The 288,358-nt window shown below is 42.7% G+C and overlaps 6 protein-coding genes across 10 annotated transcripts in view; 4 read left to right on the top strand and 2 right to left on the bottom strand.

Annotated features, from left to right (window-relative positions):
* LOC115146402 (snake venom 5'-nucleotidase-like) overlaps nt 1–5,803 on the bottom strand; it is a 10,919-nt gene extending 5,116 nt beyond the window's left edge. Inside the window, exons 1-8 of the mRNA XM_029688447.2 lie at nt 5,426–5,803; nt 4,995–5,217; nt 4,672–4,860; nt 3,332–3,529; nt 2,639–2,793; nt 2,372–2,480; nt 1,972–2,121; nt 1,501–1,701 (exon numbers count right to left, since the gene is read on the bottom strand). Of these exons, the coding sequence (XP_029544307.2) occupies nt 1,501–1,701; nt 1,972–2,121; nt 2,372–2,480; nt 2,639–2,793; nt 3,332–3,529; nt 4,672–4,860; nt 4,995–5,217; nt 5,426–5,767 (1,567 nt within the window). The 5' untranslated portion in view covers nt 5,768–5,803. The remainder of the gene's footprint in view (nt 1–1,500; nt 1,702–1,971; nt 2,122–2,371; nt 2,481–2,638; nt 2,794–3,331; nt 3,530–4,671; nt 4,861–4,994; nt 5,218–5,425) is intronic.
* A 29,657-nt stretch (nt 5,804–35,460) lies between these two features.
* LOC115146672 (5-hydroxytryptamine receptor 1D-like) lies at nt 35,461–39,789 on the top strand. Its single transcript, XM_029688738.2, has one exon. It carries the CDS (start codon nt 35,645–35,647, stop codon nt 36,797–36,799), a length of 1,155 nt encoding a protein of 384 aa, XP_029544598.1. The 5' UTR covers nt 35,461–35,644; the 3' UTR covers nt 36,800–39,789.
* A 27,153-nt stretch (nt 39,790–66,942) lies between these two features.
* LOC115146400 (interphotoreceptor matrix proteoglycan 1-like) lies at nt 66,943–105,137 on the top strand. The gene is made up of 18 exons (XM_065003364.1): nt 66,943–67,432; nt 70,343–70,564; nt 83,297–83,463; nt 83,588–83,622; nt 84,407–84,489; nt 84,574–84,623; nt 84,741–84,899; nt 86,027–86,100; nt 86,360–86,562; nt 86,639–88,339; nt 88,465–89,009; nt 89,363–89,449; nt 99,571–99,790; nt 100,300–100,510; nt 100,803–100,988; nt 101,102–101,291; nt 102,411–102,494; nt 103,388–105,137. The coding sequence occupies exons 1-18, from the start codon at nt 67,366–67,368 to the stop codon at nt 103,469–103,471; spliced, it is 4,368 nt and encodes a 1,455-aa protein (XP_064859436.1). The 5' UTR covers nt 66,943–67,365; the 3' UTR covers nt 103,472–105,137.
* LOC115146398 (unconventional myosin-VI-like) lies at nt 105,083–225,513 on the bottom strand. 5 transcript variants are annotated; one of them, XM_029688445.2, is made up of 33 exons: nt 225,295–225,511; nt 204,659–204,806; nt 189,793–189,862; nt 188,745–188,818; nt 188,290–188,419; nt 188,022–188,127; nt 182,558–182,613; nt 182,371–182,468; nt 182,030–182,194; nt 179,981–180,061; nt 174,534–174,714; nt 171,048–171,192; nt 163,934–164,091; nt 163,581–163,672; nt 162,260–162,332; nt 152,593–152,720; nt 151,516–151,611; nt 151,059–151,229; nt 146,196–146,234; nt 145,998–146,091; nt 145,711–145,841; nt 145,521–145,598; nt 145,295–145,424; nt 144,005–144,095; nt 143,531–143,681; nt 137,916–138,124; nt 137,672–137,750; nt 127,300–127,460; nt 126,986–127,030; nt 116,537–116,637; nt 113,911–114,042; nt 107,952–108,170; nt 105,083–107,676 (listed from the first exon to the last, which is right to left on the bottom strand). In XM_029688445.2, exons 2-33 carry the CDS (start codon nt 204,773–204,775, stop codon nt 107,477–107,479), a joined length of 3,801 nt encoding a protein of 1,266 aa, XP_029544305.2. In that variant the 5' UTR covers nt 204,776–204,806; nt 225,295–225,511; the 3' UTR covers nt 105,083–107,476. The 5 variants fall into 5 exon arrangements, with proteins under 5 accessions (XP_029544305.2, XP_029544302.2, XP_029544301.2 ...); XM_029688442.2 differs by lacking the exon at nt 126,986–127,030 and adding an exon at nt 179,134–179,157 and having other exon boundaries at nt 204,659–204,801; XM_029688441.2 differs by lacking the exon at nt 126,986–127,030 and adding an exon at nt 179,134–179,157 and having other exon boundaries at nt 225,295–225,510.
* A 12,624-nt stretch (nt 225,514–238,137) lies between these two features.
* LOC115146671 (collectin-11-like) lies at nt 238,138–242,960 on the top strand. Its single transcript, XM_029688737.2, is given in 7 exon segments — nt 238,138–238,256; nt 238,742–238,896; nt 240,180–240,251; nt 240,994–241,065; nt 241,163–241,216; nt 241,312–241,407; nt 241,632–242,960. Coding segments are annotated over 7 exon segments (960 nt in total). The 3' UTR covers nt 242,024–242,960.
* An 8,660-nt stretch (nt 242,961–251,620) lies between these two features.
* On the top strand, nt 251,621–280,191 carry LOC115146670 (doublecortin domain-containing protein 2-like). The gene is made up of 13 exons (XM_029688736.2): nt 251,621–252,171; nt 252,332–252,380; nt 252,707–252,783; nt 253,096–253,227; nt 253,529–253,681; nt 253,803–253,860; nt 258,271–258,430; nt 260,031–260,131; nt 260,282–260,398; nt 261,345–261,446; nt 267,819–267,897; nt 277,893–277,947; nt 279,727–280,191. The coding sequence occupies exons 1-12, from the start codon at nt 251,882–251,884 to the stop codon at nt 277,907–277,909; spliced, it is 1,335 nt and encodes a 444-aa protein (XP_029544596.1). The 5' UTR covers nt 251,621–251,881; the 3' UTR covers nt 277,910–277,947; nt 279,727–280,191.
* The last annotated feature ends 8,167 nt before the right edge of the window (nt 280,192–288,358 follow it).

The raw sequence follows: 288,358 nt of genomic DNA, 5'->3' as shown, positions 1-288,358 counted from the left end.
TATATATATATCACTATTGTAAAGTGGCTGTTCCACTGGATGTCTTAAGGTGAACGCACCAATTTGTAAGTCGCTCTGGATAAGAGCGTCTGCTAAATGACTTAAATGTAAATGTAATGTAAAATGTAAATGGCGTTGTTAGGGTCCCACAAGAAGATATAGTCCGGACAAAAATCTGGTTGTTAGTTCTTTTGGGCATGTTGCTACATAATTAAATTGAGGAGTTTAGCACAACAGCCACAGGCTTCATCATTGACGATGTCCTCAGTGAATATAAGAACGTATCCTAACCAATCCACATCGATGGGGCTTGGCAAGTATATTATAGCTCCACATTGATCTGGTACTGGTAATACCTGTATATAGCTCCACATTGATCTGGTACTGGTAATACCTGTATATAGCTCCACATTGATCTGGCACTGGTAATACCTGTATATAGCTCCACATTGATCTGGTACTGGTAATACCTGTATATAGCTCCACATTGATATGGTGCTGGTAAATACCTGTATATAGCTCCACATTGATCTGGTACTGGTAAATACCTGTATATAGCTCCACATAGATCTGGCACTGGTAATACCTGTATATAGCTCCATATTGATCTGATACTGGTAATACCTGTATTTTGCTCCACATTGATCTGGTACTGGTAATACCTGTATATAGCTCCACATTGATCTGGTACTGGTAATACCTGTAATTTAGCTCCGTATTGATCTGATACTGGTAATACCTGTATTTTGCTCCACATTGATCTGGTACTGGTAATACCTGTATATAGCTCCACATTGATCTGGTACTGGTAATACCTGTATATAGCTCCACATTGATCTGGTACTGGTAATACCTGTATATAGCTCCACATTGATCTGGTACTGGTAATACCTGTATATAGCTCCACATTGATCTGGTACTGGTAATACCTGTATATAGCTCCACATTGATCTGGTACTGGTAATACCTGTATATAGCTCCACATTGATCTGGTACTGGTAATACCTGTATATAGCTCCACATTGATCTGGTACTGGTAATACCTGTATATAGCTCCACATTGATCTGGTACTGGTAATACCTGTATATAGCTCCACATTGATCTGGTACTGGTAATACCTGTATATAGCTCCATATTGATCTGGTACTGGTACTGCTGTACCAAAATAAATGCCAGTCTGGAAGCAAAGGGAAATAATGTGCGAGTTGAGATAAATACAAGAGATGTTTCGACAGCAACATGAACATGATATTCTTATGAGGCGCAGTGATCATTTTCAAATGGAACTGTTAGCGGCCATAGTGGGCCTGTGTCCACCAATACAGCATGGTTTGGAACGCTGCTTGTCCAGTCAGCATCTAGGATCCAAACAAACAGTTTTATAATTCCCTATCCTCCATGACAGATGGCCATTTCAATGTGAAAGTTCTGTATCTTTGCACCTTCCTGAACAGGCCCCTGTTCTGTTCAAACCATCGCACCCTGCCCAATGGACTCACCAGTGTCATGTTTCAGTTTCTCCTCCTTAATCATGGTAAAACCATCTCCTCCGTCTGCGATGTAGGATGGTAGGACCAGCTTGTACAGCCTATCTGGGTCCAGAGATTCGTATCTGGGCACACGGCACTGAGAGCAGCGGAGGCTCAAGGACGTCACACGGTCCCCCACCGACCGTGACAGGTCGTATTCCACATGGATTCCTGGGAAGTTGAAGCAGCCAGAAAGGGATTCAGTATCAATCTTTACATTTGGTGGCAGCAGTGGGATCCAAAAATACAACTTGTTGGTCAATACACTGTATACAAAAAGTACAGGAAGGAATTAAGTCAAATCTATAAAGATCACAGTGAGTGTATTACAGAAGTGCTGTTTCATTCAAAGGAATGTCAAATAGAACTATAATGTACAGTATATCCTCCAATTATATTTTTAAACCACAGTGCTCAAAATAATCACTTATTGACTGGTACCTGAAACTTGAAGAAATTCTCCTCTGCTGCTCCCGTATCTTCGGACAGAGTTTTCAAATGCCTTTTTCAAGGTTGACCCCTTCAACTGCACCAGATCAAAAGTGCCCCCAAATGGTAAGACTGATATAACTTCCTCCATGGTGATGGTGCCTTGAGAAAGCAATGTAGAATAAATGTATGGTGTCCATAATATGGACAGCCTTACTCTGTAGAAGTTTATTAGGACAGCCTCACACTGTAGAAGTGAGGACCTTCATTTCTGAAGTCATGAATGGCATCACTGTAAAGTGGCTAATTTTTCCATTTTAAAATGACTGTTTAGTTAGTAATATAAGGATTCTTAAATTAGTTGGCAGAACTTTTAAAACACTTTATGAACCCATTATGAGTTATGACACACCATTTTTGTGACTTTCATCTATTCCTGTCCTTATGCCTCCACTGTTCAGGATGCATAAACTGACGTGATTCCACTGGATCTCATCTGCATACTTGATATTGTGATGAATCTAGAAGAGTCCGTGGAAACACAATGGTCACACACTTCAGTATAGGGGAAAGCCCTCAATCTGGGGCAAGTCCACCTGTAGTGGACAGAACACTGACATACTTCCACCTGGGCTGAGAATGATATTCCGCATGGTGAAAGCGTCTGCCACGTACTCACCATTGCGTCACAGATGAGGTTCCCCAGGTTGCACTCTCGGAACCGGCACTCATTGAAGGTTCCATTGAGATACACCAGGGTTTTCCCCACGTACTGAGACGAGTACTGGGCCAAGTTCTTCTTCCACTCGTCAACATCAGCAAGGATACCTGGATCTGAGAGACAGTTGTTTAGTGTAAAAACATGGCTTTGAATGAATGTTCAACAAAAGAAAGAGGAAAGCAATGACTGCAGTTAGGCCTCGATTCAATCAGATCGAGCGTTAACCTGCGTTTTCCGACATCCGCATAGTGGATGTTTTGGTATGAGCTGATAGGAAGGGAGTGTCAAAAAATACTCCCTATTATCTCTACTGTGTTAAAAGTTCAAAACCTCAATAGAAGGTGTAGGCTCAAGCGATGATATAAATATGTCAAATCGATGTGTAGACAATAGTACCTCACGCATTCGAGTGTTCGAACTTGTAATGCGGCTGCATAGGATTTCTCTGATATAAAGTCGCATGTGGTTTTGTTGCATCCAATAGCAGTGTCCGCGATAAGTAAACACAATGATCTTCTTCTGGTTTGACAGCTATCACGCAGTTCCACCTCAGACACCGCCAAAACAACCACTGTGTTGGCTAGTGCATATTGATGTCTATTGTTATCAGTCAGATCCAGATAGTCAGTCACAACTCTTCCAGTAGTTTACCCTGGGCTATGCTGCTGTCCAGCAGGATGGGGTTCCCATTCGCCTTCAGCACGTTCCCAGCTTTATCAAAGACCAACTTGAGGTATCCCAGGTACTTCCCAAAGGCAAAAGCCTGTACCACAGGGACATCTCTCCCGTCCTCAGACCTCACCGTGAAGGGGTAGGGACCCATCGGCACCTCTGAAGATGGGACACTCCCTACAATGACAAACAGGCCTGTTATCTATCTTCCTCCCACTTGACTATTTCACATTTGAACTTTATCATTATGTCTTAACATTGACAGGCTACATTGACACTTAACAGTGTGTGCTTCATTCAAATTATGCCAATATCTCAATTTGGTTTGTAACATAAACTGCCATTCAAAAGTTTGGGGTCACTTAGAAATGTCCTTGTTTTTGAAAGAAAAGCAATTTTTTTGTCCATTAAAATAATATCAAATTGATCAGAAATACAGTGTAGACATTGTTAATGTTGTAAATGACTATTGTAGTCGGAAACTACATATTTTTACTGGAATATCTACATAGGCCCATTATCAGCAACCATCACTCGTGTGTTCCAACAACACATTGTGTTAGCTAATCCAAGTTTATTATTTTAAACAACAGTCTCAACATCAACAGTGAAGAGGCGACTCCAGGATGCTGGCCTTCTAGGCAGAGTTCCTCTGTCCAGTGTCTGTGTTATTTTGCCCTATCTTTTATTTTTATTGGCCAGTCTGAGATATGGATTTTTGTTTGCAACTCTGTCTGGAAGGCCAGCATCCCGGAGTCACTTCTTCACTGTTGACGTTGAGACTGGTGTTTTGTGGGTACTGTTGAGGACTTGTGAGGCGTCTGTTTCTCAAAATAGACACTCTAATGTACTTGTCCTCTTGCTCAGTTGTGCAGTTGGGTCCTCCCATTCCTCTTTCTATTCTGGTTACAGCCGGTTGGAACACAGAAATGGTGGTTGCTGATCGTGGGCCTCGGTATGCCTATGTAGATATTCCATAGAAAGTCAGCCGTTTCCAGCTACAATAGCCATTTACAACATTAACAATAAATACACTATATTTCTGATTAATTTGATGTTATTTTAATGGACAACAAATGTGCTTTTCTTTCAAAAACAAGGACTAAGTGACCCCAAACTTTTGAACGGTAGTGTATTTCTTTGCTGAACAAGAAACTCCCAAAATGTGACTGATATGGTAAAACCCAAGAGGATACTTGTGAAAGGCTGACATAGTGGACATTGACCCTGTTTACACATCCACATAGTTCAACTTTCTTTTATGATCTAGAGCTGTAATCACAGCGCTATGACAATGTAACAACTGAATAATTGGGCACCTGTGTAGAGGAAAGTGTTGGTGTGTCCGCCGATGACCAGGTCCACGCCTTTCACTCGCTTGGCGATGTCTATATCCACGTCAAATCCAGAGTGACCAAGGGCGATGATCTTATTGTAACCAAGAGTGATCAGTTTATCCACCTGGACCTGCAAGGCTTTAATCTCATCCTCAAAGATCAGGTGTGGACCTGGAGTGTACACAATAGAAAAGTTTAAGGTGAGTCACACAACTGTGAGTGACTTGACCTGAAATTCCTCGAATAAGCTAGTGATTAAGCGAGCAACCCATCAAATGATCCATCAACCAAACCCTCTATTTTACCTGGTAAGGATAAGACTGGAGTTTCCACTGAGGTGTAACCTACCACAGCCACTATTTCAGAGCCCATCGTGAATGTTGTGTAGGGTTGATAGTAGCCATTGATAGTTGGGGCGAGTGTTGCATCTGCCTTGATGTTGGCACTGAGAACAGTGAAGTTCACCTTCTGCAGAAAAGGGCGGAGCAGGCCCTCCACTCCATTGTCAAACTCATGGTTTCCAAATGCCTGAAAGCCAGGGAAAGATAACTGTTACCTGTCTCACTACATGATTATGTGAATTATTATATCAGATCATGCTCTTTGTCTGTGTGTGTGTGTGTGTGTGTGTGTATGTACTTGTGCGTGTGTGTGAGAGATACTGAGAAAGATAAAGTGTGATAAAATGTACTATACCTAATTCACAATTTCATCAAGGTTGATGCAAATGGCTTACCATCGCATCATATCCAAGCTTGTTCATGAAATACGCAGCTTCCTCCCCTTTGTAGTAGTTGAACCAGACAGTACCCTGAAACTGATCGCCAGCATCCAGCAATAACACATTCCGTTCTTTGCTCCGGATGTCTGCTATTTTTGTGAACCTCCTGGCCACTCCGCCAAAACAAGGACTACCTGGGCTACATTTACCCGACTCTCTACTATTCTCCTCAATCCGAGCGTGAGCATCGTTGGTGTGTAGCAAAGTAAGCTCGAAAGTTGACACACTTTCAAAATGCATGAAGAAAAAGAGCAAAGCCAAATGCATGCACGGAGGCAGAGTCCTCCACACATCCATTTCACTCACGTCAAAGCACGTACTGTGCAATAGGCTCTGTGCCTAGACTCCAGTTCCAAATTAAACTAATTTAGTAGGCGTGTACATGGGTAGTTAAGTGTTAACACATGTTTAAATACTTGGCTCCTCGGATGTTGTTGCCGTGGTCATCTGTCCCTATAATTTTCTCCACAAAGAACAATAGAAGGTTTAGTTGAGGAGCTAAGACCACATGAATACCCATTCATGTTTTCCACACAGTGCCTCACTTTAATACCATGTGGCTATGCTGGATTTATATGGCTAAATATATGCAAACATTTATTCAGTTTCATTGGCAAAATCTTCAATGCATTCTGTTTTCAGTGTCAAGTAAAATGTACATTACACCAGTCCCAACGTCAACAGTGAAGAGTTGACACCGGGATGCTGGCCTTCTAGGCAGAGTTCCTCTGTCCAGTGTCTGTGTTATTTTGCCAATCTTAATCTTTTATTTTTATTGGCCAGTCTGAGATATGGCTTTTCCTTTGCAACGTTGTCTAGAAGGCCAGCATCCCGGAGTCGCCTCTTCACTGTTGACGTTGAGACTGGTGTTTTGCGGGTACTATTTAATGAAGCTGCCAGTTGAGGACTTGTGAAGAGTCTGTTTCTCAAACTAGACACTCTAATGTACGTGTCCTCTTGCTCAGTTGTGCACCGGGGCCTTCCACTACTCTTTCTATTCTGGTTACAGCCAGTTTGCGCTGTTCTGTGAAGGGAGTAGTACACAGCGCTGTACGAGATCTTCAGTATCTTGGCAATTTCTCGCATGGAATAGCCTTCATTTCTCAGAACAAGAATAGACTGATGAGTTTCAGAAGAAAGGTCTTTGTTTCTGGTCATTTTGAGCCTATAATCGAACCCACAAATGCTGATGCTCCAGATACTCAACTATTCTAAAGAAGGCCAGTTTTATTGCTTCTTTAATCAGAACAACAGTTTTCAGCTGTGCTAACATAATTGCATAAGGGTTTCCTAATGATCAATTAGCCTTTTAAAATGATAAACTTGGATTAGCTAACACAACATGTCATTGGAACACAGGAGTGATGGTTTCTGATAATGGGCCTCTGTACGCCTATGTAGATATTCCATAAAGAAATCAGCCGTTTCCAGCTACAATAGTCATTTACAACATTAACATTGACTACACTGTACTTCTGATACATTTTATGTTATTTTAATGGACAAAAAATGTGTTTTTCTTTCAAAAACAAGGACATTTCTAAATGACCCCAAACTTTTGAATGGCAGTGTATGCTATGATCCAGCATATCGGTGTCACAGGCTAGACATTAGCATTATGAGAAATGCTGCCCAGTAGCAAGGTCCAAAATATATGGACTCTTGGAGGTGTCATGGAACTCTTGGGGGTGTCCTGGAACTCTTGGAGGTGTTCTGGAACTCTTGGGGGTGTCCTGGAACTCTTGGGGGTGTCCTGGAACTCTAGGAGGTGTTCTGAAAATAGGGTTGCTGTCAATTGTTGTAGGAAAGTACTGCAAAGGTGATGTGTTACTCTATTTGTGAGGCTGTAAAAGTGATAGACCACATGAACTTCGGACCAGAAAGATACCTCTATCCTACCCTTGCTTGATTGAACCTGCTAGGCTCGATTTACTTCCCCAACTAAAAACACAATGTAACAGTACCCTCTAGTGAATATTGAAGGTAAATTGAAGCCCACAGAAGCCTTTCATGAAGTACAGCTTCCTTTAATCTCTTTAGGGAGGCTCTCGTTATAGACTCTATTTTGGAGGATTTCTGGCTATCATGTTGCATGCAGCTAAATATTTTTTTGCCTTTGATTTATATCCCTTTTGTTGATCTGTCACAACAACGCTGTGATACTTCAATGGGAAACCTGCACATTTACCATGAATTAGTTAAATGAACATTTGATTAAAGAGTAAAAAACATCAACATTAAGCTATTGCAAGTTTATCAAGGGGTAGCAAGATCAATGCATAAAACAAAAGGTAGAAAAAAAGCTTTCAAGAAGAGCAAAAGATAATATAATTAATTGGACCAAAATAAATGACAAATTAATAGGAATATCTCACTGGTAGGTTTCAAACAAATGTGATGGGCGCAACATGAACGTTTGAAGAGTTTTTAAAGTGGCATCTCCAGAGTTCACATCCTGAGAGATAAGGGACATACTTTTTACATTTAGTCTCTGGGGTTAGGTGGGGATCCCAAAGGAATGATGGCACACTGCCAGTTTATTCATCAAGTCCTTCATAGCAGTCTTCAAATGGTCCCATCAGTAACATTTTCAAGGCTTTCCTTGTGATCACTACTGATAGATACTTAAACACTTAAACTTGACCAACCGAACTGATGCCATTGCTTATAAAGTTGGAATGCCTTTAAACAGTCACATCCTTATCATCAGAGTCAGAAATATACTGTATATGACATCTGTCATCACTTTATAGATGCCGTGGCTTATTAGAAGTGAAGCGGAAATGTGATGTGAAGACTGCATGGCAGGTGGTGACACGTAACACTTCAAACACTCAAAGGTTCCACTGCAATACAACAGAGGAGCTGACAGAGATAAACAGATAACTTCTCTATGATGAGATCACTGGGATTTCAATAAAATTACTTCCTTTACTTTTTTGTTTGTAGTGCTTAACAAAACTTATTATTCCTTTACAAAGGTGTGCACAGTCCCAACTTGGGAAAACTACACCGAAGCCATAACTGTCAAACTGTAATGAAGAACTTGGTGGTGTGTAAATTCTTAGGCTTTACTTTATGTGTTCGCTCCCAGGTGCTGGTTAGCCACCTCACCGCTCTACAACATAGCACCATCATCCTCACGCAACTGCCTGAAACAATTCACAATAAGATACCCACATAAACTATACAGAAGTTACCTAGCTATATAATTACAGGGAATATAACAAGGCACTGGAGAACATTGTACTATACAATTCCTAGCCTACATGTCCGAAATAAAACCAAGACTGTTCTCAGGGCAGGCCTGGTTGTAGCTAGATATGTTTGAGTCGTGTCCACGGAAGTTGGCTCCCCTGCCTGTTCGGGCGGTGCTCGGTGGTCGTCGTCACCGGCCTACTAGCCACCACTGATCCCTTTTCCTTTTTCTGTTTGTTTTGTCTTATTAGTTGCACCTGTGTCTAATTGTGTTTTCCTGATGTGCTTTCTTATTTAAGGCTAGTAAACCCGCCCTTGTTTTGTGCGGGATTGATTTTGTTGTTGTTGTTGTTGTTGTTGTTGTCGTTGGGTGTGTTCTTGCTCCGGACCGTGTACCCTGTGTTTTGGGTTGGTCAGTATTTTTCGCACCCTGTGTTTTTGGCATTGTATTTTGGTGCCATATTAAAGTGCACTTTTCCCTTTGGAACTCTCTGCTCTCTGCGCCTGATTCTTACCTCACACACCCAGTCCCTCGTGACAACAATTTTAGCATTTTAGCTAACCCTAACCCTTTCCGTAACCTTAATCTAATTCTCCTAACCTGCCACGTTAAACCTGCTGCGTAAGTTCTCCTAACCTGCTGTGTAAGTTCTCCTAACCTGCCAAGAAAAGTCACTTCTGCTAGTCAAAACCAGCAGACCTGCCCTGAGAGCAGTCTGGGTATCCACCACAAGAGATTGGTGGCACTTTAATTGGGTAGGACAGGCTTGTGGTAATGACTGGTGAGGAAACATGCATTTCTGATGGACGCATAATGTCTTTGGCTAAATCAAGAATGCTACTTAATATGGAAAACAGGATGGCTGGAATTATAGAATGAGGAATTAGAATATGGGCGGAGCTACAGATCTCTAATGATGAGACACAATTTATTAATATGACTGACTACAAATTCTTCACAGCCTTTCATACACAAACGGAACTCCTTGCTGATTTGATAAGAAAATCTGATTAAATGGGAAGGATTGGCACCATCTACAAAACAAATGGTGTGAAAATAGGTTCCATAATTTTTTGTTGTTGCTATTGGTAAGTTGGTATATTGGTAGGCCAACTTTTAATGTCCCTTTAAAATACACTTAAAGATGCACTATGCAAACATTGTTCTGCCATTTCCTGGTTGCAAAAATTCTAATAGTTTGCCTAATTTCAGTTTATGTGTCAAAACAAGAAAGTATAGTATAGAGAATGATTGTAGCATCTAGACCGCTGTGAAATATCGTTTCCATAACCAAAAATATTGTATTTTCAACTGTTTGAAGCTGGTGAACAAAACTGAAAGCAAAAGACACAAAGACTCAACCTAAAAACAGGAAGCATAGAAATAGCGCACATAGAACAGATCTACCGCTTCCTAGACTTGCTTTCCATGGGATTTTCTATGTGAATTTTGTCGGGTCGCCCAAAAAGTTATATATTGCAACTTTAAAGGTTCACTCTATATGGGTTAGAGTAGTATATGTTAACATTCCACTGACTATAATGTATTTGATATTACCCTCAACATAACCTCTCCTGAGTGGACAGAATCTGTGATCTCTACATGATCACAGTGAGTATCTTAGTTTGATTAGAAAGGAAATCATGACCTCTCGGCAGGGGGCGGCAGGGTAGCCTAGTGGTTAGAGCGTTGGACTAGTAACCGGAAGGTTGCAAGTTCAAACCCCCGAGCTGACAAGGTACAAATCTGTCGTTCTGCCCCTGAACAGGCAGTTAACCCACTGTTCCTAGGCCGTCATTGAAAATAAGAATTTGTTCTTAACTGACTTGCCTGGTTAAATAAAGGTAAAATAAAAAAATAAAAAATAAAAAAGTCAGATCAAATATGGGAAAGTGTGCTTCAAAAAGACAGATAATGGCATCACATTAAAAACTCCTTTCGTGGTGAGTTGGCATTTATCTTAGTTAAGGGCAAAAGGGAGCTAGAAAAGACAGGGAGAGAGGAATAGAGAAATGAGAGACTGAGAAATGGAAAGAGAGAAAGACTAGCATACAAAGGCATAGAAACAGACAGAGAAAGCGAAACATCACCTCCAACATCACCTCCACCATCACCATCTCCACCGCCATCACCACCACCACCACCTCCAAAATCAAATTTCAAATCAAATGTATTTATATAGCCCTTCTTAGATGATACCAGCTGATATCTCAAAGTGCTGTACAGAAACCCAGCCTAAAACACCAGACAGCAGGCAATGCAGGTGTAGAAGCACGGTGGCTAGGAAAAACTCCATAGAAAGGCCAGAACCTAGAGAGGAACCAGGCTATGAGAGGTGGCCAGTCTTCTTCTGGCTGTGCCGGGTGGAGATTATAACAGAACATGGCCAAGATGTTCAAATGTTCATAAATGACCAGCATGGTCAAATAATAATAATCACAGTAGTTGTCGAGGGTGCAACAGGTCAGCACCTCAGGAGTAAATTTCAGTTGGCGTTTCATAGCCGATCATTGAGAGTATCTCTACCGCTCCTGCTGTCTCTAGAGAGTTCACAGCAGGTCTAGGACAGGTAGCACGTCCGGTGAACAGGTCAGGGTTCCATAGTCGCAGGCAGAACAGTTGAAACTGGAGCAGCAGCACGGCCAGGTGGACTGGGGACAGCAAGGAGTCATCAGGCCAGTTAGTCCTGAGGCACGGTCCTAGGGCTCAGGTCCTCCGAGAGAGAGAAAGAGAGAATTAGAGAGAGCATACTTAAATTCACACAGGACACCGGATAAGACAGAAGAAATACTCCAGATATAACAAACTGACCCTAGCCCCCCAACACAAACTACTGCAGCATAAATACTGGAGGCTGAGACAGGAGTGGTCAGGAGACACTGTGGCCCCATCCGATGATACCCCAGGACAGGGCCAAACTGGCAGGATATAACCCCACCCACTTTACCAAAGCACAGCCCCCACACCACTAGAGGGATATCTTCAACCACCAGCTTACCATCCTGAGACAAGGCCAAGTATAGCCCACAAAGATCTCCGCCACGGCACAACCCAAGGGGGGGCACCAACCCAGACAGGAAGACCACATCAGTGATTCAACCCACTCAGGTGACGCACCCCTCCTAGGGATGGCATGTGCCAGTGACTCAGCCCCTGTAATAGGGTTAGAGGCAGAGAATCCCCGTGGAGAGAGGGGAACCGGCCAGGCAGAGACAGCAAGGGCGGTTCGTTGCTCCAGTGCCTTTCTGTTCACCTTCACACTCCTGGGCCAGGCTACACTCAATCATAGGACCTACTGAAGAGATGAGTCTTCAATAAAGACATTAAGGTGGAGACCGAGTCTGCATCTCTCACGTGGGTAGGCAGACCATTCCATAAAGATGTAGCTCAATAGGAGAAAGCCCTGCCTCCAGCTGTTTGCTTAGAAATTCTAGGGACAATTAGGAGGCCTGCGTCTTGTGACCGTAGTGTACGTGTAGGTATGTACGGCAGGACCAAATTGGAAAGATTGGTAGGAGCAAGCCCATCTAATGCTTTGTAGGTTAGCTGTAAAACCTTGAAATCAGCCCTTGCCTTAACAGGAAGCCAGTGTAGGGAAGCTAGCACTGGAGTAATATGATAAAAAAATGTGGTTCTAGTCAGGATTCTAGCTGCCGTATTTAGCACAAAATGAAGTTTCTTTAGTGCTTTATCCAGGTAGCCAGAAAGTAGAGCATTGCAGTCGTCTAACTTAGAAATAACAAAAGCATGGATTAATTTTTCTGCATCATTTTTGCAATGTTACGTAGATGGAAAAAAGCTGTCCTTGAAACAGTCTTGATATGTTCGTCAAAAGAGAGATCAGGGTCCAGAGGTACGAGGAGGTCCTTCACAGTTTTATTTGAGACGACTGTACAACAATCAAGATTACGTGTCAGATTCAACAGAAGATCTCTTTGTTTCTTGGGACCTAGAACAAGCATCTCTGTTATGTCCGAGTTTAAAAGTAGAACGTTTGCAGCCATCCACTTCCTTATGTCTGAAACACATGCTTCTAGGGAAGGCAATTTTGGGGCTTCACCATGTTTCATTGAAATGTACAGCTGTGTGTCATCCGCATAGCAGTGAAAGTTAACATTATGTTTTCGAATGACATCCCCAAGAGGTAAAATATATAGTGAAAACAATAGTGGTCCTAAAACGGAACCTTGAGGAACACCGAAATTTACAGTTGATTTGTCAGAGGACAAACCATTCACAGAGACAAACTGATATCTTTCCGACAGATAAGATCTAAACCAGGCCATAACTTGTCCGTGTAGACCAATTTGGGTTTCCAATCTCTCCAAAAGAATGTGGTGATCGATGGTACCAAAAGCAGCACTAAGGTCTAGGAGCACGAGGACAGATGCAGAGCCTCGGTCTGATGCCATTAAAAGGTAATTTACCACCTTCACAAGTGCAGTCTCAGTGCTATGATGGGGTCTAAAACCAGACTGAAGCATTTCGTATACATTGTTTGTCTTCAGGAAGGCAGTGAGTTGCTGCGCAACAGCCTTTTCTAACATTTTTGAGAGGAATGGAAGATTCGATATAGGCCGATAGTTTTTAAAATATTTTCTGGGTCAAGGTTTGGCTTTTTCAAGAGAGGCTTTATTACTGCCACTTTTAGTGAGTTTTGTACACATCCGGTGGATAGAGAGCCGATGATTCTTGGTTGGGGTCTGAACAGACTATTTGTTGCGATTGCAAACGTAATAAAATTGTGGTCCTCCACCGCCAACTCCACCACCACCATCTCCAGCTCCACCACCATCACCTCCACCACTACCTCCACCTCCGTTACCTCCACCACCTCCACCATCACCTCCACCACCACCATCTCCACCATCACCTCCACCACCACTATCTCCTCCACCACTACCATCACCGTCTCCACCACCACCACCATCACCACCACCCACCACCACCACCACCATCACCTCCACTTCCCCCACCATCACCACACACACCAGCACCCGTCACACCACCACCACCATCACACACACGCACACACGCACACACAAATGAGTCCTCCTGGGTGATTCTGCTTGATATTCCATCCATTGATGTCTTTGTGTGTTATCTCAGCATTAGAAAATCCCCAAAGAGAGTACAATATTGTTTTTTAGATTGATCTACTTTTGTGTAATCTCGAAAAGTGAGGTTGAACCACTGGTGCAGAACTTTCAAAATGGCCACCCATGCCCATGATCATAATGTTGTAAAGATGAAAGGAGCGTGAGAATTGAAATTAATGTTGGTGAACCAGAAGGATCCTTAGAGAACGACAATACCTACAGCATCCACAATGGTAAACGCTCTATGGTACACATGTCAAACTCATTCCAGGTAGGGCCAGAATGTCTGTGGGTTTTCGCTCCTCCCTTGTACTTGATTAATGAATTAAGATCATTGATTAGTTTGGAACTCCGCTCACCTGGTTGTCTAGGTCTTCATTTAAAGGAATAACCGAAAACCAGTAGTCACTAGCCCCTCCATGGAATACGTTTGATACCCCTGCTCTAGGGCATCATCACATTATCCAAACAGAGTAAACCCCCATGTCTTGATACATCATCATGCGCTTTTTCCTCAACAAAGTGTGGAACATTTCCACTTCCTACACTTAATGAGTACTGATGGAGTGAGGGAGGCACATTGATATTTTGTGGCGAGGAAGTTACCCGCCATTCATTCACCTCCTAAATGGACTCTTCAACGATCCATTATCATGACCTCCCTGCATAAATACAAGCCAATCATCAATCATCATCTCATTTTCTGTGACACCTTCCATTCCAGGATATAAAACATTGCTCACGAAAGTGCACTTAGTAAATGGTCCCCCGATGCATTCTGGGTAAGGCATTATGAGTCATCTACCCTGGAGAGCTTCTGTAATAGGAGTCCTCTTTCCTTTTCCTCTGTATGCTGTGCAAATGAACTTCAGACACTGGCGTGTAGAACTCTTGAAATCTTAGAAGTTACTTTGCTCCTCAGGGCCACCGTACTAGCCTACCATGTAGATCTGCATAAGACGACACAGCAGACAAACTGGGCAGCTTCAACTCCCCAATCATTTCATTAGTTTTGGGAAACTTCAAAAGGGACCAGTTGAAAATAGTCCCCTTCTCCCTCCTGTCACATTTTTAACAGGAGGCTTTGGAGAAGGATCTGACTGGAATAACCAGCACCATATGTCATCCTACAACTGAGACTTCAATCATAGTCACATGGATCTGAAGCTCAGTGTGTGGCCTACATTTGGTCCTCTCTGCAATGTTTTTGGACACTGCATGCCTTCAAGTTCAGTATTTGACGAGCAGATGATTGTTCGAACTTGAAATTACATGCAGTCTTTCCTGTTTAGCCCATTCAGGGTATCATGGTCAACACTGCATAGGTGAATCAGAAAATAAATAAAAAGAGTCCCATAATGAGTTCTAGTCAGCTATAGAGCCCACTTTCTCACTGACTTCCTGAACTGTGTGCATCCTGCTTATTGTGTTAGCCATTTAGCCTGACGCCAGGCATTACTGACCCATATCAGGTTTGTCAATCTTCCGTGTTTCACATCATGACCTGGGGTTGGAATAAACCATTCCCCACAACGAGTATTCCAAGGGATGTCTCATATCCACACATCCAGGGGTCTGAATTTGTGTATTTCCTTATTCGGTGTGAACCATTAATTGCGTGACCCAGTAACAAAACAAAAAAAGTAATCCCAAATATAAAAACCCTGCCTGGAGATGTGAGTGACAAAATGAAAGTAATATATTTTCAATGATATTATGCAAATATATACAGCAATCCAGACAATGCCCATAAAGATGAAATACCCCCAATAAAAATAATAATAATCATTAGTCCACTTACACTGTTTTTATGGGGACTGATATCACGAGTTTGATGTTGGATACCTTATTGCCTGCTTAAAATAAAAAGACTGTATGGCCTGCCTGAGATTGGATGCTATGGCTCTGCCTCTGCTGTGCTCTGATGTATTTAGTGAGCCCAGATAGCTGAAATCATGGTGATTCTACTCTGTTCAGTGCAGCAGCTGAAGTGGGTCACTCTCCCTAAGGCCTACTTTCCAACTAAGGTAAACACACACAAAAGGCTTTTTGATTTGATTTTACTTCACCTTTATTTAACCAGGCAGGCCAGTTGAGAACAACTGCGACCTGGCCAAGATAAAGCAAAGCAGTGCGACAAAAACAACAACACAGAGTTACACATGGGATAAACAAACGTACAGTCAATAACACAATAGAAAAATCTGTATGCAGTGTGTGCAAATGAAGTAAGGAGGCAAAGCAATAAATAGGCCATAGTGGCAAAGTAATTACAATTTATCAATTAACACTGGAGTGATAGATGTGCAGATGAGAATATTGAACTAGAAATACTGGTGTGCAAAAGAGAAGAAAGACCATAACAAATATGGGGATGAGGTAGGTAGTTGGATGGGCTATTTACAGTTGGGCTATGTACAGCTGCAGCGATCTGTAAGCTGCTCCAACAGCTGATGCTTAAAGTTAGTGAGGGAGATATATGTCCCCAACTTCAGTGATTTTTGCAATTCGTTCCAGACATTGGCAGCAGAGAACTGGAAGGAAAGGCGGCCAAAAAAGGAGTTGGCTTTGGGGATCACCAGTAAAATATATCCGCTGGAGCGCATGCTGCTATGTTGACCAGTGAGCTGAGATAAGGCGGAGCTTTACCTAGCAAAAACATATAGATGACCTGGAGCCAGTGGGCTTGGTGACGAATATCTAGCGAGGACAAGCCAACGAGAGCATACAGGTCGCAGTGGTGGGAATTGTATGGGGCTTTGGTGACAAAGCGGATGGCACTGTGAAAGACTGCATCCAATTTGCTGAGTAGAGTGTTGGAGGCTATTTTGTAAATGACATTGCAGAAGTCAAGGATCGGTTGGATAGTCAGTTTTACGAGTATATGTTTGGCAGCATGAGTGAAGGAGGCTTTGTTGTGAAATAGGAAGCCGATTCTAGATTTAATTTTGGATTGGAGATGCTTAATATGAGTCTGGAAGGAGAGTTTACAGTCTCGCCAGACACCTAGTTATTTATAGTTGTCCACATATTCTAAGTCAGAACCGCCCAGAGTAATGATGCTAGGCGGGTGGGGGCAGTGATCGATTGAAGAGCATGCATTTAGTTTTACTAGAATTTAAGAACAGTTGGAGGCCACGAAGGAGTGTTGTAATGGCATTGAAGCTCGTTTGGAGGTTTGTTAACACAGTGTCCAAAGGGCCAGATGTATACAGAATGGTGCCGTCTGCGTAGAGCATCAAAGAATCACCCACAAAAGAGAGACATCATTGATATATACAGAGGAAAGAGTCGGCCCGAGAATTGAACCCTGTGGCACCCCCATAGAGACTGCCAGAGGTCTGGACAACAGGCCCTCCGATTTGACACACTGAAGTCTATCTGAGAAGTAGTTAGTGAACCATGTGAGGCAGTCATTAGAGAAACCAAGGCTGTTGAGACTGCCGATAAGAATATGGTGATTGACAGAGTTGAAAGCCGAAAGCCGAAAGCCGAGAGTCGAAAGCCTTGGCAGGGTCGATGAAGCTGCACAGTACTGTCTCATATCTATGGCGGTTATGATATCGTTTAGGACCTTGAGCGTGGCTGAGGTGCACCAGTGACCAGCTCAAAAACCGGATTGCATAGCGGAGAAGGTACGGTGGGAATCGAAATGGTCGGTGATCTATTTGTTAACTTGGCTTACGAAGACTTTAGAAAGGCAGGGCAGGATGGATATAGGTCTGTAACAGTTTGGGTCTAGAGTGTCTCCCCCTTTGAAGAGGGGGATGACTGCGGCCACTTTCCAATCTTTAGGAATCTCAGACAATGCGAAAGAGAGGTTGAACAGACTCGTAATATGGGTTGCAAAAATGGCAGCGGATCATTTTTGGAAGAGAGGGTCCAGATTGTCTATCCCAGCTTATTTGTAGGCATCCAGATTTTGCAGGTCTTTCAGAGCATCAGCTCTCTGGATTTGGGTGAAGGATAAGCGGGGGGCCTTGGGCCAGTAACATCTTGTTAATCTACTCATTGTGTCCGATTTAAAAAATGCTTTACAGCTAAAGCACAACATATTATTATGTTAGATCACCGCCAAGTCGAAAAAAAAACTCAACCAGAGTCACAAAAAGCAGAATTATAGATAAAATTAATCAATAACCTTTGATGATCTTCATGTTACACAATACATGTATGTTTTATTCGATAATGTGCATATTTATATAAAAAAATCTCAGTTTACATTGGCGCCTTACGTGCAGTAATGTTTTGATTCCCAAACATCCGGTGATTTTGCAGAAATATTAATAATAAACATTGATAAAATATACTAGTGTTATTCACAGAATTAAAGATAGACTCCTCCTTAATGCAACCGCTGTGTCAGATTTTTAAAAAACTTATCGGAAAAAGCATAATCTGAGAACGGCGCTCAGAACCCAAAACAGCCAGAGGAATAGCCACCATTTTGGAATCAACAAAGTTAGAAACAACACCATAAATATTCACTTACATTTGATGATCTTCATCAGAAGGCACTCCCAGTAATCCCAGTTCGACAATAAATGACTGATTTGTTCCATAAAGTTCCATCATTTATGTCCAAATAGCCACTTGTTGTTAGCGTGTTCAGCCCAGTAATCCATCTTCATGAGGCACAAGCATTTCATCCAGACAAAAACTCGTTACAGTCCTTTAGAAACATGTCAAACAATGTATGGAATCAATCGTTAGGATGTTTTTAACATAAAACATCAATAATGTTCCAACCGGAGAATTCCTTTGTCTTCAGAAAGGCACTGGAACGACAGGTAACTCTGTCGGGAGCGCGCGTCATAAGACCAAGGCTCTCTGCCAGACCACTGACTCAAAGAGGTCTCATGAGCCCCTCCTTCATAGCAGAATCCCCATTCAAGTTTCAAAAGACGGTTGACATCTAGTGGAAGCTCTAGGAAGTGCAATATCTCAATGTGTACTCGGTAGGCCAAGCTTTGAAAAACTACAAACCTCTGACGTCCCACTTCCTGGTGGATTTTTCTCAGGTTTTTGCCTGCCATATGAGTTCTGTTATACTCACAGACATCATTCAAACAGTTTTAGGAAACTTCAGAGTGTTTTCTATCCAATACTAATAATAATATGCATATATTAGCATCTGGGACAGAGTAGGAGGCAGTTCACTCTGGGCACGCTAATCATCCAAAAGTGACAATGCTGCCCCCTATACCCAAAAAGGTTAAGCTAATGTAAAAGTCAACATAGATACAAGAACTAAAGCGTTAGTAAACCAACTACAATCACAAAGCACAGTATACAGTTTAGCAGTTACACCGGCGGGCCCCGATGGCAATAAATTAATAAAGCCAAAAGCTTACCTACACTACACTTACCTACACTTGGAAGAGTTCCAATGTTGGATAGCTATATACAGCTAGCTAATGTAGCATCCCTCTCTGTTTGAGCCTGGTGTTTAGTAGACTAAACTAGCTACCTGCATTTGATAGCTAAGTGAAAGTGAAATAAAAATAAAACAAACTTTCGCTATCTCTCTCTCTCTCTCTTGCTTCGCCTTCATTTTTAACCTCTCTGCGAGTAAGGCTAGTTTCCTGAATTTCCGCCTGTCTGACGTGTCCAATGTAAACTGCCTGTTACCCAGGCCCAGAAGCTAGGATTTGCATAGAATTGGATAGAAAACACTCTGAAGTTTCTAAAACTGTTAAAATCATGTCTGTGCGCATAACCAAACTGATATAGCAGGCAAAATCCCGATGAAAATTGATCCGGAGTGATTTTTTTTGGAGCTCCGAATGACTTCCAATGCAATGCTATTGAACGATCTAATTTCCGCCTCCCAGATTGCAGTTCCTATGGCTTCCAGTAGTCTTTATACAAGGTTTTAGGCTTTTTTAGACTTTTTTATTATTATTTTTTTTTGGAAGGAAAAATACTTGTAGTCTTTCCAAGTTGAGTGCCAGGGCAAAAGCAGTCTTTTTATGGGCGTGAATGTGGGCGTGCTCTTTGTTCTTTTCCTTTGCTATTGAACATAGTAATCGTCTGAAATATGATCATTTCTTTAGATATTAGACAACCTGTGGATTAATAAAAAACATTGTGTCACTCGTTTGGAAGAACTTTGCTGGTAACTTTTTTGAATCCTTTGTATGCATGTTGAAGGACTGGATTATTGAATTCAATGGTGCCAATTAAACGACCATTCATTGTGTAGCTGGGACCCTTGGGATTGCAAACAGAGGAAGATCTTCAAAAGTAAGTGATTTATTTTATCACTATTTGTTATTTCGTGACGCCTGTGCTGGTTTGGAAAATATGCTAATGTGAGGCGCTGTCCTCAGACAATCGAATGCTATGCTTTCGCCGTAAAGCGTTTTTGAAATCTGACAACGCAGTTCGATTACCAAGACTCTAAGCTAAAGAATCATGTATGACACTTGTATTTTCATGAATGTTTAATATTAGGATTTTGTATTTTGAATTTGGCGCGCTCCGATTTCACCGGATGTTGTTCAATTTGATCCCGCTAGTGGGATCCCCACACTAAGAGGTTTTAAATAAATGCATTTGTTCAAAACTGTTCAACTTGTCTTTCTCTCTCTTTGAGTCAACTACTCACCATATTTTATGCACTGCAGTGCTAGCTAGCTGTAGCTTATACTTTCAGTATTAGATTAATTCTCTGATCCTTTGATTGAGTGGACAACATGTCAGTTCATGCTGCAAGAGCTCTGATAGGTTGGAGGACGTCTGGAAGTTGTCATAGTTACTGTTTAAGTCTACGGAAGGGGGTGAGAACCATGAGCCTCCTAGGTTGGAAACTAGCTGTGCTCCGGCTACACCATGGCGCTATATATTTATATATTTAGTACAGTTTTATCTAAAAGATATAACTTTTTTTATGCTTCACTATTTGTATTATTATGAAATTCACTGAGGAGTATGGTCCTCCCCTCCTCCCCTGAAGAGCCTCCACTGCTCTGAATATATTCAGCAACACATTCCTGTATTTTCTATTTATGTTATATCCTTGTATTCCTACTGCTGTATAATCAAAGGTGCTGTCTAAGTGAATCTCAGAAATGGCTGATATCTGTACGGGATCGGTGTCCCTATACCGGGACGGTTGAGCCAACATGCGCTAATGTGATTAGCAGGACATTGTAAGTAACAGCAAACTTTCCAGGACATAGACATGTCTTATATGGGCAGAAGGTTTACATTCTTGTTAATCTAACTGCACTCTCCAATTTACAGTAGCTATTACAGTGAGAAAATACCATGCTATTGTTTAATGAGAGCGCACAACAGAAAAATATGTTTATCACGGCACCTGGTTTGATACATTCACCTCTGAAGGTAAATAATGTCCATACATTCAGTAAGCTTTCTCTGATTGGTCGTCCTGAGGGTCCCAGAGATAAAATGTAGCATAGTTTTGTTTGATAAAATCAATTTTTATATTCAAATGTAGGAACTGGGTTCTACAGTTTGAACCCCTGCTGTCTCTGGCTACACACCCACTAGATGTGTGAAAGTTAGTGTATAAGCTAATTATCCATCATGTATGACAATCCTGGCAGTGTGTAAACTTCAATGTTGTATTACAATATAATTTTTGTATGTTCTCTATAGTTATGTACTTGAAAATGTGTCAATTGACCAATTCGGCACATTTGGGCAGACTTGACACAAAATATTGTCCAGTATTGCAATGCTTCACTGGATCAATCTGAAACTTTGCACACACACACTGCTGCTGTCTAGTGGCCAAAATCTAAAATAAGCATGAATTGCAATATTATATTCTGGCCTTTCTCTTGTATTTCAAAGACAATTAAAAAAAATAGAAAACGCATGTTTTTTTGTTTGTATTACCTTTTACCAGATCTAATGTGTTCTATTCTCCTACGTTAATTTCAAATTTCCACAAACTTCAAAGTGTTTCCTTTCAAGTGGAATCAAGCATATGCATACCCTTGCTTCAGGTCCTGAGCCACAGGCAGTTAGATTTGGGTATGTAGTTTTAGGCAAACATGGGGGAAAAAGTGTTCGATCCTTAAGAGGTTTTTAATTAATGTTTGTTTGAAATTTTTGTCCGGGCAAAAAATAAACCTCAATTTATAGAGTACAACTGCAACTCTTCTTTGACACCTCTAACATTAGTCTAGAAATGTATCTAATTAGAATCTTTACTGATTAAGTGCACTTCCTGTCTCCTGAGGGTCCCAGCATGGCTCTGCTGGCGCTGGTGCTCTGGGATGTGAGGATCTTGGGGTGGTCTGGTCAGCCCTATCTGATGAGGGGAATGTGCTGGTGTGGGAGGAGTTGTACTGGGTCTGGTTACTGACCTCTTGTGCTGAGTCTGTGTGAGTTCCTGAGGTTCACTGTGATAAGAAGTGGTACTGCCAATGAGGGGATATGAGGGTGTGGTAGTGAGGGTTGTGGTAGACTCCAGTTTTCTGTGTTCTAGCAATTCTATGACTGCTGACAACTCCCTTTGTAGCTCCTCCCTGATGTCATCTACCTCTCTCCTCATGATTCTCTCGACCGCTACCAGTTTCTCTCTCAACTCCTCCTTATCCTGCCTCAGAACTGTCACCTCACTGCCAAGCTCATTCACCTCTACCTCCAGTAGGGAGATACTTCCAAAGGCCTGGGACAGCTGGGCCAGGTTGACACTCTCCATGTCTGCTAGGGTGGCTTGGTTATGTATGATGACTTTTGGAATGAACTGATTAGCCATCAGGTCTGTCCTCTGTGTCTGCTAGCTCTTTCAGTGATGTAAACTCATGTACTGTATATAGAGGATAAGTGCAGCTTCTGGGCCTTGAATCATTACGGTGCCGTTGTTGTAGGTGTTAATGGTGAAGAGTCCATTATCAGGCTCCTGTACATCAAATACCAAGATCTGTCGACCATTAGTGATTCCTCTCTTTCTGACATGGCCAAAGTGCCAAGCAGCAGTATGCTCGGCCCCTGGACAAGGCAGAAAAAAGTAGCTTTTGTTTGTGATGCTGTTAAATATGTTCTGTTATTTTCATATCAAATCACATTTTATTGGTCACATACAAATATTCAGCAGATGTTATTGTGGGTGTAGGAACACAAGCATTTCTCTAACTTCAACAGTGCAGTAATGTCTAACAATACACGATTATGCTGTGACACACCGCCCCAGACCATGACGGACCCTCCACCTACAAATCAATCCCGCTCCAGAGTACAGGCCTCGGTGTAACGGTCATTCTTTCGTCGATAAGCGCAAATCCGACCATCACCCCTGGAAACCGACCATCACCCCTAAGACAAAACCGCCTCTCGTCTGTGAAGAGCACTTTTTGCCAGTCCTGTCTGGTCCAGCGATGGTGGGTTTGTGCCCATAGGTGATGTTGTTGCCGGTGATGTCTGGTGAGGACCTGCCTTACAACAGGTCAAGCCCTCAGTCCAGCCTCTCTCAGCCTATTGCGGACAGTTTGAGCACTAATGAAGGGATTGTGCGTTCCTGGTGTAACTCGGGCAGTTGTTGTTGCCATCCTGTACCTCTCCTGCAGGTGTAACGTTCAGATGTACCGATCCTGTGCAGGTGTTGTTACACGTGGTCTGCCACTGCGAGGGCGATCAGCTGTTCGTCCTGTCTCCCTGTAGCGCTGTATTAGGCGTCTCACAGTATGGACATTGCAATTTATTGCCCTGGCCACATCTGCAGTCCTCATGCCTAAGGCATGTCACGCAGATGAGCAGGGGACCCTGGGCATCTTTCTTTTGGCATTTTCAGTCAATAGAAAGTTTTCATAACTGTGACCTTAATTGCCTACCGTCTGTAAGCTGTTAGTGTCTTAACGACCGTTCCACAGGTGCATGTTCATTAATTGTTTATGGTTCATTGAACAAGCATGGGAAACAGTGTTTAAACCCTTTACAATAAATATCTATGAAGTTATTTGGATTTTTACAAATTATCTTTGAAAGACAGGGTCCTGAAAAAGGACGTTTCTATTTTCAGTACCAGTCAAAAGTTTGGACACACCTACTCATTCAAGGGTTTTTCTTAATTTTTTACTATTTTCTACATTGTAGAATAATAGTGAAGACATTAAAACTAAGAAATAACACATATGGAATCATGTAGTAACCAAAAAAGTGTTAAACAAATCAAAATAGATTTTAGATTTTAGATTCTTCAAATAGCCACCATTTGCCTTGATGACAGGTTTGTACACTCTTGGCATTCTCTCAACCAGCTTCACCTGGAATGCTTTTCCAACAGTCTTGAAGGTGTTCCCACATATGCTGAGCACTTGTTGGCTGCTTTTCCTTCACTCTGCGGTCCAACTCATCCCAAACCATCTCAATTGGGTTGGGGTCGGGTGATTGTGGAGGCCAGGTCATCTGATGCAGCACTCCATCACTCTCCTTATTGGTCAAATAGTCCTTACACAGCCTGGAGGTGTCATGTGCCTTTTACTGAGGAGTGACTTCCATCTGGCCACTCAACCAGAAATGCCTGATTGGTGGAGTGCTGCAGAGATGGTTGTCCTTCTCGAAGGTTCTTCTCTCAGAGGAACTCCAGAGCTCTGTCAAAGTGACCATCGGGTTCTTGGTCACTTCCCTGACCAAGACCCTTCTCCCCCGATTGCTCAGTTTGGCCAGGCGGCCAGCTCTAGGAAGAGTCTTGGTGGTTCCAAACTTCATCCATTTAAGAATGATGGAGGTCATTGTTTTCTTGGGGACCTTCAATGCCACAGAAATGTTTTGGTACCTTTCCCCAGATCTGTGCCTTGACACAATCCTGTCTCGGAGCTCTACGGACAAGTCCTTTGACCTCATGGCTTGGTTTTTGCTCTGACATGCACTATCAACTGTGGGACCTTATATAGAAAGGTGTGTGCCTTTCCAAATCATGTCCAATCAATTGAATTTACCACAGGTGGACTCCAATCAAGTTGTAGATACATCAAAAGGATGATCAATGGAAACAGGATGCACCTGAGCTCAATTTAGACTCTCATAGCGAAGGCTCTCAATACTTATTTAAATAAGGTATTTCCCTATTATTAAGAATTTTATGGGGTATTGTGTGTAGATTGCTGAGGATAAAAAATAGACATTGAACTGACATATGTGCCCAGTTGGTAAGCCCTCAAGATGCATGTGAAAATCCTTTGATCCTTTGTAAATGAAAGTGTACTTTTCATTAGTTAGACTTCTGCCTATGCTCAAAGTACAAATATGCCTTTAGATATTGTGGCACAATCTGGGCTGGGAGTGAGAGAGAGACAACCTGAGCTGGGGGTGAGAGAGAGAGACAACCTGAGCTGGGGGTGAGAGAGAGACAACCTGAGCTGGGGGTGAGAGAGAGAGACAACCTGAGCAGGGGGTGAGAGAGAGACAACCTGAGCTGGGGGTGAGAGAGAGAGACAACCTGAGCTGGGGGTGAGAGAGAGACAACCTGAGCTGGGGGTGAGAGAGAGACAACCTGAGCTGGGGGTGAGAGAGAGACAACCTGAGCTGGGGGTGAGGGAGAGACAACCTGAGCTGGGGGTGAGAGAGAGACAACCTGGGCTGGGGGTGAGAGAGACAATCTGGGCCTGGGGTGAGAGAGAGACAACCTGAGCTGGGGGTGAGGGAGAGACAACCTGGGCTGGGGGTGAGAGAGAGACAACCTGAGCTGGAGGTGAGAGAGAGACAACCTGAGCTGGGGGTGAGAGAGGGACTGCGAGTAGCTGCACTTGTTGTCTAATTGAAATTGTTGTTTTGATTGCTCACCATTGCTCACTTTCCTTACTTTCAGAGTAATTTGATATGTGAATGCTTTTCTGAGTGTTTTGGTCAGTTTCTCCATAATTCAAAATGTTAAGTGTAATAACAACGATCACTCTGGTAATAATAAACATGCCCCAGGGATCGCTGTGCCCTTTTAGAACTGATAAAATAGATTCATATTACAGTTTAGTTTTTAAAAAGGTCTGGAATCAAACAATCCAGCATTAACCTTCTATTGACATTTTTATATTAAATTTCTTCCAATATGATATGGAAAGTTGGGCCTGCAACAAATATTTATAGTGCCTGTAATATATTTTTGATAGGGGGCATATCCAATCGACTGAGGCATAACTAATTGACTTTTTTAGTGAAGTAAATATTGGGCAGACCGCACCACCCTCTGGAGAGCCCTGTGGTTGCGGATGGTGCAGTTGCCATACCAGGCGGGAAGCCCGACAGGACGCTCTCAGTTGTGCATCTGTAAAAGTCTGTGAGGGACTTAGGGGCCAAGACTAATTTCTTCAGCCTCCTGAAGTTGAAGGGGTGCTGTTGTGCCTTCTTCACCACACTGTGGTGGGTGGACATTGAAGATTGTCAGTGATTTGTACGTTGTACACCTTGTCCACTGCAGCTCCGTCGACTTGGATAGCTCCCTCTGCTGTCTCCTGAAGTCCACTAACAGCTCCTTTGTTTTGTTGACATTGAGGGAGAGGCTATTTTCCTGGCACCACTCCGCCAGGGCCCTCACCTCGTCCCTGTACTCTGTCTTGTCGTTGTTGGTAATCAGGCCTACAACTGTTGTGTCATCTGCAAACTTGATGATTGAGTTGGAGACGTGCGTGGCCACACAGTCATGGGTGGACAGGGAGTACAGGATGGGGCTGGGCACACACCCTTGTAGGGTCCCTGTGATGAGGATCAGCATAGTGGAGGTGTTGTTGCCTACCTTTACCACCTGGGGGTGGCCTGTCAGGAATTCCAGGACCCAGTCGCACAGGGCTTGGTTCAGACCCAGGGCCCTGAGCTTAATGATGGGTACTATGGTGTTAAAGGCTAAGCTGTAGTCAATTAAGAGCATTCTTACATTATCTTGTCAAGATGGGATAGGGCAGTGTGCAGTGCAATGGCGATTGCGTCATCCGTGGATCTAGTGGGGCGATATGCAAATTGCAGTGGGTCTAAGGTGTCAGGTATTGCAGAGGTGATATCATCCTTCTGCTGCTAGATCAAATGCAGTGGGCCAAGCTCCTGCTACTGTTGCCATTGTTATTTTTTGAATTTGAGCATTGATGTATGCAATTTTTTCAATAATACATTTTTTATAATGAAAATATACTGAAGAAAAGTAAAAAGTATAAACGCAACATGGAAAGTGTTGGCCCCATGTTTCATGAGCTGAAAAGAAATCTCATACATTTTCCATACGTGCAAAAAGCTTCTTTCTCTCAAATGCACAAATTTGTTTACATCCCTGTTAGTGAGCATTTCTCCTTTGCCAAGAGAATCCATCCACAGGACAGGTGTGGCATATCAAGAAGCTGATTAAACAGCATGATCCATACACAGGTGCACCTTGTGCCGGGGACACGCAACACAATGCCACAGATGTCTCATGGTTTGAGGTTACAATCACTATGCAGCACACAAAGAGGCTTATACACTGAGCCTCGCCTGGGTGCACAGTGGAACCCTGCTGGCAACTGGATCCGGGTGCAATTCTGGATATAGACTATGTGGTCAAAGGCTGGCAGGGCGGTCAGATGATAAAGAAAAGTCATTCTCAGATATGTTTCTCTTGGTTTACACTTGAAACTAAATCAACATCGTTCAAAGACACTAGAAGAATTTGTTGATTTCTCTGTCATTGTATTGTCATATTTGGTCGGCTTCAGTTGCAACTATGTTTTTACCCATGAATAAGACATTTATATTTCCTCAGATATAATGGTACCATTAAAGTAATGTTTGTAGTTAACACCGCATTTATCCCTCACTTTTTTTTCTTCTCTCGATGTAAATCATGTCAAAAAAGCACGTATTTTTCCCCCAATTATCAAAACGCACCATGAATCGGAGCACTATTGAAGAAATTATCCATATTCTCCATTGTATTTGCTATGATTAGAGGTCAGACACAGAGCCACATTCTTCCATTCTCTATGATTAGAGGTCAGACACAGAGCCACACTTTTACATTGGATAAAAGAGAGGCAATAGAACAAGAGCGATGAATGCAACATTTCCCTCAGGGTACGTCACATATTGTCTTGGAAATTAGCTTCGGTAATGAGTTTTTTAAAACAAAATCAATGATTACATTTTAAAAGCCAGTCTTTCACTCATGAATACATCACTAGGTGATGTAAAATATCACCGTATTCCTACCTCAGATGAAAAAATGTCACACAAGGAACCTATCTTTCTTTGATGTTTTCAAGCAAACCAAATCACCTTCATTGGTGCCATTTACAAACAGAATTTGTCATTGAAACGTACTGTGCAATGACCTACATTGGAACAACATGGTAGTTACTCAGAAGTACAAATTACATCTACTGCATTCTCCCCTTTTAGAAAAACACATTTCTCTCCTGAAAGCAAATCCTCCCACCAGTCTCCTTAGATTGAAACATGTCTGTCACAGGTGTGGGGACGAATGGTTAAAATCTCATCTTTCAGATGATTATGGAGAATATTGATCGCATCAACCTTTTCAGTCACAGAGTAGGAAGAGATACCCGAGGAACAGTTGTGCCCGTAGTCTACCCAGAGGGCAAAGCAATGACAGACTCATCTCACTTTGACCATGAGGACGAGACAAGTTCCCTCTCTCAACATCCAATTGACGTTTGTCTGTAGGGGCGCTCTGTCATGTCCAAGGTACAGACGCTGGCTGGACCCCTGGGTTTAGCATTTGATGTGATGAAGGATTGAAAGCATGATAAGAAATGGTAGGAGTTTCATGGGGTGGAAACATTGCAAGCATATGTTATGTATCACATCGATCTACATTATGGATCTATTTTATGGATGGATTCCATGAATTAGTCACAATCTGGTCACAGATTAACATATTTTATGTGCTATAACATTTACAATTTGATCCTGGTAGCAACCAATTTGTTCAAACCACAGTGTAAAGTACTACAGTAACTTCATAAAGAGAATAATACAACACTCGGTACCTCACACACGAGTTCCCTGAAGCCATAACCTCTTCTAAAAACGCTACTGACATAACCTCAATCAGGGAAACTCTAACAAGCATAATCAATCAAGAGAGTTTAAATATGTTTTCCAGGATAGCCATGTCTCCCAGGGGGGCTACAATACCGGTAAGTCTATGGTTTCCCACTCAAAGAGGCACCTCTTTTGATAATGTCACTTTGAAAGGGTGTCAGTGCTTCTTCTACAGTGTGCTACCATATAAATATTAGGGTGCTTAATTCATTCATCTGCATTTAGCTCCCATTTACAGTCAGTTGACCTTGACATTGCCTGGAAGCAGCATTTAATTGTCACTACCAGATTATATTGATGAAAAGGACAGAGGTCCTCACCGGGGCAGCAGGGTAGCCTAGTGGTTAGAGCGTTGGGCTAGAAACCGGAAGGTTGCAAGTTCAAATCCCTGAGCTGACATGGTACAAAGCTGTCGTTCTGCCCCTGAACAGGCAGTTAACCCACTGTTCCTAGGCTGTCATTGAAAATACGAATGTGTTCTTTAACTGACTTGCCTAGTTAAATAAAGGTAAAAAAATAAATTAAAAAAATGTATAGAGTGATCATTTTAGACAAAATTGTGAAAGATTGGATATCGGAGTCTATTACCTCATCGCTGAGTCGGCAATAATCCAAATACCCCTGTTTATTACATTGTATTGAGAGTTAAGACTCACCGCAGACAGTCAAACAAGTGTGAAGAATATAACGTTAAGTTCTCCGCACTGAGTCAGCGTATACACGCTTATGAATCGATAACCCATTGAAGTGCCTCATTGAAATGTGACAACTAAGCCGGACAAACTATGATTTATTTGATACCACTTTGTCTTCCAGGAACAAAACCCCAAAAGGTTCCCATTGGATAGTTTGCCACGATAAAATCTGGTTTTGTTAGATGTCAAACCAGAGTTTGAACAGGCGATTCGACTAAAGGAAATCGAAATGAGCTCTGAACCATTGAACAAAAAGTTAAGAAACAGAAATATTATTTCCCACTTGACAGACAGCTGAGAACAGAGAAATTGGTCTTGTTAAATAAGCACTGCTTGAAAGAGCAGATCAATCCATCCTTTTGTCATTTGAGGCTACCCAGTATCCTTCAAAGTTGGCCTTCAATCGATAAATGTCAATTAACAAAGTTTGACTTTAAGCGTTTGATTGAGCCTGCCTGGAGTGCCAGGTGGTTGTTGTAACAGGTTTGGGACTACACTTCTGGGACTATTCCATTGCTTCCATTGCGTCAAACGAGCTCAATCAGGTGTAGGAAAAGAATTTGAAGTAAAACTCATACTATTTGAACCCAAGTCTGCTACACAATATTGCTACTTGCTGCCTATTGAGCCTACATCTACAGTGATGAAGGACAGACAGTCTGTCCTTCATCTCTCCAGTTGCATGACTGATTTATATCATTCATATTCATGGGTCCTAAATGTGCTGGATGGAATTGATCTTCAGATCCTCATCTGTAGCACTGACAGGCAGTGGCGTGTGAAAAATATCAATAATGTATCTTAATAAATACCATATGTCAATAATATCCATCCTAAACCATAATTTAAAAGCTGATAGCTGTCATTTATGGAGATATTTACTTAGAAGAAAAGTCCATTAGTTATGCCTCAGTCAATTGGATATGCCCCCTATCAAAAATATATTACAGGCACTATAAATATTTGTTGCAGGCCCAAAGTTCCATGTCATATTGGAAGAAATATAATATCAAAATGTCAAAAGAAGGTTAATGCTGGATAGTTTGCTTCCAAGACCTTTCTTTTTGCCTGACATGGTGTTTTATGTCTCCACAAATGATTAAGAAAATAGAACTAAACTGTAATATGAATCAATTTTATCAGTTCTAAAAGGGCACAGCGATCCCTGGGGCATGTTTATTATTACCAACCTGATCGCTGTTATTACTCTTAACATTTTGAATTATGGAGAAACTGACCAAAACACTCAGAAAAGCATTCATATATCAAAGTAAGGAAAGTGAGCAATGGTGAGCAATCAAAACAACAATTTCAATCTGACAACAAGTGCAGCTACTCGCAGTCTCTCTCTCACCCCCAGCTCAGGTTGTCTCTCTCTCACCTCCAGCTCAGGATGTCTCTCTCTCATCCCCAGCTCAGGTTGTCCCTCTCTCACCCCAGGCCCAGATTGTCTCTCTCTCACCCCAGGCCCAGGTTGTCTCTCTCTCACCCCCAGCCCAGGTTGTCTCTCTCTCACCCCTAGCTCAGGATGTCTCTCTCTCATCCCCAGCTCAGGTTGTCCCTCTCTCACCCCAGGCCCAGATTGTCTCTCTCTCACCCCAGGCCCAGGTTGTCTCTCTCTCACCCCCAGCCCAGGTTGTCTCTCTCTCACCCCTAGCTCAGGATGTCTCTCTCTCACCCCCAGCTCAGGATGTCTCTCTCTCACCCCCTGCTCAGGATGTCTCTCTCTCACCCCCTGCTCAGGATGTCTCTCTCTCACCCCCAGCTCAGGATGTCTCTCTCTCACCCCAGCTCAGGATGTCTCTCTCTCACCCCCTGCCCAGATTGTCTCTCTCTCACCCCCTGCTCAGGATGTCTCTCTCTCACCCCCTGCTCAGGATGTCTCTCTCTCACCCCCTGCTCAGGATGTCTCTCTATCACCCCCAGCTCAGGTTGTCTCTCTCTCACCCCCTGCCCAGATTGTCTCTCTCTCACCCCCTGCCCAGATTGTCTCTCTCTCACCTCCAGCTCAGGATGTCTCTCTCTCACCCCCAGCTCAGGTTGTCTCTCTCTCTCACCCCCAGCTCAGATTGTCTCTCTCTCACCCCCAGCTCAGGTTGTCTCTCTCTCACCCCAGGCCCAGATTGTCTCTCTCTCACCCCAGGCCCAGATTGTCTCTCTCTCACCTCCAGCTCAGGATGTCTCTCTCTCACCCCAGGCCCAGGTTGTCCCTCTCTCACCCCCAGCTCAGGTTGTCCCTCTCTCACCCCCAGCTCAGGTTGTCCCTCTCTCACCCCCAGCTCAGGTTGTCCCTCTCTCACCCCCAGCTCAGGTTGTCCCTCTCTCACCCCCAGCTCAGGTTGTCTCTCTCACCCCAGCTCAGGATTTCTCTCTCTCACCCCCTGCTCAGGATTTCTCTCTCTCACCCCCAGCTCAGGATGTCTCTCTCTCACCCCCTGCTCAGGTTGTCCTCTCTCACCCCTGCCCAGATTGTCTCTCTCTCACCCCCAGCTCAGATTGTCTCTCTCTCACCCCCTGCCCAGGTTGTCCCTCTCTCACCCCCAGCTCAGGTTGTCCCTCTCTCACCCCAGCTCAGGTTGTCTCTCTCTCACCCCAGGCCCAGATTGTCTCTCTCTCACCCCAGGCCCAGATTGTCTCTCTCTCACCTCCAGCTCAGGATGTCTCTCTCTCACCTCCAGCTCAGGATGTCTCTCTCTCACCCCAGGCCCAGGTTGTCCCTCTCTCACCTCCAGCTCAGGTTGTCCCTCTCTCACCCCAGGCCCAGGATGTCTCTCTCTCACCCCCAGCTCAGGTTGTCCCTCTCTCACCCCCTGCCCAGGTTGTCTCTCTCTCACCTCCAGCTCAGGTTGTCTCTCTCTCACCTCCAGCTCAGGTTGTCTCTCTCTCACCTCCAGCTCAGGTTGTCTCTCTCTCACCCCCGCCCAGTCAATGTAAATAGTCCATGTGGCCATTCGATTAAATGTTCAGCACTCTTATGGCTTGGGGGTAGAAGCTGTTAAGGAGCCTTTTGGTCCTAGACTTGGTGCTTTGGTACCGCTTGCTGTGCAGTAGTAGAGAGAACAGTCTATGACTTGGGTGACTGGAGTCTTTGACCATTTTTTGGCCTACCTCTGACAGAGCCTATTATATAGGTCCTGGATGGCAGGAAGCTTGGCCCTAGTGATGTACTGGACCGTACGCACTACCCCCTGTAGCGCCTTACGGTCAGATGCTGAGCAGTTGCCATACTAGGGGGTGATGCAACCAGTCAGGATGCTCTCGATGGTGCAGCTGTAGAACTTTTTATATGCCCTTCACTGATGAATCCCGGTTTCAACTTTCCTGGGCAGATGGCAGACAGCATGTATGGCGTTGTGTGGGTGAACAGCTCTCTGATGTCAATGTTGTGAACAGAGTGCTCCATGGTGGCGGTGGGGTTATGGTATGGACAGGCATAAGCTATAGACAACATTTGCATGAGGCAAATGGCTGGTTTTCTGATCCACGTCCCTACCTTTTTTTTTTATACAGTATCTGTGGCTGCATACATATCTGTATTCCCAGTCATGTGAAATCCATAGATTATGGACTAATAAATGTATTTAAATTGACTGATTTCCTTAAATGAGCTGTAACTCAGTAAATTCTTTGAAATTGTTGATGTTTGTGTTTATATTTTTGTTCAGTGTAGTATCATCAATGCTGGTCAGTGATGGTCTCTACCTGTCCTTAAGTAGGTACAGCACATATGCAAATGACCAGCATGTGTATCATTTGCCAAACAATATTTTTTATCTAGTTTCTGTCCTGACAGACACTGGAAAGACCATGAAAATAATTCTGTTTTGCGATATATATATATATATATTTATTTTATTTTTTATTTTATTCCCTCTCCATTTTGCCTGACTCAAGCTGCAAAAGCTCCAATAGGATCCAACCAAGACAAGCTTAAAGTAAAATCTGCACACTCTGGTGCACAGGATACGATGGATGAGATAAACTTCACTTTCACACTTGCCTGCACTGGGAATACTGTCACACCTGAACACTCCCTGCCAAGTAAATGACTACACTTTTACACACTGTAAAAAGTAGCTGTCTAACTCATTAAAGAAATTGAGTAGTGGTTACTCAAACATCTCCAACTGTCAGTAGAACTCAAATCATAAAAGTGGTCAATAATATTTCTTATCACTTCATGTTTTTGAGTACTGTTAACAAATATCAGTTTATTGAGTCAGTATAGCTATGTATTTGTGTTCTGCTCATCTAAAGTTATTGAGTTTTTACAAGTTATGATTACGTGATATTTTAAAAGTCAATCTAACATTTATTAAATAAGTTGTATTTACATGATTCTATTGTATAATGTCTTTACTTAAAATAATAAAGTAGTAGTCAGACACATTGACATTTGAGTAAAAAACACTTCCTTTATCTGTGTTGTGCTGATATAGAAGTACTCAGTTTTTGCAAGTTATAAATACTCAATAGTGCCATGTGACACTATTTTTAGAGGATTGTGGGTAATTCAACATCTGTACACTTTATGATACTTTTACACAATGTTCTATGCGCGTTTGAAGAAAGCAAAGTATATTTCTAAAATAGTACGAAGCAGTTTGTTGTGCTATGAGGTGTAATTGATTATGATGAATGTATATTAAAAACGTCGGGGAAATTTGACATTCAATAATCAGACAAGCCATTGCCACCATCAACAAGGTCATGTGCACCACACTTAATGACAGAGGCTAATGCAGCATCCTGTAGTACTCACAGATCTACCTCCAGTTACTGCTAGAGGAATGAGAACTGGGTTCAACAATGCCTGCTAAGGTGGGTTAAAATTACAAAAACGTCAAATACATAAAACAAACATTAAGACACCACCACTGAAAATTTAAAATCGAAACTACTTACACTTCAAGAAATGTGTAATGAAGTTTAATAATTTAAGGACCATAAATGTTACATTCACTGCAACAAATGTGTAGTGTTCAAGTAACTTCAATCGTTATAGTTCAGAATACATAATGCAATTTAGTGTTGTCAAAAGTTAATAAAACACAAAACACAAGTATTTACAACTTAAAAATATAACCATACGGGTGGTGGTCACTTTATTACTGTAAGTATCGACAGTTGGGTTACTCAAATGTGTTAGGCAAAGTGTTGACATTAAAATTGAGTAAGCGGAACTAATGACCTTTTACAGTGCACATTAGTGGAGGAATCTTCTCCTCTTTCATTGGAGAACATGAATCATTTTTATATATAAAAAATGGCTCTGCAGTCTCCCAATCCATAATATATTACCACAACCATGGAAGATAGCTCAAGCACCAATGTAGCCTAATGTACATGTTGGAAATTAAATGAATGATTGATGTATTGTCTAAATGCAATATACAGTAGGTCTACAATAACTCTGACAATGTATTTTACTTAGACCATGAGTTGCCAACGATTTGACAGACATAGGAAGTGATGGGTCTACTATATGTTGAACTGTTTTGATCTCTAATAGCCTATATTTATGTTTTGTTCAGGTCCAATGTATGTCTTGTAACATGGATATTGATGACATAAAAGGAATCCATGACTCATATTGACAGGCAGAAAACAGAGCACTATGACCCAGTGGAGATGTGCTCTCCTCTCCAGTAGAACCATTGTGATCAAAGCTGCATGTTTACTGTCACGCCTGTCAGAGGCAGGCAGCAGCATCAGCTGTATAAAACCAAGGGTGGAGGTCTCATCACCATTCAACTAGAGAAGGACTGATGCAGCCTGCAAGACAATTCCAGGCGGGAAGGATTACAATGCAAATGGGAAGCTAGCAGTTGCAACAATTGACAGATGTCTGCAAGTCATTGTTCTTTCATTCGTATCAATATATTTTGATATCAACTTTCTATATACCATTTGTTTTGTTTAGATAGCTAAACTGTTAATTGAGAACAGATGTTGCTATACATTTCCAGATAACATGCTGGATATTTACTTCAAAATCAACTATTTTACATCCAACATTATAATTGGGTCGTTTCTGCAATGAATGAAAATGAAGAAGAAACGGACAGAAATACTTTCCTCTCCCAAAATATTTTACTAGATTGATTGAAATGAATTAAGAAAAATTTGGAGACTTGGCGATATAGGAACTGACCACACTGTTTTAAGTGATAAATCAGTGATGGAGAAAAACACCACAGGTCACCTCGAGCCAACTCCTGCATTATATGGACTAATAATGAATTTCACCAACGATACCTATGTGACAAAATCTTCAGAGCTGAAGGAAAATGAAAAGAGTCTAGCTTATCAAACCAGTTTGGCAGTGATTCTCTTCGTTTTCACACTCGCCACTACTTTATCCAACGCATTTGTCATTGCAACGATTTATCAGTCGAAAAAACTGCACACTCCAGCAAACTTTCTTATAGCGTCTCTAGCTGTCACCGATCTCTTGGTGTCCATTTTGGTGATGCCAATATGCGTATTGTACACGGTGAGTCACACCTGGACATTGGGACAAGTTATATGTGACATTTGGTTATCCTCAGATATAACATGTTGCACTGCTTCTATCCTTCACTTATGCGTAATCGCTTTGGATCGATACTGGGCAATAACAGACGCCGTTGAGTATTCCAAAAAGCGCACGCCAGCGCGCGCGGCGGGGATGATCGCGACTGCCTGGGTCATCGCAATCTGCATCTCTCTACCTCCGCTTTTCTGGCGCCAGGTGAAGGCAGAGGAGTTGACTGAATGTAATGTCAACACGGACCACATTTTCTACACTATTTACTCCACGTTTGGAGCATTCTACATCCCCACTTTGCTGCTTATCGTGCTTTATGGAAGAATATATGTGGAAGCCCGTAAGATCATTTTGAAACAGTCACCCAAAAAGGTAGGGAAGAGACTCACTTCAGCGCGCCTGGTCACGAACTCTCCTGGATCTGTGGCATCGACATCACCTTTGCAGTGTGGAAGACATGATACCCACTCCGGTGACACGGGTTCCTCGGCAAGTGAGAACCAAGTGAAAGTAACCGTGTCTGACGCACTTTTGGAGAAAAAAAGAATCTCAGCTGCTAGGGAAAGGAAAGCGACCAAAACATTGGGAATCATTTTAGGCGCATATATTATATGCTGGTTACCCTTTTTCATTTACACCCTGGTGGTGGCCACCTGTGAAACTTGTTTTTACCCCGAGTTGTTTGACTTTTTCAATTGGCTTGGTTATCTCAACTCGTTAATCAATCCAATTATATATACCATGTCCAATGACGACTTTAAAAAAGCTTTCCATAAACTCTTGTGCTTCAGATGTTGCAGATCCTGAAAATATGTCTTCTGTGCCCTATTTTGTTTGCATTATTGTTCTATAGAATACAAGAAAAATATTGAACACCTTTATCATACCCGTATCTCTGCACATTGTAAATATGGTACTGGAACTGACCCTATATATAGCTCACTTACTTCTCGGGCTCTTCTTATTTCTTATTTCCATTTCTGGGGTGTTTTTGTTCTACCTTATGTTATTTTAGGTAGTACATTGATATTGATACATGCATTGTTGGGTTTAAAGCTTGCGATAAGCGTTTGTATAATGATGACCTTTTGGGGACCTACATTTTTACGAACTCGCCAACGTTGCGCAATCCTCAAATGAAGGTTTAATATGTAATACAGCTATACTTGATCCGATTATAATAAATTGTGAACACAACTGAACAAAATCACAGTTGGATAATTCAGATTTGTTGTTCGTGTTTTGCAAAGGCTCCAATTTGGGGAATATGTTGGCGCGCGGCGCATTGCGCGTTATTCCCAGGGTGACTGACCCTAATGCATTTCATATCCGCTGCACCATTAGTAGGCCGTAGAGCTCTCCAAACCAGACTGGGCTAAAAGTATTATTTCTGTACATTGGCTAGCTATGAGATTGTGTTTTTTTGTTTTTGTTTTGCATACACATGTGTGTACATAGGCCGAATTATCATTTTGTTTTCTTTGTAAAACTGTCACATGGAAATAAGGGATGTTACTGTATTTATTCTATCAGGATAAGTGATGGAAAGGATTATGATACGATCGAACTGTATCGGTTGACTATTGGTTCACTATTAGCACGTTAAAGATCAGTGGTTCCCAAACACATACCCCCTCTAGCACTAGCGTCAGCTCACTCTCAAATGTAGTTTTTCTTGCCATAATTGCCCGCCAAAGACACACAACGCGATACATTTATTAGACATAAGAATGAGTGTGAGTTTTTGTTACAGCCGGCTCGTGGGAAGTGACGAAGTGCTCTTATAGGACCAGGCACAAATAATAATATAATAATAATCAATCATTTAGGTCTTTATTTAACCATCTTACATATAAAACCTAATTTATTAATCGAAATTGTGAATAACTCACCACAGGTTAATGAGAATGGTGTGCTTGAAATTATGCACATAACTCTGCAATGTTGGGTTGTATTGGAGAGAGTCTCATTCTTAAATAATTTTCCACACACAGTCTGTGCCTGTATTTAGTTTTCATGCTAGTGAGGGCTGAGAATCCACTCTCACATAGATACGTGTTTGCAAAGGGCATCGGTATTTTAACAGAGCAATTTGCCAAGGCAGGATCATCTGAGAGCAGCCCAATCCAGACATCTGGCAGTGGATTCTGATTCAATTACATTTTCACAGAACAACTTGTTGCAATTTCGACAAGGCTCTCTTGTTCAGATATCGGTAAGTGGACTGGAGGCAGGGCATGAAAGGGATAATGAATCCAGTTGTTTGTGTCATCCGTTTCTGGAAAGTACCTGCGTAATTGCGCACCCAACTCACTCAGGTGCTTCGCTATATCACATTTGACATTGTCCGTAAACTTGAGTTAATTTGCACACAAAACATTATACAATGCTGGAAAGAACAGTGTGTTGTCCTTACTAATGCAGACAGAGAAGAGCTCCAACTTCTTAATCATAGCCTCAATTTTGTCCCGCACATTGAATATAGTTTCGGGGAGTCCCTGTAATCCTAGATTCAGATCATTCAGGCGAGAAAAAACATCACGCAGATAGGCCAGTCGTGTGAGAAACTCGCTATCATCAAGTGAAAATTATGGTCAGTAAAGAAAACTTGAAGCTCTCTCTCAATTAAAAAAAAACTTTGTCAATATTTTGTCCCTTGATAACCAGTGTTGTAAAAGCTTTACATGGCACCTGCCCATGTCATTGCATAGTGCAGAACATACACGAGAGTTCAGGGGCCTTGCTTGGACAAAGTGAACCTTTTTCACTGTAGTGTCCTAAATGTATTTCAAGCTGTCAGGCAGCAAGAGCCTCTCGGTGGATGCTGCAGTGTACCCAAGTGGTGTCGGGAGCAACTGTTTGCACGGTGTTACCACTCTACTATGTCTCCCTGTCATGGCTTTTGCGCCATCAGTACAGATACCAACATGAACAGCAGCTACGTTTGGCTACATACGGACCGTTAGTGGAATTCCCGCGAGAGAGTAACGGTTAATGTGATTGGATGTTAGTTGTTTGACTAGGCTACCTGTATTAGACAATGTGTTGTTATTTCGCTAAACACAAGATGGTTTAATTTTATTTTAGGCAGTGAAACGAGGCTACTCAGGCGAGAAAAATAACTCACCCAAATGTATATCCCCTTTGGAAAATATAAATGGACTGTTTGAAAATGCGATTTATTTTTAATTTTAAAAAATGTGAATCACATTTTTATTTGGCGTAACCCCGACGGCATTGCGCATACCCCTGGGGGTACAGTTTGGGAATACCTGTTATAGATCAACTGATGCTCAACCTTGGCTCATGAACAAGTCTTGAGTTACAAGGCGACCAATGTTCTTTAGAACTTTTAAATGAGCCTGTCAAAGCTGAATCCCTGGGATAGTCACAAAGTTAATTGCTTGACTGGGTGAGGAAATCTTTTATTAGGGTTTCAAGGAAGAAAGCCAGGATTCATATAACCTGAATGTCAAACACAGACCCAGACTGGTTTTATTGTGGGTGATATTTACCCAATAGATATGACAGCTGATGAACACATTCAATTTTACTGAACAAACATGTAGTGTTTAACAGTGCATGTCTGTATGTGTTGGTGTATTTGAACTGTATGTTGATACATTTAAGTGCACACATGTCTCTGTTTGTTCTGGCTAGCATCAGCTACAAAATCATTTACTGTCTTGAATTACATAAGAGAACCATATCAAGATACAGACAATTAATCAAACCTCTTGGCATTGATTTGTGAAACATTGTGTTCTACAATAAGGCCTAAGGCTTGCCATACATATTTGGAAATCATTTTTTGCATTATGAAATGCTGTAAAATAAAAGCTTCTTGCAATGAAATACTGTTCCATGAGAGAAACATTTATTAGAGAAAGGAATCTACAAATTTGAAGTATCATATGGTGTTATTACAGTGTAGAGTCCACCATCTGAGTGCACCATTTGAAGTGGTGATCACAGTCATGCAAACACACAAACGCCGCTATCACCCGCCGTGCCTTGCCATCCCTTGACCTCTGACCTCTTACACTTGATTTTCTACACTGCAGAGCAGCATCATTATCAGTGGATGTGCTCCACTTGTGTCTCCTCTGTCATGCACCAATAGCCAAACACACAGCAGAGCAGCGCAGCGCAGCAGAGCGGAGCTCCAGAGCGGAGCGGCAGAGCGTAGCAGCACAGCAGAGCACCAGAGCAGAACACCAGAGCAGAGCACCAGAGCAGAGCACCAGAGCAGAGCAGCACAGCAGCGCACTCGTGGATTTTCACCAGGCTCATCACGCATGACCGATGAACGTGTCCTGGGAGGATAAGCACTGAATGCAAATATTTCCCCCTATGGTTCAAGGCAAATGTTTTCCCATAGGGCTTACGTTGTCAATGAGAAGTTCATATGGATCTACATTATGTGGGTGAAGTTGTAATGATTTCAGGTTGAATAAATGGGCATGTGGTTGCCTGCCAATACAATAAGGTGGGTTGGGCTAAATGTGGGCTAACATTATAATGATGTGCCATGCAAAATGTAGTGTGCCCTTCAGAAATTGGAAATCAGAATACATTTTTCTGCTGGGCTGGCAATGACATCAACAGGAGTGGGTCACAGCTGTTCAAATAGATACGTCTCTGGGCAGTACAACCAGGAGCATGTTTGTATTGCCAAGGATGTGACATGAATAGGATGACTTTACAAGGCCTGAGGCCAAGGTTTTTCAAGACAGAGGGACAAACACATGGACTCTCTTCGGCTGTCGTCTCCATTCGCGTTTCAACTCAATCTCCCGAATCACTGCAGAAAGCTCTGACTTAACAAGAGCAGAAACAAATGTGATTAGGTAATAAATGGGATTGGTTAAGATTGGTTAGGGTTGGGGAGGAATGCAAAACCAGCGCCTTTGTGTATGGAAAATCATGCCCATTTTACACCCTAGGAATATATTCGGAACGAATATTAATTCAACCAAATGATATCTTAAGGGGAACATGTTTGTCACAAAGCTCAGAAACTGAGTAGGGATGATAGTTGACCTAGATAGCGTAGGGTAAAGCTCTGATGCACTAGTCTTGTTGTTAAGTAAGATGGAAGGTTTAAAGACATGTTATACTTAGTTTTTTTAAGTAACATAGTACATCACATTGTTATTGACAGCCAATGCTAATACCTTACAGCTATATGTTATGACGTATGTTCTATAGCTCAGTGTTCTGGTTCAGTGCTTCGATAGAAAACTAGTCATATGCATAGAGGTTACGGTGGAATGATCAATAAGGACGAGGGGTGAAATGAAGCCATAAAATATTCTTATCTTGTATGCAGCTTTATTAACAGTTAATTGTTACACCCTCTTTGTCCTCTGAGGCCTATGCATTCATCACCCCACAATGGCCTTGCAAAGCTACTGTTGCCTTGCAAAGCTATTGTTGTCAAAAATTAACTTCTGGCTCTAATAACCATTGACTTTGACTAAAACTAGTAAATAATTTACCCATGACATTAAAGGGGCAATCTGCTGTTCAAACAATAACCAAGCGAACGCCCCCGGCACTGATATGGTAAATAGCTGAGGGATGGGGGCAGGAGAAATTGTAACCACTCTCAAAATTATAGACAGAGCTATGGGTGCAAGGACTGACCATCCATGAAATAACAAATACATTTTCAACCATGTTGTAAGGCTATAAAGTGTTTGTTTTACAATCACTTTGTTTACAAACAATATAATAAAGCAAGCTGATATTTTGTTATGATTGGGCATTTATAAGTTATATTCTTCAAGAACCAGTGGGTATATATCATGAATTTACAAGTCCCAAAATAGATGTGGCGATCACAGATTTCCCCTTTAAAGCAGGGAATACTGGTTTTATAATGTGGACAAATGATACACGTAATCTCCAAATGGCAATGACAGAGAACGACAAAAGAAACGACATCACATGAAAGTCACAGAAACAAAACAATGTTCTAGACATAATGCTCTGTGGAATGATTCATAGGACATCAAAATAGCTATTTGTGACTTGTTTGGGACCACCATTAAGTCACATAAATCTCAAGAGTAGTCAATAGCGATCATCTTACAAGAGAAAAGCACATCTACTACACAGCGTCAATAGCTGCTGAGACTCCAATCATGGGCTTATTTCTTTCCATTTTCTATCCAGGAGAAACCAGATACCACACTAAAAACCCAAATTTGGTTTCTCTCGCAACCAAATAGTGACAAATGGACTGCTGGTGTGATTTCAGGCTTTCTTTCTCATTCATTAGTGTTGTCTACATGCCTCATGGTAGAGCCACACCTCATAACCCTACTCGGAGGCGCTTTGTTGGGCTTGGAAAACACAATAAATAAAACATTATGGTCCAAGATGTAAACGATATGGCTGAGAACGTTCCGGTGCATTTCACCATTTGTTTATCTTATAGCTCACCATTTATTTTACATTTTAGATTAACTCTATATATTGTTTAGAGCATAGCACAACCATTTAATCAACAGCAAATAGATGGAAAATGACCCTGGCTCTTGACGGTGATATCAACTGAGAGTACAAACATTAAGAATAACCTGCTTTTTCCATGACATAGACTGACCAGGTGAATCCAGGTGAAAGCTATGATCCCTTATTGGGGTGGCAGGTAGCCTAGTGGTTAGAGCGTTTGACTAGTAACCAAACGGTCGCAAGATTGAATCCCTGAGCTGACAAGGTAAAAATGTTGTTCTGCCCCTGAACAAGGCAGCCAACCCACTATTCCTAGGCTGTCATTTTGTTCTTAACTGACTTGAGAATTTGTTCTTAACTGACTTGCCAAGTTAAAAATATTGATGTCACTTGTTAAATCCACTTCAATCAGTGTAGATGAGGTTCTCCATTCAAAGGCACTTAAATCTTTTGTCTTGCCCATTTACCCTCCATGTCTCAACGCTTAAAAATCCTTCTTTAACCTGTCCCCTCAACCTCATCTACACTGATTGAAGTGGATTTAACAAGTGACATCAATATTTTTAACTTGGCAAGTAGGTGCCTAGGGCACCGGTTTGTCTCAAGAACTGCACCGTTGCTGGGTTTTTCACCTCAACATTTTTCCGTGTGCATCAAGAATGGTCCACCACCCAAAAGACAACCAGCCAACTTGACACAACTGTGGGAAGCATTGGAGTCAATATGGACCAGCATCCCTGTGGAACACTTTCAACACTTTGTAGAGTCCATGCCCCGACAAATTGAGGCTGTTCTGAGGGCAAAATTGGGGTGTGGGTGCAACTCAATATTAGGAAGGAGTTCTTATTGTTTTGTATACACTCTTCAAAAAAATGTGCTATCTAGAACCTAAAATGAATAATCAACCATTATGGGAGACAGTGGGAATGGCCCGTCTGACGACGCTGCGACTGGTCCGTCCGGCGCTGCCGCAACTTCGGCAGCTGCAACTGGGCCGTCCGATGCCGCCACAATGGGTCCATCTGACGACGCAACTTCGGCAGCTGCAACTGGGCCGTCCGATGCCGCCACAATGGGTCCATCTGACGACGCAACTTCGGCAGCTTCAACTGGGCCGTCCGATGCCGCCACAATGGGTCCATCTGACGACGCAACTTCAGCAGCTGCAACTGGCTCATCCGTTGCCGCCACAACCGATCCGTCCGACGCCACTGCAACTGCTCCATCCAACACCGCCGCAACTTCGGCAACGGCAACTGACCCTACACCTGTCCCCTATTCCCAGTAATTAGTCATTGTATAAGTGTGCCCTTGGTTTACCATTGTCCTGTCGATTATTGTTACAATGTCCGTTGGTGCGTGTGAGTACCTGTTCTGTGTGTTTTGGGCTTTCGTTCCCTTGTGGATTGTGCAGATGATTACGGGTCTCGTCCCGTGTGTTAATCATTGTGCGCGTGTGTATTTATTCAAGGTACTCCTCGATCTTTTGTTTGGGTTTCAACCCTGTGTTTTGTGTATGTGTTTGTTTGGTCTTCGTCCCACTGCCCTTACACGGCACACCGTAATTTGGGCCTTAATAAAACCCCTCAGACGCACATTACTGCGTCTGTCTCCTTAATCTCTTCATGCCAACGTGACACCTACATAGGATCACTCTTATCCTTTGACTTAATATCTATGTGCTCAGTTGGCATCTTTTACTACGTATGTGTTAAGAAAGCTTAAATTATCTTTTGAAATTTGAATCACCTTGTTTACAATTATTATTATATTTTACAGTATTATAGCCAGAGAATTAGGAATGGTTGAGCCCCAAAATATCCCAAACCTCTCAATGTTCACATTCAATAAGTGAAGCAGACTTTTCTCCTCAAACATCATATTCTACAGTTTATTTTACAACTGCTGTCCAGGGACAAAAATGGCAACTGGCAAATATCATGTATAGCCTACGCTCTCTGGTGTGAATGTCTCACTCTAATCCTGGGATATGACCCAGTCAGTGGAGCTGTGGCCCCTGTGCTGAAATTTGCACTGCAGCTGTCCCCCATGGTGAGCGCCCTTTCACGTTCAATCTCTTTCAGCCCTGGTTCACACAGCACCGGTCCAGCCTTGTCCCCACATTCTCCCTGCCTTGGGCTTGTTTTTAGCCTAGAATGCAGCCTCTGTCCTGGGAAGCCCTTCACAGCTTCCCCCCTGCCCCAGACTGAACATTTCTTTGACAGAACAGAACATTTCTCTCTGAGGCAGTAATGATCACCTTTCTGCAACAGTGCACATGCAGTATCATACTCCTATGGCATGGTATGTGAGACACACTATGAATGGATATGGTTTTTGCAGTAAAGAGGCTTCACTGCAGTCCCTGGTTCAAATCCAGGCTGCATTGGCTGTGATTGGGAGACCCATAGGGCGGCGCACAATTGGCCCAGCATCATCCGGGGCAGGCCGTCATTGTAAATAAGAATTTGTTCTAAACTGACTTGCCTAGTTAAATAAAGGTGAAATAATTTTTTTTTCAAGTTTGGTGGTTCAGGACAGAGTTCTTTGAATCATGATCTTCAGGACCAAAAGGGATGCTTCTGTTTTAACCTGGAACTAACAAACTTCATTCAACTAATCAAGGGCTAGATGATTAGTTAATCAGGTGTGTTAGTCCTGGACTACAACAAAGTCTCTGTAGGTCCTCAGGATTGAAAGATACTGTTGTAGGAAAGGAAATAATGGCTGTATAAGCAGAAATGATTGTACGATAGATGCCATGTTGAATGAGTAAACATTTACAAAGCCCAATAGGACATTGAACGAGGTGATTAAGGATAATTCTCTGTTAGCTGATGATTGTATGTACCTTGCAACATTTTTATAACATTTGAATATCATCCTGCACTGCATTAGAATGAAAACACCCCAGAGACGACAAACAAATCTTGGACCATGATGACATTTTGGATCAATAAGAGCATTGAGGAATTTAAATGAGCATTTTCTCCACATCGCTGACGATTCACATATTTTCCATTAACCTTTTGATATCAACCCCAAGAAATGTATTAAACCAGGAATGCTCTCATTGTGATATTAGCACAAATGTCACGGAAGCTATTAGAGAATAATTATCGACAGACAAAAAGTAATTGTACCCTTTTAAGATGCAGATAGGGATCTGTTCAATAAACAAGGTTACACTCTGTTTGATATCTTCCAACTGGTATTTGGATAAATTGGTGTTTTGTTGAAACATCAAAACATTTAAGAGGAATTCATTTTTGGTTATAACTTTCCTTGTGCGTAGCGTTCAAGTGCTGCTTGCATTCATTCAAGCTAACATAGCTAACAAAATGTTCATACTTTATGTGAAGATAAGTGCACTAACACATTTCATTGGAGATGAAGGCTACGCTGTGTTGATTAATGAGTTCAAGGCCGTCAGTAACAGCAAGAAATTGAACTTGTCGGTTTTTTAATAAATGTTCAGTCGTAAACTGATTCCTTGCAACTCCAGCTTCAATAATGGACGTGTGCAGTTATGCTTTGTGACACTTAATCAGAAGTCTAGCCTAGTCTTCACCAATCAGCCGGAGTTCCTCCAAAAATGTGTTCACGACTGACTTGACACAAAATGAAGTATCTGTTATTGTCAAGACATTACAGTTGAGATAAATAGCAGAAATTATTGCAGTGGTTGGACACCATTTGAGCATGATGAAAAAGTGTATTTCATCTGATGTGTGCTGAGTGTACGATGGCTTGATAAGCTACAACTCTCTGCTGTCACGCTGCCACTCTCCTGTCCCCATTCCATCAGACAAGCCCTTAATATGCCCCCCCCACACACACACCCACACACACACACACACACACACACACACACACACACACACACACACACACACACACACACACACACACACACATGCAATCCAGGCTGGTCACTAGAAACAAATGTCGCTTTCGGATGCTTGAAAAGGTCCCGAGGACATATGCCATCCTCGGGGTTCACCCACCCAAAAAACGCGAACTACACTCACAATTTTAAGTGGCAATTGGCCAGATTTCTTCCACTAGCTAGGTCAGTTCAGGGTTAAGAAATTATGCCATTTCCGTCGACTGTCCCCCATTCAAGGTCATGCTTCAGAGAGCTAGCTAACAGGTCCCTGAATGTCTCTCAAGCAACCCTGAACACCTCTCCTACCTAGAGTGAACCCCATTCAAGGTCATGCTTCAGGGAGCTAGCTAACAGGTCCCTGAATGTCTCTCAAGCAACCCTGAACACCTCTCCTACCTAGAGTGAACCCCATTGAATACAATACATGTAACTTCAAAAGCACCTTGAGAGAGATGGAAGGCTAAATGAGAATGAAAGCATCACATAAGAGCATGGCTAAGAGTGTTGTCTATACTGATGCAGCCATGTAGCCAACAGCCATACTGTACTGATACACAGTAGAGCAGTTAGCTGTGCTCCTTATGCCTCTCTCAGGCTATGTACTGCTCCCCTGTGGGTTGAAGCTGGTCTGAAGCCGTCGAGCCTCAGTGCCTCGGAGCATCTCTGTCTTCTGGGAGAGAACCAAAACCATGGCCCTGATGGGCTGTCAGCTGTCTGGCATCTGCCTCCCCCTGCCTGCTGGGTAAATTAGTCCTGCCTGTGGGGAACATGATAAATGGCCTCCATTTTGCTGGGTTACCAGTGCCACATTCACCCATCTCAGAAATACGGTACTTCTCTACCTTTTAGAGTACCTCTGCTTACCAGCCAGGGTGGAAAGTTAAAGGAACAGCCATGGGCATGAGTTTGGCCACATTTAGTGTAGAGATGTCCTATTAATCTCTTGGATTTCACTGTCAACAAACCAAGATGTTTGAATATAAAAAGCTTCTTATTTCCTGGGCTAGCCAGCATCAATCACACTCCCATCTCCCAGCACTGAAACAGCCTTTTACCTCAGCTCACCACAGCAGCAAAGAACTGCCACGGGCAAAGAGTTGGGCCACATTTAAGATGAATCGTATTAATCTCTTGGATTTTATTATCAACAAATATGTTTGGATATAAATACCGGTAGGGGTATTTATATAATGAAATGTTGCCCTTTCACAATGCTGAAGGCTTTGCGGTACTGTGTACTTTGCTACTTCTTTACAACCGTATCAAATACAACAATAAATAGCTTGCAACATTTGTTGTTGTTCACATCACTCTGACAATAATTGCAAACCAAGACTCCATTTCCAATAACTGGTGATCACAAATAAATAAAATACCTCAACTTCTCAATGAGGACAACATTTCTTGTAAGAGTTATGAATAATATTTATTCTACAGACAGAGTTGATTTCATCTGTTTAATATCTCCATCACCAGGGGCAGATAGACTAGGAGGCTAGACTATTTCTTTATACACAGTCTGACAGCAAAATTACCATGAGAGCTATTATCATGTTATCTTGGTCAGACCCATTCATCTAACTCTTTAGAGGTACAGTATAATGGGCTCAATCTCTCTCCCACTGGTTTGATTGGCCTTATTATGGAGAATGATTGTCCTTTTGCATTCCCTCTCTTTAAACCACTTCATCTTATTTGGGATATTGATGCAATTTTTCAGCATGAAGGTTAACCTAATTTTGGGGTCATATTATGTAACATGAAAGCACGAAGTGTTTCTAATGTACTTAGTGTTTCTAATGTACTTAGTGTTTATAATGTACTTAGTGGTTATAATGCACTTAGTGTTGATAATGCACTTAGTGTTTATGTTTGCATTCTTTAGCACACCAAACATGAGGAGACATCAGAGATATACTGTTTTGGAAGTCAGGTTGAAGACTGTGTTTTTGCCCCATCTTCGAGAGAATACATTATTTAGATGCACTTTTCTCTCTCTGCAGGGGTTCTGGTGTTCTGATTTCGTAGAGCTGCTCTGTTTAAAACAAAATATGTTTTCTTTGCTTCACACTGATCCAAAAAGCCTTCTTTGAAGACAAGAACTTGTGAAAAGACTGGCATGTCTATAGTAAATTAGTTGAGGGTAGATTGAGAGGATGTGTAAAGGTAAGCTGATTACATCATCACTGAATATCAAACTTGAGCACAGCCATGACTTTTTCACACACTAACTTGTCTATCCTTTACTAGCCATATACTCATAGAGATATTTAATGTGCAAATCTCACTGCCAATTAGATATGATTCAGTCCAATATGTGGAGATTAAAGTATGGTCAAATTGCTAAGCATAATTTCTGTGTAATTGTGATGGTATATACAATTTCTGAGACTCCCCGCATAACTGTTATTGAGGCAAACATAACTTAATTTTTCACATGGGTTTTAACACTCTAAAAATAATTGTCTTCTGCCTCATTCCAATTAAAAAATCAGAATGAGTTTTTGAGTGAACTCTTTATATCATGGACGAGGACGCAGACGAGAGTGTCGGCATTATGACAGCCAATCAACACCAATAATTTGTAGTCTTTTTCAGGAAGTAGGCTAGACCCATTACTGCAAAAGAGACTCTTTTTGTTTACCAAACCAAAGCAACATGTCCGACAAGTAATAGCTGCTAATGTTCACATACAGATGCCGGAATCTTAATTTGATCACATCAAATTTTCCTACGAATCACAAAATCACGAATGAAATACATTTACTGAAAACCTGCAGTTCTCTTTCTCTCCATGCAGGGGCAGTCGAGACATTCGGACCAGTGCCAGCTATCAAAATCATCCTCCCTATTTAGATCGCTCAATCGCTAAAGCACCAGACAAAATATGAATATATTTCCTACTGCTAATGTAGGCATATAGATCCTATTACTGCAACATTCAAATGTACATAAAGGTATCTCAAATGCATCCACACACATCAACAACCTTAATAACACAAGATAGATATAGGTCTCTACTAGACATACAAGTGTCAAGTCTACCAGAAATGCAGCCGTACAGTAGGCTACACCTCGTAAAACTGACTATCCTACCGATCCTTGACTTCGGCGATGTCATTTACAAAATAGCCTCCAACACTCTACTCAGCAAAGTGGATGTAGTCTATCACAGCACCATCCGTTTTGTCACCAAAGCCCCATATACTACCTGTATGCTCTCGTTGGCTGGCCCTCACTACATATTCGTCACCAAACCCACTGGCTCCAGGTCATCTATAAGTCTTTGCTTGGTAAAGCCCCACCTTATCTCAGCTCACTGGTCAGCATAGCAACACCCACCCGTAGTACGCGCTCCAGCAAGTATTTTCACCCCCAAAGCCAACACTTTCCGCCTTTCCTTACAGTTCTCTGCTGCTAATGACTGGAACGAATTGCAAAAATCACTGAAGCCTTATATCTCCCTCTCTAACTTTAAGCATCAGCTGTCAGAGCAGATTTGATTTATTTTCACATTTATTTAACTAGGCAAGTCAGTTAAGAACAAATTCTTATTTTCAATGACAGCCTAGGAACAGTGGGTTAACTGCCTGTTCAGGGGCAGAACGACAGATTTGTACCTTGTCAGCTTGGGGGTTTGAACTTGCAACCTTCCGGTTGCTACCCTTACTGATCACTGTACCTGTACACAGCCAATCTGTAAATAGCACACCCAACTACCTCATCTCCATATTATTACTTACCCTTTTGCTCTTTTGCACCCAGTATCCCTACTTGCACATCATCATCTGCACATCTATCACTCCAGTGTTAATGCTAAATTGTAATTATTTAGCCTCTATGGCCCATTTATTGCCTTACCTCCCTTCTCTTCTACATTTGCACACACTGTACATAGATTTTTCTATTGTGTTATTGACTGTACGTTTGTTAATGTATAACTATGTGTTGCTGTTTTTGTAGTACTTGTTTTGCTTTATCTTGGCCAGGTCGCAGTTGTAAATGAGAACTTGTTCTCAACTGGCCTACCTGGTTAAATAAAGTTGAAATATATATATATATTTTTTTAAATATACAGGATATGGATATATATGGAACTATAGCCTACTGTAGGCTATCAAAACTAACTGCGCGCAAAGGCCTATAAAATCAGATGTGAAGACCAGATGAAATTGAGAAAAGTGAGGTAGCCTATGGAATGGACTGCAATGGAGCATGAAAAAGAGTGACTCAGCCCATGATTTTTTGAGATCTACAGTATATGTTATTGAAAAAGAGGACATCTTAAGGTTTCTAGCGAACCTAAGGTTATGAATCAACTCTCAAAATGTGGTCTGGGGTGGTCTAGTGGTTAGGACCGCCGCCTTCAGCACGCACATGTAGGTCTACCAGGTCACCCTTCTGGCAAAAATAACTCAAATCCCGTGATTGACTTGACTTAGTTACACATTTCAAATATGGACAGTCCAGGTATATTTGACCACCGATCTTGATAAATGACCATACCAGACACTTGTATTTTAAAGACAGATGTATTTAATGGATAACATAATATATGGACAGTCCAGGTATATTTGACCACCGATCTTGATAAATGACCATACCAGACACTTGTATTTTATAGACAGATGTATTTAATGGATAACATAATATATGGACAGTCCAGGTATATTTGACCACCGATCTTGATAAATGACTATACCAGACACTTGTATTTTATAGACAGATGTATTTAATGGATAACATAATATATGGACAGTCCAGGTATATTTGACCACCGATCTTGATAAATGACCATACCAGACACTTGTATTTTAAAGACAGATGTATTTAATGGATAACATAAATAGGAAAACAAATAAAATAATAACATTAGTCTACACCAACATTTGTTTCTATTCATACAAAGTGTCGGGTAAATTGCCACAGTAGATTTGCTGTGGTAAGCCAGGAAATACTTGTATTCAAATAGATAAATCGTCCTTAGTCTGTTCAAAAAGGACTAAGTTGATCTGATGATAATTGCAACCAGAAGGCGGTAATGAGGTAATGAGGTGACCAATAATGGCTGCAATTGAGATCAGCTGTGCGTGTGAATTTAGAACATATTGATGGTTTAACGAGACATCAGCTGGCAATAATCTAGTGCCATCAATGGTTGTAATAGGCCACTTGTTATTTGAATATATTCCAATACATTTTAAATACAGCCTATCCATTGTCACATAATTAAAGGTGTGAAACCCGATTATAGGCTACTGTTTGCGTTTCCCTGGCTGAGCTAATGAGCTCATTTGGGACATCAGTTGATTGACAGATGTAGGCCTCCTCTAGAAGTATAAACTTTCCTCCAGTGTGGATGCTATGCCATGTTTTATAGTTAGGCTGTGGATAATCTGTCAAATTACTACAGTGCATTCAGAAAGTATTCTGACCCCTTGACCTTTTCCACATTTTGTTATATTATAGCCCTATTCTAAAATGGATTAAATTGTTTTTTTCCCCTCATAAATCTAAACACAATACCTCATAATGACAAAGCAAAAACTGTTTTTAAGATTTTTTTTCAAATGTATAAAAAAAACAATAACTGAAATATAAGTATTCAGTGGGGCGACAGGGTAGCCTAGTATTTAGAGCGTTGGACTAGTAACCAGAAGGTTGCAAGTTCAAACCCCCGCGCTGACAAGGTACAAATCTGTCGTTCTGCCCCTGAACAGGCAGTTAACCCACTGTTCCTAGGACGTCATTGAAAATAATAATTTGTTCTTAACTGACTTGCCTAGTTAAAAAATAAAAATAAAAAAAAAAGACCCTTCACTCAGTACATTGTTGAAGCACCTTTTGCAGCAATTACAGCCTTGAGTCTTCTTGGGTGTGACACTACAAGCTTGGCACACCTGTATTTGGGAGTTTCTCCGCAGTGGTCAAAGGCACTGCATCTCAGTGCTAGAGGTGTCACTACAGACCCTGGTTCGATTCCAAGCTATATCACAACCAGCTGTGATTGGGAGTCCCATACGGCGGCACACAATTGGCCCAGCTTTGTCTGGGTTAGGGTTTGGCTGGGGTAGGCCGTCATTGTAAATAATAATTTGTTCTTAACTGCCTTGCCTAGTAAAGGTTAAATTAAAAATTAAAAAATATATGGTGGTGGCAGCATCTTGCTGTGGGGATGTTTTTCAGTGGCAGGTGTAACAGTATAGCTTCCGTCCCTCTCCTCGCTCAAACCAGGGACCCTCTGCACACATCAACCAGTCACTCACGAAGCATCGTTACCCATCGCTCCACAAAAGCCGCGGCCCTTGCAGAGCAAGGGGTACCACTACTTCAAGGTCTCAGAGCGAGTGACGTCACCGATCGAAACGCTATTAGCGTGCACTACCGCTAACTAGCTAGCCATTTCACATCGGTCACACAGGGACTGGGAGACTTGTCAGGGTTGAGGGAAAGATGAACGGAGCAAAGGAGAGATCCTTGATAAAACCTATTCCAGAGCATTCAGGACGTCAGACTGGAGCGAAGGTTTTACCTTCCAACCGGACAACAATCCTAAGCACTCAGCCAAGACAATGCAGGAGTGGCTTGGGGACAAGACTCTGAATGTCCTTGAGTCGCCCAGTCAGAGCTCGGACTTGAACCCGATCGAACATCTCTGGAGAGATCTGAAAATAGTTGTGCAGCGATGCTCCCCGTCCAACCTCACAGAGCTTGAGAGGATCTGCAGAGAATTTTTATTTTTTATTTTTTTATTTAACCAGTTACTCCTACCCCCTACTTTTTCGAACATTCTGTTAAAAATCGCGCAACATTTCAGCGCCCTGCTACTCATGCCAGGAATATAGTATATGCATATGATTAGTATGTGTGGATAGAAAACACTCAGACGTTTATAAAACTGGTTAAATCACGGCTGTGACTATAACAGAACGTGCGTTTCATCGAAAAGCGCAGGAAAATCTGATCACTGAAAATGGGAAAATATATCCATGCGCACTTGAACCTATTGTTGAATGTGAACCACATTAAATGGGGCCGAGGTTGCAATACCTACAGCTTCCACACGATGTCAACAGTATTGTCATTTGCCTAGGATTTGTTTCTTGGTCAAACGGACACATGTCTCAGCCTCCAGTATTTATGCTGCAGTAGTTTATGTGTCGGGGGGCTAGGGTCAGTTTGTTATATCTGGAGTACTTCTCCTGTCCTATTCGCTGTCCTGTGTGAATCTAAGTGTGCATTCTCTAATTTTCTCCTTCTCTCTTTCTTTCTCTCTCTCGGAGGACCTGAGCCCTAGGACCATGCCCCAGGACTACCTGACATGATGACTCCTTGCTGTCCCCAATCCACCTGGCCATGCTGCTGCTCCAGTTTCAACTGACCTGAGCCCTAGGACCATGCCCTAGGACTACCTGACATGATGACTCCTTGCTGTCCCCAGAACACCTGGCCATGCTGCTGCTCCAGTTTCAACTGTTCTGCCTTACTATTATTCGACCATGCTGGTCATTTATGAACATTTGAACATCTTGGCCATGTTCTGTTATAATCTCCACCCGGCACAGCCAGAAGAGGACTGGCCACCCCACATATGCTCTCTCTAATTCTCTCTTTCTTTCTCTCTCTCGGAGGACCTGAGCCCTAGGACCGTGCCCCAGGACTACCTGACATGATGACTCCTTGCTGTCCCCAGTCCACCTGACTGTGCTGCTGCTCCAGTTTCAACTGTTCTGCCTTATTATTATTCGACCATGCTGGTCATTTATGAACATTTGAACATCTTGGCCATGTTCTATTATAATCTCCACCCGGCACAGCCAGAAGAGGACTGGCCACCCCACATAGCCTGATTCCTCTCTAGGTTTCTTCCTAGGTTTTGGCTTTTCTCTGGAGTTTTTCCTAGCCACCGTGCTTCTACACCTGCATTGCTTGCTGTTTGGGGTTTTAGGCTGGGTTTCTGTACAGCACTTTGAGATATCAGCTGATGTACGAAGGGCTATATAAATAAATGTGATTTGATTTGATTTGACGACGCAGCGCATTTCTTCCGGTCTCCGACCGGATATTTTGGTTGAGATTTACCTGGACATTATTTCAAGATGTACAGCTATAGAATATATATCGCCTCGTGATCAATTTGATCGATTATTAACGTTTACTAATACCTAAAGTTGCATTACAAAAGTATTTCGAAGTGTTTTGTGAAAGTTTATCGTCGACTTTTTTAATTTTAAAAAATGACGTCGCGTTATAAAACAATGTTTTTTTCCTTGATTACAGTCTTCATAGATCGATATCTAGGCTATATATGGACCGATTTAAACGAAAAAAAAGACCCAATAGTGATGTTTATGGGACATCTAGGAGTGCCAACAAAGAAGATTGTCAAAGGTAATGAATGTTTTATATTTTATTTGTGCGTTTTGTGTAGCGCCGACTATGCTAATTATTTTGTTTACGTCCCCTGCGGGTCTTTTGTGGTGTTACATGCTATCAGATAATAGCTTCTCATGCTTTCGCCGAAAAGCATTTTAAAAATCTGACTTGTTGGATTGGCTGGATTCACAACGAGTGTAGCTTTAATTCAGTACCCTGCATGTGTATTTTAATGAACGTTTGAGTTTTAACGAGTGCTATTAGCATTTAGCGTAGCGCATTTGCATTTCCAGATGTCTAGATGGGACGCCTGCGTGTCGGGTGGAGGCAAGAGGTTAACCTTTATTTAACTAGGCAAGTCAGTTAAGAAGAAATTCTTATTTACAATGACAGTCTAGGAACTGTGGTTTAACTGCCTTGTTCAGGGGCAGAACAACAGATTTTTATCTTGTCAGCTCAGGGATTCAATCTAGCAACCTTTCAGTTACTGGCCCAATGCTCTAACCACTAGGCTACCTGCCGCACCATGCATCAACGTAGGGATGGTGCCAGGTTTCCTCCAGACGTGACGCTTGGCATTCAGGCAAAATAGTTCAATCTTGGTTTCATTGGACCAGAGAATCTTGTTTCTCATGGTCTGAGATTCCAAGTGGGCTGTTATGTGGCTTCCGTCTGGCCACTCTACCATAAAGCCTTGATTGGTGGAGTGCTGCAGAGATGGTTGTCCTTCTGGAAGTTTCTCCCATCTCCACAGAGGAACTCTGGAGCTCTGTCAGAATGACCATCGGATTCTTGTTCACCTCCCTGACCAAGGCCCTTCTCCCCGATTGCTCATTCTTGTTAGTTCCAAACTTCTTCCATTTAAGAATGTTGGAGAACACTGTGTTCTTGGGGACCTTCAATGCTGCAGAAATGTTTTGGTACCCTTCCCCATATCTGTGCATTCACACAATCCTGTCTCAGAGCTCTACGGACAATTCCTACAACCTCATTGCTTGGTTGTGGGACTGTATATAGAGGGACCATATATAGACAGGTGTGTGCCTTTCCAAATACTGTCCAATCAATTGAATTTACCACAGGTGGACTCCAGTCAAGTTGTAGAAACATCTCAAGGATAATCAATGGAATTTTGAGTCTCAACGCAAAGGGTCTGAAAACTTACATTACCAGTCAAGTTTGGACACACCTACTCATTCAAGGGTTTTTCTTTCTTTTTTCCTATTTTCTACTTGGTAGAATAATAGTGAAGACATCTAAACTATGAAATAACACATATGGAATCATGTAGTAACCAAAAAAGGGTTAAACAAAGAAAAATATATTATATATTTGAGATTCTTCAAAGTAGCCACCCGTTGCCTTGATGACAGCTTTGCACACTCTTGGCATTCTCTCAACCAGCTTCATGAGGTAGTCAACTGGAATGCATTTCAATTAACAGGTGTGCCTTGTTAAAAGTTACTTTGTGGAATTTCTTTCCTTCTTAATGCGTTTGAGCCAACCAGTTGTTCTGTGACAAGATAGGGCTGGTATACAGAAGATAGCCCTATTTGGTACAAGACCAAGTCCATATTATGGCAAGAACAGCTCAAATAAGCAAAAAGAAATGACAGTCCATCATTACTTAGAGACATGAAGGTCAGTCAATCCAGAAAATGTCAAGAACTTTGAAAGTTTCTTCAAGTGCAGTCGCAAAAACCATCAAGCACTATTGTGAAACTGGCTCTCATGAGGATCACCACAGGAAAGGAAGACCCAGAGTTACCTCTGCTGCAGAGGATACGTTCATTAGAGTTACCGGCCACCAAAATTTCAGCCCAAATAAATGACTCACAGAGTTCAAGTAACAGACACATCTCAACATGAACTGTTCAGAGGAGACTGCGTGAATCAGGCCTTCAACTAAGCAAACACCGCTTCCATCTGCCCCCTGGCAGCGATTCAAAATATTTATTGAGATTTTCAAAAACTCCTGCTGCAGGATTATTTTCCTCCAGTAATGAAATGGGTCAGTTTAAGATCTGACAGCTACAGGAAATGTTTGTTTCCTGATTCACCCACAAAGTCCTTCTCTCTCAGTGCCATAGACAGTGGCCGGGCCTTAGTAGCCTACATTTCCACCGAACAACCCTGGACATCAGCATTCAGTGGAGGTGTTGCAGCCAACCCAGATAGGGACGACATGGATGGACATGTTACAGCGTCAACTAGAACTCTGTGAAAGACATTATATTACTCATTTACAGAGCAGCTGCCCTTATCCAAAGCAATTTCCATTGCTTACAATTTTCATACTGAACATTTTCAGGGCATATGGATGATTAGTGTATTAATGAAGGTTAATTGCTTCTCCCCTGGGTAAACCAGAAGTGTTCCCTCTGGGTCCCTGAGTTTTGAGACTTCAGACTACAGTCTTGACAAATCACAACATGGCTCATTGAAACTGCTGCATCTCAAGGTTACCTTATTGACGCAGATACAAGTGGGGCTTGAAATTATTGACACCTTTTTTATGTAATCTGATCAAAGCACCGGTTCCAATCCAAGTGCCAATGCTGTTTAGCGAACTCCAAGCGTTTACATTTGTTGGATGACATGAAAATAGACCTCTTTGGCCACTTACACCAGTGGTGGGTTTGGCGTTGAAATGAGAACGCATAAGCAGAAAAGAACCCCATACCTTCTGCAAAATAAGGTGCCGGATCTTTGATGTTATGGGGCAATTTTGCTTCCACTGGTCCTGGGGCCCTTGTTAAGGTCAACTTTACCCAGTACCAGGACATTTTTCTCCAAAAACCTGGATGCCTCTGCCAGGAGACTGAAACTTGGCCTCAAGTGGATCTTCCCGGCAAGACAATAACCTCTAGCACACATCAACAGTTATCACAAAATCAACATTTTGCCCAATCTGAAACCCAATGAAAACTGAAAACAGTGGTTTGAATTGAAGAGGGCAGTCCATAAGCGCAATTGAATGATATCAAGGATCTGGAAGGATTCTGTATGGAGGAGTGGTCTAAGATCCTTCCCAATGTGTTCTCCAACATTTTAGATTAAGGCTCAGTGCCATTACCCTCGCAAGGTAAGCTATTGAAAGGTATTGAAAACAGTGGAGTCAGTCATTTTGGAAATTTGTTTTCATTTCTTGTTAAACAAAATATTTTTCTCTGAGGAATTGTATTCGTATAAAATAATATAATTTCCCAATTTCTTTGAGCATACACTATAACTCACTATTTGACTTATTTATTTTATACAGTCATTTTTGCTCATCTTTATCAAGGGTGTCAATAATTTTGGACCCCATAATACATTGACGTAAATTAGTACATAGAGTGCCGATTTTAGCCTGTAAATCTTGGTGGGGCAAAAAGAAAAGAAGTGGAATGCATGCTAGCAAAGCCACTACACAACACAACACTAAACAATACAATCATTGCACTATAACGGTGACAGACGGTTCCCACAAACTGTTATGGGCCTACATGAAGCTGGTTCAACAGCAGAGTCACAACAGCAGTCCCGACATCTTTCCACAGATACACCTGGCTATCAGTGGAGCCTTGTCTGGCAGCGAAACAGTTCATTCAGCCTCATTTACTGCCTTTAAAAAAACATAGCTGATTAAGCTGACTTGCTTAAACAAATGTGGTTTCTAGTGACAATTGATATGAACAAACTATGGCATAAGGGGACGACAAGCGGATAAGAGGCAATCTGTAATTTCGATTAAGACAATGAGCGAGCTAGGACGGACATAACGTTAGTCAATATAACTATTTGATAAGCAACAGAATTCAGAACATGGGACATTCTTGCAGTGCTCTCCCTGTACACCAAGTCAGAACCATAGGTAAATAAAGGGGGCATATAAGCAGACAATGAAAGCTCTTACAATATTCAATGGTTACATTTCTCTAAAACAGGTGATAGGCTACAGTAGAACAGTCAGAACAGTAGGCAAAATTAAGAGGGGTAAACATCTTACTACACAACATACACTTAGTATTACTTTCTTAGCTACAGTATACATATCTCACTGGCATATTACGTAATTTATGAAGCAGCATGCAATACATTTTTGGACTCACATTGTTGTGTTCGGCTCACTTGAACAGGAAGGTGGCGAGGTGGTCCACCAAGTTAATAGTTGTTTTGAATGTGGCACAAATCATGCTTCATTGACAGCAGGCTGAAACACCTGCATTTTGGAACTGCCTTACTCAAGAAAACAAAAAAGAGACCATGTTTGTGTAAGGCTTTATTTACTCAAACACATATATTGTTTTTTACATTGTTTGCAAACTGATATGTGACATGTATTAATGTCATACTCATTCAAAGGTTTTTCTTTATTTTTACTATTTTCTACATTGTAGAATAACAGTGAAGACTTCAAAACTATGAAATAACACGTATGGAATCATGTATTAACCAGAAAAGTGTTAAACAAAGCAAAATATATTTAATATTTGAGATTCTTCAAAGTAGCCACCCTTTGCCTTGATGACAGCTTTGCACACTCTTGGCTTTCTCTCAACCAGCTTCACATGGAATGCTTTTCCAACAGTCTTGAAGGAGTTCCCACATATGCTGAGCACTTGTTGGCTGCTTTTTCTTCACTCTGCGGTCCGACTCATCCCAAACCATCCTAATTTGGTTGAGATCGGGGAATTGTGGAGGCCAGGTCATCTGATGCAGCACTCCATCACTCTCCTTCTTGGTAAAATAGCTCTTACACAGCCTGGCGTTGTGTTGGGTCATTGTTCTGTTGAAAAACAAATGACAGTCCCACTAAGTCCAAACCAGATGGGATGGCATATTGCTGCAGAATGCTGTGGTAGCCATGCTGGTTATGTGTGCCTCATTTCACAAAGACACGACGGTTGGAACCAAAAATCTCCAATTTGGACTCCAGACCAAAGGACACATTTCCACCGGTCTAATGTCCATTGCTCGTGTTTCTTCTTCTTATTGGTGTCCTTTAGTGGTGGTTTCTTTACAGCAATTCAACCATGAAGGCCTGATTCACACAGTCTCCTCTGAACAGTTGATGTTGAGATGTGTCTGTTACTTGAACTCTGTGAAGCATTTATTTGGGCTGCAATTTCTGAGGCTGGTAACTCTAAGGAATGGAAGACACAGAGTTACCTCTGCTGCAGAGGATAAGTTAATTAAACTTATCCTCTGCAGCAGAGGTAACTCTGTGTCTTCCATTCCTGTGACAGTCCTCATGAGAGCCAGTTTCATCATAGCACTTAATGGTTTTTGCGACTGCACTTGAAGAAACTTTCAAAGTTCTTGACATAATCTGGATTGACTGACCTTCACGTCTTAAAGTAATGATGGACTGTAGTTTCTATTTGCTCATTTGAGCTGTTCTTGCCAAAATATGGACATGTTCTTGTACCAAATAGGGCTATCTTCTAAAATGTATTCCAGGTGACTACCTCATGAAGCTGGTTGAGAAAAAGAGTGTGCAAAGCTGTCATCAAGGCAAATGGTGGCTATTTGAAGGATATTTTGATTTGTTTAACACTTTTTTGGTTACTACATGATTCCATATGTGTTATTTCATAGTGTTGATGTGGTCACTATTATTCTAGAATGTAGAATATTCTAAAAATAAACTACTCTTGAATTAGTAGGTGTGTCCAAACTTTTGACAGGTACTGTATAAACTCATCAAAAAAAGAAACGTTCCTTTTTCAGGACCCTGTCTTTCAAAGATAATTCATAAAAATCCAAATAACTTCATAGATATTCATTGTAAGGGTTTAAACACTGTTTCCCATGCTTGTTCAGTGAACCATAAACAATTAATGAACATGCACCTGTGGAACGGTCGTTAAGACACTAACAGCTTACAGACTGCAGGCAATTAAGGTCACAGTTATGAAAATTTAGGACACTATAGTGGCCTTTCAATGCAAATAGTCCGGGTAGACATTTCCTTCATTGTTCAGCAATCTTATGGCTTGGGGGGTAGAAACTGTTAAGGAGCCTTATGTGCCTAGACTTGGCGCTCTGGGTGCTGCTTGCCATGCGGTAGCAGAGAAAACAGTCTATGACTTGGGTGGCTAGAGTCTGATTTTTTTGGGGTGCCTAATTAAGATCTTAATGGTGAATTCTCATGTTTTATTAGTGTTGATGTGATCAAAGACTTTATCAACTGAGTCGGAAGCAGTCAGTGGGTCAATTGGGGGGAATCATTGTCTTTTGAACCTGCAGCGTGAAACAATGAAGCTTTACACAAGCAGTCGTTACACTCAGAGAATAATAATCATATACAGTATGGGTCAGTATGGGTAAGGGATCAGAAACTATAACAGGTTTATTTCTGTGAGTTATTTGTTTATCCTCCATATCTGGTGTATAGGCAACTAGGGAACTTAGTTCACCATTAACGTCTACAACTCTAGTTTTACTGTACACACTGACCACTATAAAGACTGTAGCGTACACTGGCACTATGCCCTCTGGTGGCCACTGGGCACACCTTAGCGCTGACCATCATCAATGGCTCCAGTGCAATGAGTAGTGGAGTGATTCACTGTAATGACTGCAGAATGTGGAATAAGGGGCAGTAGCAAGTAGGCCTAGATTATTGTACCCATTAACATAAAAATAATAACCATGATAGACATATTGAAATGGCTTCAAATAAAATCATGCTATGTAAAAGCTCTAAGGAGATATCTACTGTCATCCAATACCCTTGTCTGCCAAGCAAAACACTCCATACATTATAAGTCCTAAAATATATAGAACATCGCCCACAAAAAGTACTTGAAAGGCTTCTTTTCAAAAATCACTTGAAAGGCTTATTTTCAAAAAGTACTTGAAAGGCTTCTTTTCAAAAAGTACTTGAAAGGCTTCTTTTCAAAAAGTACTTGAAAGGCTTATTTTCAAAAAGTACTTGAAAGGCTTCTTTTCAAAAAGTACTTGAAAGGCTTATTTTCAAAAAGTACTTGAAAGGCTTCTTTTCAAAAATGATTTGAAAGGCTTCATTTCAAAAAGTACTCATAGAATCCTATATTGTGTCTATGTACTAATTTACGTCAATGTATTATGTATTAGGTCAATGTATTATGGGGTCTAAAATTATTGACACCGTTGATAAAGATGAGCAAAAATGACTGTATAAAATAAATAATTCAAATACTGAGTTATACTGTATGCTCAAAAATTGGGAAATTATATTATTTTATATGCATACAATTTCTCAGAGAAATATATTTTGTTTAACCAGTAATGGAAACAAATCTCAAAAATAAGGGGTAAAAATGATTGACTCCACTGTTTTCAATACCTTTCAATACCTTACCTTGCGAGGGTAATGGCACAGAGCCTTAATCTAAAATGTTAGACCGCTCCTCCAAAAGGAATCCTTACAGATCCTTGATATCATTCATTTGCCCTCTTCAATTCAAACCACTGTTTTCAGGTTTAAATGGGTTTCAGATCCGGAGAATGGGGTGGAAGAATGTTGATTTTGTGGTACATTTTGATGTGTGCTTGGGGTTGTAGTCTTGCTGGAAGATACACTTGCGGCCAAGTTTCAGTCCCCTGGCAAAGGCATCCAGTTTTTGGCTAAAATGTCCTGGTAATGGGTGAAGTTCATGATGCCGTTTACCTTAACAAGGGCCCCAGGACCAATGGAAGCAAAATAGCACCATTACATCAAAGCACTTTAAAGCCTTCTTTTCAAAGGCTTGTTTTTAAAAAGCACTTGCATGGCTTATTTTTAAATGCTTCTTTTCAGAAAATACTTGAAAGGTGTTCTACCACAAGGATTTCAAGGAATGTCGGTAAGTTCCCAGGACGTCCACAAACCGTTAAATCGGATGGTGCCAATGGTGGCTGAACAGCTGCCTTATTTGATAAATGAGACATTGAGCGAAACTACTACGAGCAGCATCAAATATAACTGGTGAGAACATCCAATGTCTGTCCGAACTAGGTGATGAGCTGGGCTGTGGCATGAGAAGACGCATTACGGCTTTCACTAGTGCTGGTTCAGCAGAGTGGCCAGGCCTCACTGGAGGAGCCTGTTAATTAATTGGAGCTGAGAGGATTGTCTTAAAATGGAAAGTTACGACAGAAGCCGCTGTCCATCTCTCTAATATTAGACCTCAGAGGAGTCTAGCGGCCGCATCTACCTTCACTAACAACCAGCAAAGAGGTAGTGCAGAGCTCATCTTATCCAGAAGGTTCATGGTAGAGAAATAGGCTTAACTTCAACAAACAAGATAAAGTACTAAGTCCAGCCATGTTGGTATGGTACAGTACAGTATCTCTCCCTGGGATCCATTCCCATGTTTAGCTGCTAATGTTTAGCTGATCCTTACAGATCCTTACCTTAGATCATGTATTTTTTTTGCAGTGCAGTAGAGGGTCTTTATTGGGAAAGAAACAGCTTCAGAGCATCAGTATGAGAGAGCGTTCCCTTTCTTTGATTTCACTGTATAGTCACATTCCTATGATCAACTCTGTTTCTCTACACAGAAAATGCGTGTGCACGTGTACACACACGGTTAATATGCAGTGTGGTCAGTCATTCCTTTGTTATAGTGGCAGCAGCCTCACAAAATGGCCTCAAGTCTGGTAAAGTAATCACTTCTGGCAGCTGGTCAGAGTAATGCTTCCTCTCTGCCGTAAATAAAGCAGACCCCTCTAATTGGGCAATGATTTAAGTCATTGTCCCGTTAGGAGGACAAGCAGGACATGGAAGGATTCATTGCTTTACAGTGTAACATCTCAAAGTGCTCAACATTACAGCTCAGTCAACCAGGTGTATTTTTTGTGTCTGTTTTGTCTCTATTGTACAACATAATTATTACTGTTCCTGGTATAGAGCTGAAAGAGGATGAACTCTTCTGTTTTCATGGGCATTATGACATTTCATGTCTTCCTACATATTTCAACATGTCCATTTCTCCGTGTAGGGTTTTAGGTTAGGCACAAACAAACCTTGACCCTAACCCAACAACCTTAACCTTCACCTTAATCCTAATACTAAAGCTAACTTTAAACTGTCTCTTAACTACTGTATGAACCTCATCTCTATCTCAAAACGTAACCAAAGGAGAGGGGAATGGGTGAATCCAGTGGGGTTAATGGGTGAATCCCGTGTATGAATGGGTGAATCCAGTGTGTGAATGGGTGAATCCAGTGGGTGAATGGGTGAATCCTGTGTATGAATGGGGGAATCCAGTGGGTGAATCCAGTGGATGAATGGGTGAATCCAGTGGGGTTAATGGGTGAATCCAGTGTGTGAATCCAGTGAGGTGAATGGGTGAATCCAGTGGGGTTAATGGGTGAATCCAGTGTGTGAATGGGTGAATCCCGTGTATGAATGGGTGAATCCAGTGGGTGAATGGGTGAATCCAGTGTGTGAATCCAGTGTGTGAATGGGTGAATCCAGTGTGTGAATGGGTGAATCCTGTGTATGAATGGGTGAATCCAGTGTGTGAATGGGTGAATCCTGTGAGGTGAATGGGTGAATGCTGTGCTGAATGTAGCTGATCACTCACCCTCTGTGATGGACAGTGAGCCTCCCCTGGAGCTTTCTCATCCCACTGTCACACAAACATGGATGATCACTTTAACTAGGTGATACCTGCTAGAGCCTGCTTACCCCACAGGCAGTAAGGGTGATCGCCAGTACACTCAGCATGCTTTCTACCAAAGCAATTTTTAATCTCTTTACTTTTTACTTAGAGTTAATTTCAGACTAAAGCCAATGTACTATACTAAACTTGACATGCTATGGTATTTTGGATGGTTGCAAGATATGTATTGACTAGGTGAAAAATCTGTCATGTGCACTTAACCCTAACTGCTCCTGTAAGTCGCTCTGGATAAGAGCATCTGCTAATGACAACTTAAAAAAGAAAAATGTAATAAAGCACGTACAATTAATTGTTAATGGTAAATACATTGGGGCAAAAAAGTATTTAGTCAGCCACCAATTGTGCAAGTTCTCCCACTTAAAAAGATGAGAGAGGCCTGTAATTTTCATCATAGGTACACTTCAACTATGACAGACAAAATGAGAAAAAAACATCCAGAAAATCTGAAAGACCAAGCCACGTTTCATCTTCAATGCCCTTGCTGATGGAAGGAGGTTTTCACTCAAAATCTCACGATACATGGCCCCATTCATTCTTTCCTTTACAAGGATCAGTCGTCCTGGTCCCTTTGCAGAAAAACAGCCCCAAAGCATGATGTTTCACAGTAGGTATGGTGTTCTTTGGATGCAACTCAGCATTCTTTCTCCTCCAAACACGACGAGTTTAGTTTTTACCAAAAAGTTCTATTTTGGTTTCATCTGACCATATGACATTCTCCCAATCTTCCACTGGATCATCCAAATGCTCTCTAGCAAACTTCAGACGGGCCTGGACATGTACTGGCTTAAGCAGGGGGACACGTCTGGCACTGCAGGATTTGAGTCCCTGGCGGCGTAGTGTGTTACTGATGGTAGGCTTTGTTACTTTGGTCCCAGCTCTCTGCAGGTCATTCACTAGGTCCCCCCGTGTGGTTCTGGGATTTTTGCTCGCCGTTCTTGTGATCATTTTGACCCCACGGGGTGAGATCTTGCGTGGAGCCCCAGATCGAGGGAGATTATCAGTGGTCTTGTATGTCTACCATTTCCTAATAATTGCTCCCACAGTTGATTTCTTCAAACCAAGCTGCTTACCTATTGCGGATTCAGTCTTCCCAGCCTGGTGCAGGTCTACAATTTTGTTTCTGGTGTCCTTTGACAGCTCTTTGGTCTTGGCCATAGTGGAGTTTGGAGTGTGACTGTTTGAGGTTGTGGACAGGTGTCTTATATACTGATAACAAGTTCAAACAGGTTCCATTAATACAGGTAACGAGTGGAGGACAGACGAGCCTCTTAAAGAAGAAGTTACAGGTCTGTGAGAGCCAGAAATCTTGCTTGTTTGTAGGTGACCAAATACTTATTTTCCACCATAATTTGCAAATAAATACATTTAAAAATCCTACAATGTGATTTTCTGGATTTTTTTCTCATTTTGTCTGTCATAGTTGAAGTGTACCTATGATGAAAATGACAGGCCTCTCTCATCTTTTTAAGTGGGAGAACGTGCACAATTGGTGGCAGACTAAATACTTTTTGCCCCACTGTACATGTGTAAGATCTGTGAAATTGCATTCTGGTAGCAATTTCTCAAAGCATATCCTGACAAAAAAGTAAATGATATTATACGAAGCTTCTATAAAATGTCTTGTAGCTGTAATATTGGTTCATATAATATTGGCTTATTGACAGTTAAAAAGCAACACAAGTAGTCAAAAGCGCCTCACGGTCAAAGTTCAGTGTTCCCCTGGATGGATTTGTCCAGAAGAGGCTTATTTACGGCAGTAACATTTTTATAACAGGCTAGGGCTGGTAATCCTCTTGTCGGCTTGGGGAGCTGAGTGGAAACCACCACAGTACAGTTCAGGGTTCAGGTCCACACCAGCCCATTAACAGAAGGGAGGAGGACGCAACAATAACAGAGCAGCTCTGCCACCTACCCAGAGCAGGGATAAAGCACATTGTGTCAGTCTGGGAGGTGGATGTCCAGTAGACCAGGGGTTCGCAAACTTTTTCACACGGGGCCCCCTTCCATCATTGGGATTTCCTGCAATTCTACACATTTTGTCAAGGGCAAATGTTCTTGCAATTCTATACATTTTGCCATGTCTAACGTGTACTCGTGATATTTGAGTGACTAAAAAAGTACAACAAAATCTATGGGATAAATAACCTAAATAAAAAACAGCTGACATGGGCTAGTTGATTTGGAATTTTAAAAGGTATGCAATGACTAACATGACAAGAGGAACGGATGATGCACTACCCAATTTCGAAATTGCATCTTGTGCATTCTAGTATTACCACTTTCAAGAGTACGTTTAAAGCCAGACTGGGTTCCTTAAAAAAAGATATATCCTACAGCTCAGCAGCCTTGCTTGCAGCCTGTAAATTTGGCACATCGAGGAGGATCTGGTCTGAGCTAGCCTGAACAGAGTGAGCATTGTGTGAACGGCACAGAAAATCTAGCCTGGTCTGGGAGCTGAGAGACTGAGGATCAGGGTGACAGGGACACTGACTGGCCACTATAGGGCCGTAAGTCGATGGGCCCTGCTGACTGACTGACAGATGAGGCTCCATAAGGGCCCTAACAGGATGAGGCTAGGCCACCACCACGTGGCCAGGGAGGGATTACGCTGAGCGAGCAGAAGGTAAACAGATTATTTCCGAAATGGAGCTTGCTTTTTGAATCTCGTCACCATTGTCACACTTATACCGACAGTGGAGTAACTTGGAGTTCCTTTCCAAGCCCCTTCACCTTGGCACCTTTTTCAATCCTTCGTCCAGGTCTGCAGGGATCATTGACTGACTCAACGATCAAACCAGGATTCTAACTCCAGGATTCTAACTCCATCTGCTAAAACCTGGAGCCAAGACAATAGTGAACAACCCCTCTTTTGGCTCTAGAGCCTAGAGACTTTGTCAACAGTGACAATACATTTTTCGTCATGGACTCGAGATAAAGGTTTTCAGAGAATTTCCTTTTGTTTCCAAGTGAAAACTTTTTGGCTCTGAAAGGACCTAAACTATTCCATCATGCATTTGAGAACGGGACTGTTCCTCACCCTATTTCTCTTTACCCTTGCAGCCCCTCGAATCAAAGGTAAGCTCTCACTCCAGGGACCTGTCTGGCTTGTTGTTTTGTTTCCTGTCTCACAGTGTAATTGAAGTTAAAATACAGTTGTGTTCTTTCACAATGATGGAGATATAGTGTGCATGTTTGAATACAGTACATTCTTGATGGGTCAGATCAGAAGGCAGAACCATTGTGATGGTATGGCAATTTTGACAAATTTACTATTTGCAAATTAAAAGTTTATTCATACTGCAGAACTGAATGGAACCAACTTGAAAGCAAAGTGTATTTTGATAAAGTTTTTGACCTTCGTGCTGCATTGCGTAGGAGGACTTCCACAGAGAGCAGTGTGAGCCACTTGACTTCGACCTACACTCAATCAAGGGCAACAGCATTTACAGCTGCTTTAGCCAGCAAATACAGCATCAGCTCATCCTACCTGTCAAACTTGAATCCATGTGTTTTTTTTAGCATTGATTTGAATACAAATTCCTATAAAATGTAATAAACCTGGAGGGAAAACTGTTAGGCCATATTATACAAGTCACTATTGGCTACTTTGAGCTAGTTGATCCCTATGGACACATTAACTAAAATTCTACAAAACTTTTCTATTAGCCGACTTCTGTTGGGTCCAGATTTTGGCTGGATTGTGTCTTTGGTCCGTTCATTATCCCAAAAGAAACAAAGGCATTCTGTTCTCAGTGGCTCTGGACACTAATCTTTTCTGCCTTGTAGCTCTGTTCTGTGAGGCCCTCACTGTGGTGCTCCGCATTAGGGGACATTTCCCCTGCAAGCCCTCATGCTAGCCTATGTGCATTTCAGAATACTCATTCCTCACTGAGCACATTTCACATTGTGTCTTATTTGTTTTTCAAAATGTTCCCTAATTGGACAATAAGTCTGGGTTTTGCGGCTAATGGTCCCCATTCTGAACCTTGCATTTGAACGTTGAAGTTTATTAGTGTCCAGTTGGGGTTGAGTGTTTGGGTGGTTGTGGTGGTGGTGGTGGGTGGGTGGGTGGGGGGCATTGGGCATTGTCCCACCTTGAGACAAACAATGGATCACATTCTTGTCATAAATCTCTCTGTAACGGGTCAAATTGGGACCGGCGGCACCTTTGATCAAAATAAACATGGATCCTTATTACGGTTGGTATGTGTATGATATCACACTTCAATTAACCCAATGTTTCTGTGACAATGGGAACTGGATATCCGGATACTGGACAGTGAGAGACACAAACTATAATGTTGTGACTAAACAAGCTAGTTTTGGGAATTACCATTTCAAACAGCCTTGCCATTGCAGTGGATTAGCAGTGTCTGTCTACCGACCAACTCTTCTCCTGAGCTTATACATGGTAATCTCTCAAACAAGGCACATTTTGGCCACCTCCCTGAGGTCAAAGTATAAGTGTTTATATCGTTTACACTGATTTCTTTGTGGCCTCTACTGCCTAATCCCGAGACATGGCAGGCAGATCAGATGAAGCCCCTAGCCTCTGTTAGGAACTCATTGCGCATGGGATTTAATGTCTTTAAAGGTCAAATGCAACCGTTTTTATCTCAAAATCAAATCATTCTGGGACACAATTAAGTACCAAAAAATTAACAAAAATACTTCTTAGCAAAAAGCAATTTCTCAAGCAAGAATTTAGCTAGGACTGTCTGAGAGTGGTCTGAATGAGGGACCAGATTGGATGAGCCAAATGGGAGGAATATGTAACCTGAAAACAAGCTATTACTGGCAGAGAAGTTTGAAACTATTTGTTATTGGTCTATTAACTTATACCGCCTGGTGATGTCGCCAGGCAGGCCAAAAACCCCATGCCTGCAAAACTAGCTGACGTTTTTGGCGGTCTTTTCAAACAGTTCATAATACACTATTATTCCAACCTAATTGAAAAATATATATAAAACACAGGAAAATCCATTATTTACTGCACTTCCCCTTTAACAAAGCCTCTCTTTGAATGGAGTGACTGTATTCGCTGGCCTAATTTTCTTTCATAACACATTGGCACTACCTGCTGCGACGGACGAGACTGTGAAACGGGGGAAGTGGAGATCTTGTGTTTCCTGAATAGAGTAAAGCCAGCTAGGTCATATATAGCATTTCAGCAATTGGGGATATGTCTAATACGGCAATGATCTGAAGGACTCTGAAATAACATTGGTCAGTCATAATTGTTACAGAGTTAAGGTGGTCTAACCTGTTATTGTCAAACTATGTCATTCACAAAGGACCACTGAGCTATAGCTTTGTGTTGAGTCACTGTACAAGGATATGATGTCATTCAAAACAAATGCTGAGCATTGATGACTTTCAATAAAACACTTGCTCTTGACTCCCTTTGAAGATGCTCTGTATAACGCAACATGAACTAGTTCCATTGTGCTTTCAAAATTAGACTTAGTATCCTCAGATACTTCACCTTGCCACTTTAGTGTCTATTTATATCTAGTGAGAGATAGGGACAGTTGTCCACTTAAAACACTGTTCAGTAGCCATTAGGTACAGTAAAGTATTTTAAGTAGCTACCATTTTACATAATATAGTCAGTTCAGGTTAGACCTGAGATACTGTTTGGGAAAGAAACCAGCATACATCATGTTTATTTTTTTTAACCTATATTTAACCAGACAAACATAGCAAACAACAAAAAAAGTTTTATTGTTACATACACGGCTACGTGCAGTGAAATGTGTTGTTTTACAGGGTAAGCCATAGTAGTGCGGCGCCCCTCGAGAAAATGAGGGTTAAGTGCCTTGCTCAAGGGCACAGACAGATTTTTCACCTTCTCGGCTTAGGTATTCGATCCAGCGACCTTTCAGTTATCGGCACAACACTCTAACCGCTAGGCTACACTATATTTAGGCATATTTGGCCAAAGAGGGATGCTAAAGATAACCATTTCTAATGTGTCTTTTGCAGACCTACAGGTCCAAGACTTGTTTGGAATCCGGGACGTTAAATACAAACACTTCCTAGAGAGTCTAAGACCAGTCAAACACACCACCAATGTCAAAATGATAAAGGACCTGGACAGGCAACGGACGAAGAGGTCGACGTTCTTCACCACGGGGGTTAAAATATGTCCTCAAGAGAAGATGAAGGAGGTCATCTCCAACCATCGGGCCTACTACAAACTTAGAGGTAAGGGCATGGTGCTAGCGGCGCGAAGGTTGTGGGTTCAATTCCTGCTGGGGTCACATGCGCTAAAAATGTATGCACTCCCAGTACTGTCACTTTGGATAAAAGTGTCTGCTAAACAGCATATAAACTCAGCAAAAAGGAAAAGTCCTCTCACTGTCAACTGAATTTATTTTCAGCAAACCTATACATGTGTAACTATTTGTATAAACATAAGAGTCAACAACTGAGACAAACTGAACAAGTTCCACAGACATGTAACTAACTGAAATGGAATAACATGTCCCTGAACAAAGGGGGGGGGGTCAAAATCAAAAGTAACAGTCAGTATATGGTGTGGCCACCAGCTGCATTAACTTCTTGATGACAGGGGGCAGTATTTCACATCCGGATGAAATGCATGCCCAAATTCAACTGCCTGCTACTCATCCCCAGAAGATAAGATATGCATATTATTAGTAGATTTGGATAGAAAACACTCAGATTCTAAAACTGTTTGAATCATGTCTGTGAAAAACCTTTTTTAAATTTTTTTTAAAAAATTTGAGGTCACTCTCTTTTCAATGAATTTTCATTGGGAATCCAGATTTCTAAGGGACCTTCATGCAGTTCCTACCGCTTCCACTGGATGTCACCAGTCTTTAGAAATTGGTTGAGGTTTTTCCTTTGTGTAATGAAGAAGTAGCCCTGTTCAAAACGAGGGTCACTTCAAGTGTACTGTTTGTTAGAGGCACGTGACCAGAAAGGTAGCGTCAGTTTATTTTCTTCCTGTATTGAACACAGATCATCCCGTCTTCAATTTTATTGATTATTTACTTTAAAAAATACCTAAAGTTATATTACAGAAGTAGTTTGAAATGTTTTGGCAAAGTTTACAGGTAACTTTTGAGATATTTTGTAGTCACGTTGCGCAATTTGGAACCAGTGTTTTTCTGGATCAAATGCGGCAAATAAATGGACATTTTGGATATATATCGACGGAATTAATCAAACAAAAGGACCATTTGTGATGTTTATGGAACATAATGGAGTGCCAACAGAAGAAGCTCGTCAAAGGTAAGGCATGATTTATATTTTTATTTCTGAGTTTTGTGTCGCGCCTGCAGGGTAGAAATATGCTTCTCTCTCTTTGTTTACGGAGGTGCTATCCTCAGATAATAGCATCGTTTGCTTTCGCCGAAAAGCCTTTTTGAAATGTGACATGTTGGCTGGATTCACAACACGTGTACCTCTAATTTGGTATCTTACATGTGTGATTTCATGAAAGTTTGATTTTTATAGTAATTTATTTGAATTTGGCGCTCTGCATTTTCTCTGGCTTTTGGACAGTTGGGACTCGTCCCACATATCCCAGAGAGGTTAAGTACTGCAGTGGATCTCCTCCTCATGGACTGCACCAGATTTGCCAGTTCTTGCTGTGAGATGTTACCCCACTCTTCCACCAAGGCACCTGCAAGTTCCCGGACATTTCTGGGGGGAAATGGCCCTAGCCCTCACCCTCCAACAGGTCCCAGACATGCTCAATGGGATTGAGATCCGGGCTCTTCGCTGGTCATGGCAGAACACTGACATTAATTTCTTGCAGGAAATCAACATTGTCATGTTGAAGGTTCATGTGCGGATGACCCTGCAGGAAGGGTACCACATGAGGGAGGAGGATGTCTTCCCTGTAACGCACAGCGTTGAGATTGCCTGCAATGACAACAAGCTCATTCCGATGATGCTGTGACACACCGCCCCAGACCATGACGGACCCTCCAACGCCAAATCGATCCTGCTCCAGAGTACAGGCCTCGGTGTAACGCTCATTCTTTCGACGATAAACGTGATTCCGACCATCACCCTTGGTGAGAAAAAACTGAGACTCATCAGAGAAGAGCACTTTTTGCCAGTCCTGTCTGGTCCAGCGCCGTTGTTGCCTGTGATGTCTGGTGAAAACCAGGACCTACAATCCCTCAGTCCAGCCTTTCTCAGCCTATTGCGGACAGTCTGAGCACTGATGTAGGGATTGTGCGTTCCTGGTGTAACTCAGGCAGTTGCTGTTGCCATCCTGTACCTGTCCCGCAGGTGTGATGTTCGGATGTACCGATCCTGTGCAGGTGTTGTTACATGTGGTCTGCCACTGCGAGGACGATCAGCTGTCCAACCTGTCTCCCTGTTGCGTTGTCTTAGGCTTCTCACAGTATGGACATTGCGATTTATTGCCCTGGCCACATCTGCAGTCCTCATGCCTAAGGCACATTCACACAGATGAGCAGGGAGCCTGGGCATCTTTCTTTTGGTGTTATTCAGAGTCAGTAGAAAGGCCTCTTTAGTGTCCTAAGTTTTCATAATTGTGACCTTAATTGCCTACCGTCTGTAAGCTGTTAGTGTCTTAACGACCATTCCACAGGTGCATGTTCATTAACCTCTCTCGGCTAGATGGACGCTACCGTCCCACCTGACCAACATCCAGTGAATATGCAGGGCGCCAAATTCAAACTACAGAATTGTAAATATTGAACATTCTTGAAAATACACATGCAATATGTCAAAATAAAGCTTAACTTTTTGTTGTCAGATTTCAAAAAGGCTTTACGGCGAAAGCAAACCATGCGATTATCTAAGGACAGCACCCCATCAAACAAACACAGACAATCATATTTCATCCCGCCAGGCACGACACAAAACTCAGAAATAACGATATACCTCATGCCTTACCTTTGAAGAGCTTCTTCTGTTGGCACTCTAATATGTCCGTCCCATCAACATCACAAATGGTCCTTTTGTTCGATGTTATATCTCCAAAATGTCTATTTATTTGGCGAGTTTGATCCAGAAAAACACTAATAAGTTACCTGTAATCTTTGTACAAACATTTCAAACAACTTTCGATAAAATTAAATGTTAAATACATTTTTAAAATAATCAATCAAATTTAAGACGGCATAAACTGCGTTCAATAGCGGATAAAAACAAAGTGGAGCGAGCTTTCAGGTCGTGCTCCCCAACCATAACAGTTCACTAGACTCGACCCTCGTTCTGAACAGGCCTACTTCTTCATTTCTCAAAGGAAAAACATCAACCAATTTCTAAAGACTGTTGACATCCAATGGAAGCGATAGGAACTGCAAGCAAGTGCCTTAGAAATCTAGATCCACAAAAAAAGCCTATTGAAAAGAGAGTGACCGCAAATTTTATTTTGCCTGGATGGTTTGTCCTCGGGGTTTCGCCTGCCAAATAAGTTCTGTTATACTTACAGAGATCCTTCAAACAGTTTTAGAAACTTCAGAGTGTCTTCTATCCAAATAGATTAATGATATGTATATCCTATCTTCTGGGCCTGAGGAGCAGGCAGTTTACTTTGGGAACACTTTTCATCCAGACGTGAAAATACCGCTCCTAGCCTAGAGAGGTTAATTGTTTATGATTCATTGAACAAGCATGGGAAACAGTGTTTAAAACCTTTACAATGAAGATCTGTGAAGTTAATTGGATTTTCACGAATTATCTTTGAAAGATAGGGTCCTGAAAAAGGGACGTTTCTTTTTTTGCTGAGTTTAAGGGTGTGCATCTAATGGGAACAGGAAAATATCACATACAGCGGGGAGAACAAGTATTTGATACACTGCCAATTTTGCATGTTTTCCTACTTATTAAGCATGTAGAGGTTTGTACATTTTATCATAGGTAGTACACTTCAACTGTGAGAGACGGAATCTAAAACCAATATCCCAAAAATCACATTGTATGATTTTTAAGTAAATAATTGCGGGCTTCTAAGTTATGGTTGAGACTTTACAATGTGGGAGAAGTTTGACTTGTGTTACGGACGCCTTTTGGAGGAGGGAACGCAACACCCCGCTACATCTCAACTCCCATGGAGATTTTTTTTATGTGATCATAGGTGCGGGGAAGGACTACCGAGGCAGAGAAAAATACAGTTTACAGGGAATGTATTATTCCTAACACATGGTGATGTGGGGAAAAGGGGCTGGATGGAACCAAAGCAAAGAAAGTAAAAGTTAAGGAATCCCGTCTCTTCCCTTGCCTGCCTTCCCACTTCTAACCTTTATCACCACCTGGCGCGCTAACCGAGACAGGGAATGGCCATCCAGGTCTTACATTGTGTGCATAAACAGATTAAAAACTACAAGTTATGTATGCCTGCAGGCCTCTTGCCTTAAAACTCATTCCCCTTCCAATACTCTGAAGGATTGGCTACAAAATAATATCAAAAACACTTTTGCTGACCGCAACAACAACCAACACAGGACATAAAAAGAAGCTATCCTCTTTGAGGAAGGAACACTGGCTTTTATCAAGCTGGAGGAGTTGGTAATTGAAGAAACAGCTGTATCCTCTGATGAGAGGGAGGGGTCAGAGCTCCCATCAGCGATGGGGCCGACCAGTCAGCTGCTTCAGGAATCCAGGAAGCCCTTTCCTTAAATAGACACACATACAAACCCACAACCACACAAAAACTGGGGAACGTAACACGTCCACCCCAAATTTGCAAACTCCCAGTTTTCAACAACAAAAACCAACACGCATCCCCAGTTACTAAACCCGTGATAGAGCTTCGACAACCACGTTTGCCGAACCCTTCACATAGTGAATCTATAAATTGTAACCCTGTACAATCAGAGCCCAGCGCATAAGGCGGCATTCCTGATTGTACATTTGCCCAAAAAAACACTAAAGGATTATGGTCCGTGAAGACCAGAACAGGCAAGGCACTGGAGCCCACAAATACCTAAAAAAAACTGTAAGGCCAGCAATAAAGCCAGAGTCTCTTGCTCAATGGTGGAGTACTTTGACTGACACGAGTTGAACTTTCGGGAGACGAAACTGACGGGCTGATCCACTCCCTCATCTCCCTGCAAGAAAAGCGCACCCACCCCCACTACACTAGCGTCTACCTCCAACTTAAAAAGGTTTGTCAAAGTTGGGGGCGGCAAGCATTAGGGCACTACAAAGTAGGACTTTGGTGGACTCAAAAGCATAGTTACATTCCGGGGACCACATAATTGGTACTTTGGGACAAAGCAGAGATGTAAGGTACTACCATCAAAAACCTCTTACAGAACGTACGATAGTACCCTACCATCCCCAGCAATCTGCGCAACTGGCGGCGGATCGTGGGAGCAGGAAAAGCAACAATTGCTTCCACTTTGTCAGTTATTGGGCGCACTTGACCTCATCCCACCTGCTTCTCTAAGTAAGTCACAGTAGCCTTCCCAAACTCACACTTTACCAAATTGAGGGTTAAAGAAGCATTCTCCAACCGCTGAAACACCCTTTTCAAGGTGGCGAGATGATCAGACCAAGTAGACAAATTAATCACCACAAGGTAAGCAGTACAATTTTGCACATTCGCAAACACAATGTTATCTAGGTGCTGAAAAGTAGCAGTTGCATTAGACATTCCAAAGGGCATCACAGTATATTGTACTAAGTTATCAGGTGTAACGAAAGCTGAGATGTCAGAAGCTCGAGAGGTCAGAGGCACCTGCCAATAACCTTTAAGCAAATCTAACTTACTTATGTAAGCAGCAGAGCCAATTCTATCAATGTGCAGTCATCTAAGCGAGGTAAAGGAAAAGAATCAGACTTTGTAACGGTATTTACGCCACGAAGGTCCGTACATAAGCGGGACGTGCCGTCAGGTTTAGGAATGATAATACACAGGGAACTCCAGGAGCTGTTACTGGGTTTGCCATGTCGTTCTATAATAAATAAGCTACCTCACTTTTCATTACCTCCCTTTTCTTAGTGTTAACACGGTACGGATGCTGACGTACAGGAGCAGCGTTCTCCACATCCACGTCATGTTCCAAGATGGATGTGCGACTTTGAGAAAAATATATATCAATAGGATAAGATCATTAGTTTGATCGTTATCCAAATGTTCCATTTGCGAGGGTGACTTTTTCAGCATCGAATTACATAAGTGTTCACACCGCTGTAACGTATGGCGTAACTCCAACCCGTTCTCCTTATCTAAGCCAGGCTTCAGCACCACCGCAGCCACACCCACACTGGAGAGGGCGGGCAGAACTGGCTTACCTGAGGAGCTGTCTGGAGAGTCACTCATTTAATACGCTTTCAGCATGTTAACATGGCACACATGGGAAGAAGGCCTACGATCTGGGGTCTTTATCACATAATTGGTGTCACTGAGTTTCTATTCCACAAGATATGGCCCAGAAAAACGTGCCAACAGAGATGAGCCAGGGAATGGCAACAAAACTAAAACTTGATCCCCTGGTGCAAAAGAACAGCCAACAGCCTCTTTATCATAATGTATTTCATGCCTTTTTTTGAGACGACGAGAAAGACTCTTGGGCTAACACACATGCGGCGTGCAGTCTCTCCCGCAACTTACTGACACAATCCAACACATTTTTTGGGCGCTACTGGGTGTAGGAGATAGGATATGCGCCTTCAAAACCTTTAGCGGCTCCCGTGGGGTGTGTTCAAACACAAGGTCAGCAGGGATGAACCCAAAGGATTCTTGTGTTGTTTCCCTGATAGCAAATAGGACAAATGGCACACCCTCATCCCAATCAGTACTGGCATCCATGCAATACTTGCGTAGCGTCGCCTTAAGTGTCTGATGTCAGCGTTCAAGGGCCCCTTGACTCTCCGGATGATACGGACCGGAGACCTGATGGGAAATACACAGCGTCTTTAACACATGAGAAATGTTTTGACACAAAGTTGGTTCCCTGATCAGTTTGGATTACTTTAGGGAGTCCAAACGTAGAGAAGAACTTATAGTTGAAGTCGGAAGTTCACATACACCTTAGCCAAATACATTTAAACTCAGTTTTTCACTTTTCCTGACATTTAATACTAGTAAAAATTCCCTGTCTTAGGTCAGTCAGGATCACCACTTTATTTTAAGACTGTGAAATGTCAGAATAACAGTAGAGAGAATGATATATTTCAGCTTTTATTTTTCTCACCACATTCACTATGGGTCAGAAGTTTACATACACTCAATTAGTATTTGGTAGCATTGCTTTTAAATTGTTTAAAACTTGGGTCAAATGTTACGGGTAGTCTTCCACAAGCTTCCCACAAAGAGTTGGGCTAATTTTGGTCCATTCCTATTGACAGAGCTTGTGTAACTGAGTCAGGTTTGTAGGCCTCCTTGCTCGCACATGCTTTTTCAGTTCTGCCCACAAATTTTCTATAGGATTGAGGTCAGGGCTTGGCCACTGTGAAGGCCACTGCAATACCTTGACTTTGTTGTCCTTAAGCCATTTTGCCACAACTTTGGAAGTATGCTTGGGGTCACTGTCCATTTGGAAGACCCATTTACGACCAAGCTTTAACTTCCTGACTAATGTCTTGAGATGTTGCTTCAATATATACACAACATTTTGCCATCTATTTTGTGAAGTGCACCAGTCCCTCCTGCAGCAAAGCACCACCACAACATGATGCTGCCACCCCCGTGCTTCACGACTGGGATGGTGTTCTTCAGCTTGTAAGCCTCCTCCTTTCTCCTTCAAACATAACGATGGTCATTATGGTCAAACAGTTCTATTTTTGTTTCATCAGACCAGAGGACATTTCTCCAAAAAGTACAATCTTTGTCCCATGTGCAGTTGCAAACCGCAGTCTGGCTTTTTTTATGGCGGTTTTGGAGCAGTAGCTTCTTCCTTGCTGAGCGGCCTTTCAGGTTATGTCAATATAGGACTACTTTGTACCCGTTTCTTCCAGCATCTTCACAAGGTCCTTTGCTGTTGTTCTGGGATTGATTTGCACCAAAGTATGTTCATCTCTAGGAGACAGAACGCATCTCCTTCCTGAAAGGTATGATGGCTGAGTGGGCCCATGGAGTTTATACTTGCATACTGTTTTTTGTACAGATGAACGTGGTACCTTCAGGCGTGGGGAAAATTGCTCCCAATGACGAACCAGACTTGTGGAGGTCTACACTTTTTGTCTGAGGTCTTGGCTGATTTCTTTTGATTTTCCCATGTTGTCAAGCATAGAGGCACTGAGTTTGAAGGTAGGCCTTGAAATACATCCACAGATACACCTCCACTTGACTCAATGTCAAATAGCCTATCAGAAGCTTCTAAAGCCATTACATAATTTTATGGAATTTTCCAAGCTGTTTAAAGGCACAGTCAACTTAGTATATGTAAACTTCTGACCCACTGGAATTGTGATAGTTACTTATAAGTGAAATAATCTCTGTAAACAATTGTGGAAAAATCACTTGTGTCATGCACAAAGTAGATGTCCTAACCGACTTGCCAAAACTATAGTTTGTTAACAAGAAATTTGGGGAGTGGTTGAAAAACTAGTTTTAATGACTCCAACCTAAGTGTATGTAAACTTCCGACTTCAACTGTAACTAGTGCCTTCATCATAGGCTTAGCCGTTTTTGTACGGAGAGGGATAGTCTCTGGGTATCGAGTAGCACTGCACATTATTGTTGTAAAACTGGTTACCTAACCTGGTTTTCGGGATCGGACCTACACAATCGATTATCACTCAATCAAACGGTTCCCCCATCACAGGAATCGGGCAGAGCGACTGAAGAGGAACTGTTTGATTCGCTTTCCCAGTGAGTTGACATACATGACATGTTTTAAAAAATTGGACAACATCAGACTTCAAACCTGGCCAGAAAAAAGGACTCGGTTATAAGTCTTCGTGATCCCTAAATGTCCGGACCATGCCTGGTCATGAGCGAGTGACAGCACCTGCTGTCGGAACAGTGTAGGAACAACCACTTGAAACACTTCACTCCAGTCATTAACTGTGTTATGAGCTGTCCATTTAAGCATCAAAACTCCTGCTTTCATAAAGTAGGAGGTGTCCCTAGTTTTACTTCCTCAATGAAAATTTCCAAAGCAAAACATTTGCGAAGACTGGTGTCTCCCTTTTGACATTCAATCACCTTCTCGGGGGTGACAGACACAAGAATGTCATGTAATTGGGGCGCAATTTTGTTTCCCCCTGCCTTAGTTTTTATGGGGGTAGGAACTGTTGGCCTTGCAGAAGGCATACTCGGTGCAATGTCTTCTACCTCAATATGCTCATTAATGGAACTAGACAAATCCACCACATCTCCCAGCTTGCGAGATTGTGCCCTCGTTAACACACAAGCAGGAAAAACATGGGGAAATGCTTGAACCAATTTATCATCTGCAGTTTTGATTTCTGGGTTGTCTACTACTTCTAACCCAGGAGTCACGTTACCACCAGCGATATCATTCCCTAGTAGCAAAGTGACTCCTTTTACTGGCAGTGTAGACACTCCACCAACACAGAAACGTCCTGATACCAAGTCTGACACTAAGTGGACCCAGTGTAATGGTACAGGTATGGTTTTTGTCTCTATCCCCTGTAATATGACATGCGAGCCACAATATTTCAGGGGACCAGGATAAAGCATCAGTAACAATTACTGACTGCACCGCCCCGGTGTCTCGTAAGATCTGTATGGACTTTTGATCAGCTTGTTCTCCAGTTAAGGAAACGGAGCATAGATAGGATCCAGTTTCCCAAATGCTGAATCAATAAGTTGGTCCAACAGAAGAGCCACAAACTGGACTAAATCCACGCTTTTTAATTTAGGGGATGGTGATAGGGACTGTTCCGGTTTATTTTTCAAAACCAGGCAGTCCGCAATCACATAACCCTTTTGGTGACAGTAAAAACATTCACGGATTTCGTGCGAAGGCTTAGGGTCTTTGGAGGAAAACGACCTGAACGAGGCACTGATGACGTAATCATTCAGCCTTCAAAACGAGGTGCACCAAACACAGTCTTGTGTGTCAGAGCGTACTCATCTGCCAACACTGCTGCTTGGGCCAATGTCGCCACTCTCTGTTCATTTAAATGAACTACAATTCTATCAAGCAGGTTGCTTTTAAAATCCTCCAACAGCATCAACTCCCGAATATCAGCAAAGGTGTTAGGTTTGCTGGCTGAACACCAGCGATTAAACAGAGACTCTTTGTCCCTAGCAAACCCAACAAAAGTATGTTTTTTTTGTGGTTCCTGAAGCGCTGCCTACAAGCTTCAGGCATCAACTCATAGGCCCGCAACACGGTTGTTTTAACTATATCGTACTGTAAATTGTCTTCCAGGGAGAGAGCGGCTACTACTTCCTGAGCTTTCCCAGACAATTTACATTACAACAGGAGCAGCCAAACCTTGAGTGGCCAACGCAGTGCAGCGGTCACATTTGCTTTGGTTCCATCAGAGAAATAGGAATCAACTTCCGACTCCCGAAATGGAGGGACTAAAGCAATATTTTTACTCACTTCAAAGTGGGCTTGATGAAGGGCAGGTTGTGGAGTCACACTGGAGCCAGAGTCTAGCTCCAGTTGTCGGATCCTCACCTTGTCGGCTTCTATTTCCATTTTCCTAATTTCTAAATCAAATTTCAGCTGTCTAACGTGCTCTTTATCCTTTAGCTCCTTTTCCAAACGGGTCAGCCTCACCTTTAGCCTAGCGGTCTTGTCAGAATGACCGAAGCAGAAGATAAAGGGTCAAATCAGGACAATGTAAAGGGGGTACGAGCAACCCTTTCCTCCGCGCCATCCGACTTGGCATCGTTATGTCTTCCCGTCTCCTCTCCTGAAGCCGCCCTCTCCTCATCTTTCAACGAGAAAATTAGTTCTCACGAACCCCTCCCTGACTAGCACTAAAAGCTCAGCCTTTAGGTCTTTCTCAGGGACGAAGACCATAACGGTCAGCTATGGCGCAAAGTCTACTCTAGGCAACCCCACCGATTAACAGAGGATGGCTGAGGCAGCCATTTTGTACACAGCAGCCTACTGAACACACATAAACTGAACAAGTCACCCAAACTCACAACCTTACCACCACACCCAATCACCAATTACAGAGAGCTCAGAGCAGCGGGGTCCTGTGGATTTAATAATCCCGGATGAGCCCCCATTATGTTACATACACCTCTTGGAGGAGTGAAAAAATTGTATGTGATCATAGGTGCGGGGAGGACGACCGAGGCAGAGAAAAATACAGTTTACAGGGAATGTATTATTCCTAACACACGGTAATGTGGGGAAAGGGTCTGGATGGAACCAAAGCAAAGAAAGTAAAAGTTAAGGAATCCCCTCTCCTACCTTGCCTGCCTTCCCACTTCTAACCTAACCTTTAGCACCACCTGGCGCGCTAGCCAAAATAGGGGATGGCCGCCCAGGTCTTACCTAGTGTGCATAAACAGATGCAGGAAAGGAAGACCCAGAGGTACCTCTGCTTCAGAGGATACATGTATTGAGTTAACTGCACCTCAGATTACAGCCCAAATAAGTTCTTCACAGAGTTCAAGTTACAGACACATCTCAATATCAACTTTTCAGAAGAGACTATGAATCAGGCCTTCATGGTCGAATTGCTGCAAAGAAACCACTACTAAAGGACACCAATAACAAGAAGATACTTGCTAGAGCCAAGAAACAAAAGCAATGAACATTAGATCTGTGGAAATCTGTCCTTTGGTCTGATGAGTCCAAATTTGAGATATTTGGTTCCAACCGCTGTGTCTTTGTGAGACACAATGAACTGATGATCTCCCCATGTGTGGTTTCCACCGTGAAGCATGGAGGAGGAGGCGTGATGGTGTGGTGGTGCTTTGCTGGTGATACTGTCAGTGATTTATTTAGAATTTAGAATTCAAGGCACACTTGAACACTTTCAACAAGTGCTCAGCATATGCGGGAACTCTTTAAGACTGTTGGAAAACCATTCCTCATAAAGCTGGTTGAGAGAATACCAAGAGTGTGCAAAGCTGTCATCAAGGCAAAGGGTGGCTGCTTTGAAGAATCTGAAATGTAAAATATATTTGGATATGTTTAACCCTTTTTTAGTTACTACATGATTCCATATGTGTTATTACGTAGTTTTAATGTCTTCACTACTATTCTACTATGTAGAAATGAGTAAAAATAAAGAAAAACCCTTGAATGAGTTGGTGTTTCCAAACTTTTGACTGGTACTGTAGATGTTCACTTAAATCCTCTCATAAGCCCTCGGAAAGTCATGCATTTGCAGATTTCATGCATAGATTCTGTTGAGTGACTGGCTAAATTCAGGGATGGAGTGACATTGAGGTGAGGGTATTCAAACAGTGAATATCTCATGGAAATAATAACTTCACTTTATGAAATGAAAATGCAAGAGAACGTCTCAAAGGATTAAACATATTTGATCATTCAAGTGGTTGTTGCTCCTCATAACATACATTTTTATTTTTTTATTTTACCTTTATTTTACTAGGCAAGTCAGTGAAGAACAAATTCGGCCTAGGAACAGTGGGTTAACTGCCTGTTCAGGGGCAGAACGACAGATTTGTACCTTGTCAGCTCGGGGATTCAAACTTTCGGTTACTAGTCCAACGCTCTAACCACTAGGCTACCCTGCCGCCCCAAAAGCCCTGCCACAACAAAAGCTTTAGGGCTTTTTGTGATTCACGTTTCAAACATTCCAGACCATTAGGGACGAGTACATTTCATTCCCACATTATGAAGTGACATTTAACTGATACATTATTCAAAGCTGTTCAATCATATTAACGGTATGTGACAAAATAGTTTGTCCAAACCTAGGCCATAATGATTCCATTGTTGAGTCTTGCCTTACACGTATATGATAATGAGATGCGAAATATTGACTTGCCATTTAGTCTATATGATAAGAATTGTTCTCATACAGGTCTTTATTCAGCTGTTCTGATATGTTTGACTATACTTTTAGTTTGTCAGGAAGCGATATGGGAGGCCTTCCGTATCTTCTTGGACAGGGTTCCTAACTCCGAGGAGTACAAACACTGGACCTACGCATGCCAGCATGGCTCTCTCTGTCTGGATGAGGTGGCCAGGAACTTCAGTAGTACCCAGGAACACATTGACATGGTGGCCAGAGTGAGTACTAAAACCTTCATGCATTCCCATGCATCATAGTAACAAGAGTAACATTGAGGGATAATAACTGTGATGGAGATATGTTATTCTATATTTAAAATGTGGGTGTCGGTTTGTTTTTTAGAGAGTTGCTGAACAGGAGAAGATCCAGAAAGAAAGGTAGGTAGGTAGAGAAAAGGTTGGAGAAATGTGAGATGTTATTTAGAGATATCACAAAAAGTAGGCCATACAATGTTTAATTCAAACTAATGCTCAACACCCTTCCGGCATGAATTTTCAACTGACTACCTTTTTTTATCAATTGTATTCTAATGTAATATGGTGTTTGAAAACAAAATAGATGTTAAAAACATTTAAAATCAATGTTTCATACCCCATTGTTATTTTAGATTTCACTACAAAGTTCTAAAATGCTAGCAATCTCCAGAGACTAGACAAGCTTCTCTAAACATTTGTTCAGAAAGGTTTAAATTTTAGTAGTAAAAAGTAATCATAACCAAAAAAACTCATTGTTGCGGCAAGGATAATTATTGTTATTTTATTGTGTTATTTTTATTTATATAGTTTTATTTGTAATTTTTTTTTTCAAAATATTTTTTAACTTAAAAACAAAACTCAACATTGTTGGTTTAGGGTTTGTAAGTAAGTATTTCACGGTAAGGTCTATCTATACTTGTTGCATTTGGCGCAAGTGACAAATAAAATTTGATTTGATTTAATTGGTAGAAGGCAAAAACAGGTAAACTCAAATAACCCTCCTCAGCTCTCTAAACTGCCTGGAGCCTGTACATCTGGTGGCCTGAGTTGACATACAACTCTGACCTGACCCACCTTCTCTGTACATCTCAGCCCAAACAACTTGGGTGACAGGATTATCATGGTAGGATTCTAGACCAAGGCCTAGAGAGCAAGAAACCCCCTTTTGACCTTTTGTACATTTCAGTTTGATTGTAAATGTTGTAAAACATCTATTCTTGATTTCCAGTGGTGAAGTACCAACAGCTGGAGGAACTGAGATTGAGAAATGTAAGTACTCCACATTCATCCATACAGTGTGTTAAATGTAATAATAAAACATTCTGGAATTAATGCACAATGCTTTCTTTGTAGGCTCGAAAACTCCATCAGAACTGTTTAGCATTCCGAATGAAGCAGGGGACGTAAGTTAAATCATATTTTCTGAGAGCTACCTTGCCTTGGCTTTATAGTCTTCAATGAAAGCTGATGGTTTCAATGATGGCCGTTGAAAATTACATTGCTGCTTTTGTTTTCCACAGATAACAGAGATTCCAAACATTGTACCAGATGAGGCGGTTATTGAGGAGCAGATAGTGGAGTTCAGTGTCACCATAGCTGACCCTGGCTACAGTGAACTTCTTCAGAGAGACCCTGCAGCTCCCCAGTACCATGACATCACACGCAATCTCCACGATACGGTGAGGCGAACAGGGAGGAAATGTTCTTGAAAAGTCTTAAGTACGAACAAGTACATAAGCCTTTATTGCAGAGATGGGTTTAGTGAACTACACAATGACTAAACTTGACTGAGGCCTGTTGACTCATTTTAGCTCCCAGAGCCAATGCCTAGGCTTTAACTCAATGGGCTAACATAGGTATTGAGTCCCCCAGATGACTCAGGTTTGAAACCTGGTGTGATAAATTACTAAGACATTCACACATGTAAGAATTTGACTCTAAAGGATTATTTTCTTATTTTTTAAATCACATTCTTAAGGTAATACTTTTTTTTATTGAAGAACTGATTGTTGGCCACATAATTAGGTATGCCTTGTGTGGGACAATCCTTAAGAAGCCTCATTGCATATTGATTTTCATAGGCACAGAGGAAAACGTGAGCAATGATTTGAGATAATCACAAGCTCCTTCAGCAAAAACAGTATCGAAAGGATTGCAAATGAATTTTGCAGGCACACAACATTTGTGAATGACTATTTATGCCTTTTCCTAGTCTAGAATCTCTAATATGAACCTTTAATTAACTAGGCGAGTCAGTTGAGAACAAATTCTTATTTACAATGACGGCCTACCCCAGCCAAGCTCTAACCCGGACGACGCTGGGCAAATTGTGCGCCGACCTATGGGACTCCCAATCATGGCCGGTTTTGATACAGCCTGGAACAAAACCAGGGTCTGTAGTGACGCCTCTAGCACTGAGTGTCTTAGACCACTGCACCACTCGGGAGCCCAAAATGAGCTTGTGAGCAAATGGGCTTGTGATTTTTAAGAAGCTTAGGGTAAATCAAGCAGTGTATTGGGCAACATCAAAAGACTGAGTTGGATTTGTAACTCCAGAAAGATAAAGTGTGTAAGTAAAGCTCATGAATGATTCCTAAAGAAAATGCAAGTCTGTTGACGGCACATAGATGATCCTACAGTGAGAGAGCCATAATATAATGAAAGTTATTTTTCTGTATTGGATATATCTTTTCCATTCGTGTGATGTTATTTTGCTTACAATGATTATTGCCCCAGAGAGAACGCTGCATGAATCGAAGAAAGATGTGTTACCTAAACATAACCATAAAATGTATTTTCTCCACAGATGGTTCACGTTTTTGACAAACTTCCTGGGTATAAAGATCTTCGTGTTTTGGGATTTCGGTTGGTTGAATTTAGGTAGGTTGTTCAAGGAACTGTGAAAGTACTAACAAGTCAGCCAAATCTTTCATTCCATTGAACAGGCTCCTCCATTAGACATACACACTCTCTGCGCAGAGTAATGCTGTCTCATTAGCAAAGGAATAATAAAACAGTGTTCCATTAGTCAGAGGTCCCTCAAACTTTGGCATTTGCTATATTTGCTAAAATGCTTAGATAATAAAAGCTGTCAGAAATACATACTATTTCCCTAATATAAGCTCTGCTTTGTTGACAGATCTGATGATGTGTCAGTCCGCTATGCTGTGGTGTTTGAGACGAATGGAGAAGACCATGACACAGAATCTAAAACCACTCTAGAACCAGGCACAGAGACAGTTATTTACACAAACGGGCACAGACTGAAGGATCTGGTTTCCAAGGCCTTGAGCGAAGAGACATCCCTGCCTGTGGACATACAAACACTCAGTTTTGAACCTGGTAAGCTTCATTTAAAGCTCAGGTCAACTGGGATATAATCTTTGAAGAAACGCTAACTTTTATGTTTTCCCTTCAGATCCCACTGTTTCTCTACGCAATGAGTTGGAAGCGACTACCTTGGAGACCTTGCTAGAGGAGGTTGTTGGGCACACTGAAGGTTTCTTACCAACTGTTGCTGTCGGAGAGGAATTTCTTAAAGATTTTACAGACACACCCGAGGAACTCACTGTTGTGCCTTTAGGTGACTCAGTTACTGTTCTCCTCACTGAGGCTACCACTGCCTCCCCTGCCATTGAAGTAACTCCCAATTCTCCCCAAGAGGAACTTAGTGAGAGTCCTCCCTCAGAAGAAGTAGAGTTGCCTCCAGTGGCGGCTACAGATGAGATGCTTGAGGCAGAGGCTACAGATGAGATGCTTGAGGTAGATGCTACAGAGGAGATGCTTGAGATAGAGGAACCTGCAGTGGATGTTACAGAGGAGACGACTGAGGTAGAGGAGCCTGCAGTGGATGTTACAGAGGAGACGACTGAGGTAGAGGCTACAGAGGAGACGATTGAGGTAGAGGAGCCTGCAGTGGATGTTACAGAGGAGACGACTGAGGTAGAGGAGCCTGCAGTGGATGTTACAGAGGAGACGACTGAGGTAGAGGAGCCTGCAGTGGATGTTACAGAGGAGACAACTGAGGTAGAGGAGCATGCAGTGGATGTTACAGAGGAGACGATTGAGGTAGAGGAGCCTGCAGTGGATGTTACAGAGGAGACGACTGAGGTAGAGGAGCCTGCAGTGGATGTTACAGAGGAGACGACTGAGGTAGAGGAGCCTGCAGTGGATGTTACAGAGGAGACGACTGAGGTAGAGGAGCCTGCAGTGGATGTTACAGAGGAGACGACTGAGGTAGAGGAGCCTGCAGTGGATGTTACAGAGGAGACGACTGAGGTAGAGGAGCCTGCAGTGGATGTTACAGAGGAGACGACTGAGGTAGAGGAGCCTGCAGTGGATGTTACAGAGGAGACGATTGAGGTAGAGGAGCCTGCAGTGGATGTTACAGAGGAGACGACTGAGGTAGAGGAGCCTGCAGTGGATGTTACAGAGGAGACGATTGAGGTAGAGGCAACAGAGAGGACGCTTGACGTAGAGGAGACTACAGTGGATGTTACAGAGGAGACGACTGAGGTAGAGGCTACAGAGAGGACGCTTGATGTAGAGGAGCCTGCAGTGGATGTTACAGAGGAGACGATTGAGGTAGAGGCTACAGAGAGGACGCTTGATGTAGAGGAGACTGCAGTGGATGTTACAGAGGAGACGTTTAAAGTAGAGGAGCCTCCAGTGGATGTTACACAGGAGACAATTGAGGTAGAGGAGCCTGCTGTGGATGTTACAGAGGAGACGATTGCAGTAGAGGAGCCGCTGGATATTACAGAGGAGACGATTGAGGTAAAGGCTAAAGAGGGGACTCTTGACGTAGAGGAGCCTGCAGTGGATGTTAAAGAAGAGACATCTGAGGTAGAGGCTACAGAGGGGACACTTGATGTAGAGGAGTCTGCAGTGGATTCTACAGAGAAGACGATTGAGGTAGAGCAGTCTCTAGTGGATGCTACAGAGCAGACGATTGATATAGAGAACACTGTGGATGCGACAGAGGACTACCTTTGGGTTTGGCCACCAGTTACAAGAACGGCTGTTACAGAACAGCCTACCACCAAAATGATTACTCTCTTCCCCCCCGAGGAAGATGCTGAGGAGACCCTCCCAACTGTTGAACCAAAGGAAGATGAAGGTAATGTTCTGCTTATAAACCAAGTGGCAAAATTTATGGAAGCATTTTTTGATTTCAATTTCAATCTTTTTGATTGAAATGGATTTGTATGTCATTTTCTGATATTTTTTATTTTATTTAAAAAGGACCCACAACTACTGAGGCGACTTTAGAGAAGCAACCAGACGGAGACAATCAAATGATCACCACTACAGCATCTCTACACGTAGAACCTACATCCATCGAAACATTCACCACTGTTACACAATCACCAAACATGCCTTTATCTGAGGATGATGTCATCCAAGCAGAACCTGAGGAAGTCCCCTCAGCAAATTTTCCCCCTGGACCTTCAGAAGGATGGGACACTCTCCAAGATGAGGAACCACTTGAGACGGACGTGGATATCTCTAATGACTCGGACATACAGGAGGATGTGGAAAAGGTAGAGGACGGTACAGAAGCCGCCAATACGCTGGACGAGTTTGGCAGTGGATTAGAAGGCCCATTTGAGTCCACCGCACCCCCAGCACTCACACACATGAACACTCCTTTAATGGCCAGTACTGGAAAAGCCAAAGAAATGGTGGTGTTCTTTAGTTTGCGAGTCACTAACATGATGTTTTCAGAGGACCTGTTCAACAAAAGCTCTCCCGAGTACAGGTCATTGGAGAATACCTTTCTTCAGCTGGTAGGTAAACACATATTTGTGCTCGATATTATCTCTCTGCATGCCTTGTTGTCATACCTGTATTTTTAGCTGCAAGCTCTTGTTTCAAACTGTTTGATAAGCTAATTGTGCATTAAGCAATGGTTAGATGTTTGAAGTGAAGTGAACATTTAAGTAGCCCCAAGTGAGTAGGGGCTATTTTTGAAACTAGACAAGTGATGATGTAAGCCTGATTACATTAATTAATGAATGAATGAATGAATTAAACCATACTGGTGCTATACGTTAACAGCCAAGTACATTGGGGTAGAGTTCTCAGAGTTCATCAGAAGACCTGTCCATATAAAAAACTGGCTACATTTTGTTTTACTTAGAACCAGTTCTCTGAGCCCAGAGACTCGCCAAATCCTGGAGCCAGTAAATCTGGGACTGGGAGACAGAGGACGTTAGCTTCAATACCGGTATTTCCATATTGGAACTATTTCTTTCATGTCTCAGAGAGAGCATGGCCTATTTATTTTCTAAATGTTCTGTACATATCTCAAACATGTATTAGAATCTATCTTAGAATTTGCTTTCATTGACTAACATTTGCCTGTGAGTAGCACTTGACAAAAATTAACATCTCTACAACCACTGACTCATTTGTCAACGGTGTTTGGCTAAATGATACATAGAGTACCAGTCAAAAGTTTGGAAACACTAACTCATTCAAGGGTTTTTCTTTATATTTATTATTTTCTACATTGTAGAATAACAGTGAAGACATCAAAACTATAAAATAACACTTATGGAATCATGTAGTAACCAAACAAGCGTTAAACAAATCTATATATAGCGACCCTTTGCCTTGATGACAACTATGCAAAGTCTTGGCATTTTCTCAACCAGCTTCATGAGCTAGTCACCTGGAATGCATTTCAATAAACAGGTGGGTCTTGTTAAATATTAATTTGTGGAATGTCTTTCCTTCTTAATGCGTTTGAGACAATCAGTTGTGTTGTGACAAGGTAGGGGTGGTATACAGAAGATAGCCTTAGTTGGTAAAAGACCAAGTCCATATTACGGCAAGAACAGCTCAAATAAGTTAAGAGAAACGACAGACCATTATAACGACATGAAGGTCAGTCAATGTGGAAAATGTCAAGAACTTTGAAAGTTTCTTCAAGTGCAGTTGAAAAAACCATCAAGCGCTATGATGAAATTAGCTATCAGCTATGATGAAACTAGCTATCATGAGGACAGCCACAGGAAAAGAGGACCCAGAATTACATTAGAGTTAACTGCACCTCATATTGCAGACCAAATAAATGCTTCACAGAGTTCAAGTAACAGACACATCAAACAGCAACTGTTCAGAGGAGACTGCGTGAATCAGGACTTTATGGTCGAGTTGCTGCAAAGAAACCACTACTCAAGGACACCAATAATAAGAAGAGACTTGCTATAGTCAAGAAACCCAAGCAATGGACATTAGACCTGTGGAAATCCAAATGTGAGATTTTTGGTTACAACCGCCGTGTCTTTGTGAGACGCAGAGTAGGTGAACGGATGATCTCCGCATGTGTGGTTCCCACCATAAAGCATGGAGGAGGAGGTATGATGGTGATTTGCTAGTGACACTGTCTGTCATTTATTAAGAATTAAAGGCACACTTAACCAGTATGGCTACCACAGCATTCTGCAGCGATACGCCATCCCATCTGGTTTGCGCTTTCTGGGACTATCATTTGTTTATCAACAGGACAATGACCCAGTACACATGTCTTCACTATTATTCTACAATGTAGAAAATAGTAAAAATAAAGATAAACCCTTGAATGAGTAGGTGTGTCCAAACATTTGACTGGTACTGTACCTGCAGTTTCTGAAATGTACTTTTAGTAATCAATGTAACGATATAATGATTTCTTTCATGTCTGTTCGTCTGAGTCTTTCAACAATTTTTTTGTTCTATGTTGTTGGTTTTGTCTAAGACAGTGACATTTGCCTTAATTCTGTGCATTCGGCTCAAGTTTTGGTTTATCTGGGTCTCATATGGTGATAAGAGCTAATGGCAATGAGGTTTGTTCATAATAAACCACGTCTACGGATGTGTATAGAATTTGTAAGTCTGTCCACCAAGATTTGCCAAAGTTTAATAAGGTGAAGAAAGCTAAGAATGGCTGTTTCAGGTATGAAATGGTGTATAGGTATACAGTGCATTTGTAAAGTTTTCAGACCCCTTGACTTTTTACACATTTTGTTACGTTACAGCCTTATTCTAAAATGCATTTAAAAAATCACTCATCAATCTACACACAATACCACATAATGACAAAGCAAAAACAGTTTTTAGAATTTTTTGCAAATGTATAAAAAAAAATTGGAAATATTACATTTACATAAGTATTCAGACCCTTTACTCAGTACTTTATTGAAGCACCTTTGGCAGCGATAAAGCCTCAAGTCTTCTTGGGTATGACGTTGCAAGCTTGACACACCTGTATTTGGGGAGTTTCTCCCATTATTTTCTGAAGATTCTCTCAGGTTGGATAGGGAGCATCGCTGCAGAGCTATTTTCAAGTCTCTTCAGAGATGTTTGATTGGGTTCAAGTCCGCACTCTGGCTGGGCCATTCAAGGACATTCAGAGATTAGTCCAGAAGCCACTCCTGCGTTGTCTTGGCTGTTTGCTTAAGGTCGTTGTCTTGTTGGAAGGTTAACCTTCTCCCCAGTCGGAGGCCCTGTGCCCTCTAGAAACGGATTTTCATCAAGGATCTCTCTGTACTTTGCTTTGTTCATCTTTCTCTCGATACTGACTAGTCTCCCAGTCCCTGCAGCTGAAAAACATCCCCCAAAACATCCCCACAGCATGATGCTGCCACAACCATGGTTCACCGTTGGGATGGTGCTAGGTTTCCTAGTACCATTCTGGCCAAATAGTTTAATCTTGTTTCTCATTGTCTGAAAGTACTTTAGGTGCATTTTGGTAAACTCCAAGCAGGCTGTCATGTGTTTTTTACTGAGGCGTGGCTTCCGTCTGGCCACTCTACCATAAAGGCCTGATTGGTAGAATGCTGCAGAGATGGTTGTCCTTCTGGAAGTTTCTCCCATCTCCACAGAGAAACTCTAGAGCTCTGTCAGAGTGACCATCAGAGTGACCATCGGGTTCTTAGTCACCTCTGACCAAGGCCCTTCTCCCCCAATTGCTCAGTTTGGCCACCCGTTTCTAGAGCGCACAGGGCCTCCGACTGGGGAGAAGGTTAACCTGCCAAACGGGGGGAGAAGGGCCTTGGTCAGGGAGGTGACCAAGAACCCGATGGTCACTCTGACAGAGCTCTAGAGTTCTAGGAAGAGTCTTGGTGGTTCCAAACTTATTCAATTTAAGAATGATGGAGGCCACTGTGTTCTTGGGGACCTTCAAAGCTGCAGACATTTTTGTTGTTGTTGAATTTTTACCCCCTTCTTCTCCCCAATTTCGTGGTATCCAATTGTTAGTAGCTACTATCTTGTCTCATCGCTACAACTCCCGTACGGGCTCGGGAGAGACAAAGGTTGAAAGTCATGCGTCCTCCAATACACAACCCAACCAAGCCGCACTGCTTCTTAACACAGCGCGCATCCAACCCGGAAGCCAGCCGCACCAATGTGTCGGAGGAAACACTGTGCACCTGGCAACCTTGGCTGGCGCACACTGCACCCGGCCCGCCACAGGAGTCGCTGGTGCGCGATGAGACAAGGACATCCCTACCGGCCAAGCCCTCCCTAACCCAGAAGACGCTATGCCAATTGTGCGTTGCCCCATGGACCTCCCGGTCACGGCCGTCTTACGACAGAGCCTGGGCACGAACCCAGAGTCTCTGGTGGTGCCACTGTGCCACCTGGGAGGCCCACTGCAGACGTTTTTTAGTAAAACTTCCCTAGATCTGTGCCTCTACATAATCCTGTCTCGGAGCTCTACGGACAATTCCTTCGACCTCATGGATTGTTTTTTGTTCTGACATGCAATGTCAACTGTTCGACCTTATATGGACAGGTGTGCGTCTTTCCAAATCATGTCCAATCAATTTAATTTACCACAGATGGATTCCAATCCATTGTAGAAACATCTCAAGGATGATCAATGGAAACAGGACCTGATCACAATTTTGAGTCTCATTGCAAAGGGTCTGAATACTTATGTAAATAAGCTATTTCTGTCCTTTATTTGTAATACATTTGCAAACATTTCTAAAAACCTGTTTTTGCTATTATGGAGTATTGTCTGTAGACTGATGAGGAAAAGAACATTATTTTATACATTTTAGAATAAGGCTGTAACATAACAAAACGTGGAAAAAGTCAAGAGGTCTGAATACTTTCCGATTGCCCTGTATGTCCATATGGGTGGCATTATGTCCATATGGGCGGCATTATGTCCATATGGGCGGCAGTATGTCCATATGGGCGGCAGTATGTCCATACGGGCGGCAGTATGTCCATACGGGCGGCAGTATGTCCATATGGGCGGCAGTATGTCCATATGGGTGGCATTATGTCCATATGGGCGGCAGTATGTCCATATGGGTGGCATTATGTCCATATGGGTGGCATTATGTCCATACGGGTGGCATTATGTCCATACGGGTAGCAGTATGTCCATACGGGTGGCATTATGTCCATACGGGTGGCATTATGTCCATACGGGTGGCATTACGTCCATACGGGTGGCATTATGTCCATACGGGTGGCATTATGTCCATACGGGTGGCATTATGTCCATACGGGTGGCATTATGTCCATACGGGTGGCATTATGTCCATACGGGTAGCAGTATGTCCATATGGGTGGCATTATGTCCATATGGTAGCATTATGTCCATATGGGTGGCATTGTGTCCATATGGTAGCATTATGTCCATATGGGTGGCATTATGTCCATACGGGTAGCAGTATGTCCATATGGGTGGCATTATGTCCATATGGTAGCATTATGTCCATATGGGTGGCATTATGTCCATATGGTAGCATTATGTCCATATGGGTGGCAGTATGTCCATATGGGTGGCATTATGTCCATATGGTAGCATTATGTCCATATGGGCAGCAGTGTGTGCTCTCTTATCACTTACGCAAGAAGACGAGAGATAAGATGTTGTTATCAATATCCAGGTTTAAGTCTTTAAAAACAACAGTGAGACTATTATTTACATCCATTGTTTGTTTTTTTAGGAACATCCAACTATTGTGGACAGCTTAGAAATGTGCTTGGAATCATTTTGATCTTGTGCTCTGTAGCCTTTTGTTCTCAATATGCATCACAATGTTTGTATTAAATTCTGACTAGTGTGCATGCTTGCTTTAGCTTGCTACATATATTTGAAAGAGGCATTGTGGTAAAGGAATGTTTGGTAATTTTGGGTAAGCCACATTAAAATATTATTTTCATATGTTGGCTACTTATGTGTCCGCGTGTGTGAGTAGGACTGTAGAAGTGGATAAACTGAATAAGTTGTTGATATTGCTAAAGCAGGAAAGTCTTTTGTACAGTTGTGGGGTGAGACTCGCTAAACTCCCTCATTGCTAATTGTATGTGGACAGCCCCGGGTTGGTCTGAATCATAGAACCCAATAGACTACTATAGACAATGTTACCTTCAGGGGGTTTATCACTGAGTAAGAGCCTTTAGGTAATGCTGGTTAGCACACGCACCACACACATTTTACAAGAGTATTTTTTAGTGGTCTCAATCAGCCTAGTTCAACATAAGTCAATTGTGTTTTTGTGTGCACGAATATACGGTTGAAGTCAGAAGTTTACATACACCTTAGGCAAATGCATTTAACTCAGTTTTTCACAATTTCTGACATTTAATCCTAGTAAAAATTATTTGTTTTAGGTCACCACTTTACTTTAAGAATGTGACATGTCGGAATAATAGTAGAGAAAATGATTTAGTTCAGCTTCTATTTCTTTCATCACATTCCAAGTGGGTCAGAAGTTTACATACACTCAATTAGTATTTGGTAGCATTGTCTTTAAAATATTTAAATTGGGTCAAACGTTTTGGGTAGCCTTCCACAAGCTTTCCACAATAAGTTGGGTGTATTTTGGCCCATTCCTCCTGACAGAGCTGGTGTAACTGAGTCAGGTTTGTCGACCTCCTTGCTCGCACACACATTTTCAGTTCTGCCCACACATTTTCTATAGGATTAAGGTCAGGGCTTTGTGATGTCCACTGTAATACCTTGACTTTGTTGTCCTTAAGCCATTTTGCCACAACTTTGGAAGTATGCTTGGGGTCATTGTCCATTTGGAAGACCCATTTGCGACCAAGCTTTAACTTCCTGACTGATGTCTTGAAATGTTGCTTCAATATATCCACATCATTTTCCTGCCTCATGATAACATCTATTTTGTGAAGTGCACCAGTCCCTCCTGCAGCAAAGCACCCCCACAACATGATGCTGCCACCCCTGTGCTTCACAGTGTTCTTCGGCTTGCAAGCCTCCCCCTTTTTCCTCCAAACATAATGATGGTCATTATGGCCAAACAGTTCTATTTTTGTTTAATCAAATCAGAGACATTTCTCCAAAAAGTACGATCTTTGTCCCCATGTGCAGTTGCAAACCGTAGTCTGGATTTTTTATGGCGGTTTTGGAGCAGTGTCTTCTTCCTTGCTGAGCTGCCTTTCAGGTTATATCCGTACAGGACTCGTTTTACTGTGGATATAGATACTTTAGTACCTGTTTCCTCCAGCATCTTTACAAGGTCCTTTGCTGTTGTTCTGGGATTGATTTGCACTTTTCACACCAAAGTACGTCCATCTCTTGGAGACAGAAAGTGTCTCCTTCCTGAACGGTATGACGGCTGCATGGTCCCATGGTGGTTTATACTTGTGTACTATTGTTTATACAGATGAACATGGTACCTTCAGGCATTTGGAAATTGCTCCCAAGGACTAACCAGACTTGTTCTGAGGCTGATTTCTTTTGATTTTCCCATGTTGTCAAGCATAGAGGCACTGAGTTTGAAGGTAGGCCTTGAAATGCATCCTCAAGTACACCTCCAATTGACACAAATTATGTCAAATAGCCTATCAGAAGCTTCTAAAGCAAATATTTTTCTGGAATTTTCCAAGCTGTTTAAAGACAGTCAACTTAGTGTATGTAAACTTCTGACCCACTGGAATTGTGATACAGTGAATTATAAGTGAAATAGTCTGTCTGTGAACAATTGTTGGAAAAATGACTTGTGTCATGCACAAAGTAGATGTCCTAACCGACCTGCCAAAACTATAGTTTGTTAACAAGACATTTGTGGAGTGGTTGAAAAACGAGTTTTAATGACTCCAACCTAAGTGTATGTAAACTTCCGACTTCAACTGTACATGTACAGTATGAGATTTCAGGTACGTCTTTACAGGATATAGGCAGGATTACAGCTAATAGCATGGGTGATACAATCAGTTCAAGAGCACAAGAGAGAACAAGCTTTCCTCCCAATACAAATAGGTCGTAAGGAATTGGTACGTCATCACATTGTTTACGTTCAGCATTACCATTGCTATTTGGGACAGCCCTGCCTCCTCAAGTACAAACCATAATCACTTAAGTCCAACGAAGATAAACACTGCTTTCTTTTAGATATCTGCATTCATACCAATTGCAATTGCAGCTAATGTTATGAATCTCGTCCAACTTGCCCTACATCCGACGTCTATATTTGGTTTTAAGGCTTAGCTTGAGTTTGGTAGTGGGAAATGTTCTTGAATTCCACAGAAGTGCCTTAACTTTGTGTTATGTAACGTCCTCGGGCTTTAACATGGGATGGATATCAATACAAATTGGATTGCCTGCTCTTACTAACAGGGATCCAGACACTGCAGAGTAGAACGGAAGCGAGAGTACTGGAGGGCAGAAATCTACTGGTGCAGTCTTGAAATGGAACATGTTATTTATGTAAGATTTACTTGATATTGTGATATAAAATACATAAAAACATAAGTCAGCTCATACTAATTCAAATCAAACCAAATCCAATTGTATTGGTCCTATACACATGATTAGCAGATGTTATTGCGGGTGTAGCGAAATTCACAGCACAAAAGTTTGGAATACTATAGAACAAACTTGTGTCAGAATCACTTTCTACTATGCAGTTAATGCATTGCAATGTTGCGGTGCAGGACAAAATGCAGGACAATTCCTGGATTTATCTATTAGAAAATTGTGAACTTCTGCTGCATTACTTTTAGAATATTTAATTCAATTTAACTAGGCAAGTCAGTTAATTCACTAAAGTTATTTTATAATTTGATAAAAAGGTAGAGTTACACAGCTGCATCCAATAAAGTTAACCAGACGTCTTGTAATTTTAATCAGCTACATATCTAATGAAAACATCCATACTCCTTCTCCAATTTTAAGTGGTTGCCCAAACCAGGGATTCAACATTAACCAGTGTGTCCAATTATTCTGCAAAAGAATGTTTTCTGCCAAAAACGAATGTGGTCAGAAGTTTGAATTGGTAAGTATTCACAATAGTTTTTGTAAGTATAGTTACTACTGTATGTTTTCATAATAGCTTAACTGTCCTTTAAATGGGCTAGCAAGACAAAGGTCAACAAATGTTTGAATTATTTCAATAGAAAGCAACACTTGGTCAGTCAATGTAAATGCCAGTTATGGCAAGTTCTGACTAATTTCATTAGGTAGTTCCAGTTCAGGCCCATTTAAACGAAAAATCAATTTCTGTTAAACGTCGTACCCCATTTGTGATGTATCCCATTGTCATACTACTTATTTTACTCCTGTCTCTACTGGTTTGTGTAGTAACCATTAACATTTGAAATGGAGGTTTAAGTAACTTCATTAAAAAAATACTACCCATTTGTTTGATTAGAAAATGTTAACTGCAAAGCATTTTCAATAATTGAGAATACGGTAGGGTGGTTTCACCAGGACATCCAAAAGAGAACCAGTAGATACACGTGTAACATCTAGACAAGTTTAAGCGAGTTTGTCATGCATCCTGGAGGTTTGTGTACACAATTTAATGAACTCAATACTAAGAAACTGTATTTTGATGACATAATGTACTGTAAAAAGTATTATGTTATTTACTCAAATGAACATTGAAAGGTTATTGCTATACGCACCTAGTTTGTGCAAAGCAGGGCGTTAAGACTACAGCAACAGTGAAGATTGCGAACTTGTTGGATTTGAAATGCTGAGGCACATGGATGTACCTAAGCAATACCCCTGCTAGCAGCACGTTTGCTGGGGGCCTTACTACAGTATGGAGCATGGTGCTCTGCGAGGTGAATGAGGTTGTATGAGGCCCATAGGCTGTGTTTAGACAGGCTGCCCAATTCTGATATTTTTTTCACACTAATTGGTCTTTTGACCAATCACATCATATCTTTTCACATCAGATCTTTTTCAGAGCTGATCTGATTGGTCAAAAGACAAATTAGTGAGATAAAAAAGATCAGAATTGGGCTGCCTGTGTAGACTCAGCCATAGCGACCTGGCCCTGGTGATAAGTGAAGTAACCCAATCAGATACAGCTCCATAATGCCTCTTAACTCTTGGTATACAGGCATTGAACAGCTGCGTTAAAGCACCATCATGTTTCCTTCTCACAGTATTTGGTTTTCCTGTAGTTCTCGCTTGTCTAAATGCAGGTACCTTACTATTGAAGACGAGCGAGCAGTTATAATAGTGATGCTCAGTCTATTATTCTTGCTGGCAGTCAAGGTCATTTTTATAATTGCCAATCAGAAACTTTCAATGGACTCGGTAAAGGGAGAGATGCCATAGATATGGCTAGAATAGAGAATTTGACAAATTTGAAGATTGTTCTGGTGGATTTGAAAACGGTTGTATTGTTGGTTTTTGTATTTGTTTCATGGACAGATTTTTGTTGACAGATTTGTCGTCGTACAGGTCTCAATGGCCTGGCCTTATCGGTTTCTTACATTTGAACCTTTTCTCTTTTAACTTGGAACTAACTAACTTCTTACAGAAGGGATACTAACTAATGCATGGTTTTGTGCTACATTTAGTAATGTTGATCATTTCAAGCCTGTAATTTGCACGGTTTTATTGTGATGAATGTGATTATGTATGCATACATTTTAGCAGTAAAAAAATGTGCACTTCTGTTTAAATGACTCCAAACTCATAGTGAGAAGAGAGAGAAATATGGGATAAAACATTCATTTGAATTCAAATCTCTTCATTTGAATTATTTTACCCATATTAATTCACTAGTCCTTCATGGGGATGGCATTGGTGATGCTTTTAAGATTACTTTCATGTAAAATACTGTATGCCAAATTGGCGTACTCTGTCCCAAATTACCATAACAATGGCCATTACATAGTTTTCTAATTTAAATGGTGTTTGCCATAATGATGTCTTGAGGACTACCATGCCAACCAATACCATTTCCTCCTTAAAGCTAAAAGCGTATCAAATCAGATAGTTTTGAATGTCAACAGAATTACTAGTCAAATTACCATGAGAGTGGAATCCCACATGTGAATGAAAGGGAAGTGCTGAAGCATCAAATGTGTGCTCTATACCCATTCATTTAGTTAATCTCCCCTCTTTTCCAGCTTCTCCCATATCTGCAATCTAATTTGACAGGATTTAAGCAATTGGAAATCCTCAACTTCAGGAATGGTAGTGTTGTGGTGAACAGCAAGATGAAAGTAGAAAAAGATGTGCCACATAACCTGACACAGGCCGTTCACTGTGTGCTAGAAGACTTCTGCAACGCTGCATCCAAACGACTAGACATTGAGATTGACAGTCGCTACCTGGACATAGAACCTGGTAAGCAATCTCTATATTGGCCTCAGAATGTTCTCACTGTCATAGACAGAAACAGCTCCTATCTAAATGATGGGGGCCCGGAGGACTAAATATACTTCTAGAATGCTCAATCTGGAAAGGCCAAAAGAATGCCACAGCAGCATAACTGCGTTGTCCTCTGCAGATGATGTCAAAAATCATTACTCTCTAGTCTCACAAGCACTTCCCTGGCAAAAACCTCATTACCTGCACCTTATTTAAAACAGACACCTTTATTCACATCAATCAACGTGCCCTCCAGTTTCTCCTTGGTCAGTGCTATCCGGGATCCTTGGGACGTTCCTACCCTAACCCCTAATCTTAACTGTTTAATTTCATCTTCAATGTGGGGTATGGACATCCCAAGGATCTCCGATAACATAGGACCATTTGTCCTTTGCATGCGAGGACAATGAAGGAACAAATCGGGGAGAGAGAGAGGTGAACAGCATTTCATTAATGCTAATGAATTATCCTCTTGCTCATTTCAGCTGACCAAGCAGATCCCTGCAAGTTCTTGGCCTGCAATGAGTTCTCCCAATGTGTGGTAAACAGTTGGACCCAGGAGGCTGAGTGTTTGTGTGACCCTGGCTACAGCACTACGAACGGTCTGCCCTGCCAGAGCATTTGTAACTTGGAGGAAGAATACTGCTTCAACGGGGGCCTTTGTGACATCATCCAGGGTCATGGAGCCACCTGCAGGTAGCCACGAGCTAACCGGCCAAACAGAAAGCTACGGTCCTCACTTTCCACCAACTGAAACACTAGCAACATAGCTCTTCTTGATGTTGTCTTGCACGAAAAAAATATATATGAAATTCTTCAAGAGCTCTTCGGATTCAACAATGCTCCAGCACGTGCCCTAGGGCTTTGTTGAATCTGAAAGGCATTTTTGACATATTGAGATATACTTTTTTTTTTTTTTTTTACTGTAGTAGAAGGAACTATAGCCAATGGGGTTGACACTAATCCTGTTTTCTCTCGAACATTTTAGATGTCCTGTAGGGAAATACTGGCACTATCACGGAGTGCGCTGCAATGAGCTGGTGTCACTGCCTGTAGATCCAGCCATTTTCATAGCCTGCCTCGTGGGAAGCCTCACCTTGGTTTGTGCCATCATAGGCATCTTGGTATTCATAAACAAGAAATGTTTCGGGAACCGAAAGACTGTGACTTTAGTGTAAGCAGGCCTTTTTTTATAACCTTTTTAATTGTTTTAGAGTTTTGCTACAATAGCTAGTTGTTGTTTTATAGCTTGGTTATTACGATCTTGTTATCTCCTTTGTGTTATAGGCATACAATTGCTCCCTATGCCTTTGAGAACACATTGAGAGTGAACCCTGTTTTTGAAAATGATGATGGCATCTTGACTCAAGTATCCAGCATAAGTACACCAGCACCCTCGAGTAGTGGTACTGGTTCTTCTCAAACATCAGAGCAAGAAGCTTTTCGCGCTATTGAAAATATACATCTAAGTATTGAGGTAATCTGTATAGCTCAATTGGCCCCATATTCTAAACAAACTAATACCACTAATCCAAACCGTATGCAAACATCACCTACTGTTTACTAATTCCGCTTATGACAAATAATAATTTCGATTCACAAGAAACAACCTTCTATCCTGGCTATAGTAAGAACAGGGCTGACAAAACAAGAAAAATGACAGCATCTTTGTGACTAAAAGTAAAGCTTTAATGAAGTAATGTACTCACATAGGTTCTGTGGTACATCTTAAAAACTTCCAGAACAGATCACATAACAAAGGCTTAAAACACTCAGAGAGGACAATGCATTGCCTGAGGAAGACCAGTCGGCTGAAACATGGTGCGTTCTGAGTATTTCTAATATTATCTGTTCTGTTCTTTTTTGAAAATGCACCACAGGTAAATCACAGGAATTTTCTTCATTAAATCTTTATTTTTGAATCGCCAAAGAGGCTCTCCTTGCTTTTACTTCGAATGATCAGCTCTTCTGCGCTCATTTTTTTCTTTGGTTAGTTCCTTCAACAAATTCTGAAGGATCGCGTTTCTACTCCATAGTACAGTGAGGTATACTTTCATACCCTAAACCCATTCTATAGTATCCTCATTATTCAGTATCCATGAAATTGGATGAACCCTCAATGATAATGTAGAGATTAAATGTCTGACTGTCTTATCAATTCCTAAAATCTATGTGTATGTATTTAAATTCCCCTGCACATAATTGACCAGATTATATATATATATATATATATATTGTATTAAAGTGATTTTCTGTAGAGATTCATTGTGGTGAGTCGTGATCAACATACCTCAAAAGATCCTTGGTTAATTTGAGGTCAGACATTTGAAGACTATTACAGTAGATGACTGTCAACAGGATACTCCATGTCAAACCATGCTGGTGAATGAGTAATAGAACCTTGTAGATGTCCAGTCAAACTCACGATCTTCCCTGGAGCACTAATATTACCCAACCTTCACCCTCAATGATTTCTTCCCTTGAAATTATATTTAGTGCCAAACGCATGCCTGCATACCTCTTTAATACGCTCCTAGTGTGTTCCTTGTGACCCATGAACAGTGTAAAGCTGTGTTTATCTGATACTTTTCCCCAGTTCCCCAGACAGCTCTACACAACCAGACCCGACAAGCTGGTCTCTGAAATGGTAGATTTCCATCACTGTATACCACACAACGAGGTAGGGGTGAAAATTCTGATCTTGGGCTCAGTTTGAATGTATCATATTGTCTAAGGGTAGACGCAGGGTTGGGTAGGTTAAATTCTAAATGTAATCCGTTGCAGTTACTTACTACCTTGTCCAAAATTGTAACCATTAACGTAAAAGTAATCCAAGAAGCAACCATATCAGTTTTCAAAATGATCTAATCTGATTACAATATTTTTTTCTGGTAACACAACTGATTTAATCACATTACATTGCATGTAATCAGTTACTCCCCAACCCTGCGTAGACCTCAGTTGTCCAATATGTTTATATATTGTATTAAATACTTTCTAGGAAAAGCATTTCAAAGCATTAGAAGGTAAGACATCAGTTGATAAGGTTGATTCTGATTTACTACTTAACCAAATCATAGTTTCTAATGCTGTTGAGCATGATTATGATTTAGAAAATGTCAAAGTAAATCACTGGCAGTGACATTGTCCATCTAACATGAGCATAATTACTTATTAATAGGAATAAAAATGATAATTGCAATATCACTGCATGTTAAAATGAAATTATTCAAATGATTGTGTGCAAGATAACCTATAAACATTCATAACATGTATTGTTTGTAATATAGTTAAATAATATGTCATTAATCTGGACGCTATAATCAGCAGCTTGAAAGTCATTAAGGGATCATTTCACAACATTTAGCACTTATGAATCTTTCTTAAAGTGGGTGTTAATAATGACATACCGGTAAGTATGTACTGTTTAACTATTTTAATTGCGTTATATTTATATAATTTACTACTGTTTAGGGTATAGTTCATGTGTCAATATGATTACAAATGTTACGTGCAATTTCTGACATGAAATAACATTTGATATACCCTTTTTTCCACATGTCCACTTTTCAGACATGGCGACCACCGAATGAGTACCGAACCTGTTGCCTGTTAAGGGCATCAGAAAACGAATGCTTTGAGGTAACTGTTCTTTGATGGCTAATTTCTTGGCACCAAGATTCTTGGTTGCTTTGAACTTGAGCGGTATACTCGAAATCTATCTTGTCTCTTGGAAATTCACGTCATGGCAGTGGACTCGTCAATTACTGGAATTACTGCATACATGGAGAAGTGTTCCATGGAATTGGATGTTACTGGAATTACTGCGTACATGGAGAAGTGTACCTAGGATTGGATGTTACTGGAATTACTACATACATGGAGAATTGTTCCATGGAATTGGATGTTACTGGAATTACAGCATACATGGAGAAGTGTTTCATGGAATTGGATGTTACTGGAATTACTGCATACATGGAGAAGTGTACCTAGGATTGGATGCATATTGCAGACGGCGTGTGGATATTACATGCTGGACTAGAAGGTTGTGTTAAGGTATACCCATCTATTTATACACGAGTATTTTCCTAACATTGAGTTGCACCCACCCCTTTTTACCCTCAGAACAGCCTCAATTCGTCAGGGCATGGACTCTTCAAGGTGTCGAAGGCAATCCATAGGGATGCTGGCCCATGTTGACTCCAATGCTTCCCGCAGTTGTCTCAAGTTGGCTGAATGTCCTTTGGGTTGTGGACCATTCTTGATACACAAAGGAAACTAATGAGCATGAAAAACCCAGCAGCGTTGAAGTTCTTGACACAAACTGGCTCACCTGGAACCTACTACCACACCCTGTTCAAAGGCACTTAAATATTTTGTCTTGCCCATTCACCCTCTGAATGGCACACACACATTCACAATTTGTCTCAAGGCTTGAAAATCCTTATTTAACCTGTCTCCTCCCCTTCATCTACACTGATTGAAGTGGATTTAACAATTGCCATCAATTTGGAATCATAGTGTTCACCTGGATTCACCTGGTCAGTCTAGGTCATGGAGAGAGCAGATGTTCGTAATGTTTTGTATATTCAGTGTATATTGAAGGCTAGGAATGTTTTTCAGATACTGTATATCCTTGACAAAGGGTGTTTTTCTTTCCTCACAATGAGGTATTTATTTACAAATTGATACACATGGTGGTATTATGACCTTAGATGAGATATTGCTTTAATGTTATTCTAACCTTTGTTCAGTGTCCCAAAAAAGAAAATGAATGTAAATGTTAACGCTTTTTACTTCATTCATGTTGTTTAAAGCAATACTCCTGTGTGTTATTTTAGCATAGTGTTGTGTAGATGCAAAATGTAGCAATACATCGGTGGGGAGAAAGGCAGTACTACAGTATACTGCTGTACGACACATTTCCACAAATCACGTGTGTTTTGAGTACAAGATCAAAAACACACTTGGTGGCTTACCCCCCCCACCCTTTTACATTTAATATTGAAAAATAAAGTATTTTCCTACAATATCTTAATTTGTGGGGGTCAATTGGTTATTTCATTAAATTGCTCACAATCAAAATGTATTTCAATGAATTTTCCATCAACATTGTCAAAGTATTGTTATTTTATGATGATTATTAGAATATCCATTCAAAGTCTTTGGCTCTTTACTGCTCTTCACTTGGATCAAACAAACAGTCATCAGCCGTTTAGGAAGTACAAATAGAAGTAGTCTTGCTATTAATTACAGTATACACAATGATAAAAGGTAGACTACATTTATTTCCTATATTGCAGTGCAACAATCAGCATACAATAGAAGTTAAATCTGAAATGGAAAAATAGCTACAAAGATTACACTGAGGAACGTGTAATGTCAACATTATTTCACTATACAGAAAATAAACAAGGATATCACTCTCATTATTAAATTGTTAATAAATGATAACTGCTGGTCCACAATGAGATGAAAGTCAAATATCAGCAAATCGAGTCAAGTAATCTAGATATCAAACCTGAAGGACAAAATATCACAATCACACGTACAAACGTTAAACTTTCAACATGGTTATAGATGGGTTAGCAGCTAGCTGACATCATCACGAAAAAGATGTACGCGCGTTTCCATGGGGCAGTCGTCAGCAGTATTTATTGTGATTCTGGACGGCCAGATTGCTAGCAACAATGACAAACTGCCTTGTGTGAAATTGTAAATGGCTCGTTTCATCTCGTTCTTGGTACCATGTCTTGTTTTGAGGTGTTTTGACTGATTTCATGTCAATAATAATATGGCTAGAATTCGCTAGCTAGCTAAACAACAACTCACAATGTATTTGAGAGACAAGTGGTCATTGTGTACATTTATGTTTTCAATAAACATTGGAGATGAAATATAGCTTACATGTTGTCAACAATTTAAGCCAACACCGTCTGTTTCGCCCCATTGGTTGTGCATGCATCAGTTTGGTTGCTAAACCAACCCATCTATTAAAATAGTTTGACAATTGCATTTTATATTAGTGGTGAACAGAAAGCGCTTGGGAGTTCCCTCTATGAAAATACATTTACAAATGCCTACAAATCCTATGATTGAAAAAATGTATAAACTTCTTTTAAAAGGTCCACTGCAGCGGTTTTTGTCTCACTATTAAAATCATTTCTGGGTAACAATTAGTACCTTACTGTAATTGTTTTTTCAATTAAAATGGTCAAAAATTAACAAAAAAAATAGCTTCTTAGCAAAGAGCAATTATTAAGCAAGAATTTAGCTAGGACTATCTGGGAGTGGTCTAAGTAGGGAGGGGAAAACTGACAATTTGCTGTTATTGGCAGAGAGGTTTGGAACTCTCTTTCTTACTGGTCTATTAACTAATTCACCATTGAAGGCCACATGTACATCCCAACAAAACAGGCTAAAATTTCAGACGGTCTTTTCAAACATCTCTTACACATTATCAGAATTTTCACAGTATTATTCCAACCTCATATTGTATCTTCGAAATATGTATAAAACACAGGCAAATCATTTTTTTTGACTACACTGGGCCTCTTAGATGAGAATATATTGTGTCACCATGGCCTACAAATATAGTGCTTGAGGTTTCTTTCACCATGACATATTCATAGATAATAGGTAGACTCTACCACTGTGTGGCCTTCTCTGTCCCACTATTGTTTGTGGAGATATGTTCTGATGAAGGTTGGCTGCCAGGAAAGCTCAGCTATAATTAAATTACATTTGCATCTGACTGGATGTGTGCAGATACTTTTTCCTGTTTCTCCAACTGTGACAAAAAAAAAGATATTCGGAAAGTGTATATTTTCACAGCACCCCAAAGTGGTTTGTGCTCCACTTAATCTATGAGAGTTGTGGGTTAACAATGACATGCATAATTCAGTATTAGCTAAAATTAAGATGTTATTGTAGATACAGTATAAAAAATACAAAGAAAGTGTAGTAACTAAATGTAACATGTCCCAGCATCACTGCAGCAACAAATAATCTGTTCTATTTGGACGATAACACTACTTATGACCTGCTTTATGCTTAAAAGGTAAACCCGAAATCCTAATTATACAACATAACATGTCGACACAATAAGTTATTCCCAGAGCCCATAAAGCCAAATACTTGTAACATTTATTCAATCAAATATAACAGTTCCAACAGTGCTTCGTTTTCATTTAGCAATGAAACAAGGAAGTGCAGCTTTGAAACGTGTCTCAATAATATCAAATAGTTTTAAGGCCTCGAAGTAAAGATTTCATTTAAACGTAGCCATTGCATGAAGACGGGATGTATATTGGTCTTTATTTTCACACAGCAAAACCCACAAAAATGACAAAAATCTACTTTTAAAAAACACAACAAAGAACTAAGTAAAACTTTGAAATGCCCTCGGTGAGATAACTAAGTGTTGACAGAGTTTGGGAAACGCTGGGCTATCTGTGTACGTTTTGGTTTTAGCCACAACATTACACAGTTGATTATTCGAATCAGCTGTGTAGTGCTTGGGCAAAAACCAAAACATGTACCCCTTGGTTTGGGAGATCCTGCATTAGCCTGAAAGGCTGCTATGATAGAGGGTGCTTCTGCTCTTTTCCCTTTACTTATTGCCTTCCTACTGAGCCTATGGACATGGGTGGTCCCTCTGGTTCACTGGAGGAGGTTCTGTAGCATGGCTGTGGCATACGTGGGCCTGGCCTGCTTGCTTTCGATGGCGTTTCGCAGGTATGTGATCCCGTCGCAGCGTTCCCAGATCTCCTCAAACTGCCGAGGCAGGATCTCAGCCCCTCTCTTCCGGGTCAGCCCAGTCTCTTCCAGGCTTAGCTCACACATCTCCATGTCGTCTTTCCCTGAGGATGGAGGGAGGGAGAGAGATAGAGAGACACTGACAGTCAAAACAGGATTTAATAGGGTAGGGAGTATGCATACACAGAGAATATATATGATTGAATAGGGATATTTTCAGGACACACGCACAAAACCATCTACTTGACACACTCATAATTACTGACCAACTAAATGTAATAACTAAAACATGCACTAATACATACTGCGCTTAGAGTTTTAAACACATCAATGTACATATCCAGAAGATATCAAAGCTGATCCAGCTGGAGGGACCCACCTGCCACCAGCAGGATGGGCTGCTTGTCTGGGTGCAGTTCCAACTGCCTGGCGATCCAGGGCCCGTCAAAGTGGGAATACCACCAGCCCTTCTTCTTGTTCTGGGGGTCCTTGTACTGGTCAGCGGGCCGGATGAAGGGAATGCGGAAGTATCGCTGCTGGCGGTTCATGGCCATCTCCTGCTGCTGGGTGGCCACGGCCGGGGCCGGATTCTGTTGGGCTGTAATGTGGCGGGTTTGACGTCATTATACTGCCAGATATGATATTATGTGATTACATTTGGAATTACGGGTGTTTTTGTTTCGTAAGAGGAACAATCCTGTTTTGGTCCCGTGTGACTCAGTTGGTAGAGCATGGCACTTGCAACGCCAGGGTTGTGGGTTTGATTGCCATGGGGGACGGGTATGGAAAAAGAGTATGAAAATGCATGCACTCACTACTGTAAGTCACTCTGGAGAAGAGCGTCTGCTGAATGACTAAAATGTACAATTTTATACAGAGAAGAGTCCATTTATGTTTGAAGCAATTTCCTCTCTGAAGTTAAGACCATGACTGAGTTGAAGGGGTGAATCTTTGGGTGGTGGAAGTAAGCAAAAACATGAAACTCTGAAAATATGAGACATCAAAGATGAGATAAAATACACAAACACATGCCATGGGGGGAAGCCAGGTAAGCTGCTTACAAGGCAGACTTTCAAGAACTTGCTTCCTGAAGCCAAACCAAAGGCAAAGTAAATGGGACCTTTGAGAAAGCTTTCACATCAATAGAGACATATGCAAATACAGGGAAAGCAACTAAATCTGTCTGTTCCTGGGATGAAGGGCAAACAAAGGAGACTGTAGCTTTCATGTGCGTAAAGAATACATTTACTTTAAAAGTGTTTTTTGGGGTACGAGGTGAATGCATCATGCTTAGCTGGTTTCCGAGCCCGAGATGAATGCATCATGCTTGGCTGTTTTCAAATCAAATTACATTTTATTGGTCACATACTCATGGTTAGCAGATGTTATTGCGATTGCAGCGAAATGCTTACGCTTCTAGATCTGACAGTGCAGCAGTATCTAACAGGTAATATCTAAAAATTCCACAACAAAACCTAATACACACAATCTAGTAAAGGAATGGGAGGAGAATATATAGGTATAAAATATATAGATGAGCAGTGACAGAGCAGTTAAGATGTAATAGACAGTAAAGAATAGATAGTGAAGGATACAGTATACACATATGAGATGAGTAATGCAGGATATGTAAACATTCTTAAAGTGACATTATTAAAAGTGACTAGTGGTCCATTTATTAAAGTGGCCAATGATATCAGGTCTGTAGGTAGGCAGCCGCCTCTCTGTGCTAGTGGTGGCTGTTTAACAATCTGATGGCCTTGAGATTGAAAAACATCTATCTCTCTGTCCCAGCTCTGATGCACCTATACTGAACTTGCCATCTGGATGGAAGCGGGGTGGAACAAGCAGTGGCTCGGGTGGTTATTGTCGTTGATTATCTTTTTTGCCTTCCTGTGACATCGGGTGCTGTTGGTGTCTTGGAGGGCATGTAGTTTTCCCCGGTGATGCGTTGTGTAGACCGCACCACCCTCTGGAGAGCCCTGCGGTTGTGGGCGGTGCAGTTGCTGTACCAGGCGGTGATACAGCCCGACAGGATGCTCTCAATTGTGTACCTGTAAAAGTTAGTGAGGATTTTCGGTGACAAGCCACATTTTTTCTGCCTCCTGAGGTTGAAGAGGTGCTGCTGCGCCTTCTTCACCACGCTGTCTGTGTGGGTGGACCATTTCAGTTTGTCCGTGATGTGTATGCCGAGGAACTTAAACCTCTCCACCCTTTCAACTACTGTCCTGTCAATGTAGATAGATAGGGGGCTGCTCCCTCTGCTATTTCCTGAAGTCCACGATCATCTCTTTTGTTTTGTTGACATTGAGTGTGAGGTTATTTTCCTGACACCACACTCCGAGGGCCCTCACATCCTCCCTGTAGGCCGTCTCGTCGTTGTTGGTAATCAAGCCTACCACTGTAGTGTCGTATGCAAACTTGATGATTCAGTTGGAGGCGTGCATGGCCTTGCAGTCGTGGGTGAATAGGGAGTACAGGAGGGGGCTGAGAATGCACCCTTGTGGGGCCCCAGTGTTGAGGATCAGTGGAGTGGAGATGTTGTTTCCTACCTTCACCACCTGGGGGCGGCCCATCAGGAAGTCCAGGACCCAGTTGCACAGGGCGGGGTCAAGACCTGGGGTCGATACCCAGGGTCTCAAGCTTAATGATGAGTTTGGAGGGTGTTGAATGCATCATGCCTGGCTGTTTTCCGGTCCGAGGTGAACACAACATGCTTGGCTGTTTTCCCGGGTCTGAGGTGAACACAACATGCTTGGCTGGTTTCCAGGTCCAAGGTGAATACTTCATGCCTGGCTGGTTTCCGGGTCTGAGGTGAACACAACATGCTTGGCTGGTTTCCGGGTCCGAGGTGAACCCATCATGCCTGGCTGGTTTCCGGGTCCGAGGTGAACCCATCATGCCTGGCTGGTTTCCGGGTTCGAGGTGAACCCATCATGCCTGGCTGGTTTCCGGGTCTGAGGTGAACCCATCATGCCTGGCTGGTTTCCGGCTCCGAGGTGAACCCATCATGCCTGGCTGGTTTCCGGGTCCGAGGTGAACCCATCATGCCTGGCTCGTTTCCGGGTCCGAGGTGAACCCATCATGCCTGGCTGGTTTCCGGGTCTGAGGTGAACCCATCATGCCTGGCTGGTTTCCGGGTCTGAGGTGAATACATCATGCTTGGCTGGTTGGAGCGAGTGGTCATGGTAGTGCACCACTAAACCCGATGAGGCGTCGTGGCAGCTGAGTCTTATTGGACGGGAGCTACAGTAGGTTTTAGAGCCGGGCTTTTTAGAAAACTAAGTGAATGTCTGAAAAGAACATGTGGGTTATTTATAAAATGTGCATTAATCCTCCTGCATCATCATGAGAAGAGATGACGCCATGGAGACACCCCTGTTTTTACCGTCTAGGGCTCACTGGTGCATTGCTGCTTTTTCTTGCTTCTATTCCATGTTAATACGACAGGAACGCAAATGACTATTTCCCATTTTAAAAGTCAAGTAGTGTTGTCATGATACCAGAATTTTGACTTTGATACGATTCAGTTTAAATATCACAATACTCGATACCATCATGATACTCGATACCAAACTGATACCACAGCAAAAAAAAAAGAAGGCATATTAACCAAAGTGACAGAATGGCACTTGATCCAGGCAGATAACTCTGCTCCCCCTACAATTGCTGGGCATCTTTTCGAGTAAATATCATTTCATTTGAAAAAGGTTACATCAAAATGTTTTAGAGACTGTTGATTAATTAATGCATACATGGCTATATAAATCATACACTCAATTTTACTTTGTTTTTTACCAATCTAACTACATAACAGTAATAATTTATTTGAATGGTAAATCTCTATTGATAAATTGGGTAAATCAAGGCCTATTCACAATACAGGTGAATGCATATTCAATAGTAGTCTGTGCATGCATTGAGTTACTGAGCTTGTTTTGGCTGATTTCATGGGGCTTCAGATGACAATCTGTTTCCCTTCCATTTGGGACTTGTGTTGTACTGATCAACATTTGCATAGAAATATCTTCTTTTAGAAAAGTGTGCCCTGTCTCTTTAACCAGTAAGAACGTCATTGAGAGGGCCGGCCCGTCAGAGCCCTATTCACACACACAGTTGGTTCAATAGATAATCTTTGGAAGAAAGAGACTGATGAAGTGAATAAATAAAGTTTTGGTGGCAATCAGCTTTGAAATTCACGTATTTTGCGTTATGGTTTGCATATTATCACAAACAAAGTACTGATGTTCTAGTAAGGGAAGTTATCCTACAAAGCTGGAAGCTAACGGTATCTTCTTGCATTGTAACGTGTTGTAGCTGGTAAGTACATTGTCTTGCCAATAGTTTCAACAGTTCTACATGCCGTGTTGCATTACTCAAGTGTGTTAACTTCTGTGCAGCATGAGGGAGAAGCTAACATGATGCAGACACCCAGCGCAGGCTAAGTGGAGCATGAGGGAGGAGCTAACATGATGCAGACTCCTAGCGCAGGCTAAGTGCAGCATGAGGGAGGAGCTAACATGATGCAGACACCCAGCGCAGGCTAAGTGGAGCATGAGGGAGGAGCTAACATGATGCAGACACCCAGCGCAGGCTAAGTGGAGCATGAGGGAGGAGCTAACATGATGCAGACACCCAGCGCAGGCTAAGTGGAGCATGAGGGAGGAGCAAACATGATGCAGACTCCTAGCGCAGGCTAAGTGGAGCATGAGGGAGGAGCTAACATGATGCAGACTCCTAGCGCAGGCTAAGTGGAGCATGAGGGAGGAGCTAACATGATGCAGACTCCTAGCGCAGGCTAAGTGGAGCATGAGGGAGGAGCTAACATGATGCAGACTCCTAGCGCAGGCTACGTGGAGCATGAGGGAGGAGCTAACATGATGCAGACACCCAGCGCAGGCTAAGTGGAGCATGAGTGAGGAGCTAACATGATGCAGACTCCCAGTGCAGGCTAAGTGGAGCATGGGTGAGGAGCTAACATGATGCAGACTCCCAGTGCAGGCTAAGTGGAGCATGAGTGAGGAGCTAACATGATGCGGCCCAGACAACCAGTGCAGGCTAAGTGGAGCATGAGTGAGGAGCTAACATGATGCAGACTACCAGCGCAGGCTAAGTGGAGCATGAGTGAGGAGCTAACATGATGCGGCCCAGACAACCAGTGTAGGCTAAGTGGAGCATGAGTGAGGAGCTAACATGATGCAGACTACCAGCGCAGGCTAAGTGGAGCATGAGTGAGGAGCTAACATGATGCAGACTCCCAGTGCAGGCTAAGTGGAGCATGGGTGAGGAGCTAACATGATGCGGCCCAGACAACCAGTGCAGGCTAAGTGGAGCATGAGTGAGGAGCTAACATGATGCGGCCCAGACTCCCAGTGCAGGCTAAGTGGAGCATGAGTGAGGAGCTAACATGATGCAGACTCCCAGTGCAGGCTAAGTGGAGCATGAGGGAGGAGCTAACATGATGCAGACTCCCAGTGCAGGCTAAGTGGAGCATGTGTGAGGAGCTAACATGATGCAGACTCCCAGTGCAGGCTAAGTGGAGCATGAGGGAGGAGCTAACATGATGCGGCCCAGACTCCCAGTGCAGGCTAAGTGGAGCATGAAGGAGGAGCTAACATGATGCAGCCCAGACTCCCAGTGCAGGCTAAGTGGAGCATGAGTGAGGAGCTAACATGATGCAGACTCCCAGTGCAGGCTAAGTGGAGCATGAGGGAGGAGCTAACATGATGCGGCCCAGACTCCCAGTGCAGGCTAAGTGGAGCATGAAGGAGGAGCTAACATGATGCAGCCCAGACTCCCAGTGCAGGCTAAGTGGAGCGTGAGTGAGGAGCTAACATGATGCAGACTCCCAGTGCAGGCTAAGTGGAGCATGTGTGAGGAGCTAACATGATGCAGACTCCCAGTGCAGGCTAAGTGGAGCATGAGGGAGGAGCTAACATGATGTGGCCCAGACTCCCAGTGCAGGCTAAGTGGAGCAAGAAGGAGGAGCTAACATGATGCAGCCCAGACTCCCAGTGCAGGCTAAGTGGAGCATGAGGGAGGAGCTAACATGATGCAGACTCCCAGTGCAGGCTAAGTGGAGCATGAGGGAGGAGCTAACATGATGCAGACTCCCAGTGCAGGCTAAGTGGAGCATGAGGGAGGAGCTAACATGATGCGGCCCAAACAGATGAAAGAAACTGATAAAAAAGGATGCTACTGTAGAAAACGCGGAGTCCTTAATGGACACAAATTGTGATAGCGGGGTTAAGCCAGAACGTGTTAATGTCTGAACACAATCCTGGGTTGAGGAGCGCAGTCTACAGTAGTAGCATCCCAGGACAGGGAATCTCACTCACCGTAGTCAGTGACAGATTTGGGGGCCCTCTGCTCAGCAGCTGTGTCACGTTTCTTGTTCTTGGATTTCCAGGCGTGGTAGACCTTGAGACGGCGATGGAACTCCTCCCTGCATGCCGCCAGCAGCTCAATATCTACACAGGGATGACAACAGTAAATTAAACATGCTTAAGGTTATAGGAGTAGGCCCTTCCATTTTATGCCACCATTAATGTAATATCCGTGAAACAAATATGGACTATTTTCTATACCACCTTTACCAATAAAATATACACTGAAAAAAAATATAGACGCAACATGTAAAGTGTTGGTCCCATGTTTCATGAGCCGAAATAAAATATCCCATACATTTTCCATATGCCCAAAAGATTATTTCTCAAAAATGTGCACAAATTTGTTTACATCCCTGTTAGTGAGCATTTCTCCTTTACCAAGCTAATCCATCCACCTGACAGGTTTGGCATATCAAGAAGCTGATTAAACAATATGATCATTATTACACAGGTGCACCTGTGTCTATACAATGCCACAGAGGTCTCAAGTTGGAGAATGTAATTGGCATGCTGACCGCAGGAATATCCACCAGAGCTGTTTCCAAAGAATCAGATGTTAATTTCTCTACCATAAGCCACCTCAAACGTCATTTTAGAGAATTTGGCAATACCTCCAACAGGCCTCAACCTCAGACCATGTATAACCATGCCAGCCCAGGACCGCCATATCCGGCTTCTTCACCTGTGGGATCGTCTGAGACCAGCTACCCGGACAGCTGATGAAACTGTTGGTTGGCACAGTTGCTGACAAAACTGTCAGAAACTGTCTCACGGAAGCTCATCTGCATGCTCGTCACCTCACCAGGGTCTTGACCTGACTGTAGTTTGGCGTCAGTGGGCAAATGCTCACCTTCACTGGCATGCTGGAGAAGTGTGCTCTTCACAGATTAATCTCGGTTTCAACTGTACCGGGCAGATGGCAGACAGTGTGTACGGTGTCGACAATGTATACGGTGTTGCATTTTATCGAGATACCGTAACAAAGATCCTGATGCCCATTGTGATGCTCTTCATCTGCCGCCATCACCTCATGTTTTAGCATGATAATGCACTGCCCCATGTCGCAAGGTCCCAGTTGGCCTGCATACTCAACAGACATGTCACGCATTAAGCCTGTTTGGGATGCTCTGGATCGACCCATATGACAGCATGTTCCAGTTCCTGCCATTATCCAGGAACTTCACATATACATTGAAGAGGAGTGGGACAACATTTCACAGGACAATCAACAGCCTGATAAACTATGTGAAGGAGATGTGTCTCGCTACATGAGGCAAATGGTGGTCACACCAGATACTGACTGGTTTTCTGATCCACGGACCTATTTTTTTTTTTTACGGTATCTGTGACCAACATACGCATATCTGCATTCCCAGTCATGTGAAATGAATAGATTGGGCCTAATGTATTTATTTCAATTTACTAATTTACTTATATGAACTATAAGTCTTTGAAATTGTTGCATGTAGCGATTATATTTTTGTTCAGTATAATTTCTGTGAATCAAATGTGGAGTATTTTCTATACCTCCTTTACCAATAAAATGTTGGTTATATCGATATAGTTTGAACATTCACAACTGGCCCAATGGACAGTGAACAGGTAAGTCTACACTCACACACAGTCGTTGCAATGTTTTTTTATAAAACAGATATATCGATATGGGAAAATGCAAATGATATCGACACAGATTTTCCATATCGGTGCCCATCACTAGGTACACATGTAATAATATTCAAGGTAATCCTCAAGTTTTAATCTGCACCGGTCAGGAAACGACAAACGTTCAAATTGGTGAGAGAAAGCTGCAACAGGATGGGTGTAAATAATTCAAAAGGGCCGTGGAGAACGTAACAAAATCGTTACAACCCTCCAGATTTAATTTCCATCACAATTAATGCATTAGACAATTAGCCAGTTTCCCATCCACTCATATAGGGAACTTCAGGGCTGTGAACTAAATTAATTGGGCTATTAGCAGAACTGTTGGTCCGGAGCGCTCCCTAACTGCCAGCTGGCCTATTCATCTGTTTACATGTGGATTCAGACAGACGGTAGGACTCTCCTCCATGTTTTACTACTGAAGCTGCTACAGAGAGCGAAACACTGTAATCCACCATAATGGTAATCATTTCATCGTCTGCCACCGGACTGCATCCTTATTAACGTAGCAGCTGTGCGTACACTCTCCCGTCGGCCCTGGTTGACAGTTTCGCACGGCTGCAATCTCCTCGAAATTACCCTTTGGCTGTCCCTGAAAACTATAGGAGAAATCACACCAAGGCAGGAAACTCAAGAGCGGGGTGAAAAGAAAAAGAAACATACCACACTTTTGAAGAGGTTACATTACTGAAAACACGGCCAGATGTTCAATTATTAACAAAGGGGCTGAATTAATGATGGCGTGATTGATGGAGGTGCACAGAGCAGGATCAAAAATCTCACCGAGAGCTCAACACCTTGCCTGTTTCTCCCAGGGCTTTTTCAGAGTAGCATAGTGAATGGATGGGGCCCCATGATGTTAGTAGCCCTTCAGGGCTGGTAGTGGTGAGAGGGGTTGGGGGGAAAGTCTTACCGCACGAGGTGTTGATGACGTCCCGCAGCTCGGCGTATTTCCACTTGCTCAGGTCGTACTTCTTCACGCCACCGGCTTTGAGTGCCTGCACCTGTGAACCCCTGCAGTCTCGGCAAGCAAGGGAGAGAAGAGAGGAAGTCAATTTAATTGTAATTGAACATCTGACAGACGTCTCGGAATCCCAGCTCGGATTGGCGCACCATAGTGCTGTGGTCATGTTCAGACACTAAACTACTGGTAACCATCAGAGAAGTTATCAAGTGCTAAGTTGGGGAAAAAAGGGGGAAATCTGTCTGAGGGTAACTTCGGTCTGCAGGTAGTATAACTTTTCATTACATTTCATTACATTTCATTATAGTTCAACGGTTTGATTTGTCTAATCTTAGCAATTTCTTCTTAGCTAGCTACATAGCCGTCTTTGTATCAAAGATAATTGCGTAATTATCGTATTTCGTCGTCCTAACGTATCTGCCCAGCAGCTAGCCAGCTAGCTAACGCCCACCGTCTACATAGCTAGCTACATAGCCGTCTCTGTATCAAAGATAATTGTGTAGATAATTGTGTAGTCTAGAGCGATTTTCTAGGTTACCTAGCCAGCTATTGTCGTTCTTTTAACGCAACGTAACGTAATCAACACTGCTAACTAGCTAGCCAGCTAGTCCCTGAATCAACAACGCAGCCAGCTATTTGTCGTCCTTAACGTAGGAGACACTGCTAGCTAGCCAACAGCTAGCCAACTTCTACCGATTAGAACTCAACAACCCGGTCGCATTCCGCCTCGCTCCACAGGTAGTATCACATTTTCATTTCATTTCATTACAGTACAACGGTTTGATTTGTTTGATCGTAGCTAGCTACATAGCCGTCTCTGTATCAAAGATAATTGTGTAGTCTAGAGCGATTTTCTAGGTTACCTAGCCAGCTATTGTCGTTCTTTTAACGCAACGTAACGTAATCAACACTGCTAGCTAGCCAGCTAGCCCCCGAATCAACAACGCAGCCACTGCCAGCTAGCCTACAAAGTCAACAACGCAGCCACTGCCAGCTAGCCTACTTCAGCAGTACTGTATCATTTTTAATCATTTTAGTCAATAAGATTCTTGCTACGTAAGCTCAACTTTCTGAACATTCGAGACGTGTAGTCCACTTGTCATTCCAATCTCCTTTGCATTAGCGTAGCCTCTTCTGTAGCCTGTCAACTATGTGTCTGTCTATCCCTGTTCTCTCCTCTCTGCACAGACCATACAAACGCTCCCACACCGCGTGGCCGCGGCCACCCTAATCTGGTGGTCCCAGCGCGCACGACCCACGTGGAGTTCCAGGTCTCCGGTAGCCTCTGGAACTGCCGATCTGCGGCCAACAAGGCAGAGTTCATCTCAGCCTATGCCTCCCTCCAGTCCCTCGACTTCTTGGCACTGACGGAAACATGGATCACCACAGATAACACTGCTACTCCTACTGCTCTCTCTTCGTCCGCCCACGTGTTCTCGCACACCCCGAGAGCTTCTGGTCAGCGGGGTGGTGGCACCGGGATCCTCATCTCTCCCAAGTGGTCATTCTCTCTTTCTCCCCTTACCCATCTGTCTATCGCCTCCTTTGAATTCCATGCTGTCACAGTTACCAGCCCTTTCAAGCTTAACATCCTTATCATTTATCGCCCTCCAGGTTCCCTCGGAGAGTTCATCAATGAGCTTGATGCCTTGATAAGCTCCTTTCCTGAGGACGGCTCACCTCTCACAGTTCTGGGCGACTTTAACCTCCCCACGTCTACCTTTGACTCATTCCTCTCTGCCTCCTTCTTTCCACTCCTCTCCTCTTTTGACCTCTCCCTCTCACCTTCCCCCTACTCACAAGGCAGGCAATACGCTCGACCTCATCTTTACTAGATGCTGTTCTTCCACTAACCTCATTGCAACTCCCCTCCAAGTCTCCGACCACTACCTTGTATCCTTTTCCCTCTCGCTCTCATCCAACACTTCCCACACTGCCCCTACTCGGATGGTATCGCGCCGTCCCAACCTTCGCTCTCTCTCCCCCGCTACTCTCTCCTCTTCCATCCTATCATCTCTTCCCTCTACTCAAACCTTCTCCAACCTATCTCCTGATTCTGCCTCCTCAACCCTCCTCTCCTCCCTTTCTGCATCCTTTGACTCTCTATGTCCCCTATCCTCCAGGCCGGCTCGGTCCTCCCCTCCCGCTCCGTGGCTCGACGACTCATTGCGAGCTCACAGAACAGGGCTCCGGGCAGCCGAGCGGAAATGGAGGAAAACTCGCCTCCCTGCGGACCTGGCATCCTTTCACTCCCTCCTCTCTACATTTTTCCTCTTCTGTCGCTGCTGCTAAAGCCACTTTCTACCACTCTAAATTCCAAGCATCTGCCTCTAACCCTAGGAAGCTCTTTGCCACCTTCTCCTCCCTCCTGAATCCCCCCCTCCTCCCTCTCTGCAGATGACTTCGTCAACCATTTTGAAAAGAAGGTCGACGACATCCGATCCTCGTTTGCTAAGTCAAACGACACCGCTGGTTCTGCTCACACTGCCCTACCCTGTGCTCTGACCTCTTTCCCCTCTCTCTCCAGATGAAATCTCGCGTCTTGTGACGGCCGGCCGCCCAACAACCTGCCCGCTTGACCCTATCCCCTCTCTTCTCCAGACCATTTCCGGAGACCTTCTCCCTTACCTCACCTCGCTCATCAACTCATCCCTGACCGCTGGCTACGTCCCTTCCGTCTTCAAGAGAGCGAGAGTTGCACCCCTTCTGAAAAAACCTACACTCGATCCCTCCGATGTCAACAACTACAGACCAGTATCCCTTCTTTCTTTTCTCTCCAAAACCCTTGAACGTGCCGTGCCGTCCTTGGCCAGCTCTCCCGCTATCTCTCTCAGAATGACCTTCTTGATCCAAATCAGTCAGGTTTCAAGACTAGTCATTCAACTGAGACTGCTCTTCTCTGTATCACGGAGGCGCTCCGCACTGCTAAAGCTAACTCTCTCTCCTCTGCTCTCATCCTTCTAGACCTATCGGCTGCCTTCGATACTGTGAACCATCAGATCCTCCTCTCCACCCTCTCCGAGTTGGGCATCTCCGGCGCGGCCCACGCTTGGATTGCGTCCTACCTGACAGGTCGCTCCTACCAGATGGCGTGGCGAGAATCCGTCTCCTCACCACGTGCTCTCACCACTGGTGTCCCCCAGGGCTCTGTTCTAGGCCCTCTCCTATTCTCGCTATACACCAAGTCACTTGGCTCTGTCATAACCTCACATGGTCTCTCCTATCATTGCTATGCAGACGACACACAATTCATCTTCTCCTTTCCCCCTTCTGATGACCAGGTGGCGAATCGCATCTCTGCATGTCTGGCAGACATATCAGTGTGGATGACGGATCACCACCTCAAGCTGAACCTCGGCAAGACGGAGCTGCTCTTCCTCCCGGGGAAGGACTGCCCGTTCCATGATCTCGCCATCACGGTTGACAACTCCACTGTGTCCTCCTCCCAGAGCGCTAAGAACCTTGGCGTGATCCTGGACAACACCCTGTCGTTCTCAACTAACATCAAGGCGGTGGCCCGTTCCTGTAGGTTCATGCTCTACGACCCTGCCTCACACAGGAAGCGGCGCAGGTCCTAATCCAGGCACTTGTCATCTCCCGTCTGGATTACTGCAACTCGCTGTTGGCTGGGCTCCCTGCCTGTGCCATTAAACCCCTACAACTCATCCAGAACGCCGCAGCCCGTCTGGTGTTCAACCTTCCCAAGTTCTCTCACGTCACCCCGCTCCTCCGCTCTCTCCACTGGCTTCCAGTTGAAGCTCGCATCCGCTACAAGACCATGGTGCTTGCCTATGGAGCTGTGAGGGGAACGGCACCTCAGTACCTCCAGGCTCTGATCAGGCCCTACACCCAAACAAGGGCACTGCGTTCATCCACCTCTGGCCTGCTCGCCTCCCTACCACTGAGGAAGTACAGTTCCCGCTCAGCCCAGTCAAAACTGTTCGCTGCTCTGGCCCCCCAATGGTGGAACAAACTCCCTCACGACGCCAGGAAAGCGGAGTCAATCACCACCTTCCGGAGACACCTGAAACCCCACCTCTTTAAGGAATACCTAGGATAGGATAAAGTAATCCTTCTCACCCCCCCCCCTTTAAAAGATTTAGATGCACTATTGTAAAGTGGCTGCTCCACTGGATGTCATAAGGTGAATGCACCAATTTGTAAGTCGCTCTGGATAAGAGCGTCTGCTAAATGACTTAAATGTAATGTAAATGTAAATGTAGCCAGACTGCATGTATATGCCCATTTCACCCTATAACCTACTCCCTAGTCCCCACACACTAGGGCTGTCCCCTACTAAAAAAAAAGAGAAAGTCTGGTCAAAATGTTAAAATGTGTATCTTTCCATATGTGTTTTACTAAAATCAACTATAAATGCACTGAGCTCATTGTTTGACGAAATAAGACAAATAACTCAAGAGGGAGCCAGAAATCAAGATAACCTGACCATCCTCCCGCTCCTACTGGCTTTCGCAGGTTCTACTGTTTCTCTCCTGAAGTTGCTGGTTATACGCTACACGAGGAATCGGCAACCTTTCATGTGGAATTCCAATTTATCTTCCCATTTCTACCGATCCGCATGCCAGTTAGGGTTTTCATATGCACATTTTTGTGGAACATTTTAATTTATAATAACGTCTGCGTATCTCAAAATCATTGTCATGTGGTTTATCAAAATTCTATCAAAATCTAAATGAAAATTATACAAACCTAAAAAGTAACTTCTATTGCCATTTCCAACTACGTAAAAATATCCTATAAAGTCAACAAATAAAAACATTGTAGTCTGCAGGGAAAAAATATCCTGATAAAAATAAATATTCTATAAATCACATTGGCTACATTGCAACAAACTTGAAACATTGTATCCATTAACTTGGCTCCCCCCAGAAGCCGGAGCTAGTAAACTTGCAACATTATAAAATATTCTGGGCCAGTGAGCTCGGGACAAAGACAGCTGTAGGCTATTTGCGCAAGGGAAAAAAGCAATTAGGTAGGCCTATTTTATGAAATTTCCACTGGATCAGAGAGCTGGAAAGATTTATATGCCTACATTTGCAAGCAGGCCAGGTACCCTGTAGGCCTAATTATATGCGTAGTCAGGTGCGTGTCCTTACTCAAAATTGACAGGAGTGCTCAAAACAAAAGACAGTGACTAAATTGACAAAATATGTAAGTGGAATTAAATAAACCAAAATGTTTCTCAAAAGTGTAGCATAGGTTGTGCACTCTACAAACAATGTGTCCACATCGGCAGTGAGAACAGTAAAAGACTGGAATAATAATAAATTGAATGCCTTAACAGAAATAACCGTAAACAAACAAACATTGTAGAACAGAAATTATAGGAATTAATGTTAAATGTACTACTGGTGATATACATAATGGAGAATTGATAAACACTAACTATTCACACAATAAAGAAAAAAAAAAATTAATGTGCACAAATTTGCGTGAGCGCGCGCATTCTGGAGAGATGAAAATTGTACATCTCAGCCACACTCCGCTTCTTTGACTGTGCCATTCCCGTGGCCTCCACAACGGATTAGTGTCGGGCCTCCACAACGGATTAGTGTCGGGCCTCCACAACGGATTAGTGTCGGGCCTCCACAACGGATTAGGGTCGGGCCTCCACCACGGATTAGTGTCGGCCTCCACAACGGATTAGTGTCGGTCGGATTAGTGCGGCCTCCATTAACGGATTAGTGTCGGCCTCCACAACGGATTAGTGTCGGCCTCCACAACGGATTAGTGTCGGCCTCCACAACGGATTAGTGTCGGGCCTCCACAACGGATTAGTGTCGGGCCTCCACAACGGATTAGTGTCGGGCCTCCACAACGGATTAGTGTCGGGCCTCCACAACGGATTAGTGTCGGGCCTCCACAACGGATTAGTGTCGGGCCTCCACAACGGATTAGTGTCGGGCCTCCACAACGGATTAGTGTCGGGCCTCCACAACGGATTAGTGTCGGGCCTCCACAACGGATTAGTGTCGGCCTCCACAACGGATTAGTGTCGGCCTCCACAACGGATTAGTGTCGGCCTCCACAACGGATTAGTGTCGGCCTCCACAACGGATTAGTGTCGGCCTCCACAACGGATTAGTGTCGGCCTCCACAACGGATTAGTCTCGGCCTCCACAACGGATTAGTGTCGGCCTCCACAACGGATTAGTGTCAGCCTCCACAACGGATTAGTCTCTGCCTCCACAACGGATTAGTGTCGGCCTCCACAACGGATTAGTGTCGGCCTCCACAACGGATTAGTTCACAGAGATGGGCGCGAATAAGACAGGTGTCTCGTGTGCCCCAAAAAATGATATATTTGTTTTATACATAGTACCAGTCAAAAGTTTGGAGACACCTACTCATTCAAGGGTTTTTCTACATTTTTTTTACTATTGTCTACATTGTGGAGTAATAGTGAAGACATCAAAACTATGAATAAACACAATTGGGATCAAAAAGTAACCAAACAGGTGTTAAATCAAAATATATTTTATATTTGAGATTCTTCAAATAGGCACTCTTTGTCTTGACAGCTTTGCACACTCTTGCCATTCTCTCAACCAGCTTCACCAGGAATGTTTTTCCAAAAGTCTAGAAAGAGTTCCCACATATGCTAAGCACCTGTTGGCTGCTTTTCCTTCACTCCGCGGTCCGGCCCATCCCAAACCACCTCAATTTGGTTGAGTTCGGGGATTGTGGAGGCCAGGTCATCTGATGCAGCACTCCATCACTCTAATTTATTGGTAAAATAACCCTTACACAGCCTGGAGGTGTGTTGGGTCATTATCCTGTTGAAAAAACAATATTAGTCCCAATAAGCCCAAACCAGATGGGATGGCATATCACTGCAGAATGCTGTGGTAGCCATGCTGGATAAGTGTGCCTTGAATTCTAAATAAATCACTGACGGTGTCACCATCAAAGCACCCCCACACCATAACACCTCCTCCATGCTTTACGTGGGAAATACACATGTGGAGATCATCCGTTCACCCACACCGCCTCTCACTAAGACACAGCGGTTGGAACCAAAAACCTCCAATTTGGACTCCAGACCAAAGGACAAATTTCCACCAGTCTAATGTCCATTGCTTGTGTTTCTTGGCACAAGCAAGTCACTTCTTCTTATTGGTGTTCTTTAGAAGAGGTATCTTTGCAGAAATTCGTCCATGAAGGCCTGATTCACACAGTCTCCTCTGAACAGCTGATGTTGAGATGTGTCTGTTACTTGAACTCTGTAAAGCTTTTATTTGGGCTGCAATTTGAGGCTGGTATCTAATGAACTCATCCTCTGCAGCAGAGGTAACTCTGCGTTTCCATTCCTGTGGCGGTCCTCATGAGAGCCAGCTTCATCATAGTGCTTGATGCTTTTTGCGACTGTACTTGAATAAACTATCAAAGTTCTTTACATTTTCTGGATTGACTGACCTTCATGTCTTAAAGTAATGATGGACCGTCATTTCTCTTTGCCTATTTGAGCTGCTCTTGTCATAATATGGACTTGGTCTTTTACCAAATAGGGCTATGATCTGTATGCCACCCCTACCTTGTCACAACACAACTGATTGGCTCAAACGGATTAAGGAAAGACATTCCAAAAATACATTTTTAAGGCGGCACACCTGTTAATTGAAATGAATTCCAGGTGACTACCTCATGAAGCTGGTTGAGAGAATTCCAAGAATGTGCTGTCATCAAGGCAAAGGGTGGCTATTTGAAGAATCTCAAATATAAAATATATTTTGATTTGTTTAACACTTTTCCATATGTGTTACTTCATAGTTTTGATGTCTTCACTATTAATTGACAATGTAGAAAATGGTAAAATAAAGAAAAACCTTTGAATTAGTCGACCAACAGTCTATCGACCAAACAATTGACCAGTCGACAAATTGGGGTCAGCCCTACCACCCACCCACCCACCCTGAATCAGTATGTTCCTGGGCTTATTTAAACCGTCTGCAGCCTTTCCCTACCCTCCTGCAGCGCTCTGCTGAGACCTCTAATTCAATAACCCGGCAGGCAGGACTTGGCTCCTATATACGGGTGGCCCTCCAGGTCTGTAAGGGTCTGTAAGGGCTTCTATGGGCCAAGGCTTTGGGCTGCTGTAGAGGGATCATTGGGTGTTCTGGTGCTAATCCAATAGCTGACAATAAGCTAACCTCGTGGGAGGAGGGCCAGCCTGGGCAGATAATAGAGCGACAGAAAGATGACAGGGAGAGACAGTGGAGTGTGTGGCGGTGGCAGCTCGTGGGGCTGAGTGCTGGATAATTGACATGTCACCCCCTCAAAGGGCTCCTGGGATTGATGGTGAGATAGACTCTGAGGGGTGTTGGCCAACGTTGGAGGGATTAAGAGCTACTGTAACAAGGGCTTACAAAAGAATGCCTACTGAAGATGAGACGAGCAACTGATGGATGTCATGCCTTTAAGGAAGTTAGTTGAGTTCAAAATGCTATAGCTGTTGTCAAACCACTGCGGACACAAAATCTGATTTTATCCTAAAATAAACACACACAATCTGATTTCAAGATTCAATATATTTAACAAGATAACACCCTTGGCAAAAATGTCTTCATTTCCTATTGCTCACTAGGTTTTTAAACTATTTTATAACGAACAAAACAATGATTTTCGGAAATTATTTGTTTGATTAATTTGGGTGATTCTGGTGATCGTGTGTGTATCTGGCAACAAACCATTCCTATTACCACCAAGCCAGAAGTTGACATTTTCAGGGCCATTTCCTATAAACACAATAATACCAGTGTACAAAAAAGACTGAACATGGTCTCTGAATCATACATATTCATACACAGGTAACTGCCAAAATAAAGGAAACACTTGAGTAAATGAGGGATACAAAGTACATGGGTTGTTATCAATAAAATGTCACAATACGGTGCAGAGCATTCACCTCTTTTAAAGAGCAGAGTCAGATATATATTTTTTATTATTCCATGCAAAATGGTGACGTTTTATTGATAACGACCTATTGCAAGCAGGTGCTTCAACAGACGTGTGATTCCTGAGTTAATTAAGCAATTAACATCCCATCATGCTTAGGGTCATGTATAAAAATGCCCAGTTGCCCATTGTTTTGGCTACCATGGCTAGAAGAAGAGATCTCAGTGACTTTGAAAGAGGGGTCTTAAAGGAGCCTAGGGAGTTTAAAGTGTGTGTGTCTCAGTCACCAGATTTGACACTTATGGAAGATTCTGGACTGGCGCCTAAAACAGCGTTTTCCACCACCATCAACAAAGCACACAATACATCTTGGTGTCGCATCCCTCCAAAGGAGTTCTAGACACTTGTATAACAAGGCACATTGAAGCTGTTCGCCCTATTAAAATACACTATGTTGGTGTTTCACTTATTTTGGCAGTTACCTGTATCCGTAGTATAATAGTATTCCCCATTAGTCACGGAGACCAGGGAGGCTTCCACTAAGAGCTGTCTGTGCAGCCATCTGATACGTGATGTCAGCGCGTGTTGTGACAGTCTCACACTGTTGTGACACTTGTGGCGTGTTGACACCTGTGAGCAGTGGAATATGCTTAACTGTATCCCTCAGTGACCAGGTGTGAAGATGTCACTTGATGGGTGAACAGGTACCTGTAGGCCAGGTGTTCAGGAAACACAAATACAATACTCCTCTGTTCCAACTGTAACTAACCATGACTAAACCTACCATCTCTATGACGGTAGGTGCTACTGATATCATTACAAGAGTGTTAAGACTGAGTACTAACTAACTAGTTATTAAGTCCTGTCACCAACGGTGGTTCTACAGTACATCTCAACTGTGTAGTTGATTAGTTTACAGAGGGGAATGAGCATTGTGTGTTTGTTCAAGTAATTGTGCAAAGCTAGCTATCAAAGATACAATAGGAATGGAAAATAAAATGGTTTTCCAAGTCAATAAGAACAAATACAATGTATGACAAAAGCCATAGAATATACATTGTGAATGCCTGAAGATGTTGATGTCCATCAGCACTGCAAACAGAGGATACTGTATGATTAGACTGGGGCAACAGAATAACCATCAGACCTATTATACATTCCTGTTTAGATTTGGCACGCAGTGGTCATGGTCATATGTTTCGACAGGCTAATTATCAGACGTGCTTATCCCCTGGCCCTGTTGATTCATGCCCTGGGCGGGGAACACAATGGCGGATTGAATCATGACTGGAACGCAGTGTTATTTGGTTCTATCCAATGTGAAGAATTAGATAATTAGCTTATTGTTTATGATGGCTTTGCATGGGCTGGTATAATCCTGGATCTAGGTTGATGAAAGATTAGATGAGGTTGAGATGAAGGATTAATGGGTTGTGTTAGGTTACTGGAAGAAGGAGGATAAGCTATTGGCTAATGTCTTACATGGCTCTCACTGTGTTTGGATAGAGACCTGAGAAAGACCCATTGCTGGGAGAGGGGAGAACAAGAGGAGGAGAAAAGAGGTTACACATGCATGCAGTGGACAGGTGTAGTCTCCTTATGGACCTAAGAAATACAACAGCTATTTTTATTTGACGTGTTGAATCCTTTCAGCTCCTATTAACATTTCTGGGTTAAACAACAACCTTGGTTGGGTCCTGTAAAAACCTAAATCTAAGGCTTGAGTATTGACACGTGACAAAATAATCATAATAACATATAGATGGACAGATAAGTGTGTATATGTGTATGTGTACCTGCGCAGACTGGGGTCCATCTGGGCCTCGTCGTTGATGAGTTCGGCTTCACTCTGGGCGATCCTCATGGCCAGTTCTCTGTCTCTCCTCTCCTGCTCCAACAAGGCCGATCGCTGGACGTCCTCCTCCCGCTCCAGCGCTATCTGGATGTCCATCTCTGCCTGAACACAAACACACGTTCATCATCGTCACTGCATCATAATTCTCAACATCCCCATCGCATCATCATGAGTCGTTCATCTACAGGGCATACAATTCCTATATGAAAACCGCTATTGATGCGAAGCATCACTAGAGCAAAGAATAGACTATCATTATCACAAACCCTCGACTTTCAAAAAGTTGAAATCTAAAAAGTTAGGAAGAGTATTTATTAAATGCCATAGATTCACATTTTCATAGTGATTTACCCGAACACGCCACTTTTAATCTTCAAACACAGCCAATAAACAACTCGGATGTTGTTCTTCTCACACATTTCAGGGGAGAAATCCAGAGACCTCTGTAGCCAAACATTAGAGCAGGGCCAGGGGCTGAGAGGCTGTGCCGGGCCACATCTACCCCATCAGTCTCTGTCCTGGGGAGCGATGGAGCCTCGATTAGCCCTGAGTGACAGGAGGAGAACTTAGGCAATAACATGGCCTGCTGTGTGGTAAGGCCTGATTAGATATATTTTCCTGGTTGTAGCAGCTGCTATGAGTCTCTCCCTGTGATTTCGCATCTAGACGACGCAGAAATGCACCCAGAAGGGCACCGAGCAGACAGAGGGGCACCTAGCAGACAGAAGGGCACCTAGCAGACAGAAGGGCACCCAGCAGACAGAAGGGTACCCAGCAGACAGAAGGGCACCCAGCAGACAGAAGGGCACCCAGCAGACAGAAGGGTACCCAGCAGACAGAGGGGCACCCAGCAGACAGAAGGGCACCCAGCAGACAGAAGGGCACCCAGCAGACAGAAGGGCACCCAGCAGACAGAGGGGTACCTAGCAGACAGAAGGGCACCCAGCAGACAGAAGGGCACCCAGCAGACAGAAGGGTACCCAGCAGACAGAAGGGCACCCAGCAGACAGAAGGGCACCCAGCAGACAGAAGGGCACCCAGCAGACAGAAGGGCACCCAGCAGACAACCGCAAAAACAACTTAAATCAGAGACTAAAGGTCAGTGGGAACTCTTAAGACATTATGAAGAAGTTGGAGGGCTGTTTATCGGAGGGCTGTTTATCGGAGGGCTGTTTATCGGAGGGCTGTTTATCGGAGGGCTGTTTATCGGAGGGCTGTTTATCGGAGGGCTGTTTATCGGAGGGCTGTTTATCAGAGGGCTGTTTATCAGAGGGCTGTTTATCAGAAGGGTTGTTTATCAGAGGGCTGTTTATCAGAGGGCTGTTTATCAGAGGGCTGTTTATCAGAGGGCTGTTTATCAGAGGGCTGTTTAGGTAGGCAGCAAAGAAAGCTGGAGAGGGAGAAACAGACTTTTGCTGTTCTAGAGAAGTTGCAGAGGAAACCTTTGAGGTAGGTTGAGCTGGGAGCTTTTATCAGGCCTGGGCCTTTACCCCTGGTAGATTAGAGACTGTGTAGTGGTGGTGACCTCCAGGAGAGAATCACCAAGGCGATAATAGGAGGGTAGAGGAAGACGCAAAGGGGGGTAAAAAGGGAAAGAATAGGAGGGCAGGGAAAAAGGGGGGGCTGGTGGGTTGAGGGGCTCCAGCGGTCTAAGGCACTGCATCTCAATGCTAGAGGCGTCACTAGACACCCTGGTTCGAATCCAGGCTGTATCCCAACTGGCCGTGATTGGGAGTCCCATAGGGTGGCGCACAATTGGCCAAGCATCGTCCGGGTTTGGCTGTCATTGTAAAAAATAATTCATTAAAAATCCTACAATGTGATTTTCAGGATTTTTTCTCTCTAATTTTCTCTGTCATAGTTGAAGTGTACCTATGATGAAAATTTCAGGCCTCTCTCATCTTTTTAAGTGGGAGAACTTGCACAATTGGTGGCTGACTAAATACTTTTTTTTGCCCCACTGTAGTTGGTATGCCTGCTGGCAAGGTTGGTAGACTTTAGAAAAGCAGTTAATAACACTCACATTCCTTTCAATCTTTTACCCAGATTTTACAGAGATGCATAGAAGCACATTTAGATTATTTTAAAAAAGGAAAATACAGCATAATGATTATGGCTCTGGAAAAGTTGTTTCAGGTTTTTGAAAAACCCATTCTCTAACTTCGGCCCACTGCCCAGCCATCCTCCGGTACTTTGTGTCCACCAAAAATACATTTTTCCCCAGATGTCAAAAGTGGTCTCCTGATGTGGTTTAAGCATTGTTGTTAACTTAGAAAATCAAATTGAGTGGTTTTCCTATTAAAAAAAAGTGTGATTGAGAGGGAAACACAATGTTTTAACACGGGATTGGTGTCCCCCCCCCCACGGGACGGTTGAGCTAACGTAGGCTAATGTGATTAGCATGAGGTTGTAAGCAACAAAAACAATTCCCAGGACATAAGCTTTCTGCCCATATCAGATGTCTAAATTCTTGTTAATCTACCTGCACTGTCCAATTTACAGTAACTATTACAATGAAAGAATACCATGCTATTGTTTGATACAACATTTTGTACAGAAATGCAATGGTTCATTGAATCTGTCTAAAACTTGGTACATACTCTGCTGCCATCTAGTGGCCAAAATCTAAATTGTGCCTGGGCTGGAATAATACATGATGGCATTTCTCTTGTGTTTCAAAGATAGTTCAAAAAAATAAATACATGTTTTTTTCTTTGTATCATCTTTTACCAGATCTAATGTGTTAAATTCTCCTACATCAATTTCACATTCCCACAAACTTCAAAGTGTTTCCTTTCAAATGGTGTCAAGAATATGCATATCCTTGCTTCAGGTCCTGAGCTACAGGCAGTTAGATTTGGGTATGTCATTTTTGGCAAAAATTGGAAAAAAGGGGGGTACGATCCTTAAAAGGTTATTAATAAAATACATAATTTAGAGAACAAACATCGGTGGCAATACATATCTTACAGTAAAACTGTAAAGACTCAATGGTCGGAACTAGAAGCACAAGCATTTCGCTACACTCGCATTAACATCTGCTAACCATGTGTATGTGACAAATACATTTGATTTGATTTGACCAGGACAATTTTTCTAACTAAGAGAACATTAAACCTTTTTAACATTTAACCGTAATATCTAACAAGTAATATAACCTAACAATAGGCCTAGACAAGATCCAAAACATCTAAAAATACACTGAATTCAAACATATTCAGTAATATAAATATTAAAGTAATGTCTTTCTACACAATACCAGAACTATTGTTTCCAATCTATGGGGTAAACTTGATAAAGTATTCAATCATTTCACTGTGTATTTCAGATGGAGTCAAGCCATTAGAATGTACCAGAGGCCAACAAAATACACCCCATTCTGCAAAAATGTCGAACCACCGGCACAGGGGTGGCCGGCTACTGTATGTACTTGTGGAAAAATGTGATAAATGAGGAAGGAAGAGGATTGATGGAGATGGAGAGTTGAGAACAGAAGAAGAATGAAAGGAAAAGGGAAGAAAGGAGGGGGGGCAGAGAGGGCAGAGGATGGCAATACAAGAGAAGAAAAGGGAAACAGCATATGGCAATACAAGACAGAAGAAAAGGGGAATACAGGGCAGGAGAGGACAGGAGGGGGAATACAGGGTAGGAGAGGACAGGAGGGGGAATACAGGGCAGGAGAGGACAGGAGGGGGAATACAGGGCAGGAGAGGACAGGAGGGGGAATACAGGGCAGGGAGAGGACAGGAGGGGGAATACAGGGCAGGGGGGGGAATACAGGGAGAGGACAGGAGGGGGAATACAGGGCAGGAGAGGACAGGAGGGGGAATACAGGGCAGAAGGAAAGCAGAGGACTCAGTCTAGAGGGAGCAGGGTAGGAGAGGACAGGAGGGGGAATACAGGGTAGGAGGAAAGCAGAGGACTCAGTCTAGACCCTGGCGGTCTCCCTGTGAGACGGGGAGCAAATGACTTTCACTCAGCAGGGTAGGTCTGGGCTACTTAATGGAGAAAGTCATGAACTAATCACTGATCATAATCTTGATGTGATTCCATCATCAGCTGATGAATTTACTGTTTTAAATGAACACTAGTGATGACAAATTTCAATTTTACAAAAAAAAAAGACGTTTTCGTCTTTTGAGCTTCTAGTCATGAAATCTATGCAGCCTACTCAATCACTTTTTATAGCTACTGTTTACAGGCCTCCTGGGCCATATACAGCGTTTCTCACTGAGTTCCCTGAATTCCTATCGGACCTTGTAGTCATTGCAGATAATATTCTAATCTTTGGTGACTTTAATATTCACATGGAAAAGTCCACAGACCCACTCCAAAAGGCTTTCGGAGCCATCATCGACTCAGTGGGTTTTGTCCAACATGTCTCTGGACCCACTCACTGTCACAGTCATACGCTGGACCTAGTTTTGTCCCATGGAATAAATGTTGTGGATCTTAATGTTTTTCCTCATAATCCTGGACTATTGGACCACCATTTTATTACGTTTGCAATTGCAACAAATAATCTGCTCAGACCCCAACCAAGGAACATCAAAAGTCGTGCTATAAATCCTTCCAGATTCCCTCTGTCTACCCAAGGACGCCAGAGGACAAAAATCAGTTAACCACCTAACTGAGGAACTCAATTTAACCTTGCGCAATACCCTAGATGCAGTTGCACCCCTAAAAACTAAAAACATTTCTCATAAGAAACTAGGTCCCTGGTACACAGAAAATACCCGAGCTCTGAAGCAAGCTTCCAGAAAATTGGAACGGAAATGGCGGCACACCAAACTGGAAGTCTTCCGACTAGCTTGGAAAGACAGTACCAAAGAGCCCTTACTGCTGCTCGATCATCCTATTTTTCTAACTTAATTGAGGAAAATAAGAACAATCCGAAATTCCTTTTTGATACTGTCGCAAAGCTAACTAAAAAGCAGCATTCCCCAAGAGAGGATGACTTTCACTTTAACAGTGATAAATTCATGAACTTCTTTGAGGAAAAGATTATGATTATTAGAAAGCAAATTACGGACTCCTCTTTAAATCTGCGTATTCCTCCAAACCTCAGTTGTCCTGAGTCTGCACAACTCTGCCAGGACCTAGGATCAAGAGAGACGCTCAAGTGTTTTAGTACTATATCTCTTGACACAATGATGAAAATAATCATGGCCTCTAAACCTTCAAGCTGCATACTGGACCCTATTCCAACTAAACTACTGAAAGAGCTGCTTCCTGTGCTTGGCCCTCCTATGTTGAACATAATAAACGGCTCTCTATCCACCGGATGTGTACCAAACTCACTAAAAGTGGCAGTAATAAAGCCTCTCTTGAAAAAGCCAAACCTTGACCCAGAAAATATAAAATACTATCGGCCTATATCGAATCTTCCATTCCTCTCAAAATTTTTAGAGAAGGCTGTTGCGCAGCAACTCACTGCCTTCCTGAAGACAAACAATGTATACGAAATGCTTCAGTCTGGTTTTAGACCCCATCATAGCACTGAGACGGCACTTGTGAAGGTGGTAAATGACATTTTAATGGCATCAGACCGAGGCTTTGCATCTGTCCTCGTGCTCCTAGACCTTAGTGCTGCTTTTGATACCATCGATCACCACATTCTTTTGGAGAGATTGGAAACCCAAATTGGTCTACACGGACAAGTTCTGGCCTGGTTTAGATCTTATCTGTCGGAAAGATATCAGTTTGTCTCTGTGAATGGTTTGTCCTCTGACAAATCAACTGTACATTTCGGTGTTCCTCAAGGTTCCGTTTTAGGACCACTATTGTTTTCACTATATATTTGACCTCTTGGGGATGTTATTCGAAAACATAATGTTAACTTTCACTGCAATGCGGATGTCACACAGCTGTACATTTCAATGAAACATGGTGAAGCCCCAAAATTGCCCTCGCTAGAAGCATGTGTTTCAGACATAAGGAAGTGGATGGCTGCAAACTTTCTACTATTAAACTCGGACAAAACAGAGATGCTTGTTCTAGGTCCCAAGAAACAAAGAGATCTTCTGTTGAATCTGACAATTAATCTTAATGGTTGTACAGTCGTCTCAAATAAAACTGTGAAGGACCTCAGCGTTACTCTGGACCCTGATCTCTCTTTTGAAGAACATATCAAGACCATTTTGAGGACAGCTTTTTTCCATCTACGTAACATTGCAAAAATCAGAAACTTTCTGTCCAAAAATGATGCAGAAAAATTAATCCATGCTTTTGTCACTTCTAGGTTAGACTACTGCAATGCTCTACTTTCCGGCTACCCGGATAAAGCACTAAATAAACTTCAGTTAGTGCTAAATACGGCTGCTAGAATCCTGACTTGAACCCAAAAAATTTGATCATGTTACTCCAGTGCTAGCCTCTCTACACTGGCTTCCTGTCAAAGCAAGGGCTGATTTCAAGGTTTTACTGCTAACCTACAAAGCATTACATGGGCTTGCTCCTACCTACCTCTCTGATTTGGTCCTGCCGTACATACCTACACGTACGCTACGGTCACAAGACGCAGGCCTCCTAATTGTCCCTAGAATTTCTAAGCAAACAGCTGGAGGCAGGGCTTTCTCCTATAGAGCTCCATTTTTATGGAACGGTCTGCCTACCCATGTCAGAGACGCAAACTCGGTCTCAACCTTTAAGTCTTTACTGAAGACTCATCTCTTCAGTGGGTCATATGATTGAGTGTAGTCTGGCCCAGGAGTGGGAAGGTGAACGGAAAGGCTCTGGAGCAACGAACCGCCCTTGCTGTCTCTGCCTGGCCGGTTCCCCTCTTTCCACTGGGATTCTCTGCCTCTAACCCTATTACAGGGGCTGAGTCACTGGCTTACTGGGGCTCTCTCATGCCGTCCCTGGAAGGGGTGCGTCACCTGAGTGGGTTGATTCACTGTTGTGGTCATCCTGTCTGGGTTGGCGCCCCCCCCTTGGGTTGTGCCGTGGCGGAGGTCTTTGTGGGCTATACTCAGCCTTGTCTCAGGATGGTAGGTTGGTGGTTGAAAATATCCCTCTAGTGGTGTGGGGGCTGTGCTTTGGCAAAGTGGGTGGGGTTATATCCTTCCTGTTTGGCCCTGTCCGGGGGTGTCCTCGGATGGGGCCACAGTGTCTCCTGACCCCTCCTGTCTCAGCCTCCAGTATTTATGCTGCAGTAGTTTATGTGTCGGGGGGCTAGGGTCAGTTTGTTATATCTGGAGTACTTCTCCTGTTCTATTCGGTGTCCTGTGTGAATCTAAGTGTGCGTTCTCTAATTCTCTCCTTCTCTCTTTCTCTCTTTCTTCTTTCTTTCTTTCTCTCTCTCTCTCGGAGGACCTGAGCCCTAGGACCATGCCCCAGGACTACCTGACATGATGACTCCTTGCTGTCCCCAGTCCACCTGGCCATGCTGCTGCTCCAGTTTCAACTGTTCTGCCTTATTATTATTCGACCATGCTGGTCATTTATGAACATTTGAACATCTTGGCCATGTTCTGTTATAATCTCCACCCGGCACAGCCAGAAGAGGACTGGACACCCCACATAGCATGGTTCCTCTCTAGGTTTCTTCCTAGGTTTTGGCCTTTCTAGGGAGTTTTTCCTAGCCACCGTGCTTCTACACCTGCATTGCTTGCTGTTTGGGGTTTTAGGCTGGGTTTCTGTACAGCACTTTGAGATATCAGCTGATGTACGAAGGGCTATATAAATACATTTTATTTGATTCTCATGACTAAGTCGCTTTGGATAAAAGCGTCTGCTAAATGGCATGCATTAGGTTGGAAGAAAATAATATACTTACATATTACAGATTACCTTTGTAGAGATATCAGTACAACAAACACGACTGGGAAGAAATCAATCCATTGCTGCTCCATAGTAAGAGACTGCTCCATAGTAAGACAACAGGCTGCTCCATGGTAAGAGACTACTCCATGGCAAGAGACTACTCCATAGCAAGAGACTACAGACTATTCCATAGCAAGAGACTACAGGCTGCTCCATAGCAAGAGACGACAGGCTGCTCCATAGTAAGAGACTACTCCATAGCAAGAGACTATAGGCTGCTCCATGATAAGAGACTACTCCATATCAAGAGACTACTCCATATCAAGAGACTACTCCATAGCAAGAGACTACTCCATAGCAAGAGACTACTCCATAGTAAGAGACGACAGGCTGCTCCATAGTAAGAGACGACAGGCTGCTCCATAGTAAGAGACGACAGGCTGCTCCAAAGTAAGAGACTACTCCAAAGTAAGAGACTACAGGCTGCTCCATAGTAAGCGACTACTCCATAGTAAGAGACTACTCCATAGCAAGAGACTACATGCTGCTCCATAGTAAGAGACTACATGCTGCTCCATAGTAAGAGACGACAGGCTGCTCCATAGTAAGAGACGACAGGCTGCTCCATAGTAAGAGACGATAGGCTGCTCCATAGTAAGAGACGACAGGCTGCTCCATAGTAAGAGACTACAGGCTGCTCCATAGTAAGAGACGACAGGCTGCTCCAAAGTAAGAGACTACTCCAAAGTAAGAGACTACAGGCTGCTCCATAGTAAGCGACTACTCCATAGCAAGAGACTACATGCTGCTCCATAGTAAGAGACTACTCCATAGCAAGATACTACTCCATAGACTACTCCATAGCAAGAGACTACATGCTGCTCCATAGTAAGAGACTACATGCTGCTCCATAGTAAGAGACTACAGGCTGCTCCATAGTAAGAGACTACATGCTGCTCCATAGTAAGAGACTACATGCTGCTCCATAGTAAGAGACTACAGGCTGCTCCATAGTAAGATACTCCTCCAAAGTAAGAGACTACTCCAAAGTAAGAGACTACAGGCTGCTCCATAGTAAGAGACTACTCCATAGCAAGAGACTACATGCTGCTCCATAGTAAGAGACTACAGGCTGCTCCATAGTAAGAGACGACAGGCTGCTCGATAGTAAGAGACTACAGGCTGCTCCATAGTAAGAGACTACAGGCTGCTCCATAGTAAGAGACTACAGGCTGCTCCATAAGAGACTACAGGCTGCTCCATAGTAAGGGACTACAGGCTGCTCCATAGTAAGAGACGACTGGCTGCTCCAAAGTAAGAGACTACAGGTTGCTCCAAAGTAAGAGACTACAGGCTGCTCCATAGTAAGAGACTACAGGCTGCTCCATAGTAAGAGACTACATGCTGCTCCATAGTAAGAGACGACAGGCTGCTCCAAAGTAAGAGACTACTCCAAAGTAAGAGACTACAGGCTGCTCCATAGTAAGAGACTACTCCATAGCAAGAGACTACTCCATAGCAAGAGACTACATGCTGCTCCATAGTAAGAGACTACTCCATAGCAAGAGACTACTCCATAGACTACTCCATAGCAAGAGACTACATGCTGCTCCATAGTAAGAGACTACAAGGTGCTCCATAGTAAGAGACTACAGGCTGCTCCATAGTAAGAGACTACATGCTGCTCCATAGTAAGAGACTACAGGCTGCTCCATAGTAAGAGACTACAGGCTGCTCCATAGTAAGAGACTACATGCTGCTCCATAGTAAGAGACTACATGCTGCTCCATAGTAAGATACTACTCCAAAGTAAGAGACTACAGGCTGCTCCATAGTAAGAGACTACTCCATAGCAAGAGACGACAGGCTGCTCGATAGTAAGAGACTACAGGCTGCTCCATTAGTAAGAGACTACAGGCTGCTCCATAGTAAGAGACTACAGGCTGCTCCATACTACAGGCTGCTCCATACTACAGGTTGCTCCATAGTAAGAGACTACAGGCTGCTCCATATTAAGAGACTACTCCATAGACTACTCCATAGTAAGAGACTACTCCATAGCAAGAGACTACAGGCTGCTCCATACTACAGGCTGCTCCATAGTAAGAGACTACAGGCTGCTCCATAGTAAGAGACTACTCTATAGCAAGAGACTACATGCTGCTCCATAGCAAGAGACTACAGGCTGCTCCATACTACAGGCTGCTCCATAGTAAGAGACGATAGGCTGCTCCATAGTAAGAGATTACAGGCTGCTCCATAGTAAGAGATTACAGGCTGCTCCATAGTAAGAGACTACATGCTGCTCCATAGTAAGAGACTACATGCTGCTCCATAGCAAGAGACTAGAGGCTGCTCCATAGTAAGAGACGACAGGCTGCTCCATAGTAAGAGACGACAGGCTGCTCCATAGTAAGAGACTACATGCTACTATCAGGCAAAAGGGTCCATATGTGATGAAGTGGGCAGTGTTGGAGTGTCTTGTAGGAGGAGAAGGGTAACAAAGCTCTCCTTTTCCACAAAAAGGTCACTTCATTGGGGTCACAAACCTGCATAATCTTCTTTTCTTCCTCCCTCCTCTTCCTCTCCTCCTCCTCCTGCTTCCTCTTATGCTCCATCTCTGATTTCCTAATGAGAGGGGGCAGGGACGACAGAGGTGGTTAATGCTCTTATATGGCAAAGCGTGCAGGCTTTTATTCCGGCCCAGCACCAACACACTAGATCCAAAAGCCCTCCACTACAGAAATAGCCCACCCCAGTGCTAGCCCATTTATGTTCCGATCCCCCCCTTACTTCTTTCTGTCGTTCTCCTCCTGCTGCCGTTGCTGGTCGTCCTCCTCCCTCCTCTTCCTCTCTCTTTCCATCTCCTCTTCGATGCGCCGCAGCCTCTCCATCTCGTCTTCCTCCTGCTTCTTCTTCTGCATGGAGGAGAGCAGCTGCTCCAAGCTCTTCACCAGCCCCTGGTACTCCTGGTCAATCTCCTTCCTGGTCATCACTGTGGCCTAAAGGAGGGGGCATAGGTCAAAGGACATAGGAGTGGTGTCCTAGGCCTATTCCCCCCAAAAACAATAGGCTAAAACCAGAATTATTTGGACCTGTCTGTCATACAGTATGTCATGGTCAGTATTATAAACATATACAGTGCATTTGGAAAGTATTCAGACCAGTTTACTTATTCCACATTTTGTTACGTTACAGCCTTATTCTCAAATGGATTAAATAAAAAATGTTCCTCATCAATCTACACACCATACCCCATAATGACAAAGTGAAAACATGTTTCCTCGAAATGTTTGCAAATGTATTAAAAATAAAACAGAAGTACTTGATTTACATAAGTATTCAGACCCTTTGCTATGACACTCGAAATTGAGCTCAGGTGCATCATGTTTCCATTGATCATCCTTGAGATGTTTCTACAACTTGATTGGAGTCCACCCATGGTAAATTCAATTGATTGGACATGATTTGAAAAAGGCACACACCTGTCTATATAAGGTCCCCACAGTTGACAGTGCTTATCAGAGCAAAAACCAGGCCACGAGGTCGAAGGAATTGTCTGTAGAGGTCCGGGGCAGAATTGTGTCAAGGCACAGATCTGGGGAAGGGTACCAAAACATTTCTGCAGCATTAAAGGTCCCCAACAACACAGTGGCCTCCATCATTCTTAAATGGAAGAAGTTTGGAACCACCATGATGGACACTCTGAAAGAGCTTCAGAATTCCTCTGTGGAGATGGGAGAACCTTCCAGAAAGACAAACATCTCTGCAGCACTCCACCAATCAGGCCTTTATGGTAGAGTGGCCAGACGGAAGCCACTCCTCAGTAAAAGGCACATAACAGCTCACATGGAGTTTGCAAAAAAGGCACCTAAAGGACTTTCAGAGCATGTGAAACAAGATTCTCTGGTCTGATGAAACCAAGATTGAACTCTTTGGCTAGAACCTCAGACTGGGGCGAAGGTTCATCTTCCAACAGGACAACGACCCTAAGCAAACAGCCAAGACAACGCTGGAGTGGCTTTGGGACAAGTCTTTGAATGTCCTTGAGTGGCCCAGCCAGAGCCCGGACTTGTAACCGATCTAACATTTCTGGAGAGTCCTGAAAATAGCTATGCAGTGATGCTCCCCATCCAACCAAACAAATCTTGAGAGAATCTGCAGAGAATAAATGGGAGAAACTCCCCAAACACACGTGCCAAGCTTATAGCGTCATACCCAAGAAGACTAAGGCTATAATCACTGCCAAATGTGCTTTAAAACGGGATTTCAGCCCTAAGAAGTTAACGGGATCGATACGACAACAGCCAGTGAAAGTGCAGGGCGCCAAATTCAAAACAACAGAAATCTCATAATTAACATTCCTCAAACATACAAGTATCTTATACCATTTTAAAGGTAATCTTGTTGTTAATCCCACCACAGTGTCCGATTTCAAATAGGCTTTACAGTGAAAACACCACAAACGATTATGTTAGGTCAGAGCCAAGCCACAGAAAAACACAGCCATTTTTCCAGCCAAAGAGAGGAGTCACAAAAATCAGAAATAGAGATAATATTAATCACTAACCTTTGATGATCTTCATCAGATGACACTCATAGGACCTCATGTTACACAATACATGAATGTTTTGTTTGATAAAGTTCATAATAAAAATCTCAGTATACATTGGCGCATTATGTTCAGTAGTTCCAAAAACATCCGGTGATTTTGCAGAGAGCCACATCAATTTACAGAAATACTCATTACAAGTGTTGATGAAAATACAAGTGTTATGCATGGAACTTTAGATACACTTCTCCTTAATGCAACCGCTGTGTCAGATTTCAAAAAAGCTTTACGGAAAAAGCTAGTCAGCAGAAGTCAGAAATAACTTAATCAGAATGCACTCCCAGTTCCACAATAAATGTTTGATTTGTTTGATAATGTCCATCATTTATGTCCAAATAGCTACTTTTGTTAGCGCGTGTGGTAAACAAATCAAAACTCAAAGCTCGTTCACTAGTTGCAGACAAAATGTCAAAAGGTTCCGTTACAGTCCATAGAAACTTGTCAAACGATGTATGGAATCAATCTTTAGGATGTTTTTAACATAAATCTTCAATAATATTCCAACCGGAGAATTCCTTTGTCTTCAGAAAAGACTCATTCCCCTCTCATTAAGCCCCCCTTCATAGTAGAAGCATCAAACACATTTCTAAAGATGGTTGAAGCCTAGTGGAAGCCTTAGAAAGGGCAACATGACCAATATCCCACTGTAACTTAAATAGCGGCTGAGTTGAAAATCGACCAACCTCAGCTTTCCCACTTCCTGGTTGGATTTTTTTTCAGGTACTTTGCCTACCATATGAGTTCTGTTATACTCACATACATGTTTCAAACAGTTTTATAAACTCCAGAGTGTTTTCTATCCAAATATCCAAATAATAAGCATATATTTGCAACTGGGCCTGAGGAGCAGGCAGTTTACTCTGGGCACCTTATTCATCCAAGCTACTCAATAATGCCCCCCAGCCATAAGAAGTTTTTAACAAAGTATTGAGTAAAGGGTCTGAATACTTATGTAAATGTGATATGTTTTTTTTTTTTTTTACATATCTAAAAAACTGTTTTTGCCTTGTCATTATCGGGTATTGCGTGTAGATTGGTGAGGGGAAAAAACGATATAATCAATTTTAGAATAAGGCTGTTCAGTAACAAAATGTTGAAAATGTCAAGGGGTCTGAATACAATGTAGACAACATATGCCTTCATAGACTAAACCTTGTTAATCATTGGTTATGATTCCCAATATGTGCTACTACCGTCCCTATTAACACTGCTGAGCGCACCGACTAACACAGGCATTTGAGATTTTTCAGTGTATGGGGAATATGCCAAAAGTAACATCCAATTCCCAATATCCCAGAATCTCATTTAATTAAACTTTTTCTCATTTAATCCTTGTTTCCTATACAAGTGGTGTAATTAAAACTGTCCGATTCCAGGAAGTGAGAGGGGCAGCCCTCCGCAGTGGGCCTGGCAGAAATCCCCTTGTCTGTTTAGGGTTGTGACACCCTCCAGATCTATTCAATAAGCTAACCAGAGAGACATCGACTCAGAGCCCCACCGCCACCTGCTACCACTGCTGCCCTGGTCACCTCGGTGTCACACCCTGTCTATCAGTGGGGGGTATAGGGTGGATTGATTTCCCTGACGTGGTTCAGACAGACACCACAGGGGGAAATGACAAGCTGACTGACAGCTATTGTTTATGACTATTGTATAATTCAGCTAGCGATGCTACGCTAGGCCCTTAGCGATGCTATGCTAGGCCCTTAGCGATGCTACACTAGGTGTAGTCATAAAGGGCTAGGAATAGCATCATTAGCTGGTGAACACAGAGCAGATGCCAATGGGCTAACAGAGGAGCGCAGGGTCGGGCAGATGCACAGAGGTGACTGAACTAGGGAGCGAGGGAGACAAAAAGAGGAGGCTAGAAACATTGGCTCATGTGGAAAATGTTCTGCTCGGATGCCAGTCATCTAGTCTCCCGAGTGGAGACTGATGTTTCTAGCAGAGGGAGAGAGGGGAGTGTTCGATTAAATGGACAGGAAAAACACAGTATTTCTCAACCTCTTTCCCTGAAGAAATACAGCCAAAATGATGTAAAGTTTGGCAACTCATTTGAGAAATGAAACAGCGGGGACTGTAAAGCAACACACACACACACACGATAACATAAGCACCACACACACACGTACACATGGATTTTGTGCTGTAGATATGTGGTAGTGGAGTAGGGGCCTGAGGGCACACACTTAGAATGATGTGAAATCGGCTATGAATGTATTGTAATGTTTTTAAAATTGTATAACTGCCTTAGTTTTGTCGGACCCCAGGAAGAGTAGCTGCTAATGGGGATCCATAATAAATACAAATCCCTTACCATATACCGACTGATGTTTATAGCAGAAGAATAGAGGGGAGAACCATTACCGTATTTAGCCATTTTAAAAGATTATGGATCAAAACAACCCCAGGAAATGGCTCCCTGACAAGATGACAGGGAGATGAAATGAGATTAGAGAGAGATGTGATGAGATCAGCGGGATTAGATTAGAAAGTTAAGACATATTAGGGTGTGTTCGTAAATTCACTCTCGTAAATTCAGAGCGCTGTCAGATTGTCCGTTCGGAATTTCAGAGCGTTTCGCTCTCGGAGTGTTCAGAGCCACACTGGACGATCTGGCCAAAGAGTAGGGTTGAACCGAGCGTTCTGACCTAACAACGGCAGTCAAGCACCCAAGCGAACTGGCTAAAGTTAGATAGCTTGATAGCTACTTCCAGACATAAATGAGAGAACACCTCACTCTGGATATTTTTCTTACCCTAGTAGAGCTGGTTAGGCTGTTCTCATGTTATCCATTGGTGACTGTAACTGTGCTGCTGGCAACAATTTAATTACGTTTTTTTTTTGCTAAGGTTTACTGACACCGGTCATATTGAGCGTTCGTAAATTCATCAGTTATTCCGAGAGCGAATTTATGAATGCACCCGGAGTCACCCTGGCCTCCTTGGTGTAGGATGAAGATGGCCCTAGACTAGTGTTCCTAAACTGGAGGCCCACCGGCTGAATTTGGCCCATGGGTGATTTTATTTGACCCCCAAGTTTTCTGTGCAATTTAAATTTGTATTGTTCGACATAAAAGTTTGTAAAAACACAAGCAAACCAGCTCCAAGTTATTTTAATTTTGGAAATCTGTTGCAAAGTATTCCCACGCATAATAGAGTGATATGTGTATACAAATTAAGGAAGGTTTGAAATGATGTTTGAGGCAAATATCTCTTTGGGCTTCTTGTGGTCAATTTGCAGTATACAAATTATTAGTAATTATGTTCCGGCCCCCTGACCATCCACTCAAGAAAAAAATCGTTCTGCCATAGACCTGGGTCCGTTTGATATTTTCCCCACTAATGGCTAAAGTCCTAGTACAGTCCAAAAACATGATTTCCCTGTGCTTTATATGTATTTACACACACTGAGGTTGAAATAATACTGTGAAATTGTGAAAATTATGCTAATGCACTTTCAGTATAAGAGTTGTTTGAAAAGACCGTCTGACATTTCAGCCTGTTTTGGCCTTACCAGGCAGTAAATTAGTTACAAACCAAGAAGAAAAGCCTCTCTGCCAATAACAGCTAGTTTTCAGTTATCCCCACTCAAACAACTCCCAGACAGTCCTAGAATTTTGCTAAGAAGCTATTTTTTACCATTTTAATTGAAAACTAAATCACAGTAATGTGTTTAATTGTTAGTCAGAAATGATTTGATATTGAGATAAAAACAGGTGCATTGGAACCTTTAAGGTAAGGAATGGGGCATGGGAAGCTGATCAAAGATCTGTGCCTAGGAGAGCCCTCCTCACCTTGATATTGGCCATGAAGGTGTCGATGGAGGCCCCCAGCTCCTGGACCTGCTGGGCCATCTCCTGCTTGCCCTCCTTCAGAGCACCCACCACCTCGTTGAAGCGTTCCATACGCAACTTCAGGTTACGCACCTTCACCATGCCGTCGACGCTGTGGCCGTATGAGCCCACGCGCACACACACGTTAGTGTGAGCACGCTCGCACGTGCACATACACACAGTCAGAATACCATGATAACAAAACAATTCAAAAAGCCATCACCCGGATGGATGCATTCACCAAAGCAATATATATTTTCCAAATGCAATACGGTGACAGAGCCGGCCACGAGTCACGGCTGAGCTCTCCAGATTGATTTGAACTTCTAACTGCAGAATGTGGAGAAGCCATCAAAAGGCACAGAGTGTGAAGCACTTTTAAATAAAGATAATGTGTGTGCGCGCAGGCGTGTGTGTGTGTGTGTGTACACCCACCGTGGCTTATGTTTCTTCTTACAGAGCCACATGCGGACGGTCTTCTGAATCTTAACAAGGGCAGAGGCACGATACTTCATCTTCTCCTTCACTGGGGGGGGGGGGGGGGGGAATAAATGGTCAAATCTAGTCAACGTAGTATTGTCAACATATCCTACATTACTCATCTCATATGTATATACTGTTCTATACCATCTACTGCATCTTGCCTATGCCGCATGGACATCACTCATCCATATATTTATATGTACATATTATTATTCATCCCTTTACATTTGGGTGTATATGGTAGTTGTGAATTTGTTAGATTACTTGATAGATACTACTGCATTGTCGGAACTAGAAGCACAAGCATTTTGCTACACTCACATTAACATCTGCTAACCATGTGTATGTGACCAATAAAATTTGATTTGACTTGATATTGGGCCAATTCACACAGAGATAAAGCCACACACAACTCTTAATAAGGATATTACATTTGAATTTTTTTGGGGGGGAATAAAAATGGAAGAGCAGCCAGCCATCACAATGCATATATCCTCGGATATGGGATATCCTGACGGTGAAAAAAGCAGGTAACTGGTGGGCCGAGGCAGTCTACAGTTATTACTTACAACGTGATATCATCGATTTGATACTTTACCCTAATAAGCACTGCCGGTGCTGCACTTTGTTAAATGGGAGGGAAAATCAATATAACTTGGCACGGAGGGTAATGGTCCAAGGAACTGCTTTTAGTGTGAAAGATTGCCTCGAGCAATAGAAAAGAGAAACATAAGAACTATGGTAGCAGAATACAGCTGCCGGAGTGTGGTAATCAGTGTTTGACTAAATGGAGGGGGAAAAAATCTATTTCTCAACATCTTGCCCTGCGAAGAAGTAGAGGCAAAATTATGTAAAGTTATGAAAAGTTTAACAACTCCTGACTCAGCAGAAATCATTTGAACCCTTTTCATTATATTGGCTGTTTTGTTTGAGAAGTTAGTTTGGTCTTTTCCACCATTTTAAAGCCCATGTAGGGAGGACTGATGCTGCAAATCAGCTCAACCTAAAGCATGACGCTACAAATGAGCTCAACCTAAAGCATGATGCTACAAATTAGCTCAACCTAACACATAACGCTGCAAATTAGCTCAACCTAAAGCATGAGGGTGCAACGTGTTAATCTTTTCATTGTATCGGTCCCTAACAACTAAATCCATTATTATTGTTAACTAGGAGGAGTGCTATTGTTCGACAGTACATTGTCCAGCTCAGTGCGAGTATGAGTCAGGGGTGTTGACGTACATTTGATGACAGAAAGGGAGCACCACTGGACCTTCTTCCAACGGCTGACGACCAGCCACTGGTTGACCTTCTTCACCAGCTCTGCCAGGTGGTCCGGGTCCGACTTCATGATCTGGTCGAACTCCGCAAACTGACCACGAAGCAGGACATCAAGAGAATTACTCTAGGTCATTTGGCCCGTATGACATTCATGCGCATTAAAAAGAGAGCTGAAAGCAGTGCTTACCTTCCCAGGGCGGAAGAACACTCTGGTCAAACCAAACTTGTAGTCATTCTCATTCAGCCCCAGCGCTTTGAACAAAGCCTGCAGAGGAACAAGAACAAAAAACCCCAGTCAAAGTCTTCTAAAAGTATAAACATCTGAATAATACAAGGTTTATATGAAATGGAATGCTGATCTTGGGGGAGCCACCCACCTTGCAGAAGAGCCTGGGGTCCAGTCGTGTGAGCTTGTCAGGCATGTACTGTTTGTACATGTTGTAGAGCTCATGGAAGGGAGCTCTGGAGGGGAAGCCTCCCTGCATCAAGTCCAGCACTGACACCATGCCTGGTGAGGAAAGGGGAGAGAATGGTGTTTGTGTACGTGTGTGTATCCGTAGTAATCTTCATAACGGATAATGAACTACTGCATTTGAAACTTTTTTTTTCTGTGAATATGTTAATAATAGTTCTGCGAGTATGATCTTCCTCTCCTAGCCAATACCTGAACACTGCAGCTGAGACAGAATCTGGGCTCCTTCAAACTGGTGGCTCACCATCTTCAAGTTGGGTTTCACACAGCGAATGAAGCTGGAACCCTTTGAAAGACAGGTAAAACATATCTATCAAATGCAATCTGAGTTCAGTTGATGACTACCAGTGTGAGAGAGAAGACATCAGATATGGCGACACAGATACTCACAGTGCTGCGAAGCTTCTCCAAAAGTACATTCAACTGGGTCTGTGAAGGCAGGCAGAAAAAGAAGCGTGTTTAATACTTCGTCTGAGTCCCACCACACAACAAGGTCCTTAGGAGCACTTACAAACAAATTGGTCATATATTTGACGTTGCACATTTAAAACTGAAAAGAACATTAGTTATAATGCTGACATACCCAATAGAAAGTAAGACAGGTGAGGGATAACAGCACACAGAAAGACAAAAAAAGATCCATGCATGACTCAGGAGGATTCTGCAGAAGCCACATCAACCAAATTGAATGTTTTCGCAAATTATATAAAACATTTACTGAAACTGTGCTATGTAGATACTTTTATGCAACGCAAGAGAATGACTGTATGTAAGACCCAACTTGGCAATATTTCACTGGTGATAGTAGAGATAAATATTTTAAAACATATAAAAAAATCAAAATCAAACTTACCTATGTTCCCTTCCTCACAGCATTGCATTGCAATAGATTGCCTCACATTGCCTAACTTTTCTAATGTTATTTGATGTTTTATTAATAAAAGCATATCTGTTTGTAATCAAACTGAATAGATCCGTCTTGCTTTTTTCTCTACAATGCTACACTCAGGTAATTTTTTCATGTCTTATGTGATGAATTATTAATAAAAGCGTCAACTCAAGCATCCCCACACACAAACAGACCATACAGGAAGACAGGTGGAGGAGGAGTATGATAGGAAAACAGCAATGGGTGCTGTGTGTGCGCATCTACTGATGCAGTATTGGGTTATCGAAACAATCAACAATGACAGAGATGGCCGCCACGCTTCGCATTCCTAGGAAACTATGCAGTATTTTGTTTTGTTTACGTGTTATTTCTAACATAGGTACCCCAGGTAATCTTAGGTTTCATTACATACAGTCGGGAGGAACTACTGGATATAAGAGCAACGTCAACTCACCCTCATTACGACCAGGAATACGACTTTCCCGAAGCGGATCCTGTGTTTTGCCCACCACCCAGGACAATGGATCGGATCCCAGCCGGCGATCCAATACAACGACACCATAAAAGGGGCAGACGAAGCGGTCTTCTGGACAGGCTCCGGAGACGGGCACATCGCGCACCTCTCCCGAGCATACTACTCGCCAATGTCCAGTCTCTTGACAACAAGGTTGATGAAATCCGAGCAAGGGTAGCATTCCAGAGAGACATAAGAGACTAACGTTCTTTGCTTCACAGAAACATGGCTCACTCGAGACACGCTATCGGAGTTGGTACAGCCACCTGGTTTCTTCACGCATCGCGCCGACAGAAACAAGCATCTTTCTGGTAAGAAGAGGGGCGGGGGGGTATGCCTTGTGACTAACGAGACGTGGTGTGATCATAACAACATACAAGAACTCAAGTCCTTCTGTTCACCTGACTTAGAATTCGTCACAATCAAATGTCGACCGCATTATCTACCAAGAGAATTCTCTTCGATAAAAATCACAGCCGCATATATTCCCCCCAAGCAGACACATCGATGGCCATGAACAAACTTTACTCTATGTAAACTGGAAATCACATATCCTGAGGCTGCATTCAATGTAGTTGGGGATTTTAACAAGGCTAATCTGAAAACAAGACTCCCTAAATTCTATCAGCATATTGATTGTGCTACCAGGGCTGGTAAAACCCTGGATCATTGTTCTTCTAACTTCCGCGACGCATATAAGAACCCCCCCGCCCTCCTTTCGGAAAAGCTGACCACGACTCCATTTTGTTGCTCCCTGCCTATAGACAGAGACTAAAACAGGAAGCTCCCGCACTCAGGTCTGTTCAACGCTGGTCCGACCAATCTGATTCCACGCTTCAAGATTGCTTCGATCACGTGGATTGGGATATGTTCCGCATTGCGTCAAACACCAACATTGACGAATACGCTGATTAGGTGAGCGAGTTTATTAGCAAGTGCATCGGCGATGTCGTACCCACAGCAACTATTAAAACATTCCCAAACCTGAAACCGTGGACTAATGGCAGCATTCGCGCAAAACTGAAAGCGCGAACCACTGCTTTTAACCAGGGCAAGGTTACCGGAAACATGACCGAAAACAGTGTAGCTATTCCCTCCGCAAGGCAATCAAACAAATTATGCGTCAGTATAGAGACAAAGTAGAGTATGTGGCAGGGTCTACAGTCAATCACGGATTACAAAAAGAAAACCAACCCCGTCGCGGACCAGGATGTCTTGCTCCCAGACAGACTAAACAACTTCTTTGCTCGCTTTGAGGACAATCCAGTGCCACTGACATGGCCTGCTACCAAAACCTGCGGACTCTCCTTCACTGCAGTTGACGTGAGTAAAAGATTTAAACGTGTTAACCCTCGCAAGGCTGCTGGCCCAGAAGGCATCCCCAGCCGCGTCGTCAGAGCATGCGCAGACCAGCTGGCTGGTGTGTTTACGGACATATTCAATGAATCCTTATCCCAGTCTGCTGTTCCCACATGCTTCAAGAGGCCACCATTGTTCCTGTTCACAAGAAAGCTAAGGTAACTGAGCTAAACGACTACTGCCCCGTAGCACTCACTTCCCGTCATCATGAAGTGCTTTGAGAGACTAGTCAAGGACCATATCACCTCCACCCTACCTGACACCCTAGACCCACTCCAATTTGCTTACCGCCAAAATAGGTCCAGATGACGCAATCGCAACCACACTGCCCTAACCCATCTGGACAAGGAATACCTATGTGAGAATGCTGTTCATCGACTACAGCTCAGCATTTAACACAATAGTACCCTCCAAACTCGTCATCAAGCTCGAGACCCTGGGTCTCGACCCCGCCCTGTGCAACTGGGTACTGGACTTCCTGACGGGCCACCCCCAGGTGGTGAGGGTAGGTAACAACATCTCCACACCGCTGATCCTCAACACTGGGGCCCCACAAGGGTGCGTTCTGAGCCCTCTCCTGTACTCCCTGTTCACCCACGACTGCGTGGCCATACACGCCTCCAACTCAATCATCAAGTTTGCAGACGACACTACAGTGGTAGGCATGATTACCAACAACAAGGAGACGGCCTACAGGGAGGAGGTGAGGGCCCTCGGAGTGTGGTGTCAGGAAAATAACCTCACACTCAACGTCAACAAAACAAAGGAGGTGATCGTAGACTTCAGGAAACAGCAGAGGGAGCACCCCCTATCCACATCGACGGGACAGTAGTGGAGAGGGTAGTAAGATTTAAGTTCCTCGGCGTACACATCACGGATAAACTGAATTGGTCCACCCACAGACAGCTTGGTGAAGAAGGCGCAGCAGCGCCTCTTCAACCTCAGGAGGCTGAAGAAATTTGGCTCGTCACCAAAAGCACTCAAACTTTTACAGATGCAAAATCGAGAGCATCCTGTCGGGCTGTATCACCGCCTGGTACGGCAACTGCTCCGCCCACAACCGTAAGGCTCTCCAGAGGGTAGTGAGGTCTGCACAACGCATCACCGAGGGCAAACTACCTGCCTTCCAGGACACCTACACCATCCGATGTCACAGGAAGGCCATAAAGATCATCAAGGACAATAACCACCCGAGCCACTGCCTGTTTCACCCCGCTATCATCCAGAAGGCGAGGTCAGTACAGGTGCAGAGAGACTGAAAAACAGCTTCTATCTCAAGGCCATCAGAATGTTAAACAGCCACCACTAACATTGAGTGGCTGCTGCCAACATACTGACTCAACTCCAGCCACTTTAATAATGGAAAAATTGATGTAAAAAACGTATCACTAGCCACTTTTATATGTTTACATACCCTACATTACTCATCTCATATGTATATACTGTACTCAATACCATCTACTGCATCTTGCCTATGCAGTTCTGTACCATCACTCATTCATATTGTATATCTTTATGTACATATTCTTCATTTCTTTACACTTGTGTGTATAAGGTAGTTGTTGCGAAATTGTTAGGTTAGATTACTCGTTGGTTGTTACTGCATTGTCGGAACTAGAAGCACAAGCATTTCTCTACACTCGCACATCTGCTAACCATGTGTATGTAACAAATAATATTTGATTTGAGACAAGTTACCTTCTGTCCCTGGCTGATGCTATACTTCTTTGTGACTTACTTTTAGCCCTGTGCTGCTTTCTGACTTTTTCATACCCTTTCTCTAGCTGACTTTATCCAACTTTTTCCACAAAGGAAGGATTTCTCAGGAAAAGAGGTGGGAGACTGGAAGAGGCCTACAGGAAAGGAGGGATGGAAGAAGAGTGGCAAGGAGAACGGCAGGGAGAGGAAAGGGGTTAGAAGTTCAAAGGTCAAAGTAGGAAATTGTACACAGTTTTCTCTACCATTGTGTCAGAAAACATCTGAAATAAGCAATAGGGAAAATGATTAGACTACAAACTAAACACCAGATTCTTACTCTGGATCAAAAAGGGACTTGGGGCCCGACAGGGCCCGTCTGAATTTGAGACAACTTTAGAGGCTATCTTGGCACATTTCCTGCAAATCTACAATTTCTCCTTGGAGCTGAGAGAAATGCTTGCAGTTTTAAAGCACATTTCCTGCGATTCAATTATTCTGGCTAATGCTGTGTTCTTTTGCTCAAACATAAAACCTATATTGATAAATTCATTGTTTTTATTAATTTTCAATTCTCCCTCACTGTCTTTTATTTTGGTGATTTTTAGTTCTCAAAGATTATATTCTTAAAAAATATTTTACACTGAAAGTTTTTCCATCCCGAAAATGTATTTTCACTGTTTGGACTTGGACGACCCGAAAAAACACTTACACAAATTAACTTGAACTAGAAGAATTCATTTTAAAATCAAAGTGACATCTCAGAACCAAATGCTGCTACAGTCTCTTTCCTCACCTTGAATTTGTTGCCCACACTGATAAAGCTGAGTTTGCCAGCCTTTTGTTTGGAGTCCTTGCTGTTGTTGGAGTTCTCAAAAAGCTCCCTCACAAACTTATCCTTGGACTCACACACCAGGCTCTCCAAGGACATATGGAGAGCATCATTATTCTTCTCTACAAACTGGGTCTGCAGACACACACACACACACACACACACAAATACCCACGCATACACAAAACATTTCATTAACAGACTTTGCCATGTGCGCTACTGCTAACAAGCGGAGAAGACTATTACCAGCAGCAGCTGTATATTGTAATGAAAACATTTATTAAACTTTTTTTTTTAAATGTCTTTTCTTTTAATGGTTACACCACGTTTGAGATATAACGGAGTACAGGTTGACGTAGTGTTATGAACCAATCATCCAAGAGCAAATCGACATGTAACCATCGACGTGCATGACGGTTACCGTCTCGTAGCACACTGCTCCGGCAAAGTGTCTGACGATGAATCCTTCATCATCTCTGACGTTCCTGTGGACAGCCAGCTTGGACTTCCTAGGAACCTGAAGAGACAGCAGCAACATAATATATTATACCCTCTTTACATAATGTGTTGGTGTGTGTATATATGTGTTGCTGTGTCGGTGTGTGTGTGTCTCTATGTCGGTGTGTGTGTGCGCGTCAGTGTGTGTGTGTGTGCGGGCGTCGGTGTGCACATCGGTGTGTGCGCGTCAGTGTGTGTGTGTGTGAATTTGTGTTGGTGTGTGTGTGTGAATGTGTGTAAGTGTGTATGTGGGTTAGTGTTGGCGTGTATGTGTGTTGGTGTGTGTGTATGTATGTGTTGGTGTGTCTGTATGTGTGTGTATGTGTGTTGGTGGGTTCGTGTGTGTACGTGCGTTGTGTGTGCGTATACGTGTGTGTGTGTGCATGTGTACGTGTTGGTGTGAATGTGTGTGTAGGTGTGTGTGTATGTGGGTGTGTTGGTGTGTGTGTACATGTCTATAAGACCCTCATCAATTTGCATGACCAGCGCTAACAGTATGATTTTACATTGTGCGTGGATACTATTTATAAAAGGATACTCACCTAGCTCTGGTGGTATGGCATTATGATTAATATTATACAACCATAAACAACTGAGAGAATATTCTTTTCAATATGAAAGGGATGATTAATATCACCTAAAAACAGCCGACCCAGTCTAATCCTTTGGTCTGGATTAATACCAATGCAGCATTTCAAACAGGATTTTTACACCTGCTAAAAATGTATAGAAAAAGGAACAAAAGTTCCCTAAGGGAATGGGCCTGCTGGTTCACAATAGTTCTCGTGTTTCACATAGAAAAAGTAGCAGAATGTCTATTATAATACCATTCTGACCCCTAGGCATGAAGATCTAGTTAGACAAGGCAGTATCAGTTGACTAAAAGCTGAACCAAGGTCAGTTTAGCATTTTTCAATATAAACGGTTCAAGTTAGGATCCAGGATGGGTAAACTGATCCCAGATACGTGCCTGCAGGCAACTTCTACCCAAAGCTCTCACCGTCAGTCTGAAGTGGTCTTTGTGCTTGCTGTGGATGGCCTCTGCAAAGTGCTGGTCGCTGGGCAGTGGTAGGCGGTTCTCTTCATCCAGAATGTCCAGGATGCCCACCAGCTTGGCTTCCACCAGGTCTATGGGAATAAATAAGATGCATTATTACGGATGCAGTCAGCAGCATGTTCAGTTCAAGTCCAATTATTGAGATAAGAAAGTTCTTTATTGATCCTAAAGAAGGAAATTAAATGTAAAAAGTCCTGCGCTCCTAATGTTGTAATGCCATCAGCATTTTAAAAAGTTTGTCAGTGTTACTGTGTGAAGCCATATGCATTCCCCGGGAACATGGACAACTTTTGTGTCTGTCTTTCACTGTGCGGTGTAGTCTGAGATGTCTGGTTTCACTGTGCGGTGTGGCCTGAGATGTCTGGTTTCACTGTGCGGTGTGGTCTGAGATGTCTGGTTTCACTGTGCGGTGTGGCCTGAGATGTCTGGTTTCACTGTGCGGTGTGGCCTGAGATGTCTGGTTTCACTGTGCGGTGTGGTCTGAGATGTCTGGTTTCACTGTGCGGTGTGGTCTGAGATGTCTGATTTCACTGTGCGGTGTGGTCTGAGATGTCTGGTTTCACTGTGCGGTGTGGCCTGAGATGTCTGGTTTCACTGTGCGGTGTGGTCTGAGATGTCTGGTTTCACTGTGCGGTGTGGCCTGAGATGTCTGGTTTCACTGTGCGGTGTGGTCTGAGATGTCTGGTTTCACTGTGCGGTGTGGTCTGAGATGTCTGATTTCACTGTGCGGTGTGGTCTGAGATGTCTGGTTTCACTGTGCGGTGTGGTCTGAGCCGTCTGGTTTCACTGTGCGGTGTGGCCTAAGATGTCTGGTTTCACTGTGCGGTGTGGTCTGAGCCGTCTGGTTTCACTGTGCGGTGCGGTCTTAGCCATCTGGTTTCACTGTGCGGTGTGGTCTGAGCCGTCTGGTTTCACTGTGCGGTGCGGTCTTAGCCGTCTGGTTTCACTGTGCGGTCTTAGCCTTCTGGTTTCACTGTGCGGTCTTAGCCGTCTGGTTTCACTGTGCGGTCTTAGCCGTCTGGTTTCACTGTGCGGTCTTAGCCGTCTGGTTTCACTGTGCGGTCTTAGCCGTCTGGTTTCACTGTGCGGTCTTAGCCGTCTGGTTTCACTGTGTGGTCTTGTTTTCGAGTTGCTGTGCGTTTTGTTGCCAACCTATTTTGCTACCTGACAACTTTACGGTTTTCACTTTTTAATTACCGTTCATATATTTATTTATTTTTTCCTCAACTTTTTCACTCCGGACGCTTTATCTGGACACGATTCGTCAGGACCTCCAACAGCCGAAGCTAAGTAGTAACATTAACATGATGCCTTCTAATTGCAGCCGCTGTGCTCGCCTTACGGCGAGGATAGCTGTACTGCAAGCCCAGCTTCAGACGCAATCGTTAGGCAAGGGTAATTTCAGTGTAGGAAAGGATGAAACAGCGTCTGTGCCACCAGTAAGTACATATAGCAGTATAAATCCCCTGGCACAGTCCCCGCAGCCGGACAACTTTCTCACGGTTTCCGGAAGGAAATGCTGTAGGAACGCTCAACCGGTGTCGCTCATTCAGCCGACAGAAACTTTCAACCGGTTTTCCCCATTAAGCAGCGGGTCGGTGTCAGAGGCCGAGTCTTCTCTGGTCTCTACTCCTCCCGTTACGGGGTCTGAGACGCCGAAGCTTCCCACCATTAGCTCTGACAAATTGAAAACTCTAGTCATTGGCGACTCCATTACCCGCAGTATTAGACTTAAAGCGAATCATCCAGCGATCATACACTGTTTACCCGGGGGCAGGGCTACCGACGTTAAGGCTAATCTGAAGATGGTGCTGGCTAAAGCTAAAACTGGCGAGTGTAGAGAGATTAGAGATATTGTTATCCACGTCGGCACCGACGATGTTAGGATGAAACAGTCAGAGATCACCAAGCGCAACATAGCTTCTGCGTGCATATCAGCTAGAAAGATGTGTCGGCATCGAGTAATTGTCTCTGGCCCCCTCCCAGTTATGGGGAGTGATGAGCTCTACAGCAGAGTCTCACAACTCAATCGCTGGTTGAAAACTGTTTTCTGCCCCTCCCAAAAGATAGAATTTGTAGATAATTGGCCCTCTTTCTGGGACTCACCCATAAACAGGACCAAGCCTGACCTGCTGAGGAGTGACGGACTCCATCCTAGCTGGAGGGGTGCTCTCATCTTACCTACCAACATAGACAGGGCTCTAACTCCTCTAGCTCCACAATGAAATAGGGTGCAGGCCAGGCAGCAGGCTGTTAGCCAGCCTGCCAGCATAGTGGAGTCTGCCACTAGCATAGTCAGTGTAGTCAGCTCAGCTATCACCATTGAGACCGTGTCTGTGCCTCGACCTAGGTTGGGCAAAACTAAACATGGCGGTGTTCGCCTTAGCAATCTCACTAGGATAAAGACCACCTCCATTCCTGTCATTACTGAAAGAGATCATGATACCTCACATCTCAAAATAGGGCTACTTAATGTTAGATCCCTTACTTCAAAGGCAATTATAGTCAATGAACTAATCACTGATCATAATCTTGATGTGATTGGCCTGACTGAAACATGGCTTAAGCCTGATGAATTTACTGTGTTAAATGAGGCCTCACCTCCTGGCTACACTAGTGACCATATCCCCGTGCATCCCGCAAAGGCGGAGGTGTTGCTAACATTTACGATAGCAAATTTCAATTTACAAAAAAAATGACGTTTTCGTCTTTTGAGCTTCTAGTCATGAAATCTATGCAGCCTACTCAATCACTTTTTATAGCTACTGTTTACAGGCCTCCTGGGCCATATACAGCGTTTCTCACTGAGTTCCCTGAATTCCTATCGGACCTTGTAGTCATTGCAGATAATATTCTAATCTTTGGTGACTTTAATATTCACATGGAAAAGACCACAGACCCACTCCAAAAGGCTTTCGGAGCCATCATCGACTCAGTGGGTTTTGTCCAACATGTCTCTGGACCCACTCACTGTCACAGTCATACGCTGGACCTAGTTTTGTCCCATGGAATAAATGTTGTGGATCTTAATGTTTTTCCTCATAATCCTGGACTATCGGACCACCATTTTATTACGTTTGCAATTGCAACAAATAATCTGCTCAGACCCCAACCAAGGAACATCAAAAGTTGTGCTATAAATTCACAGACAACACAAAGATTCCTTGATGCCCTTCCAGACTCCCTCTGCCTACCCAAGGACGCCAGAGGACAAAAATCCGTTAACCACCTAACTGAGGATCTCAATTTAACCTTGCACAATACCCTAGATGCAGTTGCACCCCTAAAAACTAAAAAAATGTCTCATAAGAAACTAGCTCCCTGGTACACAGAAAATACCCGAGCTCTGAAGCAAGCTTCCAGAAAATTGGAACGGAAATGGCGCCACACCAAACTGGAAGTCTTCCGACTAGCTTGGAAGGACGGTACCGTGCAGTACCAAAGAGCCCTTACTGCTGCTCGATCATCCTATTTTTCTAACTTAATTGAGGAAAATAAGAACAATCCGAAATTCCTTTTTGATACTGTCACAAAGCTAACTAAAAAGCAGCATTCCCCAAGAGAGGATGACTTTCACTTTAGCAGTGATAAATTCATGAACTTCTTTGAGGAAAAGATTATGATTATTAGAAAGCAAATTACGGACTCCTCTTTAAACCTGCGTATTCCTCCAAACCTCAGTTGTCCTGAGTCTGCACAACTCTGCCAGGACCTAGGATCAAGAGAGACGCTCAAGTCTTTTAGTACTATATCTCTTGACACAATGATGAAAATAATCATGGCCTCTAAACCTTCAAGCTGCATACTGGACCCTATTCCAACTAAACTACTGAAAGAGCTGCTTCCTGTGCTTGGCCCTCCTATGTTGAACATAATAAACGGCTCTCTATCCACTGGATGTGTACCAAACTCACTAAAAGTGGCAGTAATAAAGCCTCTCTTGAAAAAGCCAAACCTTGACCCAGAATATATAAAAAACTATCGGCCTATATCGAATCTTCCATTCCTCTCAAAAATTTTAGAGAAGGCTGTTGCGCAGCAACTCACTGCCTTCCTGAAGACAAACAATGTATACGAAATGCTTCAGTCTGGTTTTAGACCCCATCATAGCACTGAGACGGCACTTGTGAAGGTGGTAAATGACATTTTAATGGCATCGGACCGAGGCTCTGCATCTGTCCTCGTGTTCCTAGACCTTAGTGCTGCTTTTGATACCATCGATCACCACATTCTTTTGGAGAGATTGGAAACCCAAATTGGTCTACACGGACAAGTTCTGGCCTGGTTTAGATCTTATCTGTCGGAAAGATATCAGTTTGTCTCTGTGAATGGTTTGTCCTCTGACAAATCAACTGTAAATTTCGGTGTTCCTCAAGGTTCTGTTTTAGGACCACTATTGTTTTCACTATATATTTTACCTCTTGGGGATGTTATTCGAAAACATAATGTAAACTTTCACTGCTATGCGGATGACACACAGCTGTACATTTCAATGAAACATGGTGAAGCCCCAAAATTGCCCTCGCTAGAAGCATGTGTTTCAGACATAAGGAAGTGGATGGCTGCAAACGTTCTACTATTAAACTCGGACAAAACAGAGATGCTTGTTCTAGGTCCCAAGAAACAAAGAGATCTTCTGTTGAATCTGACAATTAATCTTAATGGTTGTACAGTCGTCTCAAATAAAACTGTGAAGGACCTCGACGTTACTCTGGACCCTGATCTCTCTTTTGAAGAACATATCAAGACCATTTCGAGGACAGCTTTTTTCCATCTACGTAACATTGCAAAAATCAGAAACTTTCTGTCCAAAAATGATGCAGAAAAATTAATCCATGCTTTTGTCACTTCTAGGTTAGACTACTGCAATGCTCTATTTTCCGGCTACCCGGATAAAGCACTAAATAAACTTCAGTTAGTGCTAAATACGGCTGCTAGAATCCTGACTAGAACCAAAAAATTTGATCATATTACTCCAGTGCTAGCCTCTCTACACTGGCTTCCTGTCAAAGCAAGGGCTGATTTCAAGGTTTTACTGCTAACCTACAAAGCATTACATGGGCTTGCTCCTACCTATTTCTCTGATTTGGTCCTGCCGTACATACCTACACGTACGCTACGGTCACAAGACGCAGGCCTCCTAATTGTCCCTAGAATTTCTAAGCAAACAGCTGGAGGCAGGGCTTTCTCCTATAGAGCTCCATTTTTATGGAACGGTCTGCCTACCCATGTCAGAGACGCAAACTCGGTCTCAACCTTTAAGTCTTTACTGAAGACTCATCTCTTCAGTGGGTCATATGATTGAGTGTAGTCTGGCCCAGGAGTGGGAAGGTGAAAGGAAAGGCTCTGGAGCAACGAACCGCCCTTGCTGTCTCTGCCTGGCCGGTTCCCCTCTTTCCACTGGGATTCTCTGCCTCTAACCCTGTTATGGGGGCTGAGTCACTGGCTTACTGGGGCTCTCTCATGCCGTCCCTGGGGGGGGGTGCGTCACCTGAGTGGGTTGATTCACTGTTGTGGTCAGCCTGTCTGGGTTGGCGCCCCCCCCTTGGGTTGTGCCGTGGCGGAGATCTTTGTGGGCTATACTCAGCCTTGTCTCAGGATGGTAAGTTGGTGGTTGAAGATATCCCTCTAGTGGTGTGGGGGCTGTGCTTTGGCAAAGTGGGTGGGGTTATATCCTTCCTGTTTGGCCCTGTCCGGGGGTGTCCTCGGATGGGGCCACAGTGTCTCCTGACCCCTCCTGTCTCAGCCTCCAGTATTTATGCTGCAGTAGTTTATGTGTCGGGGGGCTAGGGTCAGTTTGTTATATATGGAGTACTTCTCCTGTCCTATTCGGTGTCCTGTGTGAATCTAAGTGTGCGTTCTCTAATTCTCTCCTTCTCTCTTTCTTTCTCTCTCTCGGAGGACCTGAGCCCTAGGACCATGCCCCAGGACTACCTGACATGATGACTCCTTGCTGTCCCCAGTCCACCTGGCCAAGCTGCTGCTCCAGTTTCAACTGTTCTGCCTTACTATTATTCAACCATGCTGGTCATTTATGAACATTTGAACATCTTGGCCACGTTCTGTTATAATCTCCACCCGGCACAGCCAGAAGAGGACTGGCCACCCCACATATGCTCTCTCTAATTCTCTCTTTCTTTCTCTCTCTCGGAGGACCTGAGCCCTAGGACCGTGCCCCAGGACTACCTGACATGATGACTCCTTGCTGTCCCCAGTCCACCTGACTGTGCTGCTGCTCCGGTTTCAACTGTTCTGCCTTATTATTATTCGACCATGCTGGTCATTTATGAACATTTGAACATCTTGGTCATGTTCTGTTATAATCTCTACCCGGCACAGCCAGAAGAGGACTGGCCACCCCACATAGCCTGGTTCCTCTCTAGGTTTCTTCCTAGGTTTTGGCCTTTCTAGGGAGTTTTTCCTAGCCACCGTGCTTTTACACCTGCATTGTTTGCTGTTTGGGGTTTTAGGCTGGGTTTCTGTACAGCACTTTGAGATATCAGCTGATGTACGAAGGGCTATATAAATAAATTTGATTTGATTTTGATTTGGTCTTAGCCGTCTGGTTTCACTGTGCGGTCTGAGCCGTCTGGTTTCACTGTGTGGTCTGAGCCGTCTGGTTTCACTGTGCGGTGTGGCCTAAGATGTCTGGTTTCACTGTGCGGTGTGGCCTGAGGCATCGGGTGTTGAAATTGGAAGCACAATGCCTTGTTTATCCAGATGTTCATCATAATACGTCCCAGTGAATTATTCATTCAGTTCATGATGTTTGGAATAGGATCTGACAGAGGCACACCAATACATTTGCATTATTAGGCACCTGTGCATAAATTGGGTGGAGATTGATGATATATTTAAATGGACATCCAAGCAGGTCATTTGCAAGTCATATAAACGTTATTCATGGCTGCCAGTTAACCTGGCAGCTGAATAATCATAACCCTGTTTGATATACAAATCTAAAATGGTTCACCTTGCCACCAATGGGATGTTTTATCCCATTCACTGGAGGTGGGGTTGTGAAAACACAGGCAGCTTGGCTGAGTCTCTCAGTCTCTCTCCCCAATTCAGGGGGTTCAAAGAACACTGACAGTCACTCATTACACTGACCGGTTCCATTCAGAGTCCTCAGCTATGGATTCTTCATGGTTTAATGAGGAGCCACATGTTGTGGTGACCTCAAGTCACTAGCACCGCATAAGTTATATTGTTAAGCCCACAGCAGTAGGGAATGAGCCCAAACTGTTTTAGCCAATCTCAGTTTCTGGAAAGTGCGAGTGCTCTGTGGAGGGCTACTTCTCTGTCAGTCTGCACCTCTGCCAGTCTCTCTGTCAGTCTGTATCTCATGTCTTGTATGAACCTTCAACATTACATGCTGACCAGACCGTACACGCCACGTGCGTTGCAAAATAAATGTAGACATACATGTTATTCAGCCATTGCCCCCACACTGCTCGCGAGCGTCTGCGTGGCCAGGCGCTAAAATAGAACTTGCGGCCTCTCCCATCTCCGCATTGGTTTTTAGGAGCATATTACCCACGTAAGATGAACTGACGTCCACACTCTGGTCGGTTGTAGTAATGCACCTTAAAGTTGATTGTAGTAATGCACCGTAAAGTTGGTTGTAGTAATGCACCGTAAAGTTGGTTGTAGTAATGCACCGTAAAGTTTGTTGCCAACCGCCATATAAAGTCCAAAGAAGAAAAAGAAGCCTGAAGGAGGAGAGATGACGAGAAACAAATTTGGTTTACCTTTTTATCTGTGGATTAATTCGTCAGAGTAGAGGACCCTGGGCATTTCAGGTAAAATAACAACCCAATGTTTACATCCCAGGACAAATGATCTAGCAACAGCAAGCTAGCTAGCTAAATTGCCATAAATGTTTAATGCTTTCGACCTGTCGCCAAATTAATATATTTGGTTCCGAGTTTGTTCTGATATTTCAACATATATGTCCTTATCGTGTCTGGTGTGGGGGTACAAAAAAATCAACATGCGCGGGCGGTTTGGCCAGCATGTTAAACATACAGGGATTCAAGTCAATCATGTTTCTATATTTCCTCCTGCTGCTGGAGATTTCCACTCCAATCTCTACAACGTGCACACTCACAATTCTCCTTGCCTCTCCTTCTGTTTGGTTCTTAGAGGCCACCCCTAGCCAGACCCAGATCCCATCTCTTTCCTTCTATAGCCAGTCCAGAAACAGATCCCATATATCCTTCCTTCTATAGCCAGTCCAGAAACAGATCCCATCTCTTTCCTTCTATAACCAGTCCAGAAACAGATCCCATATCTTTCCTTCTATAACCAGTCCAGAAACAGATCCCATATATCCTTCCTTCTATAGCCAGTCCAGAAACAGATCCCATATATCCTTCCTTCTATAGCCAGTCCAGAAACAGATCCCATCTCTTTCCTTCTATAACCAGTCCAGAAACAGATCCCATATCTTTCCTTCTATAGCCAGTCCAGAAACAGATCCCATATCTTTCCTTCTATAGCCAGTCCAGAAACAGATCCCATCTCTTTCCTTCTATAACCAGTCCAGAAACAGATCCCATCTCTTTCCTCCTATAACCAGTCCAGAAACAGATCCCATCTCTTTCCTTCTATAACCAGTCCAGAAACAGATCCCATCTCTTTCCTTCTATAACCAGTCCAGAAACAGATCCCATATATCTTTCCTTCTATAACCAGTCCAGAAACATATCCCATATATCCTTCCTTCTATAGCCAGTCCAGAAACAGATCCCATATATATTTCCTTCTATAACCAGTCCAGAAACAGATCCCATCTCTTTCCTTCTATAACCAGTCCAGAAACAGATCCCATATATCCTTCCTTCTATAGCCAGTCCAGAAACAGATCCCATCTCTTTCCTTCTATAGCCAGTCCAGAAACAGATCCCATCTCTTTCCTTCTATAACCAGTCCAGAAACAGATCCCATCTCTTTCCTTCTATAACCAGTCCAGAAACAGATCCTATCTCTTTCCTTCTATAACCAGTCCAGAAACAGATCCCATCTCTTTCCTTCTATAACCAGTCCAGAAACAGATCCCATATCTTTCCTTCTATAACCAGTCCATAAACAGATCCCATCTCTTTCCTTCTATAACCAGTCCAGAAACAGATCCCATCTCTCTCCTTCTAAAGCCAGTCCTTACATTATGTTTGACCCTGAAGCTTACAGTACATGTACAGTATGCATCAGCTAGAGACTTGCTGTCAGTGTGCTGTCTCATATATTAAAACAGACACAAAGTTTAGAAGCTGCTCTTGGGGAGTTAAGACTTCCCACCCTGATGAGTTGAGATAGATTGTGTGAGAACCAGGTTCTGGGAAGAATCCTGGAATCTATGTAGATATACTGTAAGAGCTCCAACATAGAATGAAATATAGCATAGACATCTCAATGGGCTTCAGTTTACTGCAGAATAAATACACAACAAGATCTGTGTAATAATACATAGATCCATTTCCCTGCCAGCTGTGTCATGAGAAGTCGTGAGCGCAGTTCTGACCCAGAAAGGGTCAAACGTGACGTCTGCTTGTAAACAAAAAAATGTCTCTATGGAGTAAGGTGAAAATGGTTTGGCAGTGGCACCCACCTATACAGTCCTGGTTGTCGACATAATGAACTTCACTGACTCCCAGTCCCTCCTTCTGATACAGCTCTTGCTCCTGCAGAAAGAGTGGCAAGCCAACACTGAAGTAGGAAGATGTTTCTCCTAACCACTGATGCTGGCTCAGATCTTTTTTCATCCTCGTAATAGGGAGAGTGTATTGTTGGTTAAAGGCTTGTAAGTAAACATTTCACTGTAAGTTCTACACCGGTTGTATTCGGCGCATGTGACAAATAAAATTTGATTTAGTGTAGATCTAGCAACACTCATGACTTACTGAATCAAGTACTGAAAATAGCTTTTTATTTCTTTATATATCTGGATTATTTCAGGCCAACAGACACAAATCTCTGTTTATCTAGTTAAAACGTTGTGAAAATTCCTTAAAATTATCAATTGTTAATTGGAGACCTTTGCAAATCAATGAATAAAACAGGATTCCCCAGTAGAAAAGAGAAACAATCATCTCCACAGACAGAAACATTACCCATTATAATGAATGTAACGTGTAGAGTGACTCTTCTATGGAGAGACCGCACAGGCTGTGTGTGTCTGTGGAGAGATTGCACAGGCTGTGTGTGTCTGTGGAGAGATCGCACAGGCTGTGTGTCTGTGGAGAGATCGCACAGGCTGTGTGTGTCTGTGGAGAGATCGCACAGGCTGTGTGTGTCTGTGGAGAGATCGCACAGGCTGTGTGTGTCTGTGGAGAGATCTCACAGGCTGTGTGTGTCTGTGGAGAGATCTCACAGGCTGTGTGTGTCTGTGGAGAGATCGCACAGGCTGTGTGTGTCTGTGGAGAGACCGCACAGGCTGTGTGTGTCTGTGGAGAGATCGCACAGGCTGTGTGTGTCTGTGGAGAGACCGCACAGGCTGTGTGTGTCTGTGGAGAGATCGCACAGGCTGTGTGTGTCTGTGGAGAGATCGCACAGGCTGTGTGTGTCTGTGGAGAGATCGCACAGGCTGTGTGTGTCTGTGGAGAGATCGCACAGGCTGTGTGTGTCTGTGGAGAGATCGCACAGGCTGTGTGTGTCTGTGGAGAGATCGCACAGGCTGTGTGTGTCTGTGGAGAGATCGCACAGGCTGTGTGTGTCTGTGGAGAGATCGCACAGGCTGTGTGTGTCTGTGGAGAGATCGCACAGGCTGTGTGTGTCTGTGGAGAGATCGCACAGGCTGTGTGTGTCTGTGGAGAGATCGCACAGGCTGTGTGTGTCTGTGGAGAGATCGCATCCTCCTGGGTCTTCAGTGGGAGTCCAGAGCTTAAAGAACCCTAGAAACCCACCCCCACAAGTCTCCATCAATCACTCACCTCTTTAAGTATGCGCTCGTTGAAGAACTGCTGCAGCTTCTCATTGCAGTAGTTGATGCAGAACTGCTCAAAGCTGTTGTGCTCAAAATACTCTGGGGGGGACATGAAAGTGTAAATGATCTTCCACGTCCAGTGTTGGAATGAAGAATGCTCTTCTTCAGGCAGTTACTGGTACTGTATATATCCAATTAAGTCAGGTAGTAACGTTTTTAGAAAGATAATAGTTTATGTGAGGCCATGCCGGAAACAAAAGCCTACCAGATAAATTAATGGTCAGATGGCTAGATAGACAGAAAAGACAGACAGAGGGGGAAAAAACTGAGAAACTCACGGCTCTAGAACGACATACTTACCAAAGCCAGCGATATCCAGCACCCCAATGAAGTTGGAGGAGGTGTTGAAGGGGAAGCACTGGTTGACCCTCCTGACCACGTGATCGAAGAGGCAGCTGTACACGGCCTTGGCCAGGGCGTCCCGGGCATTGTTTGCCTGTTCCACCTTCAGAGGCACCCTGGGGGGAAAAGACAGCGGGGCACTGAGAAGCCAAAACTGTGACAAGGCTACTTCTTAGTAGAAATACACCGTTTTAATCAATGCAGCCATTTCTCACACCAGGTTAATGTGCAAAGAAAGTTGGAGTTGTTTCTTAATTAGTATTTACAGGATGGTAGAAGTGTGCTATTTTCTAAGACAAGGAGGTCTGGAGGTCAAAAGAGACACTATTAGAAGTGACTGTACTCCCTGAACCTTGGCTCACTCTCATTACCATAGCGCTCTACAACACCACTTGGCTTCAATTATTCAAAGTGGTTGAATAGTTCTTCTGAACTGAACAAGTTCAGCTATGGTGTAGTGCTCCCCATCCTGCACCCAGTCTCGTGGCTGGTATCTAACAAGGTGGACTGGAAAACTATTCAAAATGTATCCTGCTGTTTTTTCTCTCCTGAACAGGCTTAGAGCTTTAGCAGCAGGTTCAGAGCAAACCTTTGACCTGTTGAAGTCAGGCCCAGATACCATTTCTGCTTACTTCCCACCCCAGTCCTCAACATATCCTCATCTATAATCTATTCACGATCAGCCTCCTTAAAATGGTTCTCCATATAGACCTTTAGCCACTCCATTTCAGATCCAAAGACACCAGCCACTCCACTCACACCCCCCCCCCCCCCCCCGATTCTCAACCTCCCCAGGAAACGGCGAAGTGTCTGGGGCCCAAATGACATGGCCCAGCCCCCTTTCCGGGGTGGCAGGTAGCCTAGTGGTTAAAGCGTTGGGCCAGTAAACGAAAGGATCGAATCCCAGCGCTGACAAGGTAAAAATCTGTTGTTCTGTCCCTGAACAAGGCAGTAAACCCACTGTTTCCCAGTAGGCCGTCATTGTAAAGAATTTGTTCTTAACTGACTTGCTTAGTTAAATAAAGTTGAAATAAAACATTTAAAATCCACCTGCTTTCAAGGCACCAGGCTCCAGGCTACCTCCCCTCCCCCCTCAGATACAGCTGCATTATTCATGGTGAGAAAAGACGGGCCAGGCTGCATCTGGGCCTGTTGAAATATTAATCCAGGCCTGTTCCTCTTGGATGGTATCAATACAGCACCACTGGGCTGTTTCCTCCTAGGACCTCTGCTTTGAAAATATCTGTCTAGGAACACTGTAGACTCTATTCTCGGCTGGCGTTAAGGAGGCACAAATGTCAAATGCGTGTTAGTTTGCAATTTCATTGTGTAAAAACGGTCATTTTTCCAGCCCTTACGCCAGCTTCGTCAAGTTACCTGTCTATCTGGAAGCAGTAACGATGAGTAGACGTTCCTCGTCTCTATATATTGGCTCTTTTTCCAGCTCCAATAAAAAAAGTTTGAATGTGTGTAAAATCCTACATAGTCTACGCCTAATATTATATGCGTACAAGGAGTAATTATGGTGCCTGTAACTGTATTTAGACAGAAGATTTAAAACAAGTTGTTTCGTTTTATTAGAATTATTCACTGTCTTTTTAGGTCTTATCAATAGTGAATTCAATTTTGCTTATTGAAAATGTTTGGCCTGTCCATAGCTCAGACATAACATTTTACAGTAGGCCTATATATCAGTGTGCATGCCATTTTAACAATATATTTCCATATTGAAGCCATGCAATTACAGTTCAAAAGTAATTATAACATATTCAGCATATTTAGCAAATATGGGACAGGCCTACATTTTTTATTTTGTTTCTGTAGGCTATTTAACAAAATAGGCTGTAACGAACTAACATTCGAATTTGAGATGATGACAACGCAATACATAAAATACAGTAAATACACAACTTGAAGTAACCAGACTGTACAGTGCAGTTGGAAAGTTCAGACCTCTTGACTTTTTCCACATTTCGTTATGTTACAGCCTTACTCTAATAATAAATAATAATAATAAATACTTTTTTCCCCCTCATCAATCTACACACAATACCCCATAATGGCAAAGCAAAAGCAGTTTTTTATGCTGCAAATTTATGTTAAAACCCCCCTGGAAATATCACATTTACTTAAGTCTTCAGACCTTTTACTCAGTACTTTGTTGGATCACCTTTTTTGCAGCGATTACAGCATCGAGTCTTATTGGGCATGACACTAAAAGCCTGGCACACCTGTATTTGGGGAGTTTCTCCCATTCTTCTATGCAGATCCTCTCAAGCTCAGTCACTTTGGATGGCGGAGCATCACTGCAAAGCTATTTTCAGTTCTCTCCAGACATTGAGAGACTTGTTTCCCGAAGCCACTCCTGCGTTCTCTTGGTTGTGTGCTTAGGGTTGTTGCCCTGTCGGAAGGTGAACCTTCGCCCCAATCTGAAGTCCTGAGCCCTCTGGAGCAGGCTTTCATCAAGGATCTCTCTGTACTCTGATCCGTTCATCTTTCCCTCGATCCTTACTAGTTTCCCAGTACCTGCCGCTGAAAAACATCCCCACAGCATGATGCTGCCACCACCATGCTTCACAGTAGGGATGGTGCCAGGTTTCCTCAAGATGTGACGCTTGGCATTCAGGCCAAAGAGTTTAATCTTGGTTTCATCAGACCAGAGAATCTTGTTTCTCATGGTCTGAGAGTCTTTATGTGCCTTTTAGCAAACTCCAAGTGGGCTGTCATGTGCCTTTTACTGAGGAGTGGCTTCCGTCTGGCCACTCTACCATAAAGGCCTGATTGGTAGAGTGCTGCAGAAACGGTTAAACCACCTGACCAAGTCCTAAAGCAATGAGACTCCCTAAATCTTTCTCAGATTATTGCCAATCCCACAAGGTATGACTCCATACACCAAGAAAATGCTACTCTCCTCAATGTTATCCTCACAGCTAATCCTGATAGGTATCAGTCTGGTGTTTTCTGTAACGAAATTAGTGATCACTGTTTTGCAGCCTGTGTTCATAATGGCTGTTCAGTGAAACGACCTGTTCTGATTTGTCATACAGTAGACGCTTGCTAAAAAACTTAATAAGCAAGCATTCCTTCATGAACTGGCCTCTGTAAAATGGTATAGAATCAGCTTGATCCCCTCTGTTGAAGACGCTTGGACCTTCTTTTTTGATATTTTCAGTGACATTGTTAACAATCACACCCCCATAAAGGAAATTAGAATTAAAAACAGGTTCAGCCCCTGGGTCGACCGTGATCTTGCAGAGTTACTCCACCTCAAGAATTGCATTTGGCGAAAGGCTCGGCACACGCATACTTAGACTGACTGGCTCTCGCTCAGGCAAATTATAAATAAGTGCACTCAGGCTATATCCAGAAGGCCAAAGTTAGTTACTTTAAGGAGCAGTTCTCTCTCACTGGGTCTAACCCCAAGAAGTTCTGGAAAACAGTTAAAGACCTGGAGAATAAACCCTCCTCCTCACAGCTGCCCATGTCCCTTAATGTTGATGTGGTTGTTTCTGACAAGAAATACATGGCTGAGCTTTTTAAATCACGACTTCATTAAGTCAGGATTCCTATTTGACTCAGCCATGCGTCCTTGCCCATCCAACATTTCCTCATCTCCCTCCCCTTCTAATGCGACTAGCCGCGATGCTCCTCCCTCTTTTCCCCCTGCCCCGCTACAAAGTTTCTCCCTGCAGGCAGTCACTGTGTCTGAGGTGCTAAAGGACCCCCCAAAAAAAACATCTGGGTCAGATGGTTTAGACCCTTTCTTATTTAAGGCTGCTGCCCCTATCATCACCAAGCCTATCTCTGACCTTTTTAACCGGCCTCTCCTTTCTGGGGAGGTTCCCATTGCTTGGAATGCAGCCATGCTGTGTACTTTATTTAAAGGGGGAGATCAAGCTGATCCTAACTGTTCTAGGCCTATTTCTTTTTTACACTGTTTATAAAAAGTGTTGGAAAAACTTGTCAATAATCAACTGACTGGCTTTCTTCATGTCTATAGTATTCTATCTGGTTTCTGCTCAGGTTATGATGTGTCACTGCAACCTTAACAGTCCTCAATGTCATCATTGCCTTTGATTATAAGCAATGTCGTGCTGCTATTTTTGTTGACTTGGTCAAAGCTTTTGATACGGTAGACCATTCCATTCTTGTGGGCCGGTTAAGGAGTATTGGTATCTCTGAGGGGTCTTTGGCCTGGTTTGCTAACTACCTCTCTCAAAGAGTGCAGTGTATAAAGTCAGAACATCTGCTGTCTCAGCCACTGCCTGTCACCAAGGGAGTACCCAAAGGCTCAAACCTAGGCCCCATGCTCTTCTCAATTTACATCAACAACATAGTTCAGGGAGTAGGAAGCTCTCCCATCCATTTATATGCAGATGATACAGTCTTATACTCAGCTGGCCCCTCCCAGGATTTTGTGTTAAACGCTCTACAACAAAGCGTTCTTAGTGTCCAACAAGCTTTCTCTACCGTAAACCGTGTTCTGAACACCTCCAAAACAAAGGTCATATGGTTTGGTAAGAAGAATGCCCCTCTTCCCACAGGTGTGATTACTACCTCTGAGGGTTTAAAGCTTGAGGTTGTCACTTCAAACAAGTCCTTGGGAGTATGGCTAGACGGTAGACTGTCCTTCTCTCAACACATATCAAAGCTGCAGGCTAAGATTTGCCACCAATGCTCCTAATATGACACATCACTGCACTCTATACTCCTCCTTAAACTGGTCATCCCCGTAAATCCGTCGCAAGACCCACTGGCTGATGCTTACTTATAAAACCCTCTTAGGCTTCACTCTCCCCTATCGGAGATATCTACTGCAGCCCTCATCCTCCACATTCAACATCCATTCTGCCAGTCACATTCGGTTAAAGGTCCCCAAAGCACACACATCCCTGTGTCGCTCGTCTTTTCAGTTTGCTGCAGCTATCGACTGGAACGAGCTGCAACAAACACTCAAACTGAACAGTTTTATCTCAATCTCTACATTCAAAGACTCAGTCATGGACACTCTCACTGACAGTTGTGACTGCTTTGCATGATGTATTGTTGTCTCTACCTTCTTGCCCCTTGTGCTGTTGTCTGTACCCAATAATGCTTGTACCATGTTTTGTGCTGCCACCATGTGTTGCTCCCATGCTGTGTTTTCATGTGTTGCTGCCATGCTATGTCGTTGTCTTAGGTCTCTATGTAGTGTTGTGCTGTTTCTCGCCGTGATGTGTGTTTTGTCCTATTTGTATTAAATTGTTTTATTTTTAAATCACAGCCCTCGTCCCCGCAGGAGGCCTTTGCCATTTGGTAGGCCGTCATTGTAAATAAGAATTTGTTCTTAACTGACTTGCCTAGTTAAATAAAGGTTAAATAAAATAAATACAAAATAAAATTCCTTCTTTCCTTCTGGAAAGTTCTCCCATTTCCACAGATAAACTCTGGAGCTCTCTGTCAGAGTGACCAACGGGTTCTTGGTCCCCTCCCATACCAAGGCTCTTCTCCCCTGATTGCTCAGATTGGCCGGGCGGCCAGCTCTAAGAAGGGTCTTGATGGTTCCAAACTTCTTCCATTTAAGAATGATGGAAGCCACTGTGTTCTTGGACCTTCGACACAATCCTGCCTCAGAGCTCTATGGACAATTCCTTCAACCTCATGGCTTGGTTTTTGCTCTGACATGCACTGTCAACTGTGGGACCTTATATAGACAGGTGTGTGCATTTTCCAAATCATGTCCAATCAATTGAATTGACCACAGGTGGACACCAATCAAGTTGTAGAAACATCTCAAGGCTGAGCAAAGGAAACAGGATGCACCTGAGCTCAATTTTGAGTCTCATAGCAAAGGGTCTAAATACTTAGATATGTAAATACGGTATTTTTTGGTTTATGTTTAATGAATTTGCAAACATTTCTCTAAACCTGTTTTCGCTTTGTCATTATGGGTTATTGTGTGTAGATTGATGAGGATAATGTTTTACTTAATACGTTTTAGAATAAGGCTTTAAAGTAACACAATGTGGAAAAAATCATGGGGTCTGAATACTTTCCGAACGTATTGTATTTAGCCATGGAGCACGTTCTAATTGGCCAGTGAGGGGTCAAGCCCTGACACACCTTCAACTTGTTTATTCATCAAAAAACAGCCCTTTCGCGTCAGTTACCGCGCCCATAATTCTGGTTGTGAAATTAGCAAAAATATTTTAAACCCCCCCCTTACCTATAACGCTACCGCCAGGGCTTAGAGTTTCAATTTGTTCGTTGAGCCCTGAGTGTATACAAATACAAACAAATAGTAATTTGTGAATGGACAGAAATTAATATTGAGTAAGGATATTGAAATGATTGAGTGCTCCTTCCACATGAACTTGAATGGAGAGTTGGATTGTGTGTATGGGTTACGTCACATAAACAGCTTTATGGCATACTCAAGACTAGATCCACAATGTACCAGTCTTAGTTCAGTTTTAAGCCTTCCCCTCTTATGCAATCCATCTATATAAATAAGGGCGGCTAAGCATGGCCCAAATGGGTTTAAGAGCCAACAGGACTATTACTGTAAACAGTATAGATGTAGCCTATACGATTAGCCCATCTTTAGCCTGTCTACTGACTGGGTCCATCGTAATGGGGAGACGTCAACATACGTAGCATCAAGACAGAGCATTACGCCACACAGTCACTGTATGGGAATACGGTATTTTCATGGCTGGCCAACAAAAAGTGTAATCTTTCATCTTTTCTCAGCTCCACATACCAGAGCCCTGCACTGAATTCTGAAACAGTTGAAACTCCCTCTGGCCCATTCCCCCGACACTTTGAAACCCTTGAGGGGAGTGAAAAGTGTACCCGTGGGGGAGAAGGGTATGAAATTGGAATACAGTGTTAATCTTCTTCACCACACCACAACGTTGACCCTGGCCTAAACTAGTAGATAAGGGCAGGATGTTAAGTGCAGCAGTAGTGGATTTACAATCAATTAGGATTTTACTATTTTATGGTCTTTGATTGTAAATTGGTGTACAATTCAGTCTATGACTGCGAGAAACCAATAAAATATACTCATCTAATTTAGAGGTATTCTTACTTGATAACTGTTCCTTTGGCGCCCCCTGCTGTTGTGAGCATGACCCTGGTGGTGAGGCTGACTCTCAGGTCTTCCTGGTCCAAACCCAGCAGGTCAGCACAGTAGGCTAGTGTCGGACTGGACTGGTTCATCAGGATGCAGCCGCCTGGAAACACACACACAAGTAGACACGCATACGCACCACACACACACACACACACACAGAAATGATTGGTGCGCACACAAAGAAGCGGGCAACTTCCATCATGCCACTTCAATTGGATTTTTGGATGGATTCTACTTCTTTCTTTCTGCTGCCTAGTGCTTGAATACAGCATCTCACGGTGAACACACGCCACACATTCTGCAGACGTAATGGCTTCATTGCAGGCAGTGAAGTCGGCCTAGATAATGTCCTGCAAAGACAGGAAGAGGGTGTGATGGAGGGAAATGGGCAGATGTATCCATTTCAGAGGAGCGAGAGCACCGTGCGATGTTCCAGGTAATATCTGCTCTCCAGGCAGTACTCTATTACATCATCCATCTTCAGCTTGAATCATGACTTTTCCTATCTGTCAGATGCATTTCAGCACTTCTGGGTCAGTTACATTATAGGAGAGTGGTTTCAGTTGAGCATGTTCTTTTCAATGGGTCTACTTCCAAAGTGGGACAGTGAGACCCGACAGAGAAGAATGTGTCAGCAAGGGGTGGGTAGTAGAGGAGAGGAGACAAGAGGAGAGTAGTGTAGACGAGAGGAAAGAAGAGGACACTAGAGGCGACTAGAGTAGAGGGGACTAGAGTAGTGCCGAGGAGACTACAGGAGAATAGAGGAGACTACAGGAGAGAAGAGGAGACTACAGGAGAGAAGGGGAGAAGAGACTAGAGGAGCAGAAAGAGGAGGTGAGGAGACTAGTGTAGAGGAGAGGGTACGAGAGTCGAGGACACTATTGGAGACGAGGCGAGAGGAGGAGAGGAGACTAGAGTAGAGGGGAGGAAAGAAAAGGAGGGGGGACTAGAGGAGAGGAGAGTAGAGGAGAGGGGACTAGGGGAGAGGAGACTATAGCTAGCTAACGCACTTTTGTACATCGCGCTGTAATGTACAATTGACCTTATTTTAGCACCCCAAAAATACTTCCAGGTCAACTGTAATATGAATACCATTGTAAAGCACAATTTCTCCCCTTTCCAGCAAAATCAATGAGGAGACCTTCATGCTGCCCATCTCTGCATGATTGAAGAAGGCAATGAGCTCGGTCAGGTTTTTAAAAATGGCGGGTTGGGTAGCAAAACCTACTGCGTGATAATGAAAAGGGGAGATTAGCCGTGTGGGGAAACGGCTTTTTTCACCCGATCTGTCCAACTTATCACCTCTAAAATGCCTAATTTATAACACTATAAAGAGTTTATATAATGTGTCATTACATATCTATTTGAAGGTTCGTGTCGAATTTGAATCGGGTTTTTGGGTGGCGCTGAATTATCTTCAGAAGTAAACAGCGGCTGTCGCGGCTTTTAAGAGTCATGATGGCTTGCAGTGATGATGCAAAAAATGAATGCATTCAGTTGTACAATTGACTAGGTAACCCCGCCTTACCCTGTCTTGTTTTGTTGTTAATCTGCGAGAGAAGCGCTACACCTGGTGGAGAGAGGCTGTATGACACAGAATTAGTTGCATTATGTTACGTCATGACACGTCACAATTTAACGTACAGCGTCGGAGGGGTCCGTTTTTTCAACAATTCTCAAATACTATCAAGCCATTACCATGTCAATCAACGCTTGAATAGAAACGTAGTTCACACCCCAAATTTTGATGCCAACACAGTCCCATTAGTTTTCATTGCAGCCTCATTTGAATGCCGCGGTTGCGCAAATTTGTATGGAATAGGGTGGGTCAACAGTAGAGGAGAGGAGAGTAGACGAGAGGAGAGTAGTGTAGATGAGATGAGATGAAAGGAGAGTAGGAGACAAGAGGAGAGTAGTGTCGACGAGATAAGAGGAGAGTAGACGAGAAGGGACGAGAGTAGTGTAGACGAAAGGAGAGGAGATTAGAGTAGAATAGACTAGATTAGACGAGACCAGAGGAGAGGAGAGAAGAGACCAGAGGAGAGGAGAGATGAGAGGAGACTAGAGTAGTGTACACGAGAAGAGAAGAGACTAGAGTAGAAGAGACCAGAGTAGTGTAGACAAGAAGAGAGGAGACTAGAGTAGTAGAGACTAGAGGAGACGAGACTAGAGGAGACGAGACTAGAGGAGACGAGACTAGAGGAGACGAGACTAGAGGAGACGAGACTAGAGACTAGAGGAGAGGAGACTAGAGGAGAGACTAGAGGAGAGGAGACAAGAGGAGACGAGACTAGAGGAGACGAGACTAGAGAGGAGAGACTAGAGAGGAGAGACTAGAGAGGAGAGACTAGAGAGGAGAGACTAGAGGAGAGACTAGAGGAGAGGAGAGACTAGAGGAGAGGAAAGGAGGGAAGAGGAGAGGAGACGAGAGTAGTGTAGAGGAGAAGAGACGATAAGAGAGTAGTGTAGAGGAGAGGTCGCGCAAGGTGACGTGGGAGAACTCTGCGCCTGTATGTGTATCTGCGGGGACATTCTAATAGACGAGAGGAGAGGAGACGAGACTAGAGGAAGGAGAGGAGACTAGAGGAGACGAGACTAGAGGAGACGAGACTAGAGGAGACGAGACTAGAGGAGACGAGACTAGAGGAGACGAGACTAGAGGAGACGAGAGAGCTACACTAATGGGGCTTTCACACCAAACTGGTTTGGAGCGGTTTACCAAATTCCCCCCTTATTTCAGTTTGTTTGTGCTGGTGTGAACACACTATCCACGCTCGGGAGCGCAGTAAACAACGCACCATGGTTTGCTCAAAAGGGTGGTCTCAGTTTGATTCAACTCGTACCGGGGTTCGTTGCAGGTGAGAATGAGTTTCGTAAAAAACACAAGGGAAAAAAACATATGCACTATTATTGGTTGTTTGACTGCGAGCATTTGATGAAATGCACACAGCATCATATCTTGATATGGCTGAAACATTCTGAGTATAGCAGCACATTTATGAGCAGGGATATAGGCTGCTGAATATAACCTATTCACATCGCATGTTGTTGGAAGACCAAAGCGAAAGTAATACGATGTTCGGGACACACAAGTGATTCTTCTTGACAGTCATAGATGGATTTAACTTTTTCATAGATGCATTTTTGGCCAATAAACAAATTACTAGCATGGACATGTGGTTTTGTTTAGGTGTTTTCGTTTATTTGACATTTGGCAATGTGAAACCAACCGGCTGCATCCTGATGAACCAGTCCAGTCCGACACTAGCCTACTGTGCTGACCTGCTGGGTTTGGACCAGGAAGACCTGAGAGTCAGCCTCAATACCAGGGTCACGCTCACATACCTTTATGTAATAAATAACCAAACTGAATCAAACTATACCTCTGAGCTATGTGTGAAAACTCCTTAAGAGAGAGGTTGTGTAGGTAACTTGATTTACCCGATGTGCTCCCAGTCTCCTCAAAGTCGACGTTGCCCAGGTGCAGCACCCCGGCCACCACCCTGAACAGGTCCAGCTTCTCCGTGTCGTCCAGGCCAATCTTCTTCATGGCCCCGCACATCCTGTTGAAGTCTCCCTGGTCGTCCAGCAGAAGGTCCTTCAGGGCACCCAGCTTCACATGCTGGAAGAAGGTGAGACTGGAGAGTCAGGATACTGCACCTGGGCCCGTATTCACAAAGAGTCTCAGAGTAGGTGTGCTAGGGATCTGATCCTAGATCAGCACTATTTGTGAATACAGGCCCTGTACTAGTTTAGGTCAGGAGTCTTTACAGCATCATGTGGCCTGACTATGGGAAAACTCCTGGTCCCTTGTAGGCTGTCATTAGTCGTGTGAGAGCCATCACACACACAGCAAACTATCCTACTGTATGAACAAGTCTGCAGTGATACAGTAGGCTTCACTTCCTGTGACGAAGTGGATTTATGCCCACTCTTCACGAACGGGCACATTGTGTAATCTGTCATTACATTAAAATAGCTCATTCTATTTCTCTTATGCATTTTGCCTTTTCTTTCTAGAAGCATTATTCTGCACATGACGATATTATTATTTAGCTCCTTTGTTAGCAGTAAGCTACAGTTTACAGTCCTTAGTTAGCAGTAAGCTACAGTTTACAGTCCTTTGTTAGCAGTAAGCTAGTTTACAGTTCTTTGTTAGCAGTAAGCTAGTGTTGACAGTCCTTTGTTAGCAGTAAGCTAGTTTACAGTTCTTTGTTAGCAGTAAGCTACAGTTTACAGTTCTTTGTTAGCAGTAAGCTACAGTTTACAGTTCTTTGTTAGCAGTAAGCTAGTGTTGACAGTCCTTTGTTAGCATTAAGCTAGTTTACAGTTTTGTGTTAGCAGTAAGCTACAGTTACAGTCCTTTGTTAGCAGTATACAGTCCTTTGTTAGCAGTATACAGTCCTTTGTTAGCAGTATACAGTCCTTTGTTAGCAGTAAGCTACAGTTTATAGTTCTTTGTTAGCAGTAAGCTACATTTCCAGTTCTTTGTTAGCAGTATACAGTCCTTTGTTAGCAGTAAGCTACAGTTTAAAGAATGGGTGGGTCTAATCTTGAATGCTGATTGGTTAAAACCGCATTCCAGCCGGTGTCTATTCCACAAGTTACCACCGGCTAAATCTATGACGTTAGAGTAAATAGGCATTCTATTTACTCTGTTCCATCTGATCATGCAATAAGCACAGCCAGGCACTGTATAAACATCTCCACTATAAAAAGCATCTAGACATTCTCACATTTCTTTTAGACTAACATGTAGTTTTCAACAGCAGAGATTTGTATAAACATTGCTCTCTGTCTCTCCGGCATTTGCAACATTGTTTCAATATTCAAATTCGAACTCCAGCTGTTGTATAGTAATGAACGTGTCGGGAGTCTGGACGAGACAAACACAGACAGACAGGCAGCGTTTCTCAGCCGGTCGAAATCATTAATCATCTGGCATAATTTTTATGGATCTATACAAAGAAATGTCAATTGAAAAAAGGTGAAATGAAGTGCAGCTAGTTCGCAGTCTTTCCAGCTTCAGTTTGAAGTGATTGTGTTAGCTGTGTTGTTGGCTAGCTCCTCTGAGCAACAATGTCCTGACGAGTAAAGCACAATATCTATGCCAGGTGAAATCGAGCCTCATTAGCTCATCGTTAGGGATGTATCCAAAAAATCACTAGAAAACAGCTTAAACAAATGCAAATGCAGCTAGTTTTATTCTGGCTGCACTTTTTGACTTGGCTGTAAGTTAGTTGTAGCTAGCAAGCAAGTGATAAGAACGTCTCAGGCATAACAACACTTATGCCAATATATCCTCCAAACACAGGTTTCTCGGGCATTATCACTTAAATATACACTGAATGTACAAAACATTAGGAACACCATGCTAATATTGAGTTTACATCCCCTTTTGCTCTCAGAACAGCTTCAATTCACCAGGGATGGACTCTGCGTTCCACAGGGATGCTGAACCATGTCAACTCCAATGCTTTGTTTCAAGCTGGATGTCCTTTGGGTGGTGGAACATTCTTAATAGGAGAAATGGTTCAGCGTGAAAAACCCAGCAGCGTTGCAGTTATTGACACACTTAAACCGGTGCGTTTTGTCACCTACTACCATAACCCGTTCAAAGGCACTGAAATGTTTGGTCTTGCCCATTCAACCTCTGAATGGCACACATACACAATCCATGTCTAGATTGTCTGAAGGCTTAAAAATCCTTTAACCTGTCGCCTCCCTTTCATCTACACTGATTTGAAGTTGATTTAACAGGTGACATCAAAAAGGGATCATAGCCTTCACTTGGATCATAGCCTTCACTTGGATCATAGCCTTCACTTGGATCATAGCCTTCACTTGGATCATAGCCTTCACTTGGATCATAGCCTTCACTTGGTTCATAGCCTTCACTTGGATCATAGCCTTCACTTGGATCATAGCCTTCACTTGGTTCATAGCCTTCACTTGGATCATAGCCTTCACTTGGATCATAGCCTTCACTTGGATCATAGCCTTCACTTGGATCATAGCCTTCACTTGGATCATAGCCTTCACTTGGTTCATAGCCTTCACTTGGTTCATAGCCTTCACTTGGTTCATAGCCTTCACTTGGATCATAGCCTTCACTTGGTTCATAGCCTTCACTTGGATCATAGCCTTCACTTGGATCATAGCCTTCACTTGGTTCATAGCCTTCACTTGGATCATAGCCTTCACTGTTCAGTCTGTCATGGAAACTTACATGTGTTCCTAATGTTTTGTCCCTCAGTGTAGTTTATGCCCAGTTCGGAAGGAAAATGCTTGTATGGAAAAAGTAGTTTCATATAATCTGTTGCACACATCAATGCGGTAATTTACCGGTATATAACCTACTCAAGAGTGAAACGCTGTTTCTGTGCAGAGAATCATCGTTAACACCCACGAGCTAGAAACTCTGTTTAGTTCATTCTGTTAATGTTTTCCTTTGTTCATACTTCCCACGTTGTGTCGGAGTGCCGTGTGTCCCGTCTGTGTCATTTGGGCTGGGCGTCACTGTAGATGCGCGTGTGTGTACATGGAAGTGATCACGTTTGTTTTAGACAGAATGTTTGTAAAGAGGTAATTACGAGGAAGCCAGGTACATTTGTATTAGCCAGGTGTTAGTGTTCTATTGCCCTACATATTGGTATGTTCCAGGAAGTGTACCGTAGGCCTGTTTTGGAGAGTAATTAAGTTCTGTTTTAGAATTCAAGTGGTTAGGCTCCTTGAGCCAGGTACACCCACAACTTGTAAGAGCTATGGAAGCTACAAGGTAAGCCTGTTTTAAGCTTAGTGCATATTATTATAATATATATTTTTTTACCTTTATTTAACTAGGTAAGTCAGTTAAGAACAAATTCTTATTTACAATGACTGACTAGGAACAGTGGGTTAACTGCCTTGTTCAGGGGCAGAACGACAGATTTTTACCTTGTCAGCTCGGGGATTCGATCTTGCAACCTTTCGGACGGTCCAACGCTCTAACCACTAGGCTACTTGCCGCATGGAGTTTGTTATTTTCTTTTGAGAAGTCTATTGTCTACCTGTTTTGTAAATATTCATCCCCGCTAGCACTATTGAACACTGTGAATAAATATGGACACCTTTGCACCAGAACTTTCGGCCGCCTTCTGAATATCTGCCCTTAAGACCGCATGCATCTCTCCGTTACCTGTTTCACACGGACATATGAAATGCTCGCTCTCACTATCCCAGTATCAGAAATGAGAAAACCACCACTGACATATATAAGCAGAGGTATAGAAAAGTACAGTGGATTTGTGATTTCTGGTTTGAAGGAGGGCTGGAGGAAGCAGAAACAGAGGCACACCAAAGCGAATGTCACAGTGTTACCTTGTTCAATACTACTACAGCATTGATTTTTCTGCAATTGAAATCCCAAATAGTCACCAAAAATATATATTTGGGATGGAAAAACACTTTCAGTGTAAACTAAGACTAAAACCAGATAAACTATGTAGAAAAGACAATGGAACTATATATATATATATATTATTTTTTTAAATAATATAATCTTTCAGAACTAGCAATCACCAAAATAAAAGCGAGACAGTCGGGGAGAATTGAACATGTAAAAAATAAATGTATATATAGTATTGATTTTGTTATAATGTTTGAGCAAAGAACACATCATTAGCCATGTTAGCAAAATGCTTAGAATGGCAGGACATTAGCTATAAAACTGAAACAATTTCTCTCAGCTCCATGGAGAAATGTGTAGAATCGCAGGAAATTGGCTTAAATATTAAAACATTTCCACTGACCAGTCATAAGTATGTATCTGTAACAATATCTATTTAGACTGAGAATACACCACACTGTGACATTCTGAGCCAGATAGAAACTAGACAACAAAGAAAAAATGGCAAAACTCCATCCATGCACATTGATAAAGAAACATGCTCTGCATAAGATCCTGCTTGCACTACAATCCCATGCATGTGAAGCTGAGTCTCTCCTCAGGGTTTACATCGTGAATAATACACGGAGCGTCTCCTACAGAAAGCGTCATCACCTTATTATCCTGCATTACATTGACCTGAGGCAGGGCAAAGAGACGCACAACAACCTTGATTAGTAACACGCCAAGTGTCATGCGATCATTGCTCTCTCAACACAATGAGTAGAAGCTGTGAAAAGGTACACTTGGTTAATTGTCAAAATGGTAAAAACATAGACCAAATCAAACAGGTCTACATAGGAATATAACATATAACATTCACACATAGCCTACAAGATATTGGCCAGACTTTCACCTGTGCCAATGTTTCTATTTCTTATCCTTTTTTGTGCACAATACATGTTTAATAAGCAAACCATGATACATGTTCCTACTTTACACAGTGAAATTAATGTATTGGTAACACACCCGAGGGACAAAAATGGTGCGTTATTCTTATGAGAGTTAACAACACAATTAATCACATTTCCTGCATGGGCAAAATTAGAATTATTTTCACATCTGACATAATTTAATCAAAAAACACAGACCTCAACTAATTCCGAAACAACAAATTCTCATTGGATTTGGATTTTTTTTGCCCAATTTCCATTTGTGCAATAATTTACTTAAGAGCTTTCTCTCATATCAATGTTCAGTGAGCGTACAGTACAATAACGTTTGCAACGCAAGATGTTTATTTCTGAAGACAAACCTTGATACATTTGCATGAAAACCTGGCCCAAAAAGTCTATATATTTATACGACTAAATAAATGACTACTCAGTCCTTAAAGTTCATATTCACATTCAATTCAAAGCCATTTGTGGCCATGATGATTTGGAATAAATCAAGCACTACCAGCTGTGAAGGCCCTGACTGGTCAGAGAGGTAAAACAGAATAGGCTGAAAGGTACAGTACCTCAGGACTCTTGCGATTCTGCATGATCTGTTTGTCTGTGTCCTTGCTGGCAAAGTATCTTGTGCATCCTCGATTCAAATACTAAGAAGACAAAGGAGAACACACACAAACAATTAGCAATCAACAAATAACGTAAGTGTAGACAAACCATATAAGCCAAACTATGTGGGATATGTTTATAAAATTGAGAGATATAGACGTCGGCAGAACATTTGACTTGAATGAGACTGACGACGACTTGGAACAAGAGAGTAAAAGTGGCTTATGTGCCAAGTGAATGAGGTAGCATTAGGGATAATAGTGCTTTTTCATAGCAGGTCTGGTCGTGTATACCTATCCTCAGCCAGTATCTCTGCTCTCTCAACTCCAGTATTGATGCTAATAAATTATTTGTTTAATTTAGTAATTAATTAATTTTGTAGAGTAACAATAAATTCAAAAAGAGTGGCATTGCTTTTTGTCATGTTCAATGAACTATCTATTATGTAAAAGTGGCTTCACGGTTGGCTTGGTTTTAATAGCTTTGAAATTAATTGCCTCTGTTGATGTGACTGTCTCCGTGGAGACTTGATATAATCGTACTGTGAAAAATACCCAAAACAACAACTATAGTTGTTGAAGCATTGTTATAGCGTTGTTTCGAGCGCAGGTGAAATTAACCAAAGAATTTAGGTAATCCCCTAACACCTTTAGTGTGTTAGTTCTAGAACACCAATCACAGTTCTATTACATCACAAATCCCATATTCACAAACATGCGCTTAGTTACACTGGGGGCTCAGCTGGAACAGAGAAATGCCTAACAAATACTAAGTAGGTGCAGGCTCTCTCCACTTTCAAACAAGTAACAGACTTTAGTTCGTTGGATATAGCACACATGACATCTCGTGGTCATGTAGAGAATAGCGTAACACTACTAACCAGACATAGGCCTGTATTTGGGTCAGTTGAGAACATGGTGGAAAGCCTCTGTTGTCTAGGACTACTTTTACACTATTTGGCAGTAAGATTATGTCAAGAGGAAAAATGAAGACAAAGTGATGCCAAAACTTTGGTGGTTTACCCAATAAATTACTGGAAGCTTGTAATATAGTGTGCAACTAGTTATTTGTATAGCATACAGTTAATTTGCCATTAGTCAGCACCTCTACACTAAATACTTGTCTCTGGGTGTGTGCCAACTCGTTACTTTTTAGTGGAAAATGTACAACTAAAAAATAAAAAAAACACTGGAAAATGTCCACCAATGACACGACTGACGATTCAATGGAGTTTTTCCATTGACACAATTTGCTTCACGGTGGAATCATTTGGCAGCGGGATCTGTGTTGTTTCATTAGGCAGGGAGAGGAACAGGCAACCATTAGGCAGAGAGAGGAACAGGCAACCATTAGGCAGGGAGAGGAACAGGTAACCATTAGGCAGGGAGAGGAACAGGCAACCATTAGGCAGGGAGAGGAACAGGCAACCATTAGGCAGGGAGAGGAACAGGCAACCATTAGGCAGGGAGAGAAACAGGCAACCATTAGGCAGGGAGAGGAACAGGCAACCATTAGGCAGGGAGAGGAACAGGCAACCATTAGGCAGGGAGAGGAACAGGCAACCATTAGGCAGGGAGAGGAACAGGCAACCATTAGGCAGGGAGAGGAACAGGCAACCATTAGGCAGGGAGAGGAACAGGCAACCATTAGGCAAGGAGAGGAACAGGCAACCATTAGGCAGGGAGAGGAACAGGCAACCATTAGGCAGGGAGAGGAACAGGCAACCATTAGGCAGGGAGAGGAACAGGCAACCATTAGGCAGGGAGAGGAACAGGCAACCATTAGGCAGGAAGAGGAACAGGCAACCATTAGGCAGGGAGAGGAACAGATGACCTCCCTCTCTCAAAGAACTCAGTGAGGCATGTGGAACAGGTCTATTTGCAGCACTCTTTCAAAAGGACTCATCCATCCATTCTCTCAACTTGGTATGCAAAGACTTGTCACTCTCTGGTTACACTCTTCAGTGATACACCGGTCGTGTTCTCTCTGTGTGTGTGTGTGTGTCTGACCCTGAAGCTGTCAGGGGAGTCAAGGTGCAGCTTCTGTCTGATGTCTTCAGAGGCTCCGGCACACAGCCTGTAGAAGATGTGGTAGTTCCTCTCCTCTTTACTCTGCATGCAGATCCTTGACTTTTCCAGCAGGTAGTGGGACACGAAGCCACCTACCACATTGTTCTGTTACACACACACACACACACACACACACATGCATACACACATAAAATGTGGGCAGATGAAGCAACAATTAAATTGGCCAACACACTGCAATGCATTACGTACATTGAATTTGACCAAAATACTGAAATTCCTTAGGACGAAAAAATGTTTTTCCACTGAAAATGATGGCTAACCTTTTCATTGAAGTGGATTTCCACAAATTTTCCAAAACGACTGCTGTTGTTATTCCGGACTGTCTTGGCGTTTCCAAACGCCTCTAGCAGGGGGTTTGCTGAAATTCACAAGCACAAAATAAGTATTTGGGATCTCTTCAACTTTAGAAGAGAAAGTATGATTAGGAAGTTATATGTTAAATCCTACCTTCAACAATTCTCTCATCAATATCTTGCCCGGTGCCGTATGACGTTGTTAAATATCTATGGGATGAATGTCAGATGAAGACTAACAACAATGCTACAGTATATGAAGTTAATGTTTGGACATGAGGTATACTACAGAAAACATGGCTTACTCATTGACACCCAATGTCATTGTACACAACATGCTAAGTTTGGTTAAAGGTAGAATCAACTAGATGACATGGCAAAGAACTGTAACGCTTCACTCACACAGTTACACAATGTATTATGTGTATGTGCTCTTCATGCAGATTCAAAGTGGTAGCTACAGGACTAGGGCTGTTACGGTGACCATATTACCCCCAAAACGGATGTCACGATTCATGACTGCAGTCAAATTTCACCTGACCGTTGAGTCCCGGTAATCTACTCCTATGTGCGCTGAATGGCTCTGATACGTTGGTATTACCCAACTCGCTAACAACCACCAGGTCGGTATTCAGTGCTCCATTGTCTCTAAATCACTCTGACATCAATGCAAATATAATTGAAAATCACATCAAACAATTATCAAAACAGTATTAATCTTTTGAAATTCACTGCTATATTGTTTGACCTGTGATCAATCAACTTGAAGAAAAAAGTGCAACAGGTTGAAACTGAGTGGTGTTGGGTTTTCGGAGAATATGAAATATACTTATTCATGTCACTGATGGAGTGCTGAGGTTTAGAGGGTCTACACCAGAAGTTAACGGTTATAGGAGAAAGGTATATAGTGTGTGGAACTAAGCTTGGAATGTGTTGAGTGCAGGGAAGCCATGGATTAAGATGGAGGGGGGTTGAGGTCAGGTCACCTTATGGGAAAAATAAAAAGTATACTAGTGTCCTGCCTAGCAGTAAAGAACAATGTTTGTACAGACGGGTAGGAGGGGACTCAGCCTATGAGGAACGGTTAAATATCAGTGCTTGTCTGAACGCAGCTGTACTGACCCTCTGGGAAGAATTAAACTTGGTTAAGCTTTCATAATGTCCGTTGAGTGTTTTACTCTGAGAATTAGAACAGTGGAAGAAATGGTTGTTGTGGATCTTATTTCAATTCCAAACAACAAAATGGACAGCTTTCTCAAAGGTGATTATTAATTCAAAACATTTAAGTTGCCGCATGTAGAACACCCAGACCCATATTAGAGCTTATGCACACGTCTATAGCCCAAGCCCGAAAGAAAAGCCTGAATTAAAATAATGATTGTGCCTTTATACAATACATAGCCTAATAGACTACCGCATATTACGCAATGTAGAAAAACATATTTAAGATGTCTTCAGTACATTTGGTCTAGCCTATACAGGGCATTCGAAAAGTATTGCCAGCAGCATACCACCCTGCACACCACTGCTGGCTTGCTTCTGAAGCTAAGCAGGGTTGGTTCCGTTCAGTTCCTGGATGGGATACCAGATGCTACTGGAAGTGGTGTTGGAGGGCCATTAGGAGGCACACTTTCCTCTGGTCTAAAAAAATATCCCAATACCCCAGGGCAGTGATTGGGGACACTGCCCTGTGTAGGGTGCGGTCTTTCGGATGGGACGTTAAACGGGTGTCCTGACTCTCTGAGGTCATTAAAGATCCCATGGCACTTACCGTAAGAGTTAACCCCAGTGTCCTGGCTAAATTTACAATCTGGCCCTCAAACCATCACGGTCACCTAATAATCCCCAGTTTACAATTGGCTCATTCATCCCCCTCCTCTCCCCTGTAACTATTCCCCAGGTCGTTGCTGCAAATGAGAACGTGTTCTCAGTCAACTTACCTGGTAAAATAACAGATAAACAAATTTTAAAAATTCAGACATGGACTTTTACCACATTTTGTTGTCTTATTCCAAAAAATTGATAGTCTCCCCCCCCCATTAATCTACACACAAATGACAAAGGTTTTTTAGAAATGTTTGCAATGTATTAAAAATACAAAAGTATTTGGACCCTTTACTCAGTACTTTGTTGAAACACCTTTGGCAGCGATTACAACGTGGAGTCTTGGCACACCTGTGTTTGGGTTTTATCTCTCAGTCTTCTCTGCAGATCCTCTCAAGCGCTGTCAGGTTGGATGGAGAGCATCGCTGCACGGTTATTTTCAGGTCTCTTCAGAGATGTTTGATCGGGTTCAAGTCTGGGCACCAGCTGGGCAACTCAAGGACACTCAGACTTGCCCCGAAGCCACTCCTGTCTTGTATTGGCTGTGTGCTTAGGGTCATTGTCCTGTTGGAAGGTGAACCTTCTCCCTAGTCGGAGGTCCTGAGAGCTCTGGAGCAGGTTTTCATCAAGGACATCTCTGTACTTTGCTCTGTTCATCTTTCCTTCGATCCTGACTAGCCTCCCAGTCCCTGACTCTGAAAAACATCCACACAGCATGATGCTGCCACCACCATGCTTCACCGTAGTGATGGTGCCAGGTGCCCTCCAGACGTGACACTTGGCATTAAGGCCAAATAGTTCAATCTTGGTTTCATCAGACCACAGAATCTTGTTTCTCATGGTCTGAGAATCCTTTAGGTGCCTTTTGGAAAACTCCAACCGGACTGTCATGTGCCTTTTACTGAGGCCTGAATGGTAGACAGCTGCAGCGATGGTCCATAGAGGAACTCTGGAGCTCTGACAGTGACCATCGAGGTCTTGGTCACCTCCCTGTCCAAGGCCCTTCTCCCCCGATTGCTCAGTTTGGCCGGGTGGCCAGCTCTAGGATGATGGAGGCCACTGGGTTCTTGGGGATCTTCAATGCTGCAGAAAAGCTTTGGTACCCTTCCCCAGATATGTGCCTCGACACAATCCTGTCTCGGAGCTCCACGGACAATTCCTTCAACCTCATGGCTTTGTTTTTGCTCTGACATGTACCGTCAATTGTGGGACTTTATATAGACAGGTATGCCCCTTTTCAAATCATCTCCAATCAATTGAATTTACCACAGGTGGACTCCAATCAAGTTGTCGAAACATCTCAAGGATGATCAATGGAAACAGGATGCACTTGAGCTTCATTTTGAGTCTAATTTTGAGTCTAATTTTGAGTCTAAGGGTCTTCTGTTTTTATTTGCAAACATTTCTAAAAAACGTTTTTTCTTTGTCATTATGGGGTATTGTGTGTAGATTGATGACGGAAAAAAATATAATTTAATATATTTTAGAATAAGGCTGTAACGTAACAAAATGTGGAAAAAGACAAGGGATCTGAATACTTTCCGAATGTATTGTAGCACAAAACAAACTCAAGTAATCGCCTTTGAGTATGGACTGTAATATTATACATACTGGAAGGACTGGTTACCGTATGCTAAGCTCCAAACTTTCTACCCATTAGTCTGGGAGAACACAGGCCTATGCGATGCTGTTGGTACATTGATTGTTCAGGGCGGCTTACAGAGTAGGCTAGTTAGCCTATATTACAGTGAATTTGTATTTGATTTTGGATAGTCTAGTAATAAGGAATTTCCATAATTAATAGGCTGACATTACATTTAGCTACAGAATGTCTCGCCACCGTGCGTTTCCATCTCCTCCTCTCTCTCCTTCATTCCTTTCTCCAGCATGCAGCGAGGGACTGTCAACAGTTTAATGACATTTGTTTTGTTGTGAAAACATGTTACTATCGATGTTCCCAAATAGATTTCACTTGGTTTCCCAAATTAAGCACTGGGTAGCTTCAGGAACAGGGTTGGAGAGTATATACCTAGGATAGGATAAAGTAATCCTTCTCACCCCCCCCTTAAAAGACCTAGATGCACTATTGTAAAGTGGCTGTTCCACTGGATGTCATAAGGTGAAAGCACCAATTTGTAAGTCGCTCTGGATAAGAGCGTCTGCTAAATGACTTAAATGTAAATGTAAATGGAGAGCCCATGGCATGCAGAGTTTGGGCAGAACATCACCTGTCGCACAGTGAGAGGCTGGCTGCTCCTCAAACAGTGGTTGATGCGTAGAGTGAAATAAGGGTTCTTATAACCCCAGACATTTCTATATGCAATCACTTGTGAAAGTAGAATTTTGATGGTTGCCACTAAAAAGAGGATGGTTTCAGCTTTCTACTGCTACTATATGCATTTCTTAGCTACTAATATTAAGCACATTGCTCCACTGTAAAACCAGAGTAGCATACACGGCATGATTGAAAAAGGAACCGGGAAGGCACAGCCTCCATTCACTATTCAAGTGCATATGGACGACATGTATTTTTCCCCCTGCCACTGTTTCTGCCCATTTGATAATGGGACATTCTAAATCAAATTTCATGCCTTTACTAATATAAGATTAAATTTCTTTTTTGCAACTTTTTCAAATCATAAATATAGTTCATTCATGCAGCCCCAAGGTTTGTATAATTCACAACTAACGTTTCCAAATAACCCAATCTAGCATATAGGACCTATTTCAAATAGCCACTTCACTCGCTGGGGAATAGGAAAAATATCCATTCTATTTCATTCAGCTAATATCAATTATTTGTAACTTTTTGTATTGTTTGTTGGTTTGGCAATGCCACTGTCAGCCAGAAAAACATGCTGAGAAGGATTATTACCACAGCAAGCAAGGTACTTGGAGTCAAACAGACAGGCCTGGATGAGATCTTTAAGGTCAGGGCCCTCCGTAAGGCTCACAAAATAATTTTAGACCCAAGCCACCCCCTGTACCTGGACTTTGAATTACTCCCCTATGGGCGCAGGTATAGGGCACCTCAGCAGGAAAAACAGAACGAGACAATAATTTGTGCCAGGTGTGATATCCCTCCTAAATAGCTCGGGCGAATGTTCCCATTGACCCTGTAAGGCCAGCAGGCTAGTCTTTTCTTCTTTAAAAAAAAAAAAAAAGTTGTATTTCTTATTTCTTACTATTATTATTTTTTATTGGTGCGTAACTGTTACGAAAGTTGTATTGTCAATCTTGTTTTGTATTTAAACGCCACTTTAAATGTGTACATGACACTGCAACAACATTTCCCCATGGGGACAATAAAGTCAGAAAGTAAGGTATATTCTTCTTACTACAAAATCATAATATAAAATAAATGACACAGGATTTATAAGCATATCTTGTCTGCTAAATGAACTAGATATTGGATATATTGTGAAAGTGTGTGTTAAATTGATTTATTAGTCTATTTTTAAATGTAGATGTTCCAAAGGCACCCATCTGCTGCTTGTATGAGTGGAGGCCTGGAGATGCTTAACATGTTTATGTTAATTAGCGGTCAATTACCGTGAGCCCGGCAGTCATTTGCATGACAGTTACCAGCTGACAAAGTTTCATGACCGTCACAGCCTTATACAGGACCAAAACATTGGCAAAGTTTAGCCTCGAGCTTAAGTGTTCTAAGTTGTTGTGAAAATTGCCCCAGTGTTTACTTTGTGCATGCAATGTAATCTTGTTGAGTCTACCTTTAAGATTAGTATGGTTTTCTGTAATAATTAACACAATCATAGTGGTCCTTTAGCCCAAACCTGAGGACAAACTTGGTATTTTCTGTCTTCCCAGCCCCAGATTCTCCAGACACTACGATAGACTGGCTCATCTTCAGGACTCTCATGTCCCGGTAGGCCTTGTCCGCTGAAAAATCATCAATCATGCAACGGACATGATGCTTTGACAACACCTAGCCTTAATTGAAATGTAACTCAAATATAGCCATTGCTTTAAACAGACTATATTTATGTCCAGAAACCAGGCAGTATAGCAGCCATTGTTGTAATAATAGATATGTGCGCTCACCGATTGCGTAGACGTGAGGTGGTAGAGTGCCCAGGGACCGGCCACGATAAGACTTGATGGTCTCTGGAACGTACAGTTTGGGGATGTCATAGTAAGGGTTCACAGCAATCAAGATGTTGGCCACGTATGTCTGTGTTGTTACAAAAAAAATCATCACATTAGATAGAGCAGTGGTTCTTCACCTTTTTCAGTTACTGTACCACCAAGTACATGTTGCTTTTCCTGCAGTACACCCACATGAATTTTACCAATCTATGGTCTCATGAGTCTTCTCAAGTACCCCTTGTGGATAGGCCAAGTATCCCAGGGGTCCTAGTTCCTCTAGTTGAGAACCACCGACATTTTCACAACTTGATGAGAAACTAGGCCTATGACCACCAGATGTCTCTTACAGGAAGAGAGAGGTTCATCTTCAAGGCCTAGGATTAATGTACCATTGATTTGGAATGTCTTACATAGATCTTGTCTTTACTATACCGAACTCGGACGTTGTTTAAGAGCGTGCCTTCATTCAGGTACATAAGAGAACCTGAAAGAAAAACAAAAGTCGATCGTGAGGAAGCATCCTTTAAAAAGTTACATACACAAACCTTAAGTCCATATCAACTTGAGGATAAAGGAAAGTTGTTTACATTTTAGTAATTTAGCTGATGCTCTTATCCAAAGCAACTTACAGGAGCAATTACAGGAACAATGTGCCCTTGATCAAGGGCACATTGGCTGATTTTTCACCTAGTCGGCTCAGGGATTTGAACCAGCAACCCAACGACCCAATGGCCTTAACCACTAGGCTAACAGGCTGAGTACAAAATACATTTTGAAATATAATTATTCAATATAATAATTCAATTATTGCACCCACACTGCTCACGTGCGCCAACGAGCGTCTGCGTTGCCAAGGGCTAAAATAGAAGTCACTTCTATTTGTGACACAGATTGCGTTGCAAGTCCTGCCTCTCCCATCTTCTCATTGTTTTTAGAAGAAGGCACCCACGTGCCATCTCCTCATTGGTTATACCCATGTGGGTGACTGAAAAATGAACGGGGTCAGTGGCGATAATGCACCTAATTTATGAAACTTGCCAATCGCAATATAAAGTCAAGAGAAGAAAAAGCCTAGGAGGAGGAAAGATGACTAGAAACGATTCGGTTGACCGTTTTGTGTGGATTAATTGGCGTCGTAGAGGACCTTGTGCATTTCAGGTAAAATAACAACTCAAAGTTTATATCCCAGGACAAATGAGCTAGCAACAGCAAACTAGCTAAATAGGACAAATTAGCTAGCAAGTGAAAGCTAGCTAGCTAAATTACCATAAATGTTTAATGCTTTTCGACCTGTCCCTAAATTAACGTAATTGTTTCAGAGTTTGTTTTGATATTTTCACCGGCGTGTCGTGATCACGTTTGGTTAGGGGGGACAAAATAAATGTATGCACGATGGAGCACAATGGCGCACGCGTGCAGCCGGTTTGGTTTCCGTGTAAGTTGTGAGTATGAACTTACAGTTGTCCTCCATATGTTTGTTGACGTCTTCCTCAGCAGGGAACACTTTGTTCATAGGAGCCAGAAAGATCTGCAACATCAAAAGCACTTCTGTTATACTAACATTAACATCTAAACATTCTCATGAGAAGTCTTGCACTAATTGTCGTGTATTTGAATAGCCAGTCCATTTAATCATGTCTCATAAGGGCCTACTGAAAATGTTCTACTTCAACCTGGTCATTAGCAACGCATTAACATAGTAACAAAAATCAACGTTTGAGTGTTTGTTGTCAAGTTCATCAATTAAGTCTCTGATATTCTCCCAGTAGGCTACTATACAGTCTGAGGCAATGGCAAAACATTGAAAGGAACAAGCTGCTTGTGAGAGAAACAATGGGAGGGACATGGCAGGCTGATAAATAATTTGGTGGGAGGGAAACAGGATATGAGCTGTGTGTGTGTGTGTGTCTGGCTAGTGCTATGAGTTTAGATTCGGCTCTGTACTGTTACTGTGGGAACAGAACATTATTTACAACACCCTACACACACCATGACAGGCCTAAACACACCCTCCTGCCCAGTACATTTTATGAGTGTGTGTGTGTCCCCCACTGGCACAAACAGCATGTACGTGAAAATAAGCTTGAGCTTTTTGAGCCACAGCACCTAGCTGCCAGCCCAAACAAAAATGGGTACAAAACTCCCCGCTAACAAGACATAGCCAGGATACTGCTCTGACAGAGAATTATGCTGGGCAGAGCTGTGGCTTTAATGAACTCAGTGAAATACACTCAATGAGCCCCTGTATCCCTTAGTGACTGGTCCAGGGCCTGTTTTGCTGTTAACCAGCTCATAACGGTTTCTGGTCAAATTAAAATAAACTATATATAATACTGAGAGTCGATGTCCGAGCCCCCAACGGATATCTAATTAGCAGAAAAAAAAGAAGAAAAAAACAGTTCCTTACAAATCTGTCAATTAAACTGGAAATATCTGTGGTGGAAGGTGACAGAGATAGAGCGGTGTTTGTCAGACAATGAGACATCCCGAAAAGCAGTATTCTCACAAAATTGTCTGTAGCGTTCAAACTGTTTGGCCTACAAGGTATTATAACCCCTTTATGGAAGGGTGAGACTCTCACAAACACGATTTGCTCTACGACCCCCACAAGCATCTTGGGACTCATCTGAAGTCGGTACAGCCGATCTGCCAACTTCTGTCTGTAGTCCAAACAGTTTTCCAATTCCTCTGTGGAAAGGTGAGACTCTTGCGGACATATCAGTTATTTTTCTCTAGGACGCCCACAGCCCTCAAAAGACTCGTCTGAAGGTCCCCTACTACCAGCTGAATTTTTTTTATGGAAGTATACATATTATGGAGACTGTTTAGTGTCAGAAATGTATTTAACATGTACAAAATTAATACATTCCTGATATCTCTCAGATACAAGCCATACAGTTCAGAACAAACTTCCTTTAGATTTTTTTTTACCTGTTGTTCCATGTAGTGAATCTGTTATTCAATGCGTTTGTATGGGCTAATAGCAGTAAGGCCAAATCAACATGTATTAAATAGATTGTATATATATCTATGGAGATATATATACACACATACACACACATTTCAAGGAGTCTTGGTATGACCTTAAAACAATTCCATATAGCTTAGTAGAATCCCCCCTCCCACAGACAGGGCTTAGACTGTAACAGGTTAAGGATAACTATAACCAGGGAGGGCACTAAGAGTTCGCTAACTAACTACTCTGCTGTTAGCTTGCTATACACCATACAGGCTTTTGTTGTTGTGAATATCAGGCTCATTCAGTGAAAGCAATGCACTGGGGAGTGACCTAAGGTGTAGTGCAACAGGTGGCTCCTTTTCCTCTAATGATCTTTCCCTCCCAGTAACACAATCACCACACCTGCTGCTCACATGACTTATTGATTGCCTATGTTAGTGACACTGGTACAACGCAGGGCTGTTTTACATGCTCTCATATTGCTTACGTTTGACATATTATCGGTTTATACATCTCTGTAATTCAGGTTAGGGCTGGGCGATATAGTTTGTGATTTAGAGTGATATTTCAAAATGCCTGTATCACAATTATCCAGTTTTATTTTATGAGCATTTATGTCCATTAGTTCTCATGGCTTTTTTCTCGTCTCCTTCACTCCTCCTGCCCATTCACTCACTCACACACACACACACACACACACACACACACACACAAAGCAAAACAAAGATGAGATATCACTTCTTCCTCTCTGATGAGCAGTTTCAACACACCATTTGCATTTGAGGTTTGTCCAACAGAAAAATCGGTCATATGGACACAAACACATTAAAATAATGTCTCACTGTAATAGAGAAGTTAAAAAAGTTACCGATACCCTTTTTATGTCTCAACTCCTCAAAGTGTGCACAGAGTAGACAATATTAAAACAGGAAAATCAATGATTCTAGAAAGTTAATACTCAGTTTGTCGTACGCGGCATTGCGGTACTACATAGTGCTAGCAGCATTTTAGCTAAAGACTTATACTAGCTGTCTAGTCTTTTATAAATGTGCAATAAGCATAAAACAATTATATAAGGAATTGGCAACTCGTTCCCATTCTGAGAAATAAGATGGGCCACTTGATTTCAACATTTGAACGAAGTGGACAGGCTAGCATGCTGTTCAAACAGTTGGAGACAGACAGAAGGGTGTGTTCATAACAATTCAACTGTTCTTCCTTGTTAGCTAGCAAACAGATCCAAGTTAGCTAAAACTTCAAATATAAAAAGATTAGCTGGCTACTTACTAGCACATGGTCTTGTGCTTGAGAGATTTAATTTTCTATAATGCCTGCTACAAGAAGTTAGTCATTATTAGGGAATGTGCATTATGGATGGTTAGATTTGTAGCAAAAATGGCATTTTCATAGACTGACTTAAAAACCAGATCAATGATTGAAAAAAAGCAGAATTTTTTTTTATTAGTGGGTCTTATGGTTGTGGAAGGCTTATATTTAGCCTAGGTATAATTTCATGAGCCATGAATTCATTACATTATTGCTGATTGAAATGTGGTATATTTGACCTTTAAAATAGTACAAATCAAATCAAGCTTTATTTAAATCAAATTTTATTGGTCACATACACATGGTTAGCAGATGTTAATGCGAGTGTAGCGAAATGCTTGTGCTTCTAGTTCCGACAGTGCAGTAATATATAACAAGTAATCTAACAATTCCCCAACAACTACCTAATACACACAAATCTAAAGGGGTGAATGAGAATATGTACATATAAGTATATGGATGAGCGATGGCCGAGCGGCATAGGCAAGTTGCAGTAGACGGTATAAAATACAGTATATAGATGTGATGTGAGTAATGTAGGATATGTAAACATTATTAAAGTGGTGTTATTTAGCATTGTATAAAGTGACTAGTTATCCATTTATTAAAAGTTGCCAATGATTGGGTCTCAATGTAGGAAGCAGCCTCTCAAAGTTAGTGATTGCTGTTTAGCAGTCTTGAGATGGAAGTTGTTTCTCAATCTCTCGGTCCCAGCTTTGATGCACCTGTACTGACCTCGCCTTCTGGATGATAGCAGTGTGAACAGGCAGTGGCTCGCGTGGGTTGTTGTCCTTGATGATCTTTTTGGTCTTCCTGTGACATCAGGTGCTGTAGGTGTCATGGAGGGCAGGTAGTTTGCCCCCGGTGATGCGTTGTGCAGACCGCATCACCCACTGGCGAGCCAGGCAGTTGAGGGCGGTGCAGTTGCCATACCAGGCTGTGATAAAGCCCGACAGTATGCTCTTGATTGTGCATCTGTAAAAGTTTGTCATGGTTTTGGGAGACAAGCCAAATTTCTTCAGCCTCCTGAGGTTGAAGAGGCTCTGTTGCACCTTCTTCACCACACTGTCTGTGTGGGTGGACCACTTCAGTTTGTCTGTGATGTGTACGCCCAGGAACCTTCTACCTTCGCCACTACTGTCCCTTCGATGTGGATAGGGGGGTGCTCCCTCGGCTGTTTCCTGAAGTACACGATCATCTCCTTTGCTTTGTTGACGTTAAGTGAGGATGTTTTCCTGACACCATGAGTGCCCTCACCTCCTCCCTGTAGGCTGTCTCGTTGTTGGTGGTGATCAAGCCCACTACTGTTGTGTCGTCTGCAAACTTGATGATTGAGTTGGAGTGGTGCATGGCCACGCAGTCGTGGGTGAACAGGGAGTACAGCAGAGGGCTGAGCACACACCTTCGTGAAGCCCCAATGTTGAGGGTCAGCGAAGTGGAGATGTTGTTCCCTACCTTCACCACCTGGGGGCAGACCGTCAGAAAGTACAGGACCCAGTTGCACACGTCGGGGTTGAGACCCAAGGGCCTCCAGCTTGATGATGAGCTTGGAGGGTACTATGGTGTTGAATGCTGAGCTGTAGTCAATGATCAGCATTCTTACAGATGTATACTTTTTGTCCAGATGGGATAGGACAGTGTGCAGTGTGATGGCGATTGAGTCATCTGTGGACCTGTTGGGGTGGTATGCAAACTGAAGTGGGTCTAGGGTGACCGGTAAGGTGGCGGTGATATGATCCTTGACAAGCCTCTCAAAGCACTTCATGTTGACAGAAGTAAGTGTTACGGGGCGGTAGTGATTTAGTTCAGTTATCTTTGCCTTCTTGGGTACAGGAACAATGGTAGCCATCTTGAAGCATGTGGGGACAACAGACTGGGAAAGGGAGCAATTAAATATATCCGTAAACACACCAGCCAGCTGGTCTGCGCATGCTCTGAGGAATCAGCTGGGGATGCCGTCTTGGCCAGCAGCCTGGAGAGGGTTAACAAGTTTAAATCACGTGTCCGTGACGTGGCTGTTTTTGTAGTCCGTGACTTCCTGTAGACCCTGCCACATACATATCGTGTCTGAGTCGTTGAATTGCGACTCCACCTTGTCCCTGTACCGGAATTTTGCTTGTCTGATTGCACATTTAAGACATGGAATGCAGCGCAATGTGCTTCACAGAACAAAACTAATTTTAAAAACTATTAAAACAAAAACTATTTACTGGACAAACATGAGGATAAAAAACAAAAGAATAAACAAAACTGAATGATTAAAAGCAAAATAAATAGTGTTTTAAGATATTTTTAATATGTCCACAGTTTTGGCTCCCCTCAGGCAGGCTATTCCAGAGGCTGGGGGCATAATAACTAAAGGCTGCCTTTCCATGCATCCTGGTTCTAGGATAGTTAAAAGGCCTGTGCCAGAGGACCTGAGGGACCTACTGGGTCCACAACTTAAAAGCATGTCTGACATATATTGGGGTGCACAATCAGTGATTGATTTAAAAACCAATAGAAGTATCTTGAAATTAAGTTTAAAAACTCACAGGCAGTCAAGTCAATGCAGAGACCTTAAAAGCGATGTAAGGTGTGCTCTGTCTGGTCTTGGTCAGTACCCGTGCTGCATCATTCTGTATGTTTGGTAGTTGACCAATATTTATTTTATTTCACCTTTATTTAACCAGGTAGGCTAGTTGAGAACGAGTTCTCATTTACAACTGCGACCTGGCCAAGATAAAGCAAAGCAGTTTGACACAAATAACAGAGTTACACATGGAGTAAAACAAGCATACAGTCAATAATACAGTAGAAAAAGTCTATACACAGTGTGTGCAAATGAGGTGAGATAAGGGAGGTCAATAAATAGGCCATGGTGGCGAAGTAATTACAATATTGGAATTAAACACTGGAATGGCAGATGTGCAGAAGATGAATGTGCAAGTAGAGATACTGGGGTGCAAAGGAGCAAGATAAATAAATAAATGCAGTATGGGGATGAGGTAGTTGGATGGGCTATTTACAGATGGGCTATGTACAGGTGCAGTGATCTGTGAGCTGCTCTGACAGCTGGTGCTTAAAGCTAGTGAGGGAGATATGAGTCTCCAGCTTCAGTGATTTTTGCAGTTCGTTCCAGTCATTGGCAGCAGAGAACTGGAAGGAAAGGCGGCCAAAGGAGGAATTGGCTTTGGGGGTGACCAGTGAGATATACCCGCTGGAGCGCGTGCTACAGGTGGGTGCTGCTATAGTGACCAGTGAGCTGAGATAAGGTGGGGCTTTACCTAGCAGAGACTTGTAGATGACCTGGAGCCAATGGGTTTGGCGACGAATATGAAGCGAGGGCCAGCCAACGAGATTGTACAGGTCACAGTGGTGGGTAGTATATGGGGCTTTGGTGACAAAACGGATGGCACTGTGATTGACTGCATCCAATTTGTTGAGTAGAGTGTTGGAGGCTATTTTGTAAATTACATCGCCGAAGTCGAGGATCGGTAGGATAGTCAGTTTTACGAGGGTATGTTTGGCAGCGTGAGTGAAGGATGCTTTGTTGCGAAATAGGAAGCTGATTCTAGATTTAATTTTGGATTGCAGATGCTTAATGTGAGTCTGGAAGGAGAGTTTACAGTCTAAACAGACACCTAGGTATTTGTCCACAAGTAGTGGAGTAGTAGTGGAGTTTGTCCACAAGTAGTGGAGTAGTGATGCTGGACAGAAGGGCTGGTGTGGACAGCGATCGGTTGAAGAGCATGCATTTAGTTTTACTTTGTAACGTTTATCGTCGGAAGGAGACCAAGGTGCACCGTGGTAAGTGTTCATGATTCTTTAATTACTCAGAACACCAACAAAAAAGAACAAAAAGAATAACGAACGTCATGTTCTGCAGGCTTCACAGAGCTAACAAAAAACAACATCCCACAAACACCAAAAGGAGAATGACAACTTATATGTGATCCCCAATCAGAGACAACGATAAACAGATGCCTCTGATTGGGAACCACACTCTGCAAAAAAAGATAAAAAGAAATAGAAAACATAGAAATAAAGAAACTAGAATGCCCACCCTAGTCACACCCTGGCCTAACCAAAATAGAGAATAAAAGCCTCTCTATGGCCAGGGCGTGACATACTTGCATGTAAGAGCAGTTGGAGGCTGAGAGCAGTTGAAGCTCGTCTGGAGGTTAGTTAACACAGTGTCCAAAGAAGGGCCAGAAGTATACAGAATGGTGTCGTCTGTGTAAAGGTGGATCAGAGAATCACCAGCAGCAAGAGCGACATCATTGATGTATACAGAGAAGAGAGCCGGCCCGAGAATTGAACCCTGTGGCACCACCATAAAGACTGCCAGAGGTCCGGACAACAGGCCCTCCGATTTGACACACTGAACTCTATCAGAGAAGTAGCATTTTCCCTGTTTTTTGCCCAAGTGGGACGCAACCATCCCCTATACCATAAGAAGTTAAAAACACATTCTTATTTTCAATGACGGCCTAGGTACAGTGGGTTAACTGCCTTGTTCAGGGGCAGGACGACAGATTTTTACCTTGTCAGTTCGGGGATTCAATCTTGCAACCTTACAGTTAACTAGTCCAACGCTCTAACCACCTGCCTCACGAGGAGCCTGCCTGTAACGCGAATGCAGTAAGAAGCCAAGGTAAGTTGCTAGCTAGCATTAAACTTATCTTATAAAAAACAATCAATCAAACATAATCACTAGTTAACTACACATGGTTGATGATATTACTAGTTTATCTAGCGTGTCCTGCGTTGCATATAATCGATGCGGTGCGGATTCGCGAAAAAGGACTGTTGTTGCTCCAACGTGTACCTAACCATAAACATCAATGCCTTTCCTAAAATCAATACACAGAAGTATATATTTTTAAACCTGCATATTTAGCTAAAAGAAATCCAGGTTAGCAGGCAATATTAACCAGGTGAAATTGTGTCACTTCTCTTGCGTTCATTGCACGCAGAGTGTTGTAATTGTCATTATTACAAATACATTTATTTCTTATTTTTAAAATTTTATTTAAAAAAAAAAAAAAAATCGGTCAATTAATCGGTATCGGCTTTTTTTGGTCCTCCAAAATCATAATCGGTCGACCTCTAGTTGATGCACTCAAAATCTGTAGCAACTTCAGAGGTAAGATAGTGTTAATGCTTTCAGTTCTACCCTGTGCTATGGGCAACATGGTTGTAAAAAAATACAGAGCGGTGATCAGATAAAGCAACATCAACAATAGAGAATGTCTAAAGCCCCATGGTAATAACCAGGTCCAGTATGGCCAGTTATGGGTGGGCTTAGTAACATGTTGGATAAAGTCCAAAGAGCTCAAAAGATTCATAAATTCATGGGTTTTGGTGTCAGTCTCTTTGTCAACATGTATATTAAAATCACCCAACAATGACTTTATCATAGTTCAATGGCAGACAAGGACAATAGACAACAGTTCATTGAAATCAGTAAAGAAACATGGAGCTATACACTGGGGGGCTGTTTTGCGGACACAGATTAAGCAGGATCCTTGACGAAATTCCAATTTTAAACTGGATTATCTGAAATTGCATTTCTCAGACATGGTTTAAAATAGTCTCAGACTTGCCCTTGTCTAGATTTAAAAAGTCTGATTTCCAGAAGGACAATTTAGAGTTAATCTAGATCTAAGTGAAGGCTTAAATTAAACCTGGCCAGAGACAGGCTTAACTTCAGATTAATGGATGTTGGCCGCCAGGTTGACCTTGGCAATGGAGGAGAATGGATTACCTGGACTATTTCAATGAAGATCAAAAAGCACCACCAAGGCCAGACAGAAGGGCAGTTATAGACATGAGCAAACTAGCGCCAAGTCTAGGTCCAAGAGGCTACTAAACAGTTTCTACCCCAAGCCATAAGACTCCTGAACATCTAATCAAATGGCTACCCAGACTATTTGCATTGTCCCCCTCTTTTACGCCACTGCTACTCTCTGTTGTTACCATCTATGCATAGTCACTTTAATAACTCTACCTACATGTACATATTACCTCAACTAAGCGGTGCCGCCGCACATTGAATCTGTATTGATACCCCCCTGTATATAGTCTCCACATTGAATCTGTACCGATACCCCCCTGTATATAGTCTCCACATTGAATCTGTACCGATACCCCCCTGTATATAGTCCCCACATTGAATCTGTATCGATACCCCCCTGTATATAGTCCCCACATTGAATCTGTATCGATACCCCCCTGTATATAGTCTCCACATTGAATCTGTATCGATACCCCCTGTATATAGTCTCCACATTGAATCTGTATCGATACCCCCTGTATATAGTCTCCACATTGAATCTGTACCGATACCCCCTGTATATAGTCCCCACATTGAATCTGTACCTTCGATACCCCCCTGTATATAGTCCCCACATTGAATCTGTACCGATACCCCCTGTATATAGTCCCCACATTGAATCTGTACCGATACCCCCTGTATATAGTCCCCACATTGAATCTGTATCGATACCCCCTGTATATAGTCCCACATTGAATCTGTATCGATACCCCCTGTATATAGTCCCCACATTGAATCTGTATCGATACCCCCTGTATATAGTCTCCACATTGAATCTGTATCGATACCCCCTGTATATAGTCTCCACATTGAATCTGTACCGATACCCCCTGTATATAGTCCCCACATTGAATCTGTACCGATACCCCCTGTATTTAGTCCCCACATTGAATCTGTACCGATACCCCCTGTATATAGTCCCCACATTGAATCTGTACCGATACCCCCTGTATATAGTCCCCACATTGAATCTGTACCGATATCCCCCTGTATATAGTCCCCACATTGAATCTGTACCGATACCCCCTGTATATAGTCCCCACATTGAATCTGTACCGATACCCCCTGTATATAGTCCCCACATTGAATCTGTATCGATACCCCCTGCATATAGTCCCTACATTGAATCTGTATCGATACCCCCCTGCATATAGTCCCCACATTGAATCTGTATCGATATCCCCCTGCATATAGTCCCCACATTGAATCTGTATCGATATCCCCCTGCATATAGTCCCCACATTGAATCTGTATCGATATCCCCCTGCATATAGTCCCCACATTGAATCTGTATCGATATCCCCTGCATATAGTCCCCACATTGAATCTGTATCGATATCCCCTGCATATAGTCCCCACATTGAATCTGTATCGATATCCCCCTGCATATAGTCCCCACATTGAATCTGTACCGATACCCCCTGTATATAGTCCCCACATTGAATCTGTACCGATACCCCCTGTATTTAGTCCCCACATTGAATCTGTACCGATACCCCCTGTATATAGTCCCCACATTGAATCTGTACCGATACCCCCTGTATATAGTCCCCACATTGAATCTACTGTATCGATACCCCCCATATAGATATCCCCCTGCATATAGTCCCCACATTGAATCTGTACCGATACCCCCTGCATATAGTCCCCACATTGAATCTGTACCGATACCCCCTGCATATAGTCCCCACATTGAATCTGTATCGATATCCCCCTGCATATAGTCCCCACATTGAATCTGTATCGATATCCCCCTGCATATAGTCCCACATTGAATCTGTATCGATATCCCCCTGCATATAGTCCCCACATTGAATCTGTATCGATATCCCCCTGCATATAGTCCCCACATTGAATCTGTATCGATATCCCCCTGCATATAGTCCCCACATTGAATCTGTATCGATATCCCCCTGCATATAGTCCCCACATTGAATCTGTATCGATATCCCCCTGCATATAGTCCCCACATTGAATCTGTATCGATATCCCCCTGCATATAGTCCCCACATTGAATCTGTATCGATATCCCCCTGCATATAGTCCCCACATTGAATCTGTATCGATATCCCCTGCATATAGTCCCCACATTGAATCTGTATCGATATCCCCCTGCATATAGTCCCCACATTGAATCTGTATCGATATCCCCCTGCATATAGTCCCCACATTGAATCCCCCTGCATATAGTCCCCACATTGAATCTGTATCCCCTGCATATAGTCCCACATTGAATCTGTATCGATATCCCCCTGCATATAGTCCCCACATTGAATCTGTATCGATATCCCCCTGCATATAGTCCCCACATTGAATCTGTATCGATATCCCCCTGCATATAGTCCCCACATTGAATCTGTATCGATATCCCCCTGCATATAGTCCCCACATTGAATCTGTATCGATATCCCCCTGCATATAGTCCCCACATTGAATCTGTATCGATATCCCCTGCATATAGTCCCCACATTGAATCTGTATCGATATCCCCCTGCATATAGTCCCCACATTGAATCTGTATCGATATCCCCCTGCATATAGTCCCCACATTGAATCTGTATCGATATCCCCCTGCATATAGTCCCCACATTGAATCTGTATCGATATCCCCCTGCATATAGTCCCCACATTGAATCTGTATCGATATCCCCTGCATATAGTCCCCACATTGAATCTGTATCGATATCCCCCTGCATATAGTCCCCACATTGAATCTGTATCGATATCCCCTGCATATAGTCCCCACATTGAATCTGTATCGATATCCCCCTGCATATAGTCCCCACATTGAATCTGTATCGATATCCCCCTGCATATAGTCCCCACATTGAATCTGTATCGATATCCCCCTGCATATAGTCCCCATTGAATCTGTATCGATATCCCCCTGCATATAGTCCCCACATTGAATCTGTATCGATATCCCCCTGCATATAGTCCCCACATTGAATCTGTACCGATATCCCCTGTATATAGTCCCCACATTGAATCTGTATCGATATCCCCCTGCATATAGTCCCCACATTGAATCTGTATCGATATCCCCCTGCATATAGTCCCCACATTGAATCTGTATCGATATCCCCTGTATATAGTCCCCACATTGAATCTGTATCGATATCCCCTGTATATAGTCCCCACATTGAATCTGTATCGATATCCCCCTGCATATAGTCCCCACATTGAATCTGTATCGATATCCCCTGTATATAGTCCCCACATTGAATCTGTATCGATATCCCCCTGCATATAGTCCCCACATTGAATCTGTATCGATAGTCCCCCCTGCATATAGTCCCCACATTGAATCTGTATCGATATCCCCTGCATATAGTCCCCACATTGAATCTGTATCGATATCCCCCTGCATATAGTCCCCACATTGAATCTGTATCGATATCCCCCTGCATATAGTCCCCACATTGAATCTGTATCGATATCCCCTGCATATAGTCCCCACATTGAATCTGTATCGATATCCCCCTGCATATAGTCCCCACATTGAATTGAATCTGTGAATCGATATCCCCCTGCATATAGTCCCCACATTGAATCTGTATCGATATCCCCCTGCATATAGTCCCCACATTGAATCTGTATCGATATCCCCCTGCATATAGTCCCCACATTGAATCTGTATCGATATCCCCCTGCATATAGTCCCCACATTGAATCTGTATCGATATCCCCCTGCATATAGTCCCCACATTGAATCTGTATCGATATCCCCCTGCATATAGTCCCCACATTGAATCTGTATCGATATCCCCTGCATATAGTCCCCACATTGAATCTGTAGTCATTGAATATCCCCCTGCATATAGTCCCCACATTGAATCTGTATCGATATCCCCCTGCATATAGTCCCCACATTGAATCTGTATCGATATCCCCCTGCATATAGTCCCCACATTGAATCTGTATCGATATCCCCCTGCATATAGTCCCCACATTGAATCTGTATCGATATCCCCCTGCATATAGTCCCCACATTGAATCTGTATCGATATCCCCCTGCATATAGTCATATAGTCCCCACATTGAATCTGTATCGATATCCCCCTGCATATAGTCCCCACATTGAATCTGTATCGATATCCCCCTGCATATAGTCCCCACATTGAATCTGTATCGATATCCCCCTGCATATAGTCCCCACATTGAATCTGTATCGATATCCCCCTGCATATAGTCCCCACATTGAATCTGTCGATATCGCATATATCCCCCCTGCATATAGTCCCCACATTGAATCTGTATCGATATCCCCCTGCATATAGTCCCCACATTGAATCTGTATCGATATCCCCCTGCATATAGTCCCCACATTGAATCTGTATCGATATCCCCTGCATATAGTCCCCACATTGAATCTGTATCGATATCCCCCTGCATATAGTCCCCACATTGAATCTGTATCGATATCCCCCTGCATATAGTCCCCACATTGAATCTGTATCGATATCCCCCTGCATATAGTCCCCACATTGAATCTGTATCGATATCCCCCTGCATATAGTCCCCACATTGAATCTGTATCGATATCCCCTGCATATAGTCCCCACATTGAATCTGTATCGATATCCCCCTGCATATAGTCCCCACATTGAATCTGTATCATTGAATATCCCCCTGCATATAGTCTCCACATTGAATCTGTATCGATATCCCCCTGCATATAGTCCCCACATTGAATCTGTATCGATATCCCCCTGCATATAGTCCCCACATTGAATCTGTATCGATATCCCCCTGCATATAGTCCCCACATTGAATCTGTATCGATATCCCCCTGCATATAGTCCCCACATTGAATCTGTATCGATATCCCCCTGCATATAGTCCCCACATTGAATCTGTATCGATATCCCCCTGCATATAGCCTCGAGATTGTTATTTTACTGCTGCTCTTTAAAACTACTTGTTACTTTTATTTCTTATTCTTATCTGTATTGTTTTAAACTGCATTGTTGGTTAGGGGCTTGTAAGTCAGCATTTCACTGTAAGGTCTACACCGGTCGTATTCGGCGCATGTGACTAATAAAATGTGATTTGATTTGAAAAGTGAGCCAATAAAAAAATAGAGTATCTCACCTGCAGTTGTTCTAGCTTCCTGTTGTTGACTTTTTCATTTGAGTTGAATTCATTACAAATGGTAGTCCAGGGATTATTATATATTTTTGGGGGGGTTTCTGAATCATGTGGTTTGTTCTCCATAATTGGGTGGTTTGAGAACTCGCTTCAACAGGCTTTTTTCAAAGTCACTGAAATTCTTTGAATGTTTTCTTTTACCTCTGTCCATTGTTTGGTTTAGGTGACTTGCTCCAATTCCACACAATGCTTATGTATTAGCATCCCATTCCTGTTTTTTTTTTAAAACATCCTCAGGTCAGCACCAAGTGCACATCATTAATCTAATCAGGCTTCAAAAAGATTAACTGGTTAGTCCCTATTTACCTTAGTCTGGGACTCTCTAGCCTAGAACTAATTAATCTGAAGTTAAGCAATGTCTCAGAAAGCCATTTTTTAAATCTGAATTAATTTAAGTAGGATTAGCCCAGTCCTGATTTAAATTAAACACTGTCCGCGAAATGCTTCCCACAGTTGTGTCAAGTTGTCTGGATGTCCTGTGGGTGGTTGACCATTCTTGAAACACATAGGAAACTGTTGAACATGAAAAACCCAGCAGTGTTGCAGCTCTTGACACACTCAAACTGGTGCGCCTGTCACCTACAACCATACCCCGCTCAAAGGCACTTAAATCTTTTGTCTTGATTCAGGTATTTCTGAAATGGGAGCCTTCATGACTGTAGTGTGCCAGCCAATAATCTAACCCACACTGGCACCAAATGTTCAGAGGTTAGCATTACAATATATATTATGTTATTCAGCTACTGACCCAATGATAGCTCTGGAACGTGTGTGGGAGAGAGAGCAAAATGAAGGTTGTGTGATGAGTTATAATACAAAACATAAAACAGACACTCATTCCATGGAGGGCAGAGTCGAGTGTGTCGGTTTTTGATCTTTCCTTTAAATTAGAGTCCAACTATGACCTAGATGAGTCATAATTTAACTATGACCTAGACGAGTTCCTAACTAATTCATGACCTTTAATGATCAATCAAATACAAGGGAGGAGAGAGGGGGGGAAAGCAGGCACTCTGCCGTCCATGGAATGGGATTGACACGTGTCCTAAACTGTGCCGAATCTGACTGACCTTGCCCTTCTGGTTGAGTGGTTCGATGGCGAGGGTGTCAGCTCCGATATCCACAATCATGCCCAGTTGGAACCCATCGGTGGGGTGGGGCGCCCACACTGGCTTACCATCCTCCATGGCTAACCACAGCTACCTGGTGGGCTCTGCACTACATGAAGAGAAGAGTCAGGAAATAGAAGTCTTATAACATGTATGCCAACAACAAAATACTTTTTTAGTTTTCCATTGTGGTTAGGAACAAGTTTAATAAAGTATTACGAAGCTATTCATCTATAGACAGGTCTACCTTCTGTAGATCCCTGATCGAATAAATATGCTATGTTCCATACTTCCTCCAGATAAACAAGAAGCCTATAAACACAGCCTACAGCTGTGTCTGTCCCAAACTCACTGGTGCTGGAAACTTTGAGGACCAAGAATATTTTATGCAACGCAAGTTCACTAGTGCTAGCTTTGGGCCGGACCCAAGTTGATACAATGTTTCAAGTTTGGCTACACATGGCCTGTCTGCAACAATGTGAAAGGATATTTGTTGGCTTTATGTAGATTATTTTTTTACATAGTCAGCAATGACAATAGAAGTTAAACCTTAAAAGTATCATTTTAATTTAGATTTGGATAGAATTTTGATTAACCACATGAGATACGAAGACGTTATTAAAAATTAAAAACTGTTCCATGAAAATGTGCATATGAAAACCATAACTGGCACGCAGATAGTAGAAATGGGAAGATAAATTAGCATTCCACATGAGAAAGGTTGCCTACTCCTCATGTAGCCTATTACCGGCAACTTCAGGAGAGTAATGGCAGAATCTGCGAAAGCCAGCAGGAGGATGGTTGGGTCAGGTTTGACACTTCTGGTTATCATGATCTCTTGCTCCCTCTTGAGTAATTTGTGTCTTATTTCATCAAACAGCATCAGACAATATATTTGATTTTCTTAAAAGACACAGGGTGTGTCTATATATGGAAAAATAAAAGTTTTAACCAATCAATTGAATCGAAAGAACCAACGACTTTCGGTCTACACATGTATATATATATATATATATACACACACACACACACATACAGTGGGGTAAAAAAGTATTTAGTCAGCCACCAATTGTGCAAGTTCTCCCACTTAAAAAGATGAGAGAGGCCTGTAATTTATCATCATAGGTACACTTCAACTATGATAGACAAAATCCAGAAAATCACATTGTAGGATTTTTTATGAATTTATTTGCAAATTATGGTGGAAAATAAGTATTGGACTGGCCCGCCCGTTCCCCAGACCTGAATCCAATTGAGCACATCTGGGACATCATGTCTCGCTCCATCCACCAACGCAACGTTGCACCACGCATGCCCAGGCATTGTAGGGAGGTCATACAGGCACGTGTAGGCCACACACACACTACTGAGCCTCATTTTGACTTGTTTTCAAACATCAACATTTTTTCAAAACACCTCATTTTGACTTGTTTTCAAACATCAAAGTTGGATCAGTTTGTAGCGTGGTTTTCCACTTTAATTTTGAGTGTGACTCCAAATCCAGACCATCCATGGGTTGATAAATTTGATTTCCATTGATAATGTGTGTGATTTTGTTGTCAGCACATTCAACTATGTAAAGAAAAAAGTATTTAATAAGAATATTTCATTCATTCAGATCTAGGATGTGTTATTTTAGTGTTCCCTTTATTTTTTTGAGCAGTGTGTATACACACACACACACACACACACATACATACACACACACACACACACACACACACATATATCTTTTTTTTGGGGGGGGGGGCAGCCCTAATTGATACAGTAGCCTATATATTAACATATAGGCCTAGGTAAGTTATGCCATTAGGACAGCTAAACAGGATGCGCTCTTAGGCTTACAGCTCAATGGTGGTTATACAATGCTGCTATACTAAGCCTACGAATGATGGCATTATTTATTATAATGATGATCATAATAATAACAGGAGGGTATAGGAGCAAGAGCTGCGTACGTATTGTGTGATACAGGTACTGTTAGATTACAATATTTTTCTGAACATTTGTAACAGTGTAAACACTAAATAAACTATAAGTAATAGTGTGTGTAAAGCCTTTATTACAGCATATGCAAAGATTAAAAATAGAAAAATTTGTGAAAATGCTTTATCCGACATGAGGCTTTGGAGCACATGCTATCAGTAGGCTTTTAAACAGACACGCAAACATGCAACCGAAGCAGGTCTTATTTCTGTAGATATACATGGATGATTTATAAAGTCAGGCACATTTAAGTTAGGCTGTTGATTACAGACCTATTTAAGTTGGGGTTTCCTCGCTCCTCACTTTTCTTAGGCAAGGGCTGTGTTCTCGGCTCCTCAACTTGCTGCTGCCTCCACCGCATTGTTCTCAACACCAAAATGCTGGTTCACTTTGCCATTACGCACATAGCAACAATTAAAAAAGGCGACAACATTCAACAGTGCACTGATGTTTCAGAACTGTGGACAGGGACCGCTATCCAAAGCGGGAGAAAGCGCATTTGTTATAAAATAACATTATTTGTATTCAAGTTGCACCATTGTTATTACATAATAGAACCATGAAGGGCATTCGGAAAGTATTCAGACCATTTGACTTTTTCCACATTTTATTTTACAGCCATATTCTAAAATGTATTATTATTATTTTTCCTCATCAATCTACACACAATACCGTACAATGACAAAGCAAAAACTGTTTCAGTTTTTTTTGTGCAATTTCTGAAACGTCACATTTATGTAAGTATTCAGACCCTTTACTAAGTACTTTGCTGAAGCTCATTTGGCAGCGATCATAACCTCGAGTCTTCTTGGGTATGACGCTACAAGCTTGATGCTTGGCAGTCAGGCGAAAGAGTTCAATTTTGCATTGATCAGACCAGAGAATCTTGTTCCTCATGGTCAGCCTTTAGGTACCTTTTGGCAAACTCCAAGCGGGCTGTCACCTGACTGAAAGACGAGCTGACCAGATGTGGCGTAATATGCCAAATAAAAATATAAAAACGCAACATGTAAGAAATTCAAAGATTTTACTGAGTTACACTTCATATAAGGAAATCAGTAAATTGTAATAAATTCATTAGGCCCTATTCTATGGATTTCACATGATGAGAATGAGCCTTTCCAAATCATGTACAATTGATTGGAGTCCACCTGTGGTATATTCAATCAAGTTGTAGAAACATCAAGGATGATCAATGGAAACATGACGCACATTAGCTCAATTTCCAGTCTCATAGCTAAGGAAGGGTCTGAATACTTATCTAAATAAGGTATTTCTAAAAACCTGTTTTTGTTTTGTCATTATGGGGTATTATGTGTAGATTGATGAGGGGGAAAAAAATACATTTTATAAATGTTTTCAAATAAGGCTGTAACATAACAAAGATGTGGAAAAAGGGAAGGGTTATTAACACTTTCTGACTGCACTGTATACCGGGGCGGCAGGTAGCCTAGAGATTAGAGCGTTGGACTAGTAACTGAAAGGTTGCCAGATCAAATCCCAGAGCTGACAAGGTAAAAAAAATAGGCCAATAAAATGTGTGTGCATAAATGAACATGCTAAGGCCCTCCACATTCATACTCCATGCAAAACATCAACAAGCACAACAAAAACATGTGATAGTGCTGATATCTTTACTGTACACTTTGCAAGCCTTTAAGTGGTAGGCCTAATCCGATGGTGTAGGGTATACATACAGAACTGACCCATGGCTCTGCTATCCAATTAGTGTGTGGGATTGAGGTGCAATCAAAGTGCTGAGATAACCGGCTCGTTTACTCATCAACTTCTCTCACATGGATATTTTAAGTTAGGAAAAAGCCATTCGCTGCTGTTGCTGCTGTCAGTGAACGGCCAAAGAGGATTTCAAACAAATTACTTATGTCAGGAGTTCCCCTAGGGGTCATGATTGGGGCTGTACCAAATGATTGATGCATTAGAATAATTGATGTTGTAGTAATAGACATTTGTTGGGTCCTAGACTATAGATTAACAATGTATATACATGATGAGGTTCTAATATTGTTACACAGTTGTTTTCTACTCACTCTCTGCCTCTTATAAAAAGAGACCACTCTGAGAAAAGTGTGACTGAGACAGAACTCTGCAGGGGAGTGTAGGAGATAAGACGAGTCAGACATTCCACTATAAATCAACTTGGACAATTACTGCTAAGCTTTTAGATAACACTAAAAGCCTTGTTTATATAGATGTGTAGGCATGGTTTTGGTCTCATGAGTAAAAGGTAATGACGTAGGCAGTCACAGGTTGAACTTCAGGTTTAATAAAAGCAACTTGAGACCTTTTCTATGTTCCTGATTGTCAACTTCTGTCTGCAATTGCATTAATAAAAGGTTTTGAATGATTTAATTAAAGATATTGTCATAATGCTAATTTCACCAATGAGCCAAATATTGACAAGGAACTTAGAAACGAACCCCAACACTTACTATAAACGCAACATGCAAGAATTTCAAAGATTTTTACAGAGTTACGGTTCATTTTAGGAAATCTGTCAATTGAAATACATTCATTAGGCCCTATTCTATGGATTTCACATGAATGGGAATACAGATATGTATCTGTTGGTCACAGATACAGTACATAAAATAAAAATGTAGGGGCGTGAATCAGAAAAAGTCAGTATCTGGTGTGACCACCATTTGCCTCATGCAGCGCGGCACATCTCCTTCGCATAGATCTCATCGGGTTGTTGATTGTGGCCTGTGGAATGTTGTCCCACTCCACCTCAATGGCTCTTCAATATGTGTACAGATCCTTGCGACATGGGGCCGTGCGTTATCATGCTGAAACATGAGTTTATGGCGACAGATTAATGGCATGACAATGGGGAATCCTGCAGTCAGCATGCCAATTGCACGCTCCGTCAAAACGTGAGACATCTGTGGCATTGTGTTGTGTGACAAAACTGCACATTTTAGAGTGGCCTTTTACTGTCCCAAGCACAAGGTGCACCTGTGTAATGATTAAGGTTGCAACGGGTCGGAAACTTTCCAGTAAACTCTGGAATTGTCCTGTAAGTTTTCCATGGGAAGTTAAGTACTAGAATTTGGGGAATTTTGCTTAAATTCGTCAAAAAAGCTAGCTTATAGCAGTTGACCTTTTTTTGTGAGATACATATAGCAATTCTAGGTCTTATGGCATATTTTGGTTAAACTATCCCCAATTCAATGGAATTGCAACCCTCTGCATGCACAGTGCATTCTTACATCACATTTACAGCTGAATCTCAAGATCTTGCACACTAATGAGATGCTATTGAGCCCACACTACTATACTGTCTGGGCCAAGGACTACATGCTTTCTGGTAAGTTTTGATTACAATACTGGGTGGGTGAATATATTTTATATGACATATATTATTTTTGTTAACTAGTAAATAGTAGCCTACAGCAAAGTGTGTTTAAATTATTTCTAACTAGTTAACAATTTATGCTAGTTAGTTTTTGCTAAGATGTGGGTTTTAGCTTGCTTGAGCCTAACTGAGGAGTGTTAATTCACCTGTTTCCATACATGTTTAATTTTAAAACATGTATCTTACAAAATGAGTTGTTTAACTGCTTAACTATTTACCTGTACATGGAATTGTATTTGTTTTTTAACTCCTTTTGTTTCTAATCTTTACAGGAAAAAGCCACGGGCACTGATGTGTGAAGACATTTCACTGCAGCTAATGTAGAATGAAAAGCTGTGTACATTTGCAAATACTGTGCCAAATCATATGTGAAGAATACAACAAAGGTGCAAAATCATCTAGCCAAGTGTATAAAGTTCCCTCAGCACTCACAACCTCTGACAAAAGTCCCTCTACTTCTATTTGAGGTGAAAATGATGAATCAGACACCTTATCGATAGCAACAGCTCATTGCCCTCCTGAAATCAGAAGTGTTTTTTATTCAATGGAGGAACGTAGTCAGAGAAATGCCGGTGAATCTCTTGCTCGACCTGTGTATGCAACTGGTTCACCTCTGATGCTCACCGGCAATGTGTATTGGAAGAGATTTCTGAAAGAGATTTCTGAATGTTCTTCGCCCAGCATACACCCCACCAACCAGATATGCTTTATCTACTCATTTGCTGGATGCAGAGTTCAACAGAGTTCAAGTGCAAGTCAAGCAAATTATAGGGAAAGCAGACTGTATTGCAATCATCTCTGATTGGTGTTCGAATGTTCGTGGGTAAGGAATAATTAACTACATCGTCTGCACCCCTCAACCAGTATTCTACAAGAGCACAGACACAAGGGACAACAGACACAGCGGTCTCTACATTGCAGATGAGCTGAAGGCAGTGACCTTGGACCACAGAAGGTATTTGCACTGGTGACAGACAATACTGCGAACATGAAGGTGGCTTGGTCTAGCCTTTTGTGACTAGGAGGCAGTATTTTCATTTTTGGAAAAATAACGTTCCTGTAGTAAACAGGATATTTTGTCAGGACAAGATGCTAGAATATGCATATAATTGACAGCTTAGGATAGAAAACACTAAACTTTCCAAAACTGTAAAAGATATTGTCTGTGAGTATAACAGAACTGATATTGCAGGCGAATGCCTGAGAAAAATCCAACCCGGAAGTGCCTCATGTTTTGAAAGCGCTGCGTTCCAATGCGTCCCTATTGAGCAGTGAAGGGGCTATCAACCAGATTACTTTTTCTCCCTATTCTCCAAGGTGTCTACAGCATTGTGACGTAGTTTTACGCATTTATGTTGAAGAATACCCGTAAGCGGCTACATTGCGCAACTGGTCACCTGATGGCTCCCAGAGTGATTCTCGCGTAAAATACAGAGGTAGCCATTATTCCAATCGGTCCTACTGAAAAACCAATTGTCCCAGTGGATATTATCGAATAGATATTTGAAAAACACCTTGAGGATTGATTATAAACAACGTTTGCCATGTTTCTGTTGATATTGTGGAGCTAATTTGGAATATTTTTCACGTTTTTGTGACTGCAATTTCCGGGTGATTTCTCAGCCAAACATGAAGAACAAACGGAGCTATTTCACCTACAAAAATAATATTTTGGGAAAAGGGGAACATTGGCTATCTAACTGGGAGTCTCATGAGTGAAAACATCCGAAGCTCATCAAAGGTAAATTATTATCTGCTGCTAGCTGGACAAAATGCTATGCTAGGCTATTGATAAACTTACACAAATGCTTGTCTAGCTTTGGCTGTAAAGCATATTTAGAAAATCTGAGATGATAGGTTGATTAACAAAAGGCTAAGCTGTGTCTCAATATATTCCACTTGTGATTTTCATGAATAGGAATATTTTCTAGGAATATTTATGTCCGTTGCGTTATGCTAATTAGTGTCAGTCGATGATTACGCTCCCTCATGCGGGATGGGGAGTCACTAGAGGCTAGAGTGGAGGAGTCCTACCCTCACATCACACCCATTGGCTGTGCTGCTAATGCATTGAATCTGCTCCTCAAGGAAATCATGGCACTGAAAACAATGGATACACTCTACAAAAGAGCCAAGGAAATGGTTAGGTATGTGAAGGGTCAGCAAGTTATAGCAGCAATCTACCTCACCAAGCAAAGTGAGAAGAATAAGAGCACAATTGAAGCTGCCCAGCAACACCTTTTGGGGTGGTGTTGTCATCATGTTTGACAGTCTCCTGGAGGGGAAGGAGTCTCTCCAATAAATGGCCATATCACAGTCTGCCGATATGGACAGACCCATCTTTTTTAATGTTTTTATTTAACTAGGCAAGTCAGTTAAGAACAAATTCTTATTTACAATGATGGCCTACCGGGGAACAGTGGGTTAACTGCCTTGTTCAGGGGGATCATCCTGGACAATGTATTTTGGGAGAGAGTGTTAAGCAGCCTGAAACTTTAGCAGTAGCCATTGCATGGATTGACGGAGACGATGCCACCCTGTCTGATGTTCAGACTCTGCTTGCCACTTGCCAGATGTAAGAGAAGAAATCCATACTGCCCTGCCCACTTCACCATTGGTCCAAGCAGAGGAACTTGCAGTTCTGAAATACATCAAAAAGTGTGAAGACTGCCTGAAGCCCATACATGCCACAGTGTACATGTTGGACCCCAAGTATGCTGGCAAGAGCATTCGGTCTGGTGCAGAGATCAACAAGGCCTATGGTGTCATCACTACCATGTCTCGCCACCTTGGCCTGGATGAGGGCAAGGTTTTTGGCAGTCTGGCGAAGTACACTTCCAAGCAAGGGCTTTGGGATGGAGATGCAATATGGCAGTCGTGCCAACAAATCTCATCAGCCACCTGGTGGAAGGGACTTTGTGGGTCAGATGCTCTTTCCCCTCTTACCTCCATCATCTTCCAAATTCCACGAACATCAGCCGCCTCAGAGCACAACTGGTGCTTGTTTGGGAGCACATACACCATAGCAGGCAACAGGCTGACCAATACAAGGGTTGAAAAATTGGTGGCCATACGGGAAAATTTGACACTTTTTGAGCCTGACAACGAGCCATCCTCAACAGGGTTGGAAAGTGACAGTGAAGATGAGGCCTCAGAGTCTGATGTTCAAGAGGTGGACATTGAAGAGATCCAGGGAGAAGACATGGAAGCCTGAGAGGAAGACAACCAAAGCTTTATTTTCTAGACCATAATTTTACAGACGTTGAAAACGTTTTTGGGAGATGCGATGGCTCATTGGGGATCATTCAATATTCCCTTTTGTTGTTCAGTGAAATCATTCTTCATGTGAAGAGTCAACTCATTTTTAAAAAACTATTTAGTTACAAATTGAACTTTAATTATTTCCATTGAAAGGATTTAATAATTAGCAATTATGTCTACTTATGATAAGGTAAAATCTTTGTTTCTGTCTCCATATGATATGGTAAATATATCCAATGCAAAAAATATCTACATTTAAATGATATTAATATTAATTTGCATATATTTCCGTTAATTCCCACAGAAAGTTTCCACCTCCGAATATTCCTCAAAATGACGCTAGCGTCCCACCTGGCCAACATCCAGTGAAATTACCGAGCTTCAAATTCAAAAATAGAAATACTCATAATAAAAATTCGTAAAACATACAAGTGTTATACATCGGTTTAAAGATTAACTTCTTGTTAATCCAACCACTGTGTCAGATTTCAAAAATGCTTTACGGCGAAAGCATACCATGCGATTATCTGAGAACAACGCCCAGTAGACAAATCATTACAAACAGTTACCAGCCAAGTAGAGGAGTAACACAAGTCAGAAATAGAGATAAAATTAATCACTTACCTTTGATGATCTTCATATGGTTGCACTCACAAGACTCCCATTTACTCAATAAATGTTAGTTTTGTTCGATAAAGTCCCTGTTAATATCCAAAAACTTCAGTTTTGTTTGCGCGTTTTGTTCAGTAATCCACAGGCTCAAACGCAGTCACAACAGGCAGACGAAAAATCCAAATAGTATCCGTAAAGTTCATAGAAGCATTTCACACGATGTTTATAATCAATCCTCGGGTTGTTTTTAGCCTAAATAGTCGATTATATTTCAACCGGACAATAACGCTGTCAATATAAAAGGTAAACAAGAAAGGCGCGCTCTCGGTCATGAAAAAGCTCTGGGACACTGTAGGGTCCACTCATTCAGAGTGGTCTTACTCCCTAATTTTTCAGAATACAAGCCTGAAACAATTTCTAAAGACTGTTGACATCTAATGGAAGCCATAGGAAGTGCAATTTGAGTCCTAAGTCAAAGGATACTGTAATGGCATTCGATAGAAAACTACAAACATTTTAAAAAATCCCACTTCCTGGATGGATTTCTCTCAGGTTTTCGCCTACCAAATCAGTTCTGTTATACTCTGACATTATTTTAACAGTTTTGGAAACTGTTTTCTATCCAAATCGACCCATTATATGCATATCCTAGCTTCTGGGCCTGAGTAGCAGGCAGTTTACTTTGGGAACGCTTTTCATCCGGAAGTGAAAATAGTGCCCCCTACCCTAGTGAGGTATGATATGCCATACCTGAAATAAGCTACATACTTTGTGCTCTTTAAAGATTGACAAAACTGAAATCAAATGTTACTGGTCACATTTTTTAGCCACAAGCAGACTTCAACATCAAACAGTACAGTAGAGGAGCATTTTGTATGAATCATAATTATTATTACTTAAAAAAAATGGGCACAATGTTTAAATTCAGAGATGCTACGCTATAACATTAAAACATCTATTTAATCAGTGCATAATTTTGTGTTCTTTGCTTATGCCATATTGATAGTGTCTGTTACACCAAAGTAACATACACTGCTTATCAAATTAATCATCACAACAAACCAGCCACCTAATACAGGTCCCATGTGGTTAACTTCGACTCGAACATGTAATCCTCTTATGGCTCCTAAGCCCCAACGGAAGTGAGATATTTGTGAAGACTGTTGAAGTGTAATAAGGTGTGGTCAGCAGTCAGGCCTTTAAAATAAAAAACAGTCTGAGGAGAGATGCACAGACATAGACACCAGTGCGGTCATGGAGGAGACCAGGGTTCAAAGGTTAAGGTGTGTTTCCTGGAACACACATGCCTCCTGCCTACTTCTAGCTTCCTGTTCCCTCTATAGAAGAGAGGATATGGAAAATACATTGGGATATGTGCTCTGCTGCAGTCTGACCGGATGTAGGGAGGAGTACAGTGGTGCCGGGTGTGTCAGTGGCCAAGCAAGCATTACAACCTAAAGGAGCCCATACACGGCTCGTCAGATAACTTTTTTTTTTTTTTTTTTGAGGGGCATACTAGCAAAAATCTGTTATTGTACAGAACAGAGAGCATTCATTAAGCGCATTATGAATTAGCCTAGCGCAGCGTTTCCCAAACTCAAGGGGTGGACGTTTTGGTTTTGGCCCTAGCACTACACAGCTGATTCACAACAAAGCTTGATGAGGTCATTATTTGAATCAGAGGTGTAGTGCTAGGGCAAAAACCAAGACCTGCACCCCCTTGCGGTTCCCAGAACAGAGTTTGGTAAATGCCTGGTGCATGAGGACATAGGTCTCCAAGCGTAAATATTTTGATGGTTCTAGACACAGACTGCTGTTGATAACAAGCCAGAATTATGCCACTTCAATCTTTTTGTGATGCTTATTTTATGGTAAGTGAAGCATCATGGCATGCACATTTAGTTCAACCTACTTCCTAGCTTTGTCCAACAGCCATTGGCTGAAACTAGCTAGCTTTATAATGTCTAATACATTTAATGTGTACACATGCATAATTCTTGCCTGACAGCTTTAATCACGTTGACATTATACGGATGGATATTTAGTCCAATTTTGGAGCATTTATCAATCCAATACTAGCTATATTTACCAAATAACAGCAGGTAGGCTCGAGCTAGATAACGTTACCTTTAGCCCTGAACTATCACTAAACAGCCCAATAATAACCTAGCTATACAAATGGCAGGCATTAGCTATACAGCTAGCGTCTGTAGCTAGAAAGCAAGCTATAGCATTGTGAGAGACGTTAGGTCGGTTTATACTTGGTCTAACGACATGTCTGTAGACAATTAGAAAACAACAAGTATCGCTAGTCTTTAGACAGTCTCTGCAACTGTCAGTTTCCTTGTTGCACAGACATGAAATAAATTAACGTCTCTGCGACTGTCGCAACTAGAGAATGACTAATAACCCGAGCCGCTATAAAGTCGGGCAAATATTGCTCTGCACTTGCTCTCCTTGTCAGATATGACATTTTCTACTAAGCTATAAATGTGCATTGCCATTGAGCTAGTTCTCATAGTAGCTTCAGAAAGTGATATGAGTGATGGAGAGAGATGTGAAGAGAACTGAAAAGGAACAGAGTTACGGCCTCACTCTATCCAATCATTGCAGTAAGCAAGTTACAGCGAGTTACAACGCGCCCAGTTTTACAAAGCACCCAGTTCTTGACAGTTGAATAAGCCAATCGAATCTTCCTGGCAGCTGAATTGTTTAGATGTGTCCTGGCAGCTGAAAAATATACACTGAACAAAAATATAAAAACGCAACATGAAGTGTCCCATGTTTCATGAGGTCAAAAAATAAATAAAAATGTTCTATAGCACAAAAATCGTATTTTTCTAAAAGTTTGTGCACATCCCTATTAGTAAGCATTTTGACATTTTGACACTCCTTTGACAAGATAATCCATCCACCTCGGTGTGGCACCTGAAGAAGCGGTTAAAAAAACATTAACATTACAAAGGTGCACCTTATGCTGGGGACAATAAAAGGGCACTTTAAAATGTGCAGCTTTGTCACACTACACAATGCCACAGATGTCTCAAGTCGAGGGAGCATGCAAATGGCATACTGACTACAGGGCTGTCGCCAGAGAATGTAACGTTTATTTCTCTACCATAAGCTGCCTCAAATATCATTTAAGAGAATTTGGCAGTACGTCCAACCGGCCTCACAACCACAGACCACGTGTAACCACGCCAGCCCAGGACCCCCACATCCGGCTTCTTCACCTGCAGGATCGTCTGAGGTGGGTGGTGCTGAGGACTATTTCTGTCTGTAATATAATCCTTTAGTGGGAAAAAAAATATTTCTGATTGGCTGGGCCTGGCTCCCCAGTGGATGCACCCCTGCCCAGTAATGTAAAATCCATAGATTAGGGCTTAATGCAATTAAGTTGACTGATTTCCTTATATGAACACAAACAGTAATATCTAACAAATTATTGCATTTTGCTTTTATATTTTTGTCCAGTATATATACACTCGATCACGGAAAAGGACGAAAAATATAGTTTCAGAAGCATCCGTGATCAGAAATCATGACGATGATAATTTTATATTCTCAAACTAACAGCAGTGTCTATATGATGTCCTTCCACACAGTCATGACATGCTCTGAGTGATGCTTCTATGCAAATGCAAATATTGATAAAAAAAATTTTACATAGTATATTCATATGTATATATTCTTATTCCATTACTTTACTTAGATGTGTGTATTGGGTAGTTCTTGTCGAATTTTTAGATTACATGTTAGGTATTGCTGCACTGTCGGAACTAGAAGCACAAGCACTGCCCTACACTCGCAATAACCATGTGTATGTGACCAATAAAATTGTATTTGATTTTTAAAATAACCATGTGTATGTGACCAATAAAATTGTATTGTTTTGTTTGATTTTAAAATGTGTGCATTAATGCATTCATGAGTTTCTGGGGAAATGTCAAAATGTTCTAATTCAATGATATTGAATATCGGCCATCGGCCTCCCCCAAAAAATAATTGTTAGAGGCCCCCTAAAAATCCATATCTGCCGTGGTTACTGGGCTGCTACAGCAACAAGACCAAATCCATCTGTGATGAGACAGTGCAGGAGTTCTAAAATGTTCAGATAGAATTACCTACTTTTATTCCGACACACTCATAACATTAGTTATTTTCTGTAAACTCACCATCATTACCTTGTAAATAATGATGCAAACTGGAAACCACATATCATGAGGCCACATTTATTGCAGCGGAGGATTTTAACAGACCAAATTTGAGGAAAACGCTATTGAAGTTCTATCAACACATTGACTGTAGTAATCGCTCTGGAAAAACACTGGATCACTGCTTCTTCCCCTTTCGAGACGCCAACAAAGCCCTCCCATGCCCTGCCTTTGGCAAATCAGACCACGACCCCATTTTGCTCCTCCCTACCTATAGAAAGAAACTCAAACAGGAAGTACCCGTGCTAAGGTCTATTCAACGCTGGTTTGACCAATTGGAATCCATGCTTCAAGATTGTTTTGATCACGCGACCTGGGATATCCTGTTTGGGATAGGGGGCAGCATTTTCACTTTTGGATGAATAGCGTGCCCAGAGTGAAATGCCTCTTACTCAGTCCCAGATGCTAATATATGCATATTATTATTAGTATTGGATAGAAAACACTGGAGTTTCTAAAACTGTTTGAATGAGGTCTGTGAGTATAACAGAACTCATGTATGTGGCAGGTGAAAACCTGAGAAAAATCCAATCAGGGAGTGGGAAATCTGAGGTTTGTAGTTTTTCAAAGCTTGGCCTACCGAATACACAGTGTCTATGGGGTCAAGTTGCACTTCCTAAGGCTTCCACTAGATGTCAACCGTCTTTAGATACACGTTTCAGGTTTCTGCTATAAAGGAGGGGGGAATGGGAGCTGAATGAGTCATGGGTCTGGCATAGTGTCTCAGGCTCGTGACACGCAGTCCCGACAGAGTTAGCTCTCGTTCCAGTGCTTTTCAACAGACAATGGAATTCTCCGGTTGGAACCTTATTGATGATTTATGTTAAAAACATCCTAAAGATTGATTCCATATATCGTTTGACTTGTTTCCATGACCTGTAATGGAACTTTGAGTTTTTGTCTGGACGTAGTGCTCGCGCCTTATGAAGATGGATTACTGGGCTGAACACGCTAACAACAAGTGGCTATATGATAAATGATGGACTTTATGGAACTTTATGGAACAAATCAGTCATTTATTGTCAAACTGGGATTCCTGGGAGTGCATTCTGATGAAGATCATCAAAGGTAAGTGAATATTTATAATGTTATTTCTAACTTCTGTTGACTCCAACATGGCGGATATTTCTTTGGCTGGATTGGGCTCTGAGCGCCGTACTCAGATAATGCTTTTTCCGTAAAGTTTTTTTGAAATCTGACACAGCGGTTGCATAAAGTAGTCCATCTTTAATTCTGTGAATAACACTTGTATCTTTTATCAATGATTATTATGAGTATTTCTGGGATTTGATGTGGCTATCTGCAAAATCACCGGATGTTTTGGAATCAAAACATTACTGCAAGTAACGCGCCAATGTAAACTGAGATTTTTGGATATAAATATGCACATTATCGAACAAAAAATACATGTATTGTGTAACCTGATTTTCTATGAGTGTCATCTGATGAAGATCAAAGGTTAGCGATTAATTTAATCTATATTTCTGCTTTTTGTGACTCCTATCTTTGGCTGGAAAAATGGCTGTGTGTTTTTTTGACCCTGGCTCTGACCTAACATAATCATATGTTGTGCTTTCGCTGTAAAGCCATTTTGAAATTTGCTGTATTGGACTTGTTAATGTGTGAAGGTTACATATTTCACGCGCTGTGCTGCCTTTTCAGCGGAATGTTGTCAAGGGGTTCCGCTAGCGGAACGCCTGCCCTAGAAAGGATATGTTACATGTAGCCTCTGAGAATAACATTGACGTTTACACGGATACGGTGACTGAGTTCATCAGGTAGTGTATAGGGGATGAGGTTCTGTGACTATTAAAACTAGAGGTCGACCGATTAATCGGAATGGCCGATTAATTAGGGCCGATTTCAAGTTTTCATAACAGTCGGAAATCTGTATTTTTCGGGGCCGATTTTTTTTTTTACACCTTTATTTAACTTGGCAAGTCAGTTAAGAACACATTCTTATTTTCAATGACGGCCTAGAAACGGTGGGTTAACTGCCTCGTTCAGGGGCAGAATGACAGATTTTCACCTTGTCACCTCGGGGGATCCAATCTTGCAACCTTACAGTTAACTAGTCCAACACAATAACGACCTGCCTCTCTCTCGTTGCACTCCACAAGGAGACTGCCTGTTACCTTGGCTTACTGCATTTGCGTAAGTTGCTAGCTAGCATTAAACGTATCTTATAAAAAACAATCAATCATAATCACTAGTTAACTCCACATAGTTAATGATATTACTAGACATTATCTAGCGTGTCCTGCGTTGCATATAATCTAACTGAGCATACAAGCATACAAGTATCGAAGTATCTGACTGAGCGGTGGTAGGCAGAAGCAGGCTTGTAAACATTAATTCAAACAGCACTCTCGTGCATTTTGCCAGCAGCTCTTCATTGTGTGTCAAGCATTGCGCTGTTTATGACTTCAAGCCTATCAAATCCCGAGATGAGGCTGGTGTAACCAAAGTGAAATGGCTGGCTAATTAGCGCGCGCTACTCGCTCTGAGCCTTGGCGTGGTTGTTTCCCTTGCTTTGCTTGGGTAACGCTGCTTCAATGTGGTGGCTGTTGTCATTGTGTTGCTGGTTCGAGCCCGGGGCGAGGAGAGGGACGGAAGCTATACTTTTACACTGACAATACTAAAGTGACTATAAGAACATCCAATAGTCAACGGTTAATTAAATACAAATGGTATAGAGGGAAATAGTCCTATAATTCCTATAATAACTACAACCTAAAACTTCTTACCTGGGAATATTGAAGACTCATGTTAAAAGGAACCACCAGCTTTCATATGTTCTCATGTTCTGAGCAAGGAATTGAAACGTTAGCTTTCTTACATAGCACATATTGCACTTTTACTTTCTTCTCCAACACTTTGTTTTTGCATTATTTAAACCAAATTGAACATGTTTCATTACTTACTTGAGGGTAAATAGATTATATTGATGTTAAAATAGTTAAAATAAGTGTTCATTCAGTATTGTTGTAATTGTCATTATTACAAATACATTAAAAATAAAAATATATATTTTTAAAAACGGCGGATTAATCAGTATCGGCCTTATTTGGTCCTCCAATAATCGGTATCGGTGTTGAAAAATCATAATCGGTCGACCTCTAATTAAAACCTACCCAAACCAGAATCCATGGATAGATTGCAGCATTCACAGAAAACTGTGGCGCACACCACATTTAACAATGACAAAGTGACTGGGGATATGGTTAAATACAAACAGTGTAGTTATTCCCTCCGTAAAGCAATCAAAAACAAAGTGGAGTCGCAATTCATCGGCTCAGACAAGACGTATGTGGCAGCGTCTATAGACAATCACGGACTACAAAGGAAAAACCAGACATGTCGCAAACAACGACTTCTTGCTCCCAGACAAGTTAAACACCTTCTTTGCCCACTTTGAGAAAAACAGTGCCCCCGACGCAGCCCAATCCCAAGGACTGTGGGCTCTTGTTCTCTGTGGCCAACGTATGACATTTCAACGTGTTAACCCTCGCAAGGCTGCCGGCTCAGAGCATGTGCAGACCAGCTGGCTGGAGTGTTTACGAACATATTCAATCTCTCCCTATCCCAGTCTGCGGGCCCCACATGCTTCAATATGTCCACCATTGTTCCTGTACCCAAGAAAGCAAAGGTAACGGAACTAAATGACTTTCGCCCCGTAGCACTCACTTATGGGATCATGAAGTGCCTTGAGAGGCTAGTTAAGGATCAAATTACCTGAACCTTACCGGACACCCTAGACCCACTAATTTTCTCACCGCCCCAACAAATGATGCCAGCACACTACATTAATTGACTACAGCTCAACCTTCAACACCATAGTACCCTCCACGCTCAACATTAAGCACGGGACCCTGGGTCTGAACCCTGCCCTATGCAACTGGGTCTTGGACTTCCTGATGGGCCACCCCCAGGTGGTGAAGGTAGGAAACATCACCTCTCCGTTGATCCTCAGACCCCTCATGTATTCCCTTTTCACCATGATTGTGTGGCCACGCACACCTCCAAATCAATCATCAAGTTTGCAGATGACACAACGGTAGTAGGCCTGATTACCAAAAATGACGAGACAGCCTACAGGAAGGTGGTGAGGGCCCTGGCGGAATGGTGCCAGGAAAATAACGTCTCCCTTAACGTCAACAAAATGAAAGATCTGATCGTGGACTTCAGGAAACAGCAGAGGGAGCACACCCTTGTCCACATCGACGGGACCGCAGTGGAGAAGGTGGAAACCTTCAAGTTCCTTGGCGTACACATCACTGACCATACGAAATGGTCCACCCACGCAGAAAGTGTGGTGAAGTGTGGTGCGCCTCTTCAACCTCAGGAGGCTGAAGAAATTTGGCTTGGCCCCTAAAGACCCTCAAACTTTTACAGATGCATAATTGAGAGCATCCTGTCGGGAAGTATCACCGCCTGGTACGGCAACTGCACCTCCCACAACAGCAGGGCTCTCCAGAGGGTGGTGCGGTCTGCCCAACGCATCACCAGGGGCACAATGCCTGCCCTACAGGACACCTACAGCACCCGATGTCACAGGAAGGCAAAAAAAGATCAAGGACATCAACCACCCCACTATCATCCAGAAGGCGAGGTCAGTACAGGTGCATCAAAGCTGGGACAGAGAGACTGAAAATCAGCTTCTAGCTCAAGGCCATCAAACTGTTAAATGGCCATCACTAGCCGGCTCCCACCCGGTTACTCATCCCTGCAACTTAGAGGCTGCTGCCCTATATACAGTGCCTTCGGAAAGTATTCTGACCCCTTGACTTTTTCCACATTTTGTTACAGCCTTAATATAAAACGTATTAAATTGTTTTCTTCCCTTATCTATAAAAACGGAAAAATTACATTTAAATAAGTATTCAGACCCTTTATTCAGTACTTTGTTGAAACACCTTTGGCAACGGTTACAGCCCAGAGTCTTCTTGGGTATGACATTACAAGCTTGGCACACGTGTATTTGGGGAGTTTCTCCCATTCTTCTCTGCGGATCCTCTCAAGCTCTGTCAGGTTGAATGGGAAGAGTTGCTACACAGCCATTTTCAGGTCTCTCCAGAGATGTTCGATCGGGTTCAAGTCCGGGCACTGGCTGGGCCACTCAAGGACATTGAGACTTGCTTCAACATAGGGATGGTAGCAGGTTTCCTCCAGACGTGATGCTTGGTTTCACCAGAACAGAGAATCTTGTTTCTCATGGTCTGAGAGTCTTTAAATGCCTTTTGGCAAACTCCAAGAAGGCTGTCCTTTGCCTTTCAGTGAGGAGAGGCTTCCGTCTAGCCACTATCATAAAGGCCTGATTGGTGGAGTGCGCAGAGATGATTGCCTTTTTTGAATGTTTATGCTCTGACATGCACTGTCAACTGTGGGATCTTATATAGATGGCTGTGTGCCTTTCCAAATGATGTCCAATCAATTGAATTTACCACAGGTGGACTCCAATCAAGTTGTAGAAACATCTAAAGGATGATCAATGGAAACAGGATGCACCTGAGCTCAATTTCGAGTCTCATAGCAAAGGGTCTGAATACTTATGTAAATAAGTTATGTTCGTTATTTTTAATACATTTGCAAAAAGAAATCTAAAAACCTATTTCGCTTTGTCGTTATGGGGTAGTGTGAGAAGATTGAAGAGGGGGGTGAAACTATTTCATCCATTTTAAAGTAAGGTTGTAAAGTAACAAAATGTGGAAAAAGTCAAGGGGTCTGAATACTTTCTGAAGGCACTGTACATAGACATGGAATCACTGGCCACTTTAATAAATGGAACACTAGTCACTTTAATAATGTTTACATAGTTTATACACATGAGATGAGTAAAGCAGTATTATATTGTATATTGCTCGTCTTAATATTTATATTTCTTAATTACATTCCTTTACTTTTAGATATGTACTACTGCACTGCTGGAGCTAGGATCATAACCATTTTGCTACACCCACAATAACATCTGCTAAATGTGTATGTGACCAATAACATTTGATTTGTTGTGGGTTTATTTTCCTGTAATAATGAATAAAAAGTATACTCGTCATTATTTGAACTGGCTAGCCAGTTAGCTGGCATCGACCCAAAACATTGCTTAGAAAGTTACTTTTAGTTGCCTGGCTTGCAAGGTTAACATTTACTAAATTCACTTTTAAATGGATGGGTTTATTTGTGTTACAATAAAATAAAATATCCACTTAGAGGAAAAAATTGTAATCTGCTTTTAATAAAGTAGTACAATTTCATGTGAGTATGTTTGGGGAAAACATCCCCCCTCCAGTGGAGCAAAAAAGGGTCATACATCAAAACCTCATCATGGCGAGAATATTCAGTGAGATGTGCAATGTCATTTGGTTCCGATATTTTATTTATTTAAAATAAGATACATACACTTTAGCTTTTAGGAGTCAATTACTCAACTGTGTAAATACAATGCACTTTTCCCCATAGAAGGGGGAGTTTTGCCCCGATAGTAAGGCAAAACACACCCTTTCTATTTCATTAATTAATTCTGCCCACCTATTTCTCTTAAAAATCTGTTTGCCTAAGGATAGCCAGTACACACACCATACCAAACGTTGCTTATTTCTGTCAGTAAATAGACCAGAGATCTCCATCCATGTTCCTGGAGAGCAACCCTCCTGAATGTTTTCGCTCCAACCCGTCGTAACTAACCTGGTTCAATTTATCATCCAGCTAATTATTAGAATCGGGTGCGCTAGATTAAGGTTGGAGCGAAAACCTTCAGGACGTTCGTCTCCAGGAACAGGATTGGAGAGCGCTGAAAGACATTTTCCCCAAATTACCTTACTGTATGGTATTTGGAGTACCGACAAAGTGTGATCTCGGCCGACAATAGAATGAAAGTTGTCGCGGTGACAACATGAACAAACGTTACCGACATGTCACTAGACCAACTGTAATTTGTTTTAGCCTATGCAAAGCAAAATACAAATGAATGCATATTGTATCACTATTTCGACTAATAGTTGCTGTAGCTAGCGATCTCTCACTGTTAGCTAACTGTTTTCGCTCCATCATAACATATAGCTAGCCCCCCTCCCAGCTAGCCACGAGCTAACAAGTGCAGCATACTAGTTAGCTAAATGGTTTGCAAGATATCTAAAAAGTGAGGGACTTACAACAATGTATCTCTCAAATGTTACGTCTGTGTTCTTGATGTGGCTCAACGAAAACGGGTTCAATTTCCCGCATACAGAATATCCTTGAGACAATATCCGAGCTTTTTCTCTTGGTACTCCGTTCAGCACTTAAACACAGCAGCAGGCAGCCTCCCCAGAGCGGAGCAGACTTCAGTCCAGACCAGCTGGGAGGCAGAGATGACGTCACTGGGAACGAACTTTCCAAGTGCAGGTGCAGCCATGTTACCTTATGTCATGCCTTACTGGAATGGATTTATTGATAATATCTGTTGGAAAAAAGTTTGGATGTTGCCACAAACATACCTACTTGTTAACAAAATTAAGGAAGTTTCCTTTAAAATTATTCATAAATACTATCCTGCCAACCACTATATGAAGAAGTTTAAGGAAAACATCAATTCAAATTGCTCCTTTTGTAATGACCACCCAGAAACAGTTGTGCATCTTTTTTGGCATTGTATGCATGTAAGAAAACTGTGGCAAGACATCAGTAGGTTTATAATTGAACATATTTATGAAGATTTTACACTATTGTGGAGAGATGTACTGTTTGGATTCTTTACATACAATAGAAATAAGCGGAATCATTTTTATGTAATTAATTTCATTATTCTTTTGGCCAAATTTCATATACACAAATGTAAATTTACAAACAGAAAACCACATTTTCGTATCCTACAAAAAAAAATTGAACTGTATTTTAAGACGGTTAAATGCTCTACTAACAAAAAAGCTGTTAGAATTGTAAGTATATGCATGTCCCTTAAGGTCCTTGTGTAATTGTAATGTGAAATTGTACCCCCTAGCTCGATTGTCCATTGTTTGTAATCTATGTATGCTTGTGTTCCCTCATGTGCTTTATGTATTGATTTGTTGTTAATAAAAAATAAAAAAAATAAAAAAAATAATAATAATAATAATTTTTTTTTTTAAAAGGTGCAGCCATGTACAGTAACAACCATCGTCATTCTGCTCATCATACCTGTAGCATTAAAAAGGTAGAAGTTATATTAGTTGTAACATGACTTGATAGTATTTGAATAGGAATGCAGATTGATGATTATCTATATTGAAGGATATTTATTTACACTTGATAACAATAAAAGTAATGTTTAATGTTTATATAGGATTGCTTTTAAATGATTTTATGCTTCCCCTTTTCACCAGATGACGATGGAACTAAAGCACTGAGGGCAGATGAGACTGCAGCAAATTGGCATACAACATCAATGGTTACACACCTTTATTGAAACATGCGTACTTCAGACCCATAAATATTTGAGGCTAGTCATTTAAAACTTTATGAAGACATCCTATCCCCCATTGAAAGTCAACACTGGGTTTGTAAATCTAATTTGGACATCTGATACCCATTGTATCACATTTCCCATAGGTAGAATGTGTGTAAACATGACATGCAACATTTACATGTTTACTTTCTTTGCTCGTGCTATGGTCCTGTCCTCAGTGTCCAGTTCACACATAAAATACAACTGCACACCTAATACAGCACAATGCTGGACAAACAGTTGTTTAGGCCTATATTTTCTGCAAGTATTTTTTTCTGGGTAATTGACCACAAGGGTAAACCATTGGAGGAATGAACCTCTGTCCAATTGATTGAGGTCAGTGAGAACATCTTATTGACAACGACCCAAGGAAGAGTGGCCTTAACTCCTTACTTCATTTGCACACAAATCTTCTGTTGTATTATTGACTGTACGTTTGTTTATCCCATGTGTAATTCTGTGTTGTTGTCGCACTGCTTTGCTTTATCTTGGCCAGGTCGCAGTTGTAAATGAGAACTTGTTCTCAACTGGCCTACCTGGTTAAATAAAGGTGAAATAAAAGGTCAAAATGAGGCTGAGAATAGAAGGAAAAGGAAGCACCGTCTTTCAGGGAGGGACTGTGACATAACTGGAGAGCTGAGCTGTTACATGGAGGCTGTGCCAGAAGAACAATTTAATCAGATTAATAGAGCAGTACATCTGAGGCTGAGCTCCCATTGGCTCGGTTGAGCCCACAGACTGTCATGCAAGAGAGGCTAGACTGGGGAATCCCCCAGCCAGAGATGGGCGTGACCAAGGGACTAGACAGAGCACATGATGAAACTGCAGTTAAATTAATATCCCTCCTAAAGTGGTTTGAACTCAACGTACCAAAAGTAGTTTTTGCATAGGAAACGGGTTGCCCATCTGCTTCATAAAAGGACCACTAAATAAAACTTGGTCCTTAAACATTCACTTTAATAATGCTCACTGATCTTTAAGTGTTTTTAGGACACTTCATCTAAAGTTAACATTCATTATTAATTCACTCCAGATGCTAGGCTTCTTGCTCAACAGATTGGCAATCCAACAAAGTGTGCCTCACAAATAATTCAAGTGCTAGAAGAATTAAAGCTAAAAGGTTCCCTCTGAAGAGACGTTCGAAAAGGTACAAAACATGTTATAATTCAGACTCATATGTCTCCGACATATTTTTGAACAGGACAGTAAGAATCAACCGGAGCCATTTCTAGAACAAAGCTCCATCTGCACTGAAATTCTTCTAAGTAATTTTACTGTAATGTGACAATAAGGGAAGAATCATATCACCATCCTATCAACCAATAAACAAACAGTCACAAGTGCAACCCCCCCAAAAAATCTATAAAAATACCTTTAATATAAATTTTTAAAAGTTTGCATATATACAAGAACAGATTTGGCTGTGTACATGTACAGCCATCTGTAAATAGCACACCTGACTACCTCATCCCCATATTATTACTTACCCTCTTGCACCCCAGTATCTCTACTTACACATTCATCATCTGCACATCTATCACTCCAGTATTAATGCTGAATTGTAATAATTACTTTAGCCTATGTATTGCCTACCTCCCTACATTTGCACACATTGGACATAGATTTTTCCATTTTTCTTTTCTTTTGTGTTATTGACTGTACGTTTTTTTTATGTGTAACTCTGTTGTTTTTGTCGCACTGCTTTGCTTTATCTTGGCCAGGTCACAGTTGTGAATGAGAACTTGTTCTCAACTGGCCTACCTGGTTAAATAAAGGGTGAAAGAAAAAAGAAAAAAATTAAATCCAGTGAGACACAGGAACTAAAGGTGCTACAGTGCCTTCAGTAAGTATTCACACCCCTTGACATTTTCCACATTTTGTTGTGTTACAGCCAGAATAAAAAATGTATAACATGTTGATTTTGTATCACTTATTTACACCCCATAATGTCAGTGGAATGTTCACAAATTAATAAAAAAGGAAAATATGAAATGTCTTGAGTCAGTAAGTATTCAACCCCTTTGTTACGGCAAGCATAAAAAGGTTCAGGAGTAAAAATGTGCTTAACAAGTCAGATAAGTTGTATGGACTCACTCTGTGTGCAATAGTGTTTAACATTATTTTTTTAAATGACTACCTCATCTCTGTACCCCACATATAAAATGATCTGTAAGATCCCTCAGTCAAGCAGTAAATTTCAAGCACAGACTCAACAATGAAGACCAGGGAGGTTTTCCAATGACTTGCAAAGGGCACATATTGGCAGATGGGTTTAAATGATTATTTATTTTTTTAAATAAAAAAGCAGAAATTGAATATCCCTTTGAGAATGGTGTATCAATACACCCAGTCACTACAAAGATACAAGTGTCCTTCCTCCTTCCTAACTCAGTTGATGCAGAGGAAGGCAACCACTCAGGGAGAGAGGCTGGACTGAGTGCATGTAGGCCTGTTGTAAGACCCAGATGCAGACAGTGTCGAAGTAACAAAAGTGTATTACTAGAACAGGGGCAGGCAAAACAACAGGTCAAGGGCAGGCAGAGGTCAGTAATCCAGATTAGAGTCCAAAAGGTACAGAACGGCAGGCAGTCTGAGGGCAGGCAGAGGTCAAAACAGGAACTAGAAACAGACAAGCGCAAAGGGAAAACCGTTGGTATGCTTGACGATCAAAACGTGAACAGATCACACACACACACAACTAGGCAGGATATATGCTTTGATTTAAACAAAATACAAAAGGCTAATAGTTTGTTAACACCATCTACTCTACTTCGCTCACGAAACAGTAATTCAAGATGATCGAAATACATAGGCTATTCCCACTCAAATGCATAGGCTGTTCCCAATCAAATGCATAGGTAGGCTGTTCCCAATCAAATGCATAGGCTATTCCCAATCAAATGATTGGCATACTGATGCAGTTTCACAGGTAAAACATTAATAATTATACTCCATGATTGACAGTGATGATGGCCTATAGGTATGCCTAACTTGGTGTTTGAGTATATAAAAAAAATATGTGGGCATAGGCAGACATTGCAATTGGAAGATTAATTTTATATTACAGGGATCTGGATACCTGCTCCAGGAGATCTACAATCCTGTTACCATCATTGCAACCCTAATCTAGCACACATGATTCTAATAATTAGCTGGTTGATAAAATGAATGGGGTTAGTTACAACTGGGGTTGGAGTTACACCCTACAGGAACAGGGTTGGAGAGCCCTGCAATGATAGGCTACATCTGTCGGCACAAACTTTGAGGAAATTATGACATAATTTACATATTGTTTGTGCCCCCTCATCTAAAAAAGAAATAAAAATAGCACTATACCACTGCAAATCAGATCTGTGGTAGGTCTGTAGCCGTGGAGTCTGCGTGCTGCATGTGTTCCCCCTTGGCTTCATCCATCGGAGCAGAAGCCAAAATGCAACCTTCCTGTGCTCATTATGAACAGGGTAAATAAAGGACCTTGAATGACAACACCATGGCCAACTCCTCTTTACACCCAGAGACTTTGTGCTGCTATATTGATCTGCCGCTGACCACATTGTAGTCTTCTCTATTTACATTGTTTCACAGCCTACACTTGGATTAGCGGACACTATAATTAATTAAACTTGACTAGATTATTTTAACGCACCAGCATTACAATATAACGTATACTATGCACAATTTCTGCAATAAACAGATGTATTGCGGCGCTTTAGTTTTTTGGGGGATGCGCTACAGAAGGCTATATTGGTCTGTTTATACAGGACTAGTAAAGGCCAAGTGAACTACTTGATTTATTTAGATATTAAACAAAATTGCAAAAAATATATATATATATAAATAATAAATCAAGTAGTTCACTTTCCAGCATAGTTCAATTTCCAGCATAATTATATATATATAATAAATATATATATAATTATGCTGGAAATTGAACTAATTTGAATCCTGGTCAGGAGAAAAGGAAAATATATAATTTTCCCTTTCAGATTCATTGCAATCATCTAAAACATAAATCAACTGTAGGACAAAATGCTTACCATTCTTCCCAACTTCACCAGACACTGATGTGGCTAAATCAAACTATATTTACAATGCAGAGTTAACGATCAACTAGACTGTAGTCTCCTCCTCACTCACCTGAGAGACGCTGCTGCTGCTTCTCTATCAGACCCAGACCATGGACCCGTGGGGGTGGGGCACACACTGAGCTCCTTCATGGCCGACCACAGCTCCTCTCCTCTCCTCCCCTCCCTCCCCTCCCCCCTCCCCTCTTTGGTGAAGTCGCAGTCTGGAGCCGCTGGGCCTGGCCGAACCTTGGTGCTGCTGCCCGCGGGGCTGAAGAACAGTGACATGGGGTTGGTGGAGGTGTAGTTCATCAGGAACCCCTTGTCTAGGTCGCTCTCTGCCTCCTCCAGTCAAGTTGGAGACACAGGCTCACGCTGGGGGTCATCTATCCCAGGAAAGCAGATGACTGCCAGGAAACAGTGTGCCCTGGGGTAAAGAGGGTGTTTTGACATTATTTTTCAATGATTTTACTGAGTTACAGTTCATACAAGGAAATCAGTCAATTGAAATACATGTATTAGGCCCTAATCTATGGATTTCAAATTACTGGTTTCCTCCGATAATTATGTTTTAAATAAGGGAATATTTCATCATTGGGCATTATTCTGAGAAACTTCAGCAGAGGCAAATCCATGTTGAAAGATTCTGCTTTGGACAACCACTCCTGGAGAGAGTACCTGGCTAACCAAGAAGTACTCACCACTGTCGATGACCCCCCCAAATTTAAAAAAAAATAATAAATATATTGTAGCGACCCGCACAGACAGCTGTGTGTTATGTGTTAGGTTAGGAGGTGGTTGTGTTGTACTGACCAGTACCCGGTGTTCGCGGGGTCCGACATGTCAATCAACCTGCTATCTGCCAATCACGGGAATGCCTGGAATGTTCTGATGCCGGGCATCCTGGTGGTTGGCGGAGTGGCGTGGAGGGGGGTTGGGCAGGGGGGTGGAGCATTGGAAGTTAAGACCAGGTTCAGCCTTTGTTCTCTCTCTCTTACGTCTGGGCTTCACAAGAGAAGGTCACGATTGACTTGTGGGTTATCTGTCATCTATTTGGCGTGTGCTACGGCCCAAACAGTAGCCTGTGTAAAGTTGGTTTAATAAACCGTCAATTCGCAAACTCAAGCCTCTGTCTGGACAATTGTTCATTTATGATCTAGTCAGGTCATTACATTGGTGTCAGAAGTAAAAACGTTGATACAAGTTAGCCAGCTAGCTGACTTATGTGGCTAGCTACCGTAGGTGAGAACGGGGATTGAAAATGCTTCGAAGGAATCCGAAAGTGAAGGTGGAGATAGGCCGCTTGAGGGAGGACGTTAGAGCGATGGCGGCTGAAGCGGGCATGAGTGCTTCGTCGACTGTATTTCGCGCGGATTCTGGTGGGCGGACCGAAGTGGCGACGTCGACGCGGCGTGACGAGGAATCTGGGGCTCAGGATGTAAACAAACATGGCGGCGCCCAGTTCCCGGCTGCGTCCGTATCTGTTAAGACCCCGAAGTATTCCGGTAAGGCGGATTGGGAAGCTTTTCATGCTCAGTTTGAACTGTTAGCTCATTTTAGGGGGTGGTCGGATGAAGAAAGGGCACTGCAGTTGGCTTTATGCCTCACGGATGAAGCTCTGGCCTGTTTGATATTGATTAGCCCCGAGGACAGGCATGATTATGGTGCTTTAGTGGGAGCACTGAGGAGGCGCTATGGACAGTGTGTACAGCCCGGGCTACTGCGCTCCGAACTGAGTAATAGACGCAGGCAGCCTGGAGAGCCTCTACGGGTGCTAGCTAATGACATTGAGAGCCTCTCTCGGCGGGCATATGCTCACATACCCCCCTCCGTGCAGAGCGAGCTAGCACGGGACCAGTTCATACAGGCGCTCTCTCCTACGGAGCTGCGCATACAGACCCAGCTGGCTCATCCTGAGTCATTGCAGACAGCCTTGGAGATGGCTTTGGAGAGGGAGCTGGTATGGGCTGGGGCTTCAGCTGGGGCTTTGGTGTGGGGGTGCAGGGAGATACACCCTCTGTGCGAGCTGGGGGGCAGAGCAGCCCGGAGCCGGAAAAGCCTGCTTGGGTGGCCGAAATGACAAAACTCATTCGGGCTGTGTCGCTACAGGCGGCACGAAGCACAAGCCCTGGTCCCAGGGTCTGCTGGGGTTGTGGCCAGCCAGGCCATCTGTGCCGAGATTGCCCCATGTCCCCCAGAGCTCAGGGAAATGGCTCGGGGTCCGCATAGACCGGGTAGTGCGGACCCCTGGCTTTCTATCCCAACCACCATCATCTTCAGGAGGAGCCCACCGGCACAGACGGGGAAGCAAGGCTCCACTTCCCCCAGAAGCAGACGAGGGCAAGCGGATGGAGCCTGTTGTTGTGGTGGGCCGGACCTGTGTTGGGGACTTTTGTCATGTCCCTGTCACTGTGGAGGGGGTGCCCTGCTCCGCCCTGGTGGACACTGGGTCCACAGTAACCCTGGTGAGGCCAGATATTGTGCCAGGTTGGACTCAGTGTGAGCCTACAACTGTGCAGCTCCGCACAGTCACAGGTGAGCTGGCACCCATGAAAGGGAAGGGAATAATGACTCTGACAGTAGGGGGCAGGACTGTGCGTCATCCTGTGTGGGTGGCGGCTGTGCAGGACCCTTGTATCCTGGGGTTGGACTTTCTTAGGAGCACAGGCTGCCAGTTAGACCTAAATAGGGGCACACTGAGCTTCCAGGGAGGGACGGAAGTCACCATGGCCCCCTAATGTCACATTCACTCAACCCAACAAACCCTTTACTCCAACAGTTAAAGCAGCAGAGACTCATGGCTGCGCCCCTCCCCCACAGCTGTGTGTGACTTTTCCCCAGTCCCCCTGTCACCTACGGCGTTGTGTTACATTCCCCCAGCTACCTCCATGACACAGCCCTCTGTGAGCCCGGGCCGCACCCCCAGCCCAGCTACCCCAGATGGGAGAGGAGAGGACACTGTCTGCAGTGAGGGAGATATGGGGGAGGAACTGTGTTGGTCTTGACCCCGAGCAGCAGGAACGGTTGTGGCAGTTGCTGTTTGAATTCAGAGACAGCTTTGCGTTGAGTGAGGAAGAGGTGGGTCAGACTCATCTGGTGCAGCATGAGATCGACACAGGTGATGCTCGACCCATCAAGATGCGTCCCCGCCGTATCCCGCTGGCACGCCAGGAGGCGGCAGACAAGGCTGTGTTGGAGATGCAGCGGGCAGACTTCATTGAGCCCTCAGACAGCCCCTGGGCGGCGCCAGTCGTCATGGTTCGAAGAAGGGGGCAAGCTGAGGTTCTGTGCGGACTACAGGCGGCTGAATGAGGTAACCAGGAAGGACTCATACCCCATACCACGTATCGATGAGTCGCTGGACCTGGTTAGGGGTCCTCCTGGTTCTCCTCACTAGACCTCCGCAGTGGCTACTGGCAGGTGCCCCTCTCCCCAGAGGCCAGAGCCAAAACTGCGTTCTCCACTAACAGAGGACACTGGCAGTTCAAGGTCCTGTGCTTTGGCCTGTGCAACGCTCCAGCTACTTTTGAGCGTTTGATGGACAGGGTGCTGGATGGCATCCCCCGACAGCAGTGTCTGGTATACCTCGATGACATCCTGGCCCATGGCAGCTCCTTCCAGTCAGCCCTGGGGGCGCTACGGCGTGTGCTGGAGAGGGTGGCTGCCGCAGGTCTGAAGCTCCACCCGAGAAGTGCCACTTCATGAGGAGAGAGGTGTCCTTCTTGGGCCACCGAGTGGGGTTTTAGGGGATCAGCACCATGGAGGACAAGGTAGGGGCTGTCAGAGACTGGCCCACCCCCACCGACCAGCGTCAGCTGAAGAGCTTCCTGGGCCTGGCCTCGTACTACAGGAGGTTTGTACGGGGCTTCTCAAGCGTTGCTGCTCCACTGAACCGCCTGCTGCCGAAGGACAAGGCTTTCAATTGGACAGTGGAGTGTGAGAAGGCGTTCAACACCCTCAAACGTGCACTGATCGAGGCCCCCGTGCTCGCCCCCCCCTGACCTCACCTTGCCCTTTATCCTGGACACAGACGCGAGCAATGTGGGCATGGGTGGGGTGCTGGCCCAGGTGGGGCCAGAGGGGGAGAGAGTGGTGGCGTACTTCAGCAAAACATTTGACAAACATGAGCGCCGCTACTGTGTCACCCGGCGGGAGCTCTTGGCTGTTGTGGCTTCCGTCAAACACTTCAAGTACTACCTGGGTGGTCTGCCCTTTACTGTAAGGACTGACCACTCTGCTCTCCAGTGGCTCATGTCTTTCAGAGAGCCAGAGGGGCAGGTGGCACGCTGGTTGGAGGAGCTTCAGCCGTATGACTTCACGGTGGTGCACAGGGCAGGGGCACGCCACTCCAACGCCGACGCCATGTCCCGTCGGCCCTGTACTGCAGACGGCTGCCGCCACTGTGAACGGAGAGAGGGACGGGAGAGAGAGCTACGGGCAGAGGAGGGTGTCTGTGCCACAGTGTGTCGGGCGAGCGGGCCTGTCTGCTGTGAGCTGCAGACTGTCGACGTGGCTGAATGGCGGCAGCAGCAGGACGGGACACAGACCTACAGCCAGTGCTACAGTGGGTAGAGGCGCAGGTGAGGCCACCATGGGAAGAGGTGACAGCGCTCTCACTCGCGACCAAAGGGTTGTGGTCGAAGTTTGAGAGACTGCGGCTGGCTGATGGCGTGCTACAGCGGGCATGGAAGGAGTCAGCTACGGGAGAGGAGAGGTGGCAGGTGGTGGTCCCAAAAGCATTGCGGGAGGCTGTGCTCCAGAGTACTCATGGGGGTGGGGACTGGACACTTTGGGGTCACAAAAACACTGCGCCGTCTCCGTCAGGGCTTCTACTGGGGGCAGCACAAGAGGGATGTGGAGGACTTTTGTCGCCGCTGTGACAACTGCACAGCGAGAAAGGGCCCCCAGGCCGCTCTCATGCTCAGCTCCAACAGTTCCCAGTGGGGGCTCCCATGGAGAGGGTGGGAGTGGATGTAGTTGGGCCGTTCCCCACCACAGACAGTGGAAACCGCTGGGTGCTCACGGCCATGGACTATTTCACAAAATGGCCCGAGGCCTATGCTCTGCCTGACCAGGAGGCAGAGACCATCGTCGACGCCCTGACAGCGGGGATGTTCAGCAGGTTTGGAGCTGCAGAGTCCATCCACAGCGACCAAGGCAGAAACTTTGAGTCCCGTGTGTTCGCCACCATGTGTGAGAGGCTGGGTATGCACAAGACCCGCACTACTCCTCTCCATCCTCAAAGTGATGGCCTTGTGGAGCGCTTCAACAAAACGCTTGGACAGCAGCTGGCCATCGTCTCTTCCAAACACCAGCGTGACTGGGACAAGCACCTGCCTATGGTCCTCATCGCATGCCGCTCCGCTGTCCAAGACTCCACCTCCTGCACGCCTGCCCTCCTCATGCTGGGGAGAGATCCGCACCCCTGCGGAGATGGCGTTTGGTCGGCCCCTGGATAGCCCTCATGTTCCTCCGGGGCCGGAGTATGCCCGGAGACTCCAGAACCGCCTGGAGACAGCCCACACCTTCGCCAGAGAGCAGCTGGTGAATGCAGGTGTGAGGCAGAAAAGGAACTATGACGTGCACACCCGGGGAAGGCACTTTGTGGCTGGGGAGCTGGTCTGGGTCTACAGCCCCTAAGGAAAAAAGGCAGATGCCCCAAGTTGGACAGTCACTGGGTGGGACCCTGCAGTGTCCTGGAGAGGGTAGGGAGGTTGTGTACCGGGTGCAGCTTCCTCCCAGGGGGAGAAAGGTGGCACTGCACCGGGACAGATTAGCCCCATACAGAGGGGCCTCTTCTCCCCAAACCCCAGGAACCCCCACAATTCCCCTCTCTGGCAATGACATTCTCCAGGCACCCACCCTCAGGTGCCGCAGACAAGGCTCCAGACAGCCCACTCCCCCTGTCTCCCCCCCTGTGTCACCGCGTGGTTCCCCAGAGCCACGGACTGTATTACCCGTTCCCGCTTCCTTGTCCCCCATATCCCTGCCTTCATCCCCTGGTTCCCAGAGGGGCACTCTGCGACCATCACGGCCACGCAGGCAAAGGAGACCTCCGGGTCGCTTCAGAGACTTTGTTTGTTCCCTCGGGGACGAGGGACTTTGTGGTGGGGGGGCTGTGTAGCGACCCGCACAGACAGCTGTGTGTTATGTGTTAGGCTAGGAGGTGGTTGTGTTGTACTGACCAGTACCCGGTGTTCGCGGGGTCCGACATGTCAATCAACCTGCTATCTGCCAATCACGGGAATGCCTGGAATGTTCTGATGCCGGGCATCCTGGTGGTTGGCGGAGTGGCGTGGAGGGGGGTTGGGCAGGGGGGTGGAGCATTGGAAGTTAAGACCAGGTTCAGCCTTTGTTCTCTCTCTCTTACGTCTGGGCTTCACAAGAGAAGGTCACGATTGACTTGTGGGTTATCTGTCATCTATTTGGCGTGTGCTACGGCCCAAACAGTAGCCTGTGTAAAATTGGTTTAATAAACCGTCAATTCGCAAACTCAAGCCTCTGTCTGGACAATTGTTAATTTATGATCTAGTCAGGTCATTACAATATTGACATGAGATTGTTAACGAGAAAGCAAGAAACACATACCATGGCATCTTGTCATCAGACTCAATATGCAGGGAATTGGCATTTCCTATTGTCAACGGTCTATTTGCACAAAGTCGTGTCAGTCAGCACTACAGACAGAAACGGATGGACATTAAAACATATCTTAAATTGAGGATATCCAAATCCATTACAGCCACCACACTACGTACTTTCACACACAAACAATAACCAATACATTTTGGTGGGGGGATTAACAAACCATGCAAACATTTAGTTAAGACTAAGACAAACGTGGCTAGCCAGTTTTCTCGCTAACTTGACTTGGGTTGCTTTACGGACACAGATATTATTGCTGGATGACGTAACTTTGACTGTTCTTTCATTCATCTAGCAAATACTAGCCTTTTTTCATCCCAGAACATATCTGCAATGCTGAATATGACCAAAATGATTCGCACGAACACCTGTGACCACCTGTCCGTGGGTAGAGAGTCCATTTAAGAACCAATAACATGGTCGATAACGACCAACTCCGCTCATCAGGAGCACCGGGCCATGTAAAATGAACTCAAATCTAGTCAAGTTCAACGTTGATTCTATGCTTCAGAAGCCGCGTTTTGAAATGAAGACAATATTTTCTAGTGGACAAATTCATATTGGTCGCTCCCCATTTGTTCCGTTTGCTTCCGTTTGGTTCCAAGAGTAAACGGTAAACAATTTCCGTTGCAAAACGTTTTCCTACAGACCAAACATTTTGCAACGGAATCGGACTAATGAATACACCCCAGATGTGGATGATGTCAGTGACCCCCACACTTTCCCATCCAATTATCTCTGAGACCCCAGCCGCCCCTGGCTTTATCTGTGAAACTGTTTATGGAAGGCCTTTCACACACATTCTATGGTCCTGAGGAGGAAAAATGAAATCCTTTGAAAAGACCACCAGTGTGCAAGCCTCTTAAAACTCACGAGGACAATTTGGGAAAATCTTCAAACTGAAGCTACTTGCTGCTTTGGAATCTGGAAAACAACACAAAAGGTAGGTTAAATGTAGAATTATTGATGTGACTCCAGACCCACATGATTTGCTGTGTATGCCATGACAAAGCAAGCTTGGTAAAAAAAAAAAATTGTGGGGTGGGGGGAATGTTGTTTGTATGTATGCGATCTGTCACAACACTTTCTTGTTTCATCTGGAATGTCCAAAGGCACTGTAAGGGAATTTAAGCCTGGGAAGAACATTTGGTCATAGGTCAAGAAAAGTTGTCAATCACATTGTTTTGTACTGAGTGGTGTGATAGTTGATTTGAGGTCTAAAATCAGTTGTTGTGATGTACTGTATGAAAGCAAACGATCAAATAGGCCTGAAGAATCATTGCTCATATCTGCAATAATTGTACCACGGTGCCAACCATGACATTGTATTTTCTCAATTGTCTGCCAATCAGTCTTACCTCGGCTCTCCTGGTGTCTCTTTGTGTGTGTGTTTGCCAGTCAGTGAATATCTAATTAAATGTCTTTCAGTCCATCAACCCGTCCATGTTGCAGGATGAGAGCAGAGGAGCTGATGCCTTGTGTTCTTATAACTCTGCTGGGGCTGACCCTGATGGAGTCAACTCATGGACAACACATGTCAGATGAACCCTGCTCCGTCCAGATCCTCGTCCCAGGACTCAAAGGCATATACAAAACATTAAGAACACCCCCCTTTTGCCCTCAGAACAGCCTCAATTCGATCGGCATGGACTCTACAAGGCGTCGAAAGCATTTCACAGGAATGCTGACCCATGTTGACTTCGATGCTTTCCACAGTTGTTTCAAATTGACTGGCTGTTTTTGGTTGGTGGACCATTCTTGATACACCCAGGAAATTGTTAGGCGTGAAAACCCCAGCAGCATTGCAGTTCTTGACACACTCAAACCAGTGCCCCTGTCACCTACTACCATACCCCATTCAAAGGCACTTAATAAAAAATGTGGTCTTGCCCATTCACCCTCTGAATGGCACACATGCACAATACATGTCTTAATTGTCTCAACGCTTAAAAACCCTTCTTTAACCTGTCTCCTCTCCTTCATCTACACTGTTTGGAGTGGATTTAACAGGTGACATAAATAAGGGATCCAGTTCCTAATGTTTTGTAGACACAGTAGAGCCCCACAGTAGAGGTGTCATAATACCCATAAAACCTAGAGGTCAAACAGGGAAATGGTTCCAATTGTTTTTCCAATGTTACATTTCCCCATACAGTGTAGTTTTATTTTTTGTAAAGCTTAAAATAAGGGCTGTGTTTTGTGTAGTCTTACCCCGGTGTGATGTTTTGATATCCGTGTAAATCTCTCTCAAACTAGGTGACTTTTATCAATATATTCGGCTCTATTTACACTGATTCAAAAATACTTTTTAGCATCAAAACTACAAATCCCTGCACATCATCTCTAGCTGACACCTTTGCTAACAGGTATTGTATCAATTTCAAACTTGCACAAGATAGTTCACAGAATTGTCCATTTATAGAAATGTAGCCAATTGATTAATTACTACATTTAGCTAACATTAGATAGTCAATCCAGAGATTCTTACCTTTGCCTCGATTCGACATGGCATTTGTAGTTCTTTATGATAGCCACATTAGCAGCTAATTAGCATTTCATTTTTGGGGTGTAAGTATAGGAAAATATATTGATAAGTCACCTTGTCCTAAAGAGATTTACACGGTTATCAAAACATCACACCAGGGTAAGCATGCACGAAACACAGCCCTAATTTAAATGTTTCTTAAATCCCCTGTGGGAAAAATGAATGGTGGAAAAACGATTGGAACCATTTCCCTGTTTGACCGCTTGGTTTTATGGGTATTAGGACTCAGACTGTGGTACTCTATACACTTATTCCAGAGCTGTGAGGTTGTTGATTCATGAAGCTTTTTTTCATCCGTGAAGCTTTCTCTCCATTTGACAGGAGAGCCAGGAGAAAAGGGAGAGAAAGGGGCACCTGGGAGACCAGGAAGATTGGGTCCACTAGGGGAGATGGGTAAGCATCCATCATTGAAAATAGAAACAAATACAATGTGCAGTATTCTCTCTGTACAGGTGCTATGCTTCATCCCTCACAATATCACAAAATGTTGATGACTCATCTATGAAGGCTTGGGAAACTTGAGAAATATATTGATTTTAAAATGTATGAGTGGTCATTTTTTCAGTTTCAGAGAATGCTGAGGGCAGTTTGAGAATTTGGTTGTCATGAAAATCTGTTTAAACACCCCTTCTGATTGATCTTTGGAAAAGGTATTTGGATAACCCTTTGGCTTCTCATTGTGGTGCCTCATTACATTTGTGGACAAATGTATTTTACAAGAGACGAAACCATACAGATTTAGTTCAGAATGGTTTAAAATAATCCAATTTCCCTTAAGAACATGATTCTAGAGTTTATTTAATTGGACAGTTATTGTCTATAAACTAGGGTAAAGATCACAGTATGCACTGACAAGAATTTATCCTACAGGATGTTGTGATCTGATTACTTCGCTGCTTGGCAGTCCAGAGCAACAAAATGTTTACTTTAGGTCAGAGGTTGTGTGAGAAATGTTACCCAGAATCCCCTGAATCACTGACAGGTGCTGACTGCAGCTGTTGATGATGAATGATGCGGCTGACATCGAAGACAGATTAAATTCTCACATGGAGGCTTTGTTATTTAACCCAATTATTCATTTAATTCTGAAATCAGTCACAAAAACCTAGTTACAGTAACACATGTTTCCCTGCAGGACATAATGGAGTTAAAGGACATAAGGGTATTATAGGACGTTATGGGAAAATGGGCCCCTGTGGAATCAAAGGTAGGAATAAAAAAAACAGAAGAACATGCATTTACAACAGTGTTTTGGGATGCATTACCATATTTCCCATGTACTTTGACAATGTTTCCACACTCAGGTTTAAAAGGAGATATGGGGGATCCTGGGCCAATGGGCCTGAATGGTGATCCAGGTACAACATGTATTTGTTTGGGGAAACATTACAGGTCTAGTTAACAATAAGTCCACCAAGAGTATGGAAAATATGCATTCCTTTTGTCTCATCAGGTGTTCCATGTGAATGCACACCCCTGAGGAAGATGATTGGTGAGATGGACATCCTAGTGGCCCAGTTATCCAATGAGATGAAGTTCATCAAAACTGGTACGCTTTTAGGATGTCTGGTTTATAGTAAAATATGAATGTTGAATTAGGAATTTCCAAAGAGTAACGCAGAGGTAAAGACATTAGTTTCCTTTCCGTATCACTCTCATCTATGACCATTTGGCTTTGTTTGCTTCCATTCCACAATGTGAATGCTGGGTATATATGTCAGTGTGATTATAGAAATACAAGTGCTCATTTTTCAGCACTGCCCTCCCCTGCAGCTGTCGCCGGCATCAAAGAGACCGACAGTAAGGTCTATCTACTGGTCAAGGAGGAGAAACGCTACACCGATGCAGAGGTCTATTGTCAGGGAAGGGGTGGACACTTGGCCATGCCCAAGGACGAGGGGGCCAACGCAGCCATCGCTGGGTACATCACTGAGGCGGGCCTGAGCCGGGTGTACATTGGCATCAATGACATAGACCGTGAGGGCCATTTCACCTACGTGGATCGCTCCCCCATGAGCACCTTCAGCAAGTGGAGGGAAGGAGAACCCAACAATGCCTACAGGGACGAGGACTGTGCTGAGATGATGGCGGCGGGGGACTGGACAGATGTGGCCTGCCATCCCACCATGTACTTTGTGTGTGAGTTTGACAAGGACATTGTCTGAGGGGAATTTTGAGAGTGGTAGTGAGTTGGAAGAGCAAAGGCCTCATTGGAGCTGCATGACAGAGAGAGGCTATAATTATAGAGAAGCCTTTTATAGTTATACAGATGATGTTCAGTATGAAACATTATTTTGACACAGCTGCATTTGTTTAATCACCCACCAGTGCTAAATATCATTGTACAGTTTAGAATATTGTGTATAGAATACTGTGTATATAGTTGTGTAAAAACAAGGTTTCTTCTCAGTTCTTCCAGAATTCTGCTTTTTTGACTTGAAAGTTTGAATTGAATGGATGCTGTTTTTATAAACCTTTGCATTGAATGGCTACAGCAACGTTTAATATGGACCATGCAAACTCAACAAAGTAGTGAGTAACTGTAGATGCAAAATGTATTTACTATTACCCAATACACAAACATGTCTTGTAGTATGTTCATATTGTTGGTCTGTTATCTTTTTATAAAAGTAATTTATTGGAAAGTGCACTTACAGGAACAATAGACAAGTTAGCTATGTAGGTTGGCATAGAGTAGTTGGGGATGGGCTTGAAAGTGTTTGTGAGGTCTGTCAGATGTCTTGACTTCTGCCGTGTGCCTTGACTTCAATGATGGTGCAGAGTTCATGTAGCTGACATTATCCAGATAATTAATGGTTTCTGGTATGTTATGGGATATTCATCAGCAAAAAACAGAAAGAAATACGATTTTGGGACATATCATAATGTCTGTTTCACCAATAGGCTTTCAACGACTGAATGCAGTATCTATTCTAAAATATGGAAATGTATGTCCTTTTAACAGAACAGTGTCCTCAGGGATGCAGATGGTGAAATATGTGATTTGGTATTGCTCATTTGCCTGTAATGTACAACATAAACACTGATACTAATAGTAGTTCATTTATTTTTCTATTTACAAGTAAACGCTATGTAACTGTCCTACTTGTGTATTTTGTAGGTTACCTCCACCTAGTGGCTAATAGTGAAACACTCCTACCACTGTTCACTGTTGATCTCCTCACATAGAGCTATCGGGAATGTTACCAAATTAAAATGGAAAGATAAAGACACAAACCAGATGTGGCTATTTCTAGGAAAACAAAATATACTGACACCACATTCAATTTCAACCGGCATACCTCGCATGTGAACCTATTAACTTATATAGACTAACAGGTTTATGATGCTTGCAGATCTACAATTTAATTTTAAAAATCCAGTCCTTATAATTAACTTTTCCTCTCATACCAGTGTTTATAAAATATGTAACATGTTACTCTATAGGCATACCTCTTATTTTATTTATCTAGGCAGGTCAGTTAAGAACAAATTCGTATTTACAATTACGGCCAAACCCTAAAACGGATGACGCTCGGCCAATTGTGCGCTGCCCTATGGGTCTCCCAATCATGGCTGGCTGTGATACAGCCTGGAATTAAACCAGGGTCTGTAGTGAGGTCTCTAGCACAGTGCCTTAGACCGCTGCGCCACTCGTGAGCCCCAAATTCGACCAGATACAGAAGCAAAAGGTCTGTCTGCACATGATGTAATCTGGTGAAAACATTTGAAAAGATGCCATGACCTTAAGGAGCAATTGAAAGGTAAGAAACAAAAATGACATGTGATCAGAAAATTGTAACAGTAATCGTTTGCAATGAGGACCAGATTCAAATTCTATTATCCTGTAGTTCCATCTAACAACAGATCACCTTATTGTGATAGATTATGAGTGAGCAGCATTGGTAATCTCCTTCTGTCAGGAGTTGACAGTCTTAATAGGGGAATATTCATGTTGGAATGGTGCCCCTGACTGGAACTCCATATATGGGCATAGCTGTCTCATCTAAAAATGTATGTTGGAATGGTGTCTTTGCAAGAACTCCATGTATGGGCCTGACAGGAACTCATTTTGTGGGCGTAGTAAATTGTTTGCTAAATGATTACACCTGAGCTCTATCTGAATCAAGAGTTTTTAGGCTAGCACAGTTTGGTTTTCATCAGGTCGTCAATTGATTATGGATGCTTTGATTGCTTTTAAGACTGTGCCTGTTGATACTTTACAAGTGTAACTGTCTCAGAGGGTTTTTGGCGGGAGAATTGGAAACAAGGTAGAAGAGTAGGATCTCCGGGATCTAATAACCAAACCATCTGTTGCACTGGGGAATGTTCCTCCATGGTTCTTTCCAAAGAATTTGAATTTGATTGTGGAATAGGAGTGGTGTGATGTTGGTAATGTAAGTACACAAGTAGATCAGTTTGTTGGTAATCATTTGTATTCCTTTTTGACAGTAACAGGTTTAGGAGTTCTGCCAATCCAGCACCTGTTAATTGTTGAGTTCTAGCCTGAGAAAAATAAAGGTGTGGTCATACCTGTGGTCCCGTGTCTCTGTGGTGGTACACTGGGGGAGATGTTGCCAGAAAATTCTGACCCTACTCTTACGCTTGTTTACACTGAGCTGCACTGAGGTCTGAACACAATGATGGTTACATTAAGGCACTGAGGAACTGGTGCTAGATATGGGTTGGAAAATGCCACTGTACTCAATGTTACCTTTATCCACACTGAAACATTTGATTGAAATACAGCAAATGTTTTGGAAAACTGCCCTTTTTGTTCTCCAGCAAGCTAGTCACCACAGCCATTTTGGAATGGCAGTATCAGCTCCTTAGTAGTTCAATGCGACGTGTCATTCCATAATGGCTACTGCTAGCTAGGATGAGGATGAAAAGGGCAGTTTTCTGAAAAAGATTAGCAGTATTTCAATTTTGTCAGTTTAGCAGACACTTATCCAAATCTGTCACATGTGCCGAATACAACAGCTCACCTTACCGTGAGTTACTTACAAGCCCTTAACCAACAAAATGCAGTTAAACAATTTACAAAATAAACTAATGTTTAAATTAATAAAACAGAATGAGGCTATATACCGGAGGTACCGGTACCGAGTCAATGAGCGGCTGTACATGTTAGGCAAGGTCATTTTTACATGTAGGTAGGGGTAAAGTGACTGCATAGATAAACCAGTGAGTTGCAGCAGTGTAAAAACAAAGGTGGGGAGGAGGAGTTATTAATACAAATATTCAGTGGTGTAAAGAACTTAAGTTCTACTTAAGTAGTTGTTTGGGGAATCTGTACTTAATTTGACTATACTTTTGCAACACTTCATTCCTACAGAAACTAATGTGCTTTTTACTCCATACATCCATATACAAAAGTACTTGTTACATTTTGAATGCTTAGCAAGACAACATGCCTGGTCATCCCTATTGCCTCTGATTTGGCGGACTCACTAAACACAAATGCTTAATTTTTAAATGATCTTTGAGTGTTGGAGCATGCCCCTGGCTAACTGTAAAAAAAAAAAAATGTTTTTAAATGGTGCCATCTGGTTTGCTTAATATAAGGAATTTGAAATTAGTTATACTTTAACATTTGATACTTAAGTATATTTCCAACAAAATACTTAGACTTTTACTCTAGTGTTTTACTGGGTGACTTTTACTTTTCTGTTAAGGTATCTTTACTTTTACTCAAGTATGACAATTGGATACTTTCTCCACCACCGTAAATAGTCTGGGTGGCCATTTGATTAATTGTTCAGCAGTTTATGTCTACGGGGTAGAGCCTTTTGGAGTTAGACTTGACGCCCGGGAACTGCTTGCTGTGCAGAAGCAGTCTATGACTTGGGTGACTGGAGTCTTTGATCATTTTTTGGGCCTTCCTCAGATACCGCCTAGTACATAAGTCCTAAATGGCAGGAAACTTGGCCCCAGTGATGTACTGGGCTTTACGCACTACCCTCTGTAGCGCTTTACGGTCTGATGCCGAGTAGTTGCCATGCAACCGGTCAGGATTCTCTCAATGGTGCAGCTGTGGAACTTTTTGAGGATCTGGGGACCCATGACAAATCTTTTCAGTCTCCTGAGGGGGAAAAGGCATTGTCGTGCCCTCTTCACCACTTTCTTGGTGTGTTTGGAGCGTGATCGTTTGTTGGTGATGTGGATACGAAGGAACTTAATTCTTGACCCTCTCCACTTCAGCTCCGTTGATGGGGGCGTGCTCGGCCCTGCTTTTCCTGTAGTCCACAATCTCCTTTGTCTTGATCATGTTGAGGGAGAGGTTGTTCTCCTGGCACCACACTGCCAGGTCTCTGACCTCCCTATAGGCTCATCATTGTCGGTGATCAGGCGTTTCACCGTAGTGTCGTCAGCAAACTTAATGACGGTGTTGGAGTCATACTTGGCCACTCAGTCATGGGTGAACAGGGAGTACAGGAGGGGACTAAGCACACACCCTTAAGGGGCCCCCGTGTTGAGGATCAGTGTGGCAGATGTGTTGTTGCCTACGCTTACCACCTGGCGGTGGCCCGTAAGGAAGTCCAGGATCCAGTTGCAGAAAGAGTTGATTAGTCCCAGGGACCTTAGCTTAGTGATGAGCTTTGTGGGCACTATGGTGTTGAACGCTGAGCTGTAGTCAGGGATCAGCATTATCACATAGGGGTTCCTTTTGTCCAGGTGGGAAAGAGCAATGTGGAGTGCGATTGAGATTGCATCATCTGTGGATCTGTTGGGGCGGTATGTAAATTGAAGTTGGTCTAGGGTTTCCGGGATGATGGTGTTGATGTGAACCATGACCAGCCTTTCAAAGCACTTCATGGCTACTGATGTGAGTGCTACAGATTACCTTCGCTTTCTTGGGCAAAGGGACTATGGAGGTCTGCTTGAAATGTGGGTATTACAAACTTGGTCAGGGAGAAGTTGAAAATGTCAGTGAAGACACTAGCCATTTGGTCGGCGCATGCTCTGAGTACACGTCCTGGTAATCCGTCTGGCACCGCGGCCTAGTGAATGTTGACCTGTTTAAAGGTCTTGCTCACATTGGCTATGGAGAGCGTGATCACACAGTCATCCGGATCAGCTGGTGCTCTCATGCATGCTTCAGTGTTACTTGCCTTGAAGCGAGCATAAAAGGCATTTAGCCCTTCTAGTAGGCTTTCCCTTTGTAGTCCGTAATAGTTTGCAAGCCCTGCCACATCTGATCTGACATCTGATTTTCCAAATGGAAGGCGAGGGAGAGCTTTATACACGTCTCTGTGTGTGGAGTAAAGGTGCTATAGAGTTTTTTCCCTTCTGGTTGCATATGACATCCTGGCAGAAATGAGGTAAAACGTTTGCCTGCATTAAAGTCCACAGCCACTAGGAGTGCCGCTTCTTGATGAGCATTTTCTCGTTTGCTTATGGCCTTATACAGCTCGTTAATTGCGGTCTTAGTGGCAGCGTCAGTTTGTGCTGGTAATTAGACAGCTATGGAAAATAAAGATAAACTCTCTTGGTACATAGTGTGGTCTACAGCTTATCATGAGGTACTCCACATCAGACGAGCAATACCTCGAGACTACCGTAATATTAGACATTGCGCACTAGCTGTTATTGACAAATAGACACACATACCAATCCCTCGTCTTACCGGACTTAGCTGTTCTGTCCTGCCGATGCATGGAAAACCCAGCCAACTGTATATTTTCTGTGTCGTCGTTCAGCCACGACTCGGTGAAATTGAAGATATTACAGTTTTTAATGTCCCGTTGGTAGGATAGTCTCGAATGGAGGTCATCCAGTTTATTTTCCAGTGACCGCACGTTGTCCAATAGAACGGATGGTAGAGGCGGGTTACCCACTCACCGACAAATTCTCACAAGGCACCCTGATCTCCGCCCCCTGTATTTCCTTTTTTTCTTCGTGTGAATGACAGGGATTTGGGCCTTGTCTGGGAGCAACATTATATACGGGTATACGGGTAGCCTTCTACAAGCTTCCCACAATAAGTTGGGTGAATTTTGGCCCATTCCTCCTGAGAAAGCTGGTGTAACTGAGTCAGGTTTGTAGGCTTTTTCAGTTACATTTACATTTACATTTAAGTCATTTAGCAGACGCTCTTATCCAGAGCGACTTACAAATTACAGTTCTGCCCACACATTTTCTATAGGATTGAGGTCAGGGCTTTGTGATGGCCACTCCAATACCTTGACTTTGTTGTCCTTAAAGCCATTTTGCCGCAACTTTGGAAGTATGCTTTGGGTCATTGTCCATTTGGAAGACCCATTTGCGACCAAGCTTTAACTTCCTGACTGATGTCTTGAGATATTGCTTCAATATATCCACTTAATTTTACTCTTCATGATGCCATCTATTTTGTGAAGTGCAGCAGTCTCTCCTGCAGCAAAGCACCACCACAACATGATACTGCCACCCCCGTGCTTCACGGTTGAGATTGTGTTCTTCAGCTTGCAAGCCCTCCCCCTTTTTCCTCCAAACATAACGATGGTCATTATGGCCAACAGTTCTATGTTTGTTCATCACGCCAGAGGACATTTTTCCAAAAAGTATGATCCTTGTCCCATGTGCAGTTGCAAACCGTAGTATGGCTTTTTTTTTATGGCGGTTTTAGAGCAGTGGCTTCTTCCTTGCTGAGTGGCCTTTCAGGTTATATCGACATAGGACTCGTTTTTACTGTGGATATAAACTCAGCAAAAAAAAAAAAGTCCTCTCACTGTCAACTGCATTTATTTTCTGCAAACTTAACATGTGTAAATATTTGTATGAACATAAGATTCAGCAACTGAGACATAAACTGAACAAGTTCCACAGACATGTGACTAATATAAATGGAATAATATGTCCCTGAACAAAGGGGGGTCAAAATCAAAAGTAACAGTCAGTGTCTGGTGTGACCACCAGCTCATTAAGTACTGCAGTGCATATCCTCGTCATGGACTGCACCAGATTTTCCAATTCTTGCTGTGAGATGTTACCCCTCTCATCCACCAAGGCACCTGCAAGTTCCTGGACATTTCTGGAGGGAATGGCCCTAGCCCTCACCCTCCGTTCCAACAGGTCCCAGACGTGCTCAATGGGATTGAGATCCGGCCTCTTCGCTGGCCAATGCAGAACACTTACATTCCTGTCTTGCAGAACGAGCAGTATGACTGGTGGCATTGTCATGCTGGAGGGTCATGTCAGGATGAGCTTGCAGGAAGGGTACCACATGAGGGAGGAGGATGTCTTCCCTGTTACTCACAGCGTTGAGATTGCCTGCAATCCGATGATGCTGTGACACATTGCTCCAGACCATGACGGACCCTCCACCTCCAAATCGATTCCGCTCCAGAGTACAGGCCTCGGTGTAACGCTCATTCCATTGACGATAAACGTAAATCCAACCATCACCCCCAGTGAGACAAAACCGCGACTCATCAGTGAAGAGCACTTTTTGCCAGTCCTGTCTGGTCCAGCGATGGTGGAGTTGTGCCCATAGGCGACGTTGTTGCCTGTGATGTCTGGTGAGGACCTGCCTTACAACAGGCCTACAAGCCCTTAGTCCAGCTTCTCTCAGCCTATTGCGGACAGTCTGAGCACTGATGGAGGGATTGTGCGTTCCTGGTGTAACTCGGGCAGTTGTTGCCATCCTGTACCTGTCCAGCAGGTGTGATGTTTTGATGTACCGATCAGTTGCGGGTGTTGTTACAAGTGGTCTGCCAATGCGAGGACGATCAGCTGTTCGTCCTGTCTCACTGTAGCGCTGTCTTAGGCATCTCACAGTACAGACATTGCAATTTATTGCCCTGGCCACATCTGCAGTCCTCATGCCTCCTTGCAGCATGCCTACGGCACGTTCACACAGATGAGCAGGGACCCTGGGCATCTTTATTTTGGTGTTTTTTAGAGTCAGTAGAAAGGCCTCTTTAGTGTCATAAGTTTTCATAACTTTGACCTTAATTGAAGTTATTTGTATTTTTATGAATGATCTTTGAAAGACAGGGTCCTGAAAAAGGGCCCTTTCCTTTTTTGCTGAGTTTAGATACTGTTGTACCTGTTTCCTCCAGCATCTTCACAATATCCTTTGCTGTTGTTCTGGGATTGATTTGCACTTTTCGCACCAAAGTACGTTCATCTCTAGGATACAGAACGCGTCTCCTTCCTGAGCGGTATGACGGCTGCATGGTCCCATGGTGTTTATATTTGCGTACTATTGTTTGTGTAGATGAACGTGGTACCTTCAGGCATTTGAAAATTGCTCCCAAGGATGAACCAGACTTATGGTCTACAATTTTTTTTCTGAGGTCTTGGCTGATTTCTTTTGTTTTTCCAATGATTTCAAGCAAAGAGGCACTGAGTTTGAAGGTAGGCCTTGAAATACATCAACAGGTACACCTCCAAATGACTCACATTATGTCAATTAGCCTATCAGAAGCTTCTTTCTGGAATTTTCCAAGCTGTTTAAAGGCACAGTCAACTTAATGTATGTACATTTCTGACCCACTGGAATTGTCATACAGTGAATTATAAGTGAAATAATCTGTAAACAATTGTTGGAATAATTACTTGTGTCATGCACAAAGTAGATGTCCTAACCGATTTGCCAAAACTATAGTTTGTTAACAAGACATTTGTGGAATGGATGACTCCAACCTAAGTGTATGTAAACTTCCGACTTGAACTGTACCTAGTTTCTATTTCTCCTTGAAGTCTTGAACATTGATACTCTTATCCATTTAACTTCTAGAATCCAGGCAAAGGTTTATCATTGTTTAATTCGAGATTGTCTCAACAACACTATTTTAAAGATTCAACGGGGCATCTAAAATGAAATCATATTATAAAACCAAACACAAATTCAGTACAATGTTGTATATGCATGGCACAGTTCTTTGATAAAGCACAGTATGAGTTGTCCCTTAAGCTATGAATAATGAACACAGAGATGATGAATTATGCATCCCATTGACCAGGAGAGTGTCTGGCAAAAACCAATTAGCTGCTGTTGTAGTGGTGAAATCTCTGGTTACCTCTGCAGTAAACAATTTGGACAGCACTGACTGAGGGGAGGGAAACATTGCCAGGTTATTCGGGTGGAAAAAGTCATAACCATGTCCATGGGTGATGCTTTGTGAAAAACTCCCACCTATTAATGTAATTATGGATTCCATCCACATGCAGTCATTTAAAAAATGTAATAAAAAGTCTGCAAGAAGTTTAACAGTTAAGATTGCATACGTTTGTAATCTATAATGCAATTCAAACTGGTAGGCTATTTGGTCAGACATTTTGTGATTTCAGGCAGATAGTCCTACTGCTACATCTGATTGGTGAAATGTAGTATTCAGTTAACACTTTGGTTGATCTGAAAGACCAAAGTAATAGCAATGACCACATTTGACCACATTATGAACTGAACACACATGAGTGTTTCAAGTGCCTACAGAAGTTGAGGGCCCAATGTGCCATCATGGCATGGTTTATATTATGGAGAAATTATCTGACACACATTGTTTCTTCTCACCTTTAAATGTCATTGAGCATTTTCAACAATAACTTTAGAAATTAATTTAAGATTAACAAAATGAATAGATAGGATGAATACTGAAGCATAGGCTTGTTGTGCTTGATGGGGTCCCTTTTGCGGGATCCTACTTGATATACTGTATCATTGTATGTGGCCCATGGGTCACCAAGCATTTCTGGAGAACGCGCGCTTTCCCCCCACAGGTTTCCTTGGAAACACATCCAACAACATAAATTAGATTGGTGGTAGCCACAAGGCTAGACAGCTTTGAAAACAGAAACAACACGGTTAACGAGGAACAACAGCACGTTTGTTGACCAGAAACATCTGTAACGAAGGATAGGCTTCTTGATAGGATGCGCACCCAAGTGGACGTCTGTCTCATCTTCAGATATCTATTTCTTTGCTAGAAAAATCTAATTCTCTAGCTAACGTTAGCTGGCTAACTACTAGCTAACTCTTGCCATTTTGACCTCGGTTCTGGAACGTTGTCTGCCACGGTTGTGATCACATTAACATGTCTGGGACTTCAGGTAGAGCGGTGCTCCCTCAACCTCCAACAAAAACTATTGTTGTCTACAGGAATGGGGATGCTTTTTTCCCTGGACGAAAGTTTGTTATAAATCAACGACAGATGTCAACGTTTGACAGCTTTTTGAGCTCTGTCACGCGTGGGGTTGAGGCTCCTTTTGGAGCGGTCCGAAATGTTTACACTCCAAGGGAAGGGCACAAAATCCATGACCTCGTCAACTTGCAGCACGGGGAGAGATATGTTGCAGCCGGAGGAGAGCGTTTCAAAAAGCTTGAGTAGGTACACTGTAATTAGCCGGGAATTATAAGACTGGTGTTATTGTTAGACAGCCTTGTTGTTGTTGCTGGTGCAGCCAGCCATAAATAATCATGTTTAATGACTAGCTAAACCAAAATGCATGTAATTTGTAATGTAATCTACTGTTTTTCATTCTAGTTATTACCATATAACAACGAAGAAACCACAGAAAAAGAAGAATGAACAGGTAAGGCCACTAACTATACCCTCATCTTTTTGCTTTTTTAAATGTTTTATCACAAAGCTTTTTGAAAATCATCCATGTGTGTATGTTTGTTGCAAATGACTAATTAGCCTAATTGCTTTCGACTTTAACTGAACAATGGAACTGATATTTGATACCATACTGGCCTCACCATTTCTGTGTCAGTAAAGGAATGCATGAGCACCTCTGAAAGATAGGCCTAGGCTATCAGTGTTACACTCACACAATCATTTTACAGGACTGCAAGATTCTCGGTAATAACCATGTAATACAATAACCATTTTTATTTTTGTTGTTTGAAATTACAGATCCGACCTGTAGTTCACAGTAGAATAGTTGTTTCTGCTCGCTGGAGGAAAATAATAAACGAGTCATGCACTATCAAGTGAGTTTGGGTTTTCAAGTGTCCTACAATCATATTGTGCTGTTTTCAATGGGATGTAGGGAATACAAAATAGACATGAACTCTTTTCACTTGTCTTGTCATTCTATAAATGCCAAAACTAAGTAGGCCGAAATGTTTCTTGTCACATAATACTTAAGGAGATGTTATTTATTCTACTTTGTTAGATTCAATTGATTTATGTAGGCTAGTCCTACAACATTTCTGATGTTGAAAATGTCAATGATCATAACCATGTTAAAATCGCAAGCCCATAAAATGGTACTGAGTTTCATGTGTTTTTGTATTTTGTAGTGTTTTTACCAATGGAGATGTGTTGGTTCCTCCAGCTCGGATACTGATACCAAAGTATACTCTCACAAACTGGGAAAGTGTCTTGGCCATGGTGACCGAGAGGGTACATCTGCGCACTGGTGCTGTGTACAGGTAGGAAATAACTAATAATAGCTCTTTATGTTATAGATCATAATGTTTTTAAATTAAATGAAAAGTCATCCAACTTGTAACATTGACCTCATTTATGATTTACATAATCACATAATTAGTGTTGTACCATTTAAATATTGAAAGGGCACACACCTAATATGTTGTGAAATCTGTTATGAATGTATTGTAATGTTTTTAAAATGCATAACTGCCTTAATTTTGCTGGACCCCAGAAAGAGTAGATGCTGTTTTGCGATCCATAACAAATACATGTTAATGATAATTTTTCTATGATAACTAGACTGTGCACATTAGATGGGACTACTTTACTTGGGCCAGAGGAGCTAGAGAACAACCAGTACTATGTTGCTGTGGGAGCTGAGAAGTTCCGCTTCTCGCCATACTTCCAGTGGGTCCCCAGCAGAGGAATCATCCGGGACAACAGTCATCATGCGTAAGAAAAACGATGTATTCCTCTCCAGAAAAAGAAAGAATTCAAGTTTATGGAAGTTTATGTTCTGTTGGTTTCATTCAGATTATGGTGTTCTTCTTACTAATTAGTAGATTTTCCTTAGAGTCAACAATGACAGTCTCCCAGTCCCTGTTCCCACAAGGAAAGGCAAACATGCAAAAGTAAGTAGGCCTACTGTGCAGCAAAGGTATACTAGTATACACCACATACAGTAGATGGTTGTATTAACCTCCCCCCATGAAATCATTAGTTTCAGTCCAGGAGAAGCGAGAAAGAAAGACCTCCAGTAAAAGAGTTCAATTTGAAAAATATCATGTTTTATCACCCTGAAGTAGGAAACAGCTGTGATCACAGTTTATCCTGCAATCATTTTATTTCAAGGACATACCGTACAGTGTGACTGGAAATTGTCTTCACGCTTAGAACAGTGAACAATGTAAACGTTTTCTGTTGCGTACAGCATTTCAATTACGATTTCCAGCGTGTGTTGTTCATGAGCCTTGCCGTGTGGGGGAGGCATTGAGTTACCATTGCCTTCCACTTTGATAGGTAACAGAACGAGCCTGGCCGTTTGATCAAGTAACAGCGAGTCTCATAGACCGAACATATTAACCAATGGACCATGCTGACAAAAAAAAAAAAATGGAATTCCTCCAGAACCAGGACAATTTATATGCTGATTAGTAGACGTTGAAACGCATTGCAGTGATATGAGAAATGCACAGGGCCCAAGATGAGCGCCACGTACATACAAACAAGTGAAGAAGAGGAGAACATGCACACTCAGCAGATCGAGATCAGGCTATACGGGGAGATATCTGACAACTGATTTTTCTAACTAAGAAAGGTGACAGTAACAGCATGGCATGTGTACATTTTTTCTGATATAGAAAAAGCTAAATTTATTTTAAAGATACACTATGCAGAAATCGCTCTGCCATTTCCTGGTTGCAATTTTTTTAATAGTTTGCCTAATTTCCGTTTATATGACAAAACAAGCAAGTATAGTGTAGAGAATCATTGTACCATCTGAACCGCTGTGAAATATATTTTCTATAACCAAAAATATTGTATTTTCAGCTGTTTGAAGCTGGTGTACAAAACCGACAGTAAAAGACTCAAAAACTAAACTTAAAAATGGAATGCATAGAAATAGCTCACATAGAACAGCTGTACCGCTTCTTGAACTTGCTTTCAATGAGAATGACAGATCTATAAGTCACATTTCTATGTGAATTTTGTCAGGTCTCCCAAAAAGTCAGGTCAGGTATCCCATATTGCAGCTTTAACACTTGAAGTGCTGTCTTGTTTTCAAACTATAATAATGCTTTATCAACGGGATTGAAATGGCAAGAAAAAAAAGGTCAGTAACAGGAGAAATGTGAATTGAGTTACCAGAGCTCCTTTTGCTTTTGGAAACAACATAAGTGGTCCTGCATAATTGTGTCAATTCATGTATTTTTCCCCCAATTGGTAGTTACAGTCTTGTCCCATCGCTGCAACTTCCGTACGGACTCGGAAGAGGCGAAGGTCGAGATCCATGTGTCCTCCGGAACACGACCCAACCAAGCCGCACATCTTCTTGACACACTGCTCACTTAACCTGGAAGCCAGCCGCACCAATGTGTCGGAGATGACACCGTACACCTGGCGACCGAGGCAGCGTGCATGTGCCCGGCCCGCCACAGGAGTTGCTAGAGCGCGATGGGACAAGAATATCCCAGCCGGCCAAACCCTCCCATAATTGTGCGCTGCTTCATGGGTCTCCCAGTCGCGACCGGCTGCGACACAGCCTGGAATCGAACCCGGATCTGTAGTGACACCTCAAGCACCCTGGTGCAGTGCTTTAGACTGCTGCACCACTCGGGAGGCCTTGTGTCAGTTTTTCAATGCAGGATGGAATCCACAAAGAGCAGTTTGCACTGTTCATTCCACCAACCAGTGTAATTCTGTTGTTATTATCTGCCATATTTCATTGACCTACACAGAGGGAGAATGTCCTTTTATTACACACCAGAAGGGGGAAGCAGAGACAGTGTTATGTCCTCTCTATCCCTCAGCCAGGGTTGTCACCAGTTACCATAGCCACAAAGTCAAAATTGTCTATTGTAAAATTTCATGAATACTTTTTGGTCTTAATTTAAGGTTCGGCATAAGGTTGTCAGTGTGGTTACGGTTAATTTTAAGAAGTTACATTTTAGAAATAGTCAGGGTTTAGCCATAATTATGACTTTGTGTTTGTGGTAACTAGCGACGACCATCAGCCAGCTCATCCATTATTACTCATTGACTGGAAACGCTACCATAGTTTTATGCTCCCTCATCACCTTACCCCTCATGAATTCGTAAATATGATTTGACCAGTTAATGAGGACGTTTCAGAAACAAGATTAATGGCAGAGAAATTGTCCACTGTAGTTAGATCTGTCAGCTGTTTAGCTTACTGATACACATACGTTTATAGGTTTTGTGTTCCTCATTCATTTTGGTTTGACCTCACAAAGCGACAAGCGACCTGATTTGAAATGCCTGTAAAATCTCTGTAACAATCCCGTTGTAGGCTGGTGTAAAATGTAACCTTTCTCAGGGCTCTGCAACCTTGCTTTGTGAGCATGGAGCATGGTGTCTGTCTGCGCCAGCAGAGCGTCTCGGTCATTTAGTACTGTACAGGGGCAGAGTAGTTACTGAAGTCTGCACTGAAGACTCTGCTTGCATCATGTGGCATTGGCAGTACAGTGTGTCCCCGTTGGCAGCCTAGATGCTGAGCTAGTTGTCTATGTGTGATGATGACCAGAAAACAGGATTGGTTGGAAAAATGTATTTCCTGCATTGAGGTCCATTGAGCACAGTAACATAAGTGACGTCACACCGGCGCCAGTAGACGCAGTCACCTGGCCATATGAGAAGAACTCAGCGGACTACTCAGGGAGAGAGGAGCTAGAGTGCTCCCCTGACATCATCAGGTGACATCATCACCCCTTTCCAACTGTATCATTCCCATCCCATGTGACCTGATTCAGAGGAAGTGGTGATGCCCAGTGGGAAGCGTTACACCCTAGTCGCCTGCTGTTAATTTGTCTTCCCACTGAGGACCAGCCACTGGGAGTGGCTCTGGCTCTGATCCTATACGGTGGTTGGAGGTTGGCTGCTGCTGGCTCTCTCTCATGCCGGCCCCAGCTATCATATCTTACTGTCCTCCCGTTGACTCCTACACTCTGCTTTTTGAGAGGGCCAGAGATTACACGCCAGCCGCCCTCTTGGGTCCTACTCAACATTGATTCCACACGACTCAGGTCTCGGCGGGGCCAGATAGACACTGTCGCCCCACAGGACATAGAAGATGTGTAATGCCAGCGGAAAAAGAAGCAGCAGCAATGACTTCAGCAGCTTTTTACATGGCTGAATTTTGCAGTTGTACTGTACTGTACTCCCAGAGCTCTTAACTGCACTGGAGTGCCCCTCCTCTCTCTCCTTGAGAAGGACTCTTTTTCTGCTGATTTAAAGAATTAGCATTTTTCTCCACAAGGCTTTAAAGATAAAAGTGTTTATATTTTTTTATATTTCAGATGGGTTGTAAAGATTTGGTTGTGGTCTTTTCAATACAAGCTACAGTACATCACTCTTTGAACTTTCCTGCAGCAGTCTTCTCATGTTGTTTTATTTTTGTCTCTAGCCCACCAACAGCTATATAAATTCAAAACAACATCAACACAAACTTGGCCTCTGCATTAAAGAAAGCAAACAAGTAGAAAAAAACACAGCCGCGCTATTCCCCAAACCACATGTTAACGGGATGGCAAACACCATTGCCCGGAGTGTGTTGTTGTGTGGAAGCTTGAGCTCAGTACACTGGCCCTCCAACCAGCCTTGGGATCAGGCTGAACAAAAATAAATCTGAAAAAATGATGTCTGCTCTTCCTTTTCCTTTGAGAGGGAGACGGAGCTCACCTTGCTACCTACAAAGAGTCTGAGCAGCCTACTGTCTCAAGCATCACTCTGAACTCAGCTTCCCCCCCCCCCCCTTCTCTCCTCTGTCTCTCTCCCTCCCCCCGTACCTCCCTCCCTCTCCTCTCCCACCCAGCTCCCCAGCCCTTTTTTTTAATCAATAACCATCTGCCGTCTTCTCTAAGAATAAGTTATTCCCTGCAACTCCCTTTCCCTTTAAGCTTGTTGGGATTTTCATTGTTTGATCTGGCTTGATAAATAAGATGAATGCCGTTAGAAATTCATGGCTGCCCTGTTTCATCAATAAATTATTAGTGTGCTGTGCTCCCCAGTGATTGATAGGTTCTGCATGGGATGTATTGGAACCAAATGAATTCAATACAGTGGGAGTCACTGGGGAGCCACAAAGCATATCAGCTCATGAAACATTGAGGTCAATGGAAAATGTAAAAAACAAAGAGGGGAAGAAAGGAAAGGGGGTACAAGTTTTGTACTAAAGCACATTAGACGTGTAACACAACATGTTTTAGCCTTTGAAAATAACAAGAAATAGATACATCTCAGTGAGAAAAAAAACTTCTGTGGACTTCGGTTCAGATTCGATCCATGGTCTTTGCTTTGTGTAGTTTGCTCACACAGGCTCTGGAGATGACCTTGAGCACACAGCCAGGGTCCATCCCAAGAACGCCACAGAGTCTTACTTCTACGCCAAGCCAGAGAAAGAGAGAGAGACAGCCAAACAACAGAGGCAGGTGTCCAGACTCCCACTTCTTTACACAACGGGCGGTAAGTAGAGCATTTCCTATAGAAATGTCTTCCAATGTTTCATGTGTGTATCACTGTTTCGCTACGCTCCCCCTCTCTGTTCCTCGCTCTCTGTGATATCAATTGAACCTGTTGTTTTTGTTGAAGGGAAGATTTTCTTAGCACTCGGTGTGTGCATGTGTGGATACAGAGAAAGCAGAGGCATGTGGAAGTGTGAAGAGCTTTCTTTGAATTCCCAACCTGCTCTCCAAAATCGACTTCGTACATCAGGGGAACAGAACAGGTTTTCAGCCTTAGGAAGAATGTAACTCTTTACGCTGTGAATATTAAACCGAACGAAACTTCAAACACCATCCAGTGCTCTAAATCATAGATTCATTCAATCAGGCCATTTAGTTGAAAATGGATCCAGAAAAGTCTTGTTAACTATGCTAGGAAAACAAAATGCTTCGTATTTTCTCTTGATGGGGGAATCAAAACAATCATAAGTTATTCATCACAATAATATAGCGGAGAGATCATAAAGCTGACAAAATCCTCTGTTAGATTGATGGTATTTAGCATTGCGGCAATTACACAGTTTGATTGTGATACGTAAGCTATACGATACATAGTAATTGCACCAGTGGCCTTAGACGCTCAACTGTTCAATAGTTATTATGCCGGTGTCTCTTTACAGTGTCCGGACCAGAGATATACCATGACATCATACAATGAGTAATTGCCACCGTTTTAGCATCCTGCCATCATTTCACATCACACATTACAGCTGAGCCAGCAGTATCCTATGTGATGGAGTTGAATTTCCTTTCCTCCAATCACGTTGGGACAGCGCATTAGCGCCTGACTGGCTGTCTACATCCCCTGCAGACCTGGTTATGAGAGAGCTCCTCTCACAAGTCTCTGGCCACTTTTTGGACACTTGATCATCCCCTGGGGGCAAGAACCCTCCTCCTCATTAACTCATTACTAACGGTTGAATAAAATCCATAGGCTTCCTCTTAACTACATCAATCTGGCCTCACACACAAAAGCATGCATGCATGCAAACACACACACACATCACTCTTACCGCACAGGGACAATCAGGGCCTATCAGGCAGTGGCTCGGAGCACTGTTGGCAAGCATTCGCTGTCAATCGCAAGAGAGGAGGCAAAGCTTTCGGCAGCAGATTTTCATCACTGGCTTTTTTTCTGAACTTGATACGTACGGAAGGATTGATCCCCGCTGCACTCTGTGAAATCCAACACCGCCACACCGTGCAACATGCTTCAATTTGGTGACGTCCTCCTGTAGTTGGTGGCAACACACAGTTACTGAACAAAGTTCAAATGACTCTTGGTCCATATGTTATTTTAAACACAGACACAATTATATTTATTTACTACCAAAGGACAGTGTGGTGTGCATTACTCAAATGCATCAAGAGTCACTGTCAGAAACTGCTGTAGGAACATATCCTCACGCAGGGAGGACAAACTTGTAGCGGAGAAGTCTTGGCTTACACTTGGCTTGCACTCTAAATTAATTAATTTTTTGACATGATCACTTCTGATGTGAAGGACAAATGGGAAAGAGAAGGAAAAAGAGGAGGTAATTGTGATCAATCACTTTTCTTAGAAGGCAGTGTGTTCCGTGCGAAAGACAAAAGAAGTGAAACTGTGGGAGCAGCTGAGGTCCAGGAAGATGGCAGAGTGATGGTGGACCTGCCAATTGACCAGGTAAAAACCAACCTTCATGATCTGCAATACCTGTAGCATATGGGTATGGCTAGTTGTAACTGACCATCAACAGACGACAAGACCAGTAATACAGATGTATGTTGAGCGGTAATTAGTTAAGAGATGGTTCCCCTTCCTTTCCCTGCCCAGGTTGAGGCCAAGGTAGTCCCGGAGGAAGAGCAGTATGTCCGGAGGAATTCTAGGCCGGCCGGTGAGACCCAGAGTCCCTACAAAGCCTTCCTCCAAGGCTCTGATGCATCCAGGAAGGTCAGTGGACTGGACTGCCACGCGGACAGTGTATGGCATTTTGGAATGAAGGGAATAAATTAATGCATGGAATGGAATTGAAGAGGCCTTCTAGGCAGAGTTGCAAAGAAAAGGCCATATCTCAGACTGGCCAATAAAAAGAAAAGATTCAAATGGGCAAAAGAACACAGACACTGGACGAAGGACCTCTGCCTAGAAGGCCAGCATCCCGGAGTCGCCTCTTCACTGTTGACGTTGAGACGGGTGTTTTACAGTTACTATTTAAGCTGCCAGTTCAGGACTTTTGAGCCGTCTGTTTCTCAAACTAGACACTCTAATGTACTTGTCCTCTTGCTCAGTTGTGCACCGGGGCCTCCCACTCCTCTTTCTATTGGTTAGAGACAGTTTGCTCTGTTCTGTGCAGGTAGTAGTACACAGCATTGTACGAGATCTTAATTTCTTAAGAAAAAATAGGCTGACGAGTTTCAGAAGAAAGAGTCTCTGTTTCTGGCCATTTTGAGCTTGTAATCGAACCCACAAATGCTGATGCTCCAGATACTCAGCTAGTCTAAAGAAGGCCAGTTTTATTGCTTCTTTGATCAGAACAACAGTTTTCAGCTGTGCTAACATAATTGCAAAAAGGGCTTTCTAATGATCAATTAGCCTTTTAAAATGATAAACTTGGATTAGCTAGCACAATGTGCCTTTGGAACACAGGAGTGAGTGATGTTTGCTGATATTGGGCCTTTGTACGCCTATGTAGATATTCCATAAAAAATCTGCCGTTTCCAGCTACAATAGTCATTTACAACATTAGCACTGTATTTCTGATCAATTCGATGTTGTTTTAATGGAACAAAAATGTGCTTTTCTCTCAGAAACAAGGACATTTCTAAGTGACCCCAAACTTTTGAATGGTAGTGTTGATAGGGGTTTAACAAGAGTTTTCTGCGTGTGTGTGTTCCAGGCCTCGGCCCCCTCGTCTGGTCACGGGGAGTCAGGTAGAGGCACTGGTCTGACCAGCTCCAGAGACGGAGGACTAAAGTCGCCGCTGGAACCTGAGCCACAGGTACACACACAACACACACTGAGCTTATCTCCTGCTAGCAGAATGAGCAGAGTGATGCCTACTAGACTGGGGAAATGCAGCGTTGGCCCATCTTATTATATAACTTGTGTTAGATCCTTGTCCCTTGCATATTCTAGTTATTATGTAGGTCATAAACAAAAGTTAGAGCGCTGTGTATACAGATGTTTCTGCATGGATGTGTGGTTTAGTGTCGCATGGTATACCGGTAGCACGGTAATATCACGGTACCAAAACATTATGATACCAACATTTTTAAATGCCGTAGTACCGTTTCATTTGATATACAACCAACTTTTTCAGCCCTACCGATTTAAGAACCTGCTGGGGCCTGTTAGAAAATGTTTATGAAGTCAGTTTTGTTTATAGATTCAGTTTAATTGAAGCAACAGCCACTAACTAGTCTGTTGTATGAGCAGGTCTAATAATATCCACTTCACTTTCATGCGCACATCACGTGGCAACTGTAATCAACCAGCCCTCACTCACCTGCTTCCCTCAGCATCCCCTATGAGCACACACTCACCTGCTTCCCTCAACATGCCCTACCAGCCCTCACTCACCTGCTTCCCTCAGCATCCACTACCAGCCCTCACTCACCTGCTTCCCTCAGCATCCAATACCAGCCCTCACTCACCTGCTTCTCTCAGCATCTCCTACCAGCCCTCACTCACCTTCTTCTCTCAGCATCCCCTACCAGCCCTTACTCACCTGCTTCCCTCAGCATCCACTACCAGCCCTCACTCACCTGCTTCCCTCAGCATCCACTACCAGCCCTCACTCACCTGCTTCTCTCAGCATCCCCTACCAGCACTCACTCACCTGCTTCTCTCAGCATCCCCTACCAGCCCTTACTCACCTGCTTCCCTCAGCATCCACTACCAGTCCTCACTCACCTGCTTCTCTCAGCATCCTTTACCAGCCCTCACTCACCTGCTTCCCTCAGCATCCCCCACTCACCTGCTTCTCTCAGCATCCACTACCAGCCCTCACTCACCTGCTTCTCTCAGCATCCACTACCAGCCCTCACTCACCTGCTTCTCTCAGCATCCTTTACCAGCCCTCACTCACCTGCTTCCCTCAGCATCCCCCACTCACCTGCTTCTCTCAGCATCCACTACCAGCCCTCACTCACCTGCTTCTCTCAGCATCCTTTACCAGCCCTCACTCACCTGCTTCTCTCAGCATCCCCTCAGAGAGGTTAAAACATGACCCATATTACCTGAGAGGCCTTCTTTTATTTTTTATCGGGAGTCGCACGCATTTTATATAATTTCACAAACCATGTCGCAGGCTGTTTAAAACTAATCCTGGGTCGCTAATTATTGGTTGATAACAAACACCATTGTTCAGTCATGATACCTAGCTAGCTAACAACCTGGTAACTTGACAGTAGTTTTAGGCACATTTGATTTACACAGGAAGAAAGGAAAAGGGTCTGCTACTCATGAGATGTGCTTCAAAATGTAGGATTCATATAGGCCTAATGTAAGCCTAAACTATATCAACATCTATTTATTTCTGCTGCTCCTTCAATTCTGTTTGGTGCCCAACATTTTAAAAGTAGGGAGCAGTGTGTGTGTTTGTGGGAGAGAGAGATTGGTGTGTTTTCATGAGAATGAGGGAGACAGTGTGTCTGTGTTAACTGAAGAGTAAAGGTTTCATGCAGTGTTTTCCCCTCACTGACAATGATATGCAGATCATTATGCATGTATATTCATCCTTCCAATCCTCCAGCCAAATTTTCCTTAGGGAGTTATTTAGTCGTTCAGGCTTTATTGTTATTCTTTTGTTTTTTATCCTCTGATGTGTACTAAATTTGTTTTGTACTAAATATTTCCGTTTTTATTTTCATTGTTTTAATTAGTTTTTTCCCTATGAAGTACATTGTGTTGCATTCCATGTCTGAAATGTGCTGTATAAATAAAGTGTGATGTGATTTGAAATCACAGGTAGGCCTTTTCAAATATGAGAAAATCAGCCGTTATATGCAGTATTCCGTTATACACTGAATAGTGTGAAGTTGAATTCAATGTGTTGTATACAGTGGGGCAAAAAAGTATTTAGTCAGCCACCAATTGTGCAAGTTCTCCCACTTAAAAATATGAGAGAGGCCTGTAATTTTCATCATAGGCACACTTCAACTATGACAAACAAAATGAGGAAAAACAATCCAGAAAATCACATTGTAGGATTTTTAATGAATTTATTTGCAAATTATGGTGGAAAATAAGTATTTGGTCACCTACAAACAAGCAAGATTTCTGGCTCTCACAGACCTGTAACTTCTTCTTTGAGAGGCTCCTCTGTCCTCCACTCGTTACCTGTATTAATGGCACCTGTTTGAACTTGTTATCAGTATAAAAGACACCTGTCCACAACCTCAAACAGTCACACTCCAAACTCCACTATGGCCAAGACCAAAGACCTATCAAAGGACACCAGAAACAAAATTGTAGACCTGCACCAGGCTGGGAAGACTGAACCTGCAATAGGTAAGCAGCTTGGTTTGAAGAAATCAACTGTGGGAGCAATTATTAGGAAATGGAAGACATACAAGACCACTGATAATCTCCCTCGGTCTGGGGCTCCACGCAAGATTTCACCCCGTGGGGTCAAAATTATCACAAGAACGGTGAGCAAAAATCCCAGAACCACACAGGGGGACCTAGTGAATGACCTGCAGAGAGCTGGGACCAAGTAACAAAGCCTACCATCAGTAACACACTACGCCGCCAGGGACTCAAATCCTGCAGTGCCAGACGTGTCCTCCTGCTTAAGCCAGTACATGTCCAGGCCCGTCTGAAGTTTGCTAGAGACCATTTGGATGATCCAGAAGAAGATTGGGAGAATGTCATATGGTCAGATGAAACCAAAATATAACTTTTTGGTAAAAACTAAACTCGTCGTGTTTGAAGGACAAAGAATGCTGAGTTGCATCCAAAGAACACCATACCTACTGTGAAGCATGGGGGTGGAAACATCATGCTTTGGGGCTGTTTTTCTGCAAAGGGACCAGGACGACTGATCCGTGTAAAGGAAAGAATGAATGGGGCCATGTATCGTGAGATTTTGAGTGAAAACCTCCTTCCATCAGCAAGGGCATTGAATATGAAACGTGGCTGGGTCTTTCAGCATGACAATGATCCCAAACACACCGCCCGGGCAACGAAGGAGTGGCTTCGTAAGAAGCATTTCAAGGTCCTGGAGTGGCCTAGCCAGTCTCCAGATCTCAACCCCATAGAAAATCTTTGGAGGGAGTTGAAAGTCCGTGTTGCCCAGCAACAGCCCCAAAACATCACTGCTCTAGAGGAGATCTGCATGGAGGAATGGGCCAAAATACCAGCAACAGTGTGTGAAAACCTTGTTGAAGACTTACAGAAAACGTTTGACCTCTGTCATTGCCAACAAAGGGTATATAACAAAGTATTGAGATAAACTTTTGTTATTGACCAAATACTTATTTTCCACCATAATTTGCAAATAAATTCAATAAAAATCCTACAATGTGATTTTCTGGATTTTTTTCTTCTCATTTTGTCTGTCATAGTTGAAGTGTACCTATGATGAAAATTACAGGCCTCGCTCATCTTTTTAAGTGGGAGAATTTGCACAATTGGTGGCTGACTAAATACTTTTTTGCCCCACTGTAAGTGTAAATTTGAGTGACAGGCTTTTGAAGAGTGTTTAGAAAACGTGAGCAAGCGTCCGGGGAACAGGGCGAACAGGATGCTAGCCCACAAACAATTTGACCACGGTATTGCGATACTACTCGGTATCGTGACACTTGGCCTGGTATCGTATTGTTTCTAGAAATTGTACTCATTTTAATACACGTGTTCTGGTCTTATAAACTTTAAAGGAATTAAAATGGGGAGCCTCATAACAGTGATGAACGTGCACAATACTTGGGTGATATTACTATTCCATGTAATTGCATTCAGCTTTGGAAATGAGAAGATATTGAGTCTTATTTAGGCAATCAATAACAGTGAACATTTTGTTTAATGAAAACGATCATTTCAGCCTATTGTAATCACACTTTCGTGAGATGTTTTGGTGTGATGATGATTCTTGCAGTGGTATGCACATTTGTAATAAAGATACTTATCAAAATCATTATTGACTTCGGGGGAGTTATTACCCTGTTAAGGACCCTGTTAAAGATCACTAGCTTTATTCATTACTTATCGCATTTACTCATGAATGAATATTGCTGAATCAGAATGGCTATAGATTCTTGGAATGACCATTAGATAATGGGGAATAATGATATCTGGACTCAGCTAATTTGTGGCGTTATCTCACCACCACTGCACCAAACAACGTTTGACTTTACTTGCTGCAGCTGACAAGAAGTCAGTCTAATTGTAATTGGGGTATTTACACTTCTGTCCAAAATTCAATAGATACATCTACAGTGAGTGGTTTGAAATAGGGTTGGATGAAATTCACTATAGCAGTAAACAATATACTTTATTTTATTAGTGTTAGCACAGGGAATTGCTGCTTTAAAAGCGAGGTTTGACTTCATGAAGTTTATTGTCGTAATTAGAGAAAACCCGAAGCATATTAATGTCACCCCTGGTGAATATATTTAATGTGTTTTGTAGCTACATTTTATGGGCTGAGATTTTTATTGGAGATTATATTATCAATATTATTTATGGAAGCTTTGATAGCAGTCAAACCCAGAGCTGATATTCTGGCCAAACAACATATTAATATTACTTACTTCTCTCCCTTTCTCTCTCCCAGTCTCCTTATGAAGATAAGCAGAGTGTTTCAGTCTGTCCTGCTTCTTCATCATCTAGTGTGAATGATAATAAAACACTATGGCTATGACTCATAGTTGAGCTGAGTTTGAAATAGATTACATCCCAGTCTGGCGACGCTTGTGAAATACCTCTCATGCCATATATATTGATGACCAAATTCAATTACATGATTGCATTCTCAGCCAAAACCTCTTCCCCCTCAGTTTAAATGATTCATTGCATTGGATTTAAATAGTGAATAGTTACAGTGGCAAGGTAGAGGTAATATTTGAAGGACCTCCGTTAGACAACATAAAGTGTTATTAGAATCAGCATGTTTGTCTGTCTGCCAAATGGTGACACACCATGTCAACAGACTTCTGCAATAGACTGATGCGAAGGCCAGAACAGGGCAACCATCTTCTTTTTATTTTTTTGTATTTAACTAGGCAAATTAGTTAAGAACAAATTCTTATTTACAATGACGGCCTAACTACTAAAGTAGTTTGTTCGTGTTTGAGAGCTTGAGCCAATCACAGACTGAGCCGACTGATGAGCAGTTATTTCGAATCCAAGGTGATTTGTAGATCAGTCATTGTGCAGACGCCGACTGCAATGAAGTCGATCTCAAACATGATCATTGCGTTAAATTGACACGAGTTGTTTCCTGATGGGTCTTTTGGAACACCTTCAGTTGAACATACTGTCAAATGTGTTCTCTTTATTTATATACAGTTTTCCTTTAGCCTAGAAACGATGTAGAAATAGTTATGGTCCGCTGAATGTTCATGCATGTTGAACAAAGGTAGAGTTGAATGAGCTTGTGTAATTGTCTGTTTTTAACGTTAATCGTTTGTTTGATTTAACGATATTGGCTGATTAATCAGCCGGTCAGCTAAGCATTCTTTCTTAATTAATATTGTTAGAAATGCCAATACGACTAGGCATGTTTTATCAGTCGTCTTCCTCTTAAGAATTTTGTGATAAGAAATCAAATAGTTATCGATCTTGCTATCGACCTCCACTATTCTTTACCAATGCAATTCCTTTTCATTTGTCTTGTCCTGTTTTCCTGCCTACTATTCCCCTAGCTTCTTAGGTTTGCTATTTGTAAAGCTTCTGCTCTCATGCAAGGTCAACTATAATCAACCCCAGACAATGTCACTGGCTTCTGCAGCAACCAGGATATTCCTTTGGGGCTCTTAGGGCCCGCTGCATTCTACCATTCAATTACTGTTCATTAGACAGTGTACAGCCATTAATCAAACTGAGATGTTCTGCTATTCTTCAAAGGGCCATTGAACCAGGGAGGAAAAACACTGGCTGTTTATCCTTGTTTCCTGTTCTGAGATACTGTAGGAGCACAAAGAAGACACTCTGGGATTCCCACTCGATATGTCTGTTTTAAACTTCTCCTCCACACTACAGTCTCGGAATGTTAGATTAATAAACAGAGAGTGCTAGAGATATACCGCAGTATTAGGAGTCAAATAGATCATTTGGAGTAGTAACTTGACAGATTTAGTGAATGCGGCCCGTATGCATTGAATCTGACTGGATATGATATGAGGAACTGATTTATGTGCCTGTGTTCCAGGAGACTAAAGAGGAGGTGGAGGCAGTGTCGTCCTCAAATCTGTGCGGAATACGGTCACGGATGTCCAAGTTCTTCAAGGGTAGGTTAATCAAAGCATAGGAGCACCACAAGCTAATCGCCCCACGTTTCCTCCACAACACAATTGAACATAATGCGACCATAAGAAACCATAGAGAGACAACGAATACTCTCAGAGTTACCCGGTTTCCCCGTTGGCATGTCACCTAATCCTCAACTGCAGCTCTGCACATCTGGGAGAGCTACCATACTTTATGGTTACCTTGTGGTTGAGAGGTTGATTTTAGTATTAAAGTTGCACTCTACAGAAATCGCTCAGCAAATTCCTGTTTGCTAAAACTCTAATAGTTTGCCTAATTTCAGTTTATGTGCCAAAATAAACTAGTATTGTGCAGAGAATAATTTTATCATCTAAACCGCTGTGAAATATATTTTCCATAACCAAAAATGTTGTTGTTTCAGCTGTTTTGAAGCTGGTATACAAAAGTAAAAGACGCAAAAACAAAACTTAAGTACGGGAAGCATAGAAATAGCACACATAGAACATACACTACATGAGCAAAAGTATGTGGACATGTGCTGATCGAAACATCTTCCAGAATCATGGGCGTTAATATGGAGTTGGTCCCCCCTTTGCTGCTATAACAGCCTCCACTCTTCTGGGAAGGCTTTCCACTAGATGTTTGAATGTTGCTGCAGGGACTTGATTCCATTCAGCCACAAGAGTATTAGTGAGGTCGGGCACTGATGTTGGGCGATTAGGCCTGGCTCACAGTCAGTATTCCAATTTATCCCAAAGGTGTTCGATGGGATTGATGTCAGGGCTCGTGCAGGCCAGTCAAGTTCTTCCACACCGATCTCGACAAACCATTTCTGTATGGAACTCGCTTTGTGCACGGGGGCATTATCATACTGAAACAGGAAAGAGCCTTCTCCAAACTGTTGCCACAAAGTTGGAAGCACAGAATCTTTTATAATGTCATTGTATGCTGTAGCGTTAAAAGATTTCCCTTCACTTGAACTCAGAGGCATATACCGAACCAAGAAAAAAACCCACTAGACCATTATTTATCCTCCACCAATATTTACAGTTGGCACTATGCATTGGGGCAGGTAGCGTTCCCCTGGCATCCGCCAAACCCAGATTCGTCCGTCGGACTGCCAAATGGTGAAGCGTGATTCATCACACAAGAGAACGCATTTCCACTGCTCCAGAGTCCAATGGCGGCAAGCTTTACACCACGCTTGGCATTGCGCATGTTAATCTTAGACTTGTGTGCGGCTGCTCGGTCATGGAAACCTAACGGTATGGCAGAACGAGACGTAACGGTACCATGACAGAACGAGACCTAACGGTACCATGACAGAACGAGACCTAACGATACCATGGCAGAACGAGACCTAACGATACCACGGCAGAACGAGACCTAACGATACCACGGCAGAATGAGACCTAACGATACCACGGCAGAACGAGACCTAACGATACCACGGCAGAACGAGACCTAACGATACCACGACAGAACGAGACCTAACGGTACCATGACAGAACATGAAACTCTCCTATGTCGGAGGATGTGCCTCATTCCCAGTTCAAATAACTTTCTCTAATTGGCCACAAACCATAGGCTGTAGGAGCAAGACCGTTCAGTGGTCCAGATGTGTCCCAGCATTTGCCGTCCCGTGAGAATTCCTTAAGTGGCTAAAGGGAGAGAGAAAGTCCGGGTCCTTCGATGTGGTTATTTTCTGTCCCTGATCTGAGGTACAGGTTGTCACGGGTACCAAGAACGTCACTACATCCTGTGTTGCTAACAGCAGGCGCCCATCTCACTCACATGTAGCCGCGCTGTCAGCACACAAGGCAATTTACAAAAGCAATCTCATCCCCATTTATCTAAAATGTTTTCTTTATATTCACGTTTGTTTTATATTGACTGGACTGGAGGTCTGACATGATGAGAGAGATGGGAATTTCAGCAAATTGATGGAAATTATGTCCTGTTAAGTTTGTCTCTCTGTTTGGAATGGAGATATTCCCGTTAGGGGTCCTTGGAATCGTGACTTCTCATCATTGGCATTGTGAACTCTAGACTCGTCCTTATTATACGTATGCACATAGCTGTTTATTGTCCTTATTTCTCAATGGGATGGAATGGCTCAGCTATAGGCTACTGTATGCCCGATATTCACAACATCAACCGATCTGTTCAGTAGCTCTATGCCACAACCACTTCAGAGCTGAAGTGCAATGAAGGGTCATTTTTTAAATACAGGAAATACATGGGCTCTACTGTAACAGTAAGGGAAATCCAACACTGCTTTGTATCAAAAACTATACGTCTGTCTGTGCAAATATTTGTCCTCAATGGGAATCTTTCAGTTGGTAGAAATGGGTTGTTCTTGAATTGCGGTAGCATTTGGGCATGCCATTTTGGGAAAAATATACATATTTTTTCTCATTTTCTTTATTTAAATGTATTTGGGTACATCTTCCCATTCTACATCAACTAATATGGCATCTTAATGACTTTAAATAATGTTAACCATTATGATAACATTGTGCCACCAGTAGGTGTAACACGAATGATGGCAACACCTGAGAAATGTTTGGTTATTGAGGTTTTTCTTAAATGATGCTGAAATCATTAACCCTTTAAAAATTATTTACTAAATTTATATGATGAATAATTTTGCTCACAATGTAATTTCTGTTAATTGAAATGGACTAACACCAAGTTACACCAAATTGTCAATGGAATCCTCAAACGTATGACATACTAAAAGGGTGTAATTACCTAATAATTTCTTTAATATAGACTCCTTCCCCCTATTGTCACACCCTGGTCTGTTTCACCTGTCTTTGTGATTGTCTCCACCCCCTCCAGGTGTCACCCATCTTCCCCATTATCCCCTGTGTATTTATACCTGTGTTGTCTGTTTGTCTGTTGCCAGTTTGTCAAGTCAACCAGCTTTTTTGTTCTCAGCTTCTGCTTTTCCCAGTCTCTCTTTTTCTCGCCCTCCTGGTTTTGACCCTTGCCTGTCCTGACTCTGAGCCCGCCTGCCTGACCACTCTGCCTGCCCCTGACCCCAGGCCTAACAGCCGACCTGTACCTTTGCCCCACCTCTGGATTATTGACCTCTACCTACCCTGAGCCTGCCTGCCGTCTGGTACCATTGCCACACCTCTTGTTTACTGAACCCTGCCTGCCTTGACCTGTCCCTGTTGGATTATTAAACCATTGATTATTCCACGTGTCTACATCTGGGTCTTACCTTGATAATTGATACCTATAACAGTTTGCCACTGGAGGGAATGCTTAAGGTCCTTGTATATCTTTGTAATGAGTCATTTTCAAGTCGGTAACACCAATGACAAAACCGAGGGACAGACATATTAGTAAATAAATAGAAAATATAGCCTTCTTTGTTAAGTGTTGGTCCCATGTTTAATGAGCTGAAATAAAAGATCCCTGAAATGTTCCATATGCACAAAAATCGTATTTCTCTCAGATTTTATGCGCACATTTGTTAACCCAGTGCCCTTCTCCAACTTGCTACTACGGAGGAGAGAACAGTGGAGACAGGAGAGACCAACTTTCAAGGAATACGTCTTTGCCCTCATCCGTCTGATGCATTCCACCCCTATGGTCCATCCCATGGACACAATGCTTAATGACAGGGTGGCGGATTGTGTTCCCTGATATGCATACACCAACTGATTGACAGAGAGCGCCGGGCCCTCTCTATGCACTTATCTTCTCAACACACTGGAACATCCAGCTACTCCTCTGCGCGATATCAGAGAAGACCGTTGTCCCGGGAAACATCCTCGCATCTGCTGCACCAGTGCTGTCCCCTTAGTGTATCCCAAGTAACCGAGCAGTTTGTGTCACTTTATGCCTTGCTCTCCAAACCACCTAATGTGACAGTCAGTGCATTCGTAAAGTATTCAGACCCCTTGACTTATTCCACGTTACGTTACAGCCTTATTCTAAAATTGATAATTTAATTTCCCCCCTCATCAATCTACACTTAATACCCCATAATGACAAAGCAAAAACTTTTAAAAAAGGGTTAAAAGGGTTTTGTAAAAATAACTGAAATATCACATTTACATAAGTATTCAGACCCTTTACTCAGTAATTTGTTGAAGCACCTTTGGCAGCGATTACAACCTTGAGTCTTCTTGTGTATGACACTACAAGCTTGGCACAGGGGAGTTTCTCTCATTCTTCTCTGCAGATCCTCTCAAGCTTTGTCAGGTTGGATGGAGAGAGTCGTTGCACAGCTATTTTTACATCTCTAGGAGATATTTGATCGGGTTCAAGTCCCGGGCTCTGGCTGGGCCACTCAAGGACATTCAGAGTCTTGGCTGTGTGCTTAGGGTCGATGTCCTGTTGGAAAGTGAACCTTCGCCCCAGTCTGAGGTCTTGAGCACTCTAGAGCAGGTTTTCATCAAGGATCTCTCTGTACTTTGCTCCGTTCATCTTTCTTTGAAAAACATCCTCACAGCATGTTTCTGCCACCACCATGCTTCACCGTAGGAATGGTACCATGTTTCCTCCAGACGTGACGTTTGGCATTCAGGCCAAAGAGTTCAATCTTGGTTTCATTAGACCAGAGAATCTTGTTTCTCATGGTCTGAGAGTCTTTAGGTGCCTTTTGGCAAACTCCAAGCGGACTGTCATGTGCCTTTTACTGAGTGGCTTCCGTTTGGCCACTCTACCATAAAGGCCTGATTGCTGGAGTGCTGCAGAGTTGGTTCTCCCATCTCCACAGAGCGACTTTTGTGCTCTGTCAGAGTGACCATCGGGTTCTTGGTCACCTCCTTGACAAGGCCCTTCTCCCCCGATTGCTCAGTTTGGCCGGGCTGCCAGCTCTAGAAAGAGTCTTGGTGGTTCTAAACTTCTTCCATTTAAGAATGATGGAGGCCACTGTGTTCTTGGGGACTTTCAATGATGCAGAAATGGTTTGGTACCCTTCACAAGATCTGTGCCTCAACGCAATCCTGTCTCGGTGGTTTTTGATTTGGCTTGGTTTTTGCTCTGACATGCACTGTCAACTGTAGGACCTTATATAAACAGGTGTGTGCCAAATCATGTCCAAATAAATTGAATTGACCACAGTTAGACTCCAATAAAGTTGTAGAAACATCTCAAGGATGATCAATGGAAACAGGATGCACCTGAGCTCAGAGCAAAGGGTCTGAATACTTATGTAAATAAGGTGTTACTGTTTTTATTTGTGATACATTACAATGTTTTCGCTTTCTCATTATGGGGTATTGTGTGTAGATTGATGAGAAATGTATTTAATCAATTTTATAGTAAGGCTTTTTAATGTAACAAAATATGGAAAAGGTCAAGGGGTCTGAATACTTTCCATATGCACTGTATGTGTTGTGTTAAGCACTGATTTGTATTTATATAACCTTTATTTAACTAGGCAAGTCATAGTATCCACGATTAGTGTCATCGATTGGACATTATATTTTGTTGATATGTTTTTAATCGGAAATTACTTTGTGATTTGATGGTTCTATTTCCGTATTTTGAGATGCTACTCGTTGAGATAAACGTCAGACTCAACAGGGAACAAGTGTTTGTTCTTTAAAAAACATAACCCTATTTAAATAGTTAATGGGTAGGCTACATGTTGATTATTTGTGTGTTTTTCAGGAGTTTTTCTTTTTAAAGAGATCAGGGAAATGTTTTCCAGTTTACTCCATATTGGCATAAATTCAGGTTTTTCCGCTTCCCTCTAGAAAATCAGCTGTTATTAATTACTAGTAACTACATTATTTCTGTTGTCATTTGTCATTATTGTGTATTTTTTTTACTTTACTTGTATTTGTAACGGATGTCGTCTGGAGATCGAGAGGAGGACCAAGGTGCAGCGTGGTAAGTGTTCATAAGTTTCATTTAAGAAAGCACTGAACACTGAATCAATACAAAAATAACAAAATGAATGAACGAAACAGTCCTGTCTGGTGACATACACACGTAACACAAAGACAGAAAATAAACACCCACAAAACCCAGGTGGAAAAAGGCTACTTAAGTATGATTCTCAATCAGAGACAACTAACGACACCTGCCTCTGATTGAGAACCATACTAGGCCGAACACAAAAACCAACATAGAAAAACAAACAGACTGCCCACCCCAACTCACACCCTGACCATACAAAACAAAGGAACTAAGGTCAGAACGTGACAGTATTGCTGTGTTATAATGTTGCATAATCACCTACCCCTGTAAAAACCATGGAAATTAAAAACAAAAAGTGAGAAGTATGCCCATGCTCTACAAAGTTTTTCCAGCACACAGCTCTGACCTATTACAGTAGCTATGTTGGACTATTACAACAATGTGTATGCAGTTTGCTTAGTATTCAAACAGCCTCATTCATACGCTTCAGTGGAATAATGGACTGCATTGTCCTGCTATTAAAATAATGTGTATACTGTATATATCATCAGGCTGTATGTATTTTTACATAAAAGCCTATTGTAAATAAGTATTATTGTAGCCTCACCATCTTTATTGCAAAAATAAATACAAGTACACACACCTGTAAGCTACATATGAATTTAACAGAGTTAATAAACTGCCCATTGATCAACACAGCAATTGATAAAACAGGAACATGTTTACAGACCAAGTGTTTCTGAGCTTATGTAAATATTACATGGGTGAGCTAACGGTTCCAGAAATCAGGAATGCAGACAGGCTCTATATACCTCTATATAAGAGTGACTGTGTCCAACCCACCAACACCTGGTGTTATGTTGGGCACCTACTGACCCAAAAAATATCAAATATACTGACATGTATTGCTAAATCAAAAGGTTTAAGGAAATAAAGTCAGGCACTACATAACTACAATAATAAAAAAACATGATAGCCTAAGTATGAGTATGAAGGTAAAGCTTTTTTTCATATATAGTGGGGCAAAAAAGTATTTAGTCAGCCACCAATTGTGCAAGTTCTCCCACTTAAAAAGATGAGAGAAGCCTGTAATTTTCATCATAGGTACATTTCAACTATGACAGACAAAATGAGAAAAAAATATCCAGAAAATCACATTGTAGGATTTTTCATGAATTTATTTGCAAATTATGGTGGAAAATGAGTATTTGGTCAATAACAAAAGTTTATCTCAATACTTTGTTATATACCCTTTGTTGGCAATGACAGAGGTCAAACGTTTTCTGTAAGTCTTCACAAGGTTTTCACACACTGTTGCTGGTATTTTGGCCCATTCCTCCATGCAGATCTCTTCTAGAGCAGTGATGTTTTGGGGCTGTTGCTGGGCAACACAGACTTTCAACTCCCTCCAAAGATTTTCTATGGGGTTGAGATCTGGAGACTGGCTAGGCCACTCCAGGACCTTGAAATGCTTCTTACGAAGCCACTCCTTCGTTGCCCGGGCGGTGTGTTTGGGATCATTGTCATGCTGAAAGACCCAGCCACGTTTCATATTCAATGCCCTTGCTGATGGTAGGCTTTGTTACTTTGGTCCCAGCTCTCTGCAGGTCATTTACTAGGTCCCCCCGTGTGGTTCTGGGATCATTTTGACCCCACTGGGTGAGATCTTGCGTGGAGCCCCAGATTGAGGGAGATTATCAGTGGTCTTGTATGTCTTCCATTTCCTAATAATTGCTCCCACAGTTGATTTCTTCAAACCAAGCTGCTTACCTATTGCAGGTTCAGTCTTCCCAGCCTGGTGCAGGTCTACAATTTTGTTTCTGGTGTCCTTTGACAGCTCTTTGATCTTGGCCATAGTGGAGTTTGGAGTGTGACTGTTTGAGGTTGTGGACAGGTGTCTTTTATACTGATAACAAGTTCAAACAGGTGCCATTAATACAGGTAACGAGTGGAGGACAGAGGAGCCTCTTAAAGAAGAAGTTACAGGTCTGTGAGAGCCAGAAATCTTGCTTGTTTGTAGGTGACCAAATACTTATTTTCCACCATAATTTGCAAATGAATTCATAAAAAATCCTCCAATGTGATTTTCTGGATTTTTTTTCTAATTTTGTCTGTCATAGTTGAAGTGTACGTATGATGAAAATTACAGGCCTCTCTCATCTTTTTAAGTGGGAGAACTTGCACAATTCGTGGCTTTTTTGCCCTACTGTAATAATAAAAAAATATATATTGAAAAAGGTAGCGGAATGAGATTGGTATGGTGCGTGAAGAATATATGCGGTAGAAATCACATTTTTGTGGGTGCACTTCCTCTAAGAGTATGATTTAGGCTGTTTGAGAATGTTTGACTCCTAAGCAACCTGCATACCCATTGTTTTAAGTAATAGACCAGCATAGCTACTGTAGTAGGTCAAAGCTGTGTGCTGGAAAACTTTAAGTATTAGCGGATTAGGCATTGGGTTGTTCATGTGAATTTCCTTTCTTTTTTGGCTTCAGTCAAATAGCTACTTCTTCTCACTTAAAACATTGTTTATTTTGTTATTATTATTACATTATTTTGTTCCATTTCTAATATAAAAACTAAATTATAGATATCTCTAAATGCCTAAAACATGTCTTTACACATCACTACAGGGACAAGCCAATTTGCTTACCCCAAATACTTTAAACATTGCATAAGCATACAATTTTGCAGTATAAAGGACTTACATTATGTTTTATCAATATAAGCCAAAACATGTGTAACTCTGTACCGGCACCCCCTTGTTTTTGCTGATGCAATTTAATTACTTGTTACTTTTATCTCTTATTCTTATCTGTATTTTTTTTTAAACTGCACTGTTGTTTCGAGGCTCGTAAGTAAGCATTTCACTGTATGTCACGCCCTGACCTTAGTTATCTTTGTTTTCTTTATTATTTTGGTTAGGTCAGGATGTGACAAGGTGGTTTGTTTAGTTTTTGTATTGTCTAGGGTTTTTTGTATGTCTAGGGGTTTATATGTCTATGGTTGCCTAGATTGGTTCTCAATCAGAGGCAGCTGTTTATCATTGTCTCTGATTGGGGACCATATTTAGGTAGCCATATTCCTTTGGTATTTTGTAGCCATATAGCTTCACGTTTTGTTCAGTGTTTGTTCTTTTATTAAAAGAGTTATGTATGCTTACCACGCTGCGCCTTGGTCTCCTCTATACGACGACCAGGAATACCTAGGATAGGATAAAGTAATCCTTCTCCCCCCCCTTAAAATATTTAGATGCACTATTGTAAAGTGGCTGTTCCACTGGATGTCATAAGGTGAATGCACCAATTTGTAAGTCGCTCTGGATAAGAGCGTCTGCTAAATGACTTAAATGTAATGTAAATGTCCGTGACACTATAAGGTCTACACCTGTTGTATTCGGCGCATGTGACTAATAAGATTTGATTTGAACTATTTGTAATTTTAAAGTGTTTTTCATGGTTTCAAAGTCAAAGGACGCAAGTCCGCCGCAATTAAAGAATGACCCAAAATAGGAAACCTTATTCAGTTCAGCAAATGTAAATATACCTTCAAAGTGCTTTTTCTTATTTGCTTCCGGGTTGGATTAGGTATATGGCCTCTATACTAGTGCATTCTGTCCTGGGTTTCTGTGTGTAACAGTAGACACTACAGTGTTCATTTTGCTGGAGATTCTCCTTCAAAAGTTATTGGCAACATGAACAATGGTCTGTCTATGGATGGTGATTATTAGAGCTTCTGACAGAAGTTGTAAAGCATTGTGATTGATTGACGATATGAGATGTGTGCAGTCATGGTATATTGTCTCCCTTGCATGCACACACTACATGCAGTTGTGTGTCACATAAGTTATTCCACACAACCAAATGAATGTGTAGTAAATCATTTGTCTGGACCCGTGAGTAGTCTCGAATGACGACCTTTACGCCTATTTCACTTTTACTCGTATTTATGTAAATCACATCAGTGTTGTTCAGGGTGTCATATTCATCGAAGGTCATGATGGTACTGTTTATTTGAGACAAAAACATGTAGTTTTTTACAGTATAACATTTTACAGTATAAAAACAGGTTTTCTGTTAATGCTCCAATGATTGTAACAGTCCTTTTCCCTTTATTTTTCTACAGAAAAAAGAAAAAAGTGACCAGTTTCCAGACCAAAATGCCATTTATTCAGTCAGAGGTAGGTTGTGTGCTTATGTTGGCATTTTATATGTTATTAATTCCAGTCTGCATTACATTTACAGACATATTGTTGGTGCCATTCATATGTAAAATATCCAGCGAATATATCAAATTGTTGTGCAGCCATTCCACAAAAGAGTTCATGTTATTTGTGACACACTGGTAATTGCATGTTCTATGGGTATTTGAACACACAGTCCATTTCACAACATGCCTTTTCATACTCATTCATCCAAGTTGAGTACTGGTCAGAGCAAATAATATCCCTATGGAATTGAATACTTCTTCCCATTCATCATATACATGGCATGAAAGGCCCTTCAAAGCAGCTCCACTAGCAGTATGTTTTCAACATGGAAAAATAAAAAGTTCCAAAGACCGTGTGTGAAGAATTTGCCATTGTGATGTGAGGAGGAGAGAGGGGATGTCTGCGTGTGACCTCAGCTACCATTGTGATGTGAGGAGGAGAGAGGGGATGTCTGCGTGTGACCTCAGCTACCATTGTGATGTGAGGAGGAGAGAGGGGATGTCTGCGTGTGACCTCAGCTACCATTGTGATGTGAGGAGGAGAGAGGGGATGTCTGCGTGTGACCTCAGCTACCATTGTGATGTGAGGAGGAGAGAGGGGATGTCTGCGTGTGACCTCAGCTACCATTGTGATGTGAGGAGGAGAGAGGGGATGTCTGCGTGTGACCTCAGCTACCATTGTGATGTGAGGAGGAGAGAGGGGATGTCTGCGTGTGACCTCAGCTACCATTGTGATGTGAGGAGGAGAGAGGGATGTCTGCGTGTCTGCGTGTGACCTCAGCTACCATTGTGATGTGAGGAGGAGAGAGGGGATGTCTGCGTGTGACCTCAGCTACCATTGTGATGTGAGGAGGAGAGAGGGGATGTCTGCGTGTGACCTCAGCTACCATTGTGATGTGAGGAGGAGAGAAGGGATGTCTGCGTGTGACCTCAGCTACCATTGTGATGTGAGGAGGAGAGAGGGGATGTCTGCGTGTGACCTCAGCTACCATTGTGATGTGAGGAGGAGAGAGGGGATGTCTGCGTGTGACCTCAGCTACCATTGTGATGTGAGGAGGAGAGAGGGGATGTCTGCGTGTGACCTCAGCTACCATTGTGATGTGAGGAGGAGAGAGGGGATGTCTGCGTGTGACCTCAGTTACCATTGTGATGTGAGGAGGAGAGAGGGGATGTCTGCGTGTGACCTCAGCTACCATTGTAATGACAGGTCCCTGTGAAGTGCACCACTGGCCAGTTACACGTTAACCTTGATTGCCAGTTTGCTCTGTTCGCGGTCCGCTTTGAACCGCATCTCAAGATGAAAGCCAACCTTGTCCAGTGTGTCCATCCATTGTGTCTACTGTTATAGCTCTTTATTGCAAAAGAGCTGGCCTTCGTTCCCGCAGGAGGCTTTTTGCCTTTTGGTAAGCCGTCATTGTAAATAAGAATTTGTTCTTAACTGACTTGCCTAGTTAAATAAAGATTCAATAACATAAAAATAAATAAATAAATGGTCTCCAGGTGCCATCAAGGGCCTTCAAGACTTTAGCTACCATGCTGCGATGAGCATTATGTATAATGTATAATGGAGCTCCATCTCTGTTCCTTCATTTTAATTGAATGCCATTTTATTTTATTTCTCCTGTTGACAGACTGTGGTAAACCTATTGTAACAACGTATGGCTTCGTTGTGTTTTTGGATGCACTTTGATGTGGGCGGATCCTGTGGTTCTGACTATATCAGTTCTCTGTTTTCTCTTGCCCTATACAGAATTCTAAGAGCCAGAATCAGAGAGTCCTGTAGTAACAGGAGCGGTCGAGGACAGCGTACCCCTTACGAGACCCCCACGTACGAGATTTAAAAAGTGTTTTAAACCAAATAAAAATGTTTGTGTCTTGACAGCCCCACCGTGGATATATAAGGCCTCTTATTCCGCGGACTGTATTGCATAATTATGTATGGTCTATGAATATTGCATGACACCTCACACTGAGCGCATGGTAAAATGCCTAATTGCAGAGTTTAATTATTAAGAAGCAAAGGTCCTTGGCGGGTTACACAGAAGCACTTTTGATCAATTATTTTTGGTGTTTTTTCTGATTAATTATTTTTGGGCTGGTGCCTCAGCAGGCCTAGTGGACAGTGTAACCGCTCTTGAGAGAGACTTAGCCTCCTGTGGAGAGGAATTACTATGCTGATTAAAATCCGGTGGAATCAACTAAAAACTAATGATATTGAAGTCCTCTCAGTCAAGGCTAGTAAAATGCAGAGGCACCTTGGTGGGGAGAATAAGAGCTGCTGGTATTGACCCTCAGGGCACTGGTTTAATTTGTCCATGTAACATGAGAGAGAGATAGAAACAGTGGTGTTTGCCTGAGTGCAGAGTAACCTACACTGAGTGCACAAAACATTAAGAACACCTTCCTAATATTGAGTAGCACTCCCCCTTTTGCCCTCAGAACAGCCTCAATTTGTCGGGGCACATGGACTCTACAAGGTGTCGAAATCGTTCCACAGGCATGCTGGCCCATGTTGACTCCAGTGCTTCCCACAGTTGGGTCAAGTTGGCTGGATGTCCTTTGGTTGGTGGACCATTCTTGACACTCCTGGCACCTACTACCATACCCCGTTCAAAGGCACTTAAATCTTTTGTCTTGGCAGTTCACCCTCTGAATGGCACATATACATAATCCATGTCTCAAGGCTTAAACAAAAATGTTCAATATGTTTCCTCCCCTTCATCTACACTGACTGATGGTGGATGTAATTAGTGACATCATGAAGGGATCATAGACTGACCAGGTGAATCCAGGTGAATGCTATGTCATGGAGTGAGCAGGTGTTCATAATATTTTGTACACCCCTGTGTATGTTGTAAATATAATGTATTTCCTGACACTGTCCTGAGCAATACTTAGCAATCAAGGACAGAGAAAGGAAACCACCTTAGAGCAGTTTTCCAACACCAATGTGGAAAAAGCTATAGATTATATCTACACATCAAATGAAGACTCCTGTGGTCATTTTGTATTTTGTACTGACTTACACTATTTCCCGCCCCAAATGAATAACGTACTGTGCATGGGTTGTTCTATTCCTTATGTCTGCAGTGGTTGGAGGTAAGGCATTACTTCTTTTCAAGTCTTTTCACTTTTTTTGTGAGCTGGAAGAGCCCATCTAAAGTCCCATTTGAGCATCCATTAGCCTTTTCACTCTGTCATCAAATACAAAATAAATAGAAGCCACATTGAACTATAATGGAGGTCAAATTTGAGACAACAGCTGTTTTGAGAGCCCCTTTTTTCACAGTTAGCTCATGTTGCAACTTTTAAGCATATCTCCTATGACTATAAAATAAGAATCATGTTGACAGCTGACCCGTAATACTCAGTGCCACACAGTCTATCCACAACAAGCTACTTCAAGCTACGGCACTGTGAACACTACAATAGCTTCAAACTCTGAGTAATGGATCAAAGAGCTCCTGCAAAATGCATTGCAGTCTCGCACTCCAGTCAAGCTTCTTTTTGCAAGACCAGCACAAATAAATGAATAATTGATCAGGATCAATGGGAGGATTACTTTGAGTGTCAAGCAGTGTGTGGTGTGGCTAACTCTCCTATACCCTGTCTGTCAATGACGTGTCAGTCTTCTTATAGTCTGCAAGGTACATAGACATGCTACCTACTGTAGCTATCCACTTCCTTTGTGTGTTTTTGGACAACCAACTATTCTGTGACAGGGCTCAAGGCCTTGTTTGAGTTGATCCAGTAAGTCAAGGAACTGCTCCGTAGGGAACCGTTTGAAGACATCCTGACAGAATGTTTGGTTGTTCAAGTTTGAACTGAAAGGGATTTTGGAGCAGGATAACAAGAAATAGAATCGTGACAAAAAACTAAGGGCAACACATTCGTTAGAGTCAACATCTAACCAAGGCATTTACTTCAACAGATCACTGGGTGACTGATTCACTCATCAATACATGGCCGTCCGCGGGAAGATATTTTGGATTGGTCGCACTTTCGTCAAGTTCTTTTCTCCGCTCATACAGGAGTAATAAAGGCCTAGTTCTCTCATTTTGTGGGTTGTTTTGTATATATAGTTAAGCAACAAGGCACGAGGTGGTGTGGTATATCGCCAATATACCACGGCTAAGGGCTGTTCTTAGGCACGACAATCAAATCAAGTTTTATTGGTTACATACACATGGTTAGCAGATGTTAATGCGAGTGTAGTTAAATGCTTGTTTTTCTAGTTGACAGTGCAGTTATATCTAACAAGTAATCTAACAATTCCCCAACTACCTAATGCGGAGTGCCTGGGTACAGCCCTTAGCTGTACTATATTGGCCATATATCAAACTCCCGAGGTGCCTTATTGCTGTTATAAACTGGTTCCAACAGAATTAGAGCAGTACAAATAACTGTTTTGACATACCCGTGTAATGAATACTCAGGGAGAAAAAGTTATAGATTCACGCTCAGAGCGCGGCAGGTGTTTATTTCACCTTCACAGAAGGCCGGAATCATGGTCGCAGGCAATGTTCATACACAGGTAGGCAAACAGACAGGTGACTCAAAACTAGGACTGAAGGCTACAACGGGTTCTCACGAACGAGCTAGGATAAGGCTTAGTAGAGTCAAAACCGACAATACCTTACAAAGGCACAAACAGAATGAACTGAACAAAATAAGGAGCTGATGAGACCAGGTGAGTAACTAACAGGTGAAATCAATGAACAAAAATGAACGACAGGGCTACGTTCAAGAACACAACGAAACAGAACACAAGGTTGACTAAGAAAATAAATGCAGAACCTTACAACCTGTGGTATACGGTCTGATATACCACAGCTGTCATCAGCCAATCAGCATTCAGGGCTGGAACCACCCAGTTTATAATTACGTATATATAAATATGTTTTTTAATTTATTTATAATTTATTTAATTGTTTCCCGCAGCTATGCATCAATATCCTACTCTCTCTGGCTTCAGTCAATGCGTAGGTCCACTAACTAGCAGCAGTGACATTTTAGAAAGCAACAAAGGATAAACCAGTATCAAGATTGAAAAAAATGATGGATCAAGATATAGTTGTAGTACTTGCGTGCATGGTTGGGGAGTAAATGATTACATTTAATCAATTACACACAAAAAATATAACTGGAATCAGTTACGTTACCAGCAGATTACAGGTACTTTTGAAAAACTGGACGATTACTTCTTGGATCACTTTAAAATTCAGAACGGATTTTTGTGAAAAAAATACATTATGACACATTTCAGTTTTCTCAATGACATTCAATTCAGCATTGAAAAAAAGCACAAGTTTAAGTTTGTTCCACCTGAGCGAGTCTTCTTCTAATACCTCTTAAGGGGAAAGTAATCATAAATTAATCAGATTACTTTACTGAGTTTGGGTAATCCAAAAATTACCTTACTGATTACAATTTTGGACAAGTAACTAGTAACTGTAAGGGATTACATTTAGAAAGAAACCTGCAGTGCGTGAGTGCGCGCGTGTGTGTTTGTGACACGCGCATGCGTTTTACAGTAGCTCTCTGAAGGGCCTTAAGTGGTCCTCCTAGCAGGCGCTCTTACAGTTTTACAGTAGCTCTCTGAAGGGCCTAAAGTGGTCCTCCTAGCAGGCTGTCTTACAGTCACGGTTTTACAGTGGCTCTCTAAAGGGCCTAAACTGGTCCTCCTAGCAGGCACTCTTACAGTAGCTCTCTGAAGGGCCTAAAGTGGTCCTCCTAGCAGGCACTCTTACAGTCTTACAGTATCTCTCTGAAGGGCTTAAAGTGGTCCTCCTAGCAGGCACTCTTACAGTCTTACAGTAGCTCTCTGAAGGGCCTAAAGTGGTCCTCCTAGCAGACAGTCTTACAGTAGCTCTCTGAAGGGCTTAAAGTGGTCCTCCTAGCATGCGGTCTTACAGTAGCTCTCTGAAGGGCCTAAAGTGGTCCTCTTAGCAGGCGGTCTTACAGTAGCTCTCTGAAGGGCCTAAAGTGGTCCTCCTAGCATGTGGTCTTACAGTAGCTCTCTACATTTACATTACATTACATTTACATTACATTTAAGTCATTTAGCAGACGCTCTTATCCAGAGCGACTTACAAATTGGTGCTTTCACCTTATGACATCCAGTGGAACAGCCACTTTACAATAGTGCATCTAGGTCTTTTAAGGGGGGGGGGGAGGGGGAGAAGGATTACTTTATCCTATCCTAGGTATTCCTTAAAGAGGTGGGGTTTCACTTTAGTCTCTGAAGGGACTAAAGTGGTCCTCTTAGCAGGCGGTCGTACAGTATCTCTCTGAAGGGCCTAAAGTGGTCCTCCTAGCAGGCGGTCTTACAGTAGCTCTCTGAAGGGCCTAAAGTGGTCCTCCTAGCAGGCACTCTTACAGTCTTACAGTAGCTCTCTGAAGGGCCTAAAGTGGTCCGCCTAGCAGGCGGTTGTACAGTAGCTCTCTGAAGGGCCTAAAGTGGTCCTCCTAGCATGCGGTCTTACAGTAGCTCTCTGAAGGGCCTAAAGTGGTCCTCCTAGCAGGCGGTCGTACGGTCTTACAGTAGCTCTCTGAAGGGCCTAAAGTGGTCCTAGCAGGCGGTCTTACAGTAGCTCTCTGAAGGGCCTAAAGTGGTCCTCCTAGCAGGCGGTCGTACGGTCTTACAGTAGCTCTCTGAAGGGCCTAAAGTGGTCCTCCTAGCAGGCGGTCTTACAGTAGCTCTCTGAAGGGCCTAAAGTGGTCCTCCTAGCAGGCGGTCGTACGGTCTTACAGTAGCTCTCTGAAGGGCCTAAAGTGGTCCTCCTAGCAGGCGGTCGTACGGTCTTACAGTCCCAGTCAACTGACATCATCCAGAGCCACCAGGAGCCACTTCTTTTTTCCATCGCTCTCTTTCATCCGGCGAGCTACTGCTAATGGCTGGAGGCTCAGCTAAAAGCCCCCAGTGTGATAAGATGTGAGTCTGAGAGAGAGACAGTATCATTGGGCCAGCTACAGTATGTACTGATTATTCTGTGATGAGGAAATGGTCTATAAATAAACCCAAATGGAAAAAGGCTAGATGATATCATCCCCAGATTGCTGAGTACAGCGACGGGAGAGAGGGAGGGGTGTGTGGGGAGACGGCGACTTCTTTGCTTCCTCAAATAACTTGACCTTATGGTAGAAGTTAAAACTGGTGTTAGTATGGCTAGTTAGTAGCATTGGGAATCATGGGAGGTAGTATTGTAATAAATATAATTAGATCCATAGAAAGTGTTTTGACAGTAGGCGACAAATATACATCACAATATACATCATGAGACAGTAACCCTCCTAAATTTATGATGATCCTTTTGAAGTTCCACCTGTAGCAAACCAGGGCCATGTTCAGTATGAAAACATTATTGACATTGCAGATAGAAATACCACAAATAGAGCCAACGTGATTCCTTATTCTACATGTCAGAGATGCATGTTTGTTCTAAATAGCACAATTATATCTGAACGTTCCAAAACATTGTGTCCTGCTGAATGCCACCAAAGTATGTGGTCCAATGAATGTGGGTGGTGGGCCGCGTGCACCTCCTAATTGGCCATCAAGTTCAAACAGGTGAGGTTCGATAAACGTTTGCCTTTAGGGTTCTTAGACGGTGCATTTTGCCAGGAGAGTGGTGGTCTTGATATTCACAGGCATACTACATGCCCCCCCTCGTTTGACTTGCTCAGCTTCTACTGATGTCTGCAGAGGGAGACACTGGTCCAAACAAGGAAACAGTAAATATGTATTCCCCTACGAATGATACAGCGTCCCACTTGGGCCAATCAGTGTCATTTTGCAAATGCTGCATCTCTATCAGAAGACCTATTATTGAACCAAGTTTCATCAAAATCAGGCCCGTGGTGTTTGAGATGTTATGTGGATAAGCTAGACTCATATCCCTGAGCATTTGTGTTATATTTCAGCGCTCTGAGTCAAACAGATCAAGAGAGATAAACATATGCCTGTTATAGTGCCACCGTTGGTTTGCTGACAACGTCACGAACATTATGAGCACACTTCAATGGGGCAGTTGTTGTGATTTAAAAAATATATATATATTATTTATTTCACCTTTATTTAACCAGGTAGGCTAGTTGAGAACAAGTTCTCATTTGCAACTGCGACCTGGCCAAGATGAAGCATAGCAGTGTGAACAGACAACACAGAGTTACACATGGAGTAAACAATTAACAAGTCAATAACACTGTAGAAAAAAAGAGAGTCTATATACATTGTGTGCAAAAGGCATGAGGAGGTAGGCGAATAATTACAATTTTGCAGATTAACACTGGAGTGATAAATGATCAGATGGTCATGTACAGGTAGAGATATTGGTGTGCAAAAGAGCAGAAAAGTAAATAAATATAAACAGTATGGGGATGAGGTAGGTCAAATTCGGTGGGCTATTTACCGATAGACTATGTACAGCTGCAGCAATCGGTTAGCTGCTCAGATAGCAGATGTTTGAAGTTGGTGAGGGCGATAAAAGTCTCCAACTTCAGCGATTTTTGCAATTCGTTCCAGTCACAGGCAGCAGAGAACTGGAACGAAAGGCGGCCAAATGAGGTGTTGGATTTAGGGATGATCAGTGAGATACACCTGATGGCCAGATAGCTACCAACAATGACAAAAAATGACCATGTGGGGAATCGTAAGTGACTCGTTTCAGCTACATGGTTTCATCTTGTTCTTGGTACCATGTCTTATTTTGACTGATTTCTTGTCAATTCTTATAGTACCAGTCAAAAGTTTGGACACACCTACTCATTCAAGGGTTTATCTTTATTTATTTTACTATTTTCTACATTGTAGAATAATAGTGAAGACATCAAAACTATGAAATAACACAGATGAAATCATGTAGTAAGCAAAAAAAAGTGTTCAACAAATTCCACCATTTGCCTTGATGACAGCTTTGCACACTCTTGGCATTCTCTCAACCAGCTTCATGAGGAATGCTTTTCCAACAGTCTTGAAGGAGTTCCCACATATGCTGAGCACTTGTTGGCTGCTTTTCCTTCACTCTGTGGTCCAAACCATGTCAATTGGGCTGAATTCTAAATGAATCACTGACAGTGTCACCAGCAAAGTACCCCCACACCATCACAACTCTTCCTCCATGCTTCACGGTGGGAACCACGCATGCGGAGATCATCCGTTCACCTACTCTGCGTCTCACAAAGACATGTCGGTTGGAACTAAAAATCTGAAATTTGGACTCATCAGACCAAAGGACAGATTTCCACCAGTCTAATGTCCATTGCTCGTGGTTCTTGGCCCAAGCAAGTCTCTATTTATTTTTGGTGCCTTTTAGTAGTGGTTTCTTTGCAGCAATTTGACCATGAAGGCCTGATTCCCATAGTCTCCTCTGAGCAGTTGATGTTGAGATGTGTCTATTACTTGAACCCTGTGAAGCATTTATTTGGGCTGCAATTTTTGAGGCTGGTAACTAATGAACTTATCCTCTGCAGCAGAGGTAACTCTGCGTCTTCCTTTCCTGTGATGGTTGCATCGGTTTTGTTGCTATACAACCAACCAGTCTATATGTTGAATATTGACATTTTGTTTATCAGTTCTGTCTACGATATCGTGTGACTAACGTACGAACAAACGTACAAACAAGAGTATGAACAAATGTACATACGAACGGACGAAGAAAGATCCATAGTCCCCTCCCCTATTTCATTGTGAGGGACTATTAAAGTCTGCAGAGGGAGCCACTGGTCCAAATGACCTCCCTCCCTCTCTCTCTCTGTCTTTCTCTCTCTCTCTCCTCTTCTTCCTTCCTTTTTCTCAACGCAGGGTAGGGTATCTCAGAGTTACTGTCCTTAGTAAGATGCATTGATGCCAGTGTTCCAAGGGTAGATGGTCATTATTGTTCCTCTGTGTGTCATCCAGTACACATATACACTATATTAACATCCAGCCTGCTTGTCAGAGCTGATTGACATTGCTGGGCCTGGGGGACATTACAGTAGCCTTAGTCTACCACGTCATTGCATCTGTGGAGTGTTAGTAACTAACTGCAGGAGTGATCACTCCTTTTGGGGGGAGATAGTAGAGTTGGCTATAGTAGGCTGTATAGGACATGCAGTGCTCAAACACATGATAGTTCACTGATGGATTCTCTTACACATTCAATAGAAAAGTTATTGTGCAAAATGCAGGTTGAGAGGTGGATTTAAAATGCTGAGACAAATGGATTGATTTAAAACCTCTAGTACTATGAACTGTACTTGTTATGCTATATAACACATGTTTATATATTCTATTTGGTGTTGACAACATGTAGAATGTTGCATGATACCCTCTTAATTCTGTGAGCATTTTGACTGATTTTCACCATAAGGGTTAGACTGTTGCCTTGCTCAGCATGCTGTTA

Source organism: Oncorhynchus nerka, linkage group LG18, assembly GCF_034236695.1.
Source record: "Oncorhynchus nerka isolate Pitt River linkage group LG18, Oner_Uvic_2.0, whole genome shotgun sequence".
NCBI lineage: Eukaryota > Metazoa > Chordata > Actinopteri > Salmoniformes > Salmonidae > Oncorhynchus > Oncorhynchus nerka.
Note: the sequence above shows the minus strand (reverse complement) of the source record. Positions and strands in the feature narration are given on the sequence as shown.

Bases quoted from the DNA above. Each gene is read 5' to 3' on its own strand.
- LOC115146672 (XM_029688738.2), top strand. From the start codon at position 35,645: ATGGAGAAAAACACCACAGGTCACCTCGAGCCAACTCCTGCATTATAT.
- LOC115146400 (XM_065003364.1), top strand. From the start codon at position 67,366: ATGCATTTGAGAACGGGACTGTTCCTCACCCTATTTCTCTTTACCCTT. The intron at 67,433-70,342 runs GTAAGCTCTCAC...TGTCTTTTGCAG, and splicing joins TGCAGCCCCTCGAATCAAAG to ACCTACAGGTCCAAGACTTG. The intron at 88,340-88,464 runs GTAATGTTCTGC...TTATTTAAAAAG, and splicing joins TGAACCAAAGGAAGATGAAG to GACCCACAACTACTGAGGCG.
- LOC115146398 (XM_029688445.2), bottom strand. From the start codon at position 204,775: ATGGAGGATGGTAAGCCAGTGTGGGCGCCCCACCCCACCGATGGGTTC. The intron at 188,420-188,744 runs GTAAGACATTCC...GTAACAACACAG, and splicing joins ATAGTAAAGACAAGATCTAT to ACATACGTGGCCAACATCTT. The intron at 108,171-113,910 runs GTGAGTGAGATT...GCCACATTACAG, and splicing joins CAAATCTGTCACTGACTACG to CCCAACAGAATCCGGCCCCG.
- LOC115146670 (XM_029688736.2), top strand. From the start codon at position 251,882: ATGTCTGGGACTTCAGGTAGAGCGGTGCTCCCTCAACCTCCAACAAAA. The intron at 252,172-252,331 runs GTAGGTACACTG...TTTTCATTCTAG, and splicing joins GAGCGTTTCAAAAAGCTTGA to TTATTACCATATAACAACGA. The intron at 260,399-261,344 runs GTCAGTGGACTG...TGTGTGTTCCAG, and splicing joins GCTCTGATGCATCCAGGAAG to GCCTCGGCCCCCTCGTCTGG.